General features: G+C 37.9%; 2 protein-coding genes across 2 annotated transcripts; one reads left to right on the top strand and one right to left on the bottom strand.

Moving 5' to 3' along the window:
• Window positions 1-9627: 9627 nt before the first annotated feature.
• Window positions 9628-53728, bottom strand: LOC150089572 (monocarboxylate transporter 13-like). The gene is made up of 4 exons (XM_090390035.1): window positions 53393-53728; window positions 42059-42202; window positions 37818-38798; window positions 9628-9755 (listed from the first exon to the last, which is right to left on the bottom strand). Exons 1-4 carry the CDS (start codon window positions 53592-53594, stop codon window positions 9628-9630), a joined length of 1455 nt encoding a protein of 484 aa, XP_090246161.1. The 5' UTR covers window positions 53595-53728.
• A 23109-nt stretch (window positions 53729-76837) lies between these two features.
• Window positions 76838-276895, top strand: LOC150089571 (sec1 family domain-containing protein 2-like). The gene is made up of 18 exons (XM_090390034.1): window positions 76838-76902; window positions 92578-92700; window positions 104469-104655; window positions 111707-111940; window positions 123172-123306; window positions 137590-137664; window positions 153527-153658; window positions 164456-164628; window positions 175450-175555; window positions 202043-202164; window positions 202610-202807; window positions 220418-220517; window positions 232140-232203; window positions 232656-232758; window positions 249283-249438; window positions 249541-249670; window positions 267312-267375; window positions 276693-276895. Exons 3-18 carry the CDS (start codon window positions 104470-104472, stop codon window positions 276893-276895), a joined length of 2181 nt encoding a protein of 726 aa, XP_090246160.1. The 5' UTR covers window positions 76838-76902; window positions 92578-92700; window position 104469.
• The last annotated feature ends 11463 nt before the right edge of the window (window positions 276896-288358 follow it).

The following is a 288358-nucleotide window of genomic DNA, read 5'->3' as shown; positions in this document are numbered from 1 at the left end:
GAATTCAACTTTAGTCTGGATGCTAAAATTGTTTCTCAAATAACAAAATAAATTAAGCTTTGATATTAGATAACTACTATGAATAAACCAGCTAAGAAAATAGCCAATCCAAGATCAAGGTATTGCATGCTTAGATACAATATCAGTATGAGCACATTTGCAAATATTATACTGGATGAGTGTATGTAGACATACATTGATAAGTGTGAAATTTAATCCTTGGGAATAATTGCATAATTTGATATGAAGGTCTGATTAATATTATTTATTTTGGTAATTCAAAAATAAGTGATTGTCATGAGCTCATATTTGTAACTTTTTCTGAATTACCAAGCTTATTGTGCTAATACATAAAATATCTTTTCCAATTATATACAGTAAAGTATCATCAGCACATACTTTTACAGAAACATCTTTAATAACATGAAACAGATCATTTATAAAATGTTGGATAGGACCCAGGAGCGGGTTGAGGCCCCGGGCGCAGAAGAAAATATTGGCCCCCTTAAAAAAAAAAAAAGAGAGAGAGAGACAGGGAAAATAAAAATACATGTTAACCATTTTTTTTTTTTTTTTTTTTTTTTAATAAATAAAAAATATTATGTACTATTAATGTTTTATTTCCAATAAAATTTGAATATAATATATGTATAATATGGTCCTTGACGTTGTCACAGACATTCTCTCAGATATGCCAGACAAGCTGTTCTTGCTACCTGGGAGTCTAAAACGCTGATGGAACTGATATTCGGGTGACACTTAAGTCAAGTGGACCCAATTTCGGTGAAATCCGGACGGTCTATGACAGCCAAATCCTCTGCTTGCACCTTCACGATGGTGGGACTGTTAGTAATCCTGGATATAACCTCCATGCACAAGTACATGGTGGGTGACCACCCAGGTGTGAACCAACGTAAGCAGGGGTCGAGGTGTGGCGCCCACACCACATGGAGGAACACCGCCCCTCTATGTTACCAGGCAGTACTAGACGGTAGATGACTCATCAACCGGTGAAATACCACCACTTTGCTTATTGGAGGCTTGAAGTGGTGGAACCCATGTTTAGTCTCTAGAGCTAAGTTCCGGCCAACCCTTCCCTATCTCTTCCATCATGCAGTATGATTGATGATTTTTGAGGTTATGATGAATGTCGTGGCGAGATCCAATATTCCTTACATTTCGAGGGTACAGCTCTAAAACGGTGTTCGCAGGCTGGCCGCTAGATAGTACACCGGACCAAACCTATTGGTAACTCTCTAGGAGGCTTCTGGATCAGCTAGTGTATAATCTTGCTACCTCTACTCTGCCAGATAGTGACTGGAGGGAGTCCGAGTAGTGTGTATGCGGGGAGCATTGTCGAAGCCATGTTATGTGAAGGATCTGGGTATATTCTTACCACATGTACGCCATATCCAAAAATTTCATTACTTCATACAGCATGTCCCACCCACTTTTTCTTACCATTGAATACACCATGAATTGTCAAAATAATAGAGCAAGCTTATCTGCGAAAAGATCTAAACCTCCCAAGGACTTCCTAATTCATTTCACAAATATACGTGGTCTCAGTTCCAATCTCAACGATGTCCATTTCCACTTGCAGTCTTCCAAACCCCATGTACTTTTTCTGACTGAATCTCAGTTATCAGTTGATTCAACTACTTCTCATCTCAGATGTCCAAATTATTTGCTGTATGATTCCTTTCGCCTCAAAGGTGGTACTTGTGCATATGTCTGTTCTGATATTCCCTGTCAGAGACTTGGCAATTTGGAATCTCCTCTCTTTGATCTTCTCTGGCTTAAAATCTCTCTACCTCATTGTGTCAAATTCATCTGTTGTCTCTACCGTTCTCCCAACTCCACTAATCACTTGGAGCTCTTTGACTTCCTCTCTTTGCAACTTGACTTTCTCCAGTCCAACTTTCCTAACAGTGAGGTAATTTTCCTTGGTGATTTTAACGTTCACAACTCCAGCTGGCTTCCATTTTCTAGTCACACCAACCCAGCAGGTCGAGATGCTGAGGCTTTTGCAATTACTAGTGACCTAGCACAGATTGTTCATTTACCTACAAGAATACCGGACAATCCTAATCATACAGCCAATACGCTTGATCTTTTTTCTCACAAACAACCCTTCTAAGTACAAGGTCGAAGCGAGAGGTCCTTTAGGCACTTCAGATCACAACTTGGTGATTGTCTCTTCTCCAATGGAACCTTTATCTCATGGCTATTCCCAACCTCGTATTGTTTGGCATTACAAGAATGCAAAATGGGATAACCTGCGAGACTTCTTTTCCTTGGTCTGATTACTGTTTCAAAACTTCTGATGTCAACGTTTGCTCAGATCGTGTCAGTGAAATTATTCTTGCAGGAATGGAATCCTTTATCCCACACTCCACTTTAAAATCTCGTCCTTTATCTAAACCTTGGTTTTCCAATAAATGTGCTAAGGCTGTCCAAGAGAAGAATGTTGCATATCGTAATTGGCTTGTTTCTAATTCTTCAGTTTCATTTTCTGCCTACACCAAAGCTCGCAACAATTGTAAAGCAGTTATTAATCAGTCCAAACTAGAGTTTGAACAGGCTAAGAGTAGAAAACTTGCTTCTTGCCCTAATGGTAGCCGAGCATTCTGGTCTCTTGCCAAAGCTATTGGCCACAACTTTTGCCCATCTCTGCTCCCACCTCTGTCCAAACCAGATGGTTCTGTTGTCATTTCAGCCAAGGATAAAGCTGACCTGCTAGCATCCCATATTTCTTCCAGCTCATGTATTAATGATCTTGGTAAAACACCTCCCACCATTCCTAACATGCTCCATTCAATGCCTCCTGTGGTCTTCCGTCAAAAGGATATCAGAAGGATTTTGATGAATTTGATGCTAAGAAAGCTTGATGCTAAGAAAGAAATACCATCAGGTCCTGATGGTATTTCTCCACTTGTTCTCAAAACCTGTGCTCCTGAACTTACTCCTATTCTTTGCCGCCTTTTTTCGCTTTCTTATTCCAAAGGTGTTTTTCCTTCTGCTTGGAAATTTGCTCATATCCAGCCAGTTCCTAAAAAGGGTGACAAATCCCTCCCATCCAATTATCGTCCCATTGCAATTACTTCTACTCTTTCTAAAGTAATGGAGAAATCAATTAACCGCCAACTCTTAAACTACCTAGAAACCTTCCGTCTGATCAACGATCGCCAGTATGGATTCCGTCAGTGTCAATCCACTGGTGATATTCTGGCTTATGTTACCCATTTATGGACTAATTCAATGGAAAGGTTTGGTGAAACACAAGTAGTTGCTCTTGACATCTCAAAGGCTTTTGATCGTGTTTGGCATAAAGGTCTTCTAAACAAACTTCCATTTTATGGTTTGCCAACTGTTTTTAGTAATTGGTTATCCAGTTTTCTCTCTGATCGCTCACTGAGGGTGATGGTAGATGGCTCTCTGTCTTCTAACTTCTCCACTAATGCCGGTGTCCCCCAAGGTTCAGTTCTTTCCCCCACTCTTTTCCTCTTGTATATCAATGACTTTCTTCCATTGACTGGAAATCCTATCCATAGTTTTGCCGATGATAGCACATTGCATTCAACTTTCCATTTTGAGAAACCTTGTCCTGCTCAATCAGCTTCAAGTTCTCAAAAGTCTGCTGCCAATTCCTTAAATGCCGATCTGGTAATTCTCCAGTGGGGCAAAGACAACTTAGTTGATTTCAACCCTTCTAAAACTCAGTCTTGTCTTATATCTCGCAAAAAGGATTCTTCTGCTCCTATGCTTATCTTTAGTGACACTCCGATTACTAGGCAAAATGATATATCTCTTTTGGGGATTACCCTGACTTCTAATCTCTCTTGGCACAAGCACATTACAAATATTGCTTCCTCTGCATCTAAAAAACTTGGTTTTCTCTTTCGCTCTCGGCGTTACTTTTCTTCCAAACAGCTGCTCACTCTGTATAAATCGCAAATCCGCCCTGCCATGGAATATTGTTCCCACATCTGGGGTGGTGCCCCCAAAACCTCTCTCAGGCTTCTTGATTCCATTCAGAAGAGGGCAGTTAGGTTAATTAATGATTCATCTCTAACAGAGTCTCTCCACTCACTTTCTCATAGACGTACTGTTTCTGCTGCATGCCTCTTCTACAGATACTTCCATGGGCACTGTTCTTCTGAATTGGCTTCTATAATTCCCGCTCTCTCTTTCAAAACAGTCCGAACACGTGCCGCCACCAGCCAACGTCTATTTACTGTCCAACTTCAAACCCACAGAACCAACTTTTCATCTTCCTCATTTATTCATTCAACTGCCGTTTTCTGGAACAACCTCCCTTCATACGTATTTCCTGAAAATTACAATCTACAGAAGTTCAAGTCCAATGTCAACAAATATCTTCTTTCGTCTTCTCAACCTCCAACCCAAGCATGGTACTAAGTACTATAGGTTCTAATACCTCTCGTGTTTGGGGTTCTCATAAAAAAAAAAAATTAAAAAAATAATAATTAATAATAATCACAAAGTTTTGAACTAATATGTTCAACTAATTTGTTGGGGTTTTGCGTGAGCCCTTCAGAAGTCGGGGCCCAGGGCGCGCGCGCCGTTAAATCCGACTCTGATAGGACCTGAATGAATTTTTTTTACTTTGAATCTTTTACTTACTTGATCAAGCATACTGACAGTGATCTTTCTGTTGCTAAGACAGTAATTTAGAAGAATAGACACCTGACCCCTAAATCTATACTGATTTTTTAAATAATAGTTCACATTGTACAAGGTAAAATGCCTTACTTGGGTCAATCAGTAAGAGTAGTATGAATTATTATTGTTCAGATGATGGTTAAATTCTTCTTTTAACTAACCATATACAGTTTGAGTACTTTTATTCTTCTGATATGAATATATGGTACAATAAATTAACTTTTATTTATTGAAATTATCTGATATTTGAGACAGTAATGAATTTTATTCAAGGCAGATTATATACTGATGGGTCTGTAGTCATGACTGCTATATCAGGACCTTTTTTATATACAGGAATAATTTTAAAAATAAGTAATGATGAAAAATAATGAACAATTAATTTTTCAAAGATTTGTATATTCATTTTGACATCATATACAGATATTCCAACTGATCCTATAGATTTCTTAACCTTAAGGTTTTTTATACATTTCAAGGCATCATCATCATCAGCCATTTTCAATCCACTCATGAATTTCATCTACCCATCTCCGTTGTTGTCTTCGAGGTTTTCTTCTAGCTCCTCTTGGGTACCATTCTGATATTCTTAGTCTATCTGTCATCATGCCTTCCAGCTATGTGTCCTGCCCAAGACCATTTTAGTTTTGATAAAGAATGTCCTTTACTTGAGTTTGCTGCCTAATCCATGTGTTTCTCTTCTTACCTAACAGTCTGATTCCCAATTTAATTTGTTCCATTCTTCACTGTGTAGTTCTCAGCTTCTCTTCCATTCTTTTGGTGAGTGCCCAAGTTTCACTTCCATAAGTCATGGTGGGTAGTATACATTGGTTCGTTATTTTACGTTTCAGACAAATTGGGATATTGCTCTTCAGTATGTGACTATTTCCTGAATGCTATCCATCCAAAACTTATTCTTCTTTTGACTTCCAGCCATTTATCATTATTACAGCTGATGACTTGTCCCAGATAAGTATGACTCCACCTTTTCAATCACTGCTCCTTCAATCATTATATCCCTTTGTATGGCATACTTGTTCATCATTACTTTTGTTTTAGCCTTATTCATCTTTAGTCCAAAATCCTCACTAACGCTGCATAACTGATTGAGGTTTTCCTCTAATTCTTTGGGATCGTGGCTTATGATCACAATGTCATCTGCAAATCGTAAATGGTTTAGGTACTCTCCATTCACTGACTCCTTGCTGCAACCTGTCTAATCTTCTGAAAGCTTCCACAAGGGCAGCAGTAAACAGCTTCGGAGATATTGTCTCCCTGTCGAATTCTTCTCAATTTTTAAATTTACTATTGTCTTTGTCTAGCCTAATAAAGGAGGTAGCATTCTCATATATTTTCTTCTAAATCATAATACAGTATTTGAGGTATCTATGCCTTGTCTTTTCAGTGCCTGAAACATTGCCTTATGCTGTATGGAGTCAAATGCCACTTCATAATCCACAAATGCCAGGCATAATGGGTTTTATATTCATTTTGTTTCTCCATTAACTGTGATGTTACATGAAGGTGATCCATACTTGAAAATCCTGTCCTAAAGCCAGCTTGCTCTTTAAGTTGATTTTCATCAAGTATTCTTTCTAATCTGTTAGTAATGACCCTTGTGAACAACTTGTAGATGTGGGAGAACCCCGGGAGCTCACATCTGGTGAGTATGGGCTTGGCACACCCAGGGTCCTGAGCTGGATATCATCATTCTTCTCTTTCTTGGTGATTCCCTTCTACTTTTGACTCTCTTTCTCAGGGTTACTCGGGAACTTTTTTTTTTTTTTTTTTTTTTTTTTCCCCTGGTGCAGCATAAGCCTCAGGCTTCCTTGCATCATATGGATAATAATAATAACAAGCTAACTGGCCTATAATTTCCAATTTATCTCCTTTCTTATGCAGCAAAACTATGATTATTCACTCCTTAGGCATCACACCTTTTCTAATGCATTTTGTGAAGTCTTTCCAAGCTTTTGTGTCATGTCTCTTCCTCCCAATTTTAACAACTCTACAGTAACTTCATCTTCTGCCGGGGCTTTCTGATTCTTCAACGCATGTTCAACCTCATCAGGAAGGATATCAGGTACGTCATATGTGTTACTAATTTGCGATCCATCTTCCCCACTGCTGGCATCATTCCCTTGCTCCTTGTATAATTCTCCATAGTAGTCTTCTGCTATTTGAATTATGCCTTCTCTGCTATTTATAAGTACACCATTGCTATTCTTCAGTTTCAGTATCATTTGTCTTTCTGTATTACTGCTCATGGCTGCTGATTTAAGTCCTTTGTTTTCCCTTAATGCTTGTTCTACTTTTCTTGTGTTAAATCTTATGTCCTCTCTGAATCTCTTTCTAATGGCTTTGCATAACTCGGTATACTCAATTTTCCCCTTGTCAGTGTTTATCTTGCTCTTCATTTGTCATATTCGTTTCATCATGACAAGTGTTTCTTGACTTTTTTTTTTCCTTTGCTTTCTTTTTACCTATAGGCTTCTTGGGCTTTATCACTTTCAGAAAGTTGTAATATTTCTCATGGATATCTTGGTCCTGAACCGTCTGCAGAAGCTCAAACTTGTTCTTAAGTTCCAGTACATACTGCTCTTTCTCCCCTTCTGTTATCTCAAAGACCCTCGTATTATTTACGTGAGTCAGTTTTTTCCTTTCTTTTCTTACATCTTTATCAAGTGTGCATCTTGCCATTCTGTGATCACTTCGAACATTTACCTTGTTCAGGACGGTAACATCATTCACGATATATCTTCTGTTAATGAGGATGAAGTTAATTAGTTATTGACAACAAAACTTTTCATTTAAATATGAGGCATCATTAAAGATTAGAGCAAACTTATTTGCCAATGCAAATAATAATAATATGTAATAATAATAACTTCCAAATGAGAGATGCCAGAAAAGCATGTAAACAAAAGTTTAAAATATCTGCCATCAGTTTTCCTAACTGTTTGAAATTCATTTATATCTATAATAGAATTCTCACCAATTCTTACAGTACAAGTAGAGTGAATAAAATTGTAACTTGGAGCGATCACTGAATATGAAAAGACAAGTCTCTGCAAAAATATTTAACTGGATGTTGAACCATCAGAGTTCTCAGGTACTGTACTAATGAAGTACCTAGCCTCCCGTTGAAGAGGGGGGAAAGACTGAGTGGTATCACACCAAATAATAACATTATATGAGGGCTGTTCAGTAAAGAATGATCATAATTATTTCTTCAAACCATACCTTTATTAATCATCCTTATTTTAATGATCTTTTTTCAAAGTAGCCCTCATTTAATGAAATGCACTTACTGTAACATTTCTTCCATTCTTCAAAAAACATAGTGGAAGCCATTTTTTGACATGCATTTGAGAATCTCCTCCAATCTCTTAACTTCTGATGACTGTAAACGTTTTCCTTGCAGCTCCTTCTTTAACTTTGGAAATAAATAAAAAAAAAAAAAAAAAATTGCAGGGTGGAAGATCAGGGCTGTAGGGCAAATGAGGAATACATTTGAAATTAATGCTAGCTAAGTATTCGAAAGCAGTATGAGCAATGTGAGGTCTCACATTGTCATGATATATCCACCCACTTGCATGCAGTTGTGGTCATTTGCAATGAATGTGATCCCACAAACTATGCAGCACAGTTCTGTAGTGAGATCCCGTAACAGTCATATGACGTGGCACAACAGGTCGGTAAACCATTCCTTGAATGTCAAAAAAAGAAATAACATAACCTTTCATGCAGAAACCACAACCTTTGGTATTGGTGATGATGTAGACTTCCAAACAGCACTTTATTGCTTACTCTGTGTTGAAATGATGAAGCCATGTCTCAACCGCTGTTATCAACTTGTGCAGAACCTCACCATCTTCAGTAACTATCCGTTGAAGCTCCTGACAAACCTCCATGCAAACTTGCTGTTGCTCAGGTGTGAGTAGCCTTGGAACCCAGCATGTACAAACACGTCAAATGCATCTCCATAACCATTGAGATGGTATTCTCCATGTCAATGTTCACATATTGTGCATGCTTCCTACTAATATTCTCAATACTTTTACTAGTTGCCTTACTGTTATACAATCTTCTCTCATGATTATAGCAGCAACATTTTTTGGTTTCTGGTGACATTTTTGGTGACAGCAGCAATTGGAGTTCTGGGACTACTAAGTTTTATAACTGAATAATGTCCATTTTTAAACATTCTAAACCACCTGCAAGCTGTGCTATGTGGAAGCTAGTTCACCATAAACTTTTTTTTTTTTCAAATTTCATATGTTTCAGCTGATGTTTTTCTTGAGCTAGAGATAAAATCTGAAAACAGAATAAAGTTCATGTGTCCTTCACTGTCATGTCCATTGTTAAGTAGGGGAAATTGAACAGCATAAAGTTGAATGACTTTCAGGTCACACCATACATACAAAGCAACCTCACAGTGCTTCTGTGATGCAGCTTGGTTTGGTCTTAAATTCTGCAAGTCAGCTAGAAATAGGAAGTAACATGCAAAAGCAAAATAGCCAGCATGAAAAATTATGATCTCATTTTTTATTGAACAGCCCTGATATTTCTCTTTTAGAAAAGTGTTAATTATTTGTAGTGTAGCAAGAGGGCAACTTGCTACAATAAAAATGTTTAAGTGGTGGTTGCCATACAACTGTTCTGAAACTGTCAGTGTTCTAAAAATGTTATTATAGACTTAATTAATATCTACAGACAGGCTTAAAGTAATTAACAGCTCAAACTTGAAAACTTTATTTTTATTTATACAACATGGAAATTAGTTGAAAATAAAGGAGACTGGCTGTAACAAGCAGCTTAAAAAGCTCTCATTTATTTATTTGTATGACATATAAATTCAATGGATAGAATGAATGCACTTTGAATGAAAGAGTATGTATGAATTTATTTTACATGATTCCTTACATAATGTATATAGAACTAGTTTATTTGATGTATTCTTTTTTTTTTTCCAATTTTTATAAGCCAGCCAAAACTTATGAATAGAGTCCAACCTCCCAGAATAATGAACATATGGTCATAAGAGCCACAGTCATCTCTAAAATATCCTGAAAGAATTAAAGAAGTAAATAATTACTAACACATCGTTAATAATTTTATCACACATATTAAAACATTAAATTCACTATAGAGGCAATACTAAAGTTTAGTACTTTATTAAAAAAATATAATAATAATACAATCTTAATTTCAGTGCATACTTCAGCACATGATGAAACCAGGGAAGGCCTCAAAAATTTGTGGAATGCTGTTCAAGAATTATTTGGGGCCTGGGGACAAATCTTATATGGGGTGTTTTTGTAATAGTGATTTTTCTTTTTTTAATTTTACAGTAACTAAGAAATAGTTAAATAATTTTATGTTTTACTGAACAAAATTTTTAAATATAATTAATACATTAATCAAATTATTAAAGCAATTATTGCACACAAATATTGCTTAGATAATTTAAAATATATTTCCAGCCCTTTTTTGCTGCAAAATAGGGTATGTCTGCCAGGGACAAAGGTTGAAGACATTATAGAGCAGATATCATCTTTTAAGGGCATAAAAGGTAATATTGTTTCATACGTTGGCACTAATGATAATGGAATTACGTAACAAATCAATGTTGGAAAAAAAGCCGTGAGCTAGGGTTGAATTTGAAAGTGTCTGCAATTCTGCCCAGCCACGATATGAGGTATTATATGATGAGAGCCTTGTTGATCAATTCAGCCCTGGAGAGATTGTGCAAGCTCAAGGGGTAGAAGTTTTCTCATCCTGGTCTGTGCGTATTAACAGGAGAGGCTGCTTCTACAGAGATGGGATATAGTTAAATAAAAAGGGTGCAAGAATATTGCTGATGATATCGAGGCAGTGTTAGGTGAGTCGGAAAGCTGCTACCTTTGGGGAATACACTGACTAATAGATTAACAGTAGCCGCTGGCAGAGGTGAAAGTGATTCCTGGAATGACCAGCAGCCAGGAAAACAAGGTGCAGGGGATTCCAGAGACTGCCAGCATTCACTGCAGAACAAGAAAATTCATGGGCTGTGTTAGTGTAGCTAAGAATATGAACAGGTGCATGTATACTTGCGTGTACACCAATGCTAGGAGTTTGGTAAATGAATTTGAGGTGTTGGTCAAAACATCAAAGATGATATTGATGGGATATCAGAGACGTAGTGTCCCACAGATATAAGGAATGCAGAACTGGAATTTGGGGAGTACAATGTATATAGGAATGGAGGATGGGTTATGCTATTAGATAAGAAACACCAAGCAAGTACAGCCAGTTGACATGGCTAGACAGTGCAGTGTCGAGTCAGTTTGATGTGACATAAGTACTGGGAAAGCAAAATTGAGAGTAACAGTGCTTTATAGGCCTAATGACTCTGAGTATAATTAACAACTGTACAGAGAAATAGTGGCCAGTAAATCAGTGTTTTATAATGGGGATTTTAATTTCCCAGATATTGACTGGCATTTGTGGGTTGGTCACTCACACACTAGCAGGGCTTTTGTGGATTTATAAGCTGAGTGTTTTCTACAGCAACATGTTAGGAAGGCAAGTAGTGAGAGTAATACTCTTGATCTGATTATCAGTAGTACTTCATGCATTAAGAATTTGTAGATAAAGAAACCACTAGGTGCCAGTGATCAGAGTGTGCTGAAATGGGATTTACTGAAAGAGGTAACTGCCATATCAGGGGTAAACGGAAGGGTTTTTGCTTTTGTAAAGGTGACTATGGTAGTCTTAGACGGTATTTAAATTCTATACGGTGGAACCAACTGATGGTGATACTAACAGCAAATTCAAAATGAGAAGCATTCAAAGAATTAATCTTGGAAGTTACCAGGATTTTCATACCGACTAAGAATATTGTTCAAGGTTTAAGCCTAAATGGATGTCAGATGAACTAATCAGACATGTGGCAGAGAAGAAAAATGCATGGGATACATATAAATTAACAGGTGACATGGAAGCCTATGATACATATAAGCTGGTCTGTAACCAAGTCACAAAGGGGGTTAGGCAGGCAAAGGCAGATTACGAGAAATCTTTGGCAAGGGATGCAAAGAAAAACAGAAAAGACTTCTTTACTTATGTATATTCTAGAACGAAGGGGATTAATCAGATTGGTCCACTTGATATCGATGGGTCAACTGTTGATGATCCTGCTTAGGTAGCTAACAAACTAAATGAATATTTTGAATTGACATTCACACATGAGGAGTTATTCAGAGAGGGGAATGCCAGAGGTGTATTCAACTCTTGCAGTAAGCTAGATAATCTTGTAATAACTGAGAGTAAAGTGGAGGAGAAATTGTTGAAGATAAACACAAGAAAGGCACCTGGGGTGGATGGGATCTATCCAGTTATATTAAAGGAGGCAGCAAAGGAAGTAAGCAAACCCTTAGCTATAATTGTGAGAGCTTCCTTGGACACAGGGGAGGTACCCACAGACTGGAGATGTGCAAATGTGACCCCAATTCGCAAAGGAGGATCAATAGCTGACACAAGTAATTATAGACCTGTGAGTTTAGCTTCTGTTCCAGGAAAATTAATGGAGGCACTGGTTAAAGAAGCACTGCAGGATCATCTAGACAAGACTTCAGTTATAGCTCAGACACAGCATGGTTTTGTTAAAGAGAAGTCTTGCCTGACCAATTTGATTGGATACTATGATGCAGTCACAAAAGAATTGGATGCAGGGAATAACTTTGATATTATATACTTGGATCATAGAAAGGCTTTTGATGCTGTTGCACATTGAAGACTGCTGCTATCGATAAAGAGATGGTTGAGGGGGAGAAGACAGAGTGGAAATCAATGGACACTGCTCATTGCGGGCTAATGTTATTAGTGGAGTCCCTCAGGGTTCAGTGTTGGGTCCATTATTGTTTTCTGTATTTATAAATGATATTGATGATGGTATATCAAGCTTAATGTCCAAGTTTGCAGACAATACAAGGGTTTTCAAGGACACTACTGACACTATGCTTTTGCAACAGGATCTGAAAAGGATGAGCAGATTGGCTGAGAGGTGGCAAATGAAGGTTAACATTGACAAATGTAAAGTACTACATATGGGGAAACAGCAACCACAGAGCAATGTATCAACTCTGTGGTACTACACAGAGTGGTAGAGAATGAAAAGGACCTGGGGGTAATTGTGCAGGCAGATATGAAGTTCTCTGAGCAGTGCAGACTGGCTGCAAGAGTAGCTCATGGTGTCTTATCAATGATATACAGGAATATTTCTAGTAGGGATAAGGAGGTGATTATTCCCTTGTATAAGCCAATGATCAGGCAGGGATAAGGAGATGATTATTCCCTTGTATAAGCCAATGATCAGGGAGGGATAAGGAGGTGATTATTCCCTTGTATAAGGCAATGGTCAGGCCACAACTTGAGTACTGTATACAGGTCTGAAGGCCTCATTTGAAGAAGGATGTAGAGCTGCTGGAATGAGTACAGAGAAAGGCAACAAGATTAGTGAATGGAACAAAGGGGTACTCTAACAAAGAACAGCTTAAGTTTTGCAAATTACAGTGTCTGGAGACTAGGCACCAGCGAGGTGATCTGATAGAGGTGTATAAAGCCTTGAATGGTTTGAGCATGCTCAATGCTGACGGGATCCTTCCTCTTGCTGAGAATAATCACCTGAGGGCATAAATTAAAATTGAGGAAAGACATGTAGGATAGACGTGTGGAAATTTGCGTTTAGCCAGCAGGTAGTTGGTTGGTGGAACAGACTTCCATCCCTTGTCGTGTAAGTTGATAGCCTAAATAAATTGGAGGCTCAGCTGGCATCTTGCATCATATCCCTCTACTAATCAGCATTAGTAGAGGCATATGATGCAAGAAAGCAAGCTTATGCAGCATCATCAGCCAAAAATAAAAAAAAAAAAAAAAAAAAAACCTTCCACTTCACCCCTCTGTTCGTTCGAAATACCTGTCCACCTGAGCCTTAAATTTATTTAGGCTGTCAACTTCCACTACAAGGGATGGAAGTCTGTTCCACCAACCAACTACCTGCTGGCTAAAGGCAAATTTCTGCATGTCTATCGTACATCTATCTTTCCTCAATTTGAATTTATGCCTTCTCAGGTGATTATTCTGAGCAAGAGGCAGAATCCCATCAGCATTGAGCATGCTCAAACCATTCAAAGCTTTATACACCTCTATCAGATCACCTTGCCGGTGCCTAGTCTCCAGACACTGTAATTTGTCAAACTTAAGCCTTTCTTCATAAGAGCAACCCTTTGTTCCATTCACTAATCTTGTTGCCCTTCTCTGTACTCATCCAGCAGCTCTACATCCTTCTTGAAACGAGGCTTCCAGACCTGTATATAGTACTCAAGGTGTTGCCTGACCATTGCCTTATACAAGGGAATAATCACCTCCTTATCCCTGCTAGAAAAATTCCTGTATATCATTGATAAGACACCATGAGCTACTCTTGCAGCCCATCTGCACTGCTCAGAGAACTTCATATCTGCCTGCACAATTATCCTCGGGTCCTTTTCATTCGCTACCACTGTCAGTGTAGTACCACAGAGTTGATACGTTGCCGTGGGATTGCTGTTTCCCATATGTAGTACTTTGACAAATGTAATGTTAAACTTCATTTGCCACTTCTCAGCCCATCTGCTCAACCTTTCCAGATCCTGTTGCAGCAGCATAGCATCAATAGTGTCCTTAACAACCCTGCCAAACTTTGTATCGTCTGCAAACGTGGATATTAAGCTTGATATGCCATCATCAGTATTATTTATAAATACAGAAAACAATAATGGACCCAACACTGAACCCTGAGGGACTCCACTAATAACATTAGTCCACGATGAGCAGTGTCCATTGATTACCACTCTGTCTTCTCCCCCTCAACCACCCCTTTATCCATAGCAGCAATTTGCCTCCAATGCCACACTGCTCCAATTTGTGCAGCAGTCTTCCATGTGCTACAGTATCAATAGCCTTTCTATGATCCAAGTATATAATATCAAAGTTATTCCCTGTATTCAGTTCTTTTGTGACTGCATCATAGTATCCAATCAAATTGATCAGGCAAGACTTCCCTTTAACAAAACCATGCTGTGTCCGAGCTATAACTGAAGTCTTGTCTAGATGATCCTGCAGTGCTTCTTTAACCAGTGCCTCCATTAATTTTCCTGGAACAGAAGTTAAACTCACAGGTCTATAATTACTTGTGTCAGCTTTTGATCCTCCTTTGTGAATTAGGGTCACATTTGCACATCTCCAGTCTATGGGTACCTCCCCCGAGTCCAAGGAAGCTCTCATAATTATGGCGGTTTGCTTACTTCCTTTGCTGCCTCCTTTAATATAACTGGATAGATCCCATCCACCCCAGGTGCCTTTCTTGTGTTTATCTTCAACAATTTCTCCTCCACTTTACTCTCGGTTATTACAAGATTATCTAGCTTACTGTCAGCGTTGAATACAACTCTGGCATTCCCCTCGCTGAATAGCTCCTCGTGTGTGAATGTCGATGCAAAATATTCATTTAGTTTGTTAGCTACCTGAGCAGGATCATCAACAGTTGAACCATCGATATCAAGTGGACCAATCTGATTCATCCCCTTCCTTCTAGAGTTTAGATAAGTAAAGAATTCTTTGCCTCCCTTGCCAAAGATTTCTCGTAATCTGCCTTCGCCTGCCTAACCTCCTTTGTAACTTGGTTACAGATCAACTTATATCTATCATAGGCTTCTGTGCCATGTGTTAATTTATATGTATCCCATGCATTTTTCTTCTCTGCCATATGTCTCATTAGTTCATCTGACATCCATTTAGGCCTAAACCTTGAAGAATATTTCTTAGTTGATATGTAAAGCCAATGTTGCCTAAAATTCCCTTATGGTGCAAAGATATGCTACGTACACACACACACAGTGATGTCTTTTTCTTTAGCCATGGCTAGATTCAAACCATCGTGGGCAAACTGTCTGGGTTGCTTTCTAAAAAGTAGCTTTTATTTTGTGTGACCATTTCAGGTCACATATAACAGGCAACAAAAAGGACTGCTTACTGAATTTAACACAAAATTAGTTAGAGTTCTAGGAACCCTTAGTCAACTGCAGCCATTGGATATCTGAATTAACAAACCCTTTAAAGTATTCATGTATGGGAATGGACTAAATGAAGGGAAGCATCAAATAACAATTTCACTCTAATAGGATACATTGATTTTAAGCAACAAATAATAATATTCAAGACCTTGAAGATTATGCACTGTCTGAAGAAAGTGAAAGTTCAGACCGTAATTGCAATAATGATGAGTATGTCAGTGGTGAACATATCGGTATTATGCAATGAATAAAACCTTTTTACAGTGAAATTTTAGTACTTAATTAGTACATACAATAAACTTTTCATTATAAAATTTTATTATAAAATATAATAAAATTAGCACATATAATATTAAAGTAAAATTTGCCAAAAATGTGCCTCCCTAAATGTGGATATATCTTATCATTCAGAAAATATGGCAATTAACAAGACTTTTACACCACGATAACTTGACCCTCAATAGGTAGCACAGTTTTAATAGTCACCATCTTCCCACATCAGGTGGAAAACACCTGAGTTCAAATCCTGTCAATGACATGAGGAATTCTTATAAGTCTTTTGCACAAATCATTTATCTGAATCAGTCGAATGCTCAGGTGCGAGCAGACTGGGTTTTCCTCCTGGAAACTTGGATTTTTGGTCCATCAAACAGCATATCGACCACAGAACATGTGCAGTTTACAGACATTATTTTAGGAAGGATGTAGAGTTGCTAGAACGAGTACACAGAAGGGCACAAGATTGGTGAGGGGAAGAAAGGGGTGCTCTTACCAAGAAAGGCTTAAGTTCTGCAAATTGCAGCACCTGGAGAGTAGGCACCTGCGAGGTGATCTAACTGAGGTGTATAAGGCCTTGAATCGGTTGAGCAAGCTGAATGCTGATGGGATTCTTCCTCTTGCTCAGATTAAAAACCTGAGTGGGCACAGTTTCAAATTGAGGAAAGATAGTTGTAGAATAAATGTGCAGAAATTTCCATTTAGCCAGCAAGTAGTTGATTGGTGGAACAGACTTCCATCTTTTGCTGTGGAAGCTGATACTCTAAATAAATTTAAGGCTGAGCTGGACAAGCATTTGGAATGGAGGGGCTAGCCCACCCTACCTTGCCCTTTTTCTTCTGCTTGCCTTCTTTCTTCTCCTCAATCTCTCACCCCTTCTCCTCTTTCAAAAAAAAAATTATTATTTTTTTTATTTATTATTATTTTTAAAATTTTTTTGTCATTATTATTGTTTTTTTTATTTATTTATTATTATTTTTAATTTTTTTTTCTATTTTATTTATTTATTTTATTTTATTTTTTTTTTGGGCCCTCCCTGGGAAGCTCAGGCTAACCCCAGGGGCGGCCAGCCAGATTTCTCTTCCCACTTAACGGGTCCGGCTCTCAGTCCTAGTGACGGTAACTAGCGGTCTGTGGTGTTCCACAGACCCTAGGCTAAGCGACCAAATGAACAACATAACCCACACTAAGCAAACATGAACATACACTAACATATGCTATCTGGCCTTGACAGTACTGTACTGTCTTACTTCACAAGAGATTCAAATGCGGAGTTGTGCGAAAGCACCGGTGCCGCCTGTCAAAAAACATTGTCACTAGTTCGTATATCGATGCATACTCTCCGTGCGGCGACTACTGCTTTAATAAGTAAACTTGAAATTTTCCCTCTCGCGAACTGATGAACAGCGCCGTGTACTGACTTACGGTGACGTTTTCGGTTATGGGTTCCTATGCGATTCACATTCCTTTAGATGTTACCTACCTCCCCTAAACGTTTGTACCAATATTTTTGAGATACCCTGTATAATTAGCTTTAGATACGTATAATGATTTTAGGTTTAAATTAAGAATCGTTTTATAGTTTTTGGTTTGAACTTAATTTTAAATTTGTAAGCAACTGTAGGGTTCTGTCGATGGCATGAAGATTTTTATCGGACTTTTTCGTAACATAACTGAGTTAGTCGGTCTCAGACGACGGTAGCATGGTTTTTGCTCCCGGAAGCTCGGGATTTTTCGTTTAGCAATCAGAAAACAGAACGCACTCAATTTGCAGACAGTATATACGTAGCGGCGGCTCGTGGCTGATGTATGAGTGTACTGCATCTTAAATTTACATTAAATTGCTTTAATTAGAAGACCTGTAGACATAGAGTAATAACCATAAGCAAGTTAAAAATAATACAAAACGTTAACTGGACACTTACCATTAACTGACTTGGGTAATCTTGAAATTTTATTTAAAAATAAAATCCATTCTGCTGTTTTTATTTATTGAAAATAGATTAATAACTTCTTCATTCAAGTTTGGTGCGCTGTTGATACTGTTATTATCATTATTATTAGCCACATAGTGCAAGGAAGCCTGAGGCTTTTGCTGCACCAGCCAAAAAAAAAAATTCCGAGTACCCTGGGGGAGAGAGAGAGATCACCAAGAATGATGATATCCAGCACAGGACCCTGGGTGTGCCAAGCCAATACCACTGGGAGCAAAATGTGGAACTATAGTTGTTTTCATTTATATAGTCGGCAATAGTTATTTTCCCATGAACCAAAGGCCTTTGGCTGTGGTTGGGCTTGGATGGCCCGGGCTCTGTTTAATACTTGTATTAAATAAAGCAGTTATTGTTTTTTTTATCTATTTTATTTAAAAATTATTATTTTATTATTATTTTATTATTTTTTTTTTTTTTGATTATTGAAAATAGAGGATGAGTATACTATATGCGGGACCTGTTGATAAAAATATTCGTTGTTGCAATATTCTTCACAAAATTTCGTCTAACTCCATTGACCATATTTAGATTTAAAAAGCTGGAAGTGCTGCAGTTCCGCAGTGCCTACACGAGCCGCCTCTATATATGGAGCAATATGGCCTTAGTCGCTAATCTCCTGAAAACGCTACTACAACAACAACAGCCTATGCTCGAATTTCCTTCCATCCATATCTGTTTCTGTCGTTCTCTGGAGATCGTTCATGGCAGGCTTGACAGCATTGTTTAGTTTCACAGCAATGACTTCATTTTCTAACGTTCATAAAATTTATAAATTAAGTTCATTTTCCAATTCCCACATAATACAGTATGTGGGTAATGGAAAATGAATGGACGACCATACACGAGGTACATTATGTACCTCATATATGGTCTCGGCAAAAGAAATTCACTTTGAAGCAAAATTATATCGCGAAAACTTTCCTAAGTTGTTGTTGTGGTGTTTTCTGGCGCAAGGGCAACTTAAGCCCTATGCGCACTTTCCTAAGAGACGATTATCAAATTATTGAAAATTTGTGGTTGGTGCGCGTTAGTCTGCACAGTGGTATCTTTACTGTTCACCCTACACCAGTTGGAAAAGGCCCAGGTTCGAATCCCGTCGATGACGCAAGGAACTTTAATGGGCTTTTTTCACTCTGTGGCTGAGTTAGTCGGTCTCAGGCGCAGAGTTTTTTCGTCCAGAAAAGAAGGCAAATCGACCAGAGAACACGCAATTTACAGACACAAATACGGGTTTAGGTAATCAATCACGGGTAACATTAATATAATAATTTTGTTGGTAGGCGTTTAGAGAAAACGACAGTAGTGCATCGAGAATTTTTTTTCTTGTGGGAGGGAGAACTGGGCGTTGCACATTAATAGCTTTTACAAATGTCAACCGATGAAAGTACAATCATATAAGCAATATATTTTTTGGAAGGATTTTTTCAGAGGGGGGACCAGGATGTCGCCATTCCATGGACTGCTTTTTACTTTCACGGTCGAAATGGTGTATCCAACTTTCATTCTGAGTAATTAGACGAGAGAAAAAGTCTTCATTTTTTTGGCACAGAGCTAACAACTCTTGTGATTTCTGTTGTCAATCCTTCTGGAAACCAGTCAAAAATCGAGGAATCTATCTGGCACTCAATTTCCGTAAATGGAGTTGGTCATGAAGGACTGTTTCAACAGAGCCCACACTAATCTTCACCCCCTGGGACAATTCATGCACAGATATCCGGCGATCTTCCATGATTAACGACCACTTTTCTGATCGTGCTGTCATCAATGGCTGAATGGGGATGACCTGAATGGACTCAGATTCTATTGATGTCCGACCACACCTGAACTGTCTGTGCCAGTGCTTCACAATGCCATAGTATGGGGCTTCATTCTTATATACAGCAGTCATCTCCTCGTGGATTTCTTTAGGTAGATGTCCCCTTCAAGAACAGATACCGAATTACAGCTCTGGCTACAACTTTGTCCATGATGCTACTTCGTCACACGTTCAGTTCTGTAAGATAAAAACAAATTAAGACACACAGCTGAAATTTTACACCTTTAGTACAGAGATATGTATGATGCTACATATAAAATATCATGACTCTGCGATATGTGGAAGTAGGTGAAGGCGATTCTTCATTGAACCACCCTCATAATTGGACGTCTCCAATTCACCAACGTATGCTTCCTTGGAACATTACTCAGAACAGAGGATGCAAGGATGCAGCGTACATATGAAATTGTTCAACAACACCCACAAGAAGCATTGGAACGTCAAGAACAGTACTGCTCCACTAAAGCTGTAGATAAGCAAATCAGAATAGGCAGTGTGGTCTACCTGTATATGCCGAAAATTAGACCAGGTCAAACACACAAGTTGGCATGTCAAAGTAGTGGACCTTATAGAGTAATAGCCCATAATAGAGTAATAACTTCTCTAGCGAACTTTCAAATACATATCTATCGTCCCAGAGACAAACAACTAGTTCATGTAGACAGACTTACTAAAGTAGTAGATTGCAGACCATTTCCAGAACTATGCCTCAAGCTTCCCGAAGTAGACACGTCCCCAGAACCTTCCTTGGAACACACTAAACCAAAAGAGGTTTATTAACAGCCAGAAGAGGAAGAGGAATGGTTTGAGCCAATTGTGGCAACAACCGTAGTACCTAGGTTAGCAGTGTCTATTCCTCTGGCATACCTGCCAAACAGAGGTGTGAAAGAACAATCAGTAACGAAACAAGTTCAACAGGCAGTTCCACAGTTGAAGCGAAGGGAAGAGAGAGGTCACGCTCATCCTAAGCACCAGTATAACCTGCGCAGCAGAAGTCAAGAGCCTCAAGTCTCTCTACCACTTCCTAGAAACGATGAGGTGACAATAATTCTTCAATCACCGACTGAGCCAATTATTCCCGAAGAAGTTCAAATTCCTGATGAAGATACAGAACAGATTATCCCTGCTGATAGTGCAGATATTGAACCAGTGTCTCAACCAGTACAAATCTGCGCATAAGGGGGGGGGGGGGGGGGGAAGCAGAAGCACCAACGCCACCCTCAGATAACCTCGGACTATTGGATCAACCCCAGGGGCTTACATCTGGTTAGTATGGGCTTGGCACACCCAGGGTCCTGAGCTGGATATCATCTTTTTTCTCTTTCTTGGTGATTCCTTTCTCTCTCTCTCTCTCTCTCTCTCTCTCTCTCTCTCTCTCTCTCTCTCTCTCTCTCTCTCTCTCAGGGTAACTCGGGCATTTTTTTTTGGCTGGTGTAACATAAGCCTTAGGCTTCCTTGCACCATATGGCTTATAATAATAATAATAATCAATTTGTGAGTTGGGTTATGTCTCCTGATACCGAACAGACGCAGGAGGAAACCTCAGAACGAAATGGGTTTAATGATGGATATGATTTTATTATAAGGTTAACAAATGCATTGAAATAAGCTATTGATTAGCATCCAAGAGTGAGGGTTTTCCTTTTGTTGTGTTTACCCACACAGGGGCCGGGCACAGAGGTCATCATAATGAAAAATAAATTAAGAAAAAAAGTAGTGAAAAAATTAAGCGATTCTGGACATCAGCTAATCTGGTGAGAGGTTGGCACACAGTATCACCGCACAAACATCACTGAAAGGGATCGATATGGCGGTCGAGGTATTCTCGTCTGGGGAGGCGTTATCTTGGACCGACGTACACAACTGCAGATACCGGAAGGCGGTACTGTAACCGGTGCACACTACTGTACTGAGGTAATTCTTCCCGATGTGCGTCTGTTCCGAAGTGCCATTGGCCCCGAGTTCGTGTTTATGGATGATAATGCCAAACCCCATCGCACTGCAGCTGTTGATATGCTTTTGGAAAGTGAGTACATGGATTGGCCTGCCTGTTCCGCCAATCTAAATCCCATCAAACACATATGGGACACCCTGGGGAGACGCCTAGTGGCACATCCACACCCACCAGAAAATGTTCACCAGCTAAAGATGGCGCTGGCAGAGGAATGGACGATGTTACCGCAAGAACTTATCAACAACATTGTTCTAAGTATGAACAAGTGGTGCAAAGCCTGCATCGACATTAGGGATGGCCATATCTCCTACTGAGGATCACCTCTTCCCTTCGTTCCATTTTTGTCAGTGATGCATCTGTATCATGGCAGCCAGTGCTATGTTTCCATTTTTGAATAAAGTCCCTCTGTACCGTTTTGTTTCCATTGTTGTGTCGGTGTTGTTCCTTCATCATTTCTGTACCCCACGAGTTTCTTTGGTATGCTTTTCCTATATCCAGGCCTCTCCTATGAGAAGCTACAGGTGAAAACCTGACTGGTCCTTAAGTTTTGCACAGCAGTGCATTTGTATTACTTTGCTGTATTTCATGAACCATCCTCGGAGAGACTGGAGGATCATAGTGAGAGGATCCCAAGGGAAGGTTCTAAATAGACTGGATCAAATATGTGGAAAGTGAAGGATGTAAACATTGGTAAAGGCGAAGTGATACGAATTAGATAGTGTGCTTCATCAAGACGTCACTCATGAATATAGAGATAGTGGTTGCTAGATGAAAAGAACATTCCTCAACATTATAGTGCTACGTGATTTAGTTAAAGCATTGTATATCTTGTAATCTAATTGTATATCTTGTATACCTTGTAACTAAGTGTCGTGTAACCTAATTATTCATATCCTTTGATATTTTGATATTGTGCCATTTTCTTAACGTATCGATTAATGCTGGTAACCCCCCCCTCCCATGTTCGGTCAATATAAGGTGAAAATTCGGAGCTAGTCCGACACACTTGAATGTCCTTTTGTCATAAATGTTTATGTTGTAGTAAGATCATCTAAGTAGAAAGGCTGATTTTAGCCAAATATCGTTTGTAAAGAAAAGAAGCATAGTTAAGGTTTATTGGGATACACTTGATGTCCCACAGACAGAATTATGGATGCGAAATTTTTAATTCCCTTCGCTTCGTGTTAGCCTGAGAGTTTTACTTTCCCTGTGATTCGAACCAATCCAAATTAATACTCAGTTGTCAATATTGTAACATAGGAACATCGAGTCTGAGTTGGGAAACTATTGGGAACCTAGTGCCAGTTGAAAGAATAGAGAAAATTATTCCCATTGTAGCTAGGGAAAGTTTGGAACTCAGGGAACGTCAAAACCTTTCGCTCTAACTAGATCGTACGAACTTCTCCCCATATCTGATCAGAAGTAAGATAAAAACTTCCCTAGAGTCTATCAGAGCACACGGTCCAAAGAATGGTACATTCGCAGTACAGTAAATGTAAAACATAGGATACGGTGAGCTAAAGAGAACGTTATCTATTATTGTATTAATTAATATGCACTAAGCCCGACTCTTCTCACCAACCGCGATACCGAAAGATTTTATGGCCGGGGTAGCAGAACGGAAGTTGTGGGAGGTTGACACGAAGGGAAGCCAGCATAAGAAAAGTAGGTGGGCGTTTTTTTTATTAATATCACTGACACCACAGCACCGTATAAGGCAACAGAGACAATGGGGGCCCCTTTTGGGGGCATGAGTCCTCCCTGCACCGTCTTGTACAGGGAACTCGTGACTTCCAGTGGCCAATAAAATTTTTTTCTCCAGAAGTCGAAGGAGAGCACAGAATATAAAAAGGGCCCAAAATGAGACCACAGGGTTGGCGTTGCCGTCACGGCCAAAGATTCTGCTGGTTTTGGTCACCATCATTCCTATGGTCATTGGAAGATCTTCGCCACCACCATCTTAATGGCTGTTGGTTCGCCGTCGGCTAGTGGAACCCTGTGGTCGTCAATGCTTGTTGCCGTTACTGCCGAAGTCACCATCGGCGTCTCGCCCAAGCCTCTTCAGTAGTTGTCCGCGCCATCCGTTCTAGCTGAAGATGACCAGAGAAGACCACAGTCCACTCCACTATAGAAAGGAAACCTTGTAACAGGCTCCAGGACAAATCAACTTACCCTGGTAAGCAGACCGTTCTTATGTGTGAAACAGCCAAATGTATGAATGTGTGAAATGTGTGAAACAGCCAAATTTATATTTAACTAAATGCTTGCTTTCTTATTCTCTCTTTGTAAAATAATAAAAGGAGTTTACCTCAATATAGTACGTAGAACACTTCCATATGATACTCTCCAGAATTTAAAACGAAAAAAAATCGAAAAATTTATCTTAGAGTAAAAAATAATTAAAAACAAATTTAACACAATTAAATCAATTTAACACAATTAAAAATATTAAAAAGAATCTAACGAATATATTCAAAACGATTTTCCTTTCTGAAGCTGACAACGCTTTAGGTCGAAAAGTGTTGTCAGCTTCAGGGGGGAAAATCGTTTTGAATTTTTTTAGAGCTATTCGGTAATTTTCATTCCTGTGATCATGACATACGGTCGAAAAGCGTTGGCAGCTTCAGGAAGGAAAATCGTTTTGAATATTTTCGTTAGATTCTTTTTAATATTTTTAATTGCGTTAAATTGATTTTTAATTGTGTTAAATTGGTTTTTAATTATTTTTTACTCCGATGTACGTTTTTCGATTTTTTTCGTTTTAATTTCTAGAGTATCATACGGAAGTGTTCTACATACTATATTGAGGTAAATTCCTCGGTAATCCTGCACTTAAGTGTCATGAGTCACGGTCAGCCATCCAGTCACCGCAGCTCGGAACTGTCGTGAATCGCATTATGACGGGCAGTTCCGACTTGACTCAGCATGCGCAACACTCACTCTTATCTCCCGATTGCTGCTGTGTCTGCCAGTCTACGTGCTGGGAATTGTCACGGAGCATGCGCGACACTCTCCGTATCTGCCGGTCCATAAATTCTGACGGAGAAGTTCCGACTTCACTGAGCATGCGCGACACTAACTATATCTGCTGCGAATTGTCACGGAGCATGCGCGCCACTCACTTACACTGGCAATGTACTACGTACCCGCAGTATTTTATTTTTATTTTTTTCGTTTTCAGAAAGAATAAAAAACAATTTTCTGACTACATAAAAGAATTTGATTTTAAAAATGAAAGTAGACAGCTATAAAACTATAAAGGAAATAAGTAATTATTGTTAATTTTTAATTATTATTTTCAGAGCCCCCAGTGGAACACCACCTTGTCCGCCACCCCCGCTGGGAGATGAGCCAGGCTGTCCACGATACTCTGGCTGCTCTCCGTCAGGGATCGTCTGAGCTTCCTGATGGAGAACAAAAAAAAAAAAACAGACAGCATTAGTGAGGGAGATAGCTGAAAGATGGGGATAAAAAGGCGTCAACTGCGAACACTGTATTTTCTTCGCTTTAAACGTTTGAATTAACGTAATGCTTATGCTGCACCAGCCAAAAGAAAAATTTCTGAATTACCCTGAGAGAGAGAAGGAAATCACCAATCAAGCAAAAAAAAAAAAAAAAAGAAAAGAAAAGAATGATGATATCCGGCTCAGGACCATGGGTTTGCCAAGCCCATACTCACCAGATGTGAGCCCTGGGGTCTTCTTTGGCTTCCACTAAACTTTTGTGTCGTAAGTGTTTTGTACAAGAAATGAAAGTGAGATGAAAAAGAAAAAAAAGAGAGACGAAAAGTGTTCCGCGACTAAAAAAGTTTGGGAAACGTTGCCCTAATCAGTTCCATAAGCTCTGGATCAAGTGAATTTTCAGCACTCACCTAACGAAAATTAAGCTAAGCTATATCTACAATCTAGTCATTACATCACAGCAGGACTCGTTACATCATAAGGACTCCTTAATATATCATCAATATAAAGTTATTATAAGTGTTTTTTCCCCTCAGAAGGACCTTATGACAGAAAGGTAAGTGTCGCCCACGAGACCTTACGATTGAAAGGAAAGTGTGTCTTTTACTTTAATTGGTAACCCTGCAATGTGCGATGTGTACAAATTATTACAAATACAGTAATCACAAAATATATTGATATTATTATTTTCAGGCAAAACACAACATATTACCTGAAAATAATAATTAAAAATTAACATTAATTACTTATTTCCTTTATAGTTTTATAGCTGTCTACTTTCATTTTTAAAATCAAATTCTTTTATGTAGTCAGAAAATTGTTTTTTATTCTTTCTGAAAACAACAAGTAATATAAAAAAAAAAATTTTAAGTCAATTCCTACTTAGGTCAACAAAGAAAAATTTTATTTTAGTTACTTTTTATTAAATAATTACAATTAATATAAATATGTATATACATATGACAGAATCACAATATTAAGTGGCAAAATAGAAAGCGAATTTCCTTGCAATTTTCCATTTTCCTTTCTATATATGGTGTTGGACTATAATTTTTATTCACATGTTTCATTTTCCATTTTGTTCCCTCCTTGACTCAGACTAGAACCCAGAATGAAAAAAGAATCTGAAAAAGAAATTTTTTTCCAGCGATCTACACGCTTCGCCACTGACGGTATTTATTCCTAAATTTATATCCTGCTAAATATCTTATATAAGAGAAATTTTTTCTCCCATATAAAACTAAAATTAATTAATTAAATTTAATTAATGAATTAATATTTGAAAAAACTGTATTAACATTAAGTGTCATCCACTACAAGTTTAAAAAAAAATTATTTGAACTTGAGTGGATGAATAAAAAGTATTTTATTAACGATTGAAAATTTGAACAAGATATATAAATATATATAGGGAGAGTGTGAACTAATAGTAGGAATTGAAAAATAAAATACTGCGGGTACGTAGTACGTTGCCAGTGTATAGTGAGTGGCGCGCATGCTCTGTGACAATTCGCAGCAGATATAGTTAGTGTCGCGCATGCTCAGTGAAGTCGGAACTTCTCCGTCAGAATATTTGTACCGGCAGAAACGGAGTATTGCGCATGCTCCGTGACAATTCCCAGCACGTAGACTGGCAGACACAGCAGCAATCGGGAGATAGAGTGAGTGTTGCCCATGCTCAGTCAAGTCGGAACTGCCCGTCATAATACGATTCACGACAGTTCCGAGCAGCGATGACTGGATGTCTGACCGTTATTTTACAAATACTAATATCAACGTAGAACGTATTGAGCATTACAGCTCTGATTCATACTATCTTATTCTCTCTTATATGCAGAAATTAGTGTTAATTCAACAAGGTATGGAATAACTATGATTGTCGAAGGTACTAACGATGTTTTATTTCTTTTCTCCTAGCAAACCAAATGCAAAAGGAGAACAAAATAGTTAAACACAATTAGAAATTATTCTCTTAAGTATAGTAAGAATATTTGATAAGATGCCATAGGCCACCCAAAAGCATAACCGCTTAATACTCCGAGCCTACCTAATAATAAATAAGATATGAAGTTACTTTCGGTATATCATAGTTTATCCATTCTGGAGTTATTTAGAAATTGACAAAAGTCAAAGAACAGACATGTCTAGAGAAAGGTAGAACGTAGGGAACGATAGTAGGGGGACACTCAAACTAAGTAAGTTTTTAAAAACATTTAGGGGCGAGCCATCAGAAAGCATAGACTATTTTCTACGGAGACTAAAACTGATTAAAGAAAAGGAAGGCCTGTCTGAACTGGAAATAGTCATGATGGCAGAATTCAAGCTGGAGGGCAGGGCCCAGACTAAATATTTAGAGGAGACCCAAGCGATGGAGGTGGAAACCCTAGATGAATTTGAAAAGATATTAAGAAAGCTATTTTCCTCGAAAAACTCTTTTCTAGAAGGAATAGGTATATTAAATAACTACTCTCAAACAAGTCAGGAAACAGTAGAAGAATATCATAAAAGATTTATAAATGTAAAATTAAATACAGAAGTATCGGAAAAAGAAAGTAGCGCTTTTGACAAAATCCTGATGGGGCAGTTTTTGATGGGGGTCAGGGATAAATACAAAAAAGAAATTTTGAGGAGAAAACCAAATTCATTAGCAGAGGCCCTGGTACTGGCTGTAGAAGAACAAAAATTAGATTTCCAAAGTCGGGGGGCAATTAGAAGGGACATAAATATAGTATCAACGGGAGAAGAGACAAAACCAAGCAGTACTAAAGAAAAAGGGGGCGAAAATAAGCTAGAGGGGCTAGAGAGACAGATAGCTGGGATGGAAGTTAAATTAAATAGATTATTAGGAGAACTGAACACAAAAAAGAACGCTCAAGATCAAGATAATAGACAGTGGGGCGAAAACACTCAAACGGGGCAGATCACAAGAGGTGGATACAGCAGGGGGTGTAAAGGAGAAGTCAAAGAAGTTAGGCGAGAAAGATATGGAAAGAAATGCTATATATGCGGGCGAAGCAATCACTGGACTAAGGACTGCTGGTACAGGGATAGATATCACGGGGACAGAAATGAACACTGCCAAGACAGGGGCACAAATCAAGGGCAGCATATAAGCATGAATGCTCTGCATCTTAGACGCTGGAAAAATAATTCCTGTGAAAAAGGGAGGAATAAATCAGGTAGCACAAGGAGGAAGCCACACACACATAGAAATAAGTTTATGAATAGAGAACCAATAGTTTTGGCCACCCTAGAACATAAATGGAATCATCCAAGGCAAGTGAAGTGTTATAGGTGTAGCAGATATGGGCATATAGCCAGATTCTGCCGGACTCTGATGGTGGATCAGGGAGTCAAGTATGGGAATACTGATCCCAGAAAGTCATGGAAGATCAAGACAGGTCGAATTTATCCTTGGCGCTCAAGAAACCTCATATTTGGTCCAATAGAGTGCAAGGATAGGCCAGAAATGAGAGAGATGAATTATGGAAGTCCGGTAAGTGAGAGAAACGATAAGAGATCAATCTCGGTAATTGAAAAGAAAGAAAGGAAGTGGAAAGAGACTGAAAAAATTGATGTGAAAGGGCGAAAGAAGGGACCCAGACGGCGGAATAGAACCAAAACACTACACGTGGGAACATTAGAAGTAAGGGAGAAAGATAAAGAGAAACATGAAGATAGCGAACTGATAAATAAAGTGGAAGAAAGTGGAGGTGAAAAGAATGACAACTTGGTAAATGAATCAACAGAGCCGAAAAGAATCGAATGGCCATGGAACCACAGAACTGAAACTTCCTATGGGGAAGGGGCCCTCAAGTTGAAAGAGACAAACAGGCTACAACAAATGTGTCTAGGAGCAGCATTTAATGAAAACATGGGATGGGAATAGTTTAGTGAAGCCCAAAATATACACTTAAGTAGTGTACATGTATATTATAGTATTTAGGATAATCTAGAAGGGCAATTAAAGGAGTTGGCATGTACTTGCTTAGAGACAGATCAAAAGGGAATATAGAGTTGTTGTTAATAAGTAGGCCATGGAAGTAGACGCACAAGCAGGGATCCTGTAGAAAATTTATAATGGGGGTATAAATTTTAGAGGGAGGCGGAAGGAATGTAAGAACAAAATTCTTACACTTATCCTAGCGAATGTTATGTTATAAATATTATAACATAACAAGAAAAAAAAGATGTAAATAGTAAATAATATTATTTACATAGGATGATTTTCAACCAGATTTCGATCGCTCTGTACCATACAGTCAAGTAGGGGAGGATTAACGTAACAACGGGGGGTAGCAGGACGGTATACAAGACAATGGGAGCACTGGAACACTAGTACAAAGGGAGCACCGCAAGGCCAGTTCATGGTCGCATAAACAGAAAGTGAGCAGCTCTTTGGAAGGAAAGAACAAGGGAACCGACTCCCCCTTGTGGAGAGGAAGATTTTAAGAACTAGGAGGGTGAAGAAAACCCTGGATGCGATATACACTATGTAGAAATGGCTGCCGCTATTTGAAACAGACCGACTCCTTGAGCACTTACTGATTTCAAGGAGCGGTAGAGAAGAAACAGAGTGGACTAATGGCGGTAAGTGAATCGGGAATGATCACAAGGAAATATCTAGAAATTTCTAGACGCCCTGTAGTTCATCGAAGTCGATGAAAATTTCGTAAACAGGAAGTTACCCCAGGAGAGGGAGGGCCAAGAAAAAACGGAAGAAGTGGGAGAGAGCGAATGAGAATAATGAGATGATGGAGAACGAACGACGATTGGATTAAAATAGAATGAGCGGCTGAAACAAAAGGCAGATGCAAGACAGGGAAGAGAGGAGTTTTTCTTGGGAGAGTTGTGAGTTTTTGGGCAGTGTGGAAGTTTGGAGAGTTCCCGTGGAGATGCCTGAGTGATGTGCGGCTGGAAAGAAATCCCGAGAAGTGCCGGGAGAATCGCCAGAAAGTAGCGGACAGAGTAATGAGTTGTGGGAGTTGCTGTTTAAGAGTTGTTGTAATAGGAAGGAGATAACCGTTGAAAGATGGAAACACCTATGCTGGAGCTGAGAAAAAAGGATCGAAAGGCCTCGGTATAGCAAGATAAGGATGAGCTACATAGCCAGGTTCTCAATAAAGTAGTAAGAAGAGTCCTGATAATTCTATTATGCTTCCCAGTTTCGTCGAACTGATCAGACGCCCAAAAGGCAGGCCGGAGCAACTTATTTAATAGCCGTATGGAAAGAAGAGCGAGTTCCTGAACGTAGGAGAATCCCTGTAGATGAACAGCAGTACTTTGCCGATGAAAAATTCCAGTTGGAGCCTGATGATGCCCTATGCTGTTGATGATGAGTCGCCCCTGAACTGAGAAAAGGTAGTGTAAGGAGTGATTCCCTAAGTTAATATGTAAGTACGAGATAATAATTTTAAACTAGATTTGAAGAGAAGGACTTTAGAAAAATGTTTATTTAGTTGATAGTAGATTTGAAGAGAAGGACTTTAGAAAAATGTTTATTTAGTTGATAGTAGATTTGGTATTGATTAGTATAAAAGGAAGAAAAGGGTTCATAGATGTATGTACTTCATCTCAAGGATAAGTTAAAGCAAGGAAGAATTAGATACATGTACTTGAGACTGGTATGTTCTAAGTTAAGATGTAAAGGTGTTCTATGTACTAGAAACGTTACAAGATATTAAGATTGAATTATTTTGGAAGGGATAAATTAATGAAAGATTATAGCGGGGATTTATAAATCTAGGACAATATCCATAGAGGTGTTAAGCCCACTGAGGTAATTCCAGTTGGGAAGTTTAACTGTTAGAAAGTAAAAATAATGTTATGAGATGTAACCTAAACCAGAAGGAGAAAAAGCAGAAAGACACGAAGAGACATATTATATCATTTGCTATTAATTTTACATCTTAACACACATATAATGCCAGTTATTAACATTATACCAATTGATGTTGTATGATACAATTCTTTAATGTATATACTGTGAAATAAACAAATTTGTATATGGTTATCATGTGTAGTATTGAGTCATTCTGAATACTCAGCCAGTCCAGAGGAGACATACACGAACTATTATTCCCCCAGAATCTGTGATCTTCTGTGCAGTATACAAGTCAGGTGTTAACGTGGAGGGGAGGTAAAGTAAGGGGGAAATTTAATTGAGAAATACAAAGTTAAAAGAGGTGGGTCTGGAAGGATAACGTGAGATAACGAGATTTATGATTACAGAAATAAATAAATAATAAATAATAAAAGAGAAAATATTATCCCCCCAGAATAATCATTTTCCTCCACAAACCCCCCCCCCCCCCACAATTGGCGAGCCAGCCAGGATATATCCTCACGACGGAAGGCTGGTGTTCAGAACGACAGATTAAAAAGTAATTCAGTTGCTGAAACTGAGGAAAAAATTCAGCTGGCGAGCCAGAAAAAAAGAATAGTAAGTATAATAGGTTGATTAATCTGAGGTAATGTGCATATAGTTGTGAATTGATTAAGATATATATAATTTTGGAATTAAAGAGGAATTAGATTGTTAGTTAAGTTAAACCCCCAAAGATAAGTCATGGCTACAAGGAGAGCGAACAGCAGTAGGGATAGAGAAATGGAAAATAATAATGGACGGGAGACATCAGTAGAAACTATTATTTCCAGTGTAGGGAACGATAGTAGGGGGACACTCAAACTAAGTAAGTTTTTAAAAACATTTAGGGGCGAGCCATCAGAAAGCATAGACTATTTTCTACGGAGACTAAAACTGATTAAAGAAAAGGAAGGCCTGTCTGAACTGGAAATAGTCATGATGGCAGAATTCAAGCTGGAGGGCAGGGCCCAGACTAAATATTTAGAGGAGACCCAAGCGATGGAGGTGGAAACCCTAGATGAATTTGAAAAGATATTAAGAAAGCTATTTTCCTCGAAAAACTCTTTTCTAGAAGGAATAGGTATATTAAATAACTACTCTCAAACAAGTCAGGAAACAGTAGAAGAATATCATAAAAGATTTATAAATGTAAAATTAAATACAGAAGTATCGGAAAAAGAAAGTAGCGCTTTTGACAAAATCCTGATGGGGCAGTTTTTGATGGGGGTCAGGGATAAATACAAAAAAGAAATTTTGAGGAGAAAACCAAATTCATTAGCAGAGGCCCTGGTACTGGCTGTAGAAGAACAAAAATTAGATTTCCAAAGTCGGGGGGCAATTAGAAGGGACATAAATATAGTATCAACGGGAGAAGAGACAAAACCAAGCAGTACTAAAGAAAAAGGGGGCGAAAATAAGCTAGAGGGGCTAGAGAGACAGATAGCTGGGATGGAAGTTAAATTAAATAGATTATTAGGAGAACTGAACACAAAAAAGAACGCTCAAGATCAAGATAATAGACAGTGGGGCGAAAACACTCAAACGGGGCAGATCACAAGAGGTGGATACAGCAGGGGGTGTAAAGGAGAAGTCAAAGAAGTTAGGCGAGAAAGATATGGAAAGAAATGCTATATATGCGGGCGAAGCAATCACTGGACTAAGGACTGCTGGTACAGGGATAGATATCACGGGGACAGAAATGAACACTGCCAAGACAGGGGCACAAATCAAGGGCAGCATATAAGCATGAATGCTCTGCATCTTAGACGCTGGAAAAATAATTCCTGTGAAAAAGGGAGGAATAAATCAGGTAGCACAAGGAGGAAGCCACACACACATAGAAATAAGTTTATGAATAGAGAACCAATAGTTTTGGCCACCCTAGAACATAAATGGAATCATCCAAGGCAAGTGAAGTGTTATAGGTGTAGCAGATATGGGCATATAGCCAGATTCTGCCGGACTCTGATGGTGGATCAGGGAGTCAAGTATGGGAATACTGATCCCAGAAAGTCATGGAAGATCAAGACAGGTCGAATTTATCCTTGGCGCTCAAGAAACCTCATATTTGGTCCAATAGAGTGCAAGGATAGGCCAGAAATGAGAGAGATGAATTATGGAAGTCCGGTAAGTGAGAGAAACGATAAGAGATCAATCTCGGTAATTGAAAAGAAAGAAAGGAAGTGGAAAGAGACTGAAAAAATTGATGTGAAAGGGCGAAAGAAGGGACCCAGACGGCGGAATAGAACCAAAACACTACACGTGGGAACATTAGAAGTAAGGGAGAAAGATAAAGAGAAACATGAAGATAGCGAACTGATAAATAAAGTGGAAGAAAGTGGAGGTGAAAAGAATGACAACTTGGTAAATGAATCAACAGAGCCGAAAAGAATCGAATGGCCATGGAACCACAGAACTGAAACTTCCTATGGGGAAGGGGCCCTCAAGTTGAAAGAGACAAACAGGCTACAACAAATGTGTCTAGGAGCAGCATTTAATGAAAACATGGGATGGGAATAGTTTAGTGAAGCCCAAAATATACACTTAAGTAGTGTACATGTATATTATAGTATTTAGGATAATCTAGAAGGGCAATTAAAGGAGTTGGCATGTACTTGCTTAGAGACAGATCAAAAGGGAATATAGAGTTGTTGTTAATAAGTAGGCCATGGAAGTAGACGCACAAGCAGGGATCCTGTAGAAAATTTATAATGGGGGTATAAATTTTAGAGGGAGGCGGAAGGAATGTAAGAACAAAATTCTTACACTTATCCTAGCGAATGTTATGTTATAAATATTATAACATAACAAGAAAAAAAAGATGTAAATAGTAAATAATATTATTTACATAGGATGATTTTCAACCAGATTTCGATCGCTCTGTACCATACAGTCAAGTAGGGGAGGATTAACGTAACAACGGGGGGTAGCAGGACGGTATACAAGACAATGGGAGCACTGGAACACTAGTACAAAGGGAGCACCGCAAGGCCAGTTCATGGTCGCATAAACAGAAAGTGAGCAGCTCTTTGGAAGGAAAGAACAAGGGAACCGACTCCCCCTTGTGGAGAGGAAGATTTTAAGAACTAGGAGGGTGAAGAAAACCCTGGATGCGATATACACTATGTAGAAATGGCTGCCGCTATTTGAAACAGACCGACTCCTTGAGCACTTACTGATTTCAAGGAGCGGTAGAGAAGAAACAGAGTGGACTAATGGCGGTAAGTGAATCGGGAATGATCACAAGGAAATATCTAGAAATTTCTAGACGCCCTGTAGTTCATCGAAGTCGATGAAAATTTCGTAAACAGGAAGTTACCCCAGGAGAGGGAGGGCCAAGAAAAAACGGAAGAAGTGGGAGAGAGCGAATGAGAATAATGAGATGATGGAGAACGAACGACGATTGGATTAAAATAGAATGAGCGGCTGAAACAAAAGGCAGATGCAAGACAGGGAAGAGAGGAGTTTTTCTTGGGAGAGTTGTGAGTTTTTGGGCAGTGTGGAAGTTTGGAGAGTTCCCGTGGAGATGCCTGAGTGATGTGCGGCTGGAAAGAAATCCCGAGAAGTGCCGGGAGAATCGCCAGAAAGTAGCGGACAGAGTAATGAGTTGTGGGAGTTGCTGTTTAAGAGTTGTTGTAATAGGAAGGAGATAACCGTTGAAAGATGGAAACACCTATGCTGGAGCTGAGAAAAAAGGATCGAAAGGCCTCGGTATAGCAAGATAAGGATGAGCTACATAGCCAGGTTCTCAATAAAGTAGTAAGAAGAGTCCTGATAATTCTATTATGCTTCCCAGTTTCGTCGAACTGATCAGACGCCCAAAAGGCAGGCCGGAGCAACTTATTTAATAGCCGTATGGAAAGAAGAGCGAGTTCCTGAACGTAGGAGAATCCCTGTAGATGAACAGCAGTACTTTGCCGATGAAAAATTCCAGTTGGAGCCTGATGATGCCCTATGCTGTTGATGATGAGTCGCCCCTGAACTGAGAAAAGGTAGTGTAAGGAGTGATTCCCTAAGTTAATATGTAAGTACGAGATAATAATTTTAAACTAGATTTGAAGAGAAGGACTTTAGAAAAATGTTTATTTAGTTGATAGTAGATTTGAAGAGAAGGACTTTAGAAAAATGTTTATTTAGTTGATAGTAGATTTGGTATTGATTAGTATAAAAGGAAGAAAAGGGTTCATAGATGTATGTACTTCATCTCAAGGATAAGTTAAAGCAAGGAAGAATTAGATACATGTACTTGAGACTGGTATGTTCTAAGTTAAGATGTAAAGGTGTTCTATGTACTAGAAACGTTACAAGATATTAAGATTGAATTATTTTGGAAGGGATAAATTAATGAAAGATTATAGCGGGGATTTATAAATCTAGGACAATATCCATAGAGGTGTTAAGCCCACTGAGGTAATTCCAGTTGGGAAGTTTAACTGTTAGAAAGTAAAAATAATGTTATGAGATGTAACCTAAACCAGAAGGAGAAAAAGCAGAAAGACACGAAGAGACATATTATATCATTTGCTATTAATTTTACATCTTAACACACATATAATGCCAGTTATTAACATTATACCAATTGATGTTGTATGATACAATTCTTTAATGTATATACTGTGAAATAAACAAATTTGTATATGGTTATCATGTGTAGTATTGAGTCATTCTGAATACTCAGCCAGTCCAGAGGAGACATACACGAACTATTATTCCCCCAGAATCTGTGATCTTCTGTGCAGTATACAAGTCAGGTGTTAACGTGGAGGGGAGGTAAAGTAAGGGGGAAATTTAATTGAGAAATACAAAGTTAAAAGAGGTGGGTCTGGAAGGATAACGTGAGATAACGAGATTTATGATTACAGAAATAAATAAATAATAAATAAAAAAAAAGAAAATATTATCCCCCCAGAATAATCATTTTCCTCCACAAACCACCCCCCCACACAGTTCCCTCACCTCGTTTCTGAAGACAAACTAGATCTTCTAGATGATGAATGGAGATCATTTCGTTTAAATCAAGATTTAGATTTCTCTTACAAAACCCATCCCTGAGTTTGGTATCTGTTACGTAATGTAAAAGATGGCTTTAATAATTCTAAATATGAGATTTTATCTAACTTTATGACCAGTCTAACTATTTTACCTCACTCTTTGGCAAGCGTAGAAAGAATCTTCTCCCAAGTAAACCATATAAAAACAAAAGCCACAAACTCCCTTAAACCAGAAACTGTGAAAAATCGACTAATGGCAAAACAGGCGATAAATAGATCTAATCAAAATTGCTATTCATGGAAACCTAAACCAGAATTGGTAAAAGAAGTCATACAAGGAACTTGTCATAAAAGATACGAAGAACGTTTGAAAAAAATGAAAGAACTTCAAAAAATAAATGTGGAGGGAACTGAATGGGATGAAAATTCTGATTACAATTAAATAAAAGATATTTTTGCATGATAAGTTTTATCTTATTTGTGTTACTATACTATATGATGAAAACTAGGTTTTTTTTGGGTTTATTTAAGTTGCAATCTAAGTTTTTTTAAAATTTGTGAGTGGGAGCCCTGCACTAGAATATTGGAATTTATAACTTTAACTATGTCCTGTTGTTAGCATATTGTTGTACTTGGAAACGATGCATGCTTTATTCATTGTATTAATGCTGAGTGAAAGTATATTGTATACATGACCTTTTTTGTTTATAATAATAAACGTTGTTGTGTTATTCGTATGTCGCACTCTCTCTGTCAGCATCTTGAAACACGCCAGGGTAAATAAACAAAGAAAATGGATTTTTGTGGGGTGGAGGGACACTAAGTGATCTTTCCATTAGAAAACTCAACGCAATCTGTGATCAGGGGTCATTAAAACCCTTGATTGCCGAGGGCTCGGATTTTTTGTCCTAACCGATTGAACATCTGAAGCAGGATAGACATCACTAGCTTACTCCGAAGAAAAAGGGGGGGGGGCAACATTAGTCTGTCAAAGGCAGGGTTATATTGTCCGACAAAAAGGCAAATCGACCAGAATACACAATTTACAGAGACAATACACTATTGCCTCATATCCTTTCACCTGAGTGGGTGTGGTCTTTACGCACGCACACACACACACACACACACACACACATTGCACCGCATCGCCTGCCAAAATTGAGTACTTAATATCATATCAAGACACTTCACCGGCTTCATAAAACTGTCATTATTCCAGCTGGCCTTTGGTTCAGAAGGCTTGTTTACTGATCTTACATTCATAACTAGCATCCGTCCAAAGGAGTTTCTTCTTTGGAGAATATTAGATGAATTAGTGAACTGGATACTAGACTTGTGATGGCACAGTTTTCCTCATGCGGGACATTTTCCTGCTTTTGTATTGTTTTCTTCACAGTTTCCGTATCATCTCAACCACAACCTTACAAGTTCTTGCTGGAATACTCCTGTTAGATCTACGACTTACGTTTAAGGGAATTACATCATTTCATGCGGCAATTAATGGTTTACCATATATTTTTACACTGGGATATGTTAATAATTATAATTTTTTGACATAAAGATATTCTTTAAAAGAAATTTATTTTTTCGTGAAATATTTTTCGATTAAAATTATAAAATATGCATAATAATAATATATAATGAAATAATAATAGTATATAATAAAATTCCTCTTACCAAGGAATGATGGCCTGACAAAAGGTAAAAATGAATTTAACCATGCCATTGCCCCAGAAGCAAATATATTTCTCCTAGGTCCCAGTTCTTCAGCCAATATAATATACAATAGAACCAGCATATTTCCATGACAGAGAGCAATAAACGTCAATGCCACTGTTAAAGCTGAAAAGTTACTACAAAGCGGCAAGCAAAGAATAATGACTCCTTCCCCAATTAGGCTTAAAGTTAAAAATACTGCCTTGTCCACGATTTGGCTGTCAGTTAGCCAGGCTAATCCTATTCTTCCCAAAAGTTCTACAAGAAAATAGCCCGCAATTAAATAAGATGACAGGAACTTGGGACTACCTCGGTCATTAGCAAAATCTATGATGACAGTAAGTATAGTAATACTCGTAAAAGTGATGGAAGTAAAGGTTATTGATATAAGCAGAAATTTGGGAAGAATTAAAACTGAGTACAGTTCCTTAAGGCTTTTGATAAATGCAGAGTTTTTATTCCAAACAAATGGACATTCCCCATTGCAATTATACTGCAGTACTGTTTTCTTGCTGCTATTTCTGTCCACCAATGCGACAACTTTTTCAGTACCATTGATTGATATATTTCCTTGTTTTTCTCTTCCTTCTAATTGACAGTGTTTTTCTATATTCATAAGGTTTGTGCAAGGCAGTTTAGAAGATTTCATGTTAACCTGAATGGTTTCGGATTGACTGCTGTTTGTTGTATGGGTTTGTAGAGCCCAAAATGGAGTGCGAAGTAAGGCTGCTGCTACAGTGAGATTCAGCACAATAGCCCCACAAATAAGGAAGTTTTCATGTAGTCCATATATGCTTATAAGATATTTCTGTAAGACACAGAACACCACGGCTCCAAGGCAGGAACCTGTAAAAGCAATTCCTGTAGCTGTGGCCTTTAGCTTGTAAAAATAAATGTTCAAAGCAACTGGTGGAACAGCAATGACAATCCCTGATCCAGCACCTGAATAAAATAGAAAGCAAATGTTATTTAATTAGAGAATAACATATGTGGTATACTTTTATTAATTAAAAATTATTAATAAGTAATTTAGATAATTTATTGGTCACTAAATTTATAAATAGTTATCTTAATTTGGTATTTTCTCTGCGGATAATCTTTATGTCTGAGAATGGGACCCTTATTTCTGATACTACTACAATTGCTCGGTCTCTTTCATCGCTTTCCTTCTATTTTCTGTGTACCATCGACTATTACCTCTGCTAGAAGGCCCATAAAACTGGAGCCATTATCAACCCACTGCAGGGTGGAAGCCTCCTCAACAATTCATGCCGAGGGAAATGGACCATAATCTGCCACGCTGGTCTAGTGCAGGTTGGCAGATCGACCATATTTAGCAGTCAGGGGCTTGAACCCCGATCTACTCAAAGAGCGTGTGCTACTGCACTCTCAGTCTTGACCACTCGGCTATGGAGGCCTCTCTGCTCCCTAAGCTGAATACAAGCTAAAAGCAAAAAGGTCCTGTGTTTGATACAGTTATGTTTGTAGCTACATCTTACTTGTAAAAAGACCCATACACAGAGGCGGATTTAACGGTGGGCGCACCGGGCGCGCGCCCTGGGCCCGACTTCTGAAGGGCCCACGCAAAACCCCAACAAATTAGTTCAACATATTAGTCCAACTAATAGTTGAACTAATATGTTCAACTATTAGTTCAAAACTTTGTGATTATTATTATGCTATTATTAATTATATTATACATATATTATATTCAAATTTTATTGGAAATAAAACATTAATAGTACATAATATTTTTTATTTATTTAAAAAAATGGTTAACATGTATTTTTATTTTCCCTGTCTCTCTCTTTTTTTTAAGGGGCCCAATATTTTCTTCTGCGCCCGGGGCTTCAACCGACCTTAAACCGCTCCTGCCCATTCATGGGAATATCTGATCAAACAGCTATCAGTCTCATGTTTGGGAATATCTGATCAAAAAGCTATCAGTCTCATGTTTATTTCATACGGCGCGATTTCCTTCCAGCCAATATCGCATCTTCCCCCAGGCGCCTCCGTAGCCAGGTGGGAAGGAGCAGCAGTGCGTAGCACACGCTTCTTGATTAGACCGGGGTTCGAGCCCGTCACCACCAAATACGGAGGATGCGGAAAGGTCATTCAGGGAATGACCACCGCATATCCCGGAGCAATATGGCCTTAGTTGCTAATGCTCCTAAAAACCAAATAACAACAACAGCATCTTCCCCCTCCCCCCACATTTCTGCTAGCGGCACTCTTCCCAGGCAACACAGAGTAAACAAATTTTCCATTTTCTATAATTATAGGAGTCCGCTGATTGCTCCCTGATAAGCAATATTCTTATTCCTATCGCTACAAACTCTGATCGCTCTCCTTTCAAAAAAATAAAAAAAAGTTATATACACTCTGAAGTAACGTTTGCATTCCCAAAAGTACCAAGCTGGTTTTCCCCTGGCCTGTACATATTTACAAATTCACAAATGTGTCTCATTTGTATATATCCAATAGATAATGAGAGCATCCTAAATCCAAGGATGCTCTCATAAGTGTGACCAAAGGCTTGCCTACCTCTTTTGCTTCCTCTTTAACTTAACTGGATAGAACCTGTTAGCCCCGGGTGCCTTATTAATTTTTTTGTAGGCCAATGTAGATAGATGCAAAATATTTATTTAATTTATCAGCAACCCGAACAGGATCATCAATAATTGCATCATTCATAAGCAGTGGGCCAATGTGGTTCATACTTTCCATCTATTATTAACATAAGCAAAGAATCCTTTATTGTTTTTCTTCGCAATCTTAACCAAGAAATTCTCATAATCTGCCTAAGCTTTCTAACCCCCCTTAGTGAATTGATTGCAGACTAGTTTGTACTTATTGTAGTTTTCCATATCCCCTGCTAATTTAAAGTTGTCCCACTCATTTTTCTTCTCTGCTCCTGTTCTCATTAGTTCATCTGAAATCCATTTAGATCTAAACACTATGAACAATATCCTTTAGTTGGTATATAAAGCTTAGTATCATTTATTACTTCCCTGAATGCTACCCATTTTGAATTTGCAGTCAGTAACATCATCAATTGGTCCTACCGAAACCAATTTGAAAACAAAGACCACTGAATTCGACTTTACGAAAGCAAACTCCCTTTCCTTTTTATCCTTGACAGTAGTTATAACTTTAAGTAAATTCCTTATCAATATAGTATGATCACTACTACCTAGTGGTTCCTTTATCTGGATATTCTTAAAGCATGAAGAGGTACCGTGTACAATCAGATCACAAGTGTTGTCCCTTGTTGCCTCTTGAACATGTCATGTTATTGGATGTCATGTTTTCTACAGAAAACATGACATCCAATAACTGTACATCCAATTGTCATGTTTTCTGTAGAAAACATGACAATTGGATGTCATGTTTTCTACAGAAAACATGACATCCAATAACTCCAAAAAATTACTGCGGTACTGTCAGTGAGCAATAAGTTTCAGTCATTATCTGGAAAGTTCAAATTCTCCTATTATAAGACATTCCGATCTACTGGCCCAGTCTATTTCCTCTATATAATTGTTCATTATACTCATCAACGTTATTTGTTCTATAGGAAACTTCTATTCTCGTTTTAGTTTTCTTAGTGTTCACCCCAAAGTTTTCTTAATCTTTTTTTTTAGTTTTCACACCAAACTGACTCAACATTGCACTAGCCACTCATGTCATCTGAGTGCACTGCCAAGCCTTAGCATTACTCTTCCTTCCCTGCCCTGTCCTGCTTGTCCCTCTTGTATGACTTCACGGTTAGCACAGTTATAATATCGTCCTTTCCACACCGGGCGGAAAAGGCCCGGGTTGTATTCCCGTCAATGACCCGAGGAAGTTTTATGGACTTTTTTTCCCTCAGTCGGTCTCAGGCGAGAACAGTAAGATTTTTTTTCCTGCACACAATTTATGAACACATGAAGTTATTCTTGGGTAACCCTAATATGACATTTTTTTTTTTTTTTTTTTTTGTTCTTCCTGATACATTATACTCACCGTATTGAAGTTCCGCATCCCCCATATATCTGAGGGGAACCATGTTTCCGATATTTCTACACTGTCTGAAACCAATACTTTAAATTCATACAATTTTTTTTTTTTTATTATACTCCTGGAATCAGTGTAACGAACAAAGGCATAAGTACGTAAATAACAACCAAATAAATGAAACGATTAAAAAAAAAATCACTTACCAAACACACCTCCAAATAATAATGTCAGTGTCAAGATGTTATCAGAAAAATAACATAGAATTGCTCCAAGTGAAGCGATGGTAGCTCCTGACAACGCTACTTTCCTAATTCCAAAATGGCAGATGAGAACACCTGACGGTACTCCTAAAAAATAATTTTAAAAAAAGTAACTTTGGTTATCTCATTTTATATGGTTCGCGGTGAGTTCATTCTACGACCATAGACAATGGTTTTATTAAAATAGTTTCATAGGCAACTTTCTCAAGTTTGAATTGGAGAGTACGATTGTAACACAAGGGTTGTTCAAAAGATAGTGGCATCAAGTCTGTGTACATGCAATCATCAGCAGGAATTATATGGCATAGGCTGTAAACACTGCCCTACTATTAACATCTGGACACCTGTACATCTACAAGAGAGGGCGCTGCTACTGTTCCTGCTCCTTAGATTGCTGGCTTGTAAATGTGCTGCAACTTATGTTTATTATTTTTTGTGCTTTTATTATTATTATTATTATTATTATTAGCCATATGGTACAAGGAAGCCTGAGGCTTATGCTGCACCAACCAAAAAAAAAAAAAAAAAATTCCCGAGTTACCCCCTGTGCGTCTGTTTGTGTGTGTGAGAGAGAGAGAGAGAGAGAGAGAGAGAGAGAGAGAGAGAGAGAGAAGTAGTAAAAGGCATCAACAAGAAAGAGAAGAATGATGATATCCAGCTCAGGACCCTGGGTTTGCCAAGCCCATACTCACCAGATGTGACCCCCCCGGGGTAATTTCCGGATATAATCTTATAATACCTGATAATCAATGGAATCAGCGATAGAAGTACTACAAATGGAGTAAGTTAATTTTAGTTTTTCTTGTGGGTTTAACCTAGTTGTGTCCGTTCTTGTACTCTACGTTTTCGGCTACGGATCTAACCACGCGGTCGCCGTAGCGATAATTTAGGGGAGGCGGCTGTCTTTTAGTTAGCTTGCCACATCTACAGCTGAGTTTTTACGGGAGGGGATTCTCCCTGTGTAATTTGCGTAGTATTTGTACTTCAAGATACTTTGCTTATTTCCGTGAATGAACTCGAGCAATGGAATTCTCAAAGAACAAAGACTTCGATGGCCGCCATATTGCATCGGTTAGTGTCTCGTGGTCGGAAATAAACTGAGTGCCGCTACGAGAGCAAATTAAACTGATTAGAGGGTACCTGTTACAGTTCCTACTTCCTCAGCAGACTGTGCTGCTTTAAACCTCCTTTTTTTTAATTTTTTTGATCGCCATCAAAGATGAGCAATATGTCTGAGGAGAAGAACAAATTCTGCAACCCTCTAGTCGTGCTGTTGAAGGCCGCTGAACTGGGACCTTCGGATGAGGAACTTAGAAAAAGGGAATCACTGCTTCCCCCCCCCCCCAACGCACATTACAAGGTCTATGGCAAAGAAAACGCAAAACAGGCCTGTTTTTCAAATAACTCCATCCAAGGAAGAAATATTGGAACAGCACGAGAATGACTCTACCCAACAAGTAAAAGAGACTGACCAGCCTGCAAACCTACCTTTCGAGCGCGCATTGATACAGACACAGACACTACCCATCCTAGTGTCTGTGTCTGTATCAATGCAGACACTACCCATCCTAGTGTCCTTAAGAATGGTACTAAGGGCTACAATGAACCACCACCACCACCACACCACCAGAGACAACCCAACCAATAGAGGCCAATTTACCTGGCATCACCTTTGATATGTTCACCCTCCCCAAGGGATCCATTATGGATCAAGTTTTTGCCCTCAGGTCAGAAACACTAATGGCCAAATCGGGCAATCAAATCACCATTACTGTCAGAGGAGAAATAATTAAAATCTGGGGTAAGATGGAACTCATTTTACTAAATTCCCACATTGAAAACGAGAAGGCTCAGGCCAAGTTAGAGGCCTATCAAGTAGAGCGGAAATCAAAAAACCAGCAGCGCTTCTGCTCTTATGCTGATGCGCTGAGGAATTCAAAACCCAGTTCACCTAACATAAATAGGGCACCAATAACAAGAAAGAAGACTCTCATAAAGAAACCACACTTGGTTGTTCTCAGGCCCACACACCCAGAATCTACAAAAACTGCGAGGAAGTAAAACAGACAGTAATTACAGAATTGACCACAGACTTCCAAAATACTAGGATCAAGTCAATTAGAAAAACCCGAAATGTGGGGGTAATCATAGAAACTGAATCTGGCCAAGAAGCTGCTGATATTAACAACCCGAAGATGCCAATGCTTGGGCTCATAGCTGCGCCACAAAAGAAAAGAGGACCCTCCATTATCGTCTTTGACATTGACAAAGATCTCACCCCTACTCAGGTGCGGGACGAGCTATATGGAAGAAATATCCCGAGAACACTCCCAGACGTCAACCCGGAGGAAATTATCACTCAAAAAGTACCATACAAAGTCTAGGAATGGAAATAGTGTAAACTGGATTTTTTAAATTGCCCCTATTGCTTGGCAAACAGTCATTCACCAAGACAGAGTTTTCATAAACTGGAGCAGCCAACGCTTCAGGGAGCACGTGGCTGTACCCAAATGCTTTAAATGCTGCAGGTTTGGGCACTCACACCTGCACGCAGGCTGCTGCTATTTGTGGCCATTGTGCTGAAAAGGGCAACGAGTATAATACGTGCCCTAATAAAGAAAAACTGACCATCTGTGCAAATTGCAAAGGACAGAAGATGCCTCACGAACACTCCATCGTGACAACAAATGTCCGATATATTTAAAATAGAAGAGTTTACACCAATCAAAGACCGATTATGGTCCAACGTCTTAAACCATACAACACCAGCGTCCTGAAGATACTCCAAATAATGCACAACGGGCAAAAGCTGTAGCTGAACAGCTAAGAATAAAGGCAGATGAAGACAACTTTGATATTCTGATCTTACAGGAACCATACACCTATGCAAATCAGGTCAGGGGGTACCCCTTCACATATAAAATTACTCAAGTTGAAGAAGAGGCCCCCTGGGCTGCATAGCAACTACGAACCCTGACATAACTGTCACCAAAATCCCACTTTTATGCACAGCCTGGGCGGCATGTGCCCACATCATCAACCCCTCTGGGAAATTTTTATATAGTCTCATTATACTGCAGACCGGGGGTTGATATACTTCCATCCACGAGGTATCTGGAGATCGTCCTCACAACTCTCCCAAATGAAAAGATCATCATCGGTGCTGACGTCAACTGTAGGTCACCTGTTTGGTTCAGCACTACTGCTGAAAGGCATGGCTGTAGAAACAGCCAAAAACTTGAAGATCTTCTGGCAAATTCCCAGCTTACTGTTCTAAACAGGACGAAATCTTCCCACCTATTGTAATACTCTGTGGGAATCAACAATTGATGTCACCTTGGCTACAAGAAATATATCAACCTTTATCGTGGGTTGGGCCGTCCAGGATTCCTGGACCACCTCACACCACAGGGCCATAACATACCAGGTAACAAGATCCTTAGATAGAATCCCAAACCAAAGATTCGCCCCTCAAAGGTAAGCCATCTCCAGAGCAAAACGGGACATTTTCGCGGAGAAGCTGCGCTCCTAGCCCAGCAACTGCAAGTTAATAACTACCATCCCACTGGTCCTGATGCCTACCGGAGAAAAGTCACAAATATTAGCATTAGCATTAACATTAGTAGAGGCATATGATGAAGAAAACAAGCTTATGCAGCATCAGCCAAAAAAAAAAAAAAAAAAAACTTCCACCACTTCACCCCTCCCTTCGTTCGAAATACCTGTCTAGCTGAGCCTTAAATTTATTTAGGCTATCAACTTCCACAACAAGGGATGGAAGTCTGTTCCACCAACCAACTACCCGCTGGCTAAAGGCAAATTTCTGCACATCTGTCTTTCCTCAATTTGAATTTATGCCCTCCCAGGTAAATATTCTGAGCAAGAGGAAGAATCTCATCAGCATTGAGCATGCTCAAACCATTCAAGACTTTATACACCTCTATTAGATCACCTCGCCGGTGCCTAGTCTCCAGACACTGTAATTTGCAAAACTTAAGCCTTTCTTCGTAAGAGCAACCCTTTGTTCCATTTACTAATCTTGTTGCCCTTCTCTGTACTCGTTTCAGCAGCTCTACATCCTTCTTGATATGAGGCCTTCAGACCTGTATACAGTACTCAAGGTGTGGCCTAACCATTCCCTTATACAGGGGAATAATCGCCTCCTTATCCCTGCTAGAAAAATTCCTGTATATCATTGACAAGACACCATGAGCTACTTTTGCAGTCCGTCTGCACTGCTCAGAAAACTTCATATCTGCCTGCACAATTACCCCCAGGTCCTTTTCATTCTCTACCACTATCAGTATATTACCACAGAGTTCATACGTTGCTCTGGGGTTGCTATTTCCCATATGTAGTACTTTACATTTGTCAATGTTAAACTTCATTTGCCACCTCTCAGCCCATCTGCTCAATCTTTCCAGATCCTGTTGCAGCAGCATAGTGTCAGTAGTGTCCTTAACATCTGCAAACTTGGACATTAAGCTTGATATACCATCATCAATATTATTTATAAATACAGAAAACAATAATGGACTCAACGCTGAACCCTGAGGTACTCCACTAATGATGACATTAGTCCACGATGAGCAGTGTCCATTGATTACCACTCTCTGTCTTCTCCACCTCAACCACCCCTTTATCCATAGCAGCAATTCCAATGCCACACTGCTCCAATTTGTGCAGCAGTCTTCCATGTGCAACAGTGTCAAAAGCCTTTCTAAGATTCAAGTATATAATATCAAAGTTATTCCCTGCATCCAGTTCTTTTGTGACTGCATCACGGTATCCAATCAAATTGGTCAGGCAATACTTCCCCTTAACAAAACCATACTGTGTCCGAGCTATAACTGAAGTCTTGTCTAGATGATCCTGCAGTGCTTCTTTAACCAATGCCTCCATTAATTTTCCTGGAACACTTCTTTTGTGATTGCATCACTGTATCCAATGAAATTGGTCAGGCAATACTGCCCCTTAACAAAACCATACTGTGTCCAAGCTATAACTGAAGTCTTGTCTAGATGATCCTGCAGTGCTTCTTTAACCAGTGCCTCCATTAATTTTCCTGGAACAGAAGTTAAACTCACAGATCTATAATTACTTGTGTCAGCCTTTGATCCTCCTTTGTGAATTGGGGTCACATCTCCAGTCTATGGGTACCTCCCCTGAGTCCAAGGAAGCTTTCATAATTATGGCTAAAGGTTTGCTTACTTCCTTTGCTGCTTCATTTAATATAACTGGATAGATCCCATCCACCCCGGGTTCCTTTCTTGTGTTTATCTGCAACAATTTCTCCTCCACTTTACTCTCAGTTATTAGAAGGTTATCTAGCTTACTGCCAGAGTTGAATACACCTCTGCCATTCCCCTCGCTGAATAACTCCTCATGTGTGAATGTCGATGCAAAATATTCATTTAGTTTGTTAGCTACCTGAGCAGGATCACCAACAGTTGAACCATCGATATCAAGTGGACCAATCTGATTCCTTCCCTTCCTTCTAGAGTTTACATAAGTAAAGAAATCTTTGCCGTTTTTCTTTGCATCCCTTGCTAAAGATTTCTCGTCATCTGCCTTCGCCTGCCTAACCTCCTTTGTGCCTTTGTTACAGATCAACTTATAAATTGTTGTGTTCCTGGATGCCATGGAAATTGTAAAGGTGGTCCGAAAGTAGACGTCTTTGGCTTTCCGTTGAAGGATACTGCTTTAGCTAACAAATGGTTGAAAGCTATACCGAGGAAAGACTTTGTGCCATCTGAACATTCAAAGGTAAGGTTGCTAAAATAAGTTTCGTCGTTAATAAGAGTTATCTTAAATAGGAGTATTTTAACAGTAATGAAACGATAATATGTAAGAAAATGAAACAGATAATATATAAGAAAATGAAACAGGTATATTCTTGTCGGAATACAGAGGTAAATTTTGTCAGAATTTTGGCTTTTGTGGTTTCATTTATATATAAAAAATTCATTTCACGTATTGGATACTCTTAATAAAAGCGCATGCTTGTTTTAAGGAATCAAAAAACCTCAAAATTTGTACGGTACATAATGTTAATTTTATTTATTGAAACTTTTAGGGTTGATAAATACACGAAGTGTAATTATATGCAACTTCTGATAAACTATAGGCCGGTGTATGCGGACTGAGGTATCCTTAGTTGTAAAAGCTAATAACAGTCGTCTATAAGATGCTAATAACAAGTAAAGTGAAATTCGGAGGAGAGCATAACAGTTTGTTTATATATTTCATATTGTTACAGATATGTAAGATTTATTTAGAGCTGTCCCAGATAGACGGACATCTAAATGTGATGGGAAAAATTAGAGACTCACCGTAGATTTCAAGCATCCAAAATTAATTCACGGAGCTGTTCCATCACAATTTCCGAACTGTCCAAGCTATTTGTCATCACAGGCCAGTTCCGGATTAAGGTACGGGCTAGCAGGACCTTTCCTGGGCGCCATTCTTTAAGGGGCGCCAAAAAGCAGAACAAGGAGGGAAAAAAAATAATAAATATATATATATATCCTTAATAAATGGGCGCCGAAAAATCTCTCTGCCCTGGCACAAAATACCTTGGTCCGGCCCTGTAACAGGCATTTTTAAGAGACCGTCCCGAAAAAAAAAAAAAACTTTGAGAAGGCCCTAGAAAATTGTATTAAAAGGAAATATAATTATGACAAAGCTCGAGAATTTCACACGTTTGTACAACTATCAGAGTGCCTGAATAAACATACAGTACCTGAATGCTAGCAAGTTCTTTTAAAAAATAACTATATTATGTTTTTATTATTTAATATTTCAGCCAGTACCTTCCATTGCCTATTCAGTCGCGATTAGTGAAGATTTGATGTCGTTGGTATTTGTACAGAGCTGAAATTAATAACTTAGCCAAATCAAAGTCACTGGAACTTCCTATGAAGGTGAACAGTTTCAAACAGATTACTGACAGATACCAGTAATTGCCAAAAGCATCGATGTTAATAATATTTCTTTTGTTTTAAATGCTGTTTGTAGTTTACTGAATTCAATTGCGGGAGACACTAATAGCGAGAGAGCAACAGTGTTTGAATTCATAAGCGAACAATTACATTTGTTAGCATGTGAAAAGAATGCATACAGGTATTCCACCGAAGTATTAATATTTTCAGCTTTGATGTTTTCGATATCTCCACATGCCTACAAATTTCTGCATTCCTACTTCTCTAAATGCAAAATTTCCAGATGACCAGCAAGAATATCATTTCCCGATATATGCTAAACAGAAATTGGCCTTTTTAAATTCTCCAGTGGGAGAAGACAGAGGGTGGTAATTAATGGATGCTGCTCTTCATGCACTAATGTTATTAGTGGAGTCCCTCAAGGTTCGGTGTTGGGTCCTCTGTTGTTTTGTATATTTATCAATGATATTGATGAAAGTATATCAGGCTTAGTGTCGAAGTTAGCAGATAATACAAAGGTTGGCAAGGTTGTTAATGACAGTAATGGCAGTGTGCTACTGCAACAGGATCTAGATAATTTGGGCAGATGGGCTAAGAAGTGGCAACTGAAGTTTAACCTTGACAAATGCAAAGTACTGCATATTGGTAGAAGTAACCCCAGAGAAACGTACCAACTGTGGTACTTCACTTAAGGTAGTAGAAAATGAAAAAGACCTGGGGGTAATTGTGCAGTCAGATATGAAGTTTTCTGATCAATGCAGACAGGCTGCCAGGGCAGGTCATGGAGTTTTGTCAATGATATATAGGAATTTTGCTAGCAGGGAAAAGGAGGTGATTGTCCCTCTGTATAAGGCAATGGTCAGGCCACGCCTTGAGTACTGCGTACAGGTCTGGAGGCCTCATTTTAGGAAGGATGTAGATTTGCTAGAGCGTGTACAGAGAAGGGCAACAAGATTGGTGAGAGGAATGAAGGGATCCTCTTGCCAAGAGAGGCTTAAGTTCTGCAAATTGTAGTGGCTGGAGACTAGGCACCTGCGCGGTGATCTGATTGAGGTGTATAAGGCCTTGAATGGATTGAGCACGCTGAATTCCGATGGGATCCTTCCACTTGTTTAGATTACGAACCTAAGAGGGCATAAATTCAAATTAAGAAAAGACAGATGTAGAATAGATGTGCGGAAATTTGCCTTTAGCCGGCGGGTGGTTAATTGCTGGAACAAACTTCCATCTGTCGTTGTGGAAGTTGATAGGTTAAATAAATTTAATTAGGAACTGGACAGGCATTTGGAGGGAATGGTGTGATTTTTTTTTTTTTTTTTTTTTTGGCTGATGCTGCATAAGCTCATACACTTGCTTTCTTGCATCACATGCCACTACTACTACTACTACTACTACTACTAGTAGAACACAAAATTAGTTTAATGATCGATGAAATTCGTCTGAAACCTTATATTGATTACTGATTGATTTTCTTTGAATGATGTTTGCAAAAATAGTAATTTTGGAGAATTAATTTTAAATTTTCTAATTAATACCATTATTAATATTTTACTCAACAATTATTGTAAAAATAAAAATGATGTATTAAAAGCAACGCATAAACTTCAAACACTGAAAATTGAAAAATAATTTCTGTTCAACTACAGTAATCAAATTATTCGATTTAATGAATAAATGTATACATTACTTGGATTACAAATTACATCTAAAACATTCAAAATATAATAAAATAGTTAACTATAAAATGTGTTGTCTTCATTTTTTCGAAAGGTTATGATTAAAAAAAATTATCACACTTAAGTATCAAAACTGTAATTATTTATTTCATTGATTTGTTATTATTATTTTTTTTCGAATTGTCCCCATAAATTAGCTTTCCATTATGCACAGAAAATAAAGTAGATTTACATTCAACTCTTGCTTTCGCTTTTCTCAATTCTGTGCAGTGATGTACTTCTTATGCCCACTTATGATGACGTCAAAAACGTAGTGATCAGTCTTTATCTAACGGTGGCGTCGCTCCAACTTTCGAACAACAGCGGTCAAGTGCCATGGCCTCATGTTGCATTCTACACATGCTGTGTACACCATTGGCATATCAGAGTTGGAAACAGGATTCATCAGACTAAGCAACAGATTTTCACATGTACATGTAGTTGGGCTTGTTGGTGCTGACGTGCCCATGCAAGGCGCAGTTTTTTCGTGTCTCAGTGAGCATGGATACTTACGACGGCCGTCGACTGACATAGCCTATACGAGCTAATACCCGGGGATATAATACCCGGGGAATAGCACCAATATCTACATAGCCCATGTAGATATTGGTGCTATTCCTAAGTTATACTGGGTGGTCAGCTGGGTTACTGTGCTGTGTCACGAGGCGAGACACGTATGACGCTCATCACGGGCGTCGACCACATGTGGCTGCCTATGTTTGACCTTTGGCTTGTTGTTCGACTGCCGTTGAGCACGTCACGGCAGATTCGTGACACCACTGGAAAACTTAACCATATTGGCTGTTGTCAAGATACTGGCACCTGCACGTCCTGTCTCCACAATCATTCTAATTTCGAAATCGGAAAGATCTCGACGCCGAGTTGTTCCTCGCAGACACTCAAAAACTGATCGCCACATCTGTACGAACTACAATCTTATATCAGCCGTTCCCCAGTTTGAGCCTTCATCACCATAACAGGCCAGTCCATACCTACCCAAGTGGATGTTTGTATACAAAGCCAAATTAGATATATATATATTAACAACGTTAATATATTAACATCAACGTTAGTTTTGTTACGTTCTTTAGTGGTTTTTAGGCGCGTTCTGAAATGCAGGATATGCGTTCCTTCGCATATAATAACTCTCTTTCCAGCTGACAGATTTGGATGAAATTTTATATTTGTCGGTCCATCCAAAATTTCTTTAAAATCGGGCTAATAGAAATTCGACACATTTCCCCCTCCCCCTTAAAATTTCGCGTTATCTCTATTAATGAATATGTTTCGGATGTTTCTCGACAAGAAATGTTCGACATGACATTAAATTTTCAAGGTATTTCTTGTTAGTTTCTGGAGAGGATGAAAAGGTCGAATCAACATCAGATTTTTATTGTGTCTTTGACCCCTGGAGAAGCGTTTAAAAAAAAAAAAAGCAGTTATGGTAGTGTAGTTTTCGTTTAGAGTAGTCTTCTCGAGTAATTTTAGGCATTATTATTATTATTATTATTAATAATGCCTAAAATGTATTTTCATAAAGTAGAAATGAAACGTATGTGGTGAAAGAGGCCTATGCGCTCCGGATTCATATTATTGAAATGAAAAAATTATAATTCCTATTCCGAACTAACCGTTCTCTATATGTATATTCTAGTATTAACCGCTCTGAGGAATTATAATTTTTTTCATTTCAATAATGAAACGTATGGTTTGGGCATTACTCGAGAAGGAAAAGTCAGACAGACACTATATTTTTAGCGTGTGTTTTGTTAGTTCCTGTGGAAGTTTTGTTGACTAATTCTGGTTTCATAGCCCCCAGTTTCCCCCCAACTTCAAAAACGCTGCGGTAAATCTGGAACAGCAACTCTGATGTATTATTTTCATCACTTATTTAGAATATTCTTCAGCACCTTCATACCAATTATCATGTTAATAGCTTAGCCCCTTGTCCCCTCACAAAAAATTGCTATAAAAATCTCGCTTCATAGTTACCCACCACATGAAGAAGATTCGGTAAGCACTTCTCGAGTTCAGCACAGTGCCAGCCAGTCTTTTGGCTCTCAGTTTGACAGTGTAGTCCTGGCCCAGATGTGAGAATTAATTGTGCAAAAGAACATAATGGAGGAGTTCTTGTCTGGATCGAGGGATCCCCTTTTCAAGGGTTTGGGATCCTTTTTATTACGGAGCCCGGGCGCATCGCACCCATTGTATCTCCTTCCCCAGCCCTACCTGTAGATCATAATAAAAGCACGCTTTAACAAAAAAAGCAACTTTTTCTTTAAGGCAGATAACCCACAATGCAAACTCCCCATTCGAAAGCCTGTACTAGACTTAAGTGGAAATAAATTAAAAGTAAGTATTATATCATTTTCAAGTTCTATATCATTTTATACGTCATTTTCAAGTATTATTTCAATTTCGAAATCGGATTTTGGTATTCCTAAATAACTAACCATATTGCAATTGCAATATATTGCCATTATGAAAACTAAATCACTTCATCCTAGCAGCACTTTGGTCCAATTTGTGCCCTTGTATTACATATGATTAGTTACAGAAGTTAGTTAATTTCCACAATAAAAAGTTTTTAAAGTACATTTTATTTTTAGATCGTGACTTACCGAAGGAAAATACGACAGCTTCACATACAGTCACTGGCCACGATGCATCTTTTCTTGCCAGTCCATACTCTTCTGTAAGAGCTGTATAAACTATACCATAACTTCTTCCCAAACCATAGAGAATAAAATAGAAGGTAAATGAAGAAAGCACAATAACCCAGCTCCATCCTTTATCAGGACCTTGTTCACTCAAATGTAACATTATTATTGCTGCTGCAATCTTTTATGAATATAATAAGGTAGGACTCACATGTACCGTTCTACGTGGTGGTAAGTGTAATTAATAAATACGTAGTAAATGGCTTGTTGCTCAGTGAACAGACACACAAAACAAACTTCTATTCGACAGAGAGAGAGAGAGAGAGAGAGAGAGAGAGAGAGAGAGAGAGAGAGAGAGCAGGAGGCGGAAGAATAATTAAAAGCAGGAAGCTCACTGCATAATAGCCATTTCACTGAGAATACAGTATCGCTATTTATTTTCATACCATAGTACTTCCGCTTTCTGTGAGAGAAGATATTTAACACGAAGGAATAAAAAAAATGTTGGAAAGAGCTCCATTGTTGAAAGTTATTAGACAAACTCTGCTCAGATCAGGGGTAGGGTTTTAATAGTGCACCAAATCAGCAGTTGATGGGGAAAGGGATGTAACTGCACGATTTTATGGAATTTTTTTTTTAGTATTTATACTTTTTTAAAATTTAATCACTGAAGTTATGAAGTAAAAGATTATTTTTCATAATTATTAATAAATTATAAACTAAAAAGGGCTTTAGGGCTGAGAGCTGCAGACTACGGAAAATTTACTATTATTATTATTTTATTATTATTATAATTAGCTGCAGGGTGCAAGGAAGCCTGAGGCTTATGCTGCACCAGCCAAAAAAAAAAAAAAAATTCCTGAAGAGAGAGAGAGAGAGAGAGAGAGAGAGAGAGAGAGAGTCAAAAGTAGAAGGGAATCACCAAGAAAGAGAAGAATGATGATATCCAACTCAGGATCCTGGGTGTGCTAAGCCTGTACTCACCAAATGTAAGTCCCTGGGGTTCGATAAACAAGTTAGGGCAAAAGCATAATTTTGGTTCATAATAAATCGCCGAAGTAGATGAAATGGCATCGTTTTTGTAACATCTCATATTGTGAACGTCTTCACAATGAGTTGCCCCGATATTGCACCACACAAAAAAAAAAAATATATATATATATATATATATACATATATTATATTAGGGTTACCCGTAAATGATTACATTGACCCGTATTCGTGTCTGTAAATTGCGTGTGTTCTCTGGTGGTTTTGCCTGTTTTGCTGGACGAAAAAAACCCCAGTTCCTGGGGAAAATATTGCACCACACAGAATAAGTAACTCTTCGCCAGTAGAGAAGGCTAATGTTACTTATTTTCGGCCTTCGAAACTGTACGGTCTGGGTGGTGGTATCTGCCGAGAATAAGTAGCATTAGTCTTCTCTACTGGTGAAGGCTTACTTATTTGAAGTAGTGCTATCAGGGAAATTCATTGTGAAGATGTTCACAGTATGAGATGCTACAAAAATGATACCATTTCATTTACGGTGATTTACTACTAACTAAAATAATACTCTGCAGTAACTTGTTCGTCCAATAATTAAATTATGAAATAACATATAAATATCACTATCGGTTAAATTTTGTACTACAACTCAAATTTGGAATGGATCTTAATTCTAGATTATCGTATTTGGATACGTAGCATAGATAAGGTGTCAGTGGTTCAATAGGTAGTAAAATTCCGAGCGTGATGGGTAAAAGGAAGGATTTATCGGACTTTGATAAAGGACAGATTGTGAATGCTCGACTAGCTGGTGCCTCGATTTCCCAAACGGCTGAACTGGTGGGCTGCTCGAGAGCCGCCGTAGTTGAAGTGTAGTGTAGAGTGTGTTTAGTGTCAAACGGCACCAGGGCTTCCCCCCCCCCCCCCCATCTCCACGTGCTATACATTATGAGTGTGAAACAGAACACTGTCAATGCCAGAGGTTTAAAAGTATATGGATTTTGTATTTGTGTAGTGTCGTGTACCGTTGTTCATCTGGTCATTTAGCCGCTGGCCCCCTAATGGGACCCAACGTTGCCCCACTCCGCCTCATGGAAGCAGACCAGGTACACCACTATTATAGTTATTTACTCTGGCAGAAAACGCTATAGATATGGGTCAGCCAAAACAAAGGGAGTACTAGTTAGGCGATTTGATGTTATTAAGTTTTTGGGTGTAGGGCTCAAGCAATTTGGACTGATTCGGACGCTAGTTGTAAGTTAGAGAAGGGTAGGGAGACTGAAGACTGGGGGGAAAGATAGAGATGCGGGGTCCATTGAGAAGATGACCCCAAGTCAGCGGAGCAGGCCCATGCCCCACCAGAGTGAAAAAGAGGGGTGGCGAGGGGAGACACCAGGGGTAATCTCCCCCTCCCGCCGGGGAGTGGAGGCAAAGGACCATGCAAGGGAGCGTGGCTAGGCAGGCCTAATGGCAGCAACTGAGCTGTGCTGGTGGGTTCTGTCACTCCTGGAAGGAAAGAGGGTTTTTTTTTTTTTTTTTTTTTTCCTGAGAGGACTTTCATATCCAGGAAGTTTCTTACTTTGATCTTCAATGGGTGGTGTTTGGGTGCCTAACCCGTCTAGTAGCCCTGCTCGTCCATTATAATCAGGTGCTCACAATGCCAGGAATTTTCTTGTGGCAAACCTTAGCCGGAATTCGTCATATTCATGGCAGTCATACATTACGTGATCCACGTTTCTTCAACCCCCCCCCCCCCAGTGACACAGTGGATCATCTTCAATGCCTAGGGATGTTAGCTTCGCTTTAAAGGGTGCGTGGCCTGTCAATAGAAATGTAGTATGTAGGCCTGGTGAGTAGCAGGAAGGAGGCTTTGGACTGATGAGGTTCACAGAGGGAATGAACTTTTTTTTTGGTTATTAATCCTTTCTTGGTGGTGTCCCATATCTCTTGCCAGGTCCTGTACATAATTTCAGAGATTCTCTTCCTTTTCTGTTTGGGGTTGTTATCAAGGTTAAGAGTGATGCCTGCTGTTTCGGTGGGAATACTCTTCTTATTACCTCTATGTGTAGGGGTATACATCCAGCTAGCACCTGTAGAGCTGGGGTGCTTGCTGTACGGCACGCCCTTGTTACGGGCGTGCCGTACAGTATGGAGTCTAGTTTACGGCGATTTCTGTCGAGGGAGGCCCTAGTACACCATACTGAGGCTCCATAGCAAGCTATTGGAACAAATATGGCATTATAGATGGCATTATAGAGGGCCAGAGCCCGGCGCTTAAGGCCCCAGTCTGCACGGCTTATACGGATAATCATGGCCGAGTATTTTTTTTATTTTCTGTGACATATATTTCAAGTGAGGATGGAAATTTAGCTTCATATCTAAGACGATTCCTAAATACTTGATTTCTGGGTATAATCTAATGGAGGTGTTCAATTTTGATAATCGGTAGTCTTCGTAGTTGGAGCGTTCCCTTGAGCAATATAGATTTTGTTTTCTCTCCTGAGATCTTTAGTTGGTGAATGGCTGCCCAATCCTGGTGCTTCGTTAGTGCACAATTTGCATGCTCCTCTAGATCAGCTCTTGTATCACCATGCACCACCAAAACCAAATCGTCAGCAAACGCAAGGGGTGAGTCATCCTCAAGTCCATCCCAAGGAACTCGTCCAGGACGACGGACCAAAAGAAAGGCCCCAGGACCAAGCCCTGGGGACAGCCTCGGGAGACCTGGCTAGTGACAGATTTGTATCTGGTACTAACATGGACAGTGCGATGTCTCAAGTATTCCTTGACACAGCTATAAAGATTGAGTGGTGCTTTGGCTAGTCGGAGTCTTCTGAGAATACTTGGCCACCGCAGCCGATCAAATGCTCCAGCAAAGTCAACTGTGATGGCTAGTGCATACTTGGCTTGAGTGCTTGAAGCAGTAGATATTAATTTAAGAAGAGCATCTTCAGTGTTGCAACCAGCTTTGAAACTGTACTAAAGTGGAGAAATGAGGTTTTCTTTTGAGTAGCATTTTGACAACCTGCTGGGTAGAAGCCTTTCCAGAAGTTTGCCGAGGACTGGCAGGAGAGCAATTGGCCTGTAAGATTTTGGCTCTTCAGGTGGTTTGTCTGGGTTCTTCAAGATAAGTTTAAGGCATGCCTCCTTCCAGATAGCAGGAAAGTGGCCTTCCATCTGTGCCAGATCTATGTCTTGTCCTATAAAAGTGGCGAGCATGGTGTTAGGGAAGTAGGTTGCAAATTTCTTGATATAATCCACCTCAAGGAGGTCATTGCCAGGAGTTTTATTTTCTTTAGTTTTGTCCAGTGCAGCTTTTAGATCGTCATTTGTAAAAGATTCTTCAGTATTTTCTGTTGTGTAAGAATCGTTAGCGGTAACAATCTGTAGTTGCTCTTCAGTTAGTTGTGCATCATCTATTAGAAAGAAAGGCCCCAGGACCGAGCCCTGGGGACAGCCTTTAGCATGTTGTGGACAGAGTCCATTTAGCATGCATTTAGTATGCATTTAGCATTTAGTGTGCATTTAGCATGTTGTGGACAGAGTCCTCCCACGTGAAGGTGGAAGAAACATCAGGCTTTACAGTTGTACTGAGGACTTCACCTCTAGGGAGTTGGTTCACAATGATACGATAGACAACTCCCCAGGGGTTATCAATTCCTGTAATCGAGACCAAATTCCGCCATGAGGCTTTTTTGCAGCGTCTAATCACGGTAGTAAAACTGTTCCTTAATAATCGGTTTACATCCCTTGGTTTTGGGGGAACGCGATCCACAGAGCGGCCACGAGAATAGGTGTGGTCAGAAGCGGTCCATGCTTCATTAACCTTCCACTTGCTGAACTTTCCAGAAATAGTCGGCGTGGTCAGGGTGATGTCGATGGTACTTTCCCAGAGGATGCTTCTGTATGTGGGGAGATTTCCAGGCTGGTTGAGTACTTGTAGTCTGGAGGCAAGGATGAAGTTTTCAAGTTCCTCCCCATTTCGAGTGACCGTACGATCAGGTGTTTGACTATGCCACAAGGGGGAGCGACAATTCGCGTCCATGGCTATGAGTAGCTTACCCCCTGGAAGGTCAAGTGCTGTTTGTATTATGGCAACCGCAATTGAGATGTCTTCACCAGGTCTGCTATACAGTGAGAGCAGATGTAAGGGTCCCATGGCAATAAGAACTTGAGCACAAGCACTAAAGGATGTACAAAGTGGAGCTACTTTAGCTACAGAGATTTCAGTGTTACTGGCTAGGACTGCGGTCCGTGGTGGATCTGTAGTACCTTGAATGATTTTCTATGAAGCTGGATAACCTGTGACCTTACCCTTGTAGGCATAAGGCTCCTGGAGCATAATTATGTCAATATTTTCTTCATCTGTTTTTAATTTAATTTGTTCAACCACCGCTCTGGCATGCTGTGCATTAATCTGCAAGAAATTCAGCTTCTTCTGTGTTGGTGGTTGGGTGGACCGTCTATCCATAATTGGTTCTATCTTGGTATATTCCCTTAAATTTTATATATACGGGGCAGTTTGCATCCCTGACGAAGTGCAGGTGGGGTATTTTAGACCGTTTGCAGTTTGCGCAAGCTGCTGGTTCCTCCTTTTAGGACAGTCTTTAAACTCATGTCCCTGCTGGGCACAGTGACCACATGTTGGGCCCGTTGGTTGCAGGTGTGCGATGTGTGCCCAAATTGCAGACACCTGAAACATTTGGGAACTGGAACGTACTCCTTGAATCGGTGGCTTCTCCATCCGATGTAGATTCTCTCACGCTGGCTAATAACCTTCCACGCTCTGGGGGAAAGTTCGACCACCCAGTTAACTGTAGCAGCTGACTTAGACTTCGTGATATGTTTCGGTATAATGTCAGCATCAACGTGGTGTGGTCACCTTCCACTTCTTCTTCCTCTGCTGTATGCGCGCTAAGGTTTTTGTAGTATATCTCCTCCTTTAGCTGTTGAGGAGTAGTACTCTTATCCAGACCGAAGAGGATAATGGAAGATCCTTTTCGTTTTGGCTTTTCCGCCTTCAGTCCTATGTTGGGGATATCTGAACTCTTTAGTATAGTGAGTGCTTCCTCCCTAGTATCCGTTTCAATGATAACACCAGGCATCCTGGTTTTTCTTATGCTTTTGATCTTTAGGGTTTTCATCTGCTCCTTGAGATTACTGGTTAAAACATCCTTAACTGCGTCGCTAGTTGTTAGTTACGCATCCTCTGTGGACTTCACCGGGATAACGTGCGAGTTAGCTGTTCTTTTGTCAGATTTCCTGATAGTATTTTTTTTGCACAGGGGTCTCTTCGTTGAGCAAGGAAGTGCCATTCCTCAAGGCCTCGACAAAAGAACGGGGGCGTTGTAGCTTTTTGTTTTCCCGTTCTTGTGTGAGTAAGTCTAATTTGGCCGACATTATCTGTATGCAGATGGTAAACAATGCCCTCCATTTTCGACCATATTCTAATAATGCCTGTGCGAGTGACAGCAGTGATTCTGTTTGTCTTCTTGGCCATATATATCTCAAGGATGTCGCGCAGTTTTAAGAATTGGTCAATTGGGGTCCTTGTAGTGGTTCTTCCTTGTCATCAGTGTTATTTGTATCCGATCCGCTGGATGTATCCCTACCTGGATCCCCAGGTATATCCCTTACGGGGGTGGGTGACTCTGTGCCAGATCTATGTCTTGTCCTTCTAGCTTTCCGCGTGCTTTGTTGCCTCTTTAGTTCTCTCATAGCTTCATCATTCTCATGAAGGAGATTAGCATTTCTAGTGCGTCTGCCAGCGTCGGCGCGTTCATATATTCAACGTCGGAATCTGACATGGTTGTAGTTCAGCGCAAAATTCCAGAAAAGGGCATTACAATTTTTCAGGATTCCACAACTATAGTTTTTAGAGAATCGCACGAGATTTTGTTTACTTTTCAGGCTGACTTAAATGTTTTCTAAAATTATATGAACACTGATCAAGTGGGGTGAGTTTGTAATCGCACTGTAAATAGATTTCCATATTGTATGCGTGGACAATCCCATTTAGCTTGACCTTGTGAACTCGATCAAGTACTGTATACAGTAAACGGTTTTAACTACTTTCTCTTTCAGAGAACAAAAGGCAGAGGGTTGGTGCCTTGTTGCTTGAGGCTGGGATTAACCACTTAGCTGCTTTAGGTTGGTATTCACTCTAAGTGGTATGTTCCAAGTGCTACCGCTCACTACTGCTAAAGCATATAATTATGTCAATCTAGAGTTGTCAAAGCAAATTTATCTCAAAGATTCGGGTACAATAGTTGTATCTGTTGTGTAGATGACATCTTTAGCTTTCAGAATATCCCAAATACTTTATACTTCGTTGTTTAATTATACAGTAAGCCCCCGCTATTCGCGGTCGCTGATTTAACATAAAATGAAGCCTAAAAAAATGTGAATTTTAAACCGCCGTGAACATTTTCCGCCATAAAAAAGCATGGGCGTGGCTAAAATTATCTTATCCCGCTCAGTGGGCGGGGGAGAGCGGTGACAAAATCGCTAGCGTGGATGTTTCTCGCTAATCCTTGTTCAATATGTGTTATGCGTTGGACGTTATGTGTTGGACGTTAATGCACCACAAAAAAATGAAAAGACAAGGCTGCAAAAACACCTGATGCAAGTTTGGCAGGAGCGTTGGGCCAACTCAAATAAGGGAAATATCACCAGGAAATTCATTCCGAACATCGACAGGATGTACCCCAGTCCCCCAACTTGGTTTCAACCTGGCTTATACACCACCTATTTATTGACTGGTCGTGGGGCCTTTAAAGCCAAGCTGGCAGCGCTGGGGATTGAGGTGGATCCGAGCTGTGCCTGTGGGGAGCTTGAGTGCTGGGAGCACATTATGTATGATTGCACCCATTATGAGGACCTCAGGTGCAGACTGATCACTGCAATACACTACCTCCCCAAGAACTTGGAATCACATCTATTGGACTCACTTGAGGAATACAGGGAACTAAAGGAATATGCCCAAAAACTATTTGGTAGGCGTAAAACACTGATAGCCATCTACAGAAGAAGATAAAAAAAAAAAAAAAAAAGAGACACAGAACACGCGTGGAGAGGACTCAAGGAGAACCTCGCCCAGGAACCTGCTTACTACTAATCATCTAAAACCAGCGATCGCAAGAATAACCCCATGGAGCTGCGGATCTTCCCATGATGAAGAGAACCACAGCCATAGCTAACAGACCAACAATGGACCTGACCAGTGTTCATAGCTGAGGAAAAATATGGCTATCAATGACAGAGAAGACCAACGAAGATAGAGAAACTCCAAGTTGCTGCCTCAACGGAGCCATTTTGGCTCTATGCTCTGCACTCTCTTGTGCAGTGCTATTCTTTTACTCCCACTCCCGGCAGGGGAGAGAGGTGATGGCTTGCTGTCGCCTCTCTTCCCTGCCACACCATTTCTTCCCTCTGGTGGGGCATGGGCATGCCTCACTGAATAATTGGGGGTCACCTACCCTATCGACCCTCTTCTTCCTATTTCACCCCCCAGCCTTCACTCTCCCCTCCCAGCACTTTTTCTTGCACAGCGTATAGCCCTACACGTCCAAATTTAAAATACACCAAAAAATTTCGCCCAACCTTTTAGGCACTTTAGAAACAGGCTTTCAGCGTCAAACCCCATATTAGTGAATGTAAGTGATTTAAAATCAACCGCGGTCGTTCCAATTTTATTTTAGGTCCTAGCCACTAAAATCCCAGGAAAGTAAGTGGCAGGACCTGCCAGAGTACAATTGACTCAATGGTAACACCCGGCTAGCCTCCGCGTGGCGAGGTATGGGCAACGTCTGGTCCCATTAGGGGCCTGGCGGCCAATAACCCGGATAAACAATGGGCACAACATATAACACTACTCATGACCCACACACTTCTAAATCTCTGGCTTTGACAGGGTACTGTCACCGATACATAGAACATTCGCGGAGATGGGAGAAATCCCAGGAGCCGCTAGACCCTCAATACCTCATACCTTATACCTCATATGTGTTATGCGCTTGTCATGAGGCGTCTCCGTAGCCAGGTGGGAAGGAGCAGCAGTGCGTACTACACGCTTCTTGATTAGACCGGGGTTCCAGCCCGTCACCACCAAATATGGAGGATGCGGGAATGACCACCGCATATTCCGGAGCAATATGGCCTTAGTTGCTACTGCTCCTAAAAACCAAACAACAACAACAGCGCTTGTCATGGAAGGTTTCGTCGTTTGCTTTTAATTTATATGCTTATAAATTGAATAAATTTATCAATTTATAAATCGATATGCTTACAAAAGTGATAAATCTACTGTTTTGCAATGTAAAACAGACTTTTTTTCGAGTGTGTTAACGGAAGAAAGTGACTTTATTGTGGACAAGTTCTTTCTAACCCGTACAAAAATATGGCTACGAATATCAAGGGAAATGTGAAAATATCAAAGAAGGTGATGACATTAGCGAATAAAATTGAGTTATTAGACAAAATTTCTAATAGTGAAAGTGTATCCTCAGTGGCAAAACATTATAAAATCAATGAGTCAACGGTACGATCAATCAAGAAATCGGAAAAAAAAATCCGATGGGGTAACCAATGGGAGAAGAGGGATGCGGGTCACATGGTACAAGTGAGTGGGGAAGTTATATGACTACAAATGCACAGGTAAATAATTACATAGGTCATTTCCTGATTATATATCGATCATAATAGCATACTGTTTGGGTACGGCGCCACCTGTGGTTTCCCACATCTGTGCCATCAGTACTCTTGTCATGAATACAGAACCTCTGTAAAAGCCAGAAAAGTGTTGTGTAAGGTGTACGGTGTAAGGTATGTTAGTGTCTAATGGCTCCTGGGATTTCTCCCATCTCCGCAAGTATGCATTGTATCGGGGCCAGATATTTGAAGTATGTGGGGGTCATGTGCTGTATATTGTGTTGTGCCCTTTGTTCCTCTGGTCTATTAGCCGCCGAGCCCCTAGTGGGACCCGACGTTACCACACCGTGCCACGGGGTGGCTGACCGGGTGCAACACTGATGCTAGAGTACTCTGACGGGTCCTGCCACCTACTTTCCTGGGATTTCAGTGGCTAGGACCAGATTTGAGAATGAAATGATTGCTATTTCTTGAGCAACGGTTGTAATTTTAAGAGAGCGTAGGGTTGTTCGCTGATAACGTGTTCTAGGGCCAAATAGGTCGGGCAATAATTTTGATGTATTTAGATTTAAACCTGTGGGGCATATATACATATAAAAGTTGTGCAAGAGAAAAGTAAGGGAGAAAAGCAGAAGACTGGAGGGTAGGAAACAGAAGAAGGGGACCCCCTGATGACAGTGTGGCATGCCCAGTGCCTCACCAGAGAGAAGAGTGGAATGAACAAAAAAAAAAAAAAAAAAAAACCACCTCCCCACACAAAAAAAAAAAAAAAAAAAAAATCATTGTGTAAGAGAAAAATAGGGGGGAGGGGTAGAAGGATGGATGGTAGGAAACAGAAGAGAGTAAAAAAAAAAAAAAACAGAGAGAGAGAGAGAGAGAGAGAGATACCACGCAAATGCAGGATAGGTACAGCTAGTACGGCCAGTCAGTTGGAGCCGACACTTGGTGGAAATCCAGCAGTGTGAGTGCTGTTATGGTGGATGGGTCATGTTCAGGAAGGTCTAGTCCAGGTGTCGTCATTGGAACTGCATTTGGTGAGTCTGTGTCGCATCCAGACTGAAGGCTGGTCCAGTAGTCCATGATAACGAATAGTGGGGTGGTCAAAACCGGGAGTCCAAGATATGATGGTCAAGTCCAGGGATCGATGGTAGGTCTGTTCTTGATGAGATGTGTCACGTCTAGTCGAGAGAAGTTGGTCCAGGAATTAATGATGAGGAATTTGTAAAGGTATGTGTGGACCCTGTCTTTGATTGCAGTGCTAGTATTGTCCCAACCAAGTGGGGAGACCAGTTGACTACTTGAGATGTGAGGGATCAAGTTGGGTTCTGTACTCCGGATGGTTTGTTTTTCAAGTCTTGTGTAAGTTGGTCCAGGGCGTTAGCATCCATGCCTCAATGATGCGCAGCAACGGTTGGCAGTCATGGTTGTTATGATTCGGATGCTAAGGTGTAGCGCTTTCTGCCTGGTAAATAGGTCCATTGCAAATTGAGTCAGGGCTCTGTAAGTTTCTTTATTTTGTAGGGTGAGGTGTTCTTGATTTTGGTAGTTGAAGCGTAGTCTCGTTATCAGTATCCTCCTGAAGTCCTCGTAGATTTCACAGCTGTGGGCAAGGTGCTCCCACGTCTGATCCTCTCCATAGTGGCAGCAGGGTGAGTCTGAAATTCTGAAGTCATGTAGTTTTTTCTGGAAGGAGCCATGTCCAGTGAGGATGTAGGTAGCATAGAGTCCCGGTGAAAACGAGACAGGTGTGAGGGGGTAGGAGGCCCTGACATCCAGGAAGAATCTTTTGGTGACAGCGCCTTTAGTTGAGGTCTGCCATCTTTCTTGCCAGGTGTCTGTTAGATGTTCATTAAGTCTCTTCTTTTCAGCGTTTCTATTATTTGCTGGGTCAGTGGTGAAACCTGCGCAGATAACTGCTCTTCCTTTGGCTATTTTATAGAGCAACCCATGACGAACAATCTCCAGGTCCAGTGGAAGAGATCCAATAAGGACCTGGAGCGCATGGGTGCTGAGAGTGCGACAGGCACACGAGGACAGACGGAGAAGAGAGCGCTGGACAGTTCCTAGGCGCGATCGGTTTACTACTGTATTGGCCTTCTTGTACCAGACTCCAGAGGCATAGGTGATAACCCGGATGAAAACTACCTTATAGAAGAGGGACAGCGTGCTCTTCTTTAAGCCCCAGTCCTTCCGGGCAACTCTTGAGACTTGGGCAGCATACTTCCTGATCTTAATCCTGAGTTGATCTAGATGAGGAGTGAAGGAAAGGTTTTTGTCTAAGATCAAACCTAGATATTTAAGCTCTGTTTTTAGTTTTACTGTAACACCATTGACCTTGATTTGGGGTGGTCTTCTCAAATCAAGGGTACCTTTTAGTAGGATCGAATTGGTTTTCTCTGGGGAGATCTTTAGGTTGTTTTGCTCTGCCCAAGCTTGAAGGGTGGAGATGGCCTGGTTGGCAGTTGCTTCTAGTTGGGCTCTGTTATTGGCAGAAAAGAGCATGACCAGATCATCTGCATAGGCCTGGGTCTGTACATTGTTGAGTTTGGTGTTCAAGAAATCATCCAGCACCAGATTCCAGAGGAGAGGCCCCAGGACAGATCCCTGAGGGCATCCCCTGAAGACTGATCTGGAGACACTGCAGTGGGGAGCGAACACGACAACTCGCCAGTCCTGGAGATAGGTCTTGATGCATCCATATAAGTTTTCTGGGACTTGCGCCCTCCGGAGCCTGCCGAGGACGCTGGGCCACCAGAGGGAATCGAAGGCACCAGCAAAGTCGAAGGAGATTAGTAGAAAGTATTTGGAGTTGCAGTTGGTTGCAGCTTCAATGATTGTTTCCAGTGCATATACCGTGGAACGTCCCTTCCGGAAACCGTACTGGTTAGGTGAGGAGAGACCAGCGTCACTGTAGTGGACTTCTATTCTATGGGAGATCATCCGTTCGAGAAGTTTGCTGAAGACTGCCAGCAGTGCAATGGGCCGGTAGGATTGTCGCAGATCATGTGGTTTGGTTGCATTCTTCAATATAAGTCTAACAGTTGCAGTCCTCCCCTGTGTGGGGAAGAATCCTTGGTGAAGAAAAGTGTTTTGTGTTGCACGTGTAGTTTAGTGTTGGGTTTTGTTGTTTGTGCTGGCTTCTTGGTCGCAGGGTTCCTAGCGGGACACCACGTTGCCCGCCACCACCACCACTGGGAGGTGAGCCCGGCTGTCCACAGTACTCTGGCTGCTCTCCATCAGGTCGCCTGAGTTTCCTGTCACTAAGTTATTTATCCCAGAGATTAGTTTTAATTATGACAATAAGTTGGATAGACGGTTTTATCCAAAATTGGAGTCCTTATTTTTAATTACTGGACATGGGTCTTTAAGATATAAGTTATACAGTTTAGGATTGGAATCTCACCCTTTTTGTGATTGTGAAAGGTTAGAGAGTTGGGACCACATTCTCTATGATTGCCCAATCTGTGAAGAATATAGACATACATTGAGAGAAAAATATATCTGTGATAGAGGGTATGAAAGATTATTTATTGGAAGTAAAAATTTTTTAGTCTTCCAAGAATTCTGTGGGTTAGTTTTTCAAAAGAGGAAATGTTTGACTGCTTTAATTGGCACGGTATAGATAACTACTATATATATATTATTATTTTATTTTTTATTCTTTGTTTGTTTTGTTGAGTTTAGTTATATTTCGTATTGTTTATTTTACATTATGCGATTAATTTGTTTTAAATCTGCTCCTCTCTCTCTCTTGTGTTGGACAGGGGGGAGGGAAATATTATTGTTGTTTATTTATTTATGTTTTTTATTGTTGTTGAGTTAGTTGTATTATTTATTTTATATTATGTTGATTAACTTGTTGTTGTTCTCCCTCCCTGTCTGTTGTGTGGGACATGGGGAAGAATGATTTTTTTTAAGCCCTCAGGTGTGGTAGCCTGAGAGAATGATTGTTGGCTTCCACCAGTATTACACTACCTCTGTGGGAGCGCAATTCAAGTGCATGTTGCACAGAAGGAGTGATGGACCTGTGCTCGGTTTCGCGTGCAGGAGAGGGGGCCCAGATGCCCTAGTCATGCCGTCTCCCTCGTGGCAAAGTAGCTTGATTATAGAAGCTCTATTAAAATTGAACGTAGATTAGATTGGTAATTGGCCTAAGCTAAGTATATATATACAATACAATACAATGAGCATCCTGACGGAGAACAAAAGAAAAAAAAAAACATGAGTGTGGAAAATAGCCGAAGGCTGAGAGTAAAAAGGGGGAGAAAGAACATCAGTGCATTCCGACTGGTGTGTCTTTTACGTAGAAAAGATTTGACTTACTCCGTCATACCTCTACATTTTATGTAGAAAAGTGTGCGTGGGGTTTTGCGAGCAAAGCAAGATGGGGCGAAGCCCCCTATTATTATTATTGTTGTTCTTATATTATTTCTCCCTGATTGGGGGATTCTGCTGCGAGACACAGCAACCACCCAAGTACATAGGGTGGTTGTTGTTGTTGTTATGTCTGGTGTTACTGTTGGTCGAGGAACTCTCTGACTATCCTACAGGTGGTCAGGATTGCGACTTTCTGGAGTTCCTTGTAGGTGTTCTCTGGGAGACCTATTGCTGCTTGGCTGCTATCTGGGGTCTTTGGCACCATACCGGTGGTTGAGACGATGATCGAGATGATCGTTACTTCTTCCATATGCCAGATGTCCTTGACTTGATGTGTCAGGTTCGCACACTTCCTACTTTTTTTCTCATAGGTTTTCTGGACATTGCTAGTGTTGGGTACTGCTAGGTCAATCATGTAGGTAGCCTTTTCCGTCTTGTCCACAAGGGTTATGTCCGGTCTGTTGTGAGAGATGGTACGTTATTATGGCGCGATCCCAGTACAGCTTGTGGGTTCAGGTCTCTAGTATTGCCTGGGATTCGTATTTGTAGTATGGTACACTTTCTTTGGTCAACTGGTTTTTCCTAGCTAGCTTCTGATGTATTATTCTGGCTGCTCAAAGAGCGTACACAGTCTGGGTGATCAGCTTGCATCCCCTGTGATGTGTTGGATCGTTTCTGAGGCCAGATGGCGTCATTTGACATTCCGGGCTCCATGGCGATTTATTTTCTATTAGTTTCTGGTGTTGATTAGTTACTGCCGTTGAGCATAGTGGTTAGCGGGTTGAGTGTTACACAGAACCACAGTGGGCTCCGAGCAACTCCCTGAAAGATTCCTCTTTTAATGAGGATTGGCCTGTTGTGATGTTCTCGACCTTAATGGTGGTACTCAATTTCGCCATTGTTGCTCCTAGGAAGTTTCTCACTGTCGGATTGACCTTGTAGATCTTCAGGGTCTCTATTAACCAGCAATGAGGTACGGAGTCGAAGGCCTTGTGGTAATCGATGTAAGCAGTGTATAGGTTGCGGTTCTTCTTGTAGGTGTGTGCTCCATAATGGCGGCATCTATGGTTAATTGCTCCTTGCATCCTTAGCTCCTCCGCTTCCACCCTTTCTGCTGTTTGGCCATTATTAACTATCTAAGTGGTCTGATATCTTCTTGGTTACGCAGCTGGTCAGGAATCTTGAACTTCGTTGGGAAGCAGGTGATTGGCCTGTATTTCGCCGGGTTTCTTGTATCTTCGTATTCAGGTTTCAGATATGTCACTCCTTCAGTGAGAAACTTCAGGATTTTCTCTGGGGTGCCTTATAATTCGAGGGAACTGCTCTGCTAGGTGCTTGTCTGTGCAGGTGAGCTTCTTGTATCAATAGTTGTGGACGTTATCAATTCCTGGGATTCGCCCCTTGTGAGTGTTCCTGATCGACTGTCTTACTTCTCCTTTTCGACTCTTTCATCTCTTGTACACCCTTAGTTTTTTTCTGTTCTACTTCTATCCAGGGGGCTCGGCTGTTATGTCTTACTTCACTGCTCCAGATATTTTCCCACAACTCCTCGATCGTCTTCTCGGGTGGTCCATTTCTTGCTTTCTCATCTTCTCCCAGTTTCCTGTAGAAGGTTCTTTGGTCCTCATTGAAGATTCGGTTGTTTATTTTCCTCTGGGAGTCTCTTGCTGTGCGTGAGGAGTTTCTGCTTCAGTGTGTTTAGGTATTCTCCTGTTCCCTGATTTCTGGTCTCATGTTTGTTGTGGACGTTTTCTCTCTTGAGGATGCTCTTCACCTTTCCAATCAATTCCTTACTTCTATTACCCTGTTGGTACTGGGTCAACTGACATATCTTGACTCTTATTTCTTCTATCTTCTGCTGAAGTCTTCTTTCCTAAGCTGGCGGTTTCTTCTGTTTTCTGTTCTTCTGCTACATGTCTCTCCTTTCTTTTCCATTAATCCTAGCAGCTGCTGTGGCAGCACAGTATACGGCTGTTTGGATAGACTCCAGCGTTGCACTATTTTTGTTAAGGTAATGTGGTATTATTTGCCGATTGAGGTGGTCTGTTACTCTCCACAGCATTTTTTCGACATCTGCTTAGGGCCTTCTGACCCGGTGTTGGGAGGACGGTGACGATCTCATTGTGCTACGCGCGCAGACCAGGAACGATAAAAAATACATCGCTAAGGATCCCGGAGTGTTCGATTTCACACGTCGACGATGCCACCTGGCCTCAGAAACGATCTAACCATCACCGCGCGATGTAAGGTGATCACCTAGACTGAGTACACTCGTAGACACGACGAGGCAGCTAGGATAATAGCATTGGCATTAGCATAACATTAGTAGAGACATATGATGCATGAAAGCAAGTTTATGCAGCATCAGCCAAAAAACACACGCTCCCATTTCACCCCTCCGTTCGTTCCAAATACCTGTCCAGCTAAGCCTTAAATTTATTTAGACTATCAACTTCCACAACAAAGGATGGAAGTCGGTTCCACCAACCAACCACCCACAGGCTAAAGACAAACTTCCGCACATCCATCCTACACCTGTCTTTTCTCAATTTTAATTTATGCCCTCTCAAATGATTATTCTGATCAAGACGAAGAATTCCATCAGCATTGAGCATGCTCAAACCATTCAAGGCTTTATACACCTCATTCAGATCACATCGCAGGTGCATAGTCTCCAGACACTGTAATTTGCAAAATTTAAGCCTTTCTTTATAAGAGCAACCATTTGTTCCATTCACTAATCTTGTTGCCCTTCTCTGTACTTGTTCCAACAGCTCTACATCCTTCTTAAAATTAGGCCTCCAGACCTGTATACAGTACTCAAGGTGTGGCCTGACCATTGTCTTATATAAGGGGATAATCACTAACCTCCTTATCCCTGCTTGAAAAATTCTGTATATCATTGACAAGACACTATGAGCTACTCTTGCACACCGTCTGCACTGCTCAAAAAACTCCATGTCTGCCTGCACAATTACCCCCAGGTCCTTTTCGATCTCTGCCACTGTCAGTGTAGTACCACAGAGTTTATACGTCACTCTGGGGTTGCTGCTTCCCATATGTAGTATTTTGCATTTGTCAATGTTAAACTTCATTTGCCACCTCTCAGTCCATCTGTCCAACTGTTCTAGATCCTGTTGCAGCAGCGTACTGGTATTAGTGTCCTTAACAACCCTGCCAACCTTCGTATCGTCTGCAAACTTGGACATTAAGCTTGATATACCATCATCAATATCATTTATAAATACAGAAAACAACAATGGACCCAATACTGAACTCTGAGGGACTCCACTAATACCATTAGTCCACGATGAGCAGTGTCCATTGATTACCACTCTGTCTTCTCCCACTCAACCCAACCATCCCTTTATCCATAGCAACAATTTTCCTCCAATGCCACACTGCTCCAATTTGTGAAGCGGTCTTCCTTGTGCAACAGTATATCAAAAGCCTTTCTAAGATCCAAATATATGATATCAAAGTTATTCCCTGCATCTAATTCCTTTGTGACTACATCATAGTATCTAATCAAATTGGTCAGGCAGGACTTTCCATTAACAAACCCATGCTCTGTCTGAGCTATAACTGAACTCTTGTCTAGATGATCCTGTAGTGCTTCTTTAACCAGTGCCTCCATTAATTTTCTTGGAACAGAGGTTGAACTAACAGGTCTATAATTATGTGTCGCCCTTTGATCCTCCTTTGTGAATTGGGGTTACGTTTGCACATCTCCAGTCCATGGGTACCTCCCCTGAGTCCAAAGAAGATCTCATAATTATGGCTAAGGGTTTGTTTACTTCCTTTGCTGCCTCCTTTAATATAACTGGATAGATCCCATCCACCCTGGGTGTCTTTTTTATGTTTATCTTCAACAATTTCTCCTCCACTTTCCTCTCAGTTATTACAAAATCATCCAGCTCACTGCCAGAGCTTAATTCACCTCTGGCATTCCCCTCCCTGAATAACTCCACATGGGTGAATGTAGATGCGAAATACTCATTTAGTTTGTTAGCCACCTGAGCAGGATCATCAGCAGTTGAACCATCAATATCCAATGGATCAATCTGAGTCATCGCTTTCCTTCTAGAATTTACATAAGTAAAGACTTCTTTGCTGTTTTGCTTTGCATCCTTTGCCTAGGATTTCTCATAATCTGCCTTTGCCTGCCTAATCTCCTTTGGGATTTGGTTACAGATCAACTTATATCTATCATAGGCTTCCATGTCACCCATTAATTTATATGTATCGCATGCATTTTTCTTCTCTGCCACATGTCTCATTAGTTCATCTGACTTCCATTTAGGCCTAAACATTAAACAATATTTCTTAGTTGGTATGTAAAGCCTAGTAGCTTCCAAGATAAGTTCTTTGAATGCTTCCCATTTTGCATTTGCTGTGGTAACATCATCAGTTGGTCCCACTGTATAGAATTTAAATACCGTCTCAGTCCATCGTAGTCGCCTTTACGAAAGCAATAACCCTTCCCTTTACGCCTAATGGTAGTTACCTCTTTGAGTAAATCCCACTTCAGCACACTGTGATCACTGCCACTTAGTGGTTCATTTATCTGCAGATTCTGAATGCGTGAAGAATCACTGCTGATAATCAGATCAAGAGTATTTGTCCCTCTGGTTGCCTCTCAATCATATTGGTCTAGAAAATCTAGTCATCCAATAAATTCACAAAAGCCTTGCAAGTGTGCGAGTGACCAACCACAAGTTCCATTCAATATCTGGAAAGTTAAAATCCCCTATTATAAGACATTCTGATTTACTGACCCACTCTATTTCTCTGCACAATTCCTCATTATACTCATCAGATTCATTAGCCTATAACACACTTACTCTCATTTTTCCTTTCCCAGTGCTTATATCACACCAAACAGACTCAACATTGCATTGTCCACCAACATCAATTAGATGCACTTAGATTTTATGTGTTCCGTAACTAACAGCATAACCCCTCCTCCCTTCCTGTCTATATTTTTTGTATGCATTATACTCCCCAAATTCTAATTCTGCACTGCTTATATCTGTGTGACACCATATCTCTGATAACACAACAATATCTGCCTTTGATGTCTTGACCAGCACTTCAAGTTCATCGAATTTATTAACTCTGCTCCTAGCATTGGTGTACATGCAAGTATACATGCACCTGTTTCTACTCTTAGTTACGCTAGCACAGCCTATGTATTTACTTGTACTATTAATCCCAGCAGTCTTGGAAATCCCAATTACCTTGCTTTCCAGGCTACTAGTGCAAGAATCACTTTTACCTCTGCCAGTGGGTACTGCTAATCTATTTTCCGTGCATCCTCCCCAAGCTAGCAGTTTTCAAAACCACCTAACTTTGCCTCGATGCATCAACAAATATTCTTGCTCCCTTTATATTTAAGTGTATCCCATCCCTGTAGAAGCAGTCTCTCCCGTTAACAAGCACAGACCAGGCTGAGAAAATTTCTACCCCTTGAGCCTTGCACAATCTCTCCAGGGCCGAATTGATCGACAAGGCTCTCATCATATACTCCCTTTTATCGTGTCTGGACAGAATTGCAGACACTTTCAAATTCAACCGTTATTCTCGGCTTTTTTTCAGCATTGAGTTGTACTTGTTAAGTAATTCCGCCTGTCTCCTACTCTTAATATCATTAGTGCCAACGTCTACAAAATGATATCACCTTAAAAGAGGAAGCACAGACCAGGCTGAGAAAATTTCTACTCCTTGAGCCTTGCACAATCTCTCCAGGGCCGAATTGATCGACAAGGCTCTCATCATATACTCTCTTTTATCGTGTCTGGACAGAATTGCAGACACTTTTAAATTCAACCGTTATTCTCGGCTTTTTTTCAGCATTGACTTGTACTTGTTAAGTAATTCTGCCTGTCTCCTACTCTTAATATCCTTAGTGCCAACGTGTACAACAATATAACTCTTTGTGCCCTTAAAAGATGATATCTCTCTACAACGTCATCAACCTTTGCCCCTGGCAGACATACCCTGCTCGTGTTCCACCTATCAAAAAAACCCATTAAAGTTCCTCGCGTCAACGACAGGATTCGGACCCGGGCCTTTTCCACCCGATGTGGGGAGGACGGTGACGTTATCACTGTGCTACACGCGCAGACCAGGAACTATAGAAAATACATCACCAAGGAGCCCGGAGTGTTCGATTACACACGTTGACCATGCCACCTGTCCTCAGAAACGTTCCAACCATCACCGCGTGATGGTAGGTGATCACTGAGTATACTCGTTGGCACGACGAGGCAGCCAGGATAATACATCAGAAGCTAGGTAGAAAATGCCAGTTGATCGAAGAAAGTGTACCGTGCTAAAAAAAACCAAACAAACTATTATATTTAGCCCACCCGAATAATTAAATGCGTCTGCCGTGCTGTGTTTTATGTCTGTTAATTGCGTGTGTTGTATGGTCGATTTGTCTGTTTGCTGGACGAAAAATTCCAGTTTCGGGGGGGAAAAACCTTTCTATCTACGTCTCAGTCCAACTATCTCAGCCACTGAGCGAAAAGAGCCCATTAAAGTTCCTCGCGTCATCAACGGGATTCGAACCCGAGTCTTTTCTAACCGGTGTGGGGAGGACTGTGACGATACCACTGTGGTACCACGAAAACTAAGTGAACCGTACTACAAGTACAAACCCCATTAAGTACTAGAGATCCCAACCCACAAGCTGTTCTGGGACCGCGCCATAATAACGGATAAGACCATCCTGCACAACAGACCGGGAATAACCCTTGTGGACAAGATGGAAAAGGCTACCTATCTGATTGACATAGCGGTACCCAACACTGGCAACCTGTAGAAAACCTATAGGGAAAAAATCAGGAAGTACACGTACTTAAGACAGGAGATGAAAGAGATGTGGCCTATGCAACAAGTAACGACCATCCCGATCATCGTTTCAACCACATCTATTCTGCCGAAGACCCTATATAACAGCCTAGCAGGAATAGGTCTCCCAGCGAACACCTGCAAGGAACTCCAGAAAGTCGAAATCCTGAACTCCTGTAGGATAGTCAGAGACTTACTCGACCAACAGTAACACTAGACGTAACAACGACCACCCTGTGTACTTGCTAGCAATACCCGTCACGAGGGGGACCCCCAAACAGGGAGAAATAATTAAGAGAAATAATAATAGTAATTACAATAATGGTGAAATGGAGTACCACCATGAAGGTCGAGAGCATCGCAACCAGGCCTATCCCCATTAGAAGAGGAATCTTTAAAGAGATGCTCTGAACCCACTGTGGTCTGTCTAGCACTCAACCCGCTGTCCAACAAGCTTAACGGCAGCAAGTATGGATATAACCTCAAAGAAAGAAGAAAGAACCTGTATATCCTCACCCACCTGATGTACATGGATGACATCAAGCTCTATGCAGCAACTGAGAAACTACTCCAACTTTGGTGATCCAGAGCAGCTGCTCTGGATCACCAAAGAATTCAGCAAGTACATCAGGGTGGAATTTGGTGTAGAGAAATGCAAGACCCACACACTGCACCAAGAAAATGAGTTGGCCAAAATTACCAGCTGCTGACTGGTAAAGAGATCGAAGCTATGATAGAAGGAGAGACCTACAAATACCTAGGGATGATGCAGGCTCAGCAGTTGGAGCACAAGGAAATCAAGAAGTGCCTGACCAAAAAATATCATCAGAGACTCAGAAGGCTGCTGAAAGCAAAATTGAACGGAGGGAACACAGTTAATGCCATGAACACCTATGCAGCTCGAGCAGTTCCGGGGTCTTAGATTGGACTAACAGCAACTAGAGGATATCATGCGAAAGACAAGGACAATGATGACCGAGAGCCGCCAACACCACCCGAAGTCAGCAGTGGAGAGACTAACAATAGCTCGGAAAGAGGGATGAGGGGGTCTGGTAGACCTGATAGAGCAATAGAAAACAGCCAATAGTTAACCTGATGGATTACTTCGAAAACAACACAGCACTACTGTGATTGATAAGTGTTATACCCCACTGTGAAGATTGATAAGTGTTATACCCCACTCAACCTAAGCGAGGAACCCCTTCCCTCCCAGACGGCACAAGAAACGAATCTAGAAAGACTGGCAAAGATGACACTCCATGGCAGACACTACAATGACCTCCATAAAGATCACATCGATAACATTGCTTCCAGTGCATGGCTCATAAGTGGGACGCTCTTCCTTGAGACTGAAGGATTCATGCTGGCCATCCAAGACCAGGAATCAACACCAGAAAGTTTTAAAAATACATCTGAAAGTATCGCAGAATGTCAGATGACACATGTCGACGATGCCACCTTGCCTCAGAAACGATCGAGCACATCACGGAGGGGTGCAAAGTTATCGCCAGACTGAGTACACTCATAGACACGACTATGTACCCAGGATAATACATCAGAAGCTAGCGCGGAAATACCTGTTCACCGAGTCTGCGCGGCTAGCACAGTGGTATCATCACCGTCCTCCCCGCACCGGGTGGAAAAGGCCTGGGTACGAATCCCGTCGTACTTTAATGGGAACTTTTTAAGGAACTTTAATGGGCTTTTTTCACTCTGTGGCTGAGTTTGTTGGTCTCAGGCGTAGATAGCAAGGTTTTTCTCCCCAGTTACTGGGTTTTTTCGTCCAGCAAAACAGGCAAATCAACCATAGAAAATACGCAATTTACAGACACAAATACGGGTTAATGTATTTAATTACGGGTAACCCTAAAATAATAATTTGATACCTGTTCACCGAAGAAAGTGTACCATACTACAAGTATGAACTCCAGGCAGTTCTAGAGACTCCAATCCAAAAGCTGTACTCGGACCGCGCCATAATAACTGATAAGACCATCCCGCACAACTCACCAGACATAACCGTTGTGGAGAAGATGGAAAAAAGCTACCTACCTGATTGACACAGCGGTGCCCAACACTAGCAATGTCCAGAAACCCCATGAAGAAAAAATTAGGAAGTACACGAACCTGAGACATAACGTCAAGGAGAGGAGATGTAGCATATGCAAGAAGTAACGACCATCCCGATCATCGTGTCAACCACCGGTATGGTGCGAAAGACTCTACATTGCAGCCTAGCAGCAATAGTTCTCCCAGAGGGCACCTATAAGGAACTCCAGAAAGTCGCAATCCTGAACACCTGTAGGATATTCAGAGAGTTCCTCCACGAACAGTAGCACTAGACATTACAACCTGCCTCTGTACTTGGTAGCAGTAGCCATCACGGAGTGGAATTCCCCAATCGGGGAGAAATAATATAAGAGCTACAACAACAATAATAATAAAAGAAACCTGAGTTTGAAATTTAATGATCCGGGAATATAAAGGTCGTGTAGACAAATAACACTGTATTATGGGGAGTTTCTTTTACACGTACTTCTGAACACTAGAGTTCGCTGTACGTGTAGTTACGGAAACGCTTGTCAGATGTTCAGAAATGAATGGTAGTGTTTAATACAAGCAGATGGAATATTCCATTTGCGACTTTTATTATAGTTTTTGTTATTTTGATTGCAGTAATTGATAATAAATTATAATTTCACTGTCTTCTGCGTGTGTAATAAAAGTAATGGAACAGGCATAAATGTGGAATAAATACACTGGAGATGGCTATATGTGTATTTTGTGTGTGTGTATATAAATGTATATGTGTGCGTGCATGTATATAAAGATATATATGTATATATATATATAGATTTTTTTTTAAATCTTAGACATTAAGTTTTTACTTGGACGTGATTCGAGGACAAAATCAACTGAAACGTTTGCATGTCTTTAAACAAAAGCAAACATTTGAATTCATAATAGTATGTTGTAATGTGTGTTGGCTGACTTTTGGCGAGTATGGGTTTGGCACACCCAGGGTCCTGAGCAGGATATCATCGTTCTTCACTTTCATGGTGATTCTCTTCTACTTCTGACTCTCTCAGGGTAACCCAGATTTTTTTTTTTTTTTTTTTTTTTGGTGCAGCAAAAGCCTCATGCTTCCTTGCACCGTATGGCTAATAATGATAATTTTTTGAGCAATTACGAATGATACTTTGCCTTTGAATTTCGAAAATTAGATTGCAGTATTTTTGAATAATTTGTCTTAGCAAAGGCGGAGAATACTGTTTGCATCACACTGATAATTATTTTGCCAAATGAAGGCAGAATTCCAGCAATCAGACCATAAGCATAAACATAGGAATAAAGAAGTGGGCCAACACCGTCCACTTCTTTTAAACATTATTATGTATTGCATTGTATGATGCCATTCAATAGACATGTTGGCAATCATAAAAGATTTTAGCACCCCGATCTCCAAAATATTTGCAGTACCTGCTTTGTAAACTGTCATCATATTAGATGATTGTTTTACAGAACCATGATCCTCTGTGAAACGTTAAGGAATCCAATTGCTATGAATTACATGATATAATGATCATAGAGAAGCATTTGTTATAAAAGCTATTTAGGTTAAAGGAGAGGAAGATGGTATGTATTCAGTTATAATTTAAAAAGCTGCATGTGAGTGTATCAAACTGTTGTACCACAAGTTCTCCTTGGACTGGAGAAGTAGTAATGTCTCCCCAGTCCACAAACATGTTAAGGAGGAATTAAGTAACTGTAGGTCAGTGAATTTGACTTCTGTGGTAGGTAAGGACATGAAGTCTGTGGTGAACAATACAATTTAGGGCCATCTGGAGAAGAATGATATCTTGAATAGATCCTACTTTGTGTTACCACACCTAAAGAAAGACACAGAACTTCTGGAGAGTGTTAAAAAAAATTGTGACCTGATTAGTGATGAGGGAAGAATCATATGAAGAATGGCTTAAGTGTGGACTGCAAAGTTTGACATAAGGAGATCTTAATAAGGGAACTGACTGCGTTGAGTAAAATGAAGGAAGATGATCTGTTCTCCCTTGTAAGTGAGAGGAGAGTTCATGCTTGACCAGCTTGGTAAATATGATATAATCATTAAATAGTTGGGATGCAGGTAACAATTTTTATATATCCTAGATGTCAGTAAATCTTTTGATACTGACCTTCATGGAAGGCTGCTATATAGACTGGAAGAAGTTGGAGTTATTGGTAAGACCCTATGCTGAAAGGCTGAAATCCTATGTTGCAGGCTGGTGAAAGATAGAGGATTGTCATAAATGGTCAGTCTTCAGCATGGAGATGTTTGATGCTGGGTTCTCCCCTATTTATAATTTTCATAAATGATATTGATTTCTTCAAATCATTAGAAAACTTTGACAGCTTCCCATATTCAAGGGAAGCTGTCAATGTTTTCTATTGATTTGAAGGTGGGAAGGGTGATTAACAATTCAAGCCAGGCCAATTGCTTCAAAAAGATATAGATTGTTTGCATATATGGTTAAAAAAATGGCAAATAAAGTTTAATGGTTATGAATGTAATTTTATGCATTTGGGGAACATAAAACTTTCATAACTCATTTGCAACTCTTTTTATGATGGTTCAAGATGAAAAAGACGTGTTACAGTTCAATTTGACATGAAATTTTTCATGCAGTATAAACAGGTGGCTAGGAAAGCTTATGTTGCCTTGGCCTTGTAGGACCTTTGTCATTAGGGAGAAGGATGTCATTTATTCCTCTGTACAAGATGGTTAAACCGTGTTTGGAATATTGTATTCGTGTTGGAGACCACACCTAAAGAAAAACAACTCGAGTTAAAAAACTGATTAGTGATGAATGCACATATGAAGAATGGCTTAGGTGTGGACTGCAAAGTTTGACATCTAAGTGATCTAATTAAGGTGATAAGGCATTGAATGGGTTGAGTGAAATGAATGAAGATCTGTTCGTCCTTGTAAGTGAGGCAAGTATACCATAGAGAGAGAGAGAGAGAGAGAGAGAGAGAGAGAGAGAGGCACCAATATGAAATCAGGTAATAATAAAAGAATATTGGATCTCTTGAAGTTCACCAAGAGGCAGCAGCATGTTGAACGCTAAACAGGTTGCTTTCCACTTGTCAGAGGCAGAGTCTGGTTAGATTCATAGAAGAATTGGATGGTTACCTTGTAGACAGAGCAGTATGAATATTTCGTTTTATTTTATTATTATTTTATTTTATTTTGTATTTTGGCTGATGCAGAAAAAGCATGCTTCCTTGCATCATTTGACCTTACTAATACCTAACTTATTATAGACTGGTAGTTTGTTTACTACACATTACTACTGTTTTAAGTAAAATGGGTGCGAATTTTATGAGTGCACTGCAGAATTATAATCATAAATTGATCCTTTGTTATTTTGGTCCTTTGGTGTTTTATGACCGTGCACTGTAGGATTACAGTCAAGAAGTGTAGCTGAAAACATTCGTGAGATGTACGATCACTAGATTATTGTTACTAATAAAAAAATTCTAAACCCTACACAGTTGAAGTGCTTTCATTGTTCTTCACCACCATATTGAAGAGTAGTGGTTTTAGCTCTGCACTGAATTTAAGTTACTTTAGGGGCTCATATCTGGTGAGTATGGGCTTGGCACACCCATGGTCCTGAGCTGGATATCATCATTCTTCTCTTCCTTGGTGCTTCCCTTCTACTTCTGAATCGTGTTCTCTCTCTCAAGGTAACTCAGAACTTTTTTTTTTTTTTTGGCTGGTGCATTAAAAGCATCAGACTTCTTTGTACCATAAGGCTAATAATAATAATAATTTCAAATAATGAAACATGGTTATGTCTTCTAACCTATTATAGAAAAAGAAACACTAATTACCATGAAATAAATTCAGAAAATTAATGTTACAATTAGGGTTATATTTGGCAAGGTGAGATTCTTCTATAACCTCAATTGTAGCATTAATTTGCTGCATTTTTTTTTTTTTGTGGTAATTAGTGTTCCTTTTAATACAGGTGCCTGGTACTGCTTCAGAAATATTAGCTGCCCTCACCAAATTGAATTAAAGCGATGCCTAAGGCCAACATAATCCTCTAAGAAAATGAAAGCCTTTCTCTTCTTCCTTAATGACTAATTTCATTGGATATACTATATACCAAATTATGGCCAGAAAAAAAATTTTCTGAGTTACCCGGAGAGAGAGAGAGAGAGAGAGAGAGAGAGGAATCACCAAGAAAGAGAAGAATGATGATGCTCTGAACCAGGTGTGCCAAGGTGTGGTGTGCAGAGAAAGGAATCACCAAGAAAGAGAAGAATGATGATACCCAGCTCAGGACCAGGTGTGCCGAGGTGTGGTGTGCAGTCAGGTGTGCCAAGGTGTGGTGTGCAGCTCAGGTGTGCCAAGGTGTGGTGTGCAGCTCAGGTGTTCCAAGCCCATACTCACCAGATGTGAGCCCCTGGGGCAATCATACCATGTTGCTAATGTTATTTTGATGTTTTTGTCAATGACTATATTCTGCTTGAATCTGTTCTTCTGATCAGAGGCATGGTCCCATGATATATTTCTTTCTTGTACTTATCTGATTCAAATTTTTTGTTTGTTTGAACAGTGATATCCTTCTGATGTTCATATTATTGGCACTTGTTAATTTAACTAATACTTCAAATTTATAAAATTTATTAACTATACTAGTATGGTTATTAGTAAACAAACATTACTGAATAAATATGTGAGGGGACTCTGCTCTCCCCCCACCATACCTTTATGACCCTAACATTCTATGTTGTTTTTGGTTCTCAGAAATTTTCATGTTCCCTATCTGATTAGTTCTAGTTCTCGAAACAATTTTAAGTGATTTTTTATTATTTTGCCAGAATCCTATAGCCACCAACAGACCCTATATTCCCACTGCTACTACTTTCTAGGTTCATTCTGCATATCCCAATTGGACAATTTGAAGGAATCAAATCTGTTTAAGCTTTTAGCAGCATTAACATTACAATCCACCTGTTATGGAGAATGATACCTGGCATTGCTGCTGTGAAGGGGTCTATTGTATATATCACTTTTGTATACAATAAAGATTATATAGATAATATTAATGCTAGACTTTTTTAGTACTTTGGTTAGACTTTTTAGGAGATAATGATATAATAATGAACACTTACATGGAATTCCAGAAAGCCACGATCATGAACACCTGTAGGATGGTAAAAGAGTTCCTCAACCAACAGTAACAACAATAATAATAATAGTAACTGGACACAACCAACATGCCATGCACTTGGTACCAGTACCCCTAATGGAGCAGAAAAAATCCCATAAAAGGAGAAAAATTTTGTAAAAATAATAATAATGCACCTAAAACTCCTTTATTAGCCTCAGAAAATACTCACATCTATTCAATTGCATTCCATTTCTTTGAAGCAGTCCATTTTTTAACAAGCACAGGCTACCTTATGAAATTTATCTTACCCAAGTAATCTTGGAAGCTACTAGGCTTTTGGTTCCAACTAAGAAATACTGTTCTAGGTTTAGGCCCAAATGGATGTCAGATGAACTGAGACGTGGCAGAGAAGAAAAATGCATGGCCCGCATTTAAATTTTCAGGCGACACAGAAGCCTATGGTAGATATAAGCTAATCTGTAATCAAGTCACAAAGGAGGTAAGGCAAGCAAAGGCAGATTATGAGAAATCTTTGGAAAAGGATGCAAAGAAAAACAGCAAAGACTTCTTTACTTATATAAATTCGATAATACTTGATGACGTTGTAGAGCGGATATCATCTTTTAAGGGCACAAAAGGTGATATAGTTGTACACGTTGGCACTAATGATATTAAGAGTAGGAGACCGGCAGAATTAATTAACAAGTACAGGTCACTGTTAAAAAAAAGCGAGGAATTAGGGTTGAATTTGAAAGTGTCTGCAATTCTGCCCAGACACGATAGAAGGGAGTATATGATGAGAGCCTTGTCGATCAATTCGGCCCTGGAAAAATTCTGCAAGGCTCAAGGGGTAGAATTTTTTTCAGCCTGGTCTGTACTTGTTAACAGGAGAGACTGCTTCTACAGGGATGGGATACACTTAAATAGAAAGGGTGCAAGAATGTTTGCTGATGCTATCAAGGCAGTGTAGGTGGGTCGGAAAACTGCTAGCTTGGGGGGATACAAGTACTAATAGTTTAACAGTAGCCGCAAGCAGAGGTGAAGGTGATTCTTGCACAGCTTCTATTAGAATAAGTAGCGACCTGGAGCGAGGGGGTCTTGGGGGTTTCAGGGACGGATGGCAGTCATCGTGAAATAGGTGGGTATATGTTATATGTTAGGGTAACTAGGAATAGGTGCATGTATGCTTGCATGTATACCAATGCTAGAAGTATAGTAAATAAATTTGAAGTGTTGGTCAAGACATCAAAGGCGGATATTGTTGGGATAGCAGAGACGTGGTGTCACACAGATATAAGGAATGCAGAACTGGAATTTGGGGAGTACAATGTGTACAGAAAGGATAGATAGGATAGGAAGGGAGGAGGTGTTATGCTGTTAATTAAGAAAAACATAAAATCAAAATCAAAAGAAGTGCACCCAGTTGATATAGATGAACAGTGCACCGTTGAGTCAGTTTGGTGTGACATAAGCACTGCGAAAGCAAAAATAAGAGTAAGAGTGTTTTATAGGCTTAATGAGTACAATGAACAATTGTACAGAGAAATAGAGTGGGCTAGTAAATCAGAATGTCTTATAATGGGGGATTTTAACTTCCCAGATATTGACTGGAACTTGTGGGTTGATCACTCACACACTAGTCAGACTTTTGTGGATTTATTGGATGATTGTTTTCTGCAGCAGCATGTTCGAGAGGCAACCAGAGAGAGTAATACTTTTGATCTGATTATCAGCAGTGATTATTCGTGTATTAAGAATTTGCAGGTAAAGGAACCACTAGGTGGCAGTGATCACAGTGTACTGATGTGGGATTTACTTAAAGATTTAATTACCATCAGGGGTAAAGGAAAGTGTTTTTGCTTCCGTAAAGGTGAGTACAGTGGTCTCAGAAAGTATTTAAATTCTGTACAGTGGGATCAACTGACGATGTTACCAACAGTAAATTCTAAGTGGGAAGCATTCAAGGAATTAATCGTTGTTGATGTTGTTATTTGGTTTTTAGGAGCATTAGCAACTAAGGCCATATTGCTCCGGGATATGCAGTGGTCATTCCTTGACCTTTCCACATCCTCCGTATTTGGTGGTGACGGGGGAATTAATCGTGGATGATACTAAAAGTTTCATACCTATTAAGAAATATTGTTCAAGGTTTAGGCCTAAATGGTTATCAAATGAACTAATGAGACTCATAAGAGAGAAGAAAAATGCATGGGATGCATATAAATTATCAAGCGGCTCAGAAGCCTATGGCAGATATAAGCTAGTCTGTAATCAGGTCACAAAGGAGGTTAGGCAGGTGAAGACAGATTATGAGAAATCCTTTACAAAAGATGCTAAGAAAAACAGCAAGGATTTCTTTACTTAAACTCTAAAAGGAAGGGGATGAATCTGATTGGTCCACTTGACATCGATGGTTCGACTGTTGATGATCCTGCTCAGATAGCAAACAAACTGAATGAGTATTTTGCCTCTACATTCACACGAGGAATTATTAAGGTTTGAAAATGGCAGAAGGTTATCAAATTGTAGCAGGATACTTAATGATTTTGTAATAACTGAGAGCAAAGTGGAGGAGAAATTGTTGAAGTTAAACATAAGAAAAGCACCTGGGGTGGATGGGATCTCTCCAGTTATATTAAAGGAGGCAAAGCAACTAAGCAAACCCTTAGCCATAATTATGAGAGCATCCTTGGACTCAGGGGAGGTTCCCACGGACTGGAGATGTGCAAATGTATCCCCAATTCATAAAGGGGGATCGAAGGGTGACACGAGTAATTACAGACCAGTTAGTTTAACTTCTGTTCTGGGTAAAATAATGGAATCACTGGTTAAAGATGCATTGCAGGATCATATAGACAAGACTGCAGCAATAATTCAGACACAGCATGGGTTTGTTAAGGGAAAGTCTTGTCTGACAAATTTGATTGCTTATTATGATGTGGTTACAAAGGAACTGGATGCAAAAAATAATTTTGATATCATATATTTGGATTTCAGGAAAGCTTTTGACACTGTTGCACATGGAAGACTATTGTACAAATTGGAGCAGAATGGTATTAAGGGTACATTGCTACAATGGATAAAAGGATGGTTAAGTGGGAGAAGACAGAGGGTGGTAATCAATGGGTGCTGCTCTTCGTGGACTAATGTTATTAGTGGAGTCCCAAAGGGTTCGGTGTTGGGTCCACTGTTGTTTTGTTTATTTATCAATGATATTGATGAAGGTATAACAGGCTTAGTGTCGAAGTTTGCAGATGATACAAAGGTTGGCAGAGTTGTTAATGACAGTAATGGCAGTGTGCTACTGCGACAGGATCTAGATAATTTGGGCAGATGGGCTAAGAAGTGGCAACTGAAGTTTAACCTTGACAAATGCAAAGTACTGCATATGGGTAGAAGTAACCCGAGAGAAAAGTACCAACTGCGTGGTACTACACTTAAGGTGGTAGAAAATGAAAAAGACCTGGGAGTAATTGTGCAGTCAGATATGAAGTTTTCTGAGCAATGCAGACAGGCTGCCAGGGCAGGTCATGGGGTTTTGTCAATGATATATAGGAATTTTGCTAGCAGGGAAAAGGATGTGATTGTCCCTCTGTATAAGGCAATGGTCAGGCCACGCCTTGATTACTGCGTACAGGTCTGGAAGCCTCATTTTAGGAAGGATGTAGATTTGCTTGAGTGTGTACAGAGAAGGGCAACAAGATTGATGAGGGGAATGAAGGGATCCTCTTACCAAGAGAGACTTAAGTTCTGCAAATTGCAGTGGCTGGAGACTAGGCACCTGTGTGGTGATCTGATTGAGATGTATAAGGCCTTGAATGGGTTGAGCATGCTGAATTCTGATGGGATCCTTCCACTTGTTCAGATTACGAACCTAAGGGAGTATAAATTCAAATTAAGAAAAGACAGATGTAGAATAGATGTTTGGAAATTTGCCTTTAGCCAGCAGGTGGTTAATTGCTGGAACAAACTTCCATCTGTCGTGGAAGTTGATAGGTTGAATAAATTTAAGGAGGAACTGGACAGGCATTTGGAGAAATGGTGTGATTTTTTATTTTTTTTTTTGGTTGATGCTGCATAATCTGATACACTTGCTTTCTTGCATCACATGCCACTACTACTACTATCTCTTTGTAGGAAGGCTTCTTTTCCAACTTTCCTAGTTCATCACGTAAAACCATTAAAGTACAAAAATAAAATTGATAAAATTCATTTTAATGTGTTCCATACCGATAGCACAACAGCAATTTAATAACCTGGAATCACTGTTGAGACCCCAACCCGACTCAAAAAATATCAGCCGCGATGCAACTATCAGCATAGGAAAACATTATGTCAAAATTACAAATATATTAAAAAAACAAACATGAAATACGTGAATACGGATTTCTTGCTCCTCAAGTTAGACAGTTTTTATTGTCTCATGTTCACAGGATGGAATGAAACTAAAAATCTAAAAAAATTTCATGTATTTCGTATTTGTTTTTTTAATCTATTTGTAATTTTGATATAATGTTTTCCTATGCTGATAGTTGCATCGTGGTTGATTTTTTTAGTTGGGTTGGGGTCTCAACGGGTGAGTCCAGGTTATTAAATTACTGTCAGTACGTGGACCACATTAAAATGAATTTTATCAATTTTATCTTGGTATTTTAATTGTTTTACGTGGTGGACTAGGAGAGTTGGAAAAGAAGCCTTCCTATAAAGAGACCAAGGTAATCCCTATATTATTTATTAAAGATTGCAAAATATAGGAGATATTGAGCATATAATAGCTCTTATTACACTAAATTATATAAACTCTAAAAGGGGATGAATCAGATTGGTCCATTGATATCAATGGTTTGAGTGTAGATGATCATTCTCAGATAGCTGCCAAACTATATGAGTATTTTGCATCTACATTCACATATGAGGAGTTATTCAAGGAGAAGGCCAGATGTTTATCAGATTCTAACAGAGAGTTGAATGATTTTGTAATATCTGAGAGCAAAGTGGAGGAGAAATTGTTGAAGTTAAACATAAGGAAGGCACCTGGGGGAATGGGATCTATCCAGTTATATTAAAGGAGGCGGCAAAGGAAGTAAGCAAACCCTTAGCCATAATTATGAGAGCATCCTTGAACTCAGGGGAAGTCCCCACGGACTGGAGATGTGCAAATGTATCTCCAGTTCACAAAGGGGGGATCAAAGGTGACATGAGTAATTACAGACCTGTTAGTTTGGCTTCTGTTCTGGGTAAAATAATGGAGTCACTGGTTAAAGAAGCATTGCAAGATCATCTAGACAAGACTGCAGTATTAATTCAGACACAGCATGGGTTTGTTAAGGGGAAGTCTTGTCTGACCAATTTGATTGGATACTATGACGTGGTCACAAAGGAACTGGATTCAAAAAATAATTTTGATAATTGGATTTCAGGAAATCTTTTGATACTGTTGCACATGGAAGACTACTGTACAAATTGGAGCAGTATGGCATTAAGGGCAAGTTGCTGCAATGGATAAAAGGATGGTTTAGTGGGAGAAGACAGAGAGTGGTAATCAATGGACACTGCTCTTCGTGGACTAATGTTATTAGTGGTGCCCCAGGGTTTGGCATTGGGCCGATTGTTGTTTTGTATATTTATCAATGATATTGATGAAGGTATATCAAGCTTAATGTCAAAGTCTGCAGATGATACAAAGGTTGGCAGGGTTGTTAATAACAGTAATGAGAGTATGCTGCTGCAACAGGATCTGGAAAAGTTGGGCAGATGGGCCGAGAAGTGGCAACTGAAGTTTAATATTGACAAATGCAAAGTACTGCATATGGGTAGCAGTAACCCCACAGAAATGTACCAACTGGGTGGTATTACATTAAGGGTAGAGGAGAATGAAAGAGACCTGGGGTTGTGCAATTAGATATGAAGTTTTCTGAGCAGTGCAGACATGCTGCCAGAGTAGGTCATGGAGTTTTGTCAATGATATATAGGAATTTTGCTAGTAGAGACAAGGATGTGATTATCCTTTTGTATAAGGTAGTGGCCAGGCCACACCTTGAATACTGTATTACAGGTCTGGAAGCCTCATTTTAGGAAGGATGTAGAGTTGCTAGAACGAGTACAGAGAAGGGCAACAAGACAGGTGAAGGGAACAAAGGGGTGCTCTTACAAAGAAAGGCTTAAGTTCTGCAAATTGTAGCATCTGGAGACTAGACACCTGCGAGGTGATCTGATTGAGGTGTATAAGGCCTTGAATGGATTGAGCAGACTCAATGCTGATGGAATTCTTCCTCTTGCTCAGATTTCAAACCTGAGGGGGGCATAGATTCAAACTGAGGAAAGACAGTTGTAGAATATATGTGTAGAAATTTGCCTTTAACCAGTGGGTAGTTGATTGCTGGAACAAACTTCTATCTGTTGTTGTAGAAGTTGATATCTTAAATAAATTCAAGGAAGAAGTAGACAATCTTTTGGAGCGAATGGATGGGTGAAATGTGAAGTTTTTTTTTTTTTTTTTTGGCTGATGCTGTGTAAGCTTGCTTTCTTGCATCATATGCCTCTACTAATGCTAAAAGACAAGACAAACTGGATATATTACTTTAACTTTGCTGGGTTTCACGTTGAATGTGGCTATGTAAGTATGAAATCCTGTGATTAATATGACCAGTTAACTTCTAATCTTTAAAAAGTGATGCTTTCTATTAAACTTCTGTAGAATGTTGGAAGTCATCTTCTCAGTCTTTCAGTAATTGTGAGCATTTTTTGAAGCTGCAGTTACTGCAACAAAATGTGATTGTTGAGAAATTAGGATAATTGCTAGATCACTTCTAAAGATTTTGAAGGCCATGGGATTATTTATGTAATATAGATTTGGTATGCAGGTAGTTTCAGCTTATTGCAGTCACTCTTTTGGTATATCTGGCATGTTAGGATTAGATGTTAGAAGGGACTTATAGGCAATTCGTTTGGGGGCTTAGCCTTATTGGATCTGTTGTGTGTGGGGGGAAAGTTTTGTGAATTGCCATTTCTGAGGAGGGGAAACAAGGTCTAGACTGCTTGCCACTGGTGGTTATGTTATTGGCCAAGTAACCTAATTTTGGCCAGCCTAGCATAAACAACCGTTGAAGGTGGTCGAAGTGAGGTGGGTGATTATCTTCCTCCTCCTACAAATCACATGTACTGTAACAAAATATAGCATAATTTAAATTCTTTTATTCTTTCATCTATTGTTTTGGTATCAGGAGATGGGGGAAAAAATAGTAATATCAGTTAAATTGTGGTAATGCTTTAGGGGCTCACATCTGGTGAGTATGGACTTGGCACACCCAGGATCCTGAGCTGGATTTCACCATTCTTCTCTTTCTTGGTGATTCCCTTCTACTTCTGACTCGTTTTCCGTCTCTCTTTCTCTCTCTTAGGGTAATTCAGAAATTTTTTTTTTTTTTTTTGGCTGGTGCAGCATAAGCCACAGGTTTCCTTGCTCCATACAGCTAATAATAATAATAAAGTAGTTCTAACTTGGCGCCTCCGTAGCCAGGTGAGCAGGAGCAGCAGTGCATAGCACACGCTTCCTGATTAGACCAGGGTTTGAGCCCGTGACTACCAAATACGGCAGATACGGAAAGTCAGGGAATGACCACCGCATATCCCCAGCCCAGATAAAGGGTGAGGGTTGGTGTCAGAAAGGGCATCCAGCCATAAAAATTTCATGGCCAAAACAGTAAAAACGCTTTCCTCATATATATAATGGGAAAAAGGCGAGGACAAAAAAAAATAATAATAAAAAATAAAGTAGTTCTAACTGTGTTGAATGCTGGTGTTTGAACCACAGCATAATTAATGAAAGTAAAGATGAAATTTCTGTCAAAACTTGTAACGCTTCCAGATCTCCTTAATGTGAAAACCAAAACCATAATCAGCTTTCATATTTTTAAAGTCATGTTTCTGGTATACAAATTATCACTTAATTGTGATAGAAGTTGATCAGTGGTCCCCATATTGTTCCTAATACAGCATTTTAGTAAAAGACGTCACTTAAGCACATTCACAAAAACATAGTGTTTACTATCTTCACCAGTTCATCTGCATGTAACAACTCAACTCCTAGTAGACAAATTTTTGTGAAATTTTATATTTGGATCTTGTGTAAAAAATTATGCCATCCCAAATTTCATTAAAATTGGACCAATAGAAATTTGGAATTTTTTTTCATAATATTTCAAATATTACAAAGAATAAGTAAAGAAAAGGTATCAAAAATCATAATATTTAAGTTTTAAAACACAATAAATTGCAAAGGCTGCATATTTTTATAAAGAAAACCGTTACAAGTAAAACTGATAATAGATGGTAGAGAGCGATAGTGTAACTGTTCCTATAGCCAACACTGAATGGGTTGAGCATGCTGAATTCTGATGGGATCCTTCCACTTGTTCAGATTACGAACCCAAGAGGGCATAAATTCAAATTAAGAAAAGACAGATGTAGAATAGATGTGCAGAAATTTGCCTTTAGCCAGCGGGTGGTTAATTGCTGGAACAAACTTCCATCTGTCGTTGTGGAAGTTAGGTTAAATAAATTTAAGGAGGAACTGGACAGGCATTTGGAAGGAATGGTGTGATTTTTTTTTTTTTTTTTTTGGCTGATGCTGCATAAGCTCATACACTTGCTTTCTTGCATCACATGCCACTACTACTACTACTATTTGCAATGCACTGATGTAGAACAACTTAATATTTCTCAAGTGCCATGAAAGGATCTGTTTTTTACAAAAAAGAAACATATTTTAGATTGTGTCACTTGTCCAGATAACTTTTTTATTTATATTTATATTTTTTCATGTTACAGTTTGAATTGTGACTCTTTTCTTCAGCTTCAATAATAACTATATTTTTTTTTTTTTTGCCGATGATTCATATTGTTTTAATGCAAAAATAATAGTCTAATTTCACTTTCAGATTAATATCTGGGAAGAATATTAATGTGGAAACTGCTTCATCAAGTAGTGATTTCTGATGATGAGCAGAAGATCTTGATTATGAATCACCAGCAAACAGTCATCCAGTTATCCAGATGGATAACTGTTCACTGGTTAATTTTCTGGATACCTGTTTGCATCAAATGAAATATACAGGGAAGAATCATCTAATGAAGAATTGTCCAATAAAGGATCTTCTAGTGAACCAAAGAAAGGCAAAAAATCATGAAGAAATAAGTTGAAGGGCAGAAAAATATTTCTAAAAATCTTAGTAACAAGTGGTTAGGCATATTATTCTAATATCAAAAGTAAAAAGTTTGTTGGAGCAAGAAAGTTATACACCATGTACATGTCAGCCAAAATGTTTCTCAAAAATGAGAAATAGAATTGACAGTTTTTTGTTTATTATTGGAGACTTTACGGATTTACAATCAGTTTGACTTCATTTTGATAAGCTTGGTAACAGCCCAAATACTGATATTCAGAAGAAAGTAATAATTGACACCAAAATAATGCATTTCATTTTGATGTAAATGGACAACACATTAGAATAATAAATTCTTTTTTTAAAGCTACATACAATATAAATGACAGGCTGATGTTACCATAATTTTCAGAGAGGCATTTACTACGGCATAATTTTGGAAGATAAAAGAGGAAGGCATCATAAATATTGGCAAGTTGATGCTAGCATCAAAGAAGTTTTTAAGCACATCTAGACTTGAAAGCTGTTATATGCATTCATACACAAGTCAGGAATACATAGGAAGGGGAAACATTGTGGTATTCGTTATGCTTATGTGGATTATGTAATAGAAATAATTTTGCTTTTTAAAATTATATAATTGTCAGTTGTATATTTAACAAGGAATTTAATATTCCTTTTTTCACTCCCAAAAAAGATCAATGCAAACTTCTTTCATACATAAATACATAAGAACCAGGTAAGAAATTATTACCATAAAAATATGATGTACGCTTCATTGAAAATGATCTTTGTTGTGCAGAAAAAAATGCCAGTGAAGACCAAGTTTGCACTGGTGTAATTGTAGTTTGTTGTGATCTTCAAGGCTGTGTTACATTACCAACAAGATAATATTTCAGGGTTTTATTATGATCAAAATTAAATAACTACAATTTTACAGTTTATGAATTGAGGAATAAAGAGGTATAATAGTTTGTGTGGCATGAGATTGGTTCATGCTTGTTAATGTAAAAGATAAAACAAACAGGAATAGTGAAGAACTGGAGGTGATATTCTATTAGAAAATCGTTACTGGCCAACAAAAGAATTGTTTTATCATAAGGTTATATATGTGTATTGTATTGAAATATAGCAAAAAATCCATCAATCACAAATACTTATTAACAGGACACACTGAATAGGAAGGTGATTCTGCTGATTCTGTAATAGAGAAACAAATTAAATTATCATTAAACTGTGAACCAATTTATGTTCCCAAACAACACATTACTCTGGCTTGCAAAAAAAAAAAAATAAATAAAATAAATAAATAAATATGTATATAAAAATATAAATATATATATGTATATATATTTTTTTTTTCAACCAGTGAGGCAGTCAAGCTAGATGATGTTAAATTTATAAAAGTTGAGGAACAACATCCCTTGAATTTCTTTTATAAAACATCAAATAGTCAGGAAGAGTCTGAAGAAATTTATATGAAAAATATTAGGAACGAAAGTAAATGTATTAAAACAAATAGCACATTATAAGAATAATAAAAATAATGAAAAAAAAAATTATTTGTAATTATGCTGTCTTCAAAATAATCATTCCAAAATGCCATTTCTGATTTTATGAAAGTTTTTTAATTGTATAATTGTATCACTGTATGAGTACATTAAGAGATTATGAGATTATTTTATTAGTATCTAAGTGTTCCAATTTTATTACTGTTAATTAAAATAAAGGAATTCTTTTTAACTATAAATAGTTTTGTACTTTGTAACTGTTAAGTAAAAAAATAAAATTTTTTTTATAGAAGAAAACTTTATTCAATGTTTTTTAAGTTAGTTTTTTTTTCACAATAAATTTTTAATAAAAATAATACTAATTAATGTTTTGTATAAACGTTTTCTGATTTTACTTTTATGTTTTAACAATAAATTTCAAGTTGATCAGGATGAGTGTCACAAGTAAAAAGAGGGTTTGAAAATTTAATACTTTGAGAGTTGCTTTCACATCCACTCAAGATAATTGTGGTTTATTGAAGCCCGCATATAGCAAAACTATGCATGTAAGTATTTTCTTGAACCATAATATTTAACTATAACATATTTTATGTTTTGTGAATAACAAATCTTTAAAGCTTTTTGAAAAAAAAATAACCTATTTTTGAGTTATGTTGCTCTTCTTGCAGATGAACAGTATGCCCACCAGCAGATTTCATTCTGATTTGCTGGCAAGTGGCATATGGAGTGAGAATTAGTTGGAATTGGTGAATCATAAAGGGTCCAATCAAGGATTCTGTAGGTCATATATGGCAGGCTGGAAGAGCTTATGGTGGTCAGGTTTGGAGACACTTAATCTTAAATGAGGACATATGTTGGCCTCTTGGGTACCAGAGGCTGTGTGCATGTAGTATAACATTATACAGCTGATGTAAGTTTGTACACATGGTGATCAGTTTTTGAACGTCTGTCAGGAAGAATATATTGAGATATCCGCTTGTCTTCTCACAGGTGCTGTGCCAGTATCTCGACAACTGCCAACATGGTTAAGTGCTCCCATTCTGTGGTGTCGACCACTGTTGACTAACTCAGCAGTGGTCGACAGCTAGCCAAAGGTCATGAGTCCTGTGGTGAATATCACAAGTTTTGTCTCATAACACAGCACAGTGGCCCAGATCACCACTGATTACAACATAGCAATAGCAAGGCCAATACCCATTTGAACTTAGTGTTTAGTGTTACAGGTCAAGTAGCACCATGGGCTCTCTCCCAACTCGCCCCAGACATTAGATCATATAGGCTATAACAGTTGATGGCTGTCACAGGTACCCACTCTCACTGCGAGGCACAAGAAACTGCACCTTACGTGGGCAAGTCAGCACCAGCACTGGTTCACTGACATATGGAAATCTGTTGCCTGGTCTGATGAATCCTGTTTCCAACTCTCTCAAGCCAATAGGATTATCTACATTTGGAGAATGCAACATGAGGCCATGGCCCCTGGTTGCACTATTGGTGTTTGGCAGCCCGGTACTTGTGGTGTTATGTTTTTGCATTAGAATTAGCTCTTCCTTGAATTTATTTAAACTATCAACTTCCACAACAGATGGAAGTTTGTTCCAGGAATCAACCACCTGCTGGCTAAAGGCAAACTTTCACACATCTATTCTGCAACTCTCTTTCCTCAATTTGAATTTGTCTCCTCAGGCGATTAATCTAGGCTAGAGGAAGAATCCTATCAGCATTGAGCTTGCTCAAACCATTCAAGGCCTTATACACCTCAATCAGATCACCAGGTGCCTGGTCTCCAGAAACCATAATTTGCAGAACTTAAGCTTTTCTTTGTAAGAGCAAACCTTTGTTCCCTTCACTAATCTCATTGCTCTTCTCTGCACTCATTCCAGCAGTCCTATATCCTTCCCGAAATGAGGTTTCCAGACATACAGCACTCAAGGTGTGGCCTGACCATTGCCTTATACAAGGGAATAATCACCTCCTTATCTCTGCTAAAAAAAATTCCTGTATATCATTTACAAGACACCATGAGCTACTCCTGCAGCCTGTTTCACTGTTCAGAAAATTTTTATCTGACTGCACAATTACCCCCCCCCCCCCCCAGGTCTTTTTCATTCTCCACTACCCTGAGTGTAGTACCACAGAGTTGGTACATTAATCTGTGGTCATTGCTGCTCATATGAATTTTTAAATGTTAAACTTTAGTTGCCACCTCTCAGCTCATCTGCCCAACTTTTCTAGATCCTGTTGCAGTAGCATACTGTAATTACTGTCATTAACAACCCTGCCAACCTTTGTATCGTCTGCAAACTTTCACGTTAAGTCTGATATACCTTCATCAATATCATTGATAAATATAGAAAACAACGATGGACCCAACACTGAACTCTGGGATATTCCACTAATAACATTAGTCCACAAAGAGCAGTGTCCATTGATTACCACTCTGTCTTCTCCCACTCAACCATCCCTTTATCCATAACAGCAATTTGCCCTTAATGCCATACTGCTCCAATTTGTACAGTAGTCTTCCATGTGCAACAGTATCAGAGCTTACTTAAGATCCAAGTATCTGATATCAAAATAATAGTTTGCATCCAGTTCCTTTGTCACCACATCATAGTATCAAATCAAATTGGTGAGACAAGGCTTCCCCTTAAGAAACCCATGTTGTGTACGAACTATAGCTGAAGTGTTGTCTAGATGATCCAGCAGTGCTTCTTTAATCAGTGCCTCTGTTAATTTCCCCAGAACAGAAGTTAAACTAAGAAGCCTGTAATTACTTTTCACCCTTTGATCCTCCTTTTGTGAATTGGGATCACATTTACACATTTTGAATCTATTGGGATCTCCCCTGAGTCAAAGGAAGTTCTTATAATTATGGCTAAGGGTTTGCTTACTTCCTTTGCTGCCTCCTATAATATGACTGTATACATCCCATCCATCCCAAGTGCCTTTCTTATGATAAACTTCAACAATTTCTCCTCCACTTCACTTAGCTCACTGCCAGAGTTTAATAAACCTCTGGCATTCCCCTTTCTGATTAACTCCTCATGTGTGAATGTAGATGCAAAATACTCATTCAGTTTGTCAGCTACATGAGCAGGATCATCAACAGTTGAACCATCAATATCAAGTGGACCAATCTGATTTATCCCCTTCCTTCTAGAATATACATAAGTAAAGAGGTCTTTGCTGTTTTTCTTTGCATCCTTTGCTGGCCTAATCTCCTTTGTGACTTGATTATAGATCAAATTATCAGGTGTAACAGAAGCGTATCTATCATATGCTTCTGTGTCACCTAATAATTTACATGTATCCCATGCATTTTTCTTCTCTGTCATGTGTTTCATTAGTTCATCTGACATCCATTTAAGCCTAAATCTTGAACAATATTTCTTAGTTAGTATGAAAAGCCTAGTAGCTTCCAAGATTAATTCTTTGAATGCTTCCCATTTAGAATTTGCTGTTGGTAACATCATCAGTTGGTCCCACTCTATAGAATTTAAAAACTGTTTCAGACCACCGTTGTCACCTTTATGAAAGCAAAAACCCTTCCCTTTAACCCTGATGGTAGTTACCTCTTTGAGTAAATCCCACATCAGCACACTGTGATCACTGCCACCTAGTGGTTCCTTTATCTGCACATTCTTAATGTTTGTTTGGTTTGGTTTTTTTTAGGAGCATTAGCAACTAAGGCCATATTGCTCTGGGATATGCGGTGGTCATTCCCTGACCTTTCCGCATCCTCCGTATTTGGTGGTGACGGGCTCGAACCCTGGTCTAATCAAGAAGCGTGTGCTACGCACTGCTGCTCCTTCCCACCTGGCTACGGAGGTGCCTACATTCTTAATGTATGAAGAATTACTACTGGTAATCAGATCATGCTGCTGTAGAAAACACAACTAGTAATCAGATCATGCTGCTGTAGAAAACACAACTAGTAATCAGATCATGCTGCTGTAGAAAATAATCATTCAATAAATCCACAAAAGCCTTGGTAGGGTGTGAGTGACCAATGCACAAGTTCTACTCAATATCTGGGAGGTTAGAATCCCCTATTATAAGACAGTCTGGTTTACTAGCTCTCTCTCTTTCTCTGTACAGTTGTTTATTATACTCATCAGAGTCATTAGGGCTATAACACACTCCTACTCTCAATTTTGCTTTCCCAGTGCTTATGTCACACCAAACTGTCTCGACATTGAACTGTCCACCCTTGTCAACTGGATGTACTTCCTTAGATTTTGTGTTTCTAAACTAATAGCGTAACCCCTCCTCCCTTCTTATACTGTCTATCCTTTCTGGACATATTGTACTCCCCAAATTCCAATTCTGTATTCCTTATATCTCTGATGATATCTCTGATATCCCAACAATATCTGTCTTTGATGTTTTGACCAGCACCTCAAATTTATCTGTACAAGCAAGTATACGTGCACCTCTTTTTAATCTTAGCTACCCTAACAGCCCATATATTTACTTGTTCTGCGATGACTCCCAGCAGTCTCTGAAATCCCCAGAACCTTGTTTTCCAGGCTGCCGCTCATTCTAATAGAATCAGTGCAAGAATCGCTTTCACCTCTGCCAGTGGCTAATGTTAACCTATCAGTCTGTGTATCCTCCCCCCCCCCCCCAAATACTGCAAGATACTGCAATTTGCAGAATTGTAGCCTTTCTTGGTAAGAGCACCCCTTTGTTCTGTTGAATTTCATTACCCAATTTCGATCACCTCCTTATTCCTGTTAGCAAAATTCCTGTATATCATTGACAAATGCCCACGGGCTGCCCTGGCAGCCTGTCTGCATTGCTCAGAGAACTTCATATCTGACTGCACAAATATACCAGGTCTTTTTCGTTTTCCAGTACCCTGAGTGTAGTATACATAGTTGGTACATTATTCTAGGGTTACACCTAAACATAAGCAGTACTTTGCATTTATCAATGTTAAACTTCGGTTGCCATTTCTCAGCCAATTTGCCTAGCTTTTCTAGATCCTTTTGCAATCGCATACTGTCATTATCAACCTTCCAAACTTTGTATCAACTGCAAACTTGGACACTATGTATGTTATGCCTTCATCAATGTCATTGATAAATATAGAAAACAACAATGGGCCCAACACTGAACTCTGACAGACTCCTCTAATAACATTAGTCCACGAAGAGCAATATCAACGGATTGCCACTCTCTGTCTTCTAACATTCAGCCATCCCTTTATCCATAGCACCAACGTACCTTAATGACACACTGCTCCAATTTGTAGAGAATCATTTATGTGAACATTATCAAAAGCTTTCCTGAAATCCAAGTATATGATATCAGAATTATATTTTGCATCCTGTTTCTTTGCATTAGCAAGGGCACATGATGTAAGAAAGCAAGCTTATATAGCATCAGCCAAAAAAAACCCCTTATTTCACCCATCCCTCGCTCCAAATGTTTGTCAAGTTCTGCCTTGAATCTATTTAAGCTATCAACTTCTACAATGACAGATGGAAGTCTGTTCCACCAACCAACCACCCGCTGGCTAAAGGCAAATTTCCACACATCTATCCTACATCTGTCTTTCCTCAATTTGAATTTATGCCCTATCAGGCGATTATTCTGAGCAAGAGGAAGAATCCCATCAGCATTGAGCATGCTTAAACCATTCCAGGCTTTATACACCTCTATCAGATCACCTTGCAGGTGCCTAGTCTCCAGAAACTGTAATTTGCAAAATTTAAGCCTTTCTTTGTAAGAGCAACCCTTTGTTCTGTTCACTAATCTTGTTGCCCTTCTCTGTACTCGTTCCAACAGCTCTACATCCTTCTTAAAATGAGGCCTCCAGACCTGTATACAGTACTCAAGGTGTGGCCTGATCATTGCCATATACAAGGGGATAATCACCTCCTTATCCCTGCTAGAAAAATTCCTGTATATCATTGACAAGACACCATGAACTACTCTTGCAGACCATCTGCACTGCTCAGAAAACTTCATATCTGCCTGCGCAATTACCCCCAGGTCCTCTTCTTTCTCTACCACTGTCAGTGTGGTACCACAGAGTTGATACATTACTCTGGGATTACTGCTTCCCATATGCAGCACTTTACATTTGTCAATGTTAAACTTCATTTTGCCATCTCTCAGCCCATCTGCTCAACTTTTCTAGATTCTGTTGCTGCAGTGTACTGTCATTAACAACCCTGCCAACCTTCGTATCATCTGCAAACTTGGAACATTAAGCCTGATATACCATCATCAATATCATTTATAAATAGAGAAAACAACAATGGACCAACACTGAACCCTGAGGGACTCCACTAATAACATTAGTCCATGAAGAGCAGTGTTCATTGATTACCACTCTGTCTTCTCCCACTCAACCATCCCTTAATCCATATCAGCAGTTTATCTCCAATGCCACACTGCTCCAATTTGTGCAGAAGTCTTCCCTATGCAACAGTATCAAAGGCCTGTCTAAGATCCAAATATATGTGATATCAAAGTTATTCTTTGCATCCATTTCCTTTGTGACTATATCATAGTATCCAATCAAATTAGTCAGACAAGACTTCCCCTTAACAAAACCATGCTGTGTCGAGCTATAACTGAAGTCTTGTCTAGATGATCCTGCAATGCTTCTTTAACCAGTGCCTCCATTAATTTTCCTGGAACAGAGGTTAAACTAACAGGTCTGTAATTACCAATGTCTCCCTTTGATCCTCCTTTGTGGATTGGGGTCACATTTGCACATCTCCAGTCCATGGGTACCTCCCCTAAGTCCAGGGAAGCTCTCATAATTATGGCTGAGGGTTTTCTTACTTCCTTTGCCACCTCTTTTAATATAACTCGATTGAATCCATCCACTCCAGGTGCCTTCTTAGGTTTAACTTCAACAATTTCTCCTCCACTTTGCTGTCAGCTATTACAAAGTCATTTAACTCCATGTTAGATTCGATAAACATCTGGCCCTTTCCTCCTTGAATAGCTCCTCATGTGTGAATGTAGATGCAAAATATTCATTTAGTTTGTTATCTACCTGAGCAGGATCATCGACAGTTGAACCATCGATATCTAGTGGACCAATATGATTCATCACCTTCCTTCTAGAGTTTACATAAGTAAAGAACTCTTTGCATCCTTTGCCAAAGATTTCTCATAATCTGCCTTCGTCTGCCTAACCTCCTTTGTAACTTGGTTACATACCAGCTTATATCTGTGTCACCTGTTATTTTATATGTATCCCATGCATTTTTCTTCTCTGTCACATGCCTAATTAGTTCAACTGACATCCATTTAGGCCTAAATCTTGAACAATATTTCTTTGTTAGTATGAAAAGCTTAGTAGCTTCCAAGATGAATTCTTTGAATGCTTCCCATTTTGAATTTGCTGTTGGTAACATCATCAGTTGGTCCCACCGTATAGAATTTAAATATTGTCTCAGACCACCGTAGTCACATTTACAAAAGCAAAAACCCTTTCCTTTACCCTTGATGGTAGTTACCTCTTTGAGTAAATCCCACTTCAGCACACTGTGATCACTGCCACCTAGTGGTTCATTTATCTGCAGATTCTTAATGCATGAAGAATCACTGCTGATAATCAGATCAAGAGTATTTGTCCCTCTGGTTGCCTCTCAATCATATTGGTCTAGAAAATCTAGTCATCCAATAAATCCACAAAAGCCTTGCAAGTGTGCGAGTGACCAATCCACAAGTTCCATTCAATATCTGGAAAGTTAAAATCCCCTATTATAAGACATTCTGATTTACTGACCCACTCTATTTCTCTGCACAATTCCTCATTATACTCATCAGATTCATTAGCCAATAACACACACTTACTCTCATTTTTCCCTTCCCAGTGCTTATATCACACCAAACAGACTCAACATTGCATTGTCCACCAACATCAATTGGATGCACTTAGATTTTGTGTTTCTTAACTAACAGCATAACCACTCCTCCCTTCCTATCTATCTTTTCTGTATGCATTATACTCCCCAAATTCCAATTCTGCACTGCTTACATCTGTGTGAGACCATGTCTCTGATATCCAACAGTATCTGCCTTTGATGTCTTGACTAGCACTTCAATCTCATCAAATTTATTAACTATACTCCTAGCATTGGTGTACATGCAAGTATACATGCACCTGTTTCTACTCTTAGTAACCCTAACACAGCCCATATATTTATTTGTTCCATTATGACTCCCAGCAGTCCTGGTAATCTCCATTATCTTGCTTTCCAGACTGCTGCTCATTCTAATAGAAGCAGTGCAAGAATCATTTTTGCCTCTGCCTGCGGCCACTGTTAACCTTTTAGTCTGTGTATCCCCCAAGCTAGCAATTTTCCAAACCACCTAACACTGCCTCAATAGCATCAGCAGATATTCTTGCACCCTTTCTGTTTAAGTGTACCCCATCCCTGTAGAAGCAGTCTCTCCTAACAACAAGCACAGACCAGGCTGAAAAATATTCTACCCCTTGAGCCTTGCACAGTCTCTCCAGTGCCAAATTGATAGACAAGGCTGTCATCATATACTCCCTCCTGTCGAGTCTGGGCAGAATTGCAGACACTTTCACATTCAACCCTAACTCGTGACTTTTTTTTCAACATTGACCTGTACTTGTTGAGTAAATCTGCAGATCTTTTACTCTTAATGTCATTAGTTCCAACGTGTACAGCATCACCTTTTGTGCCCTTAAAAGATGATATCTGCTCTACAACGTCATCAACCTTTGTCCCTCGCAGACATACCGTGGTCCTGCTCCACCTATCCTTCTTGCATAGTATATTCCCTGTCTTCCTGACAATAGAAGCACCAACAATAACTAGTTCCTTTGGGACCAACACATTGTGCCTTGCAGATTGTCTCTGTGTTGCCTGATGCACAGGAGTGAGCTCGGCCATTTAGCTGGGTGGCTGAGAGCTTGATGGGCCCCTCATTTCAATTTCTTCGAGAGCATTTACTCTACACTTCAAGCTCTCATAGATGCCCATCAGAATGCTGAGTTGGCAACTAATTTCTTGACACTCTAAACACACAAAGGCATCCTCCTTGGCTAGATCAGGCCCTGTTTTAGAAAGGTCAGCAAATATTTCACATTTCGCACATTTTTGAGACTGTGATGCGTTGGAGAATCGCCCTTTCATTTCTCCTCCGAGTCACAGCACTTTTGCTAGTCTGTGATCTTTGCTTCGCAGCTCTAATCTGGGTCATGATATCTGTTTAAATACAATTTAATTAACAATGAAATTTAATAAGATTAATAATATTTTTGATTAATTGATAATACTATAATAAGCTAACAGATTCCTAATTGAGTGCTTCGTATTATGCTATCTAATTTTTCTTTATACCTTATGATATCAGTTCGAAATATATATACATTATGCTATTTCTTATTGACTACAATATGGCGGCTAGTTCAACAATATTGGCGCCAACACCAGGAGTCGTAACTTCCAAAAGTCGCTAGTTAAATTCGAAATAAGAAGCTAACGAATGCTACTAAACCATTTAATATCTGTATAAGATGCAATATAGTATGTTAATTAACAAAGAATACGGTAAAAATTAAAAATACTTATCCCTTTACAGCAGCCAAAAATCCACTGACATAATAGTTGTCTTCAAAACAAATTATGTCCATAAGTTCAGAAGAACTGATCTGAGGTTTTGTCTCCATTTGGTGCCCACATCCTCTATTGAAAAACCCCAAAATAAATAATTGAAAAGTGGCAACTGAAGTTTAACATTGACAAATGCAAAGTACTGCATATGGGTAGCAGTAACCCCAGAGTAACATGCCAACTGTGTGGTACTGCACTCAGGGTAGTGGAATATGAAAAAGACCTAGGAATGTTTGTGCAGTCAGATATGAAGTTCTCTGAGCAGTGCTGCCATCCCCAGGACAGGTCATGGGGTTTTGTTAATGATATACAGGAATTTTGCTAGCAGAGATAAGGTGATTATCCCTTTGTATAAGGCAGAGGTCAAGCCACACCTTGAGTACTGCATACTGGTCTGGAGGCCTCATTTTAGGAAGGATGTAGAGTTGCTAGAATGAGTACAGAGAAGGGTGAGATTGGTGAGGGGAACGAATGGGTGCTGTTACTAAGAAATGCTTCAGTGCTGCAAATTGAAGCGTCTGGAGACTAGGTATCTGTGAGGTGATCTGATTGAGGTGTTTAAGTCTTTGAATGGTTTGAGCAAGCTCAATGCTGATGCGATTCTTCCTCTTGCTCAGATTATGCACTTGAGGGGAGATAAATTCAAATTGAGGAAGGACAGTTGCAGAAGTTTACTTTTGGCCAGCAAGTGGTTGATTGCTGGAACACCTCGCAGATGCAAAGTCTCCAGATGGTGCAATTTGCAGCACTGAGCCTTTCTTAGTAAGAATACCCACTTAAAAGCCAGTGGAGGGTCCCAATGGAAGTTGATAGCTTAAATGAATTCAAGGAAGAACTAGACAAACTATTAGAGGGAATGGGAAGTGTATATATATATTTTTTTTTTTTTTCTTTCCTTCCTTTTTTTTGGCTGATGCTGTATAAACTTGCTTTCTTGCATCATATGCCACTAATAATGCTAATTGTGTCTGAACTATTAGAAAATGTGGGCAGGAGGTGTTTCTGTTATTCTCTCTCTCTCTCTCTCTCTCTCTCTCTCTCTCTCTCTCTCTGTAGTCTTAATAATAGCCCACTAGGTTTAAACTAGTGAGCAATTATAATGAACGGAGAATGAATGAAGAATTCAAGCTTCATAATAGCCCTTTATTCAAACTAGAATGAAGAGCTTCCTGTCACATTGTGAATGAGGAATTATATATAATAAATATTTCATTTCATCAACCCCCTGCTACTTTATGCAGCAGAAATCTGGGCGTTGGCAGCACCCATGAACACAAAACCTATCTGGGTAGCAGAATACTGGCTCATCAAGTGGTAACCTACAAACCAGGATACCACCCCAAACACATATAACTAAAATGGCCCTGGGAATTCTCAGGCTGCCCTCTGTCATTGAAGAAAGAAAGGGAGACCAGTAATCACGGTAAAGATGCTGACTGGTCTCATCACATCTCCTTCATTCTGGGATTCCATCTGCCCAGCTCAGAGCCACCCCAACAATTTGCCCTATTCACTCATGCCCCCACCTATCAGATCACTTCCTACCATAATTTTTGGATGAATCTAGGACATCGATGCCAACCTAAAGAAATTTGTTGTTAACCGATGCTATAGACACTGGATTCTGGTCCCCAAACATACTATTGCTCCCAATCACTCAGCATAGACAGAGGGCATCGTTGAAACCATCTAGTCACATGCAAATTCACCTCAGGTTTCCTCCAGTGAGGAACAGCCAATGAAGGTCCGGACAGTCTGCAAAATGAAAAGCCTTCTCTTCATCGCATCCAAGCCAGCAGGCCAGTCAATCACCACTTTAATGCTCCTGTTAATTATTGACCATACCGGGAAAGGAGCCAGGGCTTTGTGCATCGACTGCCTCTGTTCATGCTGTTCTCTCACACAAACTGCATAGACAAAAATCGGGGCTTTCAAATGTATCAAGTGTCATTTTGTTTATTTAATTTTAATGTTAGGTTATGCCAGTTTTTATTTAATGCAGTTTTGTTTAATGTCATTACATGTCATCTTAATGTTTTATGTAATTTGAAATGTACGTCATTGTATCATCTTATTTCATTTAATGTCTTATGTCATTTTATGTTATTTAATTGTTTAATGTCCTATGTCGCTTAATGTCAGTTTATTTATTTCTGTAATATATCTGGTTATCATTATCTCTCTAAGTGTCAAGAACAATGTCATTATCTTTATAAGTGTCAATGTCCCTTCAAGGCCAAGAACCTTTTGGCCATGAAGGGACATTGCAACAATGTCCAAGCTTGTAACTGTTACGATCGAAGGTGATGCAATAAAAGATTCTCTCTCTCTCTCTCTGATATATGCATAACAGTGTTCTATGTTACCTCTAATAGATTCTGATAATCCTTTCAAAAATTAACTATTTCTTTTGTTTGATATTCCTTCCAAAATATTGTAATAGTTAATAAAAGCTTGTTAGTAGATATTATCAAAATTGCAACTTTATAACTTAGTAACATAAAAAATAAAGTTATTTCAAGAAAAAAAGGGAATGAACATATGAATGATGCAGTGATTAAAATATACTCCTTTTTCAAAAAGACATTTTTTTAACAGTTGATGTTGCGATTGTCTATAATTGCTGTTTATACATACATTTTATTGTCTATAGTTTGTAAACAGTAATTGATATTAAATATTTTCATTTGCAGCATGTCTCCTTTACAGCAGATACTTATAAACGTATTAGATAAATGGTGGAATGAGGTCTGTGAAAAAGTGAATAGGTCTCTTGTGTTTTTGGACAAGGGTGCAGCAGAATGTTTACATTGGCATGGAGGATTAATGAGATTACTGAATGCTGGAGCAGGAAATGTTAAAGACTTTTCTTCTTTTGAAGTAAGTATTATGAAATGTAGTCGTGTTCTGGAAAAAATCTTTTTCTTTTTAGGAAACAAAATTCAACATTTCCTAAGCAAAACAAATTCATGTGTTTTGTGCTCCTTACAAGATTTACATTGTAGAGACTTGAAGGGAGCTAGAATTTTTCATCACTTTCTATCAGTAGTGTCATGTGAACTGTCATCATTCTAGTTAGGGTATACAAGAGCTTGTCAGACTCTAAATGAAATAGCAAAATTTTCAGCTCTTGTACACCACACAATTGGTAAGTAAAGAAAAACAGAGTATTGAAATATTTAATGTTTTTTTCATAGTACAGTACTCTTTCATAACATTCTAGCAACATCAGTAAATATACATATTTCTTTCAAGTTTAATGGAGAGTTGAATTTAGTGGACAGGCCTTATCCCCACTCCATATAGTCTGTTAAATGAAGGTTTTACTGTATAAATACTTCATTATGTATAGTTACTTCATCATAGAAGTATAGAGAAGAGGGGATTACAGCAGGATTACAGAAGTAGAGTAGGGTTTCAAAGGTTATTTAGTATATTGTAAAGTTTATTTTAATAAGTTTTTTCTTTTCCTGTAATAGTTTGATTTTTTTTTAATATTATAAATATAATTATTTGAAGGTTTCTTTTATTAATAATTAGTAAATTTTATAATGGTTATTATAAGATTTGCCTTGAACACTTCGTCAGAGGGCACCATGACTCATACGGAAATAGCGGATGGCGATTCCTGCGTGAGTCATGATTTTATCCCTTGCAGAACTTGTGGCATGTATTCCAAGGTCAACCTGGTAGATATTCCTAGCTCACTTGGAGATTCTTTCCTTTGTCACCGTTGTAAGGAGTGCACTGATCTTAAGTTACAATTTGGTGCATTGCTAGAACAATTTGAGTCACTGAAAAAATAACAGGTGCTTGCCCTCGAGAATAATGTAACTGGGAGCTCATCAGGGACTCAAGACTCTAGCAACATACCAAGTGATGCACTCCCGATTCGGGCCCAAGAACAGAATAACCAGGTGCAAACTACTTTGGTTCAAAAGGACTTGGTTTTATTAGGGGACTCCATTGTCAGGGAAATGAGAAATATTTTTTGTAATAAGGATAGGTGGACTAGAACCAGGGTATGTCTGCCAGGAGCAACTATTAATGATGTCACCAGGGGTACAGAGAATATTATTATTCATTGGGGACTAGTGATATTAAGCATACACGATCGGACGATTTGTTAGACAAATATAATATAGGACCATGCTGAAGAAATGCCGTGAGTTAGTCACAATGTCTATGTGTCTGCCCAGGCACGATAGGAGGGATTATTTGCTGAAAGCCTTGTGGATAAACTCAAGACTTGAAGGACTCTGCAAGGCTTTTTGGGGGAAATTTCTATCAGCTTGGCCCACACTAGTAGGTAGAAGGAATCTGTTTTGTAGAGACGGGATACATTTAAACAAAGGTGGTGCAAGAGTTTTTGCCAGTATTATTGAGGATACATTAAAGGTTCAGGGAAACTATAACTCTCATTTTATATAGATACACGTTTATCTGATAATATTGGTCAAATTAACGCTTGCAAATATCTCAAGAGTTCTTGTTTGTTACCACAACAGAACATATTAGCAAGATGTTCTGAGGGCAGAAATGTTTCAAATGAGTGGGCAGCTAATACCAGGGAAGCAAGCTTAAATAACTTTAAGGGGTGTGTCGGGGTAGTTAACTATATAAGAACACTAAGTTTTAATTGTTTGCACAGTAATGTCAGAAGTGTCGTCAATAAAATGAGTGAATTCGAACTGCTCTTAGGACAAGTGAGTTTCAGTATGGTATGTATAATGTATTTAGGAAGGATAGGGAAGATAGAAGAGGTGGTGGGGTCGTGCTTCTTATCAAAAGCAGCCTGGGCATGATGAAAGCTTTCCTGGATTCAGACATTTCGCATGCTAATATAGAATCTGTATTGTATGAAATAGTTGGAAGCAAAGGTATAATGAGAGTGGGAGTAATCTACAGGGCAGGTGATTGTGAAGATTATGATGAGAGCCTCTACATACAAATAGAATGGACAAGTAAGCGTGAATGTCTTATTATGGGTGATTTTAATTTGCCTCTAATACAGTCAGACTTTAAGTTTTCTGAGCATTGTAGATAGGTTGCAAGGAAAGCCCATGGTGTCCTATTGATGATGTATCGGACAATTGCTAGTAGAGATAAGGAAGTCATAATCCCATTATATAAGGCTATTGTTAGACCACACTTGGAATACTGTGTTCAGGTATGGAGACTGCATCTAAAGAAAGACATTGTACTTCTTGAAAGGGTCCAGAGACGGGTAACTCGCCTGGTGAGATCAGCAAAAGGGTATCCATATGAGGAAAAACTTCGAATATGTGGATTGCAGAGCTTGGAAACTAGGCACCTTAGAGGAGACTTGATTGAGGTGTTTAAGACTCTGAGAGGCATAAGCAAAATGAATGAGGACGAAATTTTCACGGTTATAAATGATTCTAGAACAAGGGGCCATAATTTCAAGTTATGGGGGGGGGGATGTTTAGACTGGATTGCAGGAAGTTTTATTTTACCAGCGATTATAAATTACTGGAATAAGTTGCCTACATGGATGGTAGAGGCTGACAGTTTGGGGAAATTCAAAGGTCAACTGGTCAAATTATTTTTTTTTTATTTTCTTCTTCTTATTATTATTATTTTATTCTTATTTCATTTTATTTATTTTTTTGTTATTTTATTATTGTTATTTTTTTATTTTATTTTATTTAATTTTTTGGCTGGTGCAGCATAAGTCATAGGCTTCCTTGTACCATGTGGCCATTATTAATACTAATATTAATTATCTTGTTGATTAGTATTAATTATATTAATTAATACTAATATTAATTATCTTGTTACCCACCCACTCACACAAATTATAACATTTAGCAGCCGAAAATATGACGCAGTTGTTTCTTACTCTTTCATAATGTTTTTATTCTAATTTTGATTTCTGTTTTTAACAAAAATATATACCATTTTATTATAATTACTCAGTGTGAGCTCATACTGTGTTTAAGAATACAATGTTTTAATAAATTAGTATTTTTTATATTAGCTGTATAGCACAAAATAAGCAGGCCACAAGCTTTTTCCTACACAAGCCAAAAAAAAAAAATAAAAAAATAAAAATAAAAGAATAAAGTATATAAAAAAATAAAAGAGAATAAACTATCTATATGCTTTCTTCCTCATATAGGTTACAGTCCAGCTGACCTTTGAATTTACCCAAGCTGTCAGCCTCAACACTTATTCCAGTTATAACAACTCATAACTAAAAGAAAACTTTCTATAAGCCACTCCGAACCTCCTTTCTTCATTTGAATTTATGGTTCCTACTTATGGAATCATAACAATAAAAATTTTGCCTTCATTCATTTTACTCTCTGCTTTTATAGACTTCAATTAGGTCTCCTCTAAGATGACGGGTTGCCAATTTCTATAGTTCACATATTTGAAGTTATCCTTTTGCAGATCTCACTAAGTGAGTTGTCCACCTTTGAACCCCTTTCAAGGAGCTCATTGCCTTTTTTTTTTTAAATACAGCTTCCTTTCCTAGGGTACTGTATTTCAAATGTAATATAAAAGCAATTATAAGTCTTATGCCTTATAATTGCTTTTATATAGTGGGATTATGGCATTCCTATCTCTACAAGCAAATGTTTGATAAACCATTGACTGAACAACAAGGGCCTTCCTTACATCTGCCTACACTGCTGAGAGAACTTCATGCCTACTCTTATTGTAACTCCTACATCCCTTTGTTCTTGTACAGTTTTTCATTCAGTCTCACTAAGTATATAAGTTATTTGAAGGTTGCTATTTTGCTGTATTAAAACATTGCCTTCATTTTTCTGACCATCCTTGAAGCCGGTCCTAGTAGTTCATGAGTATTGCATAGCACTGGGCATTAAGCATTCTCCTGATCTTGACATCATCTACAAAGTTCAAACTCACATCCCCATCATTAATGTCATTTAAGAAAATAAGAAATAGTAGTGGTTCCAGGAAAAAATCCTTACGGGGACCTTTCTTCTCACATTCATCCAATCTGGAAAGTAACTGTTAATCACAATTCTCTGCTATCTGTGCTGAAGCCACCCTATGATCTATCTAAAGATTTCCTCTATGATTGCAGTGTTCCAGGTTATACAGTAACTCTGATGAGGGATTTAGTCAAATGCTTTACTAAAATCCTGATGGCGCCTCTGTAGCCAGGTAGGCAGGAGCAGCAATGTCTAGCACACAAGCTTCTTGATTAGACCGGGGTTCAAGCCCATGAGCCACCAAATACGGAGGATGCGGAAAGGTCAGGGAATGACCACCGCATATCCCCGGAGCAATATGGCCTTAGTTGCCAATGCTCCTAAAAACCAAGCAACAACAACAACTAAAATCCTGATAAAAAATGTTGAAGTTATTTATTCATTAGTGACTGTGCCAAAATAACTAACCAGATTAGTTAAACATGATTTTTCATTATACAAAACCCATTTGTGTACACTTTAGAATTCTATATATATCTTAATGTCCCTGTACTGCACTCTTTATCATTGCCGCCATGATTTTTCCCTACCACCGAACTCAGACTGACCGGTCGTAATCTGCTTCACTCTTAGGACTGCCTTTATGCATTGACAATATGTTGGCACTCTCTAATCCAACTGAATGTCTCCTGAGTCCATCTGGTGATGCACTCTTAATTACTAGGTAATTGTCATTAACTCCAGCACTGAACATCTTATCTTGCTTTTAAGCTTGAATTTTAGTATTTCTAAATTTATGAGGATTTGGCAACATGAAATAATTTTGATAATAAACATGGGGAAAATATTTACCCAAAAACAGATATTCTGTAATACAGCAGGCCCCCGTTATAACGCGGTTTGCTTTACGCTGATTCGCTATAACGCTGTTTTATATTATAACCCGTATCTGACTATAACGCTGTCACAGATCACTATAACGCTCTTTTACAGATTACATTTTTGACATATTTAACGAAATCGTTTCATTTGATGGAGTCGATAGCTTGAAAATGAATAGCAAAACAGCATTAAAACGTTTCCCACGCCGACTTGAGGAATTTTCCCACGCCGACTTGAGGAATTTTCCCACGCTCAGTGAAATTTTATCGCACGCTAATTTAATTGCAGTACAGTGACTTGTTACGTAGTTCCGAGATCAACATTTTAAAAAATGATCAAATATATTGCTTGTAATATTTGGGTTATATGCATTTATCCGAAGTCTAGTCATCACTCAGTACAGTATTAGACATCGTGCGTAACGGAAAGTTTACTTGAACATTGTATCATAATTAATTCAACCAACGCGGTTATATTTTCGAAGAGCTAATAATGACCGACAGGAATGAAAAAGCAACAACGTCTGGGCGCAGTACGAAGACTATAAATGTAAGAAAAAGACTGAATTTGAAAATTAAATTAGACGTTTTGAAGCGAATCGATTCCGGTCAACGACAAGCGGATGTGTGCCATAATTTAGGACTTGCAAGTTTAACTGTAAGAACAATTATAAAAAATTAATTTTATCAGCGGCAAAGATAGCTGTTCCACTGCAAACAACTAGGACTAGGCCGGCTATTAGGATTGAAATGGAAAGACTAATTTTATTGAAGATAATATTCCAATGCAGAAGTCAGTTAAGTTAAATATTAAAAAAAAAAAAAAAAAGGAGAGAGAGAGAAAGAGATTAGCCAATATGATGATCTGAAGAAAACTCGCCTAAAAAAAAAAAAAAAAAAGTGGAACCATTTAAAACTGGTAAGGGTTGGTAGAATATATTTAAAATCCAGGGAGAAGCCGCTAGTGCAGATCAAGGAGCCGAAACTTTCAAAAAAGAACTTGTTAAAATTATTGAAGAGGGGTATTATGTGTTATACTTCTCAACAAGTTTTTAACATAGATGAAGCGGGACTTTTGTGGAAACGAATGCCTAAAAGAAGTTTCATATTGAAAGAACAAAAAATATGCCAAATTTCAAAGCGGCGAAGGATCAGTTGACTTTATTGTTGGGTGGTAACGCTGCGGGCCATTTAAAATTAATACCCCTTTTAGTTTATTTGGAAGAGGGCCAAAGTTCAACTCAAAATCCACACATTTACTCAAAATCCACACATTTTTCATGATTAAATTCATCCATTAAATTAAATCAATTAAATTCATTATTTTAATTGGAATTTTAAGTTTACTTTTGATACGCAAGTAGTTACCACACAATTATACGTATGTAATGCAGAATATTTTATATGTGCAAATATTTGAATATTAAATATTTTGACCGACATTTGTGCATCTTTTCATTACCGTTTATTGTTGATTAGGAAATATCCTATGGCACCGACCGCAGCTCATAAATACATATGTTACCTTATGGGAAAGCGGCGCTCGCTTAGCGCGGATTCACTTAGCGCTCTGTTTTTCCGGAACGAATGATCAGCGTTAAGCGGGGGTCACCTGTAACAGTATAAACAATACTTCTTGCATTTTTCATATGTATTGATTTATGATTAAGCTGCTTCACATATAAGAGTTGGCAAAAGCCTGAGTTGTGTAATGTCCCAGTGAGAAAACCAAGTTTGCTACAAAGTGCATCAATTTCATGTGAAGTAATTCACCATGGATTTCCTTAGTATTCCACCAGCGCCAAGTAAAAAGCACTGCTCTGAAGAACTGCGGTGCTATTTAAGAAATAATTGCCATATGAGTAATAGTATGTATTTCAACTAAATAGTAGTATACTTATCCTTTAAGAGTAGCGATTTTTATTTGTAGTGCAGATAGTGCCAAGGCAACTTGTGGTAACTTCCTTTGCATTACAAAATGTATGCATTTTGTTGAAATTTTAATTTATGTTATGCCCATCCTTGTAGAGTACTATTTTGTAGCTCTCATATGATAGACACTTTTACTCTAAACTTGCTTGAGTTTTATAGCTACTTCACATAAGTTTTCTTCTTTTTCAGAAAGGATCCAACAACCAAAGAAAGTGTGTATTTATTTTAACAACACCAGTTCATGGCGAATCCTTAAATATTATCAGGGATATTCTTACATCTAGCAGCTTTTACTATTGTATTGTTATTACTACAGCACATGCAAATGTTCATTCCTTTCTTAAATATGGTAACACTGACGCTGATGACAAGCATATATTTTATAGAATAGAAGAAAAACTGATGGAATGGATGGGAAATATGGTAAGTTTTAAAAAATTTTTGTCTTCTGTTACACAAATACTAAACATGCAGATAGCTGATTTTGCATCTTGTGCTAAAGATAAAATTTTTTTCCAGCTCAAATTGAGAGGAAGGCAATTCCATTGTACTTTCTTCTTAATTCCATCCAGTTGCCCCACCCTACTATAACTCTGCCTAGCAAGGGTGGCAATTACAGATGGTTCCATTGTGCATAACTGCACATACCGAATTACCAATATGTTGGATTAATTATACTGATAGTTTATATTACTTCTATTTAAGTACTTTTGATTTTCCTTGTGATTTGGAAAATAGCTTCATGGAAATATTTACAATATTCACTATGGTGACATTTTAGTGAATATTCGCTAAGTTCTACTTATACATTTTCAGGTATTCTATTCTCTGATAATGTTTTTGGACAGACGAACAAGTGTCAGTAACAAGTACTGACACTTTTTCGTCTGTTTTCATGGACCGGCTATAAATGAGGTAAATTTTATGTATTGTTCCTAAGGCAAATGTATGTGGCTGTGTGTGATTGTCATGTATAATTTTAGGGTTGCGGGTAGGAAAAGGTTGGGGCCCCTAGGCTAAAGTCCGATAATGCCATTGGTGTATACAAGCATTCACACACAAGTAACAATAACTCGGTTCGTGCACTTATCTAGATTCCAGCAGACTTAACGATGGCTAAAGCGAAATTGTACGGAATGAATATGAAGGTAACTCTGAAAGTTTCTGGAAGAAGGCGTTTTGTGTGCCTGTAATTGCCAAGGAAGAACAATTGGCATCTCCTTATTTGTAGTTTTAAGGTTCTTGCAGCGGCAGAGGGCACTATGGTAGAATTTTGTGTTTTTTTTTAATTGTAAATAAAAAATTTTATTTTATGATTCGAGGGGATGAGACCCATGATTTTAAGAGCCCTGGGCAATTGCCTTGTTTGCCTAGGGGTAAGATAGACCCTCACCTGCACAACCTTCGTATTATTAGTTGCAGCACTTGCACAACCTTCTGCTTAATTTTATCAAGTGACGAAGGCAATATCAAATGCCTTCATCCATACTGTCCTTTTAACAGAAGAGACTGCTTCTGTTAAATACACTTAAATAGAAAGGGTGCAAGAATATTTGCTGATGCTATTGAGGCAGTGTTAGTTGGTTTGGAAAACTGCTAGCTTGGGGGGGGATACAAGGACTAATAGATTAACAGTAGCCACTGGCAAAGGTGAAAGCCATTCTTGCACTGCTTCTATTGCAATGAGTAGCAGCCTGGAAAACAAGATGCAGGGTATTTCAGAGAATGCTGGGAGTCATTGCGGTACAAGTAAACACATGGGTTGTGTTAGGGTAGCTAAGAATAGGAACAGGTGCAAGTACACCAATGCTAGGAGTTTGGTAAATAAATTTGAAGTATTGTTCAGAACATCAAAGGCAGATATTGTTGAGATATCAGAGACGTGGTGTCACACAGATATAAGGAATGCAGAACAGGAATTTGGGGAGTACAATGTGTTATTAAGGAAACACATAAAATCCAAGGAAGTGAGGCCAGTCGACATCGCTGGACAGTGCAGTGTCGAGTCAGTTTGGTGTGACATAAGTATTGGGAGATCAAAATTGAGAGTAGGAGTGTGTTATAGGCTTAATGACTCTGATGAGTATAATAAGGAACTGTACAGGGAAATAGAGTGGGCCAGTAAATCAGAGAGTCTTATAATGGGGGATTTTGATTTCCCGGATATTGACTGGAATTTGTGGGTTGGTCACTCACACACTAGCAAGACTTTTGTGGATTTATTGGAATTATTGTTTTCTACATCAGCTTGTTCGGGAGGCAACTAGAGGGAGTAATACTCTTGATCTGATTATCAGTAGTGATTCTTCATGCATTAAGAATCTGCAGATAAAGGAACCACTAGGTGGCAGTGATCACAGTGTGCTGAAGTGGGATTTACTCAAAGAGGTAACTACCATCAGGGGTAAAGGGAAGGGTTTTTGCTTTCGTAAAGGTGACTATGGTGGTCTGAGACAGTATTTAAATTCTATATGGTGGGACCAACTGATGATGTTACCAACAGCAAATTCAAAATGGGAAGCATTCAAAGAAATTATCTTGGAAGCTACTAGGCTTTACATACCAACTAAGAAATATTGTTCAAGGTTTAGGCCTAAATGGATGTCACATGAACTAATGAGACGTGTGGCAGAGAAGAAAAATGCATGGAATACATATAAATTAATGGCAATAACAGATGGTTCCATTGTGTGTAACTGCATGTAATCAAATTGCCAATATGTTGGGTTAATTATACTGATAGTTTATATTACTTCTATTTAATTACTTTTGGTTTTCCTTGTGATTTGAAAAAATAGCTTCATGTAAATATTTACAATATTCACTATGGTGATATTTTAGCGAATGTTCACTAAGTTGTACTTATACATTTCAGGTATTCTATTCCCTAATAATATTTTTGGACAGATGAACAAGTGTCAGTAACAAGTACTGACACTTGTTCGTCTGTTTCATGGGCCAGCTATAAAAGAGGTAAATTTTATATATTGTTCCTAAGGCAAATATATGTGGCTGTGTGTGATTTTCACGTATTATTTTGGGGTTGCGGGTAGGAAAAAGTTGGGATCCCTGGGCTAAAGTCCTATAACGCCATGGTGTATACAAGCATTCACACACAAGTAGCAGTCACTCCGTTCGTGCACTTATCTAGATTCCAGCAGACTCACCGATGGCTAAAGCGAAATCGTATGGAATAAATATGAAGGTAACTCTGAAAGTTTCTGGAAGAAGGCGTTTTGTGTGGCTGTAATCGCCGAGGAAGAACAGTTGGCATCTCCTTATTTGTAGTTTTAAGGTTCTTTCAGTGGCACAGGGCCCTATGGTAGAAGGCGCCTCCGTAGCCAGGTGGGCAGGAGCAACAGTGCGTAGCACACGCTTCTTGATCAGACCGGGGTTCGAGCCTGTGACCACCAAATACGGAGGATGCGGGAAGGTCAGGAAATGACCACCGCATATCCCCAGAACAATATGGCCTTAGTTGCTAATGCTCCTAAAAACCAAATAACAACAACAACTATGGTAGAATTTTGTGTTTTTTTTATTGTAAATAAAAAATTTTATTTTATGATTCCAGGGGATGGAACCCATGATTTTAAGGACCCTAGGCAATTGCCTTGTTTGCCTAGGTGTAAGATAGGCCCTCACCTGCACAACCTTCTTATTATTAGTTGCTGCACTTGCACAACCTTCTGCTTAATTTTATCAAGTGACGAAGGCAATATCAAATGCCGTCATCCATACCATAGTTCTCTTGATAATGCTTTTGTTATCCATACCATAGTTTATGGATCAGTTAGTTTACTTAAATGTAATCTGTTTGAATTTAATAGCTGCAAATGCTTATATGAAATGAAAAGAGTTGAATATTTGGGTTTTTTGATGATTCTGACAAGAGGTGAAAAGACTGACCATTATTAAAAATTATAACATAAAATATGCTGTGTAAAACTAGGCTGTAGGTTGAAGTGAAGTAAAGTAGAGTAAAATAGTAAATGCATGGAAAAACCTATAAAATTATGATGATGTCCTTGCTTATTGAAATGGAATTAAAGATGAAGAACATCAAAATGTGTTACACAAAAATGGAAAAAACGATATTAATTTTGGGGAATGTAAGAATGTGGTGAAGAAGAGATGAAATGGCAACAACATTTCAAGGAGGAAAATCTATAGGCAAAGTGGGAAGTAAAGAAACGAAGAAAAAGTTAAATTACCTGAAGGCAGAAGTTGCTTCGGTACCCATATTAAAATTTCTAATTCTGATTTGCAATGAAGAGAAATGAAGAAATGAAATAAGAGAAATGAAGAACATTATGAAATGGCATTACAGCAGGACCTTTACTTAATGAAGCAATTATGATTGAGGTAGAACTTTAATGTGTTCATTTAGTTGAATTTACAGTTATATAGTTATGCATTTAACACAGTTTTAGTGTATTGTTTAAAAAACATTATTTGTGTTCTTGATTCAAACTCTTTGTATGCCACTTCATTTTAAATATAAATTAATTAATTTATATCTAAATTAATTTATGTTACTGGATTGTGAATAAATTTCCTTGTTTTTATGAACTACGAGTTGAAAATTTTTGCATATTGTTATATTCTGTAATTTGTATTTTCACTAATTTGGGCCACCTCTTTCTCTCCTGTAATGTCTGAATTAGTGAGATTGTACTGTTCATTATAATTTAAGAGAGAGAGAGAGAGAGAGAGAGAGAGAGAGAGAGAGAGAGAATCTTTATTTTAACCTAAGAAAATATGTTACAGAGAACTTAATGTTGTAACCAACCCGTCATGGCACGCAGGCCAGGGGTTAACAATGCCAAGACATATAATGTGAAGTAAACAAAAAAAAAAAAAAAATTCAGTCCAACTAATGTCATCGCATGGAAAGCACCTTCTTTCTATATCTTTTATAACGTGAATTTATTAAGATCAACATCAAGTTTGTAGACCTGGGAGAGCATCCGAAAGGGGAGGAATCAATTTTTCAGGAAAAGTCTCGAATTCTGGGTGGGCAGCCTAGGGGTTGTCTGCAAGGCAGAGATAGGGATTCTTCAGCAGCATGTATCCCCTATGGATGGCTCGGAGATAAATCCCACAATCATTTTCACTGTGATGACCAACTTTCGGGAATCAATAAGCTCGGAGAGACAGGGAACCCCCCATTGCATTTGTTAATGCTGTTGTTCTAGCTTGTGGTGGCAGATTAGATTTCCAATTGGCCCATTTTAGTAGCCAATATTCAGATGCAATGAGAGGCTTTTTAATCGTTTGGATATCTGAGGCTCCAGACTTCTGATGTGTACAGTAAACATGGGTAGATAGTTGTTCTGATGTATTTCCTGATTATTTTGAGATCTTTAATGTGCAACAAATTTTGTTGTTCAACAAAGACTGGAACCCCTGAGGCAAGTTTATCGAGCTGCATTTTCAAGATCTTTGACTGTAAGAAGAAGCTTAAAGATAACCCTATGGACTTGCATGCTGCCTGTAGTCCTGTGTTGCTGCATCACCTCTGAGGTGATTTGCGACACTGTATCACCTCTGAGATGGTCATCAGTGAGAAGACAAACAGTAGCATTACTCAAACAGAAAGTAGTACACTATACAGAGTACTTAAGTAGCTATGGTGAATTTTTAAAATTCTTACAGAATGCAAGACACATCTGAACAGATGAAATTAGTGAAAAATAAAGGACTTTTAAAGGGAACAAAACTGCAAATGGAAACAAGCAGGAATTAAAAAATGGAAAACATCTTTTAATTCCTTCTAACAGTAAAATAAATGAAATTTCTCTTGCCTTTCAATAACCTTACAATCAGACAATTTAACTCGTAACAGAAACTTTCAACAATCAAAAATTAAGCACAAAGGGTTATTTAAAATTTCCCTAGGAATTTTGATAATAAACAACATAGCATTACTTGTTATATAGTCAGGATTTTGACTTTGTTGACTTTTGCTGGTCTTGTTCTGGCATTCTTGACTGGGAGAATTATCACTTCAGATTTCTCTGTATTTTTCAGACATGCGAGTTCAGCATTTGTGATAATTTGTTCAAACTAATTTTTATTTTAAGAGTCCTTCTAAAAAGTTATCTAATATTGATGATGGTTCACATAATTTTAACTTTCAAAGCCAAAACCAAAGGAAAGATTGAGAACTATAGTCTTGTTAGTCTCATAGACTCAATTACAAAAATTTTTGTGTGGTTGTGCAAAAGTAACCTTTGAACATGGATTTACTAGAAACAGTTTGTTGGCTACAAATCTATCTTTTGGCAATATATATAGCAGTGGAGAAAGGAGAAGTAAATCTCATTCTAATAGATCCTGTGCTTATTGCAAAAAATTTCTTGCCAATAAATTCAGTTATTATTGAATACTTGATCCACTTTCTTTCTGGCTGATTAACTATATCAATAATAGAAAACACTGTTAACTACCAAGATATCAACTCATATGAGTTTAGTCCTAAGCAGAGTGTCCCTCAGGGCTTCTTACTGGAACATTTTCAGCATTTTTAATAATGACCCTGAAAACACTGATAGCAGAAATAGCTATTAATGCTTGCTGACATTGTAAAACTCTATTCATCTATCAAGGCTTTCCAGCATTATTCATTCCAGCATGCTTACCTTCACAGAATAGCTTAGAAATAATGAACTGACAGTTAGCATTAGTAGAGGCATGTGATGCAAGAAAGCAAGCTTATATAGCATCAGGCAAAAAAAAAAAAAAAAAAAAACCCTTCCCATTTCATCCATTCACTCCAAATGTTTGTCTAGTTCAGCCTTGAATTTATTTAAGCTGTCAACTTCCACAATGACAGATGGAAGTTTGTTCCCGCAATCAACTACCCACTGGCTAAAGGCAAATTTCTGCACATATATTCAACAACTGTCTTTCCTCGATTTGAATTTATACCCATCAGCATTGAGCTTGCTTGAACCGTTCAAGGCCTTATATGCCTCAGTCAGATCACCTTGCAGGTGCCTAGTCTCCAGACTCCGCAATTTGCAGACTTAAGCTTTTCTTGGTAATAGCAACCCTATGTTCCATTATGTTCCACTAATCGCATTGCCCTTCTCTATACTCCTTCCAGCAGTTCTAATCTTTCCTAACATGAGGCCTCCAGACCTGTATACGATACCCAAAGTGTGGCCTAATCATTGCCTTATATAAAGGGATAATCACCTCCTTATCTCTGCTAGCAAAATTCCTATATATCATTGACAAGATCCCATGAGCTACTCTTGCAGCCTGTTTACACTACTCAGAAAACTTTATATCTGACTGCACAATTACCCCCAAGTCTTTTTCATTCTCCACTACCCTGAGTGTTGTACCATACAGTTGGTATATATCTCAAAGGTTACTGCTACCCATATGCAGCCCTTTGCATTTGTCAATGTTAAACTTCAATTGCCACCTCTCAGCCCATCTGCTCAACTTTTCCAGATCCTATTGTAGTAACATACTATCCTTAATATCATTAACAACCCTACCATCTGCAAACTTTGAATTAAGCCTGATATACTTTCATCAATATCATTGATAAATACAGAAAACAACAATGGACCCAACACGAACCCCTGGGTGATGCCACTAATAGCATTAGTCCATGAAGAGCAGTGTCCATTGATTACTGCTCACTGTCTTCTCCCACTCAACCATCCCTTTATCCATGGTAGCAACTTGCCTTTAATGCCACACTGCTCCAATTTGTACAGCAGTCTTATATGCAACAGTACCAAAAGCTTTCCCAAAATCCAAGTAGATGACATCAAAACTATTTTTTGCATCCAGCTCCTTTGTGACCATATTGTAGTATACAATCAAATTCTGGAAATATGGACATAGAATTCTTCTTACCGAATGAGATGAATAGTGATTCACAACCAACAGTTATCACAAGTCAGATTAATGTTCCTGTACATACAATCAACGTAGTAGTGCCCACATCTTCCAAAATGTGAGCAGGTTGAATAATAATGTTCTGCAGTATGTCCATATCTTAAACAATGATAACACATTGTTGTTAGATAATATCTTCTCAACTGATAACTACTACTATTGCCCTGCCCATATATACACATCCGAAAAACTCAAGTTTTCCTCTGATTCTGGGTGTAACAGTTAACACCCACGATGACAACAATTGTTATCATCGTAATCATGAGGAAGGTCATTGAATAATTTATGTGGTTCCCCTTCTTTATGCACCACTAGAGTACTTGTGGTGCATAAAGAAGCGGAACCCTCCATTAATGACAAAGGAAGTGTTCCCTGATTATCCTGTAGTACAGAAGATTTAGGTTTTAATAGAGCAGGAGGATCTCATCCCCATTACCTTTTTGCAAAGAGCATTCAATGTCATTTAAGGCTTCACTCATAGTCTGCTGCAAATGTTCCAACCATAACAATAACCTAAATTCAAGGGATACCACATCCTCTTCACTTGTATTTTCCACTTCATTCGTCAGAGGGAAGTAAGGCAGTCCACACCTGGAAACCAAATCTGGTTCTATGATGTAGCTCCCACTGGCCTGACTGGCCTTACTTTTTGTCCTATCATACGTGTCATTACTTTTTCCTTCTGTACAATTTGATCCCAAGTTGCTGCATGTTATATTCTCATTGCCTCCCTTTTAAATTATTCCTGTGTCCTCAGCTGTTGCACATTCTGCAGGTTCAGAGCCAGATCTTTGTTGTTCTTCTGTAGGACTATCTAATGGTGAAAATAACCTGTGAGCAAAAGTCATCAATAGGTTCCATCTTTCTCGCAACACATATAACAATTTTCTTTTCACTGTATTCGGTGGGACACAAATTTCATAAGGTTTGGATGACAGTGGCATGTCACTGTCATCCAAATTAGAGCTTTAGCCATAGGAAATTCATGAGCAGCAAATACACTTATTCTTAAAAAACAAAATGTCAGCTCTCAAAACTTATCACTACACTCACCTACAGTTCACATATTCCTCCAGCAACTTCTTTTTTAATTACCTAGCTCGAAAACCACTTATTTTTAAAAAACTCAAGAGCTTAAAATTCACCTGCACCACACTAAACATCTACCTCTGGAATCACCTTTAAAACACTGGTATTTTACTACAGAAAGCACTACAAAACTGCTTTTCATTACTTTAAATCCAGCCCACTTGGAGTAAGACTATTCTAGGCCTCAGCCTTCTCCGAATCGTATTGAGTAAGATTAATCTTATTCTTATTGGGTAATCTTATTCAAGACCCAGAACTCCAACAGCAAATTTCATTTCAAATTTCCTTTGCAACTACAGAAACAAGAAAATTTCATACTAAGAGTGCAAAGCTTAATCCGACCAAGAATAGTTTCTTAAAAAGGCCATTAAAACATACTGGATTTTGATATGTCACAAAGCCACAATGAATTCCCCAAAAAAACCAAAAAAAAAAAACCAAAAAAAATTCATATGCTAGTAGACTAACCCTGGTAGATAGAATATACTCTTGTTGCAGACATAATAACAACTTTCATAATGTAGTGGTGATATGTAAGGGTACAATAGTATACATGTTTAAGTTGAACGTGGTTTTAGTCCATGTGTATACTAAATACAAAACTGCTCCTTGTATTTTGTCTGTTTTGTAAGCCTTGACATAAAATTTATTTTAATCAATTCAAACTTTACAAATTATGAATTCAACTAAAAAGTAATTATTTGTGTTATTGTGCATTCTGTTACTATGAAATGCACCGGCTTGAATATACAACTGACTAGAAAGCAAACTCTGTTAACTTGAGCTTTCCCAAGTGTTCAGCTATATTATTTTTCTTTTAATGTTTCATATTCAGTTCTAACTAACTTTAGAATAACTATAGACTAATTGAGAAATTTTTTCTGCATTATAAATGGGGGTATTTATTATAAACCTGTAATGTAGGTTTATAATAAATAAAAGTTAAAATAGTGAATAACGGAAATTAGAAGAGTTAGAAAGAAATGAGTTATAAGTTATGCATAACATTAGAAACAGTAATAAGGTTTTACATAAAACATTTTACCCTACCTCCTTTGGCTATTGTATCAGAGCTTTCAAAAACACATTTTAAATGCTTCAGTAAAATGACATCTATGAACAAGATGAGAGGTTTTTTTCTTAAAAGCAATAAGTATAAAGTCAAGTCAAGTCATGCAGCAAAACCCAAGAAAGATATAGAAATAATATTTTGTCAGAAAATACTATTATGGAAAAGCATTTGCTGTCAAAAGCATGTTATCAGTTGGTCGTACAGTATAGTGTAATGGACAGTTTTCATCTATTGATGAAGATTGTCCATAAAGTAGAAAATTTACTAAGTTTTAAGTTCTGTAGTGATAACCCTCTTATTATATACTTGATAATTGGTTTATATGTTAACCTTTTAAGAGACTCTGCTTCTTATTGTTTTTTTTTTTAAAACATCAACAACTTTACAAATTTAAATATATTTAAATAAATTAAATTTAAATTGTAAAAAGATGGACATCAGAATTGATGTTGTGAAATTTGCATTCGACCAAATAGTAATCAGTTGTTGGAAACTTCCACTTAGTGTTGTGAAGATGGATAGTTTGAATAAATTTAAGGTTTGGATAAATTATTTGAAGGAATGGGCAAGTAATTTTTTCCCCCTGCTTCCTTGCATCACATAGTGGATTCTAACTTAGGCCATATTGTGCCATTGTGCATTATGTCTGCACAAGTGGGTGTTGGCGCCTCCGTAGCCAGGTGGGAAGGAGCAGCAGTGCGTAGCACTCACTTTCTTGATTAGACCAGGGTTCGAGCCTGTCACCACCAAATATGGAGGATGCGGAAAGGTCAGGGAATGACCACCGCATATTCCCGGAGCAATATGTTGTTGTTATTTGGTTTTTAGAAGCATTAGCAACTAAGTTGCTAATGCTTCTAAAAACCAAATAACAACAACAACGACAAGTGGGTGTTCATGAGCTGATTTGCATGTTTTGGGTGCTGAAAAATGTGGAGTAACTCACTGGGGAGGAACTTACTCCTTTCTGAGATCAGCTAACTACAGCTTTGCTTGAAGAGGGTTTTAGAACTTTGCTTTATGACAGAACCCAAACCCAGATATGTCCAAATGAGTGATAAGAGTGGCAAAACTGCTATTCTGTCATGGAGTACACACTGCTTCTTAAATACATTGTTAGAAACACTTGAACACGTTATAAACTTTATACATTGCTTTAAAAAATATTAAATAGTTAGCAAGTGTGTTTTATTTTTGCAGTAATATTTGCATTAAAACATAATCCCACCTTGCTTGCATAGAAAAAAGACATTTAAATATGTCTGTATATCAGAACACATACTACAATTATCATGCTATGTGCCAATATAATATGATGATTGCATATAGCTGAGATGATTTTATGCTCACATAAGGGAAATTCAGTTACAACTGCAGTAACACTATCATTATTGCAGTTTTTGAGAATTTTAATATTATTACTCTGCCATGCTAATTTTTTTTTAACTAGCTCTCAATTCAGATGTTTTCTAATTAATATTCACTTTGATCAAAACAAATGAAACTGATGGTTTTCACTTTTTCCCATCAGCTCTTCCAAATTAATATCGCATTTTTTATTATCTTTCAGAATTACACAGCAGAAGTATTATCCATTCCAATTTTTGCATCAAGTATTTGCCCAAGCTTTTTTATAATGCCTGCCTTTTCAAGAATGTTTCCCATCATGAGTACTTCAGGATTACATTCCAGTTCATGGAACAAGGTAATGTTATTGGGAGTTGTTGTACAGAAGTCACACTGTTTAAAAATATAACTTTGAATGAAATAGCATATTCTTTTCATTTGTTAAATAGGCTATCTGGAAAGTAAGTACACAAACTTACTGTACAAATTCATTTATTGATATAGGGATACATGAATGCACATATTACAGTACTGACATCATAACATTATTTTTTTGACATAATTACTACTATTGTTTATATAATTTTCTCACTAGTAGATGATTGTATGTATATCTGCTACTAAGAAATTGCAGTCAAGCAACCCCAAACAGGTTGTCACTGTTTTGTCTGTATGGATTTTTTCAGATGTTAAAAATTTCAGTAGCCCAAAGGAAAATTTAGGAAAAATGGAAGGGACAGTTATGGTTGTTCATGTTGCAAATGTACATCTGATTATTTAAATCATTAAAGCAAATGTGCATCTGATCATTTAAATCATTAAAGCAAATGTACATCTGATCATTTCTTTCTGACCACCTAGTGCCAGCAGTAGGAGTTATAAAACTCCTACTGCTGGCACTAGGTGGTCAGAAATATTTAGAAATAATATAAAAGACAGTTTACCAATGACAATGAAAAATTTGTAATGTATAAAAATAAAGACAGTAAAAAAAGTGTAAATAAATCTTCACAACATGATAAAATTAAGAAAATAATGAGGACTCAAACACTCGATATTTGAGGTTGGGTGGGCAAGAGGATCTATGAAGGATCATGGATCCATTGATAGAAAAGGTTAGACCTTTGGCAAAATAAAAGTATATAATTTTTTAAAGTTAATTTTCATTGATATTTATCTAATTTTATAATGGTAGTTACGAGATCTGCCTTAAACACGTCACAGGGTATTCTGACTCACACGGAAATAGCCGATGGCGATTTACGGGTGAGTCATGATTTAATCCGTTGCGGAACCTGTGGAATGTTTTCCAAGGTCGACCTGGTGACTAATCATAGCTCACCTGGGGATTCTTTTCTTTGTGATTGATGTAAGGAGTGCACCTATCTTAAATTACAATTTGGTGCACTGATGGAACAATTTGAGTCCCTGAACAAACGGGTGCTTGCCCTCGAGAATAATGCATCTGGGAGCTCGTCAGGGACTCAACACTCCAGCATTTACCAAGTGATGCACACCCGATTCGGGCCTCAAAACAGAAAAATCAAGTGCAAACTACTCTGGTTAAAAAGGACATTTTTTTATTAGGAGACTCCATTGTCAGGGAAACGGGGAATATTTTTTGCAATAAGGATAGGTAGAGTAGAACCAGGGTATGTCTGCCGGGAGCAACTATTAATGATATCACCAACAGATTGTCAGATTTTAAGGGTGGTAAAGAGAATATTATTATTCATGTGGGGACTAACGACATTAAACGTACACGATCCGACAGTTTGTTGGAAAAATACAAGACCATGCTGAGGAAATGCCGCGAGCTAGGCCACAATGTCTATGTGTCTGCAATTCTGCCCAGACACGATAGGAGGGATTATATACTAAAAGCCTTGTGGATTAACTCAAGACTTGAAGGACTCTGCAAGGCTTTAGGGGGAAATTTTCTATCAGAATGGCCCACACTTGTAGGTAGAAGGAATTTGTTTTGTAGAGACGGGATACACTTAAACAAAGGTGGTGCAAAAGTTTTTGCCAGCATTATTGAGGATACCTTAAAGGTTCAGGGAAATTGCTAGTTAGGGGGGGGATGTGGGTAATACTGACACGAATTTATCTGATAATATTGGTCAAAGTAACTCTTGTACATATCTCAAGAGTTCTTATCTGTTACCCCAACTGGACATATTATCTAGATGTTCTGGGGGCAGAAACGTTTCAAGTGAGCAGGTAGATAATGCCAGGGAAGCTAGCCTAAAAAACTTCAGGGGTTGTGTCAGGGTTGTTAAATATACAAGAACAGTAACTCTTAATTGTTTATATAGTAATGTTAGAAGTGTCGTCAATAAAATGAGTGAATTCGAACTGCTGGTTAAAACAAGTAACGCTGACATAATAGGGCTTACGGAGATGTGGTGCCACCCGGAAATTGGGGATGATGAGTTTCAGTACTGCTTGTATAATGTATTTAGGAAGGATTGGGTAGATAGGAGTGGTGGGGTAATGCTTCTTATCAGAAGCAGCCTGAGTGTGACGATAGCTCTCCTGGATTCAGACATTTCACATGCTAATATAGAATCTGTATGGTGTGAGATAGTTGGAAACAAAGATATAATGCAAGTAGGAGTAATCTACAGACCAGGTGATTGTGAAGATTATGACGAAGCCTCTACATGCAAATGGAATGGGCAAGTAAGCGTCAATGTCTTATTATGGTTGATTTCAATTTGCCTCTAATTGATTGGAGTAAATGGGAAGGAAACTCGACATGGGGAACAAAATTTTTAAATCAACTAGATGACTGTTATTTGTATCAACATGTCAGGAAAAGTACTAGAGAAAAGAATATCCTAGACCTCATCATCACCCATGAATCAGATGACATAACAGGGCTGACAGTAGAGGAACCAGTAGCAGGAAGTGATCACAGAGTTCTATGGTGGATGATGATGAGAGAGGTAGCAGCAGTAAAAGGCAAAGGAATGGGTTTTAATTTCAGAAAAGGAAATTACAATGCCTTAAGGTACTACATGGCCTCTATTAACTGGGTAGATATCGCACAGAGAATGAATACATTTGAACTGTGGTATGCTTTTAAAACATTAATCACAGTTGCCTTGAATGCGTATTTGCCATTAAAAAAATACTCCACGAGGGGGGTTCCAAGTTGGATTAATAGTGAAGTTGCCACATTACTTAAGCAGAAAAAGGTGGCATGGAAAGGTTACAGAGCAATAAAAAGTACTGAAGCCTATAACAGCTACAAGATGATCTGTAATAGAGCCACAGAAAAGGTTCGACAGGCAAAGACAGTTTATGAGAAATCACTAGCAAACAGAGCAAAGAGGGGGGATAAGGAATTCTTTACATATATAAATGCCAAGAAGAGCAGGACAAACCAGATTGGACCTTTACGTAAGGGAAAGGGGATAGTATTAAATACACCAGCTGCCATTGCAGATGAACTCAACAGTTATTTTGCATCGATATTTACAAATGAAAAACCTTTTGTGGAAATGGGAAATTGTGGGAGCAAAGTTGAAAAATATGTAATTAATGATATTGAAATTTTGCAAGATTATTTAATGAAAAAACTTTCAAGCCTACAGGCCAGTAAGGCTCCTGGAGTTGATGGAATATACCCTATAATCTTAAGAGAGGCAGCAAGTGAGTGCATTTGAACCATTGAGGCTAATTATGCGAGCATCACTAGACTAGGGAGATTCCATTGAATTGGAAAAGTGCCAATGTATCTCCCATACATAAGGGTGGCTCTAAGAGTGAAGTTGGAAATTATCGACCTGTCAGTCTGACTTCAGTGGTAGGAAAAATCATGGAGGCAATGATCAAGGGTGGAATTCAGGATCATTTGGATCGAATTGAAATTCTCAAGGATACTCAGCATGGTTTTGTAAAGGGAAAATCATGTTTAACAAATGTGGTTCGCTATTTTGAAAGGGTCACTCATGAGCTGGATTTAGGGAATAATTTCGACATTGTTTATTTAGATTTCAGCAAAGCTTTTGACTCAGTCCCACATGAGCGGTTGCTTTATAAGCTGGAACAGGTTGGAATCACTGGGAAAATCCTTAGATGGATAGCAGGATGGCTTCAGGGCAGGAGGCAGAGGGTTGTGTTAAATGGCTATTCCTCAGATTGGGTTGATGTAAGAAGTGGGGTTCCCCAAGGATCATTATTAGGACCATTGTTGTTTTTAATTTTCATAAATGACATCGATGAAGGGATAGAGGGCGGGATGTCGAAATTTGCAGATGATGTTAAAATTGATAGAGTAGTTAATGATCACTGTCAAGCTGAGCTTCTTCAGAGAGACCTAGATAGACTTCAGGAATGGTCAGAAAAATGGCAGCTATGCTTTAATCCAACAAAGTGTAAGTATTACACTTGGGAAATAGTAATCCCAAAATAATTTATTCACTTGGTGGAGTTCAACTAAACCCAGTACTGGAGGAAAGGGACTTAGGTGTTACGATACGGTCAGACATGAAATTCTCTGAGCATTGTAAACAGGTTGCAAGGAAGGCCCATGGTGTCCTATTGAACTTTTGAAAGTAGAGATAGGGATGTGATAATCACATTATATAAGGCTTTTGTTAGACCGCACATGGAATACTGTGTTCAAGTATGGAGACCGCACCTAAAGAAAGACATCGAGCTTCTTGAAAGGGTGCAAAGACGGGTAACTCGTCTGGTGAGATTGGCAAAAGGGTGTCCTTATGAAGAAAGACTTCGAATATGTGGGTTGCAAAGTTTGGAAACTAGACACCTTAGAGGAGATTTGATTGAGGTGTTTAAGACTCTGAGAGGCATCAGTAAAATGAATGAGGACGAAATTTTCAAGATTATAAATGATGCTAGAACTAGGGGACATAAATTCAAGTTATGGGAGAAATGTTTAGATTGGACTGCAGGAAGTTTTATTTTAGCCAGCGAGTTATAAATTATTTATAAGTTATAAATAAGTTGCCTACGTGGGTGGTAGAGGTTGACAGTTTGGGGAAATTCAAAGGTCATCTGGATAGTACCTTCGGGTCAGGGAAGCGCATAGGATGATAGGTTTAATTTCCTTTTCTTTTATTAATTATTATTATTATTTTTTTATCATTGTTTTATTCGGTTTTTTTTTTTTTTTTTTTTGGCTGGTGCAGCATAAGCCATAGACTTTCTTGCACCATGCGGCCATTACTAATACTAATACTAAGTACTTCTCGTGTATCAGATGAAAATATGGACCGAACTCAAAGCCATCAAGTGAAGTCCATGGAAGTTGATGTACCAAGGCAGTTGTGTTACAGTTACCCCAGGGAAAGTAGTAGGAGCAAGAATACTCTAATCCTGATAATCTTCCACAAAGCAGATGTGGTTGCTAGTTCATTTAGCAAGGAGTGATCTCAGAATAATAGTAATAGTATTTGCCATGTAGTACAAGGAAACCACAAGCTTTTGCTGCACTGGCAAAAAACAAAACAAAACAAAAAAAACTCCAAGTTGATAAGAAAACACAAGTTATATGCTTCCCTCCTCACACAGGTAAGTATCCAGTTGAGCTTTGAATAATTCAAACTGTCAGCCTCAACTCCTATGAGGGCAGCTTGTTCCAGCTATTAACAACTCACTGGCTAAAATAAAAGTTCCTACAATCTAATCTAAACCTGAAGCTCTGTAATTTGAATTTATGACCCCTAATTCTGGAATTCTTTAGAACAGTGAGAATTACACCTTCATTCATTTTACTAATCTTTTCAGAGCCTTATAAACATCAATCAGGTTACCTCTGAGGGCCCTGGTTGTCAAGCTCTGTAACCCACATAATCGGAGTTCTAAATGTATGAGGAGGGGAGAGGTAGCAATTGTTAAAGACAAAGGAATGGATAGCTTAAGGTGCTATCAATAGCACCTTAAGCCATAAATGCATATCCACTCAAAGCTCATTATAGTGTCCTCCCATGGGAATGAGGAAATATGGTTGTTATTTTGAAAGGAAGTTTATATCAGCAGTTCCTGAAATAAGCAAAGGATCAAAGAAAGGTTTGGACATTTTTTGTAATCCTACTAGTAAATATAATATGTACTGCTCTTCTATTGATATCTGGACATCCCTCTGTTGTTAATTGGTCATGTCCTACACAACCACCACATGTCATACACAAGGTTGAGTGGGTACGAGTTTATTACCACGTTGACCAAGATTTTGGCAGCTCCGGCGAACGCTAAGTTTTAATTTATATTTAGTCGTTTTATTGACTTAATCATTATACTAAACTATTTTCTATAATTAGCTTTATAGTTCTAGCCAAGCTCCTTGGTGGTTTATTTTTAAATTTAGATAGCGATTTTGAAAGTTAATACTTAGTGTCCGTAGATTTTACGTTCATAACTTGCCGCCATTATTATATGATACGGAATAGCAAAAGGTGTAACGTAAAAGTAGATAGTGAAAAACATAGCACTGTATTGGAAATCTGTTAGATTAGAATAGTATTATCAATTAATCAGTAAAATTTATTAATCTTATTAAAGTTCATTGTTAATTAAATTATACTTAATGGAATCATGACCCAGACTAGAGCAGCAAAGCAGCGTACACAGAATAGCCAGAGTAGAATCGAACCGAAGGGGGTGATTCTCCAAAGCATCGCAGTCTAAAACAATGTGCGAAATGCGAAATGTTTGCAGATCTGTCTAGAACAGGACATGATCTATCTAGCCAAGGAGGATGTCTTTGTGTGTGTGCTAGGCACCGAGACTGTGAAGAAATTAGGTGCCAACTCAGCATTCTGATGGGTGTCTATGAGAGATTGAGGTGTAGGGTAAATGCCCTCGAAGAAATTAATATGAGGGATCCATCAAACTCTCAGCTGCCCAACTCAATGCCAGAGCTCACTCCTGTGCATCAGGCAACACAGCAGCAATCTCCAAGGCAGAATGTGCTGGTCCAACAGGAACTAGTTATTGTCGGTGACTCTATTGTCAGGGAGATGGTTAATATATTATGCAACAAGGATAGGTGGAACAGGACCAGGGTGTATCTGCCAGGGGCAAATGTTGATGATGTTGTAGGGCATATGTCTTCATTTAAAGAGCACAAAAGATGATATTGTTGTACACGTTGGCAATAATGACCTTAAGAGTAAGAAATGTGCAGATTTATTTAGCAAGTACAGGTCAATGCTGGAAAAAAGTCAAGAGTTAGGGTTAAATTTGAAAGTGTCTGCAATTCTGCCCAGACACGATAGGAGGGAGTATATGATGAGAGCCTTGTCAATCAGTTCGGTCCTAGAGAAATTGTGCAAGGCTTACCGGGTAGAATTTTTTTCAGCGTGATCTGTGTTTGCTAACAGGAGAGACTGCTTCTACAGGGATGGGATATACTTAAATAGAAAGGGTGGAAGAATATTTGCTGATGCTATCAAGGCAGTATTAGGTGGGTCAGAAAACTGCTAGATTTGGGGGGATTCACAGACTAAAAGGTTAATGGTAGCTGCAGGCAGAGGCGAAAGGCGAGGGGTTATGCTGTTAGTTAAGAAACACACAAAATCTATGCAATAATGAGTCTGTTTGGTGTGACATAAACACTGGAAAAGGGAAAAAAGAGTAGGAGTGTGTTATAGGCCTAATGACTCTGATTACAATGAACAGTTGTGCAGAGAAATAGAATGGGCAAGTAAATCAGAATGTCTTGTAATGGGGGATTTTAACTTTTCAGATATTGACCTGAATGTGTGGATTGGTCACTTGCACACTAGGAAGACTTTTGTGAATTTATTGGAGGATTGTTTTCTACAGCAACATGTTTCAGGGGCAACAAGAGGGAGTAATACCCTGATTATCAGCAGTGATTATTCATGCATTAAGAATTTGCAGATAAAGGAACCACTAGCTGACAGTGATCACAGTGTACTGATGTGGGATTTACTTAAAGATGTAACTTTAATTAAGAGTAAAGCGAAGGGTTTTTATTTTCATAAAGGTGACTACAATGTTCTCAGAGAGTTTTTAAATTTTATACAGTGGGATCAACGGATGTTACCAACGACAAATTCTAAATGAGAAACCTTCAGGGACTCAGTCTTGGAGGATACTAGGCTTTTCATACCAACTAAGAAATACTGTTCAAGGTTCAGGCCTAAATGGATGTCGGATAAATTAGTGATGCTCATGGCAGAGAAGAAAAATGCGTGGGATGCATAAAATTATCAGGCGACACAGAAGCCTCTGGCAGATTTAAATTAATCTGTAATGACGTCACAAAGGAGGTTGGGCAGGCAAAGGCAGATTACGAGAAATCTTTGGCAAAGGATGCAAAGAAAAACAGCAAAGAGTTCTTTACTTATGTAAACTCTAGATGGAAGGGGATGAATCAGATTGGTCCCTTTACATAGATGGTTCGGGTATTGATGATCCTGCTCGAATAGCTGATAAACTGAATGAGTATTTTGCATCTACATTCACGCATGAGGAGTTATTCAAGGAGGGGAATGCCAGAAGTTTATCAAACTTTAACAGGGAGCTAAGTGATTTTGTAATAACTGAGAGAAAAGTGGAGGAGAAATTGTTGAAGTTAAACATAAAAAAGGCACCTGGGGCAGATGGAATCTATCCAGTTATAATGCAGCAAGGGAAGTTAGCAAACCCTCAGCCATAATTATGAGAGCATCCTTAGAGTCAGGGGAAGTCCCCGCAGACTGGAAATGTGCAAATGTATACCCAATTAACAAAGGGGGTTCAAAGGGTGACATAAATATTATAGACCTGTTAGTTTAACTTATGTTTCTGGAAAAATAATGGAGTCACTGGTTTAAGAGGTGATACAAGATCACCTAGACAAGGCAGCAGTAATAGCTCAGACACAGCATGGATTTGTTAAGGGGAAGTCTTGCCTGATCAATCTGATTGGATACTATGATGTGGTCACAAAGGAACTGGAAAAAAAAAAATCAGGAAAGCTTTTGATACTATTGCACATGGAAGACTGCTGTACAAATTGGAGTGGTATGGCATTAAGGGCAAGTTACTACAATAAATAAAGGGATGGTTGAGTGGGAGATGGTAGAGAGTGGTAATAAATGGACACTGATCTATGTAGACTAATGTTATTAGGGGAGTCCCCCCCCGGGGTTCGGTGCTGGGTCCATTGTTGTTTTGTGTATTTATCAATGATATTGATGAAGGTATATCAGGCTTAATGTCCAAGTTTGCAGATGATACAAAGGTTGGCAGGGTTGTTAATGACAGTAAAGACAGTATGTTACTGCAACAGGATCTAGAAAAGTTAGGCAGATGGGCGGAGAAGTGGCAACTGAAGTTTTACTTTGACAAATACAAAGCGGCATTGACAGCTAAATGGCAGAAAATATAGTTGGGATATTTACAAAAAGGGTGGAGAGTGTTATGTTACAACAGCCTTTAGTCTCCATATGGGTAGCAGTAACCGAAGAGAAACGTGCCAACTGCATGGTACTACATTCAGGGAGGTGGAGAATGAAAAAGACCTGGGGATAACTGTGCAGTCAGATATGAAATTCTCTGAGCAGTGCTCTCATTGAGTTTTGTCAATGATATATAGGAATTTTTCTAATAGAGACATGGAGGTGATTATCCCTTTGTATAAGGTAATGTTCAGGCCACACCTTGAATACTGTACATAGGTCTAGAGGCCTCATTTTAGGAAGGATATTGAGTTGCTAGAACAAGTACAGAGAAGGGCAACAAGATTGGTGAGAGGAACAAAGGGAGTGCGCTTATGAAGAAGTTTAAGTTCTGCAAGTTGCAGCATGTGGAGACTAGGCACCTGCAAGGTGATCTGATCGAGGTGTATATGGCCTTGAATGGTTTGAGCAGGCTCAGTGCTGACAGGATATTTCTGCTTGCTTAGAATAAAAACCTGAGGGGGCATAGATTGAAATTGAGGAAAGCAGTTGTAGAATAGATGTGCAGAAGTTTGCCTTTAGCCAGTAGGTATTTGATTGCTGGAACAGACTTCCATCTGTTGTTGTGGAAGTTGACAGCTTAAATAAATTTAAGGCTGAACTAGACAAACATTTGGAGTGACCGGTGAAATGGAAAGGGATTGTTTTTTTTTTTTTTTTTTTTTTTGGCTGATGCTGTATAAGCTTGCTTTCTTGCATTATATGCCTCAACTAATGCTAACAACTATAAATACATGCTTGTAGGCCTTGGCATATGGTGGTCTTTTCTGGGTGTAGTGGATGCCCAGAGAAAGATGCTTGCTGTACTGTATCTTCCCGACAATGCAATTTAGTGGAGGTAGCATGACGATGGTCTGGGGCAGTTTTTCATGGTTTGCCCTGGGACCATTGGTTGTTTTGCAAAAACCCTTGAAGTTGAAGTTTATCTAGACATGCTGTACAATAATGCATTACCTACATTGTAGAAGCATGTCAGGAAGGCCTCTTATATTTATCAGCAGGACAGTGCTTGACATTATACTATTTGCTTTATGACAGACTGATTTTGAGGACATGTGCATCGAAAAGTTGGAGTGACCAGCCTTGACCTCAATCTTATAGAGAACTGCTGAGATGCATTAGATTGTCGACTTCATGTGAGGAGAGATTGCCTAAGAAACAGGGCTGAACTGGTTACTGCTTTGACAGCTAAATGGCAGAAAATATAGCCGGGATATTTACAAAAAGTGGTGAGAGTGTTATGTTATGACAGCTTTTAGTCTCCATAGAGACTAGAGGCTGTCATAACACCAGCCATAAAGGTTAAAGTTTTGAGCACACCTTATTAGTTTTCCTGTAAATAACAGTTATTTCTAAATATGCAGGTGTTCAGATATTAATGGTAGGGCTGTGTGTGTGTGTGCGTGCGCGCTCGCTCGCACGCATTGTGTTTATTGGCTCACATATTATTCACACCTAACCCAGCATGTGTTAACAGTTGAAGCTGCTCCTGAAATATGTATGAAATAGCTCACTGCCAGAATTTGACAGAAAGATCCCACCAATTTGATCTGCGCTATTAAGGAATCAAATAAAAATTAAACACAATGATTGAGGAATTCTGAATTTGTAATTTTTGTCCCTCTGATAGACTTTTTTTTTTTGACATAAATTTAATGCCTTAACACTCTGTAGATTATGTGTCTGCCGGCAGGTTAATCAAGCATTTATCTGTAGAGATAAGAGATTGCACCTAAAAAGAGACATCAAGGTTCTTGAAACTGTCCAGATGCACAACATACCTGGTGAGATCAGCAAAAGGACATCTGTGTGAGGAAAGACTTGGAATATGTGGGTGATAGAGTTTGGCAGCCCATCACCCTAGAGGAGACCTGATTGAGATCTATGCGAAGTGATAGTAAACTGAAGGAAGGCAATATTTTCACTGTAATGATCCCAAAACTAGGGGCCATAAGTTCAAATGATGGGAAAGTGATTTAGACTGGATTGTAGGAACTTTTCTTTTAGCCAGAAGTTATTAACTAGTGAAATGAGTTGCTTCCATGGGTGGTTGTGGCTGACAGTCAGAGGAAATTCAAAGCTCAGGTGGATGGATAACTTATATGAGGAGGGGAATCAAATAGGTTCAAATGATGGGAAAGTGATTTAGACTGCATTGTAGGAAGTTTTCTTTTAGCTAGACGTTATTAACTAGTGAAATGAGTTGCTCCATGGGTGGTCGAGGCTGACAGTCAGAAGAAATTCAAAGCTCAGGTGGATGGATAACCTATGTGAGGGGGGGGGGAGTCAAATAGGTGGAATTAAACATTGCGATCAGGTCTCCTTGCAGGAGCTTTGTTTACAGACATGGCAGTTTGCAGAGGGAAGTCTTTTTTTGTTGAGAGAAATCCCTTTTTTTCCCTTTGACTGATATTGTTGCTATTCTCTGCACTTGTTCCAGCAGTTCCACATCCTTCTTAAAACGATACTTCCAAACTTGCTTGCAGTACTCAAGATTCAGCCTAACCATTGTTAGGCTGCAAATACAAAATTTCATGAAAATCTGTCCATTGGAGTCCCTCTGTTACGTATGGATGGATATACAGACAGACAGACCCACATGGGAAGACAATAGGCACTTAGCATATATATATATATATATATATGTACTGTATATGCAAATTAGCCTAAAAATTCACCTGGGTGAATGGGATTTATTCAGTTATGTTAACCCCTTCCCGGAACATTTTTTCCCTGAAGTGCCTTAACGGATCGACTTTTTTTATTTTACAGATTAAAAGTATGCATCATGCAAATACTCATTGTATAGTTTTTTGTGTTTTTTATAAATTTTTTAGTAGAAAATACATGGGATTAATTAACCCATTTGGGCTATCCCGAGTTATCTCGTGTATGCCAAAAAGTGTGCAAATTATACAGATTTTTTTTTAATAAATTAGCACTTGATCTAAAAGAAAGGAACAGAAAAACACAAAAAAATGCAAACTTACTTTATTCCCTGAAAGACAAATTGAATTCCATAAAAAAAAAAAAAAAAGGCATTTCATGAAAAACAAACAGTAATTTTACTTGGTGTGGTAGGTCTTGAAGCAAGGAGTGATGCAAAGGCCAATTTCATGTTTCACACATGTAGCGTGTCTTCTTTCGAATTTTCTTGCCATCTCTGTTCTGCTTTTTGGAGCATACCTGACAAGTTCTAGTTGGAAAGTTTTTCTCTGTTGGTGGAATATCAATGGGGTAATGGCTTGGTGAATAGGGAGTTGGGTGGGATGTTGAGGACAGTCTTCCCTTTCTAACTGGTGGAATTTGTGGGTGATATTTCTTGATAAATTCATCAATCAGGTCCAATCTGAAATTCAAGGATGAAAGAGCTTTTTGGCCATTTGGAATCGTGGCTTTATACAGTAGAAATGAATTATTGCACAGCTAGGTCCATTAGGTGAAAGAAAACCTTCCTGTAGTATTTTTAATCCATTTCCTGGGCAGGGGATAGTTCGTCAAATGCTGGTCAACTTTATCTACACCTCCCATGGAAAAGTTTTATAGTCACAAACTACTTTGGGTCTTTTCACTACTCCTGTTCGAGTTTCTATTTCTTCCTGAGAAGGATTATGGACCGTAGATAACAATGCTACATCTTTTTTTATCTTTCCAACGTAAGGCCATGACTTTCCCTCTTTGAAAAAAGCAGCAACTTCTTGCCTTTCAGCTTTTCCTTCTTCGGCATTTCCTTTCTGTTTAGTCTCACTGTACCATAAACATCAGTTTTCTTTGTGATGAGAATATCAGCTAATTGGGGACTGGTATAATAATTGTCAACTGTGAGGCAATATCCTTTTCCAAGCAGAGGCTTTATGAGAGTCAAAACCACTTGTGTAGATATTGGAAGACCAATAAAGTCTGGATCCATTTCTGTACCTTTTCCAACATATATTATGAAAGTTCAAACATAGCCACTTTCGGATTCACACAGCATATAATACTTTATGCCAAACCTTGAGCGCTTCAATGGTATGTACTGCACCCAACCAAGTCTTCCTTTGTACAGCTTCAAGCTTTCATCTATTGTCTCTTTTAGGAACATAGAGACTTCTAAATTTATTTTCTAAGAAGCAATAGACATCATAAATCTTGTTTAGTTTTGGATTTGGTGCATATTTGCATCATATGACTCATTATCTGAGAAACTAAGGTATTTTTTTATCTTTTTATAACACCTAAGAGCCATCGTAGTTCCAAACACTGGTGTCTCAAGTAATGGCTTTTTGACAAGTGCATATATTCTTCAGGCTTTTTCACAATACCTTGCAGCATTTTCAGAGCAAAAAATACTCTCAATTCAGCATGCATCACTGGAGTCCAACTAGGATCACGAGCGCCACTTTGTTCTGCAAATTTATTAGTCTCAGAGCACACTAGATTGATTAGTTCTTCATCAAAAAATAAAGCAAAAAAGTCTATGGGAGTCATTTCATCTGTATTGCTTTCAATGCGCAAACCTGGCCGTGCAGCAAATGAAAATCTTGGAGATGGCAGGGGGAGGTCTTTAGTGCAATCAAATTTGAACCACTGTCTAGCATTTAAAACACTGACATCACCATTTTCTTCATCTGAATCAAAACTTGAAACAGATTCATCAGAATCAGATTCACCAGAAGTTTCCAATTCACAATATGAATCGTCACTAATCTCCTCTTCACTACTCATTACATAAATCAATTGAAAAAATCAAGTGGAATGCACAAATAGTAACCTCCCACCACAAGCAATAATCGTGATTTATCTGGCTAATACAAAATTAGCCAGATAAATTCCCGAGAAAATACGTTTCAGTGCAAAATTTGGAGGTATTATTGTTTGCTTTTATCCTGAGATATCTTGTGTGGTTCCAAATAACTTTTAAAACTAAAAATTAGATATCTCAGGATAATCCATGAGGGGTTAGGGGAAGCAGCAAGGAGGAAAGCAAATCTTTAGCCATAATCCACAGGATTATGGCTAAAGATTTGCCATAATCACAAATAAAAACACACACACACACACACACACACACACACACACACACACACACACACACACACACACACACGCGCCGCGTGTGTGTGTGTGTGTGTGTGTGTGTGAGAGAGAGAGAGAGAGAGAGATTTTAAATGCATGATATAAACAGTAATTGGTTTTAATGATTAAATTTTTTGAAGACTGAGTGGAGACATAGCTCTCATTCCTCTGAAGATTTTAGCCTGTTGTCACAAAATCTTGATGTTCAAGTAAAGGTAGGAAAACACATTTATGCTACTTAATTGCATTTAATTTAAAAAAAAAAAATTGTATAAGACAGTAAACTCTTTAAAATCTGGCACCCTTGGGAATTAAGTTGCTAGATTTTAAAATTTCCTGATTTTAGAGAGCTTGTACCTAGCAGTTGAGCAGTTTTAAAGGAGCATTGTTCAATAAATATTAAACACAAACAATGGAACTTATCTACATTTGTGACTTATTGCTATTTTGTTCTCTCATCTGCTTTTTTGGCCAGCAGGATTTTAACTTCATAGATAATGCAATGGTCTTAATTCTCACAGCAGAAAAAAACTAGTCTTTGCAACAAGTTTCTTTGGTTTTACATTTTGATATTGATTTTTTTTTTGTAAAATGTGCCAGGTTCTGAAGTGCCAGATTTTACAGTTTACTGTAATAGAGAAAAAAATTAACAAATTTTATGAAATTTAAATGAAAAATTTTATGAAACTTAAAAATTGAAAACTTTATTGAAATTTAAAATTGTGAGCAGTTGAGGGGTCAAGATACAAAACGAAATCCATTTCTTTTATAATTGAGTTATGAGTCCTACAGAAATGGATTTGCATGCTTTGTGTATAGACCCCTCAGATAATGTGCTGCTCACATATTTTTAATTTCACTTAAACAACCTATTTGGGATATTTTTAATTTTTCCAAATTATTGAAATAAAATTTAAAAATTTTGTCTTTAAATGGTTAAAACTATTATTTAAGAAGTTGAAAGTAGGGATGACCAACTGGTGAATATGGACAGGATGGGATTTTGCCTACCAATGATCTTGAGAAAGCAAAACTAAATAAACAACAAGTTAGTTAAAATGTACCCAGTGCATTACATTTCAGGCTCATTAGAAAATAGTGTTAATTCTTATTAAAAAAAAAGGAGCCAAAAAAGCAATGACTTTTGTGCACGAACTGAGAGTATTTTGTTTCTGTGCATACTTCATATTGCCCATCAGTGCGAGACAACAAACATAATATCCAGCACTTCAGCTACAATATGTGATATTTGGATAGCCTATTGATATGAATAAAAAATTGAAATAATTGCTGGTTTCTGTTGGTCCCATTTTAAATAAAATTTGGAATGATTTGACAAATCTTTTTAACAGAGCTAAATATAAAATTTTATGAAAATCCATCCACTAGGAGCCAAGTTATTTGCAGATTTTTATTCGTCTGATTGTAATGAAATTTGGAATGGCTTGAAACATCTTTATAAAAGAACTAAATATAAAATTTTATGAAAATCTGTATACTTACCAGTTAACTTATTACATGTGGATGGACAGACAGACATGTTGAAGACTATAGATGTTTGTGTTCTTTAAAAAAAAAAAAAAAAAAACCCAAAAAAAGTTTTAAACCTGTGCTAGATTTAGAACTCGAATGATGACTGGTAGTATTTAGCATTCATTTGTGTAGTGGCTCTAAACTTGCATGGAAATAACAGATTATACTATTTTTGACAAAACTGCATGATAGCAGCTCCATTGTCATTGCATTCCATCATTCATTTATAATATCTTTATTGCAGACAGTGAATAGTTACATGGATGCCTGACACAACAATACCCATAACAGCAACAATGCTAGTGGTTAAATGAATTTGATGAATTTCATTCATTGAAGTCTGTTTTACCGTGCATATTGAATATCCTAATAACTTAGAAGTTTACAGCCTTTCCCTCCACCAGAGCCAGCACAACCTTTTACTTCTGTTGGGAAGAAGGTGTTGTTTCTTTGCATGCATATTAGCAAATGAACAGGCATCGATTAACATCAGATGGACAGTGCAATTTTGAGTTAGTTTGGTGTGACATAAGCTTGTTTGTTATTTGGTTTTTAGGAGCATTAGCAACTAAGGCCATATTGCTCCGGGGATATGCGGTGGTCATTCCCTGACCTTTCCGCATCATCCATATTTGGTGGTCATGAGCTTGAACCCCGGTCTAATCAAGAAGCATGTGCTGCTGCTGCTGCTGCCCACCTGGCTACGGAGGTGCCTGTGACATAAGCACTGAGAAAGCAAAAATAAGAGTAGGCATGTGTTATAGACCTAATGAATCTAATGAGCACAATGAACAGTTGTACAGAGAAATAGAGTGGACTAGTAAATCAGAATGTCTTATAATGGGGGATTTTAACTTCCCAGATATTGACTGGAACTTGTGGGTTGGTCATTCACACACTAGCAAGACTTTTATTGGATGATTGCTTTCTGCAGCAGCATGGTAGAAAGGCAACCAGAGAGAGTAATACTCTTGATTTGGTTATCAGCAGTGATTATTCATGTATTAAGAATTTGCAGATAAAGGAACCACTAGGTGGCAGTGATCACAGTGTACTGATATGGGATTTACTTAAAGATATAATTACCATCAGGGATAAAGGGAAGGGTTTTTGCTTCTATAAGATGACTACAGTGGTCTCAGACAGTTTTTAAATTCTGTACAGTGGGACCATGTGATGATGTTACCAACAGCAAATTCTAAGTGGGAAGCATTCAAGGAATTATTTATGGAAGCTACTAGGCTTTTCATGTTGATTAAGAAATATTGTTCAAGGTTTAGGCCTAAATGGTTATCAAATGAACTAATGAGACTCGTGGCAGACAATAAAATTGCATGGGATGCATATAAATTATCAGGCGACACAGAAGCCTAAGGCAGATATAAGCTAGTCTGTAATCAAATAACAAAGGAGATTAGGCAAGCAAAGGCAGATTATGAGAAATCTTTGGCAAAGGATGCTAAGAAAAACAGCAGGGACTTCTTTACTTATATAAACTCTAAAAGGAAGGGGATGAATCAGATTGGGCCACTTGATATTGATGATTCAACTGTTGATGAACCTGCTCAAATAGCTAACAAACTGAATACTGAATGAGTATTTTGCATCTACATTCACACATGATGAGTTATTAAAGGAAGAAAATGCCAGAAGTTTATCAAACTCTAAAAGGGTACTTAATGATTTTGTAATAACTGAGAACAAAGTGGAGGAGAAATTGTTGAAGTTAAAGATAAGAAAGGCTCCTGGGGTGGATGGGATCTATCCAGTTATATTAAAGGAGGTGGCAAAGGAACTAAGCAAACCCTTAGCAATAATTATGAGTGCATCCTTGGATTCAAGGGAAATCCCCACGCACTGGAGATTTGCAAATGTATCCTCAATTCACAAAGGGGGATTGAAGGGTGACATGAGTAATTACAGACCAGTTAGTTTAACTTCTTTTCCAGGAAAAAATAATAGAGTCACTGGTTAAAGATGCATTACAGGATCATCTAGACAAGACTGCAGCAATAATTCAGACACAGCATAGATTTGTTAAGGGAAAGTCTTGTCTGACAAATTTGATTGGATACTATGATGTGTTTACAAAGAAACTGGATGCATAAAATAATTTTAATATCATATACTCGGATTTCAGGAAAGCTTTTGACACCGCTGCTCTTTGTGGACTAATGTTATTAGTGGAGTCCCACGGGGTTCAGTGTTGGGCCCAATGTGTTTTTTATGTATATCAGGCTTAGTGTCAAAGTTTGCAGGTGATACAAAGGTTGGCAAGGTTGTTAATGACAGTAATTAGGAGGTGATTATCCCGTTGTATAAGGAAATTGAATAAGGTAATGATCAAGCCACACCTTGAGTACTGTATATAGGTCTGGAGACCTCATTTTAAGAAGGAGGTTGAGCTGCTGGAATGAGTACAGAGAAGGGCAACAAGATTAATGAATGGAACAAAGGGTTGCTCTTATGAAGAAAGGCTTAAGTTTTGCAAATTACAGTTTCTAGATACTTTTTCTAGGCACTTGCAAGGTCATGTGATTGTGATGTATAACGCTTTGAATGGTTTGAGCATTCTCAATGCTGATGGGATTCTTTTTCATGCTCAGAATAATTGCCTGAGAAGGCATAAATTCAAATTGAGGAAAGACAGTTGTAGAATAGATGTGTGTAAATTTGCCTTTAGCCAGTGTGTGGTTAATTGCTGGAACAAATTTCCATCTGTCGTTGTGAAAGTTGATAGCTTAAATAAATTCAAGGAGGAACTGGACAAACTTTTACAGGGAATGGTTGTGTGAATTATTTATTTATATTATTATTTTTTTTTTTGGCTGATGTTACCTTAGCTACTTTCTTGCATCACATGCCTCTATTGCTATTATTATTACTCTCTTCAACTCTGAGACAGTAATATTCAACAGTATTTGAATATTACTGTAGTGGATGGGGTGGGGGAGTTGCCTACAAAAAGATGGGCCCTGGTCATGTTGATACTACTACTACTACTATTAGTAAGTAATTCAGCCTTGCAGATGAGATTCTGACATAGTGAAGCCTGTGTGTGTGTATTGTGAAAAAAAGATATATACTTATCACCATTAATGTCAACTAATGTCATTGAAGTTGTCAACAAAGTTGTCAATTAATGTCAACCATTAAATTTCTTTCTGTGTGATAAGCTGATGATCATATTTTACACAAATTGTCTGCAGTGCTGATACACTGTGTAGACATATTTGTGCATTTTCTCATATCCATAAACATGTTTAGAGCACTTTGTTCTGGCATATCATTTATGCAGTGAGCAAGAGCACTTCCTGATATATAGTTAACTAGTTTCAGCAGTTAGTAACTGCTATGTGACCTTTCAGTAGTTTTCATGCAAACCATTGTCACAGATATTGATAATAAATTGCTCATTTGATGACAGCAATTCCAATGCAGTGTTTTAATAGCAGAGGTGGCAACAGTAAAATGTTGCTTGGCTTTTTTATTGTTATCAGGACACAGAACTATGAAGTGGAAGTTCTTACCCACTCACTCTCTCTAAACATTCTACACTGGTGTGCAAAATTTAAGGACCAGTCAGGTTTTCACCTGTAGCTTCTCATAGGAGTGGCCTGGATATGGGAAAAGCATACCAAAGGAACCTTTTGATGAAGAAGGAAACAACACCAACACAACAACGGAAAAAGAAGGACTTTATTCAAAAATGGCAACATAGCATTGCCATGATACAGATGCATCACTGCCAAAGATGGAACAAAGGGAACAGGTGGTCCTCGGTAGGAGATATGGTCACCCCCAATGTCAATGCAGGCTTTGCACTGCCTGTCCATACTTAGAACAATGTTGTTGATAAATTCTTGCGGTAACATTCATCCGTTCCTCTGTCAGCACCATCTTCAGCTGGTGAACATTTTCTGGACGTGCCGCTAGGCATCTCCCCAGAGCATCCCATATGTGTTCGATGGGATTTATATCGGCGGAACGGGCAGGCCAATCCATACGAACAATGCCTTCACTTTCCAAAAGCAGCTGCAGTGCGATGGGGTGTGGTGTTATCATCCTTAAACATCCTCAGTATATCCAATACTATAACTAAGAAAAGGAGCTAAAAACATCGTGGACAACACATAGATAATGACCTTGAACCCCCCTCTCCGAGGTGGTTACTCAGCCTTTACTGGCAGTAAAGGCTGAGTGCTAATGCTGAATGCTAGCCAAAATGATTGGAATTTTTTTTATTACAATCTTCAATCCAAAGTAGAAGTAAACACTCCATTTCAACCATAAGTGGCTTTCTGTTCCTAGTGCAATTAAAACTAAAAGATGTTGAAGCGACTTTACCTTGTTTTTTATATTCATCGGACTTTTTCAATATGGTTCGTACCTTAGATTCATGCAGGCCTAGGGCTCGTCCTATCTTTGCTGTCACCATTTTCAAATCTTCTAATTACATCCAATTTCACTTCTAGCATTATCACTTTTCATTTCTTTGCTGAACTTTCATCTTTGTTGGCCAGTTCCCTCTTTTGATTATCCATTTTTGTAAAATGTCATGTGGATTTATCACTGGGAGACAAGGAGGCAACAGAACTACACGCTTTGATGTCTGTGCATGAACTGAATAACAGATGCGCAGCGACCAATCACCCACAGACTTTGAAAGAAGTGATGTCATGATCAGTGACGATTGGTCACTGATCATGATGCGCTTCTGTTATTTAGTGATTTGTGGACTGAAGAGCTAGCAGCGAAGTTTGTACTTTATTCAATTACTCATGGTTAATTATGACTGAAATTTGAACTGTGTTGTGACTGAAATTTGAACTGTGTTGTTGTGGGGCTGGTGTTATTTAACTAAACCGTGGTAACCGAAATTCGTGCATATCAGAACCATGCAAAGTGACGACTGCCTGTATATCAGAATTATTTTTTGCATTCAGTTCTTTTGTTACTGAATCATACTATCCAATCAAATTGGGCAGATAAAAACGCCCTTTGACAAACCCATGCTCTGACTGAAGTATAACTGCACACCTGTCTAGTGGTCCTGCATTACTTCTTTTAACTTGTGACTCCATTATTTTCTGTGGAACAGAAGGCTAACAGGTCTGTTTCGTCGTGTCACTCTTTGATCCTCCTTTGTGAATTGGAAATACGTTCACAAATCTCCAGTCCATGGATGCTCTCAATATTATGGCCAAGGGTCTGCTTACCTCCTTTGCTGCCACCCTTAATATAACTGGATAGATCCCATCTACTAAAGGTGCCTTCCTTACATTGAACTTCAGCAATTTCTCTTCCACTTTCCTGTCAATTATTACAAAATCTTTTAGTGCCCTGGTAGAGTTTGATAAACTTCATCCATCCGTTAAAGAATTCCTCAAGTGAATGTAGATTGAAAGTACTTATTCAACTTGTCAGCAACCTGAGCAGGATCATCAACAGTTGAACCATCGATATCAAATGGACCTATGTGATTTATCCCCATCCTTCTAGTGTTTATATAAGAAAATAAGTCTTTGCATTCTTTGCCAAAGATTTCTCATAATCTGCCTTAGCTTGCCTAACTTCCTTTGTGGCTTGATTACAGACATAGCTTATATGTACTGCTTTATATGTAGGCTTTTGTATCACCTGATTCTTTATGTGTGTCCCATTTTTCTTCTCTGCAACAAGTCTCATTTGTCCATCTGACATGCATTTAGGTCTGAGTCTTGAATGGTATTTCCTAGTTGGTATGAAAAGCCTAGTAGCATCTATGATTATTTCCCTGAATGCTTTTCATTTAGTATTTGCTAATGGTAACGTCATCAATTGGTTTGACTGTATAGAATTTAAAAATTGTCTGAGATCACTGTAGTTGCCTTTATGAAAGCAAAAACCCTTCCCTTTACCTTGATAGTAGTTACATCTTTAAGTAAACCTTACATAAATTCACTGTGAGCACCGCCACCTACTGGTTCTTTTATCTGCAGATTATTAATACATGAATAACAACTACAGATAATCAGATCAAGAGTAATTAGTATTAGTATTAGTAACGGCCGCATGGTGCAAGAAAGCCTATGGCTTATGCTGCACCAGCCAGAAAAAAAAAAAAAAAACCAACAATGATAAAATAAATAACTAAATAATAATAGTTAATAAAAAAAAATAAAATAATACTCTTGATCTGATTCTAACATGCTGCTCTAATCAATAAATCATCCAATAAATTCACAGAAGTCTTGCTAGTGTGTGAGTGACCAACCCACAAGTTTCAGTCACTATTCGGAAAGTTAAAATTCGCCATTATAAGGCATTCTGATTTACTGATCCATTCTATTTCTCTGTACAACTGTTTGTTGTAATCATCAGAATCATTAGGCCTATAACACATTGCTACTCTCCTTTTTTGCTTTGCCGGTGCTTATGTCACACTAAACTGACTCAGCTTGCCATCCATGTCAGCTGGATACACTGCCTTAGATTTTGTGGGCTTCTTATCTAAGAGGATAATTCCTTTTAATCCTGTGTGTCTTTTCTGTGCACATTGTACTCCCCATATTCAAATTCCTTGCTCTTGTTAGTTATATTGATTATAAGAGAAGTCTAATATTTCTAAACCTACATGCAGACCATGTTTCAGAGAATGAACCAAAAGGAAATGAATTAAGTCTGTTTATTTTGTGTGACGTTGATAAATAAAATAAATTATTATTTTTTTTAAGTCTATACTTTTTTTTTTAATGAACTCTGTTTCACATTGAAGTTACTCCAAATTCTTATTAACCCAGACAAAGTGTTAGAACGGATGGAGAAGTGAAATTGCCCTTTTTATTTTATTTTATTTTTTTGGCTGACACTGTATAAGCTTGCTTTCTTGCACCGTTTGCCACTACTGATACTAACCTCTGAAAATTAGTTTTTTATTAACAGATTATATTAAATTTCTTATAAAAGAATTTTGATAACTTGCCAAATTTTCTGGTTTTCCTCGAAAGAGACATCCATATGTCTTTATGTCAAAATTCTCATCATGCCTATTGCATCCCTTGTTCTCCTTCCTGAAATCAAACTGTCCTTCTGCCACATTTTCTTCCATCTTTCTTATCATCTGTATTTAATATTTTTAGAATTGTCTTTATTGCATGGTACCAAACTTGCAGTTCTAAATACCAAACTTATAAGTTCTATAATTCATAGTTTAAAATTACATTTCACTGCATGGCTTTTCTTTTCTGTTGATGTCATTCTATGTTCTTAAAATCTTCTGGCCATTCCTTTTGCTCATATGTTAACCTGCATAATTCTGTTACTTTCCTTAAGTCCAGACCCCTAGTGAACCTTATAAACTCCAGTGAAATGCTATAAATACCTATTTTATTGTTATTAGTAGTAGCTATATGGTGCAAGGAAGCCTGAGACTTATATTCTGAATTACCCTGAGAGAGAGAGAGAGAGAGAGAGAGAGAGAGAGAGAGAGAGAGAGAGAGAGAGAAAAAACAAGAGTCAGAAGTAGAAGGGAATCATCAAGAAAGAGAAGAATGATGATATCCAGCTCAGGACCCTGGGTGTTCCAAGCCCATTCTCACCAGATGTGAGCAATTGCCTTAGTTCCCTTTAATGATGTGATTACCCTCTTGCTCCATTATGACTGGCTCCAATATATCTTGATCCATCATTTCTCTTTATCAAAATCATCCTCTTTCTTCTACTAATTTGCCACTCATCTATCACTTATCTCTTCTGGTTTTCTTAGTATCTTCCCATTCCTTTCTTCCTCCTCCCTTTTTCTTCATGGTCATATTCTTTACTCTTTCATACATTAAATCATATTTCCTAACCTTCCTTGGGAGGTGAGGAAAATTATACTGCCACTTCTGATGAAGTTTTGGCATAATTTCTGATTTAAAAATATTGCATAGTAGCCTCCAACTGCTAATCTTCAAGTGACATGTAGTCAGCAGCAATAATGACCTTATAATCGTAGGCCATGACGACCATATGTTGCACCTTTAATTGTTGCCAGTGGCATTTAGTGGGATGCTTTCCAAGTTCTGTGTCCATGTCTCATCAATGGCAACAGTGCATTTTAAAAATTTCTCACCTTCTTGTTGGTAATGTGCATAACTGCACTGCAATTTATTTATGCTTTGCTCGTCGTTCATATCAGAAAATGTGGAACCTGTTGAGCAGTGACCATTCATTTTTGTAATGCCTCAGTTAAAATTTGGTGAATAAATGATTTCAGAATATTCCGGATTTGTTGGCTATTTCTTAACAGATCATATGTCTGTCTCTCTCCAAAATCATGGTAATAATGACTGCTAAAGTGTTGTCTGTAGATGTTCTTGGTCTACCTGAGCATTACTTGTCTTCAACATTGGTCTGACCTTGGTGAAACCTTTAAAACCAATTAAATCATGCTATGACATACTGTTGACTCACTATACACATTCAGACACAATTCATAAATTTGTCAGCATTTGATCATGTAAAAGTTTCAGTTTTGATAAAAGATCTTTGGCCTGATGCTGTAATCTGACCTGAAGTATTCTCACCATCCATTTTTAATAGCTTCTACACAAACATTCAATGCAGGAACTCTCTTTCACTAATGTTGAGGTTCAGTTTCAAATTACAGTGGATCCCCGCTTTATGATGGGTTCACTATACGATCAAATCACTTTACGATGGACTCTCCATAATAAAATACCTTTCACTATACGATATGTAGTAAGTGCGGGATATTGTCATCATGTTTGCGAATTGAATTTTAATTCTATTTTAATTAATTAATTCTGTTAAACAGAGCTTAAAAAATAGGAATGAAAAGAAGATTCTGAAAATTTATTTTTGTTTTTTATATGATTTCAGTGAAGGGGGAACACATTTCACCATAATACCGTAAGGTAAAAACCCACAGAATTCCAGTTATTGGTATTATTGCAAATGCAATAAGATCGAATTTACTACCCATTTATAATAGCTTGTGCTAACAGAAAAGCCCAATAAACCGGAAAGTGCAAATTGTTTTTATTGTTTTATTGTAGTGACCTCCAGAAACGTGCTTTAGAAAAATATCAGAAATACGTTCAAAATTCATTCTTATAACAAAACAGCAATAACCTGTAAAAGCGTAGTGCATTTTAATGATTTGAGCAGCTGATTCTACTAACCAGTGATCACTGATGCCTACTTATTTCACTCTACAATGGCTTACGATTGTCTCTGAGTGGACCATGTGGTCCTTTGTCTCAGCCAATAGCAGCATTTGTAAATATGTTGGGCACGTGTTTTGTTTTCTTATCCTTTAGTTCAAGTGATTTTTTTTTTTGTGCTTACTTTCCATAAATTTACTGTATCGAATTCTTGAATGTACAAACATTGCATAATATGGCCCCTAAAGAGTGCAGTAAGAAGAAAATTTCAATTAAAATTAAACAAGAAATAGTGAAAAAACATGATGATGTTGATAAAATTAGTTCATTGGTACGCAAATATGGTTTTTCACAGTCAACCATTTCTACCATAGTGAAACAAAAAGAGAAGGCGCCTCCATATCCAGATGGGAAGGAGCAGCAGTGCGTAGCACACGCTTCTTGATTAGACCAGGGTTCGAGCCCGTCACCACCAAATACGGAGGATGCGGAAAGGTCAGGGAATGATCACCGCATTTCCCGGAGCAATATGGCCTTAGTTGCTAATGCTCCTAAAAACCAAATAACAACAACAACTCCAGAAACAAAAAGAAAACCTTAAAAAAAGTTAAAGCAAGTGATGAATCTAACACAGTCCAAAAAGGCAGAGAACTGATTATAGAAATGGAAAGGCTTTTGTTGCTGTGGATAAAAGAAAAACAAATGAAGGGTGATACAGTTCCTGGACAATACATTTGTGAATGTGCAAAGATTTTTGAGGACTTCAAGACTAAAACACCTTCAGCTAGTGATACATGATATGGGGACTTTAAAGCCAGCAAAGGTTGGTTCGACTGTTTTAGAAAAAGGACTGATATTAAAAGTGTCATAAAGTATGGAGAGGCTTTCAGTGCTGATCAGGAAGCAGCTGAAAACTTTAAGGTGGATAATAGCTTGTTGAGAAGGAGGGTTACCTTCCTCAACAAGTCCTTAATACAGACGAAATGGGCCTCTTTTGGAAAAAGATGCCTAGGTGAACATACATCACAAAAGAAGAGGCCTCGTTGCCTGATCATAAGCCTATGAAGGATAGGCTTACTCTACTATTTGGGTCCAATGCCTGTGGTGATTTTAAACCTAAGCCAATGTTGGTTTACCACTCAGAAACTCCCAGAATGTTTAAACAGCAAAAGGTCATCAAAAGCAGGTTGGGTGTCTTTTGGTGGTGTAACAAGAAGGCCTGGGTGACAAGACATCTCTTCAATGAATGGATATTTTAAGTGTTTTGTCCTTCAATCAAAGGTCACTTAGAAAAAAACAAACTTCCTTTAAAGGCACTGTTAATTTTGGATAATGCTCCAGGTCATGATCCCAACTTGCCCGATCTCTGGAGGAGCAATTTAACTTCATTACTGTCAAATTTCTCCCAACCTCTGCTTCAGCTGATGGATCAGCAAGTGATTGCCAACTTTAAAAAAATTTACACAAAGAAGATGCTTGCGAAGTGTTTTGAAGAGACTTCAGGAGACAGAGCCATCACCTTAAGGAATTTTGGAAGACCAGGTTTAACATCTTAGATTGTGTACAAATGATTGTCAGTTCTTGGAATGAAGTTTCAGCTCAGTGCCTCAATGCAGCCCGGAAGAACTTATGGCCTTCAGTCATCCATGATTTTGAAGGATTTGAAGCTGAAGATGTTCTAGAGCAGGAAATTATCACTCTTGGTGAGTCCTTGGCTCTAGAGATTGATGTGCCACATGTGGAGGAGTTAACTGTAGACCATGAAGGGAGTTGACAGCAGAATTGAGGAGCTCCAGAAATTAGAGCAGATGGGCGAGCATGACAGTGGAGATGAGGAACATGAGGAGGATGACTGTGTAGCAACAACTCAAGAAATTAAGGACATGTTTGCTGCGTGGGATATTGTGAAGAGGACAGTAAGAAAAAACCCAGATATTGAAACCACTGAATTGATGACCTGCAAATTTGAAGATTAGATGTTAAGTTATTTCAAGAACCTTCAGAGAAAGCACCAAAAGCAAACCACTTTGGACAGTTTTAATACCATAAGTAGCAAGAGGCAGCGATCGGAAAGAACGGCAGATCCTGAAGTTTATCCTGATATCTTGATGGTAAAAGATTCCCTTCCAGCTCCATCACCACACCACCATTGACACAGCTTTTCCAATGTAAGTTAAATGAAATTTAGATTTTTGTTTTTTTAATGTTTATAATTATCAATTATCATTATAAACAACATTTTGGGGGGGGGGGGTGTGAATAAGTAAAAATGTGTGGCACTATCAGCTTTTTTATCTTTTTTCTTAATTTGTATCATGCTTTACTGCTTAATCCAGTGTATAAGACACACCACAATTTTAGGGCAGAGTTATTTTTAGATAAAATGTGCATAGTATTCACTGGAAAATATGGTATTCAGTATTCTATATGAAACTAATACAATTTCTGTTATAAAAATCACCTTTTACAGAGATAAATGGCTTAGTTATATAGCAAAAATGTCAACTTCCGAGGACTTGGAACGAATTATCAAAAACTGTGTTATTGGTTCACATTACGATATTTTCACGATACGATGGTGTCTCTGGAACGAATTAATATTGTTAATCTGGGGTCCAGCTGTATTATCCTGATAAATGTCAGCTGCACAGTCATATGGAGTGAGGAGTATACATAGTGTGCATTACTTTTCAGATAACTCTCATATATGAGGACTGTTCAGTAAAGAATGATAAATTTTTTTTCACAATATACCTTTATTAATCATCTTTTTGATTGTCCTTTTCAAAGTAATTCCCTACTTGATGAAATGCACTTACTCCAACATTTTTGCCATTCTTCAAAAACTTGGTGGAAGCCATTTTTTGACATGTATTTGAGAATCTTCTCCGATCTCTTTCCAACTTCTGACGACTAGAAACGTTTTCCTTGCAGCTCCTTTAACTTTGGAAATAAAAAAAATTGCAGGGCAAGGTCAGAGCTGTAGGGCAAATGAGGACCACATTTGACATTAATGCTAACATAATTGAACTTAATTGATGTTAATGCTGGCTAAGTACTTGCTGAAGTATGATCAATGTGATCATTAATTTTGATATCATATATTTGGATTTCAGGAATGCTTTTGATACTGTTGCACATAAAAGACTACTATACAAATTGGGGAAGTGTGGCATTAAGGGAAAGAAGTTGCTGCTATGGATAAAGGGATGTTCAAGTGGGAGGAGAGTGGTAATCAACTGACACTGCTCTTCGTGGACTAATGTTATTAGTGGAGTCCCTCAGGGTTCGGTGTCGGGCCTATTGTTTTCTGTATTTATCAGTGTTATTGATAAAGGTATATCAGGCTTAATGTCCAAGTTTTCAGATGATACTAAGGTTGGCAGGGTGGTTAATGACAGTAATAACAGTATGCTACTTTAACAGGATCTAGAAAAGTTAGGCAGATGGGCTGAGAATTGAAGTTTAAACATTGACAAATGCAAAGTTCCGCATATGGGTAGCAATAACCCCAGAGTAATGTACCAACTTTATGGTACTACACAGTATCTGACTGCACAATTACCCCTGGGTTAATTGTTCCATCAGATATGAAGTTTTCAAAGCAATGCAGATAGGCTGCCAAAACAGCTCATGAGGTCTTTTCAATGATATACAGGAATTTTGCTATCAGCGATAAGGAGGTGATTATTCCATTGTATAAGGCAGTGGTCAGGCCACATCTTGAGTACTGCATACAGGTTTGGAGGCCTCATTTTAGGAAGTATGTAGAGTTGCTGGAACAAATACAGGGAAAGGCAATGTGATTGGTGAGGGGTAATAAAGTGGTGCTCTTACCAAGAAAGGCTTCAGTTCTGAAAATTGCAGCGAAGACTAAGCTCCTGCAATTATGCATCTATTCTATCACAAGTGATCTGATTTTAGGTGTTTAAGGCTTTGAATGGATTGAGCAAGCTTAATGCTGATGGAATTCTTCCTCTTCCTCAGATTACTCACTTGAGGAGACATAAATTCAAATTGATGAAAGACAATTGTAGAATAGATGTGCAGAAATTTGCCTTTAGTCAGTTGTTATTTATTTGGTTTTCAGAGCATTAGCAACTAAGGCCATATTGCTCTGGGGATATGCGGTAGTCATTCCTTGACCTTTCCGCATCCTCCGTATTTGGTGGTCATGGGCTCGAACCCCGGTCTAATCAAGAAGCGTCTGCTATGCATTTCTGCTCCTGCCCACCTGGCTACGGAGGCACCTGCCTTTAGCCAGTGGGTGGCTAATAGTTGGAACAAACTTCCATCTGCTGTTGTGGAAGTTAATAGCTTAAATAAATTCAAAGTAGAAAAACTAGAGAAACTATTGGAGGGAGTGGATAGATGAAATGGGAAGTTTTTTTGGGTCTGATGCTGTATAAGCTTGCGTTCTTGCAACATAGGCTAATACCAAATGGGCAGTGTGGCATTACATCTGTAATGGAATAATTTAAGTATATAAGAATTTTAAAATTCTTGGGGTTTCTGTGTTATTTCTTGATTATTCTGTGATCTACTAGAAATTAGAATTTTTCACTAATTGATGAAAAAATTCAATGATTGTTGGAGCAAAGTTTATAAATATTTACTTGTGAACGTAAAATTTTTGTAAATGATCTGCTCTGATAATGAATGCAGTCAGAGATTAATTATAATGTAGAAAGAGGGCCCTGTTTAATAAAATATGCTATTAAATTAACATGATAGACAAAGTCTGTCATGCTAATTTAATATAGTCAGTATTTTAAAATCACTTCAGAATATCATGCAACGTATTTCATATTATGAATATGTTTACTTTCCATTTGATTAATTTTTCCACCAAATTCTGGTTATCTGGAACCTGAGACATCTGCTCATTTTAATTTATACCATACCACCAAATATTTCATTGTGGCTGTAAATACTTATGTATTTTTACTTCTTTTTCCTAAAACTGTTTATTTTTTCATTACATTTGCAAAAGCAGTAAATAGCACTTGACTGTAGCACGTCAGGTTGCAAGTCAGTTTTTAGTGCATTTTTGGTCATTTTGTCGTAGACAAAAATGTGTGTTCTTTTAAATTTAAATCTGTATTCCAAATTGGTAATGTTTTAGATCTTAAAATTTTAATAAATCCATAGCCATTATTACCTCATGCAAAAATATATTCACACATCTCAGATACCTGTCTAATCAATAGTAATATCCTTCACTTCTCACATTAGAATTAAACTTGAGGACCATATCACCAGATCCATCAGCATTTTGGTGGGGGGGGGGACACAGAATTTGTAGTTTTGCCTCTTAAGTAAACAGTTAAAATTGTGTAGATTTATGGATTTTCATTAATATTGTTTTTACAAGTTTGTTTCTTTTTTTTTCAAGAATATTGTGTTTTGCCTAAATAGTCTTTTGGAATATATGCAAGTTAGAGAAGATATATACAGTCTTGGACATCTCAGCCATATAATAGGAAATCAATTAGAAAATCTTTCATATACTAAGATTAGAAGAAAGGTATGTTACCTTCCCTAATTTTGATTATATGCTTAAAATATTTTTATATTACACTGAACAACAAATTTTGGGTCATATCTTGTTACGGGCATGAAGGTAACTTTATAGATTTTGGGGTGCTAAACACGGAAATAGTGCTTAAAATGGTAGATTGGCTCTTGTTTTAAAAAAAAAAAATTGGTGTTTTATATTTATACTAATACAAGATATTTTTTATTTATATGACAGTAAGATGTAGCTATGAACATACCTGTGTCAAACACGGAACCTTTTCACCTTTCCTTTCGCTTGTATTTAGCTTTGGGAGCATCCCTTTTCACCATCCAACAATAATCAGCTAACATAGTGGCACTCTATTTGCTTTTGTATCTTTGTTCCATCACTGTGATGTGTTGATGGAAGCGCTCACCACATTTGTCACTGACGGCACCACAGTTTGGTGGGAAGAAATCCAGGTGTGAGTGCAAGAAATGCATCTTCAATGACATGTTGCATCCCAATTTTTCATAAGAAATTGTGCAAAGAGTGATGACAGTTTTGGATGATTCAGAAACTGAAGAAGGAAAAGCTGCTGCTGATGGAACAACAAACATAATTAGCCACTGTGAAGCTGAAACTATGTTGTCCAAGTGCATTGAGTGGTTTGAGGTACAAGAAGAAGCAGATGCTATGCAAGTGTTGCTTTTGTATAAAATTTGTAACATTGGCTCCCAAAAGGCTCAAGGAGTAATGAAACAAAAGTAATTGACTGACTTTTTTAGAAAAGAAATTTAATTGTTTTCTTTTAAATTTCTTTAACAACATTAGAACAATGTTGTATGTATGTAATATTGTTTTCTTTTAAATTTTTTTTATGACATTACTAGACCAAGTTAAGTCAAAATATTAAAATTAGGTATGTATGTAGATATCTTTTACTATGATTTTTTGATGACTTGGTAAAAAATAAATAATAATTAAAGTTGAGTTAAATTTCATTAAGTTATGTATTATGTAATAAAATAAACAAGTTAGATGACCCAGTCTATTGTATGTATAATGTTTTTAATGTACACTAGGGGACTTTGCCCCCTGCTCGCTGTGATCGCTTCTTTTGATAAAATAAAATAAAATACTTACAGAATTTTTCAACACTGTGTGTCTCTTCCTCAGCTATGAATACATAAATACATTACATGTGTGGAAATAAAGACTGGTGTCTCTTCCTCAGCTGTGAATACATAAATACATTACATGTGGAAATAAAGACTGGTACTGCATGATCATGCTAGATAAACAAAGTTCTCACACGAGGTTTATCTAGCATGACCAAGATTAAACAGAAGCTTGTTTTACCACAGTAAAACAAGCTTCTGTTACGAATTTTACTATTTGTTACATATACCACATAACTTGCATCCCTCTTCTCCCATTGGCTGAATAAATGTCACTAGGAGGAAAATTATTTTAATGTATAGAAAGATATATAAATAAAGTTAAAATGAATTAATTATTATGATTATGTACATATATATTTTTTTTCTCTTTTTTTTTTCCTCACCATCTCATTAATACATATTTTAGTATTTGTTACGTATTACCACGTAACGCACATCCCTCTTCTCCCATTGGCTGAATAAATATCACTAGGAAGAAAATTATTTTAATGTATAGAAAGATATTCTGTTATCCGTCTATTCGATTATCCTTCATGGTCTAGGCGCCTCCGTAGCCAGGTGGGAAGGAGCAGCAGTGCGTAGCACACGCTTCTTGATTAGACCGGGGTTCGAGCCTGTTACCACCAAATACGGAGGATGCAGAAAGGTCAGGGAATGACCACCGCATATCCCGGAGCAATATGGCCTTAGTTGCTAATGCTCCTAAAAACCAAACAACAACAACAACAACAGCAACCTTCATGGTCTTGGTCCTGTACCCTGACGGACAATTGAAGTTCTACTGTATTTAATATTTACAACATATGTATGTATATGTTACAAACAAATCTCTATATTTGTGAATGTTATAATAAAAGATTATGAGAAAACAAAATAGGAAACAAAAGGAAATATTTATTATTTAACATCTAAATACTAATAGTCAGTTCACAAAAACCACATTATTGATAATAACCACAGTTTAATAATATGAAAATCACCAATTAAAATTTGCCAAAAAATCATACAAATTATAATCAAAGATCAAAGTATTATAATAATCTTATTCTTCTTTTCTTTTTCTTTGCATATGTATCAATCACTTCATTTATTAATTTTTTTTTTGATAACTCATTCCGGCCTTCTAAGCATATCTTCATACAATTTTGCAATATTACAGTACAGATACATATATAATAAAAAGATTATAAAATGTATTGTTTATAGGTTGCAACTGAAGTCTTGTTTGTCATATACAAAGGAAGAATTAGCCACAGGTAGACTCTTGCTGTGAAAAAAACAAATAAAGAGAATGTGAAAACCATAAAGTAAAATTGCCAACGATTGAAATAGTGGCTCCAGTAGACTCCTATCTCTCTCTCTCTCTCTCTCTCTCTCTCTCTCAAGACATTGTTTGGTCCTCCCACTGAAGCCACGGGAAACTTACTGATTACAGTAGCATCCATCACCGAGGAACCAATTCAGGCAAACTTATGGCCTACGATCCAGCTGTCTTGTTTGCGATATACAAACAAAGAATTAGTCACAAGTAGACTGTGCGAAACACTATTAACAAATGGTTTGTGTGAGAATAAAGGGAACCCAAAAACCATAAAACGAAAATGCCAACACTTGAATTAGTGACTTTTAGTTACATTTTGTGCTGCCGAAAATATTGTCAATTTAATTATTTTGAAAATTTCGTGTCTTTTGAATTTTAGTGATTTATTTTCACTTTGTACCACCTAATGAGTGCCATACTTAGTTGATGTGATTTTTTTGCATTGTGTTTATTTGATATAAATTTATTAAATTCGCATTTTATAATTACAACGTTGTGTGTAAACTGATAATATAGTCAGAGTGCAGTAGGGAGAAAATTACAATTAAAATTAAACAAAAAATGTGGCAAAAAATTTAAACATCCACAGTTTTTGAACGAATATTAAAATAAAAATTGCTATTTTTTTCTGGGGTGTAGATATTATTTCACCTGGGGTGAAACGTGCCCCTGGTCACCCCCTGAATTCAACACTGGCCACAAAAAAAAAAAAAGTCAGGGAGGCCAAGGCTTTGCATGAGAAAGCATTGGCTAAGAGCAAAGGAGGACAAGGAATTTTTCATGTATGTGAATACAACAAAGAAGAAAGCTAATCATATCGGACCCTTGTGCACTGGGTGTGGGGAAAGTCTTAGAAAACCAGATGATGCTACAGATGAAACGGTACTCTGCATCGGTCTTTAGCGATGAAAGACCCTTTATGCTGAGAAGAGGATGTGCGAGTGAGGCTGAGCTATATGAAATTAGTGATGTCGTAATTACAGATGATTGTTTATTAGAAAAACTTTTGAGCATAAAGGCACCTAGAGTTGATGGCATATGTCTTGTAGTTTTGAGGAAGAGCACAAGGGAGTATAATGAACCATTGAGGTTAATTATGAGGACGTCTTAGCATTAGTAGAGGCATACAATGCTAGAAAGCAAGCCTATGTACAGTATCAGCTAAAAAAAAAAACCTCCCATTTCACCCTTCATTCGTTCCAAATGCCTGTCCAGCTCAGCCTTAAATTTATTTAGGCTATCAACTTCCACAACAAAAGGTGGAAGTCTGTTCCACCAATCAACTACCGGGTGGCTAAAGGAAAATTTCCGCACAGCTATTCTACAAATGTCTTTCCTCGATTTGAATCTATGCCCCCCCCCTCAGGTTCTTAATCTGAGCAAGAGGAAGAATCTCATCAGAATTCAGCTTGCTCAACCCATTCAAGACCTTATACACCTCAATCAGATCACCTCGCATGTGCCTATTCTCCAGGCACTCCAATTTTCAGAACTTAAGCCTTTCTTCGTAAGAGCACTCCCTTTGTTTCCCTCACCAATCTTGTTGCCCTTCTTTGTACTTGCTCTAGCAACTCTACATCCTTCCTAAAATGAGGCCTCCAGACCTGTATACAGTACTCAAGGTGGGGCCTGACCATTGCCTTATACAAAGGGATAATCACTTCCCTGTTGCTGCTAGAAAAATTCCTATATATCATTGATAAGAGCCCATGACCTGCCCTGGCAGCCCATCTACACTGCTCAGCGAACTTCATATCTGACTGCACAATTAACCCCAGGTCTTTTTCACTTCCTTGAGTGTACTATCACTCAAGGAAGCAATTTCACTTCCTTGAGTTGGTACGTATCTCTTGGGTTATTGCTACCCATATGCAGTACTTTGCATTTGTCAATGTTAAACTTCAGTTGCCACTTCTCAGCAAATCTGCCAAACTTATCTAGATCCAGTTGGAGTAGCATACTGTCTTTACTGTCATTAACAACCCTGCCAACCATTGTATCATCTGGAAACTTGGACATTAAGCCTGATATACCTTCATCAATATTGTTGATGAATACACAAAACAACAGTTCTCAGTTATTACTAAATCACTTAGCACCCTGTTGGAGTTTGATAAACTTCTGACATTCATGTGAATGTCAGAAGTGTGAATGTAGATGCAAAATACTCATTCAATTTATCAGCTACTTGAGCAGGATCATCAATAGTCGAACCATCTATATTAAGTGAAGCAATCCGATTCATCCCCCCCCCCTTCTAGAGTTTACATAAGTAAAGAACTCTTTGCTGGTTTTTTTGTGTCCTTTGCCAAAGATTTCTTGTAATCTGCCTTTGCCTGCCTAACCTCCTTTGTGACTTGATTACAGATTATTTTATGTGTGCCATAGGCTTCTGTGTCACCTGATAATTTATATGCATCCCATACATTTTTCTTCTTGCCATGAGCCTCATTAATTCATCTGATATTCATTTAGACCTAAATCTTGAACAATATTTCTTAGTTGTAATTAAAAGCCTAGTAGCCTCCAAGATTAAGTCCCTGAATGCTTCCCATTTAGAATTCAATGTTGGTAACATCATCAGTTGATTCCACTGTATAGAATTTAAAAACTGTCTGAGACCCCTGTAGTCACCTTTATGAAAGCAAAAGCCCTTCCCTTTATTATTGATGGTAGTTACACCTTTAAGTAAAATTCCACTACATTGTGATCACTGTCACCCAGTGGTTCCTTTATCTGCAAATTCTTAATGCATGAATAATCACTGCTGATAATCAGATTAAGAATATTACTCCCTCTGGTTGCCCATAAAACATGTTGCTGTAGAAAACAATCCTCCAATAAATCCACAAAAGTCTTGTTAGTGTGCGAGTGACCAACCCACAAGTTCCAGTCAGTATTTGGAAAGTTAAAATTCCCAATTATAAGATATTCTGATTTACTGGCCCACTCTATTTCTCTGCACAATTACTCATTATACTCATCAGATTCATTAGGCCTATAACACACACCTACTCTCATTTTTCATTTCCCAGTGCTTATGTCACACCAAACAGACTCAACATTGCATTGTCCACCAACGTCAGTTTGATGCACTTCCTTAGCTTTTGTGTGTTTCTTAACTAACAGTATAACCCTTCCTCCCTTCCTGTCCTGTCTATCCTTTCTGTACACATTGTATTCTGCAAATTCCAATTCTGCACTGCTTATATCTGTGTGACACCACGTCTCTGATATCCCAACAATATCCACCTGTGATGTCTTGACCAGCACTTCAAACTCATTAAATTTATTATCTGTACTCCTAGTATTGGTGTACATGCAAGTATACATGCATGCACCTATTTCTACTCTTAGTAACCCTAACACAGACCGTGTATTTACTTGTTCCACTGTGACTCCCAGCAGTCCTGGAAATCTCCAGCACCATGCTTTCCAGCTCTGATTTCTGCTGCTTGTTCTAATAGAAGCAGTGCAAGAATGACCTTTGCCTCTGCCTGTGGCCACTGTTAAACTTTTAGAGAGGTGCCTGCATAGCCAGGTGGGAAGGAGCAGCAGTGCGTAACATACGCTTCTTGATTAGACCGGGGTTCGAGCCCGTCACCACCAAATACGGAGGATGCGGAAAGATCAGGGAATGACCACCGCATATCCCGAGCAATATGGCCTTAGTTGCTAATGCTCCTAAAATCCAAATAACAAATAACAATAAACTTTTAGTCTGTGTATCCCCCCCCCCCCCAAGCTAGCAGTTTTCCGGCCCACCTAATGCTGCCTCGATAGCATCAGCAAATTTTCTTACACCCTTTCAATTTAAATGTATCCCATTCCTGTAGAAACAGTCTCTCCTGTCAACAAGCACAGACCATGCTGAAAAAAATTCTAACTCATGAGCCTTGCACAATCTCTACAGGGAAAAATTGATCAACAAGGCTCTCATCATATACTCCCTCCTGTCATGTCTGGGCAAAATTGCAGACACTTTCACATTCATCCCTAACTTGCAACTTGTTTTCAACATTGGCCTGTACGTGTTGAGTAAATCTGCAGATCTCTTATTCTTAATGTCATTAGTTCCAACATGTACAACATTATCACCTTTTGTGCCCTTAAAAGATATCTGCTCTACAAGGTCACCAGCTTTTGCCCCTGGCAGACAACTTTGGATACGGGATTTTTCTTTAGATTGGAGAAGTGCCAATGTATCATCAATACATAAAAATGGTTCTGAGGGTGAAATTGGTAACTACAGACTGGTTAGTCTGACTTCAGTAGTAGGAAAAATCTTAAGAGTGCAATTCAGGGACATTTTGAGAGATATGGCATTCTGAAGGACACACACACACACACAACGTGACTTTATTAAGGTTAAATCATGCTTAACTAACTTAGTAGACTATTTTGACACAATTACTAATGAGCTGGATTTAGGGAACAATTTCAACATAGTTTATTTGGATTTTAGCAAAGCATTTGACTTGATCCCTCACGAGAGGTTACTGTATAAGCTTGAACAGGTTGGGATTACTGGTAATATTCTAAGATGGATTGCTGGGTGGCTGCAGGGCAGAAGGTTGTGATTAATAGATATTCTTCAGATTGGTTTAACGTCAGGAGTGGGATCCCTCAAGGATTGGTTCTTGGACCACTGTTGTTTCTCATTTTCATAAATGACATCAATGAAGTGATAGGAGGTGTAATGTCAAAGTTTGCAGTTGACATAAAGATTGCCAGAGTTGTTAAATGATCAGTGCCAAACAGCACTCCTTCAGGATAACTTGAACAGACTTCAGAGATAGTCAGGGAACTGGCAGCTTTGTTTTAGTGCTGCTAAATGCAAGGTCTTACACTTCTGGAATAGCAACCTAAAAATAAATTATGCACTCGGTGGGGTTGAATTAAAAACAGCAGAGGAGAAAATGGATATGGAGGAGGTATCTGCAGATATGATGTTTTCTGAACAGCGTAAACAAGCAGCCAGGAAAGCCCATGGTGTCCTATCGATGATTTATCGAACATTATCCTATAGAGATGGGGAGGTCATAATCCCACTGTATAAAGCAATTGTAAAACCACATTTGGAATACTGTGTTCAAGTATGGAGATCTCATCTGAAAAAATACATTGAGCTTCTTGAAATGGCCCAGAGACGGTCAACTCGAATGGTGAGATCGGCAGAAAGATGACCGTACGAGGAAAGACTTCGATTATGTGGGCTACCACATAATCGAAGTGTGAGCTTGGCAACCAGGCACCTCAGAGGTGACATGTTGAGGTTTATAAGGCTCTGAGAGGGATTAATAAAATGAATGAAGTTTTAATTCTCACTTTTATTCAGAATTTCTGGAACAAATTACCCTCACAAGTAGTCAAGGCTGACAGTTTGAATAAAAGCAAAGGTCAAATTGTGTGAGGGAGGAAGCATATCATTTGCATTTTCTTATCTACTTGTGTTTTTTTTTTTTTTTTTTTTTTCTCCAAGTACAGCAAAAGCCTGTGTCTTCCTTGCAATATATAGCAAGTATTACTATTAATATTTTACATTGATCTTAATGCTGGCTATCACAACCAGTTGCTTCAATATGAATATAAAATTGCCAAGTATAATGACTTTACTGTGCAGTGCTATTAAAGTTATACTAGACAAAGTGAAGTTTTAAGAATATTAAAAAATTCCAGGTGATTTATTAGTGAACAGCATTAGGAGAGTGATAGAGATTTAAAATGAATTTGAGAGAATGCTGTAATGACGTTTTTTTGCCCGTGCAGTCTCTCTCACTTTTACTCTCACTCAGCCATCTTGGTCTTGGTGATGTTGGTTGATACGAAGGTTGGCAGGGTTGTCAAGGACACTACTGACACTATGCTGCTGCAGCAGGATCTGGAAAGGTTGAGCAGATGGGCTGAGAGGTGGCAAATGAAGTTTAACATTGACAAATGTAAAGTACTACATATGGGAAACAGCAACCCCAGAGCAACCTATCAACTCTGTGGTACTACACTGACAGTGATAGAGAATGAAAGGGACCTGGGGGTGGTTGTGCAGGCAGATGAAGTTCTCTGAGCAGTGCAGACGGGCTGCAAGAGTAGCTCATGGTGTATTGTCAATGATATATAGGAATTTTTCTAGCAGGGATAAGGAGCTGATTATTCCCTTGTATAAGGCAATGATAGGCCACGCCTAGAGTACTGTATACAGGCCTGGAGGCCTCATTTCAAGAAGGATGTAGAGCTGCTGGAACGAGTACAGAGAAGGGCAACAAGATTAGTGAATGGAACAAAGGGGTGCTCTTACAAAGAAAGGCTTAAGTTTTGCAAATTACAGTGTCTGGAGACTAGGCACCAGCGAGGTGATCTGATAGAGGTGTATAAAGCCTTGAATGGTTTGAGCATGCTCAATGCTGATGGGATTCTTCCTCTTGCTCAGAATAATCACCTGAGAGGGCATAAATTCAAATTGAGGAAAGACAGATGTAGGATAGACGTGCGGAAATTTGCCTTTAGCCAGCGGGTGGTTGGTTGGTGGAACAGACTTCCATCCCTTGTCGTGGAAGTTGATAGCCTAAATAAGTTTAAGGCTCAGCTGGAGAGGTATTTCGAACGAACAGAGGGGTGAAGTGGAAGTGGTTATTGTTTATTTATTTTATTTTATTTTATTTTATTATTTTATTTTTTTGGCTGATGCTGCATAAGCTTGCTTTCTTGCATCAAATGCCTCTACTAATGCCAATGTACAATGTGTAGTTTTCAGATTAAAAAAATTCATTTTCTTCCCAGTTACTTTCAGGTTAGTCTCTTTGAGAGAGAGAGAGAGAGAGAGAGAGAGAGAGAGAGAGAGAGAGAGAGAGAGAGAGAGAGAGAGAGTGAGTGAGTGAGTGTGCATGTCACCATGTTTAATAATTTTGTTTTCAAGTTAATTTAACATATAATTTCCACATATTCCACAGAATGTCAAAAAGTACAGAAAACAGTGTTCTATGAGGTGACACTACACCACCAGTAAGTAACAATATACACACATTTTCTTAAAAAGTTTTACTTACTGGTGGTGGTGCAATGTGAAGCAACTTGTGATAATTCAACATATAATTCCTGCATATTAGAATTTTTTTTTTCTTTTTGCTGATGACAGTATAATGTTTATTATCTTTGATTGATATAGATAATGTAGATAAATTTGCATATTAAATATACAGGCAGATAACTTGAACTTTGAAAATTTACACTAGTTTTATCCTTGCAATAATGCAATATCTATTTTTACTATTTTTTGCAACTATGAATGCAGATAAATGAAAATGAGAGTTTTATTGTCTAAATTTAAATTGTGTGCTGCCATGGGTGTACATTTATGAATTGCTATTAATGCTTTTTCTGAACAACTGGACATATTGGCTGTCCTGCATGTGCAGGGAGTGCAATAGCAGCAGAAGCAATATGAATTTACAGTGACAGGTGTATCCAAGCTAGTGCAATGCAGTATTATTCAGTTTCTTACAGTGGAGCAATGTATCTCCCCAGCAGAAATTTTGCATATGGAGAAGGTATACGTTAACAAATGTATTGCTGTTAAATGACATTGTGTAACCATACATGGCTTAACATACTATGGTGACCGTTCAGAAACTACACTGGTAAGTGTTTGAGCGTCCTCTATATTATTAGGTGCCTCCGTAGCCAGGTGGGAAGGAGCAGCAGCAGTGCGTAGCACACACTTCTTGATTAGACTGGGGTTCAAGCCCGTCACCACCAAATATGGAGGATGTGGAAAGGTCAGGGAATGCCCACCGCATATTCCCGTAGCAATATGGCCTTAGTTGCTAATGCTCCAAATAACAAACAAGTCCTCAATATTGCCAGGCTCATTCCTTTAGTTTTCATATGTTTGAAAGACTGAAAAATAATTTGGTAAAACACTGATTCCACATGGATGATGAAGTGAAGGAAGCCATTAAACAGCAGCAAACTGCAACCAAAAGACTATGATTGGGGTATAAAAACTGTGGTGTACAGTTTTTATACCCTAGGGATGGCACTTATGCTGTCTGTGGTGGAGATTTTTTTTTAAAATCAAGTATCAGTTATTGTTAAAACGATAATTCTCATTTTCATTTGACTCATCTTTGCATATTTAGTTGTTAATATATAACAGCATGATCATTAAGCTATGATAATTTCAGTTATTATGAATAAGAAATAGAAATAAATATAGTTGTAATATCCAGAATGTTTCATGAATTTTGCAGTTTTGTGTTATATGATTAGATTTTTTATCACAGAAGATACTTGACTAATAAATTTTTATTATACTTGTGCTAGAATGGTACAAAGAAAGCATCACTTATACTGATTGATCGAACACTGGATCTGGTAGCACCACTGAGTCAGTATACAGAGTCTCTTCTAGATAGAATATTAAGGGTGTTGCCCCGTCTTCCAGGTTATTCAAGTGATGTAGCTGTAAATATGGCTCCACTTTGTGCTACTAAAGGGTAAGTTGTAATGTAGTGTAAGAGTTAAAGATGGCTTTTTCTTTAATGAAAAGCCCTTAATAAACTATCACTAAAGTTTTATAAAAGGACTATATTTTTTCAGATATTGTTATTTAGTTTCATAACTTATTTTATTTAAATATATTTAATAATACCATCTAATAGTGCAAATGATACAGCTTAAAATTTAAATGAAATATTATAAATGACTTCATAAAAAGTGTATCTCAAAGTTCAAGTTAGTGTTATCAACTCTTAGTGGAAGTAAGTTGATGAAGTTCTAGAGCAGGTATCATCTTTGTACACATTGGCAATGATATCACTTTGTACACAAGGTGATATTTTTGTACACATTGGCACTAATGATATTAAGATAGAGATCTAAGCAGTTAATTAAGAAATACAGGGCATCGTTGAAAAAAATTGAAAGTCTTTTCGATTCTCCCAGACACAATAGGAGAGAGTAAATGATGAGAGCCTTGTCAATTAGTTCAGCCCTGGAGAGACTGCAAGGCTCATGGGGGGGTAGAAATTTTTTCAGCATGGTCTGTGCTTGTTAATAGGAGAGACTGTTTTCACAGTAATAGGGATATACTTAAATAGAAGAGGTGTAAGAAACTTACTGATGCTATTGAGGCAGTGTTAGGTTGGTTAGAAAGCTGCTAGCTAGTGAACACACGGGGGGGGGGAGAAGATTAACAGCAGCTGCAAGCAGAGTGTAAGTGATTCTTGTACTTCTTTTGTTGGAACTTGCAGCAGCCTGAAAAGCACAGTGATCTTCGTGGACTAATGTTATTAGTGGAGTCCCCCATGGTTCGGTGTTGGGTCCATTGTTGTTTTCTGTATTTATTAATGAAGGTATATTGGGCTTAATGTCTTAGTTTATAGACAATACCAAGGTTGGCAGGGTCGTTAATGACACTAATGACAGTACACTACTGCAAGAAGATCTAGAAACGTTGAGCAGATGGACTGAGAGATGGCAACTGAAGTTTAATATTGACAAATGTAAAGTACTGCATATGAGTAGCAGTAACCCCAGAGTAACATATCAACTATGTGGTACTACACTCAAGGTGGTAGAGAATGAAAAGGATCTGGGGGGTAATTGTGCAGTGAGATATGAAGTTTTCTGACCAGTGCAGACAGTCTGCAAGAGTAACTCATAGTGTCTTGTTAATGATATACAGGAATTTTTCTAGCAGGGATAAGGAGGTGATTATCCCCTTGTATAAGGCAATGGTCAGGCCACACCTTGAGTACTGTATACAGGTCTGGAGACCTTATTTTAGGAAGGCTGTAGAGTTGCTGCAATGAGTACAGAAAAGGGCAACAAGATTAGTGAATGGAGCAAAGAGTTTCTCTTACAAAGAAAGGCTTAAGATTTGTAAATTACAGTGTCTGGTGACTAGACACCTGTGAGGTGATCTGACTGAGATGTATAGGACCTTGAATAGTTTGAGCAAGCCGAATGCTGATGGGACTCTTCTGCTTGCTCAAATTAAGAACCTGAGGGGGCATAGGTTCAAATTGGGGAAAGACGGTTGTAGAATAGGTGTGCGATTGATTGCCAGAACAAACTTCCATATGTCATTGTAGAAGTTGACAACTTAAATAAATTCAATGCAGAACTAGACAAACATTTAAAGCAAATGGATAGGTGAAATGGGAAGGGTTTTTTTTTTTTTTTTTTTTTTTTTTGGCTGATGCTGTATAAGCTTGCTTTCTTGCAGCATCATATGCCTCCACTAATGCTAATATTCTGATTTGCGATATCATTTAGTCATTTGTGCACACACATTGTCAATTACTTAATGTTATATTTAAAAATTAACTCATTAAATTTTGGTTAATATCATAAACTGAATTCCTGGTTGAGCCTTTCTGAATGTGTGATTTATCTTTTTACATGCAAATTTGAGGAAGATATCTTGAACGAATAATATACAGGAAACTTATAAAATCCTGCACATATTACAAAAAAAAAAAAAAAAAAGTCACATATTATAATCTGGAATATTAAGAAAGCAATCATATCAGTGATTGTATTTATATTTAGAATCCATGTAAAAAAAGGGCGACAGCTTCCTCTCCCTCCCCCATGCAAAAAAAGCAACATCTCTCTCTCTCTTCTTGGTGCCTGTTTAATAAACTTTGTAATAATTTAGCACAAACCACTTATGCAATTATAGCTATCTAGCTGGTCGTACTGTGTTTGTGAGAGCTGGTGACTAGTTTGGCATCCTTTTAAAATAGCTGAGAGCAAAGCAAGATAAGATGCGCAACTTTGGTATAGCTGGATAAATATAAGCTTTGTTAAATCAATGGTTAATCTCTTCCATAAATGGTGACTTGTGCACACAAACAATAGATTTAATTTCATACAGCCTTGTTAGCTGTAACATATTATAATGACGAGAAGCACAAAACTTAGCAACCTTAATTATTATGAAAAATTGATTGAATTTTTCAACTATACATTATTAGACAGGCACAGAGAAAGAGACCACAAGAGAAGCACATGAATTAATGAGCTTCTCCAAGAGAGCTTGACCACTAGGTATACCTCTAAATCTGGAAAATTTTAAAATCTGACACCTCTCAATTCCTAAGAGTGCCAGATTGTTTACTGTGTTGAAGAATGGTTTTGATAATGTATTATAGATTCAAAATGTTTCCCTACCTCCATGCCATCATACACAACATCTGAGACTATCAGGCTAAGGAAAGTATCAACACAGGAATCTTGAATGTACTGAAAAACTTTAATTACAAGAGGATTTGAAAGAAACATAATAACAGTATATTGATAAAGCATAAGCAGCCCCCCAGGATCTTAAAAGAAAGACAAGAAGATCCACATCTCAGCAATGATAAACAGGAAAAATACCTATCAAAGATACAGGATATCCTATTACACAGTCACAAACAGATCAGTAAAATAGATAAGGGACTCCATTTAAAAAAGGGCAAAAACCATATTGAAAGAAGTTTTTTAGTTTAGAAGAAGATTTATGATTTGCTGTACAGACTACTTGAGGCTAACAATTGAGAAGATTTGCATATATTTGCAGACATTAAAATTCACATGGAAAACTTCCTTGCAGGACTGATCATTAATTCTAAGCTTCATTCAGTGAGATGAATTTCTGATTGCCTTGTTAAACTCTTGAAGACAATAGTCTTGTCTAACCACATCTCTATCAGGAACCTGATAGAGATGTGGTTAGACATCTACTGTACATCTACTATTGTACAAATTGGAGCAGAATGGTATTAAGGGTAAGTTGCTACAATGGATAAAAGGATGGTTAAGTGCGAGAAGACAGGGTGGTAATCAATGGGTGCTGCTCTTCTTGGACTAATGTTATTAGTGGAGTCCCACAGGGTTTGGTGTTGGGTCCACTGTTGTTTTGTATATTTGGCTAAGAAGTGGCAACTGAAGTTTAACCTTGACAAATGCAAAGTACTGCATATGGGTAGAAGTAACCCCAGAGAAATGTACCGACTGTGTGGTACTACACTTAAGGTGGTAGAAAATAAAAAAGACCTGGGAGTAATTGTGCAGGCAGATATGAAGTTTTCTGAGCAGTGCAGACAGGCTGCCAGGGCAGGTCATGGGGTTTTGTCAATGATATATAGGAATTTTGCTAGCAGGGAAAAGGAGGTGATTATTCCCTTGTATAAGGCAATGGTCAGGCCACGCCTTGAGTACTGCGTACAGGTCTGGAGGCCTCATTTTAGGAAGGATGTAGATTTACTTGAGCGTGTACAGAGAAGGGCAACAAGATTGGTGAGGGGAATGAAGGGATCCTCTTATCAAGAGAGGCTTAAGTTCTGCAAATTGCAGTGGCTGGAGACTAGGCACCTGCGCGGTGATCTGATTGAGGTGTATAAGGCCTTGAATGGGTTCAGCACTCTGAATTCTGATGGGATCCCCCTTACGAACCTAAGGGGGCATAAATTCAAATTAAGAAAAGACAGATGTAGAATAGATGTGCGGAAATTTGCCTTTAGCCAGCGGGTGGTTAATTGCTGGAACAAACTTCCATCTGTCGTTGTGGAAGTTGATAGGTTGAATAAATTTAAGGAGGAACTGGACAGGCATTTGGAAGGAATGGTGTGATTTTTTTTTTTTTTTTTTTTTGGCTGATGCTGCATAAGCTTTCTTCTTGCATCACATGCTACTACTACTACTACCATAGTAATTTAATCTCTCAGCTTCAGAAGATTCTGTTTCAGCCCCATGACCATGGTTTTTCTTTAATTTGAATTCTATGTTAATGTTGGAATTAGCTTTAATAGAGGCATATGATGCAAGAAAGCAAGCTTATATACACCATCAGCAAAAAAAAAAAGAAAAAAGAAATCCATTTCATCCATATATTTGCTCTAAAAATTTGTCCAGTTCTTCCTCAAATTTATTTAAGCTATTAACTTCTGCAACAACAGATGGAAGTTTTTTCCAACAATCAACTATCCGCTGGCTAAAGGCAAATTTCCACACATCTATTCTACAACTGTTTTTCCTCAATTTGAATTTATGCCCTCTCAGGTTTAATCTGAGCAAGTGTCTTGGGTGCCTAGTCTCAAGAAACTGCAATTTGCAGAATTTAACCTTTCTTGGTAAGGCACTCCTTCATTCCCCTCACCCCATGGAACTTGTTGCCCTTCTCTGTACTCATTCTAACGATTCTACATCCTTCCTAAAATAAAGCCTCCAGTCATGTATGCATTACTCAAGGTGTGGCCTGAATATTGCCTTATACAAAGGGATAATAGGATTCTTCAATCAGAATCCCTTATACAATGGGATTCTGATCGAGGTGTATAAGGCCTTGAATGGTTTGAGCAAGCTCAATGCTGACGGGATACTTCCACTTGCTCAGATTAAGAACCTGAGGGGCATAGATTCAAATTAAGGAAAGACAGTTGTAGAATAGATGTGAGGAAGTTTGCTTTTAGCCAGCAGGTAGTTGATTGCTGGAACAGACTTCCATCTGTTGTTGTGGAAGTTGATAGCTTAAATAAATTTAAGGCTGAACTACAAACATTTGGGGTGACCGGATGGGTGATATGGAAAGGGTATTTTTTTTTTTTTTTTTGCTGATGCTGTATAAGCTTGCTTTCTTGCATCATATGCCTCAACTAATGCTAATAATTACCTCCTTTTCCCTACTGTCAAAATTGCTGTATATCATTGAAAAGATCCCATGATCTTCTCTGGCAGCCTGTGTACACTACTCAGAGAACTTCATATCTTACTGCACAATTATCCCCAGGTCTCTTTCATTCTTTACCACCCTGAGTGTAGTACCACACAGTTGGTACATTTCTCTGGGGTTATTGCTACCCGTATGCAGTACTTTGCATTTGTCAATGCTCAACTTCAGTTGCCACTTCTCAGCCCATCTGCCCAACTTTTCTAGATCTTGTTGCAGTACTGTCATTACTATCATTAACAACCCTGCCAATCTTTGTATCATCTGCAAACATGGACATTAAATCTGATACATTTTTGTCAATATCATTGATGAAGGTATATCAGGCTTAATGATATACCTTCATCAACAGTAAAACCATCAATATCAAGTGAACCAACCTGATTCAACCCCTTCTTTCTAGAGTTTATATAAGTAAAGAAGTCTTTGCTGTTTTTCTTTGCATCCTTTGCCAAAGATTTTTTGTAATATGTCTTTGCTTGTCTAACCCCCTTTGTGACTTGATTACAGACTAGCTTATATCTATCATAGGCTTCTGTGTCACCTGATAATTTCTATGCATCCCATGCATTTTTTTCTCTGCTACGAGTCTCATTAGTTCAACAGACATCCATTTACACCTAAACCATGAACAGTATTTCTTAGTTGGTATGAAAAGCTTAGTAGCTTCTATAATTACTTCCCATTTAGCATTTGCTGCTGGCAACTTTATCATCAGACAGTTCCACTGTATAGAATTTAAAACCTGTGTGAGACCACCGTACAAAAATAAAATCCCTTCCTTTTACCTCTGATGGTAGTGACATCTTTAAGTAAATCCCATATCAGTACACTGTGGTCACTGCCACCTAGTGGTTCCTTTTTCTGCAAATTATTAATGCACGAGTAATCACTGCCGATAATCACACAAGAGTATTACTCCCTCTGGTTGCCTCTCAAACATTCTACTATAGAAAACAATCATCCATTAAATCCACAAAAGTCTTGCTAGTTAATGTGTGAGTGACCAATCCACAAGTTCAAGCCAATATCTGGGAAGTTAAAATCATCCCATATAAAACATTCTGATTTACTGGCCCACTCAATTTCTCTGTACAATTGTTCATTGTACTCATCAGTCATTAGGCCTATAACACACTCCTCTCATTTTTGCTTTCCCAGTACTTATGTCACACCAAATTGACTCAACATTGCACTGTCCACCAACGTCAACTGGATGCACTTCCGATTTTATGTCTTTCTGAACTAACAGCATAACCTCTCCTCCCTTCTTAAACTGTCTATCTTTTCTGTATTCATTATACTCCCCAAATTCCAATTCTGCACTGCTTATATCTGTGTAACACTGCATCTCTGATAACACAACAATATCTGCCTTTGATGTCTTGACCAGCACTTCAAACTCATCAAATTTATTATCTATACTCCTAGTATTGGTGTACATGTAAGTATACATGTAGTAGTGGCATGTGATGCAAGAAAGCATGTGTATGAGCTTATGCAGCATCAGCCAAAAAAAAAAAAAAAAATCACATCATTCCCTCCAAATGCCTGTCCAGTTCCTCCTTAAATTTATTCAACCTATCAACTTCCACAACGACAGATGGAAGTTTGTTCCAACAATTAACCACCCGCTGGCTAAAGACAAATTTCCGTACATCTATTCTACATCTGTCTTTTCTTAATTTGAATTTATGCCCCCTTAGGTTCGTAATCTGAACAAGTGGAAGGATCCCATCAGAATTCAGCGTGCTCAACCCATTCAAGGCCTTATACACCTCAATCAGATCACCGCACAGGTGCCTAGTCTCCAGCCACTGCAATTTGCAGAACTTAAGCCTCTCTTGGTAAGAGGATCCCTTCATTCCCCTCACCAATCTTGTTGCCCTTCTCTGTGCACGCTCAAGCAAATCTACATCCTTCCTAAAATGAGGCTTCCAGACCTGTATGCAGTACTCAAGGTGTGGCCTGACCATTGCCTTATACAGAGGGACAATTACCTCCTTTTCCCTGCTAACAAAATTTTTATATATCATTGACAAAACCCCATGACCTGCCCTGGCAGCCTGTCTGCATTGCTCAGAAAACTTCATATCTGTCTGCACAATTACTCCCAGGTCTTTTTCATTTTCTACCACCTTAAGTGTAGCACCACACAGTCGGTACATTTCTCTGGGGTTACTTCTACCATATGCAGTACTTTGCATTTGTCAAGGTTAAACTTCAGTTGCCACTTCTTAGCCCATCTGCCCAAATTATCTAGATCCTGTTGCAGTAGCACACTGCCATTACTGTCATTAACAACCCTGCCAATCTTTGTATCATCTGCAAACTTCGACATTAAGCCTGATATACCTTCATCAATATCATTGATAAATATACAAAACAACAGTGGACCCAACACTGAACCCTGTGGGACTCCACTAATAACATTAGTCCACGAAGAGCAGCACCCATTGATTACCACCCTCTGTCTTCTCGCACTTAACCATCCTTTTATCCATTGTAGCAACTTACCCTTAATACCATTCTGCTCCAATTTGTACTGTAGTCTTCCATGCGCAACAGTGTCAAAAGCTTTCCTGAAATCCAAATATATGATATCAAAATTATTTTTTGCATCCAGTTCCTTTGTAACCACATCATAATATCCTATCAAATTTGTCAGACAAGACTTTCCCTTAACAAACCCATGCTGTGTCTGAATTATTGCTGCCTACAGCCTTGTCTAGATGATCCTGCAATGCATCTTTAACAAGTGACTCCATTATTTTACCCGGAACAGAAGTTAAACTAACTGGCCTGTAATTACTCGTGTCACCCTTCGTTCCCCCTTTGTGAATTGGGGATACATTTGCACATCTGCAGTCCGTGGGAACCTCCCCTGAGTCCAAAGGATGCTCTCATAATTTTGGCTAAGGGTTTGCTTAGTTGCTTTGCCGCCTCCTTTAATATAACTGGATAGATCCCATCCACCCTAGGTGCTTTTCTTATGTTTAACTTCAACAATTTCTCCTCAACTTTGCTCTCAGTTATTACAAAATCATTAAGTATCCTGCTACTATTTGACAACCTTCTGCCATTTTCAAACCTTAATAATTCCTCATGTGTGAATGTAGATGCAAAATACTCTAAGTAATCCTTACACAGCCCACATATTTACTTGTTTCACTGCGACTCCCAGCAGTCCTGGTAATCTCCAGCACCTTGCTTTCCAGGCTGCTGCTCATTCTAATAGAAGCAGTGCAAGAATCACTTTTGCCTCTGTCTGTGGCCACTGTTAACCTTTTAGTCTGTGTATCCCCACCCAAGCTAGCAGTTTTCCAACCCACCTAACACTGCTCAATAGCATCAGCAAATATTCTTGCACCCTTTCTATTATTGAATACGTGTGAATATCTCTCTCAAATTTTGTTACAAGAGTGATCCAAGCAATTATATGCTTCAAAATCTGATGTCAATGGCAGAAAAAATTATGGAATCTCTGATTAAGAACACAGTAATGATATGAGAGTAATGATATAAGAGCCACAGCATGGTTTTGTTAAGGCAAGAACTCATCTGACTAAACTGACAAAGTATTATGAGGTAGTCAGAGAGAAAGTGGATGTAGGGAATAACTTTAACATAATTTTAGGTTTTAGAAAGGCTTATGATGTAGTTGCACACTGACATCTTATGCTTAAGTTGGAAAGTGTGGCATGGGGATTAGGCTGCTGCAATGTTTATAATTGGGCAGTGTTTTGAATGGACCAATGTTATCAGTGAGATTGCTCAGGGTTTTATGCCAGGGCCCTCATTGTTTGATGATGGTATTGCAATTTCATGTCAGAATTTGTTGGTGATATTAAGTTGGGCATAGTCATTAACAATTAAAACCAGGAAATGTTACTACAATAAGTCTTAGATAAGTTATATAGCTGGTATAAAGATGGCAGTAAAGCTTTGATGTTGGTAAATGCAAGGTACTGCAAAGGGTTCATAGTAATTCCAAGTTAAATTATTGACTTGTGGGGAGGAGAGAAGAAGGTAAATGATTTTTGGATTGTAATACAATCTGCTATGAAAATTTTAGTGTACTGTCAATGATATGTAGAAATTTTGCTAGTAATGATAAAGAGCTAAGTATCCCACTGTACACATCAATGGTTATACTTGAATACTGTATATTGAGGTGAGCAACAATGCTAGTTGTGGAGAGAGAGAGAGAGAGAGAGAGAGATTTTACCAGAGGAGACTAGCTCTGTGAGCTGTAAAGTTTGGGAACTGGGCATCTGATTGAGCTGTTGATGGCAGTATATTTTCTCATTCTAAGATAATGCAAACAGAAGGATACAAATTCAAATTAATAAAAGATAATCATAACTTGGATGTAAGAAATTTGTCTTTAAGTACAGAGTAATCAGCCTTCAGGACAAGTCGCCACCTAGCCTTGTAAAGGCAAATAATTTATCCTGATTTAAAGAGTAAATAAATATTTGAATATTTAGAAAAGGTAGATAAAATATATAATGTGGTGGATGTATTATTGCCTTTAGTTACATAGTAAACAACTCTTTGATCAAGTTACACCTAGCCTTGTACAGGCAGAGTGAGCTTGTGTAGATTTAAAGAGGAAGATAAATTTTGGAAGTGGATAAAATTTAGGAAACATTTTATTTCATTTTTATTTTTCAAAATATTTTTTTATTTATTGATGGCAGATTTTACATATTCTTTACATCGATCTGCCATTGTAATATTAATATCAAGAAGATTTTGTCCATAGTAGCAGTTATTTAAAATTATATTTATATTACAATAGTTAGCTTTTAAATTCATTGGCATTTGTTAGCTTTTAAATTCATTGGCATTTGTTAGCTTTTAAATTCATTGGCATTTGTTAGCTTTTAAATTCATTTTTCTCTTTATTTGACTTCTTAATTTAAATCTCACCTTCATATATTATCTCTGATTTTCAATTATCAATCAATTTTCATCTCTCTCTCTCTGTATTTTTTTTTTTTTTTAGTGACTGGTGCATTATGATTGAAGTTTCTGATATAGCACGTAACACCTAGCAATTACAAATACAGATGACTTTTCAGCAGATAGTATTGTTTACATGTAACATAACTAAAATAAGTGGGTGCTTAGTTCCATTAGTTGAAACAGTGCACCCATAGTGCATTCTGTTTTGTCATCATTTGGATTATATTTTCCTATTGCCAAACCATTCTGTTAGTAGTTGCAGTCATTTTAAAGTCAGCATCATAATACTAGGCAGTCGTCTCTATTTCTTTGTGCAGCACTTCTTTCTTCCATCATGGTTAATAGACTCAGTTCATTCAGCCATTTGCAAGATTTCTGTAGGCTTCGTATATATCTGTTTCCTGTTATCATCATCACCACCACCACAAATAGAGCAGATAATGGTCTTTGTGATAGAATGTCTGCATTATTTCTGCATCTCTTATGATCACTGCTAGGTTGTTGTCAATTTACATGATTCCCAGTGCTTACCAAGTAGCTTGCTGTTTTCAATATTTTAATACACCCTGTGTGTTTAAGCATTTTTAAGATATATGTATATAAATGTCAATTTTTTTTTATGTTCTAGTGGCGAGGTGTTTGGTAATCCTATTCTAGCACCAGGTTGTATAGCACCTAGTTACAATAAGGAAATGGTTGCAGTTCTAGAAGCAGCAGTCACCTCAAAACAGAAGGTAAGAGAATTTTAAAATGCATATTTTATGTATAAAAACATCTTAATTTAAATTTTCTAGATTTTGTTCAAATTTTATAAGAAAGTTTCAGGTTATATACATTATGCTTAATATATCTTAACTTTTATAGCCTGTGGATAATATTCCTCCTATTTTTGCTAATTAGAATTGCTGTTTAATAGAATTAAAATTCAATTCACAAACGTGATCACAATGACCGGCGCTTACTACACATCGTATAGCAAACAGTACTTTACTATGGTGAGTCCATCATAACGTGATTTGATTGTACAGTGAACCAATTGTAAAGCGGGGGTCCATTGTATTTTTAATTATTTATGTGAAACTTCGAATAATTGGAGCAGCCGCTTAATCGGGCCAAAATGCACTAGTCCCCATGTGTCCCAAATAACAGGAATCAACTGTATTAGAAAAGGCTGCAGGTTCCCATCCCTGATCTAGAGATAAAAGGATGTTGAAAAGCTGGTTGGCTTATTTAATGAAGTCCCTGATGGAAAGTTGAATGTATTAAAAACTCAAGAAACAGAAACTTTTTTTTTAATGGAAAAATGCAAACAGGAAAGGTATTAGAACTTATAGGCATTTGGGACCATGCAGCATGAATTTAAGGCCGAGAAGACACTTATTGGCATTAGATTTGAATTTCTGTAGATTATAATTTTCAGGAAAGACATGTGAAGAAGGTTTCCCAGAAAACAGAAGTACAAGGGATAAGTGAGCAAGAGGAAAAGTTGGTTCTGTGAGTTTTTACTTAGACGGTGAGTGGATGTTGACTAGTTGCAGCATGTATTTGGAAGAGTGGGAGAATTACAGATGCCAGTTCAGAAGAATAGTGCCCATATATGTATCTGAAAAAAAGGCATGCAGCAGAAACTGAATGTCTATGCGACAGAGTGGTGAAACTTTGTAAGAGATGGGTCATTAATTAACCTGACTACTCTCTTTTGATGGCGCCTTCATAGCCAGGTGGGCAGAAGCAGTAGTGCATAGCACACACTTCTTGGTTAGACTGGGATTCGAGCCCATGACCACCAAATACGGAGGATGCGGAAAGGTCAGGGAATGACCACCGCATATCCCCAGAGCAATATGGCCCTAGTTGCTAATGCTCCTAAAAACCAAATAACAAAAAACAAAAACCCTCTTTTTATTGCTGTCTAGAGAAAGATTTTTGGGTATCACCCTAGATGTGAGAACAATATTCCATGGTAGGGCAGGTTTGGGATTTTTACAGAGAGAGTGTAGTTGTTTAGAAGAAAAGTAATGCCAAGAGTAAAAAAGAAAACTCATCTTTTTTTGATGCAGTAGGATCAAAATTTGTGATGTGGTTATGCCAAGAGAGATTAGAAGTCAGGGTAATCCATATTAGACATATGTGATTTTGTCTAGAAATCTGAGTATTATTGAAGATGAGCATAGGAGCAATACACTCTTTTTTTGCAAGAATAAATCAGGACTGAGTGTTAAAAGGAATGAAATTAATTTTCTCTGTTCCATTGGACACTTACCTGGAAATTGCCATTTAAGGAACTAACTGTTGGTGGATATTCAAGAGGTTGAAGCTGTTTGTGCAGGCAAGGTTTCTCAAACTGGAAAATGGAATGCAATGTGCTATCATCAGCAAAACTATGGATAGGATTTCTAGTCAGTCAAAGAAGGGCATTAATATACAGGAGGAAAAGAGTGGAAGAAAGAACTGAACCTTGGACAACACCAGCATTAGTGGAGAAGTTAGATGACAGAGAGACATCGACCATCATCCACAGCAAGTGGTCAGAGAAAAAAACTGGATACCCAATTGCAAAAAACAGTTGACAATCCCTAAGAAGGGAACTTGATTAGAAGAGCATTATGCAAATCAAAAGCCATAAAAATGTCAAAAGCAACCTGCTTGAGTTCCACCAAGCTTTTCCATTTAATTAATCCAAAGATGAATAACATAAGATAATATATCATCAGTGGGTCAACACTGATGGAATCCATATTAGCAATCATTGATTAAATGTACGGCTTCAAGTTAGTTTAATTGTTGGTGGTTGATGGATTTTTCTATTACTAATTTTGACATGCCTCTAATTAAGTCATAATAATCAGGATCTTAGAAAAGGTATTATACATTTTGAAGTTGAAATTCTAATACTGGCTGATAGTTATCCTCAGTGCTGGGACAGTACTCGATGGTACGGCATACCGGCACTTTTATTAACTGTGACGTGTGACATTTGGATGCAATACATTACAAAATTTGTAATATTCAGTAAATTTTTTTCACATGTTTACCTACTATTCAAATAAGCTTAAAGTTAATTAACTAAATTTGCATTTTTCATTGTCTATTGTTAAGATATTTGCTATGTAAAACTTTATAACCATTTTTAGAATTTTAAATTACTCAGTAGAACCTCTATTTAACAAACCTCTTTATAGCAAATGTTTCTATTTGGAGAATTTTTTTTTAATTCCCCTTGGTAAATACATTTAAATTAGTTTCTGTTGAGCGAAGAAAATTTTCATATAATGAATGGATTACAAAAGACTTAACTGGGTACCCACTGTTCGCACTTCTGGCCTTCAGACAATTTAAGCACTTAGTGCTGCTGCTAAGCACGAATTAAGAGAGCTAAAGGGATTAACATTCTACAACTTAGTGGTACTCATAAAACCTATCCGACCACCTGTCCCACATACCGAGAAGTCGCACTGGTCAACAGTGAGCAGATCAAGGAGTATTCCTAATGCGGACAATTGACTCTGGTCAACCTTCTACTATAAGCACCCAGTTTGAGAATTAGGAGAAGGTGATTTTCTTTTACCCTGATAAATAATCATCTGCTGTTTCGTGGAAGTGCATCATCTACACTTTTCAATAAATTTTCCCTATTTCTGTTCATGGTCACAGTACCTGAATATCCAAATGACTTCGACATTTGACATTTAAAAAAAAAAATCAAATTTAAGAACTAGTGACAATGTTGATGACAAGAGAAGGAAAATGAGGACAGTGAAGGTATTAAACCTCCTAAACATGAAACGGTGACAGCTTTTGAAACTTCGTCAAGGCCTGCAGTGTGAAGAAAATGATCTTGAAAATACAAGGTATATAAAAACAAATGTGGACATTTATAATGATCCATGTACACTAAAATACAGTGTACAACAAAAGATAACCAAATATTTTGCAGGATAATTCTTAAGTGTACTAATATTGTGCACATCATGCACGTATGAAAAAAAAAATCTTATCTTAATATGTTATGTATTAATAAATTGTTTTGAAATGTTAGAGAATGTATTTGGCATATGATGCAAGAAAGCAAGCTTATAAAGCATCAGCCAAAAAAAAAAAAAAAACCCTTCCCATTTCACCCATCCGGTCACTCCAGTGTTTGTCTGGTTCAGCCTTAAATTTATTTAAGCTATCAACTTCCACAACAACAGATGGAAATCTGTTCCAGCTAAAGGCAAACCTCTGCACATCTATTCTGCAACTGTCTTTCCTCAATTTGAATCTGTGACCCCCTCAGGTTCTTAATCGTAGCAAGTGGAAGTATCCCATCAGCATTGAGCCTTGTAAACCTCAATCAGATCACCTCGCAGGTGCCTAGTCTCCAGATGCTGCAACTGACAGAATTTAAGCCTCTCCTGGAAAGAGAACCCCTTTGTTCTTCTCACCAATCTTGTTGCCCTTCTCTGTACTCATTCTAGCAACTCTACATCCTTCCTAAAATGAGGCCTCCAGACCTGTACGCAGTACTCAAGGTGTGGCCTGACCATTGCCTTATGCAAAGGTATAATCACCTCCTTGTCTCTGCTAGCAAAATTCCTATATATCATTGACAAAACTCTATGACCTGCTCTGGCATCCTGTTTGCACTGCTCAGAGAACCTCACACCTGACTGCACAATTGCCCCCCCAGGTCTTTTTCACTCTCCACCTTCCTGAGTGTAGTACCACACAGTTGGTATGTTTCTCTTGGGTTACTGCTACCCATATGCAGTATTTTGCATTTGTCAATATTAAACTTCAGTTGCCACTTCTTAGTCCATCTACCTAACTTTTCTAGACCCTGTTACAGCAGCATACTGTCTTTACTATCATTAACAACCCTGCCAACCTTTGTATCATCTGCAAACTTGGACATTAAGCCTGATATATCTTCATCGATATCATTGATAAATACACAAAACAGCAATGGGACCAGCACCGAACTCTGGCGGACTCGGTTAATAACATTAGTCCACGTAGAGCAGTGTCCATTTATTACCACTCTCTGCCATCTCCCACTCAACCATCCCTTTATCCATTGCAGCAATTTGCCCTTAATGCCATACTGCTCCAATTTCTACAGCAGTCTTCCATGTGCACCAGTATCAAAAGCTTTCCTGAAATCCAAGTATATGATATTAAATTATTTTTTGCATCCAGTTCCTTTATGACCACATCGTAGTATCCAATGAAATTGGTCAGACAAGACTTCCCCTTAACAAACCCATGCTGTGTCTGAACTATTACTGCAGTCTTGTCTAGGTAATCCTGCATAACTTCTTTAACCAGTGGGGGCCTCCGTAGCCAGGTGGAAAGAGCAACAGTGCGTAGCACACGCTTCTTGATTAGACCGGGGTTCGAGCCCGTCACCACCAAATACGGAGAATGCGGAAAGGTCAGGGAATGACCACCGCATATTCCCGGAGAAATATGGCCTTAGTTGCTAATGCTCCTTAAAAAAAAAAAAAAAAAACCAAACAAACTTTAACCAGTGACTCCATTATTTTCCCCGGAACAGAAGTTAAACTAACAGGTCTATAATTATTTGTGTCATCCTTTGAGCCACCTTTGTAAATTGAGGATACACTTGCAAGTTCCCCAGTTATTTCTGATTTATTTATTATCTTTTACCGTTTATTTCTTTATAACAAAATTTTTGTTTAACGAATTTTTGCAGGAGAGCAACCGATTTTGTTATATAGAGGTCTGACTGTAGATTTATTTTATTAAGGTTTATCCCACTTTCACAGGTATTGTGTTCATCTACACTCATTTCGGTAAACTCGTGTACATTTTTATTGACTTCTCCTCCTCCTTTGGAAATACCATTTCCTAAGGGTATTGGTCCCCGCTAGTTTTTCTCTGACTTTTGTTATATTGTAAAAGTTTGTTCAACACTAATAACTTTGTATTTGTGTATACAGTAATACCCCGACTTACGCGAACTCGGAGTTACGCGGTTCTTGATTTTTTTTGTTTGGTATATATCTAAAATTAGCTTATCAGTGATTTGCAAGTCAAATCATAAAGCTTGGGTGACAGCTTCTGTTTTTGAGGACTGGTTTGGTCACCACTTCATACCCGAAGTTGAACATTATTGCAAGTCTAAACAGATTCCATTTAAAGTGATGCTTCTTATTGACAATGCACCCAGTCACCCTAATTAATTTCGACCCACATGCGAAAGTTGTGTTTTTGCCTCCAAACACAACCAGCTTGCTTCAACCGATGGACCAGGTAGTCATCAAAACATTCAAGGCTTACTACACGAGGCGTTCGTTTGCACGTCTGAATGAAGCTATGACAAAATAGTGAGATATCTGTTAAAGACTTTTGGAAACAGTTCAATGTTTTAGTTGCCGTAAGAATCATTGAAGAATCTCGGGATTAAATTCACAAAAAAACATTGAATGGTGTCTGAAAGAAACTTTGTCCATTTTTTTTTCAAAAACGAGACAAAAACAACACCAGAAACTGATCATGTCGCTCATGTGAGAGAAGAAGAAGTTGTTAATCTTGCCAGCCAGTTAGATTTGGAAGTCAATGGTGATGATGTCAACTAGCTGTTGGATTCACATAGTCAGGAGCTGACAATGAATGAGCTCATAGAGATGCGTGAGCAAAACATCACTGAAGTATCCGACATTTCAGACCCGGTTCCACCAGAAAAGCACATGACAATTGCAAGTTTGACAGAAGGTCTCAGCTCAATTGAAAAGGGCTTAAATTTTAGAACACATAGACTCCAATGAAGAATGCGTTATAGCTATAAAGCAAGGAATAAAAAAATTATTAGCTTGCTACGAAGAAATTCTGTGTGAAAAAAAGAAATCGCGCTGTGTTGTGAGACGAGTTTGTTAGATTTTATGAAGCCATCAACATTGGAATAACTTTTTTACGTAACTCATTTATTTTTTTAATACATATTTGTATTAATATGTATAAATAACTGCAATTTTATTAAATATTTTTCTTCTAAACTAGTGTTTTTGTTAGTACTTGGTCCCAATTAAACAAAATTTATATGTATTTATATGCAAAGTTGTACCCGACTTACATGAATTCGACTTAAGCGTTTTTCGTTGGACCCACCTATCGCGTAACTTCGGGGTATTATTGTATTCAATTTATATGCAATAGTTTTATTTAACTTCCTGTGCAGTAATGAGACTGTGAGTGAATTAGTATTAAAAAAAAAAACTTCAACTATAAAGTACAAAATGAAAAGAATTACTAGTTTCTTTTCACCTTCCATGGTTAAGAAATTAAAAACAAGTGAGAATTTGAGTGAAGACTTAACTACAGAGACTTTGTCAAAGACTTTTTGTTCCTGATGGTATCTGTGTCCAACAGCAAGGGACGACTGACCTAATGACTGGCCAAGTTGCTGGACTGTTGATCAAAAAAATGACTTCTGTGCGAAGTATAACTGGCTAAATGATCAAAATAAGAGACTTGGCTGTGCGTTATGCAAACAAATTGGAATTCTTGGAGTGGAAAAGAAGATGGGCATGAACATTTCTAAGGAATGGGCAAACAATGAAGTTACCTATTTTGGTGAAAGCAGACAGCAACTATCTTTAAGAAAAAAAATTTTAATCATAAGAAAACAGTGGGACATAAAGCTGCTATAAAACTACTTGCAGAAGCTGAGAAAGCCCCCCCCCCCCGAAAATCCGTGTTTAAAGAGTTTATCTCATGAAAAATTAATAACACCAAAAATTTTTCACACCACATATAATGTGGTCGAAGAAAATCAGTCTTTTCATAATTTTGAATCAGAGATTGACCTACAAGAATTAAATGTGATTGATATGGATTGTATTCAGTTAACTCTTGCATTAACATCTGAATCACATTAGTAATAAAATGAGAAAAAATTTCACTAATATAATCGTTATGTCGAACAGAAAGATTTCATTGATAATCAACCGTGGTGAGTAAGAAATCCACTTTAATCATTTACGTTACATTCGAACTTGAACATTTGACAGTAGAATGTGATCTGTGAATTTGTTTTTGGACTTAATTAAACTCGAACGTTTTGCTGCAAAAGGGATATATGATTCTCTGCTTGATTGTATTCAGTCATACAGTATGGTGGAAAACTTTTAAAAACTCACTTAGTTTGTGTCACATGATGGTGCAGCTGTTATGATGGGTAGTAAAAGTGGCGCTACAAAAATAATAAGAGCAAAAATTCCCTTCTTTAATAGTGTGGCATTGCACTAATCACCGATTAGAACTATCAGTTGGTGATACTGTGAAATCCGTTGCAATACCAATAGATTTAAAGCATTTATTGATAAACTGTATGTCATGTATAATGTGTTGCCAAAAGCTGGAGAATTGAAGGTGTGCACAACTCGCTGGATATCAAATTATTAAAAATTGGCAGAATTTTAAGCACACGATGGGTGGCATCGAGTTTCCTGTCTATTTCAGCTGTTTGGAATAACTTGCTTTCCTCCTGTGTGTGTGGGATTACTTCCCCCCTTTATTTTGCTGGCACACAGGAGTTGGTGAATTGCTTCCCCGCCCTGTGTGCGGAATTTTTTTTTTTTTTTATGTTATGTTATTTATTTATTTATTTTTTGTTTGCTAGCACTTATGCACTGATCCTTTGGGACTAGTGCACAAGTGCAGGATTTTTATTATTTTATTTTATTTATTATTATTTTTTTTTTTTCTCGTTGCTTTTTTTTGGGCACCTCCATAGCCAGGTGGGCAGGAACAGCAATGTGGAGCACACGCTTCCTGATTAGACCGGGGTTCGAGCCAATGACCACCAAATACGGAGAATGCGGAAGGTCAGGGAATGACCACTGCATAACTCCAGCCCGGATAAAGGGTGAGCGTTGGAGTCAGGAAGGGCATCTGGCCGTAAAAATTTCATGCCAAACAGTAAAAACACTGACCTCATATATATAAGGGGAAAAAGGCGAGAACAAAAAAAAAAATTATTATTTTTTTTTGGCACTTGGGAATTGGTGAATTGCTCCAAATTTTATTTTGTTTATCCCAAAAAGCCAAATAAATTAGTGTTTTTTCAATTGCTTAAACCACAGCTCTAAAGACTGCATAGCCTTGTTTAAGATTTGGTTGAAGCAATGTACCTTGTAAGCTTCCTCAGCAGACTTGTAATATAGTACAGTCAGTCCTCGTATAACACGTGTTTACACTACACGAATTCGACCATACATGATTTATAAATAGGGGAACGATATCTTATATAACACGAACCGAATTCACTTATGCACGATTCACCTTTGTGTTTACAAGAAATGGCAGTTGAACGCAGAATCACCCCAACTGAAAGCAACACGATAGGAATGAAGAGAAGATTCTGAAAATGTATTTATGTTTTTTTTTATATCAGCGAAGGGGAAACACATTTCACCATAATAACGTAAAAACTAACACAATTCCAGCTATCGATATAATCGCAAATGCAATTAGATCGAATTTACTACCAGTTTATAGCAGATTCCACTGGCAGAAAAGCAACTGGAAATTGTTTTTATTGTTTTATGGTAGTAACCCCCCCAGAAATGTGCTTTAGTAAAATGTGAGGTGTTAATAGTGTATCTCTGCCTTTATGGTGTTGTTTGTTCAGTTGCTACATGCGTGCAGCTTTGTTTATGTGTATCAAGCATGCCTCCTCATTTTGTAATTGTGCTTTATTCCCTAAAAATGAGTAAAATACTTAAAAGGTGTGAAAAGGAAGTGTCCTGGTGAAGACACTACAGATTCAGAGAGAAAAAGAAAAGCAATATCGATAAACAGAGGCGGACTGGGTCAAAAATTCTTACCCGGGAAAATTTATAGTGGCCTCATACTAGCATTTATGGCCAAAATCACACCGGCCTCCAGCCCACTGGGGTTTCCCCGTTAAGGCTTATGGCCAGTCCACCTCTGTCGGTAGAGAAAAAATATGAAATTGTTAAACGCTTTGAGCGAAATGAAAGACCATGTGATATTGCACATGCTACTGGCCTAAATGAGACAACGCCAAGAATTACAAAGAATGCAGAGAAAATAACTTTCATAGCAGGAACAACTCAAAGTGTAATTAAAATTCATTAGATTAAGACACAAAGAATTGGAAGAGATGGAACGACTGTCATCTTTGGATAGAAAATCAAACAAAAAACAAGTTTGCTTACGATACAAGCAAAAGCATTAGTAATATTTTATTACGTAATAGCCGTAATAAAATACGTTAGTATTTTATTACGATTATTTATTGTGTTTGGTAATGTTTTGGTTACAAATGTGTGTTCAATCTTGAGTGGTCGGCAATTCTCCCTATACTTCTCCTTCAACCCATGCACGGTACTAAGTACTATAGGTTTTGATACCTTTCGTGTTTGGGATTTTCATTCATAACTAACCCTATTTTTTCCATAGGGCCTGTTGTTTATATTGCACAAAGGTTTCTAGGAACACAACTATCATGCTATACGAGGACTGACTGTACGTTGTTCTCATTTGAAATCGTTTAGTTTGGAATTTTTGAGTTACAGGAACTCCCCGACTTACGTAATACTCGACTTAGGCAAATTCGACTTTACATAAGTTTTTGACAGCTGGTGCAAACTGAAAAAAAATATGGAAACATATTTTTGCATCTGTATGGATAAATGGAGTTATTGTGAAAATATTGTAATGTGAACCAATAACACATTGTGTTTTATTTTATTTTTTTTTTGTAATTCGTTCCAAGTCCTTGATAGTTGAAAATTTCCTATATTACTAAGCTACTTATCTGTCTAAAAGGTCATTTTTATAATGGAAATTGCACTACCTTTCATCGTTATCATATGTTCCCGTTATAAGAATCAGTTTTGAAGGCCTTTTTGATATTTTTCTAAAGCATGTTTCATGACACTTTCCGGTCATGACAGTAAAACAATAAAAACAATTTACACTTTCCGGTTTATTGGGCTTTTCTGTTAGTGGAATTTATTATAAACGGGTAGTAAACCTCAATCTTATTGCATTCGGGATAATGCTGATAACTGCAATTGTGTGGGTTTTTACGTTATTATGGTGAAATGTGTTCCCATTCGCTGAAATCTTCAATCATAAAAAACAAATTTTCATAAACTTCTCTTCATTCCTATTTACGAATTACAATGATGAAGGGAAAGCGACCAACAGAAAGTGCAAGTGGTGGTAGTGCCAGGAAACGAAACAAAATTGATTTAGAAATGAAGATGAAAATGATTAAGAAGTACGAAGCAGGACAAAGTTTGTCATCTATTGCAAGAAAATATGCCCACAGTATGTAAAAGACTTCGAAGAATTTGAAAAAGATGAATCATATGAAGAGGTCACAGATAAGATTGTAAAGGATGCAGAACTACTTCAGTTGGAGATTGATACCAAAGACGTGGAGAAGTTAATAGAGGAAGAAGAGAAGGAATTATCTAACGAAGAACTTATTGACTTACTTGCAGGTAGTGATAGTGAAAGAAGAAAATGCTGACGAAGCCTAAGATGAACCAAATGAGGAGCCAAGACGCTTCATCACCAGAGAGAGAGAGAGAGAGAGAGATGGCAATGGCATTTTGTTAAATTGCATCGGCAATGGTGAGGTTTGAGAAGATGGATCGTGGCAGCGAATGATTCTTAAAAGTTAACAGAGGGGTGAATGATATGTTTGCTTGCTATAAAGAAATCTACAATGAAAGGGAAAAAGCCACCGTCCAGTCATCCATTAATATGTTCTTTCGTAAGGTTGAACAGCTGACCCTTTCTAAATCTCCACAGCGGCATACTTATCAGCTGAAGACATCAATTCTGGCAACGATGCTTGAGAGGTAAAACTTACTGATGTTATGCCTGTCTCTTCTCTTTTTTTTGTAATTTTATAATTTAAAATTTTTTTAAATTGCACGCTTTTGTAATTTTTCCTGCACATGAGTTAAAAAATTGAATAAATACAATAAATAATTCAATTTACTTGTTCGTTGAACATTTCTTTTTTGATTCAATCAATTCAGCGACCACAGTTGTGAGTGCTGCACAAGCATGGGGGAAATTCCAACTTACATAGAGTTCTGCAGAACGCAACCCTTACATAAGTTGGGGAGTGGCTGTACTTCCAAGTTATCCAAAATTGCACCAACTAAGACTTGCTCAGATCCAGACTCTCTTAATTTTATCAGTCAATCAATGCAAGAGATTTTCAAATGAAGACAGACCTATGGCAAGATCTACTTTATCACCCTGCAGCTCTTTGCTAACAAAATTTACTTGAAACAACAATCATGCCAGAAAAACCAATGAAACAAAGAACATGTAACCTTTCATTTTGCTAACTAATGATTCATCTTCGCTTCTTGCCTGAGCACCTTCTGATGTTTCTGCTATTCCTATAAGTGATCATAGAAATTACCAGTTGATACCTTACTGCCTTTACACTTTGCATTCGACACTCCCACCTTGTTTCATGGGGAGGCTTTAAGGAAAAATTCGTCACGTCTTTGAAAAACTTCCCGTTTCTTTGTTGATGCTGAAAAAGTCATATAAAGATGTTTAAGTTTTCCAAAAAAGATCATTGCATCAGGAGAGGTTTTGGCCATATCCCCTAGGACTAGATTGTAATTGTGACAAGCACACAGTGTAAAAAATGCTCTTGAATTTTTTCCATTATTTCCATGTCAAACTCAAAAAGTTCTGATGAAACACTTTCTTTTCAATCAATATTTCCATATCCCTGGCCTGCCTCTTCAAATGACTCTGACTTTATTCTTCTCAAATACTTATTTAACACCTCTTTGCTTTTCTTTGACAACCTTTTTTGAATTTTCTTTTTACATTTCCACTCAAGTATTTCCTCCTGGTGTGTCTAGCTCATTTTAGTTCAGTCATTTTAATGAAGCTGAAAAAATAATAGCTAAACAGAAATAATATTAACCAATTGGTTGAAACACTTTTAACAATATTACAATTTTGAAATATATATCTATATATCAATAAAATGTAAAAATTCTAGAAAATGTAAAATTTGTGTTAACAAAAAAAGGACAATTAACAGTCCCCAAAACAGCATAAGTTGTCCACAAAACCTATAATTCTTATTTCTAGACCAAAATCACTTGTGATTAAATAGATATAACGTTTTAATAAGATAATAAAATTTATGAAATCTGCCAATATCATTCATAGTAATAAACTGATTTCAGAACACACAATTTAATTTATTAACACTAGAAATATTGTAGTAAAGTCCAAATGTAATTAATTTTTTGATCTTCAAATTTAATGATAAATATATTCTTAAATAAACCTTTTCAAATATTTCTTAAGAATATTTATATATTCTTAAATAAACCACAAATCACTTGAAAAAAAACCTTGATTCTTTTCACAACAATGTAGCTAATACATTTAAAAAATATACAAATAAAGAAAAACTAAATTGCTAAAAAGTTCACACTTTACTCAATGTTACCAACTCTAAATTCTGCAATTTCCCACAAAAATATAACAAAAATTTCTTTATTAAAATGAAAATTCTCTCCATTCACAAATACAATTTATGATTATATTTTGATTATAAATAAAACAAATTATAAACAATGTTTTCTATTTATAACATAAAATGCTAATAACCTTTAATCCTTTGTTTTTGTGGATAAAGGGCTTTAAAAGTGTATAGATATTAAATAAAATTTTACTTACTACACAGAGAGCAGAGTTATTTAAATAAATACACATCAGTATCACACATAATGAAAAACAGTCCACAGTGTGATTTGATTACCATTCATGTAGCAGAAGCTGAGGATTCCCTTGCTTGTAAAGGTTACCAAGCAATGGCAGGTTACAAGAAATCTTTGGTGAAGGATGCAAAGAAAAACATCAAAGACTTCTTTACTTATATAAACACTAGAAGGAAGGGGATGAATCAAATTGGTCCACTCAATATCAGTGGTTTGATGTTGATGATCCTGCTTAGGTTGCTGACAAACTGAACAAGTATTTTGCAGCTACATTCACCACAGGAATTCTTTAGGGGAGGAGATAGCAGAAATTTATCAAGCTCTAACAGGGAGCTAAATGATTTTGTAATAACTGAGAGGAAAGTGGAAGAAAAATTTTTGAAGTTAAACACAAGAAAGACACCTGGGGTAGTAGTAGTAGTGGCATGTGATGCAAGAAAGCATGTGTATGAGCTTATGCAGCATCAGCCAAAAAAAAAAAAAAAAAAATCACACCATTCCCTCCAAATGCCTGTCCAGTTCCTCCTTAAATTTATTCAACCTATCAACTTCCACAACGACAGATGGAAGTTTGTTCCAGCAATTAACCACCCGCTGGCTAAAGGCAAATTTCCGCACATCTATTCTACATCTGTCTTTTCTTAATTTGAATTTATGCCCCTTAGGTTCGTAATCTGAACAAGGGGAAGGATCCCATCAGAATTCAGCGTGCTCAACCCATTCAAGGCCTTATACACCTCAATCAGATCACCGCACAGGTGCCTAGTCTCCAGCCACTGCAATTTGCGGAACTTAAGCCTCTCTTGGTAAGAGGATCCCTTCATTGCCCTCACCAATCTTGTTGCCCTTCTCTGTACACACTACATCCTTCCTAAAACGAGGCCTCCAGACCTGTACGCAGTACTCAAGGCGTGGCCTGACCATTGCCTTATACAGAGGGTTAATCACCTCCTTTTCCCTGCTAGCAAAATTCCTATATATCATTGACTAAACCCCATGACCTGCCCTTACAGCCTGAAGTTATATGAAGGGAGGCAGTAGAGGAAGTAAGCAAACCTTTAGCCATAATTATAAGAGCATCCTTGGATTCAGTGGAGGTCTCCGCAGACTGGAGGTATGCAAATGTGTTCCCAATTCACACAGGAGAACAAAGAGTGACATGAGTAATTACAGACCAGAACAAAAGTTAGTTTAACTTCTGTTCTGAAGACAATAATGGAGTCACTGGTTGAAGTAATGCAGGATCATTTAGACAAGGCCACAATTATACTTCAAACAGAGCAATGGTTTGTTATGTGGAAATCTTGTTTGACCAATTTGTTTGGTTACCATGATGTGGTCACAAAGGAACTGAAAACAAAAAATAATTTTGATATCATATACAGTCAGTCCTCGTATAGTAAGATAGTTGTGCTCCTAGAAATCCTCGTGCAATGCAAAATCGTGCAATATAAATAACAGGCCCTATGGGAGAAATAGGGTTAGGTGCTGACCACCCAAGATTGAACACACATTTGTAACCAAAACATTACAAAACACAATAAATAATCGTAATAAAATATTTACGTATTTTATTACGACTATTACGTAATAAAATATTGCTAATGCTTTTGCTTCTATTGTAAGCAAACTTGTTTTTTGTTTGATTTTCTATCCAAACAGATGACAGTCGTTCCATCTCTTCCAATTCTTTGTGTCTTAATCTAATGAATTTTAATTACACTTTGAGTTGTTCCTGCTATGAAAGTTATTTTCTCTGCATTCTTTGTAATTCTTGGCGTTGTCTCATTTAGGCCAGTAGCACGTGCAATATCACATGGTCTTTCATTTCGCTCAAAGCGTTTCACAATTTCATATTTTTTCTCTACCAACAGAGGTGGACTGGCCATAAGCCTTAACGGGGAAACCCCAGTGGGCCGGAGGCCGGTGTGATTTTGGCCATAAATGCTAGTATGAGGCTGCTACAAATTTTCCCGGGTAAGAATTTTTGACCCAGTCCGCCTCTGTTTATCGATATTGCTTTTCTTTTTCTCTCTGAATCTGTAGTGTCTTCACCAGGACACTTCCTTTTCACACCTTTTAAGTATTTTACTCATTTTTAGGGAATAAAGCACAATTACAAAATGAGGATGCATGCTTGATACACATAAACAAAGCTGCACACGTGTAGCACTGAATAAACAACACCGTAAAGGCAGAGAGACACTATGAACACCTCACATTTTACTAAAGCACATTTCTGGGGGTTACTACCATAAAACAATAAAAACAATTTCCAGTTGCTTTTCTGCCAGTGGAATCTGCTATAAACTGGTAGTAAACTCGATCTAATTGCATTTGCGATAATACTGATAGCTAGAATTGTGTGGGTTTTTACGTTATTATGGCGAAAAGCGTTTCCCCTTCATTGATATAAAAAACATAAATACATTATCAGAATCTTCTCTTCATTCCTATCGTGTTGCGTTCAGTTGGGGTGATTCCGCATTCGACTGCCATTTCTTGTAAACACAAAGGCGAATCGTGCATAAGCGAATTCGGTTTGTGTTATATACGATATCGTTCCCCTATTTATAAATCGTGTATGATCGAATTCGTGTAGTGTAAACACGTTATACGAGGACTGACTGTACTTGGATTTCTGGAAAGCTTTCGATGCTGTTGCACATAAAAGACTGCTGTACAAATTGGAGCAGTGTGACATTAATGATATACAGGAATTTTACTTGCAGGAATAATGAGGTGATTATCCCATTCTAAAAGGCATTGGTCAATCCACATTTTGAGTGCATACACTTCTGGAGGAATTTTAGGAAGGATGTGGAGCTGCTGGAACAAGTATAGAGAAGGGCCCACAGCCACAAGATCAGTGAATGGAACAAAGTGGTGCTCTTACCAAGAAAGGCTTCAGTTCTGCAAATTGCAGCATCTGGAGACTGGGCTCCTTGCAGTGATCTGATTGAGGTGTTTAAGCACACTTAAACACCTCAATCAGGTGTTTTGATTGAGCACACTTAATGCTGATGGGATTCTTCCTCTTGATCAAACCACACACATGAGGGGGCACAGATTCAAATTGAGGAAGATTTGACTTTAGCCAATGGGTGGTTGATCGTTGGAACAAACTTCCGTCTATTGTTGTTGGAAATTGATTGTTTAAAGAAATTCTAGGAAGAACTAGACAAAGTATTGGAGAGAATGAATTGGTGAAATGGGAGGTGTAATTTTTTTTTTTTGCTGATACTGTATAAGGCTGCTTTCTTGCATCATTTGCCACTGCTTAAGGCAAATTATTTATATGAAGCAGTGCATTTGAATGAATGGTGGGACATTTTGATCCAGCTAAAGTCAGTGTTACACTAGAGCCTTAAATGCTTTAGAATTCCTTTTTTTCCTCTTTTTGTTGATGTGTTTTATAAAGAAAAGCTAATTGTTTCATGCCACCTATGTCAGCCCCAAGTTCTTCCTCTTCCGCAGGGCATTCCTTATTTTTTTAAGATGTAGTTGGCAAACCTAGTGAGGCACATCTTGTGACCGTGGGACCCAATTGAGTCAAATCAGTCCAATTGGCCTTAGGCCAGTCCTGTTCACCCTGCCCTCTCTCCATCTACATATAATATGGAAAATTTTTCATGAAATTTTTTATTTACAGTGAAACTTCCCTTTAATGGACAGCCATGGGGAACGAGAATGTGTCCGTTAGAGAGAAGTGTCTGCTAACAAGAAGTCTGAGGGAGAAAAAAAAAGAAAGAAAGAAAAATTGTTAAACGCTTAATGTAAAATTAAATTAAAATATATACAGATTTTGAACAATATTTTTGTAAATAATATACAATTACATACACAAGAGATAAAGAAAAATTGTTAAACGTTTAATTTAAAATTAAATTAAATTATATACAGATTTTGCACAATATTTTTGTAAATAATATACATACAATTGTGCTATGCATATTATGACTTTATCTTAAGAAAAATACATACAGTAATCAATTATTTTCTTCTGCACCTTCTTCCGGCTGATGATTTTGTTTTCAACATTTGTTTGGAGTGAAGAAACCATCGAAAGTCCTTCAGTATCTTCTTCAGTGGCGAAAAACATTTTTAAACGATTGATTTGTATGAGCGCTTCTTCTATTTTCATCGGTGGTTCGTCGTTAATATGTTCTTCGACAGAATGACCTCCTTCCATTTCTTCATCCTCGTGAGTAACTTCTTGAAAAATATCGATGATAATGTCGTTGATATCTAGAGCACCATCTTCTGTAGTGAGGTTCAAGTCTATATCTTTGTAGCCAGGGTCACTTGTAGCGGAAGTATCGTACATTATCAATAGATGTTGAAGTTCTTGTTCTTCTTGGTGCTCCACATTGCTGTTCACAACTTCAGTTTTTGCATTTGAGAAGCCAAACTTTACAAAACAGTTCACGACAGTTTGTTTTCTAATTGCGGTTACTGAAGAGGAAATCCATTGAATCGCATCTAGGATGCTGAGTTTCTTTGCAAGGTCACTCGCACATGTTACATCGTTCATGTTTGCAATGAGATGTCTTAAAACACGTTTTCTGTAGTGAAGTTTAAAATTTTTTATTATCCCTTGATCCAAGGGCTGACACTCTGCAGATGCGTTTGGTGGCAGAAAAACGATTTGAATGATACAATTCAATGTGCGGGTGAGATGCAGCATTATCCATGAAAAGAATAATTTTTTTGTTTTCACGAATCATGTTTTGGTTAAAGTGACTTATCCATTCGCTCATGATATCTCGTGTCATCCACGCTTTTTTATTAGACTTCCAGTCAACATTCAAAAGATTCAACTTTATGCCCTTGAAACAACGAGGATTTTGTGGTTTTCCTATAACAAGAGGTTGTTCAAAGTCTCCCAGCATATTTGTACACAATAGTACAGTCAAGCGTTCCTTAGAAATTTTTCCGCCCTGGCACTTTTCGTTTTTTAGACTCATTGTTTTTTCAGGAAGAGCTTTAAAAAACAACCCTGTTTCATCACAGTTGTAAATATCCTTAGCTTCAAAATCATGACATAAATCTTCCAATTTGACGGTCCACTCTGTTACAACCCCAGTATCAACAGATCCACCTTCACCACTTACGGTTTTCCAAGACATTTTATGCCGAGTTTTGAACTTGTCTAGCCATCCCACAGAAGCTTTGAACTCATTTACTCCCATAGATTTTGCAACCTCTAAAGCCTTTTCTGTAATAATAGGCCCATTAATGGGAATTTTTTTAGCACGTGCGCGACAAAACCGCTCATACGTAACATTGTCGATTTGAAGTCCAACAGTTTTCGGGAATGATTTTTGAACCTGATCATTTCCGTGTTGCCAAAATTGTTTAGAGCGGTTAATTTTTTTTCTTTAGGATATCGCTTATCTGCGTCTTTCCGATTTTGAATTTTGCAGCGAGATTGCGAACACTATTTTTTTGCTGATCATACGCATTAATGAGTTCGACTTTATCTTTTAAAGTTAAATGTTTACGAGAAGACATTGTGCACTTCACACGACACTGAACAAAACTGAAAACTCAAACTCAAAAGATGAAAGGCCGACAAAATCCCCCCCCCTGCACACACCGAATTCATCAGAAGTTTTACACGTGCCTTAAAATTCTTGAAAAAGGGTTTAGAACCGCGATGTAAACCTTGATAAAATTCAGAGAATTGGAAATAGAAAATAAACATACGATTGAGGCAATACGTGGAAGAAACGTTCCTAGAAAAAGGGCCGTGAGCTCGCCCTTTCCGAGCTGTCCGTTATGGGGAGATCAAATTAAGTGCTAATCTAAATGAAACAGTGCAGATTGCCTGTCCGCATCCGTTACAGAGAATGTCCGCTAGACAGAAGCTGAAAACACGTTAAAACCAATAGAGGAGAGTTGGGGAATTTGAAAATGTCCGTTGTAGAGGGATGTCCATTAAAGAGAGGTGTCCGTTAGGAGAAGTTTCACTGTAATTCTTTAGAAAGATTTGTCAAGCCATCACAAGTTTCATTAAATTGGACAATTAGAATCCAGCAATTATTATTTCTATTTCCATATATATATATATATATATATATCAATTCCATAATATATCATTAATGATACATTATCATAATGATATATATATATATATATATCTGCATAATGGCTTTAAAAGTTAAAATAAAATAAGAAAATAAATAAATATAAAGCTATCATTGTATTAATTTTATTTTATTTTTATATGAATTATCTGTTATATATATACAAGGTATGGCAGTAAAGTTCCCAAGCCGGTGGTGCTGTTGTGATCATGTTCAGTGAGTTTGAAAATAAATGGAAGTGGTATGCTGTAGTTCAATCTTCCAACGTACAGAGATTATCCAGTAGGCTGACAGGTTGCAAGTAACAACTAATTTTGTTAATGGCATTAACATGGAGCAACAAACGAATTTGAAATTTTCTTCTAAAATGGGGAAATCTGCAACACAAACATATGAAATGTTAAAAACTGTTTATGGTGCTGAAAGGTTAAGTTGTCCCAGTGTGTTTGAATGGTATATGCGGTTCAAAGACATAGGTGAGGATATTCATGATGACTCAAGAAGTGGGCATCCATCAACCTCTCAAAATGAGGATGCAGTTGTAAAGATTTGGGAAATTGTGACAAGAGATCATCATTTGACCCTCAGAATAATGACTGACAGGTTGGATGGATGAAGAGACGATTTGTCAAATTCTGCATGAAGATTTAGGGAAAAGGAAAGTCTGTACAAAATTTGTACTGCACAGCTTCATGGATGATCAGAAATGAAGAGTGTGATCATGCGAAGACCTCATCAAGCCGTCAAGACAATCTTAATTTCCATGACCGTATTGTCACTGGAGATGAGTTTTGGTTGTTAAGCTTTAGAGCATTTTTTTTTTTTTTTTATGCAAACCCCAAACACGAGAGGTATTAGAACCTATAGTACTTAGTACTGTGTTTGGGTTGGAGGTTGAGAAGACGAGAGAAGATATTTGTTGACATTAGACTTGAACTTCTGTAGACTGTAATTTTCAGGAAATACGAATGAAGGAAGCTTATTCCAGAAAATGGCAGTTGAATGAATAAACGAGGAAGATGATGCAGTGGACTTCAAAATCATCACTAAACCCCAAACATTTCATTTACAGAAATCCAGAATCAAGACAATGCTGATCATATTTTTCAATAAACAGGGTGTGATTCACAAGGAATCTGTACTTGAACAGGCAAAGTCAATACTTTCTCTTGAAATTGCGGCCTCATAATTATTTTGAATAAAAATAAAAACTATTTTGAGCTCCTTCACTTTGTTCTTTTTATGGCACCAGTCCAGAAGCTTTATTGCCACACCTCATGTATATACAGTATATGCAAATGCGCCTAAAAAAAAAAAAGAAGAAAAAAAGTCTGAAGGAGCAAGATGGGAGTTGTAAGCAGGATTCTGGCATGAATGTCATCTGTGCTGTGTGTGTGCACATTATCCTGATGTGAAGTTATTGGGCATCCCTCTAAGATGGATTCCTGTTTTTATGGCTCTTTGAAATATTCTTAAGGATAAAATATACATCTGTTTGTCGACAGCCATTCCTTCCTGGAGAAAATCAACAGTAGAATTACCCAATAATAGTAGAATAGTAACAGTATAGTTAATAACAGTAACAGTAACCCAATAACAGTAGAATTACCCAATAATTACCCAAATTGGTCCTAAAAGACAGTAGCGATTATTTTATTTTTTGTTACTAACACAAAAAAAAATAATAATAAATAAATAAAACTCAGAAAACAGAATTTTATGGGCATACATTTACAGCTTTGAAGGGGCACTGACAGAAAGCTGTCGATTGTGAGGGAATTTTTGATGAAACATGGCATTGTGCAGATCAGCCATCCACCTACTTTCCCAACCTAGCATCAGCAGACTTCTTCCTCTTTCCAAAGGTGGAAACTGCCATAAAAGGAGAGAGATTTCAGGGTATTGAGGATATAAATAAAAATGAATATCATCTATTCGAATGCATTTGCTGACCTTTTTCAGAAACTTTTAGAATGCTGTAATAAGTGCATTCAATCAGGTGGTGATTACTTTGAATAATAAAACCATTTTTGAGCTCCTTCACTTTGTGTTCTTTTTATTCCACCAGATCCAAGAACTTTATTGTCACACCTTGTGTGTATGGGGGGGGGTGAAAAGAGAAAGAAGAGACTTTTGATAAAGTATATAAAGTATAAGTAATAAATATTATACAGTTGTAATTAAACTGAATTGCTAAGTTTAGCAAACATAAAACTATAAATTGATTATCTTCAAACAATACAGTTTACCTAAGCATCATGCTGTTTGAGGAATATCTTAGATAAAACTACAGAGTTTTATTAAGTGTTCTATAAAGTGATAATCTTAGTAATTAATTGATAAGAAGATAACTATATTTTCTTTTCACTTCACTTCTATTAAGCACAGTGAAAGAAAAAGCAATTTCAGAAAAAAATTGAATGCACTTGAAATTAATATTAGTATTAATAATGGCAAATGATGCAAGAAAGCAAGCTTACCAAAAAAAAAAACTTACATCAACTGTCCATTCCCTCCAATAGTTTGTCCAGTTCTTTGAATAAATTCAAAGTGAGCTGGACAACGGATGGAAGTTTGCTACAACAATCAACCACCTGCTGGCTGCACATCTATCCTACAACATCTTTCCTCAATTTGAATTAATGCTCCCTCATGTGTAGTCTAAGTATGAAGAAGAATGCTATTAGCATTGAGTTTGCTCAATCCATTCAAAGCCTTAAACACCTCAGTCAGATCACCTCACAGGTGCATAATCTGACTGAGGTTTTCTCAAGTTCGAATAAATATCACAATGTAATTATTTACCTGCGTTCACACAAGTCATTTAGGAAAAGGCCTTTTAGTATTAGTATTATATGTTAAGAGCCTTGTGGATTAACTCAAGACTTGAAGGAATCTGCAAGGCTTTAGGGGGTAAATTTCTATCAGCATGGCCCACACTTGTAGGTAGAAGGAATTTGTTTTGTAGAGAAGGGATACAATTAAACAAAGGTGGTGCAAAGGTTTTTACCAGTATTATTGAGGATACCTTAAAGGTTCAGGGAAACTGCTAGTTAGGGGGGATGTGGGTAATACTGACACGCGTTTATCTGATAATATTGGTCAATGTAACTCTTGCACATACCTTACTGACACGCGTTTATCTGATAATATTGGTCAATGTAACTCTTGCACATACCTTAAGAGTTCTTATCTGTTACCCCAACTGGACGTATTATCTAGATATTCTGGGGGCAAAGACGTTTCACGTGAGCGGGTAGCTAATATCAGGGAAGAGAGCCTAAAAAACTTCAAGGGTTGTGTTAGGGTTGTTAAATATACAAGAACAGTAAATCTTAATTGTTTATACAGTAATGTTAGAAGTGTCGTCAATAAAATGAGCCAATTCGAACTGCTGGTTAAAACAAGTAACGCGGACATAATAGGGCTTACAGAGACGTGGTGCCACCCGGAAATTGGGGATGATGAGTTTCAGTACGGCTTGTATAATGTATTTAGGAAGGATAGGTTAGATAGAAGGGGTGGTGGGGTAATGCTTCTTATCAGAAACAGCCTGAGTGCGACGATAGCTTTCCCGGATTCAGACATTTCACATGCTAGTGTAGAGTCTGTATGGTGTGAGATAGTTGGAAACAAAGGTATAATGCGAGTAGGAGTAATCTACAGACCTGGTGATTGTGAAGATTATGACAAAAGCCTCTACATGCAAATGGAACGTGCAAGTAAGCGTCAATGCCTTATTATGGGTGATTTCAATTTGCCTCTAATTGATTGGAGTAAATGGGAAGGAAACTCGACATGGGGAACAAAATTTTTAAATCAACTAGATGACTGTTATTTGTATCAACATGTCAGGGAAAGTACTAGAGAAAAGAATATCCTAGACCTCATCATCACACATGAATCAGATGACATAACAGGGCTGACAGTAGAGGAACCAGTAGCAGGAAGTGATCACGGAGTTCTATGGTGGATGATGACGAGAGAGAGGTAGCAGAAGTAAAAGGCAAAGGAACGGGTTTTAATTTCAGAAAAGGAAATTACGATGCCTTAAGGTACTACATGGCCTCTATTAACTGGGTAGATATCGTGCAGAGAATGAATACAATTGAACTGTGGTACGCTTTTAAAACATTAATCACAGATGCCTTGAATGCGTATATACCATTAAAAAAATAGTCCACAAGAAGGGTTCCAAGTTGGATGAATAGTGAAGTCGCCGCATTACTTGAAGCCTATAACAGCTACAAGGTGATGTGTAATAGAGCCACAGAAAAGGTTTGACAGGCAAAGGCAGTTTATGAGAAATCACTAGCAAACAGAGCAAAGAGGGGGGATAAAGAATTCTTCACATATATAAATGCCAAGAAGAGCAGGACAAACCAGATCGGACCTTTTCGTAAGGGAAAGGGGATAGTAATAAATACACCAGCTGCCGTTGCAGATGAACTCAACAGTTATTTTGCATCGATATTTACAAATGAAAATCCTTTTGTGGCAATGGGAAATTGTGGGAGCGAAGTTAAAAAATATGTAATTAATGATATTGAAATTTCGCAAGATTATTTAATGAAAAAACTTTCGAGCCTACAGACCAGTAAGGCTCCTGGAGTTGATGGAATATACCCTATAATCTTAAGAAAGGCGGCAAACGAGTGCATTGAACCATTGAGGCTAATTATGCGAGCATCACTAGACTCTGGGGAGATTCCCTTGGATTGGAAAAGTGCAAATGTATCTCCCATACATAAGGGTGGCTCTAAAAGTGAAGTTGGAAATTATCGACCTGTCAGTCTGACTTCAGTAGTAGGGAAAATCATGGAGGCAATGATCAAGGGTGGAATTCAGGATCATTTGGATCGAATTGAAATTCTCAAGGATACTCAGCATGGTTTTGTAAAGGGAAAATCATGTTTAACAAATCTGGTTCGTTATTTCGAAAGGGTCACTCACGAGCTGGATTTAGGGAATAATTTCGACATTGTTTATTTAGATTTCAGCAAAGCTTTTGACTCAGTCCCACATGAGCGGTTGCTTTATAAGCTGGAACAGGTTGGAATCACTGGGAAAATCCTTAGATGGATAGAAGGATGGCTTCAGGGCAGGAGGCAGAGGGTTGTGATAAATGGCTATTCCTCAGATTGGGTTGATGTAAGAAGTGGGGTTCCCCAAGGATCAGTATTAGGACCACTGTTGTTTTTAATTTTCATAAACGACATTGATGAAGGGATAGAGGGCGTGATGTCTAAATTTGCAGATGATGTTAAAATTGGTAGAGTAGTTAATGATCACTGTCAAGCTGAGCTTCTTCAGAGAGACCTAGATAGACTTCAGGAATGGTCAGAAAAATGGCAGCTGTGCTTTAATCCAACAAAGTGTAAGGTATTACACCTGGGAAACAGTAATCCCAAAAGGACTTATTCACTTGGTGGAGTTCAACTAAACCCAGTACTGGAGGAAAGGGACTTGGGTGTTACGATACGGTCAGACATGAAATTCTCTGAGCATTGTAAACAGGTTGCAAGGAAGGCCCATGGTGTCCTATCGATGATCTATCGAACTTTTGCAAGTAGAGATAGGGACGTGATAATCCCATTATATAAGGCTTATGTTAGACCACACTTGGAATACTGTGTTCAAGTATGGAGACCGCACCTAAAGAAAGACATCGAGCTTCTTGAAAGGGTGCAAAGAAGGGTAACTCGCCTGGTGAGATCGGCAAAAGGGCGTCCTTATGAAGAAAGACTTCGAATATGTGGGTTGCAGAGTTTGGAAACTAGACACCTTAGAGGAGATTTGATTGAGGTGTTTAAGGCTCTGAGAGGCATCAGTAAAATGAATGAGGACAAAATTTTCAAGATTATAAATGATGCTAGAACTAGGGGACATAAATTCAAGTTACGGGGGGAAATGTTTAGATTGGACTGCAGGAAGTTTTATTTTAGCCAGCGAGTTATAAATTACTGGAATAAGTTGCCTTCATGGGTGGTAGAGGCCGACAGTTTGGGGAAATTCAAAGGTCATCTGGATAGTACTTTCAGGTAAGGGAAGCGCATAGGATGATAGGTTTAATTTCCTTTTTATTTATTTATTTTTTTATTTATTAATTATTATTATTTAGTTATTTAATTTATTTATTTTTTTTTTTTTTTGTTTTTATCATTGTTTTGTTTGGATTTTTTTTTTATTTTTATTTTTATTTTTTTGGCTGGTGCAGCATAAGCCATAGGCTTTCTTGCACCATGCGGCCATTACTAATACTAATACTAATCTCTACATGCTACAGTTTGCAGCACTGAAGTAATTTTTGGTAAGACCACACTTTTGTTCCCCTCAGCAACTTTGTTGCCCTTCTCTGTGCCTGTTCCAGCAGCTTGACACCCTTCCTAAAATGAGACCTTCAGACCATTCAATGGTATAATCACCTCCATATCCCTACTAGCAAAATTCCTGTATATCATTGACAAAACTCCATGAGCTGCCCTGGCAGCCTCACTGCACACAGAACTTCAAATCCACTGCATACATTACCTAACTTGTATTGTATATTTCAGGTATGAAAGGATAAGCACTTTGCCCTCTAAGTATCCTTGATATGACCACACTTGGTAAGACCACACTTTTGTTCCCCTCAGCAACTTTGTTGCCCTTCTCTGTGCCTGTTCCAGCAGCTTGACACCCTTCCTAAAATGAGACCTTCAGACCATTCAATGGTATAATCACCTCCATATCCCTACTAGCAAAATTCCTGTATATCATTGACAAAACTCCATGAGCTGCCCTGGCAGCCTCACTGCACACAGAACTTCAAATCCACTGCATACATTACCTAACTTGTATTGTATATTTCAGGTATGAAAGGATAAGCACTTTGCCCTCTAAGTATCCTTGATATTGATATTAGGAAGAAACAGACCATTGCTAAAATTATTATATAAAACTTACGTAAATTTTACTCTGCAATAATATTAAGAAAGTAATTGTTGTTATTTGTGACTAGTTTATTCATTGTCAGTTGAATTGGTAATGAGATATATATCATACTATGAAAAACCCATCTGCATTTTGTAGCAGTATAAATATCTGAAAGCATTCAAAATTAGGGTATGTATTAGAAATATCAATCTCAGGGATTCTTAACTGCGATTTGAAAATTTCTTTTTTTAGTTTAAGATATAGACTTTTGATTACTCCAAATCGAAGGTAACATATACAAACACTTAAAATTTAATTTTTCAACAATTTTTTGTAATAAATGAGATGAACTATATGGATATCAACTTAGTTTTATAAAATAAAAACTATTTTATCATTCCTATTCATTAAATTTTGTTTATATTTATTTATTGATTGATGCAAAATTCACTGCATTTTATAGGATTGTGTGATTGATATATGCCAGAAAGTTGCAAAAGCACTAGCAGGAGAAAAGGAAGATGTCAGTAAACATCCTAGCACACCTTCAGTAGAACAGCTGGAAGAATATCTAAAATTGTTTAAGTATGAATATCTTTCTTAAATTTTTGCAAAACATAAATATGTTAAGCCTGCTTTTGATAGGAAAATATGGTATTCATTTTTATCATGTATTCTGTTGCATTGTGTTGCCTGCTTGAGTGAAGCCTCAAAAACATTTTTAGAAGGAATATGCTTGCCAGTGACTGATCTTCTGACTATGCAGCCTAACAGGCTATATGAGGAAGCAATATTTCTATATATGCAGTTCATGTCATCCTGGCAAGCACAGTATGACACCTTGATGACGGAAATAATATGAACTTTCTGTAATAATTAGATATTAAAACTAAAAATTATAGTTTTAATAATTTTGTAATAGTAAATTACAAATATTAAAAATGTTAAAAAATATTAAGGAGCAAGTTATAGACTTCTATTAAATTCATTTTTATGTATGTGTCACTTTTTTTTGATTTTATTCCTGTAGAAATAATTATTCGGCTATACTGAAACATGTAGATTTACTTCAGCAAAGTCTTGCCGTGATTGAAACATTTCATCATCCAGTTAATGAAAAACTTGACCAGTTACTGAGTACAGAAAAATTATTAATACAAAATATGGGCACCTCAGGAGAGAGCATTTGTGAAAATATTCTTCAGCTTATTACGCAAAGGAAAGAAAGGTTAGATGAATTTTTAAAATTTTTATGATCTCTTTTAAAATTTATTAAATTGACTGATAACATACAGATTTATTTTTAAAATAATAATGCACCACCCAGGAAGATAGTAGCTATGTCACTACTTGCTATCTGAAAAAGTCTAGTTTAAAATTCTGTTAATGGTGCATGTGGCTGAAATTCAATTATGGCAGAAAATGATGTACAGTTTTATATCTGGTAACCGATAAGAATATTAATTCAGTTATCATTCCTTAGCTCATACTTTTCCACAAGGATATTAAATTTTTTTTTTTACCCTCAAATGAATTCATTTTAATGCCATTCATGATGTCCTTGCATGACATTCATGTGAGAAAAGTGCATGTAAGAAAAGTCCCTTAAATTTAAAAAAAGTAAAACATCGATCAGAGTGGGTCTCATCAATGTCAATTTTAGTGTTCCTCATGTATTGCTCCAAGTTTACAAGGCCACTTACCAAAATTTCTTCAGAACTTATTAGCATCATCACACTTGCCAAGTCTGTTATCAAAATTACTACACCTACCCTTCATACAGGAGGAAGAAGTACCTGATGGCTCAGTTCTCAGTGCTACTTTGTTCATAATTAAAATTAACGTAACCATGCATGATATTCCAGTTACAGTTTGCACCATTCTATTTGCAGATGAATTCATTTCTTATCATTCAGCTAACGTGAAAACTAACACTCATCAACTTCTGGTAGCAATAAATAAAGTATTGACCTGAAAAACCAGAAAAATGGCTTTCATCGCTCTCCACTAAAAACAGTCAACATATACTTTTGCAAGAAATGAAATTGCTAACCTAACCCTGATTGCATCTAGGTGATCAGACTATGCCATAGTTCGTGCTATACAATTTCATAGCATTTCCTATACATTTCAGAAAATTTCAGTTCTCAATAAAAAAATTCAATTTCTTAGACAACATAAAAGATCTCTGAACCATGGTGCACTATAGCCATATTTTGATTACTCCAAATCGAAGGTAACATTTACAAATGCTTAAAATTAAATTTTTCAACAATTTTTTATAATAAATGAGATGAACTATATGGGTTCAGGGGTTTCCCCCATCTCTGCATAATATACATTTTCATGTGATACAGTACACTGTAAAGGCCAGAGATTTAAAATTGTATGGATATTGTGATGTGTAATGTTTTGTACCGTTGTTCATCTGGCCTTTTAGCCATTGGGCCCCTAATGGGACCCACCGTTGCCCACACTTGGCCTCGTGGAGGCAGACCAGGTACAACCAGTATACAGTCGGTCCTCGTATAACACGTGTTTACATTACACGAATTCGATCATACACGATTTATAAATAGGGGAACGTTATCTTATATAACATGAACTGAATTCGCTTATGCACGATTCGCCTTTGTGTTTACAAGGAATGGCAGTCGAACGCGGGATCACCCCAACTGAACGTAACACGATAGGAATGAAGAAGATTCTGAAAATGTATTTATGTGTTTTATATCAGTGAAGGGGAAACACATTTCACCATAATAACGTAAAAACCCACACAATTCCAGCTATCGATAATTTGCAATTGCAATTAGATCGAGGTTTACGAGAAGTTTATAACAGATTCCACTAGCAGAAACGCAACTGGAAATTGTTTTATGGTAGTAACCCCCAGAAATGTGCTTTAGTAAAATGTGAGGTATTAATAGTGTATCTCGGCCTTTACGGTGTTGTTTATTCAGTTGCTATACCCGCGCAGCTTTGTTTATGTGTATTAAGCGTGCCTCCTCGTTTTGTAATTGTGCTTTAAAAATGAGTAAAATACTTAAAAGGTGTGAAAAGGAAGCGTCCTGGCGAAGACACTGCAGATTCAGAGAGAAAAAAAAAAGCAATATTGATAAACAGAGGCGGACTGGGTCAAAAATTCTTACCCGGGAAAATTTATAGTGGCCTCATACTACGGTTTATGGCCAAAATCACACCGGCCTCCTGCCCACCGGGATTTCCCGGATAAGGCTTATGGCCAGTCCGCCTCTGTCGATAGAGAAAAAAATATGAAATTGTGAAACGCTTTGAGCGAAATGAAAGACCATGTGATATTGCACATGCTACACACCTAAATGAGGCAACGCCGAGAATTACAAAGAATGCAGAGAAAATAAAAACAACTTTCATAGCGGGATCAACTCAAAGTGTAATTAAAATCCATTAGATTAAGACACAAAGAATTGGAAGAGATGCAACGGCTGTCTTTTCTATCTGTTTTTCGATTTTCTATCTGTTTGGATAGAAAATCAAACAAAAAACAAGTTTGCTTACGATAGAAGCAAAAGCATTAGCAATATTTTATTACGTAATAGTCGTAATAAAATACGTAAGCATTTTATTACGACTTACGTATTTTATAATATTATTTTATTATAATTACGTATTATAAAATACGTAAGTATTTTATTATGACTATTTTATTTAATATAATAAATTTTTTACGAATAAAATACATATTTTATTCATAAAAAATACTTTTTTAGTATTAAAAAATACTAAAAATACTTTATTATAATATAATAAATAATAAAAAAATAAATATTTTTTATTATTTATTATATTATAATAAAAAAAATATTATATTATTTTTATTACATATTTTAATCGTTATAAAATACTTACGTATTTTATAACGATTAAAATTACCCGATTATTTATTGTGTTTGGTAATGTTTTGGTTCCAAATGTGTGTTCAATCTTGGGTGGTCGGCACCTAACCCCACTTTTCCCATAGGGCCTGTTGTTTATATTGCACGATTTTGCATTGCACGAGGGTTTCTAGGAACACAACTATCGTGCTATACGAGGACAGACTGTAATTATATTTACTCTTGCAGGCCCTGCTACCTAATTTCTTGAGATTTCAGTGGCTAGGACCTTAAAAAAAAAGAAAAAAGTTACTATATTTTACGCTGAAAGGGAGTAGGCCGAATGGTAATAGGGTTGTTGCATGATTGACTTAAGTTTTTGAGTGTGGGTTTGGAAAATTTTGGTTTCATTAGATGCGGCCGCAAAGTTAGAGGGTGGGGAGACTGAATACTGGGGGGGTAAGACAGAGGTGGGGTCAATAGAGAAGGGGACCCCAGATGGTCAGTGAGGCATGCCCATGCCCCACCAAATGGAAGAAAATGGGGTAGCGAGGAGGGGAGGAGACAATAGACTTCTCCTCCCCCCCACCCAGGAAGTAGGAAGAAAGTACCGTGCAAGAGTGCACTGGTATGGGGAGGCCAATGGCCTTAGCAGCAAGCTGCAGCAAATAGTCATGTCTGGTGAGTTTGTTTCAGAGGTCACAGCCGCTGGTGTCAGATTCAGGAGATGTATAGAGTCAAGTCTGACTTGGTGATCACTGGTGTCTTCCGCCGCAGAGGGATCTCGAGACAGGTGTGCGGTGGACTGCGTCAGTTCTGTGTCCAGTCCTGTTGCAAAAGGGCCTTAGTGTGGTTAGCTCATTCCGTTTGAATGTTTCTGTTCAATTAGGTTGAGTTGTTTCATTCAGTTACTGGCTTTAGTTGTGATGAATAGCAATAAGTGTCCTCTGCCTAGAAAACACTTCTTTTTCAAACTTTGTGAAGGCCAGGAACTCCTCCCTTGAGTCTAGAAGGTGATGTTCCAGTCCTGTTGGTAGATATGTGAGTTCCGTCATAAGTCAACAGCGGAGGTCCTCATAATGGTCGCAGCTGCACATAATGTGGGACCATGTTTCTGTCTCTCCACATGTGCAGAAGGGGTCTTCTGTTATTCGAAAATAATTTAACTTGGCATTGAAGGCACCATGGCCCGTCAGGAGAAACGTAAATAGACCTGGGTGGAACCAACTGGGGACTCTAGGATACACGTGTCTGACCGTAGGCAGGAACTTCCTGGTAATTTCCCATTTTGTTGAAACAGATCATATGCAGCAGGCATGGCAGCCACCTTTCCTGCCATGCCTGCTGCATATGATTCTCAAGTCTGATCCTTTCTTATCTTCTATTCCCTGCTACGTTGATGGTATATTCCCCCAGTGTGTAGGGTAATCCTTTGGTCAAGTGGTACATCATTCCACAGCATATAACTTCTAGGTCGAGGGGCAGGACCCCTGCCAGGACTTGGAGGGCATGGTTACTAACAGTACGGCAGGCATGGGTGATGACCAGGAGAATTGAATGTTGTATGGTATCCAAGATCTTTTTGATAACCACCATTGTGGCCCTATGGAATCGCACAGGGGAAGCGTATGTAATCACCGGGCGAAGAAGGCTTTATAGTACAGCATTACCGTGTGTTTTTTGAGTCCCCAGTCCTTTCTTGTTATTCTGGCTATTAATCTGGCATGTCTTCTTATTTTTTCTTTCAAGTATTTCTTTCAAGTATTGGTGTCTAGAATGATATCTAGATGCTTCAGTTCGGCAACTAGTTTGATTGTCTGGCTGTGGATTTTAATTTGTGATGATCTTCTTAAGTTTAGGCTGCCTTTCAACAGTATAGATTTAGTTTTTGTGATATTTTTAAGAAGTGTACAGTGGCCCAGTCTTGAAGGAGTCTAAGTGCTTGGTTTGCTTGGACTTCCATTTGGGCTCAGCTTTCAGCAGCGACTGTCAGTATTAGACCGTGTGCGAAGGCCTGGGAGTTTACTTCCCTCAGGTCCAGGGCCAGGAATTCGTCTCGGATCATTTTCCAGAGTAGTGGCCCTAGAACAACCCTGGGGGCACCCCCCATATAGAACGATCTGGTCAACTTAATATATGGTGTTATTACCTGGATTTCTCTGTTGGTTAAGTAGGATTCCATAACTTTGTACAAATTCATAGGTGTGTTTGCCCTTCTCAGTCTAGCTAGGAAGCTCAGCCACCAAATGGCGTTGAATGCCCCAGCGAAATCACACCCCCACTGCCACCCTCAAAAGGCCATTGAGGGCTTTGATGGTCGAAGTTCCTTGCTTGAATCCATATTGTGTTGGCATGCTTAGTCCAGCTGTTTCGTAGTGGTGAATTATTCTTTTACCTATCAGCCTTTCGAATAACCTACTTGCCACTGGGAGCAGGGCAATTGGCCAATAAGAGTCTGGTTGTTCTGGAGGCTTTGAAGGATTCTTGGGTATGAGCTTCACGGTTGCAAGTTTCCAGTCAGCTGGGTAAGTTCCTGTTTTTAGACATGCGTTGTATAATCTAAGGAGCAGTTCCGGGCTGGTGTCTACTACCTTTTTTATAATTTCCGGCTCCAGAAGATCTGGGCCAGGACGTTTTCTATTCCTTATGACGGCCACAGCAGCATTCAATTCCTCCTTGGCGAAGGGCTGTTCTATTTTCTGTGTTTTGTATGCTTAATTTTCTCCATATATCTGTACCTGTTCCGGTAAGATTGGGACAGCTGGTTCATGATAGATCTGGTTGAGTATGTTATTGATAGACTGTTCTCAGGTGGTGGCTGGTGTGCCCTGCGGGGCTCGAGTCACATTTACAATTTCTCCTCTGGGGAGTTTGCTAGTAACAACTTTGTAGACTACTCCCAGGGGATTGGCGTTTCCAGCTATGTTGACCAGGTGCTCCACTTGCTTTTGCGTATCAGGTCTATGTAGCTGTTTCTAACAATATTGTATCTTTCCCTTAACAGTCTTACTTCCGGTTCTGGCCAGATATATCTCATCCTTTGAAACTCTTTTCTTGCCTTTATGACCTGCTTTCTTAATGTTTCAATGTCTCAGGTCCAGGGGACTGCATCCGGGGTTGGAATCTTCCTCTTCATTGCTGTTTCGCTAGTGCTTGTGATAATTTTTGTGACCCTCCTCTGGATCTCATTTGGATCAAGTCGTTGGTCAGCCTCCATCCAATGCCCTGCCACCTGGTGCAGCAGCCTTCCAAAGAGTTCCCAGTCAGCCTTGTTAACTGCAAAACGGTTCATCATGTACTTGAGTACAGGAGTTCTGCTAACTGTCCAATTGATTTGGTAGCTAAGCACTGCCCTGGTCTGACATTGTCCAGGGGTCTGGCCACATTAGTGGTTGCCAAGGAGACATCTATTGTGGCCTCCCACATAGTGTTACAAAAGGTCGGTAAGTGGCATGGTTGATTTAATACTACCATAACAAAAAAGGATAGATGAATTCCTAACAGAAACCTGGCAAAGAAGGTGGAATGAAACCACCAAAGGAGCAATAACCCATAAATTTCTTCCACTGGTGACAAAAATGCACCCGAAAGCCCCACTGTGGTTTTTCCCGGGCCTTAACGCTACGTATCTACTAACGGGTCATGGTCCGTTTAAGGAAAAGCTAAACATGCTAGGCATAACAGAAGATAGAAATTGTACTTGCGGAGAACCCGAATCATGGACTCATATCATGCATGAATGTGAAAATTATGACGACATAAGAGCGAGCCTCATTAGAAACATCCAGTACAATCCAATTAACCAAGAATCCCGACTCCTGAATTCACAAGAGGAGTTTGTAGCTTTTACCAACTTTGCAACTCAACTATTTACAAGAAGGAAAACAATTATTGCAATACAATCTGTCCAACAGGAAGACAACAACACTCAATAGAAAAGCCTAAACTTAGAAGGAATGGATGAACCAGAACAACGGAGAAATTCAAACAAACCAGAAACAAAGAAGAAAATCCAACAGTTCAAAAAATGCACCATTAGTGCCAATCAAAGCTGCTCACAGGAAAAGGAGAAAACAACTATCTTGAGGAAAACTACCACAGACAAGACAAATTCTCGTCACACTGATGAAATTCCTGAAAGAGACCAACACTGAAGCGACCCAGAGCTAGAGTAGAGCGCTATCTGGCTCTCAGATCCTGCACCTGCAGGATTCTCTTTAAACCCCATTTCCTAGCAAGGGAAGAACCCTCTTCTCCCCTTGCCACCCTTCTTTCCCTCTGGTGGGGCATGGGCATGCTCCACTGAAAAACGGGGGGTCATCTTCTCTATCGACCCCTTTGCTTCCTATTTCCACCCCCAGTCTTCTGCCTCCCCACCCAAAACTGTCATCTTACATAGCGATCAGCCCAACATCAAAATTTAAGACACACCAAAATTTATGCCCGACCTTTTAGGCCTTACAGACTTTCAGTGTAAACCCCAAACGATGTTTAAAAGAACCTTAACTTACTAAACTATGCTCGCGACTTCTCCAATGTATTTTATTTTTATATACATATATATATTTTTTTATTTATTTATTTATTTTTTTTTTTTTTTTTTTTTTTTTTAGGTCCTTGCCACTGAAATCTCAGGAAAGTAAGTGGCAGGACCCGCCAGAGTAAAATAGCTTCATTGGGTACACCCGGCCAGCCTCCTCGTGGCAGGGTGTGGAAACGTCAGGTCCCACTAGGGGCCTGGCGGCTAATAGGCCGGATGAACAAAGGGCACAACACGCCACATAGCTCATGAACCATAATATTAAAAAAAAAAACTCAGGCTTGCCCGAAACATAGAAAATACGCGGAGATGGGGGAAACCCCAGGAGCCGTTAGACCCCCAACACACCTTACACCTTACACCTTACTACCATAGGAGAAATTATCAGGAACTCTTTGAGTTGCCGCCCATTACGTGTTCCTCTCTTATCTGGTGTTTGACTGTGCCAGGCCGGGGATCGACAGTTGACGTCTGCCCCGATGATGATCTGGTTGGGAAGTGTATTCAGCAGTGTCTGCAGGTAACTGATTTCAGGGGTGATCTCCTCTCCTGGCCTGCAATACAAGGAGACAGCTTAAAAGGGGCCTAGTGGTGAAATGATGTGTGTGCACAAGCAGCCCAGGCTGTGCATAATTGGGTTATTTTTGTGACAGTCAGGTTAGGGTTTCATACTAGTATTGCAGCCCACAGGTTCTCCTCCTCAGTTTGCACTGTTCTGTACATCCTGGGGTATCCCTTCACATGTCTTGTGTAGGTGTATGGCTCCTGTATGATTTTAAGATATCGGCATTTTCTTCATCAGCCTTTCTTCTGAGTTGTTCAGGCACTGCCCTGGCCCGCTGCACGTTCTGTTGGAATATTAGTAACCTTGTTGTGTTATACCTTTTAGCTCATATAGCCATAGTCGGTTCTAGACTAGTAAAAGCTTTTTGTTTTTACAATGGTGGGGCATTTTGGATCTCTAACAGAATGTGAGTGCTCCAGCTTCGGGGACTTGCAGTTCGCGCAAATGGGTTGTTGCTCTTTGTTGGGGCAACTTTTATACTCATGTCCTTTGGCAGAGCAGTGTCCACAGGTTAGTGTGGCCTGGGTGCATGTATGGGAGGTGTGACCGAACCTGCATCATTTATAGCACTTAGGTACTCCAGTCAATGTACAGTCTTGTCTGGCTCTTTAACACGTGCCAGGTGGCTGGGGCTAGCTCCAGAATCCAGTTGTGATTCGAGCCTGTCCTTGACTTTGTGTAATATTTTGGCTGCACAAGTCTCCCCTGTTCTTCTCCCGAGTTAGGCATTTGCAGGTTCCTTGTGATTATCTCATCTTCCAGTTGTTTAGCTGTGATGTCTTTATCTACGTCGAAGACTAGGATCGAGGGGCCCTGCCTTTTCGGAGACTCAGCCGTGAGTCCCATCATAGCGATTTTGGTGTTTGTCATAATGTTATCAATGTCTTGCCTAGTTTCGGTCTCTATTAGGACTCCTACTTTCCTTGTTTTTCTTATGCTCTTTATTGTTGTTTTCAGGTCACCCTTTAGTTGATTCATGATGGTTGTCTTCAGTTCCTCACTTGTCTGGGTGCTGTTAGTATCTACTGCCGGTCTGAGGACCACCAGGTTGGGGGCTCTAAATAAGGGTTGCTTCCTCTGCTGGGGCACCTTTGCATTAGTATCCTTGTTTTGTGGGTTCCTCAGCGCATCCGCATATGAGGGAGTGCACTGTTGCATTTGTTTGACCCGCTCATCCAAGTAGACTTCCAATTTAGCTGTGGCTTTCTCTTGTTCACGTTGCATATTGACCAGAATAATTTTATTCCATATAGTGATTATCTCACTTCTCAGTCCTGTCGTGGTCCTGCTGTTGGACTTTGCCATTAAAGCTTCCAGTTGCATAATGTTAGCATCTGCGTGAGAACTGGGCCATCTGGCAGGGTGAGGTCCAGCAGGGGGTAAGAGTCCTGCTGTTTGGGAACTGCAATGTCAGCCTGTGTGTTTGTTACTTCTTCCTGTTCCTTCTGCTCTGAGGAGTTATTCCTGGTTTTCCTGTCACTTTTTGGGACCACCAGTTTATTATTCTTTTTCTTTGTCATTGGGAGTTAGTTTAAGGTCGCCCATATCTTCAGTCTGGTCAGCAGTCCATATGGCTCTGTCTCAGTTAGTAAGAGATTTCTGTCTCTTCTTGTCATTCTTCTGTTGAGTCCATGATTTACGGATTAACGGGAAGAGTTCGGATTATCGGATTTAATTTCTGCTGATTCTGGAGGGAGGGGAGCGCACAAAATGATGGCAGCATTAAGAACAATGTAGACTGTCCAGGAAAAAAGTTAGTCCTTAGCCATGCTAAGTCTGTGGTCAGAGGTAGGGGGAGAAGGAAATGCAAATTCCTTGGTATTTCTCTATGGAGGCAATACTTTCTGTCACAAGTTGTTGGGGCACTATCTCAGCCCTGGGAAAGAAACAAGGGGCACTGGCATTACAGAAGTCAATAGAATATTTTAATGTGAAATATTATAATCATTATATGAGTACTCAAGTCGCACCAGGAATAAGCTGGCTCTTTTCAGTATTGCAGCTACAGCCAATCAAAACAGGGCCTTATGGTCACATGATCTAACAACAACAACATCAAGGCTTTTGTTGTCAACACCCGAGGAGGAAGCAATGGCTGCCTCCATATGACATAATTGAATTAGTCAAATTGTCAATCATCCATAAATCAGGAATGGATAATGCAATCATCATAAAAATATATATTTTTAAATCAGAATAATGGACTGATGTTCTAGGCAATGTTTAGACTAGTAGAATAATTACAAGCAACATAGTTCAATCACAAAAATTTCAGTTTAAACCATTGGCCGAACCTATATGGCATTGCAATAGTGCAGACCGCTAGATCGAACGTTGTGATGCAGGGATTTGAAAACTTCCATATCAATTGAATGCCTTAGAAGTTTGGCATAAGATAAGTGTCTATGGACTCACTATCACCTGGAGAGCTTGAGGAACATAAAATATATCCAATTTATTAATATTGAATTACTGTGGACACAGAGCGAAATGGAGAGAATAAATTATGACAAGTTTAATAATAGGAAAAACACATACATATATTAGATTAGATGCGTACAAAAGCTTTCGGTTAATTTGTTAACCTCCCTCAGTCAAACTGACAGCTAAGAGTGAAACACAAGGGCGTGTACTGCCAGTCAAGTACACGAACTGCGTGATTAATTGTTGGATGTTGAAGCCTGTGGCTGTGATGCATGTGGACGTTGCCAATGTTTGTCATTAATCAAAATGGTTGTTTCGATGATAGGATGGACGCGACATCCACTGCTCCTGTTGGCTGAGGTATTAGAGCATGTGATGTTCAACGACTTAATGCAACCAACGCAGTTACATTTTCAAAGTTAATAATGGCGAATAAGAATGAAAAAGCAACAAGGTGTGGACACAATACAAAGAAAAAAATAAATGTAATAAGAAATAAATGTAAGAAAAAGACTGAATTTAAAAATTAAATTAGACGTTTTGAAGCGAATTGATTCCGGTCAACAACAAGCGGATGTGTGCCATAATTTAGGACTGGCAAGTTTAACTGTAAGAACAATTATAAAAAATAAAGAATTAATTTTAGCAGCAGGAAAGACAGCTGATTAGTCTATATGATGATCTGAAGAAAACTCAACTAAAAAAACAAAAATGTGGAACCATTTAAAACTAGTAAGGGGAAGCTGGTTGAATAGATTTAAAATCCAGGGAGAAGCTACAAGTGGAGATCACGGAGCCGAAACTTTCAAAAAAGAACTTGTTAAAATTATTGAAGAGGGGTATTATGTGTTATATTTCTCAACAAGTTTTTAACATAGTTGAAGCAGGACGTTTTTGGAAACTAATGTCTAAAAGAAGTTGTTTCATATTGAAAGAAGAAAAAAAACATGCCAGGTTTCGAAGTGGCGAAGAATCGGTTGACTTTATTGTTGGGTGGTAACGCTGCAGGGGATTTAAAATTAAAACCCCTTTTAGTTTACCAGGAAGAGGGCCAAAGTACAACCCAAAATCGACAAATTTTTCATGATTAAATTCATTAATTAAATTAAATCAATTTAGATGAATTAAATTCATGAATTTAATTGGAATTTTAAGTTTAATTTTGATACGTAAGTAGTACCACATAATTATATATGTATGTAATGCAGAATGTTTTGTATTTACAAATATTTGAATATTAAATATTTTGACCGACACTTGTGCATCTTTTCACTACTGTTTATTATTGATTAGGAAATATCCTACGCCACTGACCGCAACTCACAAATACATATGTTATCTTATAGGAATGCGGTGCTCGCTTAGCGTGGATTCACTTAGCACTCTGTTTTTCTGGAACGAATTATCAGCGTTAAGCGGGGGGGTCACCTGTATAAGAAAGACCTAGCAAAATGTTATAGGCCTTTATAAAATTTCAGCCACCCAATATGAAAATACACACAAACCTACATTGGTGGCTACAAAAAAGCCCATAGTATTGGTGCTGCTGCTGTTTTTCTCTTTGTTACCATCACTTTACCTCTGCCATCCACTTACAGCATATACATTGCTGAATTCCATGCATGAAAGTTTACTGTATAAGCTGAGCTCAGAAGAACAACAGTACACAACACTACACATCCTTACACTCCTCTCACACTTTTTAAATCTCTGGCCTACACAGAGTTCTGTGCTACACAAACAGAGTACACAAAGTGGAGATGGGGGAAACCCCTGGTGCCATCAGACAACTAACACATTTTGCACTTTGTATAAGCTGAGCTCATGGGTAAGATCTGAGATGGCTGTAAACAATAGGTTTGTAATCTGAGCAAGAGGAAAAATCCCATGAGCAATGAGCCTGCTCAATCCTCTCACTTATACACCTCACCAGATCACCTTGCAGGTGCCTAGTCTCCAGATGCTGCAACTTGCAGAACGTAAGCCTTTCTTCCTAAGAGTACCCCTTCTTTACCCCCTCACCAATCTTGTTCCCCTTCTCTGTACTCGCTCAAGCAACTCAACATCCTTCCTAAAATGAGATCTTGAATTTATTTGTTCTAACCACTTAAATTACCTAAACTAACTTCATTAAAATTGAAGATAGAGAATTTAATATCAGGATTTACACTTTAAGTTTAAACAATTAGATTTAGAACTTCTTCATTGACAGTGAAGAGTTGATAATTGTTGTGAATCACCTCCTTTTCCCTACTAGCAAAATTCCTGTATATCATTGACAATACCCCATGACCTGCTCTGGCAGCCTGTGTGCATTGTTCAGAAAACTTCATATCTTGCTGCACAGTTTCTCCCAGGTCTTTTCATTTTCTTCCACTTAGGGTGGTAGAAAATGAAAATGAAATGTAGGTTTAGTAATATGAACCAATAAAAGTTGATAGCAATTGGGGCTATGCAAAAATGTTTGGGGCTGTCAATCACCCTCTCACTATAGGCAGTTATAAATTTAAATCTCTGTAAAGATGCCTGTTGCTTGAGGAAAGAAAAGTAAATAAACTAGAATAAAGTTTACTTATCCATCAATTAGATCTGAATAAAAAAATATTGAGGAACATTATCTTCATGTTTAGGATATATTGACCATTTAAAGTGTGGGGAGGTTTCATGAAGTTTTGAGGTAGCAGTTGATCATTTTTGTTAGTGCAGAAAAAGTCATCTGGATTAAGTTTGCATACAGATAAAAAGTTTATAAAGGAAAGTTTATAAAATTTCTAGTTTGGTTTGTTTCAAGTAGGGAAGTCAATTACTTGAATAACACCAAGTGACGAGAATTAGTTTAGGATAATTTAAGTGATTTGGACAAGCAGGTGGAAATCACCAAAACTAATTGAGGAAATTTTTATATTAGTTTTACATTCCCAATCAGGACTCAGAGAGATATAAATGTTTACGACATTAAAACTGAAGATAGAGAATTTAATATCAGGATTTACACTTTAAACTTTATACAATTAGATTTTAGAACATCATTCACAGTGAAGAGTTGATAATTGTCGTGAATTATATAACACAACCTTCCTTTTTTGAAGTTTTATTATTTTTTCACACCAAAATCCCAGATTAATGGCAACAGACTCGTTTTTGGCATCCAGCTTTCACTGAGATAAATAATGTCACTGTTTCTTTGTAACGGCGCCTCCGTAGCCAGGTGGGAAGGAGCAGCAGTGCGTAGCACAGACCGGGGTTCGAGCCCGTCACCACCAAATACGAAGGATGCGGAAAGGTCAGGGAATGACCCCGCATATCAAGGAGCAATATGGCCTTAGTTGCTAATGCTCCTAAAAAAAAAACCAAAAAAAACCAATTCTTTGTAGCATCAGGTCTTCAACTGAACAAGTTTGGGTCTGGAGAATGGTATACATTTTAAATAAATAGCAACATGCTTCTCCATTGAAACTTATTCAAAGCATTATGTTTTGAATGTTCTAAGAATTTAAATCTTTGAAATTGGTTATGTGAATTTTTGAGTACATTATGATATTGTTTTTCACAAGCCTATTGCAGTGGACATTGCTCATAATCCTTTTCATGTTGCCATGGGCTAGTGAAAATATTCGTAATGTACTCAATGGACTGTCCTGTGAACTTATTATTATAGGGTATTGTAAATGATCGATTTTCCCAGACAGTTCATACATTTTGCAAAAATTAAAATAAAAATACTGCCACAAGAAGTATATATAATATATTTTTAAAGTAGTTGAGTATTTGAGGGGTTATGCTGTTAGTAAAGAAACACATAAAATCTAAGGAAGTGCATCCCATTGATGTTGGTGGACAATGCAATGTTGAGGTTGTGACATAAGCGCTGAGAAAGGAAAAAATGAGAGTAGGTGTGTGTTATAGGTCTAAAGAATCTGATGAGTATAATGAGCAGTTGTTCAGAGAAATAGAGTGGGAGTGTAAATCAGAGTGTCTTATAATGGGGTATTTTAATTTCCCAGAGATTAACTAGCATTTGTGGGTTGGTCACTCACACACTAGCAAGGCTTTTGTGGATTTATTGGATGATTGTTTTCTACAGCAGCATGTTCGGTAGGCAACTAGAGGGAGTAATACTCTTGATCTGATTATCAGTAGTGATTCTTCATGCATTAAGAATCAGGCACCTCCATAGCCAGGTGGGCAGGAGCAGCAGTGCGTAGCACACGATTTTTGATTAGACCAGGGTTCGAGCCCGTGGCCACCTAATACGGAGGATGCGGAAATTTCAGGAAATGACCACCGCATATCCCCGAAGCAATATGGCCTTGGTTGCTAATGCTCCTAAAAACCAGATAACAAACAAACAAACAACAAGCATTAAGAATCTGCAGATAAAGGAACCACTAGGTGGCAGTGATCACAGTGTGCTGAAGTGGGATTTACTCAATGAGGTAACTATCATTAAGGGTAAAGGAATGGGTTTTTGCTTTTGTAAAGGTGACTACGGTGGTCTGAGACAGTATTTAAATTCTATACGGTGGGACCAACTGATGATGTTACCAACAGCAAATTCAAAATGGGAATCATTCAAAGAATTAATAAGATTCTAGGCATTTCATACCAACTAAGAAATATTGTTCATGATTTAGGCTTAAATGGATGTCAGATGAACTAATTAGACAAGTAACAGAGAAGAAAAATGCATGGGATACATATAAAATAACAGGAGATACAGAAGCCCATGATATATATAAGCGGTCTGTAACAAAATCACAAAGGAGGTTAGGCAGGCGAAGGCAGATTACGAGAAATCTTTGGCAAAGGAGGCAAAGAAAAAAAGGAAAGACTTTACTTATGAAAACTTTAGAAGGAAGGGGATGAATCAGATTGGTCCACTTGATATCAGTGGTTCAACCATTGATGATCCTGCTCAGGTAGCTAACAAACTAAATGAATATTTTGCATCTACATTCACACATGAGGAGTTATTCAGGAATGGGAATGTCAGAGGTGTATTAAACTCTGGCAGTAAGCTAGATAATCTTGTAATAACTGAGAGTAAAGTGGAGGAGAAATTGTTGAATATAAACACAAGAAAGGCACCTGGGGTGGATGGGATCTATCCAGTTATATTAAAGGAGGCAACAAAGGAAGTAAGCAAACCCTTAGCCATAATTATGAGAGCTTCCCTGGACTCACTTTTGATCCACAAAGGAAGATCAAAAGGAGACACAGGTAATTACTGTTGGTTTAACTTCTGTTCCAGGGAAATTAATGGAGGCACTGGTTAAAGAAGCATTGCAGGATCATCTAGACAAGACTTCAGTTATAGCTCGGACACGCATGGGTTTGTTAAGGGGAAGTCTTGCCTGACCAATTTGATTCAATACTTGATGTATCACAAAGGAACTGGATGCAAAGAATAACTTTGATATTATATATTTGGATCTTAGAAAAGCCTTTTGATACCGTTGCACATGGAAGACTGCTGCCCAAATTGGAGCAGTGTGGCATTGGAGGCAAATTGCTACTATGGATAAAGGGATTGTTGTGTGGAAGAAGACAGAGGGTGCTAATGGTAATCAATGGACACTGCTCTTCGTGGACTAATGTTATTAGTGGAGTCCCTCAGGGTTCATTGTTGGGTCCATTGTCGTTTTCTGTATTTATAAATGATATTGATGATGGTATATCAGGCTTAATGTCCAAGTTTGCAGACGATACTAAGGTTGGCAGGGTTGTTAATGACAATAATGTTGCTGCAACAGGATTTAGAAAAGTTGAGCAGATGGGTTGAGAGGTGGCAAATGAAGTTTAACATTGACAAATGTAAAGTACCCCAGAGTAATGTATCAACTCTGTGGTACTACACTAACAGTGGTGGAGAATGAAAAGCACCTGGGGGTAATTGTGCAGGCAGATACGAAGCTTTCTGAGCAGTGCAGACGGTCTGCAAGAGTAGCTCATGGTGTCTTGTGAATGATATACAGGAATTTTTCTAGCAGGGATAAGGAGGTGATTATCCCCTTGTATAAGGCAATGGTCAGGCCACACCTTGAGTACTGTATACAGGTCTGTAGGCCTCATTTTAAGAAGGATGTAGAACTGTTGGAACGACAGAAGGATGTAGAACTATTGGAGTGACAGACGTGTGACGATTCATTTCATTCAAATGCAGTGGGAATTAGTTATAGGTCTGTTCACAGCATTTTACATGACCATCTTTTTGTTCCATTCACAACAAGATTAGTGAACGGAACAAAGGGTTGCTCTTACGAAGAAAGGCTTAAGTTTTGCAAATTACAGTGTCTGGAGACTAGACACCTGCGAGGTGATCTGATTGAGGTGTTTAAAGCCTTGAGTGGTTTGAGCATGCTCAATGCTGATGGGATTCTTCCTCTTGCTCACAATAATCACCTGAGAGGGCATAAATACAAATTGAGGAAAGACAGATGTAGGATAGATGTGCGGAAATTTGCCTTTAGCCAGCGGGTAGTTGTTTGGTGGCACAGACTTCCATCCCTTGTTGTGGAAGTTGATAGCCTAAATAAATTTAAGGCTCAGCTGGACAGGTATTTCGAATGAACGGGGGAGTGAAGTGGAAGTTTTTTTTTTTTTTTTTTTCTTTTGGCTGATGCTGCATAAGCTTGCTTTGCTTTCTTGCATCATATGCCTCGACTAATGCTAATGCTAACTAAAATCTCCCATAGTTCTCTTGATGGAAGATGGAATTTTAACACATCCTTTTCCACATGGTTTTAGAGAACAGTGATTGTAACTACTATGCTACTCACAAGGATAGGGACAACTGGTTTTCTACAAGGTCATCAATTTTCATAGAAAATAATGGACATTTATTTTATTGAATGTGCGGAAGTTTGCCTTTAGCCTGTGGGTGGTTGATTGCTGGAACAAACTTCTGTCATTGTAGAAGTTGATAGCTTAAATTGATTGAAGGCCTAACTTTGACAAACATTTGGAGCGAGCGGATGGGTGAATTAAGGGTTGTTTTTTTTAGCTGATGTGATATAAACTTGCTTACTTGCATCATGTGCCTTTGCTAATGCTAATGCTATTATTGAGCAGAAAAAAGAAATTTTAGTGAGAAATTAAATGGCTTTAAAATATGTCTTAAGTGTCAGAATACAAGATGTCACCTATTATCCTACAAAATGTTTCAACATATAACAGATTTTTATGTAGTTTATTGTATATATTTCTTACTGATTATCCCTTTAAATATTCTAACATGGTAAAAATTTTATTTCAGATGAGCTAAATTTAATTTCCTTATAAGTATATGAGACTTCAGTTTAATACAAATTGATAGGTGTTGCCATTAGGTGGTTGGATAATAAAGTTTATGTGAATATTTAATACAATTTTTAATTTTTATTTGTTTATTAACATGTTTTTTATTTACATGCATGATTATTTGAAACTTTTTGTAGCTTTTATTTTCAATAGGTCTCAGTCATTAGAAGATGTTGTGGCCTTGATTGCTTGCTTATGCTCCCTCCACGATGGATGTTCCCTATTACTGAATGAGAACATATCTAAACTACAGGTGAATGAACTGTATTGGTGATCAAGCTTGTTGCTGTGCATTTTTTCTTCTTAAGAATAGCAGTGATCATTATGTAATCCATTTCCAATAAAATATGTAAACTCTTCAATAAAATAAATGTCCATTATTTTCAATGAAAATTGATGTCCTTGTAGAAAATCAGTTGTCCCTATCCTTGTGAGTAGCATAGTAGTTACAATCACTGTTCTCTAAAACCATGTGGAAAAGGATGGGTTAAAATTCCATCTTCCATCAAGAGAACTATGGGAGATTTCAGTTAGCATTAGCATTAGTCGAGGCATATGATGCAAGAAAGCAAGCTTATGCAGCATCAGCCAAAAGAAAAAAAAAAAAAAAAACTTCCACTTCACTCCCCCGTTCATTCGAAATACCTGTCCAGCTGAGCCTTAAATTTATTTAGGCTATCAACTTCCACAACAAGGGATGGAAGTCTGTTCCACCAACCAACTACCCGCTGGCTAAAGGCAAATTTCCGCACATCTATCCTACATATGTCTTTCCTCGATTTGTATTTATGCCCTCTCAGGTGATTATTCTGAGCAAGAGGAAGAATCCCATCAGCATTGAGCATGCTCAAACCATTCAAGTATTTATACACCTCTATCAGATCACCTTGCCGGTGCCTAGTCTCCAGACACTGTAATTTGCAAAACTTAAGCCTTTCTTCGTAAGAGCAACACTTTGTTCCATTCACTAAACTTGTTGCCCTTCTCTGTACTCTTTCCAGCAGCTCTACATCCTTCTTGAAATGAGGCCTCCAGACTTGTATAGAGTACTCAAGGTGTAGCCTAACCATTGCCTTATACAAGGGAATAATCACCACCTTATCACTTCTAGAAAAATTCCTGTATATCATTGACAACACACCATGAGCTACTCTTGCAGCCAATCTGCACTGCTCAGAGAACTTCATATCTGCCTGCACAATTACTCCCAAGTCCTTTTCAATCTCTACCACTGTCAGTGTAGTGCCACAGAGTTGATACGTTGCTCTGGGGTTGCTGTTTCCCATATGTAGTTTTTTACATTTGTCAATGTTAAACTTCATTTGCCACTTCTCAGCCCATCTGCTCAACATTTCCAGATCCTCTTTCAGCAGCATAGTGTCAGTAGTGTCCCTAACAACCCTGCCAACCTTTGTATCGTCTGCAAATTTGGACATTAAGCTTGATATACCATCATCATTATTATTTATAAATACAGAAAACAATAATGGACCCAACACTGAACCTTGAGGGACTCCACTAATAACATTAGTCCACGATGAGCAGTGTCCATTGATTACCACTCTCTGTCTTCTCCCCCTCAACCACCCCTTTATCCATAGCAGCAATTTGCCAGCAATGCCACACTGCTCCAATTTGTGCAGCAGTCTTCCATGTGCAACAGTATCAAAAGCCTTTCTAAAATCCAATTATATACTATCAAAGTTATTCCCTGCATCCAGCTCTTTTGTGACTGCATCATAGTATCCAATCAAATTGGTCAGGCAAGACTTTCCCTTAACAAAACCATGCTGTGTCCGAGCTATAACTGAAGTCTTGTCTAGATGATCCTGCAGTGCTGCTTTAACCAGTGCCTTCATTAACTTTCCTGGAACAGAAGTTAAACTCACAGGTCTATAATTACTTGTGTCAGCCTTTGATCCTCCTTTGTGAATTGGGGTCACATTTGCACATCTCCAGTCTATGGGTACCTCCCTTGAGTCCAAGGAAGCTCTCATAATTATGGCTAAGGGTTTGCTTCCTTCCTTTGCTGCCTCCTTTAATATAACTGGATAGATCCCATCCACCCCAGGTGCCTTTCTTGTGTTTATCTTTTTTTTCTCCTCCACTTTACTCTCAGTTATTACAAGATTATCTAGCTTACTGTCAAAGTTGAATACACCTCTGGCATTCCCCTCGCTGAATAACTCCTCATGTGTGAATATCGATGCAAAATATTCATTTAGTTTGTTAGCTACCTGAGCAGGATCATCAACAGTTGAACCATCGATATCAAGTGGACCAATCTGATTCATCCCCTTCCTTCTAGAGTTTACATAAGTAAAGAACTCTTTGCTGTTTTTCTTTGCATCCTTTGCTAAAAATTTCTCATAATCTGCCTTTGCCTGAGTAACCTCCTTTGTGACTTGGTTACAGACCAGCTTATATCTATTATAGCTTCTGTGTCACGTGTTAATTTATATGTATCCCAAGAATTTTTCTTCTCTGCATGTGTCTCATTAGTTCATCTTACATCCATTTAGGCCTAAACCTTGAACAATATTTCTTAGTTGGTATGTAAAGCCTAGTAGCTTCCAAGATAAGTTTTTTGAATGCTTCTCATTTTGAATTTGCTGTTGGTAACATCATCAGTTGGTCCCACTGTATAGAATTTAAATACTGTCTTAGACCATTGCAGTCACCTTTATGAAAGCAATAACTCTTCCCTTTACCCCTGATGGTAGTTACCTCTTTCAGTAAATCCCACTTCAGCACACTGTGATCACTGCCACCTAGTGGTTCCTTTATCTGCAGATTCTTAATGCCTGAAGAATAACTACTGATAATCAAATCAAGAGTATTACTCCCTCTAGTCGCCTCCCGAACATGCTGATGTAACAGTCATCCAATAAATCCACAAAAGCCTTGCTAGTGTGTGAGTGACCAACCCACAAATATCTGGGAAGTTAAAATCCTCCATTATAAGACTCTCTGATTTACTGGCCCACTCTATTTCCCTGTACAGTTTCTTATTATACTCATCAGAGTCATTAGGCCTATAGCACACTCCTACTCTCAATTTTGATCTCCCAATGCTTATGTCACACCAAGCTGACTCAACACTGCACTGTCCAGCGATGTCGACTGGCTTCACTTCCTTGGATTTTGTGTGTTTCTTAACTAATAGCATAACCCCCTCCTCCCTTCCTATCCTGTCTATCCTTTCTGTAGACGTTGTACTCCCCAAATTCCAGTTCTGCATTCCCTATATCTGTATGACCCCACGTCTCTGATATCCCAACAATATCCACCTTTGATGCTTTGAGCAATACCTCTAATTCATCAAATTTATTTACCAAACTTCTAGCAGTGGTGTACACCCAAGTATAAATGCACCTGTTCCTATTCTTAGCTACCCTAACACAACCCATGTGTTTACTTGTACTGCAATGACTCCCAGCAGGCTCTGAAATATCCTGCATCTTGTTTTCCAGGCTTCTGCTCATTCCAATAGAAGCAGTGCAAGAATCACTTTCACCTCTGCCAGTGGCTACTGTTAATCTATTAGTCCTTGTATCCCCCCAAGCTAGCAGTTTTCCGACCCACCTAACACTGCCTCGACAGCATCAGCAAATATTCTTGCACCCTTTCTATTTAAATGTATCCCATCTCTGTAGAAGCAGACTCTCCTGTTAACAAGTACAGACCAGACTGAAAAAAATAATCTACCCCTTGAGCCTTCCACAATCTTTCCAGGGCCGAATTGATCGACAAGGCTCTCATCATATTCTCCCTCCTATCGTGTCTGGGCAGAATTGCAGACACTTTCAAATTCAACCCTAATGCACAGCTTTTTTTCAACAGTGACCTGTACTTGTTAAGTAATTCTGCCGGTCTCCTACTCCTAATATCATTAGTTCCAACGTGTACAACTATATCACCTTTTGTGCCCTTAAAAGATGATATCCGCTCTATGTCATCAACCTTTGCCCCTGGCAGACATACCCTGGTCCTGTTCCACCTATCCTTTTTACAAAGCATGTTCCCCGTTTCCCTGACAATAGAGTCACCAACAATTAATAGTTCCTGTGGGACCAGTGCATTCTGCCTTGGGGGTTGCCACTGTGTTGGGTGATGACCAAGTGCAAGCTCTGGCATTGATGTGGGCAGCTGAGAGCTTGATGGGCCCTCAGTTTAGATCCTTTGAGGACATCCACCCTGTCCTTCAAGCTCTCATATAGGCCCATAATAATGCTGAGTTGTCACCTGATTTCATTACACTCCTTGCATCGCGCACACACAAAGACATCCCCCATGGCAATATCATGTCCCGTACCCGAGTGCTCCACAAACATCATACAAGCAGTGCACTTTAAAAGGCTGTGATTCAGAGGGCAACTGCTCCCCCTCCCCCCAGTTCTCCTCTGAGCCACAGCACTCCTATTAGCTTGAGCCTTTTGCTTTGCTGCTCTGGTCTGAGTCATGATTTCGATTTAATTCAAATAAAATTTCAATTTCAGTACAAAATTATAACCCTAAACTTGTATCCCAATACAGTTATAACGCTATATATATTTTTCAGTATCAAGTATTATCTACGAGTTCCCTTTATATAACTTCCATATCAAGTTATGTATTAATTAATTATGTTACGTTTGTAATCTAAGTCGTTATATGTATTTAGTTAAAGTACAATTTAACTGACAACGAAGTTTAACAAAATTAATAGATTTTACTGATTAATTGACAATATTATATAATATACTATACTATAGTAACGTTATCTAGTTCGGGATATACATTGTATCGTATAACAAAGGCGGCAAGTTACGAAAGCTAACTCTGCATACACTTAAGTATTAATTAACTTCCAAATCTCGCTGTCTCAATTCAGAATAAACTAACGATCCTGACTAGGTCTATAAGCTACTTATACAAAATAATTTGATGTAACAGTTGGTCAATAAAGAGTCTAAATATGGCTAAAAAACTTCTCGTTCAGTGGAGCTGCAACTTGTAACATGTGGATTTGATACCCTTACCGATAGTTTTATGCAGTTACAAGGCCGAGTAAAGAATAAATACACCAGATTAATCAGAAAATCATAAAATAATGCTATACTACTAAATTTAAATCAAAAGTTTTAGAAAAACATTAATTTCAAATCAATAAATAAGAAAATCCACTTAGTGGCTTTGATCACATTTGCCTCCCACTAGCCTCGTCAGCAGACTCGTCGGCAGTTACTGCCATTTATTTTACTTATCTTTATACAGTGTAGTGATTGTCATTCTGCTGAGTTAGTTGGTTTTTCTCTTGGAAATTGGGTTTTTTTTTGTCTAGACAAATTAGAGTGAAGTTTTGAGAATGGATACGTAGAGTGGGTCTATAAACTGCATATATTCATAGAATGGATGAATCCATGCAGTTTACAGACAGTGCACAATGAATCCATGCAGTTTATAGATGTAGTACACCAATGAATGCCCCATAGCTTTATTTGCTTTGCTGCAAAAACAAATTATAAATAATTTAATAACTGGTAGCTAATAATGCACGAAACCCCCATTTTGATATCAATGGCAACCTAATCTCTTCTGGAAATACTTTCAATTAGTTTATAATAGTTAGTAGGCAGCTGATATTTTCGCCCTTGTTACTGAAAGCAGTCATCACTGGCACGGTCAAAAAGGGCTATGTTGGCTATGCTTTGTTCTAATCTCCCACCTTGCTGCAACGATGTTACACAGGATTCACTTCATTGCCCTGCTGGATAATGAAGTGAATATGTCATGTAACAAGCCAGAGAAAATTATGGAATGGTTCCCAGAGTGTGAACCTACCCTTGATGTCAACAGCTGTTATAATCCTTCTATAAATGCTTTCACCCAATTTATAGTAGCAGGCAGCTGATATTTTCTTTCATGCTCCTGAAAGCAGACATCAGAGGCACAATCAAAGATGCTCTGTTGCCCATGCCTTGATCTAACTTTCCAGTCATCATGGTGATATTCCACAAGATTCAGCTCATTATCCAGCAGGATAATGAAGCAATCAGTAATGCTTTCACATTTCAGACATGTGCTGTCACTATTCTCAGTTGAGTATCACCTGCACCATTTTGACGTTATTTGGCCTCTCGTTGGTGGGTGGATAGGTACCCAGAATTGTAAGGGCTGACAACAATGACTTATTTACACAATGTGAGAGCTGCCGAAAGCTGTATTTCTTTGACTAATTAAATATTACTGCAGAAAATCTCAGACTGTGATATTGTTTAGTTCAATTGCATCATTACTACATCCTTTGATTGGAATGTATAAGGTCCTGAGGGGGTGAATGAGGGGGAAAATGAATGAGGATGGAATATTCTCACTAGCATGAGCAAGGTGCAAAGAAGAACAAGGTAAGAACCAGAGGGTATGAGTATAAAATCTTGTGTTTACCTTTGAGCAGCTTGTGGTATGCTTCAATAACTAGTCATGGGGATGATTGAATCAGAAAGTTTGGCAAAATTCAAGGAAGAATTGGTCAAATAGCCACTTTTTTGACTTTGGGAACAACATGCGAGCGATGTTTTTTTTTTTTTTTTTTTTTGACAGGCAAAATAAGTTTGTGTCATTGTGCCATTTTAATACTAAATACATGGGTTTTTATTTATATATACATACATTATTTATTTGTAGTCACTTGTCTCAATTTCGAATTTTGTGATTGGTAGCAGAGTTTTTCTCTAGCTGTCCTAAAGAAATGTGGTCCATGTTTGGTAGTGAGCAGGTAAGCCAGTACATGTTGAATCCTTTCTTATTTCTATAAAATAAAATTATTCTTTCTTTTAAGGTAGGCAGTGCTAGTAGAGAAAATTGGCCTGTTCTGTAAAATAAAACTATTCAGATTTTTTACTTTTTGGAATTTTTATATTTTCCCATGATTCTGCACACCTAGAAAGAAATATCTTCAATTCAAGACCAAATCGGTTAGGCCTATCATATGCAATGGCTACAGCTAGCTGTATCCGTTGCGAAAATTTTGCAATTGGTAGCAGAATTTTTCTCTAGCTGTCCCAAAGAAATATAGTACCCATGTAGTTTCAATATATACGTGTAAATGTATTCAGGATTGGTCTTTCAAAATGATCCTGAATGCATTTGCAGAAACACGAAAAAGCATGTACATGTTTCTCCTTTGCCGCAAGGTACGTTCAACATGACCTGTCGGAGTAGCATTTTGACTGTGACATACTTCTAAATCCTTAAATTACTTACCTTAAATAACTTCAAAACAAAACTCGAAGTTGATAACGATAAAATGATCAGTTCTGAACGTATTAAACGTAATGAATGGCAATGAGTGTATGAGCTCATGTGCACAACATGGGGACATATTATAATGAGCTGTGATGGAATGCTAACAATTAATTCTTTCTTTTAAGGTAGACACCGTTAGTAGAGAATTTTGCAATTGGTAGTAGAGTTTTATTGTTATTATTATTATTTATTTTTTTTTTTTCGAAAAAAAGGCTACGATTGTGCGAATGTGCAAATTGTTAATCAGTTAAATAGTTAAAGTACAAATTGTTAATCAGAAAAAAATGCCTTATCAACTTAGACAACTGTTTGGTTAATACTAAATATATCGGTTTTTATTTATTGTTCGATTGCATCATTACTACATCCTTTGATTGGAATGTATAAGGTCCTGATTATACAATTGTTGTTTTGTATATTTATCAATGATATTGATGAAGATGATACAGGTGTATATCAGGCTTAGTGTCGAAGTTTGCAAATGATACAAAGGTTGGCAGGGTTGTTAATGACAGTAATGGCAGTGTGCTACTGCAACAGGATCTAGAATATTTGGGCAGAGAAGTGGCAACTGAAGTTTAACATTGACAAATGCAAAGTACTGCATATGGGTAGAAGTAACAGAGGAACGTACCAACTGTGCGGTACTACACTCAAGGTGGTGGAAAATGAAAAAGACCTGGGAGTAATTCTGCAGTCAGATTTGAAGTTTTCTGAGCAGTGCAGACAGGCAGGTCATGGGTTTTGTCAATGATATACAGGAATTTTGCTAGCAGGGAAAAGGATAAGGCAATGGTCAGGCCACGCCTTGAGTACTGCATACAGGTCTGGAGGCCTCATTTTAGGAAGGATGTAGATTTGCTTGAGCATGTACAGAGAAGGGCAACAAGATTGGTGAGGGGAATGAAGGGATCCTCTTACCAAGAGAGGCTTAAGTTCTGCAAATTGCAGTGGCTGTAGTCTAGGCACCTGCGAGATGATCTGATTGAGGTGTATAAGGCCTCAAATGGGTTGAGCATGCTCAATTCTGACGGATTCTTCCACTTGTTCAGATTACGAACCTAAGGGGCCATAAATTCTAATTGAGGAAAGACAGATGTAGAATAGATGTGCAGAAATTTGCCTTTAGCCAGCGGGTGGTTAATTGCTAGAACAAACTTCCATCTGTCATTGTGGAAGTTGATAGGTTAAATAAATTTAAGGAGGAACTGGATAAACATTTAGAGGGAATTGTTGTGTAATTTTTTTTTTTTTTTTTTTTGTCTGATGCTGCATAAGCTCATATACTTGCTTTCTTGCATCACATGCCACTATTACTACTACTACATTATTTATATACATGGGTTTTTATGTGAATACTAATAATTTAATTAAAGTCAATTATTTAATGATTAATCAGTTATGAAGTATTAAATTATAATTATATATTAATATTTTATTAAATTATAATTTAATACTGTGAATCAGAGCTGTAATACTCAATACGTTCTACGTTGATATTAATATTTGTAAAATAATAAGAGAAGTTTACCTCAATATAGTATGTAGAACGATTTTCCTAAGGAAGGAAAATCATTTTGAATATTTTCGTTAGATTCTTTTTAATTTTTAATTGCGTTAAATTGGTTTTTAATTTTTAATTGTGTTAAATTGGTTTTTAATTATTTATTTTTTACTCTAGTGTAAGTTTTCGATTTTTTCGTTTTAATTTCTGGAGAGTATCATACGGAAGTGTTCTACATACTATATTGAGGTAAACTCCTCTTATTATTTTACAAAAAGAGGAGTTTACCTCAATATAGCATGTAGAACACTTCTGTATGATACTCTCCAGAAGTTAAAACGAAAAAATCGAAAACTTACACTAGAGTAAAAAATAAATAATTAAAAACCAATTTAATGCAATTAGAAATTAAAAAGAATCTAATTAAATTAAAAAGAATGTAAATTAAACATGTATTTGTGATATTTTGTCATAGATATCAATAATCTTGATTATACCTCTAGTTGTTGAATCCTATTTTACCTTACAGGTCTAATATACCATAACTAAAATTTAATTTAATTTGTATTTTAATGATAACTAAATTATCATTCATTCATTTTTGAATATCAATTATTTTGTAACTAAATAAAATAAAAGTACAAGGCAATTGTTTCAGTGTTTATTTTTCTAGGATTGCCATTTAGTATGGAATTCAATATTAGCAGCAGAAATGCTGATGTCATTATAATGGTGAATCTTAGTATTCATGTTTAGCACATTTTCCTGCATAGTACAATGATTTTCAGAAGTCCAGTCCCTTTCTAATAACTATATGTACACAAATCCCATTTGCCACATTTATGAATCCTGCTTAGGATACTTAAATTTCCTCCAGGTATGGGATTTCGTTTTAACCAACCATAGGTTAATAATGCCTCTTTCTAAAGTCCTTGAGTTAAGATCCTCAGAAGTTGTGCAAACAAGCCCCCAAGTGGAGATTCTTGAAAGTTATAGTAACATCTGGCGGGCTGGCTAATTTGCCTTACCAGACTTGCTGACTTTATATGCCTTGCCTTACCAGGGAATTGCCAGCAGTAACTCTGATATGCTAAGATTCTTTTTCAGGTGTTTACCACCGAGTGTTGATAATGTTCTGTCATGGTAGGCCTAAAAACTGGGGTAGTAAAGATATTAAGGAAAGAGATTGAGCACACTTCATGGTAATAGGCTCTCTCTGTCATCTCATTAATATGTATGCTGTTAAAGGAGCTGCATGCCTTATTGAAAATAGATGAATATTTGATAGACATTTATTATATTACTATCTGGCAAGAAGTACTAAAAGGAAAGATTAGTTTGACATTCGTTTAAGTTTTGATGATTGCATGCCATTGAAGTAAAAAAAAAAAAATTGAATTATGTGTGTAGATGTTGGTTGTTGTCTTTGGGTAAATGTTTAAGCATGCTGGTAAAACAGTAGCATGCAGTTACTAGTGAGTGGCACTGATTCATGGCCGGCCAGGCTAGCCAGGTGGGTAAAGTGCCTGCCTGGCAACCCAAAGGTCGCGGGTTCGATTCCCACCTTGGGCTTGGATCAAAGTACTGCAAAAACCTTGGGAGGTGCATTATGGCCACAGAAGCCTATGCGCCAACAACTACCAAAAAAAAAAAAAAAAAAATTATTCATGCCCAAATCCAGCTCATGATCCAAAAGAAGTGTGAAAGAATACAAATTAATGACGTTTCCACTTTTCAATAAAAATAACTGAATCACAAGCTTCTAGTGAAGATAATCCTAAACAGGCCAAGCAAGCTGACTCTATGTATGTTATCCTCAGTCGTACAGAAAGTCTGGTCATGTTTCTCTCTTCTGGCTTGTATAAAGAAATTTGTTTGAGGCCACTGTAGCCGAGTGGTCAACTCAAAGGTGCATAAGTACAAGTGCCTTGAGTGAACTGGGTTCAAGCCCTTGATACGGTGCTGTGTCTTGTATTCATTCTATCTTGTGAACTCCTGACCATGTGGTTGTCTATATAAACAGAAAAATTATTATTAATTATTGTTTATTTTAAATGTTATGCCAATATTTGAATATCTGAATATAGTTCTTCAATACAATGTACTTTACATTCCATTTATTCAGCTCATTACTGCTAGATATGTTTAAGAATATGATGTGTAAATTTGTTATAACAACAGTTTTTAAATCTTCCGCTTCCACTTTAGAAGTAACTACCACACTAGACTGAATGATTCTGACTTAGTCATAGGCATTTATACTGTCATGGATCATGGAGATTCAAAAACAAGAGGAGATGATTCTGTTTTTTTATTCATTGAGGAAGTAGTTTTTCGTTACATGGTGCATAAGCTTCCATTGAAAATTGATGATCTTTTAAATGCTGAGGTGGTACAATTTCATCAATTGGCAGTGCGTCATTTTCAAATTAAAAATTTTTTGTGCACAAGTTTTCAGTTCTTCTCAGTATCATTGATAATGAAGTGGCAGTGTTTTGCAGTATCATTTCTGTAAATTTTTATGTGAGAACTAACCAATGCTATTATGAAAGAAGAGAGAATTAATGTAGGGTGATTCTTGTTTGGGTAACTGACAAGTGCACAAGGTAGCTTGAAATATAACAAATTATCCTAATTCATGCTTGTCGTTTTAACAATATCTCATAACAGAAATGCACAGTGAGAAGAATCCTAGGTAAATTCAATTTCAAAGTCTGGATTTAAAAAATCTTCTTTCCTCTTCTTTTTCTGAAAAGCTCCTGTTTTCTTTTTGTTTTTTTTTTATATTTTTCCCAAAAATTTTTCTGCTTTCCTCGTACTTTTATTTGCCTATCCCTTGCTTTTCAAAAGTCAAAAGTTGGCAACTGTGCATTTCAGCATTGGCGATTCTTGGATAATATTTTTAGAAAGGGTTTTATGGATCCATATCATAATACTGTAGCTTATAGAATAATGAAAAAAAAAAAAAAAACCGTTGCTTATCACTTGTCTATATGAATATTGTCTCATTCTGTGATTCTTTTACATAGAGAATCAGAGCACATAGAATATCAGGTATTGAATCTTCTGTTATTTCCATTTTAGGTGTCATTAGTTGAAGCTGTATTCCAAGATGCTGATGATCTTCCATTTTTTCTTAAGAATATTGGTAACCACATTTCTGCTCTGTATTCTTTGTGATTTTTATTGGATTTCATGTAAATTAAACTGGAAAATTCTGTTTTCTATTTTATTGTAGTTTTACAAACTTTTCATTCAAGGATAATTTGTACATAATATAGCTGGAAAACCAAATAATATTTGTTTATCTGGTGGTGGGATATTTTTTACACATAGCTCAATTTGTAAGTTTAGGTGTATTATTATTATGTGTTATTGTGTTATTTTTTATGTGTTATTGTCTATAAATTTGGAACTCTTTTTTATTTTTATTTTATTTTTTATTTTTTCTACTTTTATTAAATAAAAATTTACTAAAATACAGCCATTAGGGCTCATTTCAGTTTATCGTGCATTTTTGGCTGGTTACATTGAGAACATTTATTTATTGAATGGGAAATTTTAGAAAACCTGGTTGTTCATCTTGTTATTTATTTTTAGTTGGGGAGAAGCTTGATGAGGATGGAGTTATATCAGCAGTTCAGAGAATATTCTGTCAGTTGAAAGCTCTAGCAAAGGAAAGACAGCATCTTAAAAAGTACAGGTATTTGTTAATATTAAAATGCATTTATTATTATTGCAGGAGGAATTTTTGCACTAAAAGATAGTGTATGCATTGCTGTAGTCTCCAGTAATAGCAGTTGAAAGCTAGCCATCACAGCTTGAGTATATTCTTACATTGGAGATAGCATTATTGTTGGGTTAGCCTATATTGCTAATATCATTTTAAATTATATTAGCAACATAGGTAAGGTGAAATCACCTTACCAAAAGATGATTCCACCTTGAATCACTCATTTCACAACTGTTTTAAGATTACAGGTCTTTCATCAGAAAGTGGTTGGCCTTGATTACATAGTCATGCCTTTTGGTAGTGTCATTTGTTTAAATTTGCATTAACAAGTCAGGGCTAACCTGTGAGCAACAGTATTGTTTCTAATTTGATATAAACTCAAACCTTACCAGTTAACTTTTGGCTGCCATCACTGGAGGGACCAAAGCATTCTCAGAGATAGAAACTGAATGCAGAGTAGTAGTAATCGTAAAGTGATGCATGGAAGCCATCTTATACAGCATCAGCCAAAAAAAAAAAAAAATCCCACCACTTCATTTGTCCATCCTTCTAAATTTATTTGAACTACCCACTTCTGCAACATCAGATGGAAGTTTCTTTTCCAACATCAATTTACCTTTTAACTGAAAGAAAATTTTCACACATCTGTCCTGCAACCATCCTTTTCCAATTTAAATTTATGCCCCTCTGTGTTTGATTCATCTGAGAAAGAGTAAGGATACCAAATTTACTCAATCTGTTTAAAGCCTTCAATCTTACCTCCTCACAGGTTCCTATTTTTCAGGTTCTGCAATTTACAGAAGTGTAGCCTTTCTTTATAAGAGTACTCTTTTGTGCCTCTGACCAATCTCATTGCTCTCCTCTGCACATTCAGTCCAACAGGTCGACATCCTTCCTAAAATGAGCTTTTCAGACCAGTGTGCAGTACTCAAGATATGGTTTAACAATTGCCTTATAAAATGGGATAATCACCACCTTGTCTCTGCTGGGAAAATTCCTGTATATCACTGACCGAACCTTATGAGCTATCCCAGCAACCTGTCTGCACTGCTTCATATTGGACAAAATTACCCATAGGTCTGTTTTCTTTCTGCAATATCTTGAACGTGGTACCACCCAGTTGGTATTTTATTCTTGGAGTTATTGCTAACCAAATGCAGTACATTACCACTTTTCAGGCCATCTAATTTAGCCAGTCTTGTTGGAGTGATCGATTACTGTCATTACAGGCATTAACCACATTGCGAACCTTTGTACCATCAGCATACTTGGAGTATGCTAAGTATGCTTCCTTAAAACAGTAAGGGAGCCTAGCTCATAACCACGAGGGACTACACTAACATTCATGGGCATCCACAGAAAATTTTCCAGGGGGGGGGGGGCAAAGCTTGGAGATAAATAATTACATCAATAAATTTTTATTTAATTTTTTAAATAACTATTTAATTAAACAAGTAGATTATAGAATGCAGTATTGCATCAATACAAAAACACATACATAATGTATATAAATTTACAATATAAAGGAAACAAGAATTAATATATATATATATATAACAGTTTTTTTAGTTAATTATAATACCAACTAGATAAATTGGAGAATTTAGCATAAAAGTATTAGGGGTGCAAACTATACTCATTCTCATTTCTGTTTGCCAGATGATAAACAGAAACAGATAGCTTCAGCTAATTATTGATGGGATATATTGAGTGGAGCTAGCCCTAGTTAATGTTCCATTCAATGTATCCATATATTTATAATTAGCTATGTTATCATTTTAATTTTACTATTTTATTTTATTTTATGTGTTTATTTATAGGGTACAACAAAAGTCCAACTTAGGTTACCTAAACTTGGCCCTTTGAACTAATGAGTATAGTTTCCACCCCTAATACTTTTATGCTAAATTCTCCAATTTATCTAGTTGGTATTATAATTAACTCAAAAATTGTTATATACAGACAGATGTAATGTATTGATGGCATTAATCTGTTCTGTCACTCTTTCTCCTTTTCTGTTTCTTATATTCTTTTACATAACTTCATATATATATAGATAATAATAATAATTTCAATAATCACTTATCGTATAAGAATTGAATTCTCCGTCTATCGCTTGCAAACCTATTGATGACATTTTCAATAAATTTCTTCTTTACCGCTTCCTCTTCTAGTTTCTTCCTGTGCACACTAATCATACATAAACCTGATAAGCGAGTTTCTGAGATAGTGGACACCTTAACCATGTTTTCACAAGGCTCAAGGTGCTGAAACTTCTTTCAATGGTACAGGTTGTAACAGGTAATGTCATACCAATAGTTATTGCAGAATTAATAGAAGGGAAATAGTCGCAATGTCCCAAAACTTCTGGTAAAGTTTGGGGAATATCAGTCGGTGAACCAAAAACAGGAACATGTGTTTTATTGCTGCAATAGATGAAGCACGTGTTCTTTGGTTGCCTCGCTGAGGGCTGAAACTGGCCAACCTGTAATAAAATTTAAGGCAGACAAAGCATCCCATGGTCGAGGGTGTAAGGTTACATATTTCAATCACTTTTACGATTATAATTTGTGAAATTTTTTACTCGATCCCAGGGAGGGGCGAGTGCCCTGTTTGCCCCCCTCTGCAGACGCCCATGCTAACATTAGTACATGAAGAGATGTGATTTTTAATAACCACTCTCTAGCTCCTGCCACTCAATCATCTTTTTATCCATAGCAGTAACTTGTCCCTAATGCCAGACTGCTCCAATTTGTAATTAGTCACTTTACCCTTTGATCCCCTTGTGAGTAGGAGTGACATTTGCACATTAGTAAAGGCACATAATGCAAGAAAGCAAGCTTGTAATAGCATCACCAAAAAAAAAAAAACCTTCTCGTTTCACCCATCCACTCACTCCAACTGTTTGTCTAGTTCTGCCTTGAACCTATTTAAGCTATCAACTTCTACAACGACATATGGAAGTTTTGTTCCAGCAATCGACCACCCGCTGGCTAAAGGCAAACTTCCGCACATTTTTCCTACAACTATCTTTCCTCAATTTGAATTTATTCCCTCTTAGGTGAATATTCTGAACAAGAGGAAGAATTCAATCAAACCATTCAAGCTTTATACACCTCAGTCAGATCATCTTGCAGGTGCCTAGTCTCCAGACGCTGTAATTTGCAAAACTTAAGCCTTTCTTCATAAGAGCAACCCTTTGTTCCATTCACTAATCTTATTGCCCTTCTCTGTACTCGTTCCAACAGCTCTACGTCCTTCTTAAAATGAAGCTTCTAGACCTGAACAGAGTACTCAAGGTGTGGCCTGCCCATTGCTTTATACAAGGGGATAATCACCTCCTTATCCCTACTATAAAAATTCCTGCATATCATTGCAGACAGTCAGCAATGATAGACGGTCTACTCTTGCAGACCGTCTGCACTTCTCAGAAAACTTCATATCTGCCTGCACAATTACCCCAGGTCCTTTTTGTTCCTTATCACTGTCAGTGTAGTACCACACAGTTGATATGTTACACCGGAGTTACTGCTTCCCATATGCAATACTTTACATTTGTCAATGTTAAACTTCAGTTGCCACCTCTCAGCCCGTCAGCTCAACTTTTCTAGATCCTGCTGCAGCAGTATACTCTCATTAACAACCCTGCTGACCTCCGTATTGTCTGCAAACTTTGACATTTAGCCTTATATACCTTTATGAATATCATTAATAAATACAGAAAACAACAATGGACCCAACACCGAACCCTGGGGAGCTCAACTAATAACATTAGTCCACAAAGAGCAGTGTCTATTGCTTACCACTCTGTCTTCTTCCACTCAACCATCCCTTTATCCATAGCAGCAATTTGCCTCCAATGCTACACTGCTCCAATTTGTGTAGCAGTCTTCCATGTGCAACAGTATGAAAAGCCTTTCTAAGATCCAAATATATATCAAAATTATTTTTGCATTCAGTTCCTTTGTGACCACATCATAGTATCCCATAAAATTGATCGGACATGACTTCCCCTTAACAAACCCATGCTGTGCCTGAGCTATAATTGAAGTCTTGTCTGGATGATCCTGCAGTGCTTCTTTAACCAGTGCCTCTATTAATTTCCCTGGAACAGAAGTTAAACTAACAGGTCCGTAATTACTTGTGTCGCCCTTTGATCCTCCTTTTTGAACAATGTCACATTTGCACATGTACAGTCCAAGGGTACCTCCCCTTGAGTCCAAGGAAGCTCTCATAATTGTGGCTAAGGGTTTGCTTACTTACTTTTCTGTATCCTTTTATATAACTGGATAGATTCCGTCGCCCTCAGTTGCCTTTCTTATGTTTATCTTCAACAATTTCTCCTCCACTTTGCTCTCAGTTATTACAAAATCATCAAGCTTACTGCCAGAGTTTAATTCACCTCTAGCATTCTCCTCCCTGAATAACTCCTCATGTGTGAATGTAGATGCAAAATACTCGTTTAGTTTGTTAGCTACCTGAGCAGGATCATCTACAGTTGAACCATCGATATCAAGTGGACCAATCTGATTCATCCCCTTCCTTCTAGAGTTTACATAAGTAAAGAAGTCTTTGCTGTTTTTCTTTGCATCCCTTGCCAAGGATTTCTCGTAATCTGCCTTCCCCTGCCTAACCTCCTTTGTAACTTGGTTGCATATCAACTTGTATCTATCATAGGCTTCTGTGTCATGTGTTAATTTGTAAGTATCCCATGCATTTTTCTTCTCTGCCATATGCCTCATTAGTTCATCTGACATCCATTTTGGCCTGAACCTTGAACAATATTTCTTAGTTGGTATGTAAAGCCTAGTAGCTTCCAAGATAAGTTCTTTGAATGCTTCCCATTTTGAATTTGCTGTTGGTAACATCATCAGTTGGTCCCACTGTGTAGAATTTAAATACTGTCTCAGTCCATCGTAGTCGCCTTTACGGAAGCAATAACCCTTCCCTTTACCCCTAATGGTAGTTACCTCTTTGAGTAAATCCCACTTCAGCACACTGTGATCACTGCCACCTAGTGGTTCATTTATCTGCAGATTCTTAATGCATGAAGAATCACTGCTGATAATCAAATCAAGAGTATTACTCCCTCTAGTTGCCTCCCGAACATGCTGATGTAGAAAACAATCATCCAATAAATCTACAAAAGCCCTGCTAGTGTGTGAGTGACCAGCCCCCAAATTCCAGTCAATATCTGGGAAATTAAAATCTCCCATTATAAGACTCTCTGATTTACTGGCCCACTCTATTTCCCTGTACAGTTTCTTATTATACTCATCAGAGTCATTAGGCCTATAGCACACTCCTACTCTCAATTTTGATCTCCCAATGCTTATGTCACACCAAACTGACTCAACACTGCACTGTCCAGCGATGTCGACTGGCTTCACTTTCTTGGTTTTTATGTGTTTCTTAACTAATAGCATAATCCCTCCCCCCTTCCTATCCTGTCTATCCTTTCTGTAGACGTTGTACTCCCCAAATTGCAGTTCTGCATCCCTTATATCTGTGTGACACCACGTCTCTGATATCCCAACAATATCTGCCTTTGATGTTTTGAGCAATACCTCAAATTCATCAAATTTATTTACTAAACTCCTAGCATTGGTGTACACGCAAATATACCTGCACCTGTTTCTGTTCTTAGCTACCCTAACACAACCCATGTGTTTACTTGTACCGCATTGGCTCCCAGCAGTCTCTGAAATATCATGCATCTTGTTTTTCAGGCTTCTGCTCATTCTAATAGAAGCAGTGCAAGGATCTCTTTCACCTCTGCCAGTGGCTACTGTCAATCTATTGGTCTTTGTCTTCCCCCAAGCTAGCAGTTTTCCGACCCACCTAACACTGCCTCGATAGCATCAGGAAATATTCTTGCACCCTTTCTATTTAAAAATCTCTCATTTTAAGACACTCTGATTTACTGGCTCTCTCAATTTCTCTGTACAGTTCTTTATTATACTCATCAGAGTCATTAGGCCTATAACACATTCCTACTCTTACTTTTGCTTTCCCAGTGCTTATGTCACAACAAACTGACTCAACACTGTACTGTCCAGACATGTCGACTGGCTGTACGTCCTTGGATTTTGTGTTTCTTAACTAATAGCATAACCCCTCCTACCTTCCTATCCTTTCTATACACATTGTACTCCCACAAATTCTATTTCTGCATCTGTTATGCAGACACCACGTCTCTGATATTCCAACAATATCTGCCTTTGATGTTTTGACCAACACCTCAAATTCATCAAATGTATTTACCTAACTTTTAGCATTGGTGTACATGCAAGTATACATGCACCTGTTCCTATTCTTAGCTACCTTAACACAGCCCATGTATTTACTTGTTCCGCAGTAACTCCCGGCAACCTCTGAAATCCCCTGCACCTTGTTTTCCAGGCTGCTGCTCATTCCAATAGAAGCAGTGCAAGAATCACTTTCACTTCTGCCAGTGTCTACTGTTAATCTATTAGTCTGTGTATTCCCCCCCCAAGCTAGCAGTTTTCTGACCCACCTAACATTTCCTCAATAGCATCAGCAAATATTCTTGTATATATCCTTTCTATTTATGTGCATCCCATATGTGCATCCCATCCCTGTAGAAGCAGTCTCTCCTGTTAACAAGCACAGACCAGGCTGAGAAAAATTCTACCCCTTGAGCCTTGCACAATCTCTCCAGGGCCGAATTGATCGATAAGGCTCTCATCATATAATCACTCCTATTGTGTCTGGGTAGAATTGCAGACAATTTTAAATTCAACCCTAACTCATGGCTTTTTTTCAACTTTGACCTGTACTGGTTAAGTAATTCTGCCGGTTTCCTACTCTTAATATCATTAGAACCAATGTGTACAACAATATCACCTTTTGTGCTCTTAAAAGTTCATATCTGCTCTACAATGCCATCAACCTTTGCCCCTTGCAGACATGCCCTGGTCCTCTTCCACCTTTCTTTTTTGCACAATATGTTTCCCGTTTCCCTGACAACAGAGTCACCGACAACTACTAGTTCCTGTGGGACCAGTGCATTCTGATTTGGGGGTTGCTGCTGTGTTGCGTGATGTTCAAGTGCAAGCTCTGGCATTAATATGAGTCGCTTAGAGCTTGATGTGTCCCTCAATTTAAATCCTTTGAGGGCATCCACTCTGTCCCTCAAGTTTCATATAGACCCATAACAATGATGAGTTGGTGCCTGATTTCCTCACACTCCTTACATTGCATGCGCACACACATAGATATCCCCCTTGTCAATATCATGTCCCATTCCTGATTGCTCAACAAACATCAAACAAGCAGTATATTTGAAAAGGCTGTGATTCAGAGGACAACTGCCCACCCTCAGTTCTCCCCTGAGCCACAGCACGCCCATTAGCTTGAGCCTTTTGCTTTGCTACTCTTGTCTGAGTCATGATTTCGATTTAATTTCAAATAAAATTTCAATTTCAATACAAAAATATAACCCTAAACTTAAAACCGAATGCAGTTATAATACTGTATATATATTTCAATATCAAGTATTATCTCCGAGTTACATTAAATGACTTTCGTATCTCCTATCAAGTATTAATTTATAATGTTACATTTGTAAAGTCTAAGTCGTTATATGTATTTCACTAAAAAGTATAATTTAATTGACAATGAAATTTACTAAGATTAATAAATTTTACTGATTAATTGATAATACCATACTAAGCTAACAGATTTCTAATACAGTGCTACGTGTTTCACTATCTAGTTTTACGTTCTATGTTAGGATCTAACACATCTCCATGTTAAGAGTTAAAGGTATATATAACCTGTGCATGTTTTGAAGTTTTTCTTCCATATGTCACTTTGCCACTCACTTCTTCAGTTTGGCAATACATTCTTCACAGGTTGACATATATTCACTAATAAAGTCTACCATCATCTGAAAGTAAGACCAGCATTTTTGAAACAGCTCTCATAGTAGTACTTCATGTTTTAAACAAATAGCTGATTTTCCTTTTGGTGATACATTTATTTAAAAAAGATACAGGTAACATTAGTCTACCTATGGATAACTATGTTGGTTCTATTGTGAGAGGTGCCTCTGTAGCCGGGTGGGCAGGAGCAGCAGTGCATAGCACACGCTTCTTGATTAGACCAGGGTTCAAGCTCATGACCACCAAATACGGAGGATGCAGAAAGGTCAGGGAATGACCACTGCATATCCTGGAGCAAATGGCCTTAGTTGCTAATGCTCCTAAAAACCAAAATAACAAACAAACAACTATTGTGAGAGTGTAAGCTGTCTTGTTGGCCAACTTTCGATCATCGGGGAAGTGACCAAATCATCCTCAAAGACAGACATTTCACACAGTGAATATATATGATTTTTAAATTTATATGATTTTTAAATTATTCGATGCTACAGTGAAATATAAACCTACGACCATTTTGCTATTGATAATGTGCTTAGTTCATTTTTCTGCTTTTCAGCCAACCTTACAATAAAATATGATTGTCATCTGAATTGTTTTTCATTGCCAACTGTGTCAAACACCAAATTCCTAGAATATGCCTTTTTTGATTCTGTTTAACAGTATACTTTACAGAAATTAAATTAGACAAAAAAAATTTCAAGATATATTTAATCTTTTGGATGTACATACATATTTTAGACGGATTGATTTCTAAATGTTTTTCAGGTAATTGCTCTATAAATTATAATGGCTGAATGAAGAATAAGGCCATTTTTAGTGATGCACAGCAGCTTTGATTAAACATTGATTTAAAAAAAAAAAAAAAACTCTTCACTCAATTATTGTCTTCTGAACTTAAATGCAAATATATATCTGAATACTTTATATATATATATATATATATATTCCCATTAAAAGAAAATGGAATACAGAAACATACCCCAGCATCACAACTCAGGGCGATGTATTATAATATTATATAATAAATAAGATAAATATTTTTAAAAAAATTAGGTTTGAAAACAAAGTTACACTTCAACATGAGCATTGAAATAGTTTAATAACCCCATTTCCTACACTTAACTGCTGCAATTGGTCAATGCACCCTAGTACTAGAGTGGAATATTTACATAACATTTGTTACATTTTTAATTCCTCACTGCTTAGCTGCTTGCTTATATTCAATATAATTATTCACCATTTTGATATGAACTCACTAATGGGACCAACCGCTATATAATGAGGATCCAGTAAGATCCAAAAAAAAAATAAAATAAATAAAATAATAATAATAATAACGGATAAGACCATCCCGCACAACAGACCGGACATAACCCTTGTGAACAAGATGGAAAAGGCTACCTACGTGATTGATATAGCAGTGCCCAATGCTGAAATGTCCAGAAAACCCATGAGAAAAAAATTAGGAAGTACACAAACCTGAGACATGAGGTCAAGGAGATGTGGCATATGCAAGAAGTAACGACCATCCCATTCATCATGTCAACCACCGGTATGGTGCCAAAGACTCTACATAGCAGCTTAGCAGCAATAGGTCTCCCAGAGAACACCTACAAGGAACTCCAGAAAGTCCAATCCTGAACACCTGTAGGATATTCAGAGAGTTCCTCGACCAACAGTAACACCAGACACTACAACCACCCTGTGTACTTGTTAGCAGTAACCGTCACGGAGTGGAATCCCCCAGTCAGGGAGAAATAATATAAGATCAATAATAATAATAATAATGTAATGACTTCTTCCAGTCTCACTGATGCCTTGACTTTCTTAGTATTGTCATTTGAAGATGTTATCAGATGCTGTTATGCAATCAGTGCACATTGCCATCCACCTATTACATTGCCCATAAGCATGCATCTGAAGCATCACATATTATGCATGTTCTAATCATCACTTAAAATTCTGTCAGCTTCTATGTGAAATTTTTAAAGCTTCTGCAAGTTTATCAACGGTTGCACAGTGGTTCTGATGCATGCATTTCTGACTCAGTTTCTTCAAGCACTAAGGTAAAACAAAAAAAGTTAAAGTTCTAACATAGTCATTGTCTGCTAAATTTTCTCTTCCCTCTTTAATATATGAAGCTATCCAAATGCATAGTTTGGGATAGGAAATCCTCTCCTTAAACAACCTGATGCATCGTTTCCAATGTTTCAGAAGTGGACTTCTCAGAATTTTCAAAATTTGATGTTTACACATTGTTCACACATAAACATCATAATTAAATGCTTAAAATGCTCACAGCAATGAAAAATGTAATGATTGGTTAACAAAGTTCAGTGTATGTCCATGCAGATTGAAACTGCATGGACATACACTTGTCCATGCAGTTTGACAACAGCACATTGCACTGTGTTTATTTCTCTCATAAAATCCAAAGCAAAAACAAACATTGCTAGTATAAAAGTTTAGGAATACTTCACATACATGAAACCTAATATAACAATGAACAAAGCTTCCATTTCAAAATCTGCTATACATGTAAGGTAAAACAAATGCTTCCTTACTAATATATTATTTGCAAGTGAATCAGATAATAACCTTAAATAAAGAACAAGTGAGCTTCTGTAAGATCCCAATCTTACAACTCCAGAAAAATAATAAATTTTTGCCTTTTGAAATTAATTATTTTTAAACAGAGAGGGTAAGTTAAGTGCTTTTGCATCTAAATCTGCACAGATATTCATTTGAAGTAGATTGCTAATTAGTTATGCCAATGTGAGCAAGTACAGAACAATTGGAATGTGATAATGGATGGCAAGTTTGATTTCTAACAATAATAGTTTGGAATGCAAGTGATGGCTGGAAAGATATGTAGGGAAAGGAATAAAGTCACCGTCCCAAATTAGCCATTAACCCTATGCATGTGTAGAGTAATGGAAAATAACTTAAGCTTCAGGTACATACAATGAAACTGATCCTAGAATGCATTTGGGAAACAGAAGGGTGTCTGTTTCTGACTATGAGAGGAATGAACCAGATTAAAGGAGAGTACAGTTAGGAGAAAGTGGGTCTGCAACCCTTGTACTTAGGGGAGGGGGGAAATTCCCAACCATACAGCACACAGAGAAAACAAAGATTTCAGAGGAAGGACGAATTACAGTAGAGATGCTGGAAGAGAAGATGATTGTGATTGGTTAATAAGAAGGTGGGAGAACAGAAACAAAAAGCAGGAGCACGAAGAGAAAGGCGGGTCGTTGGAAAAAAAAATTTTTGGTTTGTGAATGTCTAAAAAATAATGTTGTAACATCGTGTCTGAAAGAATGGTCAAGTAGAAATGCCTGTGTTTGAAGTAAAGTTGGGAGGAGTGAAGATAGTTACAAAAATATTGAGAAGTGTGTCTGATGAATGGCCTGCTGAATGCTTAAAGACGTCCAAGCCTCATCGTATTAAGCAAATAAATGGATGCAGACCATCGCCCATCGATTTCTCGACAGGAGAATCTAGGAAAGGAATGCCTGAAATATCTGTAAGCCAGGTACAAGGAAGACGGCCGAGTAAAAAGATCAGAAGTGGAAGATCAATCTACTGGTGGCTGTGAAACAAAGAAAGGGCAAGAAAAAGTAAGTCTCCAGCAATTATATAGGTTAATTGTTACAATCCACTCAGGACTGATAATTGTTAATTTTGTCGACAGATAGCTTGAGGTAGGCCTAGAACACTAATAAATAGAAGAAACTGAGTTAGGTAGGAAGATAAAGAAAGAAAGAAAGAAAGAGAGAGAGAGAGAGAGAGAGAGAGAGTGAGAAAATACTATCTATCGTTGATATAATGGCATTGTGTAGAACATATGTTATATGCTCAGGATTATATTTTATAAGTGCTCTAGGGAGAATATATGTATCCCAAAGTTGTATATGTTTGTAAAGGAAAAAAAAAACAAAGGGGTAGATATTTGATTCATAAATTATAATTGGCTAGAGGAGTAGTATTTTGTAAGGGTAAAAGGATTGCTTTCAGAGAGTTGTATAGTCTGAGATTGTTTGAGGAAAGGTGTTGCACATACAAACGGATTTGAAAGAAAATTTTAGATTAATTGGAAAAAATGTATGATGAATATGTATAAAGGAGGCAGAAGGAAAGTTTTCATTGTTCCTGTAGCTAACTTTAATTAAGTTATACGATTTCAGAAGGAAAGTGGAAATAATATTTCTTAGCATTAAATGAGACAATACTGTGTGAATTTTGATATGGAAATAAACCTTTGTTATGTTTAGGAATTCAAATCAAGTGCTTCATTATTCTAAGAGAAATATACACTCCCCTCAAAAAAAAAAACTTGCATTAAGTCCAAACCTGTACAAGGAGAATAAATATATCCTCAGTGCCCAGAATCTTCTGTGACAGAAAGAATAAATAAAGCAGTCAGGTAGCTTGTGAACTTTGGAAAGGTGAGGAACCAGTTGTACTTAAATAACAAAAATTAATAATACACAACTACCAAAATTGGGTTCCACAGCATTGAGCATAACAACACTTAAAAAGATAAATAAATAAAGTAAAATGGTAAGAAACCCCAGTTCCCACATTTCACTGCTTACCTTTGAAAATGTTTTTTACAGGGGTTTTTATAGCCATGGGGCATTACTTCAGGGTTTAGGGAAAAAGTGGAAGGATGAAGGTGAAAGAGAATTGAAGAGCATTCCCTTGCCCTTTGTTCCCTAATAGATTGGGAAAGCAAAAGTATTAGAAATTAAAGGAAAAGATAAAAAAAAAAAAAAAAAAAAAAAAAAAATGGAGAAGGTTGAAAAGTTTCACTCAGAAATTCAGGTGCATGACTGCCTCTCCTCTTTGTCAAGGTCCTGGATATCCAGGGTTAAAGGATCTGAATATCTGAAAACACTTGAATCAACACCGTTCAATATCCATACACAGTTCAATCCCAAACTTGCAAAAATATTTTCCCTCTTTTTCATTTCAGTTTCATTAAAAAAAATGAAAAAAGAATATCTGAACACTTGAATCAACACCATTGATTCACATCCATTCACAATTCAATCCCAAACTTGCAAAAATGAATTTCCCTCTTCTTTCATTTCAGTTTCATTATCCCTTCAACTTCTTTGCTACAAAAAAAAAAAAAAAAAAAGCCTAATACTTTTGTTCCCTGGAACAACTTTCCTTCCTATGTATAAGGTGTTGCTTGTATTTCTTGAAAATTGTAATTTACAGAAATTCAAATCGGTCAATAAAGATCTTTTGTTTTCTCCTCCTTCAACACATATATGGTACCAGAGTACCATTCACTGAGTGACCTAATAATCTAATAGTGAGTAGGTTCCTCTTTAAACCTCAGAAAAGCCTGAGCTCACTGTGGTTGGACTCAAGAATATATCAATCAAAAGCATGCTACAGGAATGCTTATCAGTGATGACTTAGTTGCTTCCCACAGTTGATGAAAATTCGGTGGTTGCAGATTTCTACTCTGAAGAGTAGAAAGCCTCATGGATGAATCTGGTGGATGAATTTACTCTCACATTCCAGGATCTGTTTTTGTACAATTCTAGCCTTGCAATGTGAAGAACTCATTTGCAGATGAATACACTGCAGTCATGAAGAGATACACCTGATATGAAACAATTTCCAGATTCCACTGGTAATGAGGGACTCAGTCTGTACCACAACCCTCCCCCCATCACCATTACACCACCAGCCTGCATTGTTGACACCTGGCAGGATAAAAAAAAAAGTAACAAAGCATATAGGCAACTATATGTTTTCTTATGTTTATCCAAGGACTATAGCCAAATTCTTGAATAACTGTATGACTAGACTAAGATCAGTTTCACATTCTGGAGTGCCATTTACAATTAATGGACAACCATAGAAAAGGACTTCTTATATTTTCCTGAAATTTCATATAACAGTGTATATGAAATATCATCATTCCTTGGACAAAATACACTCTTCTCTCATCAAAACTTGTAATCACTTCCATAAGGTAATCATAGGTAGATAGACTCAACACCCCATTTTAATCACAAAGAACAAACCTTTGAAAAATTTATCTTCTGTTTTCAGCTTATAAAGTACCATATGAATAAATTTAACTTGAACAATTTGTATTCTGTGTATCAGTGCAGCTTTATTTTTGTGACAATGCCTTGTATCTTCAAAGCTAAATAAAAGCATTTATTTTTCCATTTAGACTGGATCCTTCTTTCTGTCAGCAATAAGCCAACAGCTTACACTATACTGGCCTGTTGTATGACAGTTGTCTCCATTCCGTTTACTGTTTTTTTCCTGATAGAAGTGGAACCCAGTTTGATCATCAGCTGCAATACCCCATCTGTGATAAAGTATAACAAGTGCATTTCTGAAATGCTTCTTTGTCTACCAGTTATTGTAGTACCTTGCACTTTGTTGTTATTGACTGATAGTACCTTGCACTTTGTTGTTATTGACTGATAGTACCTTGCACTTTGTTGTTATTGACTGATAGTACCTTGCACTTTGTTGTTATTGACTGATAGTACCTTGCACTTTGTTGTTATTGAGTTACCTTGCATAAGTTTTGTTAGCCTCCATTGGCCTCTCACATCAACAAGCTGTTTCTGATCACTGGAGTGCCTCCGTAGCCAGGTGGGCAGGAGCAGCAGCAGTGCGTAGCACACGCTTCTTGATTAGACCGGGGTTCGAGCCTGTGACCACCAAATACGGAGGATGCGGAAAGGTCAGGGAATGACCACCGCATATCCTCGGAGCAATATGACCTTAGTTGCTAATGCTCCTAAAAACCAAATAACAAACAAACAAACAAACTGATCACAGGATTGCTGTTGGCTAGATGTTATTTGGTTATTGGACTGTTCTTGATACAGTTGAGACATGGTCATATGTGAAAAGCCCATCAGGGCTACAGTTTCTGAGATACTCATACCCAGTGGCGTGTTATCCTATAGGCAAAAAAGACATCTGCCTAAGGCCCCGATCAAAGGGGCCTCAAAATCACTGTTTCAAAAACTCATTTGCTGTTTTTTGCTAATATTTTTAAGTGATTTTTATCAGAACTGAACTTTCTGCCTGCCAAGGTCAATGAACTTTGCTTGAAGATTAATTTGAAAATTTTCTTTTTTTTTTTTTTTTCAAATATGATTTTACCAATTTGTATGAAATTTTATATTTAGTTCTTATGCCATATAATTTGTCTTGTTGCCACAATAAAATGAAATTGAAAATGTTCTGTATTAGTTTTTTCTTTAGATGGGTCCCCCAAATTCCATTTTGCCTTGTCCCCATAAAGGTATAAATGGGGCTCTCAAATTCCATTTTGCCTTAGGCTCCATAAAGGTATAACGTGCCACTGCTCATACCAGTGCTTCTTGTGCCATGCCATGTTCAAAGTCACTAAAATCTTTCAACTTACCCATTCTAACACTGAATTGCACAAAGCATCCCTATGTATCAGTTTTCCTGCTTATTGGTGCACCATATCACTTAGTGGAGCATGTCATGTTTCTATGCTCCATTCCATGAAAAGGATAAGTGTATTTAATAAAGTGGCTCAGTGTATGTATTTCAAATATTCTTGAATGGATAAGTAAGATATGTTCTGTAATTCAATCAGGCACCATATGTTGACCTGGATGATGGATGTAGCTGATAAATTATTTTGACTTATACTATGCTCAGAATGGACTGTGATCCATCTTACATTGGGCTGTCTTAAAATTTATTGAAACAACTCTAAATTTAATTTCTTTTGGCACTGGTTAGTCACTTGCTTATCAGTGCCAAAAGAAATGAATGTGATTAAATGTCATAGATTATAAATATGATAATATTAATAATAACTAGGAGACTCTGCTTGCCAACCCCCATCCAATATCAAATATACAAAAAAATGTCTTAACCTGCTTGGCATCATTACTGAAGCTGCTTTGGAGAGAGAGTTTCCTTCACATGATAAACCAATTTGCTTACACCTGCTGCTCGAGCGGCTTCTTGAAAAGTCTCGTACATTACTCCATTCACAGTTCTCACATCTTAGAAACACCTTAGATGTTTCGCTTCACATAACAATAATTTCAAATGAAACCTCTCAACATCTTGCAGTGTGACGCTGTTCAACCAAGTGACCACTTTACACATTTTTATGCAGACACCATTTATTTCCTGTTTTGTCCCATGTAAAATATAAAGGTATGACCGAGTAAGTCAAATCTTCTACACCCCTATCATAATTATACTAATATACTAACATTATAACACACTGATCGAAATGTAATCGGGAAATCACCTGTGTGATTACCTGAGAATTTATAGTGATGTAATTGCCCTGCCCACTTGTACCACATCACCCACATTTCTCTCTTTTCCCATTGGCTTGAATAAATATTACCAGGAGGAAAACTTTTTTAATGTATAGAGAGATATTTAATTTACTTGATGCAAATATGAGTTATAGAGTTTTATAAAACTTTTTTGATTGTAAGTTGGCAAACTCAGATTTTTTGTGTATTTATATTCTGTTCAGTTTAAGTTCTGATGTTACTATACTAGTCTTGTAACAAATTCACTGTGCTTCCAGATTTCTCTTTGAAATTGAGGATCCTGCCCTTCCAGCTGTGTATAGACCTCTGTTGAAACAACTTATTGAAGATATTTTCAATCCATTTTTGGATGAATTGCCAGACTTGGAATTACACTCTAGCAGCTTTACTGATATTTTAAGAACTGGCTTCAGGTAAAAGTAATGACTGCATTTAAATGTTTATAAATAGATTATAAATATAATATATAATAATAATCTTTAATTTTAAAGGTCTGTCTCTTTTTCTCCTTTCAGTCTCTTTATGAATGTTGCAAAGCCCCATCCCCGTGAATGCCCACTACTGGTAATTATTGTGCTTGGCGGTATTACAGCCACTGAAGTAAAGCAGATAAAAGAGATATCAGCTAACTTTAAATCACCAGAGGTTGGTATTTTGTAGAGTAACCTCCTTAATATTTAGAGTTGTTATAAAACTTTTCTAGATTTAAAAAATATATATATTTCTCAAATCATAATTGATCATCTGGATTGTCCATTATGATTCAAATTTCTCTTTGTAACCAAGATGAATTTGAATTCCACATGCCTCAAACAAGCATACAGAAAGGCACTCCATCCTTTGAACTAAGGATCTAACCATCTGGTTTCCATCTGCTGCTACAGGTGCATGTAGTCCCACCAACCTAGGGCACATTCACCTGTATTATATGAAGAAATTTACAAGATAAAGACCAATCAGTGTAGCAGTTTGCACGTGTTGTAGTGTGATGTTGGTTTATGTTGTTCATGTTGATTGACTGGCCTCTTAACCCAATGGTTGCAGAAACTGTAACCATCCAGTTTTCATCCTTGGTGCATGAAGCCGGGGGCCAGAATCTGCTGCTGTAGCATATGATGTAAACATACCAATAGCTTTTCCAAAGCAGGAAGAGAGGATTTATATAAAAAATAATAATTCTACCCACAGAACTAGGATTTGGAAAAGTCCTGTCATCCCGCAAGGGGTCTGAATTAAAAAAAAAAACCCAGTCTTGCAGATGTGTCAGCCATTCAACTTTGCAGTACACAGCTCATATTCATTTATTCATACAACACTTACAGTTCAATCCCAAAACTAAGCTATTATCCTCATTGATGAATATGTCATTGTCTGTACCTAATATACATCAATTTGTGGCACCTCCGTAGCCAGGTGGGCAGGAGCAGCAGTGCGTAGCTCAAGCTTCTTGATTAGACCGGGGCTCGAGCCCGTGACCACTGAATACGGAGGATGCGGAAAGGTCGGGGAATGACCACCGCATATCCCCGGAGCAATATGGCCTTAGTTGCTAATGCTCCTAAAAACCAAATAACAACAACAACAACAACATGAATTTGTTAATTTGTGCCTGCAATTCACATATCAGAAGTGTGAAATATGTCCTGCAACGCAATTAGATGTACCTGTATCAAATCCATACTGTAAGATTCAGAAAGATCGAAGGTTTTAGTTTCAGTTCTCAGTTTAGCATAATCCAGAGCTCTAATATAAGAAGGACAAGATGTAGTAGTAGGGTTTTAGGATTCAGCGATTAAGGCCATATTGCTCTGTATATATACTGTCTGTAAATTTATTTGCTTCTGTAATCAATTTTCTGTTTGCTGGATGAAAATCCTGAGTTTCCAAGAGGGAAAAAAACCATGCTACACTCATCTGAGACCAACTAACTCAGCCACATTGTGAAAAAGGCCCATAAAAATTCTTCACATCATTGACTGGACTCAAACTCAGGTCTTTTCCACCCAGTGTGGGGAGGATAGCAATTCTGCCAACTTTGCTACCGACAAGGGCAGAAAAGAAGCGAAAAGAAGGACACTTAAAAACACAGATTTTTCGCTCTTAGTTTGGCATTTGTGATATGAGTGACCACTAATTGCACATTACATTTATTGTGGTTAGGCAGTTTTAACAGATTATTTCCTTGTTTTATTTATTTATTGTACTAGGTCATCCCAGCCAGCTTTCCTGGCAACCTTGCCACCTGTTTACAGTTCTGTACATGTACAACCACTAAAGTTGATGTACAAGTACCTTAGATTTTATATTCCCTCAATGAGGGTCAATTCTTTCTCATTGTAATGCCCATATCACAATGTAATACCATTAAGGTACCATAAAAGTCCCAACATAAGAATGTGATTACCTCCAAAATTCCAACTTACACTTGTAGGTCCACCATGAAGGCTCAAAATCATTAGTAGAAGTCCAATTCAGGAAGTAGAAGTGTAAGCCAGGAATTATGGTCACAATGAAGAAATCAACTTTGTTCTCAAACCTAAGCAGTCCCAACATTGGAGCAGTTAACAGCAAAGTGTAATACCTCAATCAGTCTCTATGTGTTATCCCTGGACCCAGGCGCCTCCGTAGCCAGGTGGGAAGGAGCAGCAGTGCGTAGCACACGCTTCTTGATTAGACCGGGGTTCGAACCCGTCACCACCAAATACAGAGGATGTGGAAAGGTCAGGGAATGACCACCGCATATCCCGGAGCAATATGGCCTTAGTTGCTAATGCTCCTAAAAACCAAAATAATAATAATAATATCCCTGGACCCACAATAATACCATAGCAGCACAGGTCATCCATCAAGAAAGCAACCACAATGCCATCCAGCAGGCTTGTCATGGTGGTTTATCCCTCTACTGGATCCCCCCGATTTTCTCCAATACAAGCCCGCCCAAAAAGCATCAGAGGCTCCTCAGTAACTGCTCGAATTACCTGATACAACATGCCGATACTGACGCTGATATCATTATATCACAGGTCTCCACAGCTGAAGGACTATGCTCCATGCAGGGCCAGATTTACACATAAGCTAAACAAGCTACAGCTTAGAACTTCATATTACAAGGGACCTCGCTCTACCTTAAAAATTCTTTTTTAATATTGTCACAGTGAACCGGTGAAGGGCCACAACAAGTTTAAATCCGGCTCTGGCTCCATGCTGGTGCCATGAGTCTGATGTTTGTAGTATAATATCACATTTATTCACAGCTGAAGCTCCAAGAATAATATTAACAAACAGACACCATGAGTCTGTAATTCCTGCTGTAAAAATAGCAAAATGGGCCATTTAGGCTGAAGATTTATGCTCCACTAATACTGACAAACAGGCACCGTAAGTGTATAATTCCTACTATAGAAATGGCATAATTGGCCATTTTGGCCAATTGGAACAGTGGAACTCATGCTGTAGAAATGGCACAATCTGCCACTTAGATCATTCAGAGCAGTATAATTACACAATGAGCCATTGAAGTTATACCTGTGGACCTAATCCAATGAGCCAAGTATGAGAATTCCCCCCCCCCAAATCATTCAATCAATTAGGCTCATGAGTCAATGGAAGAGGCATCTGGAGGTTGTATCTTGAGGTTCTTTATAAATTATAGGTGTTCATAGGGTAGACTCCCACCTATAATCATAATGGTACCACTAATCCTGCATCCACCCTGTCAACTATAATAATAATCCATTATAATGTAGCACATCATGCCCTTTTTAACCATCATTCAGCATTGGCTCATGCTCCTCCAGCTGCAATAAGATCTTCCTCCTCCTGAATAGTTGGACTGCAAAGTTCCGAAGTGCATAGCAATCTTCTTTTGTACTAACTAACATTTGTTCACATCCAGGACTAAGGAAGTGGAGATTAGGAGCGTCAAAGATAGTTCCAATCTTCTGGGAGTTCACAAGTACATAGAGTGCACTCAGTGATTCCCAGTTCCCTTAGCTTTGCAAATACAAATCATGTTCAGTCAAAAGATAAGTTGTATGGAGATTAGGATTAAACCAAGTTGCCCACTGTTTACCATTAGCATTTACCATCATAAAAAAATATTTTTTACATCTCCTTTTGCACAAGTTTCTCCAGCATTCTTGCCACCATTTACTAATTCTGTCCATAGACTCTTCCTTTCCTCTTTGTAACTCACATCACTCTATCTGTCTATTTCAAGTGACAAACAGTTATATGGTAGTCTCTTTCTTAGATGATAAATCATTGATAGAAACATCAGGTTGTGACGACATTCTGCAGTGGCCATATCAGAAGTATCTGTAAGACATCACTAAATAAAAGCACTTAAATCTATGGCTTCTTCGGCCAAAGAAGGTATGATCTAATTTTCCAGTAGACTACAGACCTTAGAAGACAACTTCAGTAACTAATTATGTTCTCAACCAAATTTATTCAACCTAGAAAAATGCAATTTACAGTCCTTAAAAAATTCCTCTTCCTCAATCGTCCAAATCAGTTAAATTCTACACATATAAATCTTTCATTAGATCTGTTTCCCCTTAGCTCTGATCAACATTATAAATAATAACAGTTAGCTTTAACCTAGGAGATCTCTTAACTGATAGCCCAGAGTCTTTAAATAAAGGGTTAGATTCTATCATTTCCACATCTCTGGTGCTACCAACTTGTAGAGGTTCTGCTTGTACAACATTGTCCCTAGTTTCTCTGATTTGACTTTTACATTAGTCAAACATGGCCTCTTACCCAGGATTGTCTTTGTAACATTACCACTAGTAGAATGACTGGAATTGGCACCCATCTTAATAACTATTGTAAGCATACAGTTATTTATCCTATTATCTGAACCAGAACTTTGTATTACTTCACTAAAAAAATCAAGTAGATTTGATCTGACTTCTCCAGATCAGTGCATTCACACAAAAAAGAACCCTCAAGTTGATTCTCAAGAACCCTCAAGATGCCTTACTGCAACACTTGTATTCAATTCAGTTTAACTCTCTTTCCATTGATTTTATGATTGCTTCACCCAACTTTCCCAATGTTAAAAGTATCCTTTCATCAAAACACTAAAAACACCTGGTTGGTCAGTTTGTGGAGTCGTCATAATTTCTCTGCCTTTCTCTGAGTCTAAAAGCTCATCTTCTATATGTTCACCTAACTCATTCAGACTAGTGCTTAAGGATTACTGCTGAAAAGGTTCTGTAGGAGCAGGAGATATATATTTCTCAGGCAGAAGTTAGATTTACTATCTCTTTTTTTTTCTAATTCCTCGAGTCTTCAAAAATAAAAAGCCATATAAACATGAATTATGCTTGAAAGAATATTTGGCTGTTCTCTATTAGCAATGGATGGAGGTTGAAGTACCTTCTGCAGGCTTAAATCATTTATATAAAACTATATAAAATTAGTCAGCAGCAGCAACAACAGACTTCATCATCTCATTTCTGTGTGCCTTGATATCATAGATTGTTGATGAACCAGCATTATATTCTTGCATAAGAGTTTGTCTTGTTTACTTATTACTGTATTTCTAGTTTTTGGGTTATTGTTGGTAGGAATATGTTTGTAAATTTTCAGGCTTAGACAAAATATCTGTTTATAGGTCCTTACAAAGGAAGTCCAGGGGAAAAAAATCACATAAGGATTCTCAAAACAAATTTTATTTAAGAATAGCTATTTTTTTTTCAAAAGATAATATAATTAATACAACAAATTCAAGGTTGTGAGTTATCATGAGTCCTGCTAAATTATAAGTCTTAGATGATTATTTGATTTGTGCCATGTACTGCTTACTAAGCATAAATTTAATCTTAGTACTTAAGACATCATTATCATATCGTCATCCGCAACATTAGTAGTACTTATGTTTTACATACATAGCAGATGTTATGGACATCATGGAGAATAAAAAGGTTACAGCTAATTAGATGCACATTAAATAAAATAATCATATTTAAATATTTATAAATATTTCAGATGTATGAATATTTACTTAGATTAAAATGGATTGGATATTTCATCAAACTGGATATTTGACACAGTTTTAGGCAATATCCAAGTAGAACCCTTTCAGATAACTTCAAATCAAAATCAGTGAAACCACAATACTAAGAAAATAAACCCTCCTGTCATTTCACATAGTGCACATAAATAACATAAATGACTATAATGTCGAAGGGAATATGTTCTCCCCTTTATCAAGTGCAAGTTATGGACACTCCATGGGCTGCTAACTGCAACTCATTAGTTAATGTGGGGATATCCTAATGATAGCTCTGCATTGGGACCTCCTGCATTAATCTGGGTCCCTGGATGCAAGGGTATTGGTATTTTTATATATTGTTAGTATTAGTAGTGGTTGAGCTTCAACAAAATGTATACTTATAGGGATTGTTTTCTAAAAATAAAGGACTTCAAAATCTTGCTATTGAAAAAATTATACGATATTTTTACCATATTAGCCAAATCGTATTGAAAAATTATACCATAGTTTCTTCCTTAAAAAAAAAAAAAAAAAAAAAAACAAATCAAGCATCCATCCCATTACCATATTCCTTGCTCATATTGATACAAATTTAAAGTTTTGCTGTTTATACCCTTCAACAACTCCAGACCAGAGGATATTATGACTTTTTTGTTACAGAATATAATTCAATCAGCACTCAAAAACAGTGGGCCTTTTTTTTTAGCAGGGGCCCATTGTTAACTGAAACTTTATCTGGGATATCCTGATATGAATATCTCAGGTAAAGTTTCAGTTATTCATGTATATCTCTATTTCAGATATACAGGGTATCTCAAAAATACACGGCATAACATCAGGAACGAGTTCCTCATATGTAGACAATAAAAATATTTTATATCAACATAGTTCCGGAAATGCTTGGTTCCCGAGTTATTAACTGGAATGTCTTTTTTCCCGCAGGTGATTTCCTTCATCACAAGGTACTGACAGAATCTGGTGATTTTCCATTCTGACCGTGTACTCAAATCAGGAGCAAGCGGTTATGTACGGTTTGGCGGACGGCAGTGCTCTGGAGGCTCGTCGTTTGTACTACGAAAGCTTCCCAGAATGAAGATGTCCAGACAGGAAAACATTTGAAGGTATCCATCACCGCCTTTGTGAACATGGGACCTTTACACCTCGTGCTGCCGACACAGGATGACCAAGATCTACGACTCCTGAAGTAAAGGGATGGACCAACTGCCTGGCCTCCATGCTCACCTGATTTAAACCCACTAGATTTCTTCTTGTGGGACCATTTAAAGTCATTGGGGTATTCGACTCCGGTAGCTGATGTGGAAACTCTCCACAATCGAATTGTGGCAGGTTGTATGACAATACGAAACATGCCAGGAATTTGGCATAGTCTTCGCGAGTCCATGAAACGTTGATGTGAGGCCTGTATTCAGGCAGAAGGTGGACATTTTGAACAATTACTATAAGGTGATGTGAACAGTTAAGTGTCATAGACAGACTTCAAAACTCGGAAACAAAGCATTTCCGGAACTATGTTGATATAAAATATTTTTGTCTACATATGAGGAACCCATTTTTGAAGTTATTCCGTGTATTTTTGAGACACTCTGTATATCTGAAATATCCGAAAAAAATAGAAAGACAAAGAAAAATATCTGAAAAAAAAATACTGAGGCCTTATTCTTGCTGTCTTTCAAGTGATTTTGATGGTTGATCCTTGACGAAGAAATTGAAATCATCCCGAGTTTTTCAGCAATTAGTACTTCTTTATATTTTTCTGTGTTTTTTGTAGTTCCAATCCACATTTTGTAGCTCTTTTTCTATTTTCATCCTCCTTTAATTAACTTATATATATATATATATACAGGGTGTCTCAAAAATATTGGTTCAAACGTTTAGGGGAGGTAGGTAACATCTAAAGGAATGTGAATTGCATAGGAACCCATAACCGGAAACGTCACCGTAAGTCAGTACACGGTGCTGTTCATCAGTTCACGAGAGGGAAAATTTCTGGTTTACTCATTCAAGCAGTAGTCGCTGCACGAAGAGCACGCATCTATATACGAACTGTGAGCTGGCAGACATGCACCTAGTGTATGGATTAGCAGAGGGTAAAGGGTGCCTCCGTAGCCAGGTGGGAAGGAGCAGCAGTGCGTAGCACATGCTTCTTGATTAGACCTGGGTTCGAGCCCATCACCACCAAATATCGAGGATGCGGAAAGGTCAGGGAATGACCACCGCATATCCCAGAGCAATATGGCCTTAGTTGCTAATGCTCCTAAAAACCAAATAACAAAACAGCAGAGGGCAATGGACGAGCCGCTCAACGAATTTATGGAGAACGCTTCCCAGGCAGACATGTACCGGACCACCATTTGTTTGCACATGTGCATCAAAATTTGTGCAATTATGGGTCATTTAGAGGTAACAGGAGTAGTGTGGGCAGACCACATTCGACGCAAACTCCCACCATGGAAGAAAGTGTGTTGAATGCCGTCCAGAATAATCCTACTACTAGCACACGTGCCGTTGCCTCTGCCTTAGGAGTGTCTCGTAGCAGTGTACAGCGTGTCTGGCACCACGATTCCTTACACCCCTTTCCATCTCCAAAGGGTTCAGTTACTGCTCCCCCAAGATCATCCGGCACGTGTGGCTTTTGCGCAGTGGTTTCTCCAAAAAAGTGTTCAAGACTTGAATTTTCCAGCCTATGTTTTGGTCACGGATGAGGCTTATTTCACTCGGGAAGGCTTATTCAATCAGCACAATGCTCATGTGTGGGCTCACAACAACCCACACGGTGTGCGCCCTCATGCCGCACAACATCGCTTTGCAATAAATGTGTGGGCAGGTATGGTCGGTGACTGCTTAGTTGGCCCATACCTGTTACCATTCCGCATGAACTACATTAAATATCGGATCTTTCTTGAACAAGTTCTACCAGGGTTACTTAAGGATGTTCCAGCAAATGTGAGATGCAACATTTGGTTTCAACATGACGGGGCGCCTGCCCATTATGGAAGGTGTGTTCGTGACCATTTGAACAGGCGTTTTGGGCATCAATGGATTGGCCGTGGTGGACCCGTTGCTTGGCCCCCACGCTCACCTGATTTATCAAGCCTTGATTTCTTTCTGTGGGGGGGGGCCTCAAATCTATCTATTGTGTATGAATTGCCTGTGGAGACAGAAATGGATCTTGTGTCGAGACTCGTCTGCGCTGCTGCTACTGTCAAAGAAACTCCAGGTATGTTCGACTGTGTTCGCCAATCTATGCTGCATCGGTGTCACGCATGCATCGTGTCTCATGGTGGAACCTTCGAGCATCTGTTGTAACATCATGTAATGCATCCATCTCGTACTCTATTGTTAATATTATGTCAAATAAATGTTTGCCACTAATTACTGTCTTGTGTCATTTCTGCTTCTTGTGCCTCTGCTACTACTTTCCCGTGACGTTTCCGGTTATGGGTTCCTATGCGATTCACATCCCTTTAGATGTTACCTACCTCCCTTAAACGTCTGTACCAATATTTTTGAGACACCCTGTATATATATATATATATCTACAGTAATGTAAATTAAGTTAAAATATGAGAGTAAAACAGAAAAGTGCTGCAAACAGCAAATACAACAACAAAACTAATTAGAAAAACAAAGAAAGTAATGGGGGGGGGAATTAAGAAAAAGAACAATGTGGAAAGAATACTTATCAAAAAATTTGAATATTTTAAAAAAAAACATATATGCTGTAAAAAAAATAAAAAGATTGTAAAATTCATAAAATATACCATAAAATTTATGGTATATTTGCCTGTTACTTAAAATATTCCAAATTTTCGGTATTTATTCTTTCCACATTATTCTTTTTCTCCATTTTTTCCCCTCTCTCCCCTTCCTTTTGTTTTTGTTGTATTTTCCATTTTACTGTCTTTCATTAATTTACATTTTAGGCAACATTTTGTTTTCAACGTGCTAATATGTTTACCATTCTTTCTTTATTTTTTTTTTTCTCTTTCTTAATTTTACTTTTAATTTAACATTGTATATATGGTATATATATATATATATATATATATGCACCTTTTATATATATATATAAGAATCGGATTATGGATCCAGGATATTGGTTATAGGAGGACGAGGGTTTCCTGTGCGGACGTGCCTTTCTGCCGCTCTTGGAACAGAGAAGTTTTTTCTGATTTATTTTCTGCTTTATTAGTTTAAATTGACATATTAACTTATTTCTAGAGTAGCTTTATATTCCTATTTACGGTACTTAAAGTTAAAGTAACTTAGATAGAGATTTGTAGGTATTACTTAGTATCGGAAAGGGTATCAAATCCACGTGTTTACCGTTCATAAACAGCCGCCATTGTTACGTGAAAATTAATCAGTAAAATCTATTAATCTTGTCGAACTTCATTGGCAATTAAATTGTACTTTTAACTATACATATAACCACTTAGGTTACGGAACATAAATAATTAGTAAAAATAAATAATTAATACATAACTTGATACAGAAGTTATATAAAGGAATTTCGTAGATAACACTCGTTACTGAAACGCCATACAGCATATCCGGAATTCGATAGCATTAGCTTTGTATAGTATAGTGCATAATATAATATTGTCAATTAATCAGTAGATCTATTAATCTTGTTAAACTTCATTGTCAATTAAATTGTACTTTTAACTATATATATATATAACGACTTAGAGTACAAACGTAACAAATAATTAATATATACTTGATACGGAAGTTATATAAAAGTAACTCGTAGATAACACTCGATACTGAAAAATAAATATAGCGTTATAACTGTGTTAAGATACAAGTTTAAGGTTTTAATTTTGTTCTGAAATTGTAATTTTATTGATATTTAAATCGAAATCATGACTCTGACCAGAGCAGCAAAGCAAAAGGCTCAAGCTAATGGGAGTGCTGTGACTCAGGGTATGTACTATGATGCAGTCACAAAAGAGCTGGATGCAGGGAATAACTTTGATATTATATGTTTGGATCTTAGAAAGGCTTTTGATACTGTTGCGCATGGAAGACTGCTGCACAAATTGGAGAAGTGTGGCATTGGAGGCAAATTGCTGCTATGGATAAAGGGATGGTTGAGTGGCAGAAGACAGAGAGTGGTAATCAATGGACACTGCTCAACGTGGACTAATGTTATTAGTGGAGTTCCTCAGGGTTCAGTGTTGGGTCCATTGTTGTTTTCTGTATTTATAAATGATATTGATGATGGTGTATCAGGCTTAATGTCCAAGTTTGCAGACGATACCAAGGTTGGCAGGGTTATTAAGGACACTACTGATACTATGCTGCTGCAACAGGATCTGGAAAGGTTGAGCAGATGGGCTGAGAAGTGGCAAATGAAGTTTAACATTGACAAATGTAAAGTACTACATATGGGAAACAGTAACCCCAGATCAACGTATCAACTCTGTGGTACTACGCTGACAGTGGTAGAGAATGAAAAGGACCTGGGGGTAATTGTGCAGGCAGATATGAAGTTCTCTGAGCAGTGCAGACGAGCTGCAAGAGTAGCTCATGGTGTCTTGTCAATGATATACAGGAATTTTTCTAGCAGGGACAGGGATGTGATTATTCCCTTGTATAAGGCATTGGTCAGGCCACACCTTGAGTACTGTATACAGGTCTGGAGGCCTCATTTCAAGAAGGATGTAGAGCTGCTGGAACGAGTACAGAGAAGGGCAACAAGATTAGTGAATGGAACAAAGGGTTGCTCTTATGAAGAAAGGCTTAAGTTTTGCAAATTACAGAGCCTGGAGACTAGGCATCGGCGAGGTGATCTGATAGAGGTGTATAAGGCTTTGAATGGCTTGAGCATGCTCAATGCCGATAGGATTCTTCCTCTTGCTCAGAATAATCAACTGAGAGGGCATAAATTCAAATTGAGGAAGGACAGATGTCGGATAGATGTGCGGAAATTTGCCTTTAGCCAGCGGGCAGTTGGTTTGTGGAATAGACTCCCATCGCTTGTTGTTGAAGTTGATAGCCTAAACAAATTTAAGGCTCAGCTGGACAGGTATTTCGAACGAACGGAGGGGTGAAATGGGAGTAGTGGTTGTTTTTTTTTTTTTTTTTTGGCTGATGCTGAATAAGCTTGCTTTCTTGCATCATATGCCTCTACTAATGCTAATACTACTAGTTATAGCAGAAATACCCAGCAACCATAATGAAATATAGACAAATGTATTTTATCAGTGTATTGAGTAGGGTTGCTGACCTGTTAAGTGTAATTACAATGGAATAAATTGAGAATGCCTGCAAGGTAAAAGCAGATTACCGGAAATTAAATGAAATTAAGACTAACATAAAAATAATAAAAATGGTACCTAATGCTGTAGGTCCTAGGACGAACGTCTTCGTAAGGTCGGCAGACAAAACCATAGGAGCCACATTTATAAACAAGGTCTCTGTTTCTGTTATGATGTATACATATGAAACACATACATTATAGCCAACCTGATAGAGACCAAAAAGGAAGGAATAAAAAAGAATATAATTCAAAAATAAATAAATAAAAGTAAAAGTAAAATGCAGAATTAATATTTATTTATTAATAATAATAATATTTAATAATTAGTAATATTTATTTTTTAATTATATTCTTTTTATTCCTTCCTTTTCGGTCTCTGTCAGGTCAGCTATGATGTATACGTTTCGTACTTATACATCATAACAGAAATAGAGACCTTGCTTATTGCTGTGGCTCCTACTGTTTTGGCTGCTGACCTATGAAGACATAGTTAAAGTTCTAGGACCTGCAGCATTAGGTACCATTTTTATCATTTTTATGTTAACCTTAATTTCATTTAATTTCGGGTAATCTGCTTTTACCTTGCAGGCATTCTCAATTTATTCCATTGTAATTACACTTAACAGGTCAGCAACCCTACTCAATACACACATCTCTAAAGTGACATGCTTATTTTTGTTGTCTCTATAGTTACGTACATAGAACAAAGAATAAAGTTCTTTTGGTAGTATTAAGGTATTGGTATTTTTTAAATGAATGTACTAAATGGAAGATGACATTTAAGATAGAATGAGAACTTTTACAGAGTGCAGGCCACATAACATCAAATTCATAGTGAATTACAAATTCACCACTTAAAATATCTTAAGACATCTTAATGGTTGTGAAAGGTATTATGAATTTTCTTATTCTTAATGTGAATAACATTAGATACAGTGTGTCTTTTCCATGAGGAACGTCTGTGGAAGTAAGACTTATAAAAAAGTGAAGCCTTAAAATTTGTGGTATTATTATTATAATACCACAAATTTTAAGTAGTTTCACTTCATCTGTTAGAAGTTTTAGAATACATTGAATCTATAGTGTTAATTTCTCTGACATTAGGTAGTGTATTTGCATCATTACTACATAGTAAATTTTTTAGACAAACAAAGTTTGTATATCGACATCAATATTGTGACATCTCATATTGCGAAATCCTTCACAACCAGTTGCCCTTCTTATACTTCAAATAAGTAATGCTTACTGATTAAAGACGACTACTGTTATTTATTTTCAGCTGAGTACCACTACTCAGACAGCACTATTTCAGTTATTTGACTTCTCATCAGTGAGCAGGTAGGTACCCAGAGGTATAGGGGGTGTCAATCCAGTTGACTTATTTACACAATATGAGAGATGCCAAGACACAAAAGGTCTGACATCTCTCATATTGTGTAAATGTGTTTTGTAACTGGGTTTTGTGCATTTCCTATCTGATGTTTGATTAATGTTTCTTCTGGATGAACAATTTGAGTGATACTGATTGTGGAAAAGGGTCAGCCAAACAGAGAGTACAGTCAGTCCTCGTATAGCACGATAGTTGTGTTCCTAGAAACCCTTGTGCAATGCAAAATCGTGCAATATAAACAACAGGCCCTATGGGAAAAATAGGGTTAGGTGCCGACCACCCAAGATTGAACACACATTTGTAACCAAAACATTACCAAACACAATAAATAATCATAATAAAATACTGTACTTATGTATTTTTTTACTATTAATCGAACTATCGTAATAAAATACGTATTTTATTACAACTATTACATAATAAAATATTGCTAATGCTTTTGCTTCTATCGTAAGCAAACTTGTTTTTTGTTTGATTTTCTATCCAAACAGATGACAATTGTTCCATCTCTTCCAATTCTTTGTGTCTTAATCTAATGGATTTTAATTACCCTTTGAGTTGTTCCTGCTATGAAAGTTGTTTTTATTTTCTCTGCATTCTTTCCAATTCTCGGCGTTGCCTCATTTAGGCCTGTAGCACGTGCAATATCACATGGTCTTTCATTTCGCTCAAAGCGTTTCACAATTTCATATTTTTTTCTCTATTGACAGAGGCGGATGGCCATAAGCCTTACCGGGGAAACCCCGGTGGGTCGGAGGCTGGTGTGATTTTGGCCATAAACGCTAGTGTGAGGCCACTAAATTTTCCCGGGTAAGAATTTTTGACCCAGTCCGCCTCTGTTTATCGATATTGCTTTTCTTTTTCTCTCTGAATCTGCAGTGTCTTTACCAGGACGCTTCCCTTTTCACACCTTTTAAGTATTTTACTAATTTTTAGGGAATAAAGCAAAATTACAAAACGAGGAGGCACGCTTGGTACACATAAACAAAGCTGCACGTGTAGCAACTGAATAAACAACACCGTAAAGGCAGAGATGCACTATTAACACCTTACATTTTACTAAAGCACATTTCTGGGGGTTACTACCATAAAACAAAAATAATTTCCAGTTGCGTTCCTGCTAGTGGAATCTGTTATAAACTGGTAGTAAACTTGATCTAATTGCATTTGCGATAATACCGATAGCTGGAATTGTGTGGGTTTTTATGTTATTATGGTGAAATGTGTTTCCCCTTCACTGATATAAAAAAACATAAATACATTTTCAGAATCTTCTCTTCATTCCTATCGTGTTGCGTTCAGTTGGGGTGATTCCGCTTTCGACTGCCATTTCTTGTAAACACAAAGGCGAATCGTGCATAAGCGAATTCGGTTCGTGTTATATAAGATATCGTTCCCCTATTTATAAATCGTGTATGATCGAATTCGTGTAATGTAAACACGTGTTATACGAGGACTGACTGTACTGTTATCACCCTCCCTTTGTTTCTATTTATTGCATTTACAGATTTTTCTCATTGTGGAAATTCTCCACAAAGTCTTGCCTCTTTGATGTGGGAATTGATGTACAACACCAAAGAGGCAAGACTTTGTGGAGAATTTTTGGGTTAGCTGGGTTTAATCTGTGGTCTTCTCTGATTGTGTGCTATGCCACATCACTGTCACATATGTTTCCTAGAAGATGTACTGATCACATCCTTATGTTCTGACTTGTCATAATAGTTTTCTTATGTAATATTTGCAACAGTTGTAGTTTAGCTGTAAACTGAATCTTTTGTAATTTGTGCAGTGGGGGGTGGGGGATAGATTTGTAAAGTGTGGAGCCTGTTTCAGAATTTCATTGCCTGTAAAGAAAACTTTAATGTTGATTTTTTGTTGATGTACTCTATATTCCTCAATAATAAGAGGATAAAATTTGTGGCCAGCATTAATATTAAAATGTTTCATTATACAAGGAAGTGAACCTTTTCTGCATCTTCAAAATAAATAAATATAATAATGAAAATAATAACTTAGACATTTTCCATAAAGTGATCATCCAGTTCCTTCTGAAACTTCATCAAATTTTTCACCTCAGCCACCTTAACAGGTAATTTATTTCATCTGAAGTTAAGCATCATTAGATCCATTTCCATTAGATTTTACATATGCAGATCTCTAGTCCCTGTGAACTCAAGATGTGAAATTTTATCCCCAACTCATAAAGTGGGATCAAAGGGTGAAGTGAGTAATTCCAGACTTGTAAGCTTGACTTCTCTTCCAGTAAAAATAATGGAGTCACTGGTTAAAGAAGTAATGCAGTTACAGCATGAATTTCTTAAAATAGGATAACATTTTTCATAAGACCAGATAATATAACCTGTCTGACCAATCTAATTCGGTACTATGACACAGCAGTATAATAACTGGATGTGCAGAAAATAATTTTGACTTAATATATTCTTAGATTTCAGAAAATCTTTTGATACTGTTTCACATATGAGTGCTGTACAAATTGGAGCAGTGTGGCATTAGGGGCAAGTTATTGCTCTTAGGAATAGATAAGTGGAAGAAGGCAGAGAATGTTTAATAATGGATGCTGCTCTTCATGGACTAATGTTATTAGTGAAGTCCCCTGGGTTGCACTGCTGGGCCCATTGTTGTTTTCTGCATTTATTAATAATATTTATGAAAGCATATCAGGCTTAATGTCTAAGTTTGCAGATGATACAAAGGTTGGCAAAGATTAATTAAGGCTTGTTTAACATGCCTTAATTAATCACAGTAATTAAGGCATGTTAAACAAGATCTAGAAGAATTGGGTAGGTGGGCTGGGAAGTGGAAATCGAAGTTTAGCAATGACAATGTACTGCGTATGAGCAGCAGTAATCCCAGAATAACATCCCAATTGTGGGTGCTACCATACTGAGGGCAGTGGAGAAATGAAAAGGGGGGGATTGTGTAGTCAGATATGAAGTTCTCTGAACAGTGCATATAGGTTGCTAGGACAGCCCATGGGGTTTTGTGAATGGTATACTGTAATTTTTCCAGCGGGGATAAGGAAGTGATTAACCCGTTGTATAAGGCAATGGTCAGACCACATCTTGAGTACTCCATATAGCTCTGTAAGCCTCATTTAAGAAGGATGTGGTCTGTTGGAATGGCTGCAGAGGATGGCAAAAAAGTACTTACCAAGAAAACTTCTCTGTAAATTGCAGGTTCTGGAAACTGGGCACCTGAAAGGATTTTTGAATGAGGTATTTAAGGTTTTGAATGGATTGAGTAAACTAGATGCTTAGTTTTGAATGGACTGAGTAAATTAAATCTTTGTGGCATTCTTCCTCTTGCTCAGATAACTGAGGGAACATAAATTTAAATTGACAAATGTTGTTTGCCGGATAAATGTGCAGAGCTTTGCTTTCAACCAGTGGGTAGTTGGTCGTTGAATAAACTTCAGTCTTGTGTGGTGGAAGTTGATAGATCAAATAAATTTAAGGAATTCAATAAATAAAAATATTGAATGATTAGAGAAATTATTAGATGCATTGGATAAATAGTGTTATTTTTTTTTTTATTGGCATCAATACAATATAATTTCATTTTTATGGTATCAATACAATATAATTTCATTTTTATGGTATCAATACAATATAATGAAATTATATTGTATTAATGCCATATAAGCTTTTCTTTCCTGAATAATTTACTGCTGTTAATACTAATATTGATATCCTTCTTCCTGTTTGCAATGTCCTCATAAATCATTATTAGGACAACATGATCTATCTTGTTCTTCTTGGCTCTTTCCTCCTTGGCTCTCTGTTTGTACTGCTTGGTAAATTCCATGAACTATTATATTGTATTGTAACCCCCCTGCCTTTTTTCTTACAACCACCTTTAACAACCTCCCCCCCAAGTCTCAGTTACTCATGGGTTCCTGTTCTCCAGGTTTGTCTACCATTGCCATTTTACTTATCTATAACTAATTGAAATCACTTTGATGAAACAAAATTTAGTCTGATTCTGGTCACTAACCCACCACACTATGTTTGGTTCTGGTTATTGATGAGAACCAGATGTTTTTATCACAGCATCACTATCTGCTGTGATAATCATCTCTGAAGAATGCCCATTTATGACACCCTCTGTTTTCAGTCTTTCACCACCCCCTAAAATGCCTAAGGATATTCTCTGTAATCCTAGTTTGCTCCAGCTTGTATAATAACTTCTCATAGGGAAACCAATTCAATAGCTGCTAAAGTTTTAGGTATAGTGTGAGAGTAGTTGTTTTTTTTTATCCAGCTGTTTGATAACCTTGTCATGTTAGTAAACCAATGTCAGGCAAGAATACCCATGACATGATCCCTCTAGGATTCCATTCTTATCATGGTGGTCTTGTATGTATCATGTTCTTAACCTTATGATTAGGATTTTTTTCACCGGTCTTCAGGTTTCCAAGTTATGTTCCATAATTACTACTTGTGATTAGAATGAACGTTCTATGATGACAGATACATTATATAAAACAAATTATTTGTATTTAGATAATTAAAATTGTATATAAAACTAAATGCTTAAATTACTTCATTAAATAAACAAAAATTTAATATATAATATTTTGCAGGTAATTGTTGGTTCAACAAGACTTCTTACTCCAGCAGATACTCTAGAATTGTTGTATAATAATGGTGACATTATTAGGTAAAATGTGTTACAAGAATGTAATTAAGAAATCAGTAATAAATTCAGAAATTATTGAATTTCCATTTGTAACAACTCTTTTGTATTTTAAGTGTTTATATATCTTATCAAGTGGGAGGGGAAGAGAAAGAGTTCATGCTATGAGACATTAACAAAAATTCTGTAAAACATTTAAAAAATTATTTAATATTACCCTTTTTTTTGGCAGCATCAGGTAACTGAATCCTGATAAATCTAAGCAAATGAATTATCAAATTAAATTTCAAAATCCAAGTGTGTGTGCTGATAAATGTGTGTGTCTTGCTCAATAACTAGCATTAGGTGCCTACTATTTACCAATTTAGCTTTTGGATTACTTGCTATTTTTATTAACTTCTGTTATTTATTAACTGCATTATTTTATTCCAATTTATTCATTTATCCTCTTTGTCTGTCAGTTAAAATTCGGAAATAAGAAGCTTGAAATCAAGCAACTCAGAAGCAATGAAATTGCCAAGTAATTACTGGCAAAATCACTTTGATACATGTTCCAAAAAAAAAACAATTATCAGCAATTATTTGTTGTATGAGAACTATCTTCTGCTTGTATTTTTCTGTTAAAAGCTTCTCATTCCCATATTTTTGCTGACAACGTATCCTGTCTGGAAAAATAAAAGTTAGTCATATAGAAATATTAGAAAAAGTAAGTGGCCAATGGAGCAGGCTTTCAACACCACACTGATTCACTTATGCTTTAATCTTTCCAGTTAAGTTAACTAAACTTATCACAGCATTTAGTATAATATGAAAATACAAAATAATGAAATTTTATTTACTCACAAAAATATTTCAATTTTCAGTTTAAGTACTGATATAAATTCTCAGTATCAGTAAGTTTATTAAATCTTGTGCTGTAAGTCATTAGGTGTTGAAATGCTGCTTGGGATTTGGCTGTTGAGTTGCTGGGAGAACACAGTGCTTATTTATTTAGAAATAAAAAGTTTCTCATCTCCATATCATATTGTATTGGCTTTAGAAATTAGCATTAGAATTAGTAGAGGCATATGATGCAAGAAAGCAAGCTTATGCAGCATCAGCCAAAAAAAAAAAAAAAAACCACTCCCATTTCACCCCTCTGTTCGTTCGAAATACCTGTCCAGCTGAGCCTGGACAGGTATTTCGAAGTTTATTTAGGCTATCAACTTCCACAACAAGGGATGGAAGTCTGTTCCACCAACCAACTACCCGCTGGTTAAAGGCAAATTTCCGCACATCTATCCTACATCTGTCTTTCCTCAATTTGAATATATGCCCTCTCAGGTGATTATTCTGAGCAAAAGGAAGAATCCCATCAGCATTGAGCATGCTCAAACCATTCAAGTATTTATACACCTCTATCAGATCATCTTGCCAGTGCCTAGTCTCCATACACTGTAATTTGCAAAACTTAAACCTTTCTTCATAAGAGCAACCCTTTGTTCCATTCACTAATCTTGTTGCCCTTCTCTGTACTCGTTCCAACAGCTCTACATCCTTCTTGAAATGAGGCCTCCAGACCTGTATACAGTACTCAAGGTGTGGACTGACCATTACCTTATACAAGGGAATAATCACCACCTTATCACTTCTAGAAAAATTCCTGTATATCATTGACAAGACACCATGAGCTACTCTTGCAGCCTGTCTGCACTGCACAGAAAACTTCATTTCTGCCTGCACAATTATCCCCAGGTCCTTTTCATTTTCTACCACTGTCAGTGTAGTACCACAAAGTTGATACGTTACTCTGGGGTTACTGTTTCCCATATGTAGTACTTTACATTTGTCAATGTTAAACTTCATTTGCCACCTCTGAGCCCATCTGCTCAACCTTTCCAGATCCTGTTGCTGCAGCATACTGTCAGTAGTATCCTTAACAACCCTTCCAACCTTTGTATTGTCTGCAAACTTGCACTTTAAGCTTAATATACCATCATCAATATCATTTATAAATACAGAAAGCAACAGGGGACCCAACACTGAACCCTGAGGGACTCCACTAATAACATTAGTCCACGATGAGCAGTGTCCATTGATTACCACTCTCTGTCTTCTCCCCCTCAACCATCCCTTTATCCATAGCAGCAATTTGCCTCCAATGCCATACTGCTCCAATTTGTGCAGCAGTCTTCCATGTGCAGCAGTATCAAAAGCCTTTCTAAGATCCATATATATAATATCAAAGTTATTCCCTGCATCCAGCTCTTTTGTGACTGCATCATAGTATCCAATCAAATTGGTAAGGCAAGACTTTTCCTTAACAAAACCATGCTGTGTCCGAGCTATAACTGAAGTCTTGTTTAGATGATCCTGCAGTGCTTCTTTAACCAGTGCCTCCATTAATTTTCCTGGAACAGAAGTAAAACCAACAGGTCTGTAATCACCTGTGTCTCCTTTTGATCCTCCTTTGTGGATTGGGGTCACATTTGCACATCTCCAGTCTACGTGTATCTCCCCTGAGTCCAAAGAAGCTCTCATAATTATGGCTAAGGGTTTGCTTACTTCCTTTGCTGCCTCCTTTAATATAATTGGATAGATCCCAACCACCCCGGTGCCTTTTTTATGTTTATCCTCAACAATTTCTCCTCCACTTTCCTCTCAGTTATTACAAAATCATCTAGCTCACTGCAAGAGTTTACTTCACCTCTGGCATTCCCCTTCCTGAATAACTCCTCATGTGTGAATGTAGATGCAAAACATTCGTTTAGTTTGTTAGCCACCTGAGCAGGATCATCAACAATTGAACCATCAATATCCAGTGGACCAATCTGATTCATCCCTTTCCTTCTAGAGTTTACATAGTTAAAGAACTCTTTTCTGTTTTACTTTGCATCCTTTGCCAAGGATTTCTCATAATCTGCCTTTGCCTAATCTCATTTGTGACTTGGTTACAGACCAGCTTATGTCTATCATAGGCTTCCACATCACCCATTAATTTATATGTATCCCATGCATTTTTCTTCTCTGCCATTTGTCTCATTAGTTAATCTGACATCCATTTAGGCCTAAACCTTGAACAATATTTCTTAGCTATGTAAAGCCTAGTAGCTTCTAAGATAAATTCTTTGAATGCTTCCCATTTTGAATTTGCTGTTGGTAACATCATCAGTTGGTCCCACTGTATGGAATTTAAATACTGTCTCAGACCATCGTAGTCGCCTTTACGAAAGCAAAAACCCTTCCCTTTACCCCTGATGGTAGTTACCTCTTTGAGTAAATCCAACTTCAGCACACTGTGATCACTACCACCTAGTGGTTCCTTTATCTGCAGATTCTTAATGCATGAAGAATCACTACTGATAATCAGATCAAGAGTATTACTCCCTCTAGTTGCCTCCCGAACATGCTGATATACAAAACAATCATCCAATAAATCCATAAAAGCCTTGCTAGTGTGCGAGTGACCAACCCACAAATAAATTTGGTAATGTTGGCTTGCCTCTCTATTATACATTTGGTGTACAAATGAGTATGTTTTTTGTTTGGCAGTTAGCAAATTTACTTATGGCAGTCAAAATCCACAGGCTACCAAACATAGAACGAACTCATTCGTATAGTGAAAAAACAGACTGCCAGATGAATTTTTGGAAGCATTAAGTTAAGTTAATTATACGTATAACAGCATTTAGTATAATATGAAATTACAAAGTAATGAAATTTTATTAGAAGAACCAATTACCTTCCAACAGTGCCACTCCGAGAAGTTTCACACTACTGAAAAGCAAAAATCCAACAATTATCCATATCTTAAAAATGTCTAGATTTTGAGTGTTGTACATGTACAGTGAAAATGCTGTGTGCTTAATACTTTTACAGTTTATCAACATAGGTGTTAAAATGAGAAAAAATAAATTTGTTTCAGTTTATGAATAAAATGCCCTATTCTCCACCATCAATTATATATAATGACTGATCCCTAATTCTGATATTTGCAAAAAATTCAAAAATTTCATTAAAGGTGTGTCATTTAATCTGCAATCAATGGACTATAATGTCATATTTGTTTAACTTAGATTATCATACCACTAAAACCTCTTCTAAAACTTTAAAGGGAGCGATGGGTGCAAGGGAAGAAATGGGTTAACTTATTGTCATGAAATATAGTACAACCCTAAGAATATTCTATCTTAGATAAATTTTGAACTTTTGAAAATGGGTTGGATTTTATAATTCCAAATTTATAACATTGTTTCTATAGGGGAAGAGGGCTTGTGGAAATATGAATCAGGCCTAAAACCATCCTAGGGACCCACACTGAAAATTTTCATTTCACTCCAACTTTTTGTTATTGAGTAATGCCCAAATATCTGAAACATACTGTTATTTACATATAAAGGTTTCTGTGTATTTCAAGTGGCAAGGGGAATTGTTAGACCTGTAATCTTTCCAGTGAAAAACAGAAAATACACAGAAAATTTGGTGTCAATCCAACTTTTCCTTCTTAAGTAATGTCCAGACATCTAAAATATTGTGCAGACATGCTGCCAGGACAGCTCATGGGGGTTTTGTCAATGGTATACAGAAACTTTGCTAGCAGGGATAAGGAAGTAATTATCCCTTTGTATATGGCCATGATTAGGCTGCACCTTGAGTACTGTATATAGGTCTGAAGGTCTCACTTTAGGAAGGATGTAGATCTGCTGGAATGGGTGCAGAGAAAAGCAACCAGATTGGCAAAGGAAACAAAAGGGTGCTCTTACCTAGAAAGGCATCAGTTCTGCAAATTTCAGTGTTTTGAGACCAGAGGCACCTGCAGGGAGATCTGATTGAGGTGTTTAAAGCCTTGACTGGATTGAGTAAGCTGAATTTTAATGATATTCCACTTGCTGAGATTACACATGTGAGGGGGCATAAATTCAAGTTGAAGAAGGATAGTTGCAGGATAGATGTGCGGGTGGTTGATTTTTGGAACAGGCTTCCATCTGTTGTAGAAGTGGATGGGTTGAATAAATTCAAGGGACAACTAGACAAATCCTTGGAGAGTACAGATGGGTGAACTGTTTTTTTTTTTTTGCTGATTATATATAAGCTTGCTTTCTTGCATCATTTGCCATTACTACTACTACTGCATTTATTTATATATAAATCTGTATCTCATAGATATAGGTAGAACTTTGAAATTTGGCCTAAACCAGTGGAAAATCATCTTACTATTAAGGAATTGCTAAATCAACAAAATTTTAATAATGAATAATTTAAATTTTCTTTTTTTATGTAATTTGATATGCAAATTTTATATTGTATTAGGTAATATTTCAAAATTAGTCATTGTTTTATGCACACTATTGACCTATTATTCATATAAAATGACTTTGTACCAAACAAAGATAATCTCAGCACTACGCTTAAGCCCATTTTAGTCTATAGCTGGACCTGTTTATGTAGTCAGGTTTGATAATGGACTGATGTAAAAGGGCTAGGGAGTGAATTAATATCACAGAAATGCCACATAATCTGTATTATTAAGTTGATTTAATTTCAAGAATTAATAAATTAAATTCATGATTGGGTAATATATTGATTAATAATAACCAATATTTTAATAAATTTAATGTAGAATTACTCTGTGTGGTGCAGCAGAGTTATTAGAAGAAAAATCAATTTATATTAATGTATTTGTTAAATTTTTCTTTATTTCATTTATTCATTTTTTTAATTAATATAATTTCATAAATCAGTGCTTTAAGAAGATTAATTTCCAATAAATACTAAAAAATAGCATATGAAAAAAAGTTACATTTTTAAATGGAAAATTAATATGAATTAAGATTATTACTATGTTTAATATCACTCATATACCACATGAAATTATTAATATAGTTTGCATTAGCATTAGTAGAGGCATATGATGCAAGAAATCAAACTATTGCAACATAAGCCAAAAAAAAAAAAAACCCGCTCCCATTTCACCCCTCCGTTCATTCCAAATACATGTCCAGCTCAGCCTTAAATTTATTTAGAGTATCAACTTCCACAACAAGGGATGGAACTCTGTTCCACCAACCAACTACCCGCTGGCTAAAAGCAAACTTCTGCACATCTATCCTACATGTGTCTTTCCTCAATTTGAATTTATGCCCTCTCAGGTGATTATTGTGAGCAAGAGGAAGAATCCCATCAGCATTGAGCATGCTCAAACCATTCAAGGATTTATACACCTCAATCAGATCACCTCGCAGGTGCCTAGTCTCCAGACACTGTAATTTGCAAAATTTAAGCCTTTCTTTGTAAGAGCAACCCTTTGTTCCATTCACTAATCTTGTTGCCCTTCTCTGTACTCATTCCAATAGCTCTACATCCTTCTTAAAATGAGGCTTCAGACCAGTATACAGTACTCAAGGTGTGGCCTGACCATTGCCATATACAAGGGGATAATCACCTCCCTATACCTGCTAGAAAAATTCCTGTATATCATTGACAAGACACTATGAGCTACTCTTGCAGCCTGTCCTCGCCGCTCAGAAAACTTCATATCTGCCTGCACAATTACCCCCAGGTCCTTTTCGTTCTCTGCCACTGTCGGTGTAGTACCACAGAGTTCATACATCACTCTGGGGTTACTGCTTCCCAGTAGTACATTACATTTGTCAATGTTAAACTTCATTTGCCACCTCTCAGCCCATCTGCTCAACTTTTCTAGATCCTGTTGCAGCAGCGTACTGTCATTACTGTCCTTAATAACCCTGCCAACCTTTGTATCGTCTGCAAACTTGGACATTAAGCTTGATATACCATCATCAATATAATTTATAAATACAGAAAACAACAATGGACCCAACACTGAACCCTGAGGGACTCCACTAATAACATTAGTCCACGATGAGCAGTGTCCGTTGATTACCACTCTCTGTCTTCTCCCACTCAACCATCCCTTTATCCATAGCAGCAATTTGCCTCCAATGCCACACTGCTCCAATTTGTTCAGCAGTCTTCCATGTGCAGCAGTATTAAAAGCCTTTCTAAGATCCAAATATATGATATCAAAGTTATTCCCTGCATCCAGTTCTTTTTTGATCACATCATAATATCCAATCAAATTGGTCAGGCAAGACTTTCCCTTAACAAAACCATGCTGTGTGTGAGCTATAACTGAAGTCTTGTCTAGATGATCCTGCAGTGCTTCTTTAACCAGTGCCTCCATTAATTTTCCTGGAACAGAAGTTAAACCAACAGGTCTGTAATTACCTGTGTCGCCCTTTGATCCTCCTTTGTGAATTGGGGTCACATTTGCACATCTCCAGTCCATGGGTACCTCTCCTGAGTCCAAAGAAGTTCTCATAATTATGGCTAAGGGTTTGCTAACTTCCTTTGTTGCCTCCTTTAATATAACTGGATAGATCCCATCCACCCCGGGTGCCTTTTTTATGTTTATCTTCAACAATTTCTCCTCCACTTTCCTCTCAGTTATTACAAAATCATCTAGCACACTGCCAAAGTTTAACTCACCTCTGGCATTCCCCTCCCTGAATAACTCATCATGGGTGAATGTAGATGCAAAATACTCATTTAGTTTGTTAGCCACCTCAGCAGGATCATCATTGGCCTTCTATTGTCCATGCAAAAAATATGTAGTGCATCAATATCCAGTGGACCAATCTGATTCATCCCTTTCCTTCTAGAGTTTACATAGGTAAAGAACTCTATGTCACCCATTAATTTATGCATGTCACCCATTATAAAATGCATGTATCCCATGCATTTTTCTTCTCTACCATATGTCTCATTAGTTCATCTGACATCTATTTAGGCCTAAACCTTGAAGAATATTTCTTAGTTGGTATGTAAAGCCTAATAGCTTCTAAGATAAATTCTTTGAATGCTCTCCATTTTGAATGTGCTGTTGTAACATCATCAGTTGGTTCCATCGTATAAAATTTAAATAGTCTCAGACCACCGTAGTCACCTTTATGAAAGCAAAAACCCTTCCTTTTACCCCCTGATGGTAGTTACCTCTTTGAGTAAATCTCACTTCAGCACACTGTGATCACTGCCACCTAGTGGTTCCTTTATCTGCAGATTCTTAAGGCATGAAGAATCACTACTGATAATCAGATTAAGAGTATTACTCCCTCTAGTTGCCTCCCGAACATGCTGATTTAGAAAACAATCATCCAATAAATCCACAAAAGCCTCGCTAGTGTGAGTGACCAACCGACAAATTCCAGTCAGTATCTGGGAAATTAAAATCCCCCATTATGATTCTCTGATTTACTGGCCCACTCTATTTCCCTGTGCAGTTTCTTATTATACTCATCAGAGTTATTAGGTCTATAACACACTCCTACTCTCAATTTTGATCTCCCAGTGCTTATATCACGCCAAACTGACTTGATACTGCACTATCCAGCAATGTCGACTGGCTTCACTTCCTTGGATTTTATGTATTTCTTAACTAATATCATAACCCCTCCTCTCTTCCTATCCTGTCTGTCCTTCCTGTACACATTGTACTCCCCAAATTCCTGTTCTGCATTCCTTATATCTGTGTGACACCACATCTCTGATATCCCAACGTTATCTGCCTTTAATGTTTTGAGCAATGCCTCAAATTCATCAAATTTATTTACTATATAGTTTATTAAACTATTTGCTTAAACTACTATACATGAAGGTAATATAGAAACAATAGTTTAGGGTTGAAGCCTCAGGTTACGTAGCAAGTTAACTAGCGTCCAAATTAGTGCAATTGCATCATTTCTGTATGTAGCCAACAACCTAAGTAGTTATAAATTGGCATCATTAAGTATATCTCATATTGTGATTACCTTATCGAGTTGCCATGATATTGTACTACGTCGAATAAATAATGCTTCACCATAGGAGAAGACTATTGTTACTTATTCTCAGTGTATGCCATCATCCATATGGCACCTTTTTGGAGCTTATTGACTGCTTATTGGTGGGTGAGCAGAATATTAAGTGGGATTACAGAATGTTAACACATTCGCTGCCAATCACGCACCAACGCTTGATGTAGCAGCAGTATTGAAGAGCCGATCACGCTCTGGCACGGGATGTGGCATCATTACCCAGTAGCCAATCACGTGCGGGATTCATTAGACTTTTGTATGAAGTTGTCAACTTCAGTTGGCATTGTGTTTCTGCTATGTATATTTGTTTCGGCGTCAAGTTAAGGGTGTAAACTATATGTAGTTGTATGTGGTGTTGAATATTTTGTTACGTGACGTGCGGAAAAGCCTTGTAATATGAGTTGTGCAGATGACAGTTTAGCAGGCCAGTCGTGCCCAAAAAGAAGAAAAGTGCAATATAAAAAAATCCCTTACAGATGAAGAAATTGCAAAGATGTTGGAGGATTTATCTGATGTATATCCCAATGACATCAGTTACGATGATGACGAAGATTTTATCCCTCCAAAGGACGATTCGGAAGGTGTAGATGAAGAAGATATTGTGGAAGAGGCTACACTTGCACTGCAGGATCCGGTAAGTTGGAAAACGTCATGTGGGAAAATGACGCAACATCGATGAAACAGTTTCGTTTCACAAAATCCGAGTCTTTGCTGCAACCCGTGCCAGGTGATAATCCAATAGATTACTTTCGTCATTTATTTACCAACAATATCTTGGATGAAATAATTACACAAACAAATGTTTATGCTCATGAAATACTTCTTCCTCGAGAAAATAAAGAACATTCTCGAATAAATGCATGGAAGGACACCACTAGAGATGAAATGTTGGTATTTTTCGGATTAATTTTACATATGGGAACCATTCGACTGAACCCCATACAAGATTATTGGAAAACAGATAAGCTGTTCAGATTACATGTGTTCGCAGATAACATGAGCAGGAATCGTTTCTTATTATTACTGCGGGCCTTGCATTTTGCAAAAAATCCAGAAAAGAAAGACGTATGTCAACGGGATCGCCTATATAAAATTCAAAAAATGGTGAATCTGTTCAATGCACGAATGTCGGAAATATATTATCCAGGACGTGAGATTAGCTTTTTTTTTTTTTTTTTTTTTTTTTTGATTTGGTAGTTGTTGGTGCATCGGCTTCTGTGGCCATATTGCACCTCCCAAGGTTTTTGCAGTACTTTGATCCAAGCCCGAGGCGGGAATCGAACTCGCGACCTTTGGGTTGCCGGGCAGGTACTTTACCCACTCGGCTAGCCTGGTCGGCGAGATTAGCTTAGATGAGTCTATGATATTGTGGCGTGGAAGGCTTGTTTTTCGACAGTACATTCAAAACAAACGTCATAAGTACGGCATCAAGTTATATATGATCACAACGCCTACTGGCATGGTTATCAAATTTCAAGTGTATACCGGTATGTTGGATGATTCCAGTGGAAAAGGACATGCACAAAAAGTCGTCATGAACTTACTTGATGGGATGTTAGATGTCGAGCATAGCATATTTATGGACAATTATTACAATAGCTATGAACTCGCTAAGTGTCTCACTGACAGACAAACCCATTGTACTGGGACAATCAGAAGTAATAGGAAAACATTTCCGAAAGAGGTTCGAGAAAAAAAGCTGAAGAAAGGGGAAACTTTATCAAGGTGTGCCCGTGGTGTAATGATTGCTAAGTGGAAGGACAGAAGAGATGTCAGTTACATATCTACAGAATACCAAAATGATATGGTGGAAATGCAGAACAAACGAGGCGAACTGAAGTCAAAACCATTGCCTATAATTGAGTATAATAGGTTTATGTCAGGCATTGATAAGCAAGATCAAATGCTTGCCTATTATCCTTGCGAAAGGAAACCCATTAGGTGGCCTACAAAAATATTTATGCATATTTTGCAACTAATTATGATCAATGCACACCATATCTATAATAAATATTCACATAACAAGGTGCAACTTGATGACTTCCGTTTATCAGTGATCAGATCTTTATTGAAACAGCCATCTGATCTCCCTCATACTGTGCATGATGTACCTGAACTGGAACATGTGCTCAAACCACGGGAAGAAAGAAAAGGTGGAAAGATATTGAGGAAGCAATGCAAACGTTGCTATTCTGAAGGGAAACGTAAGGATACAATCTATATATGCAGTGTTTGTGAAGGATCACCCGGCTATTGCTTAGATTGTGCGAAAATTATTCATAAATAACATTCTTACACATAGTATTTATAATCTGTAGTGGTTCGGTATGAAATAAAACGTATTTCTTAATGTTACCATGTTTTTTGTTTTATTATTTACAAACTACATTATTATGTTTTTGTGTCACGCGCCAGCGCGTGATTCGGCATTTAAAGCCACATTTGACCTCCAGTGCCAATCACGCGCTGGCGCGTGAATCTCCAAATCTTTTGGAAACTGTTCATACGACACTTAAATATTGATATCGTATACCGAACAATCCCTTATTACCAATTTTCAAGCTTTTTCGTTATGGAAACACAGTCGGCTTCTGGCGATGGTCTCCGCCTTCTGTGCCGGGCTATTGACGATAGCATGCTGCCTCATGACCGGCAGCGAACGTGTTAAACTATTCTGTAATCTAAATTACTCCACACCATCAGGCATCTCTCATATTGTGGATTATACTTCGCAACGGATTGTCATAATTGCAACACCAGGTACCTGCCTACCCACTGATTATGAGCCAATATGCTCCAAAAAGGTGCCGTATGGGTGATGGTGTGCACTGAGAATAAGTAACAATAGTCTTCTCCTATGGTGAAGCATTACTTATTCAAGGTAGTACAATATCATGGCAACTCGTGAAGATAATCACAATATGAGATATACTTAATGATGCCAATTTATAACTATTTAGGTAGTTGGCTACGTACAGAGATGATGCAATTGCACTAACTTGTATATGCTAGGTAATACAGAAAGTATTAAATGTATTGAATGAAAAAAAAAAACTGAAAGATAAACCACAGAACAGTTAGATGAATGTAGCTATACATAACATTATGTACTTCCGCTTTTAATTAATAACACTATCACAGCATTAAATTTAAGATGAATGATATTCATTGTCACAAATTTATAAGTGAAGTGTTAATGTCAAATGTCTGATAGAGAAATTGAATTGCCAGAGATTTATCTAATGATTGACAACTAAATGAGAGTACTTTGTGGAGATTAATGTTAAGAGTAGATTATATAGAGGGCATTTCTGGAGCCCTCATATATAGCATGGTATAATCACTGTTCTCCCCATACCAGGCAGAAAAGACCTGAGTTTGAATACCGTCGATGATGCATGGAATTTTTATGGGTCTTGTTCACAACACGGTTGTGTTAGTCTATCTCAGGCTAGGGTGGTGTGGTTTTTTCTCCCAGAAACTCTGATTTTTGCCCAGAAAACAACAAATTAACCACAGAACACATGCAGTTTACAACTTTAATATATATATAGTGCACTATGGCTTAAGTTGCTGATACGCGTAAAACCCAACAACAATAGCAGCATTTCTGGAATACTTTGTCAGATTAAAATAATTCTGATCAGATGCAACAATGGTGGATCATGTTTAAGTAATTGAAGCTTGGAACAGGCAGAGAAGAAAGTGCACATAAATTTGATAAAGTTTGTAGAGAAATTAGTTTTGGCTTGAATTTATGTGATCTGAAAAGGTGTTGCCCCAATTCCCACAGAACAAGAAAATCAGTTTTTAGAATTACAAGTCAGAAGGTCGCTTCTCTCCCTTCTGCCTCGTGTCACACGAACCTGAATTATACGTTTTTTTATATTTTAATTTTTTTTAGTGGGGAAACCCCTCACACACACACACACACACACACACACACACACCTTATTCTTCAACATTTTTGATTCATTTTCCGTTAATACAAAGAGATTTTTAGCTGCCTTCTGTTGTCCATGCAAAAAAACATGTAGTCTTGAGTGAAAGAATAAAAGTAGTCTTGTTTTTCTTTTTCGTATCTTTCCTTTCTTAATTGTGAAGCCTTTAACTTATTATTTTCATATATTTCAATAATCGCTTTGTTTTCTTCGATATCAGGATTTTTAAGTGTTGCTTCATACTCAAGATCTTTTCTTCTCCGCCTTTCCAATATGATCTTTCTCTTTTCTATTACTGCCATTATTAGCAACATTGCTAATAGCTGAAGAAACTTTTGAAAAAAATGAATCGTTGCTTTGAGACACGTAGAATTCAAAAAATTAAAAGCACTATAAATATTCTTGTATATATAAAAAATTTGAAGATTGTAGATTTTGTAAAAGTGTCTTTGAGACAGACGTGTCAATCACTTTGTAGTATGCCACAATAGCAGTTAGTGCCACCTTGCAGTAAGCAAAAAGTGTGCACATGAAAAAGCAAAATATTCTTTTATATATAGATGGATTTACTGAATAGGGATAAATTTGTCTTTAGAATGTTGAATTCGAATGAATTGTTTAATCATTCAGCCATAGTTGTTTTTGAGATTGCTTCCTCAAAGTTGAATTTGAAGAAGGTCCATTTAAGAAACCAATATTCAAGGGAGAATTTTTGAAAGTTAGATTTGACAGCTCTGGCTGAAATTGGAGAGGAACAGAGAATGTTTGGTTTTATGAGTTGGTTTTTTTTTTTTTTTTTTGGTTTGAATATACATGCTCCTCTCAGTTAATTATTCAATATTAAAATATTAATAATTATTAATATGCATGGAATTTTTATGGATCTTGTTCACAACGTGGTTGAGTTAGTCTATATCAGGCAAGGGTGGGAGGGTTTTTTTTCTCCCGGAAACCACAGAACATGCAATTTACAGACTTTTATTATATACAATGCACTGGATATCTGGAGTATCCAGTGCATTGTATATAATAAAACATAATATAATAAGACTATTATGGCTTAAGTTGCTGATAGGTCCATCATGAAAGATTGGGTAGGGAAAAGGTGTTAGTGAATGGCAAAAAGTAGTGATAGCATTTGGTAGGTCCTTTGGCAGACATCCTAGTTGAATTACTGGTGTTTCAGAAAAATAAGAATTTTTAAGAATGGTGCAAGTCAAAATCAGTGGCAGAATTGTTGAAACTTTGTACTAAGTGATTGTGATTGGCGATGAATATTGTGTCTGGTTAAGAATAAAACAAGTTAACCAAGGAACTGAACAGCTGATTTCTGAAAGAATTCTTCAAATAGAATTACGTGACATGGATATCTGGAACAGTCTCCTTCACATCCTCACTCCAGATATCCAGTGTTAACAGCTGTGCATAAAAAAAAAGCCTGGCTAATGTGGGAAAAGGCATAAAAACTGGACTCTTAAAGATTGGAAAGCTGTGATGTGTGATTAATTCAGATTTTACCTATACAGAGTCCAGTTACAACATTATGACCACCCCCAATGCAGATATCACACACACGCCTAGCGAATTATACAGCGCACGTGTCAAGTTCATACCGCAAGCATGCAACATATCAGACCCGTAAAAAGGCATGATTGGCTATCAGGCCATGGGTGCCAGCATATACAAAACAGCAGACTGAAATGCTCACTTGCTGCAATGGTGAAAATGTATCAAGACAACAAATGGGACAGTTTTGGTGATCCAATGTGCCAATTGTGGAGCTCCATGTGCCATTGTTCCCAGAGGTGAACATCGGCTGAAATGGTTAGGACCGATCGGCACCCTACTGTTGCTCAACTGGCCATCCAAATGAACCGTGAGGCCACCGGAAAGGTCTCTAACATGACAGTGCAGTGAACCCTGTTGTGTATTGGGCTCCAGAGCAGACACTTGGTGACAGCACCCATGCTGACGGTCATTCATCGCAAACAATGCCGTCCGTTTGCAAAGCAATACTGACACTGGGTCCCAGCCAAGTGTAAATGGGTGGCCTTCTCCAATGAGTCACGGTTTCTGCCCACCGAGTGGATGGATGGGGATGTAGTAGGCGTGAAACCTCCGAGAACAGACACCCATGGCAGAAGGCAGGCTGGTGGGGGGTGGCGTTATGGTCTGGGAAATGTTTTCATGGCATGGCTTGGGTCTGCTGATACCTCTGGAGGGCACCCTGAATGGTTACCTGTCGATCGTCACCTATCAGGTACACCCATACATGTTGATCGTGTTCCCTAGGGGCTATGGTATCTATCAACAAGACAATGTGCCATGCCATGTCACCAGAATTGTCTGTGAGTGGTTTGAGAAGCACAACGAAGACTTCAAGCTACTCCCTTGGCCATTGAATTCTGCGGATCTTAACCCAATTGAAAATCTATGGGACCACCTCGATCGACACTTCAGACGGATGGATCCTCCGCCAAGAAACCTACAGGAGCTGGGTGCACTGCAGTCTGCATGTTCACAGATACCCATAGCAACTTTCCATGGACTTATTGAGTCCCTCCCATGGCGGTGCATGCTGTGAAAAGTGCATATCCTGGATACTAGGTAGGTGTCATAATAATGTGACTGGACCCTGTATTTACCCTAATGATGTCAACCAACTAGATCACAAGTAATGAGGCATTTCATCCAGATTGTATGCAAAGTGTAATACAAGCCACTGGGTCAGTAATGCTTTGGGGATGTTCACTTATGAAGTTGGACCTCGACTTTAAATACCAACCAAGATTGATTAGACTGACTTCATATTCTGAATGATAAAGTTGTGCCTTTTGCTGAAAATTTCAAAGCCTCTCACGATTTTGATGCACCCATATCCTGGGTTGACAACTGTTCGTTCACAGCACCTCTACAGTTTTAAGCTATATTGAACATGAGGGAATGGTGGTACATTTAAACTGGATGCCAGATTTAAATCCTATATAGCAGTTTCCCAACCTGTCTGGTGCACTATGGCCGCAGATGTTGATGCACCTAGTAAATCCCCAAACAACCTGTTTTCCATGAAACTTATGAAAGCAGTTTGCAAGGCACCAATAAAACAGCTTTTATGCAGTTGGTCCCATTAACAGTTATGGGAGATACTGGTATGCCAATAATAACCAGACATATACATGTCTGACATACATATATATCATTGTATTTAAAAATATCAATATTAATATACTTATATGTGTACACTGAATTATGACCACCTGCCTAATACCATGTTGGACTGCTACACAGATAACAGCTGCTATTCGCCTATGCATTGACTCTACTAGATGTCTGAAGACATACATAGGATTTAACTATGCTGCTTGCAAGGCTTTCCAGTGTCAGAATAGGTGACACTTGTCCATAAGCCTTATTCCCCATTTCAAAACATCCCACAAATGTTCAATTAGAATGAGATCAGGTGAATTTGGAGGTCAATCAAGATTGGTGATATCCAGGGGTGGTGCTAGATTAGCCCCCAGTGACTGGGGCCCTAGACAAATCATGAAGTGAGTGCCCCCAAAACTGCAAGGGAAGTATAGGCTGAGATCAGTACTGCACCCCACCGTGGTCTGCACCCTAGGTAACTGCCTAGTTGGCCTAATGATAGCACCGGCCCTGGTGATATCTTCACTGCATTCCTCAAACCACTTGTGCACAGTGCAGACTTTATGACATAGCTCGTTTTTGTCTTGGAAGATCCTGTTTCTGTCTGGGAAAAAAACAACATGGCAGAGTGCTATGGTCTAAGGCAGTGGTTTTCAACCTTTTTTTTTAATAATGGCACCCCTAAGTAATTTATTTTATTTTGCAGACCCCCCTACTCAATCTACCCAATTTTCTGCCTGTTAGATCTGATCCTCTCTCTGTCTATATATATATATATATGTTATAGCAAACTTCCACACATCTGTCCTACAACTGTTTTTCCTCAATTTGAGTTTATGCCCTCTCAGGTGATTATTCTGAGCAACAGGAAGAATCCCAACAGCATTGAGTATGCCCAAACCATTCAAGGCTCTATACACCTCAATCAGATCATCTCACATGTGCCTAGTCTCCAGACACTTTAGGGTAAGGCACTACCTGTGGACTTCCACAACTGCACCAACATTATGGAACAAATTATGAAACATTATGGGCTGCAAATTGACCCCAACGAACTATTGGATGAAAATAAATACATGAAGAAGATCCTGAAAGACTTGCATGGAATCACAGATCTCCAGTGAATTCTGACTAACACAATCAAGTCACTCTGTCTACCAGTACATCACATGCCATCGACACACACCATTAGCTTAGCCAGGATTTTTAGTCAGCAGGTACATTCACAAAAAAGGCGCCTAATGCTGAAAACCGCAATACCAGATTTCGGCGTCACATTTCTACGCCAATGGCAGACGTATAGAATTCTTTGTATTTCAAAGCTGTCTTTTTATTAGATTGTAAACTGAATTTATATTGTAAACTTAATTAATTCTAAGTTTTTTCCATGTTGTAAATATACAGGGTGATTCACTACCAGTACGACAAACTTGCAGGAGGTGTAGGGGCCACAAAGACGAATCGGAATCACATAGCATTGCAGGTCGGAAATGCCTTCGTCATGCGGTAGAGGACGTTGACCGGGAGGTCGCGTGAACAGCGATCCTGCTGGAAGTCAGCATTTGCGAACCATTTCTGTTGAAGAAACCAAGTAGCAAAAGTCCTCCGGAGTGGATAATCCGCAGGCTCCAATGATTGGACGCGTTGCAGATGGTATGAACTCATTTGGTTTGTTGACAGTATCCTCCATACAGTGTATTGGGAAATACCCAATCGTTGGCCTATCGCTCGAGTACTCGTACTCGGATTGCCTTCTGCAAGACATAGGACATTCTCCTCATTGACTGGCGTCCTCGTCGTTCGCTCTCGATTCATGGTACCTCTTGTGAAACAACCAGTCTCACGTAACCTTCTGTGCACACGTGTGAAAATCGTATGATGAGGAGCACGCCTGTGCGGGAAACGTTCCTGGTACAAGCGCAGAGCGGTGCGCCCGTTACAGTCCGCAGCTCCATACGCGAGATGCATGTCGGCCATTTCAACGTTTGAATACTCGTCCATCCTACTGCCTCGGGAACCGGTTGGCAAATGGCAGGGTAGTTAACCGGTTGGCAGGGTAGTTAATGTAATTAACTACCCTGCCAAACTTTGTATCATTTGCAAATTTAGTCATTAAGATAACATGCCTAGATCAATATCATTAATGAATATAGAAAACAACAATAGGTGTGATTGGTGAAACAGGACTAATAGGTTTGATAGGTGGAACAGGAACTGGGTATGTCTGTCAGTGGCAAAGGTTGATGACGTTGTAGAGCGGATATCATCTTTTAAGGGCACAAAAGGTGATATTATTGTACACGTTTATCATTAGTGCAAACACTATGTATTTACATAGTGTTTGCACTAATGATATTAAGAGTAAGAGACCGGCAGAATTACTTAACAAATACAGGTCACTGTTGAAAAAAAAAAAAAAGACGTGAATTACGGTTGAATTTGAAAGTGTCTGCAATTCTGCCCAGACACGATAGGATGGAAGATATGACTATAGTGGTCTGAGACAGTATGTAAATTCTATACGGTGGGACCAACTAATGATGTTACCAACAGCAAATTCAAAATGGGAAGCATTCATAGAATTAATCTTGGAAGCTACTAGGCTTTACATATCAACTAAGAAATATTGTTCAAGGTTTAGGCTTAAATGGATGTCAGATGAACTAATGAGACATATGGCAGAGAAGAAAAATCCATGGGTTACATATAAATTAATGGGCGACATGGAAGCTTATGATAGATATAAGCTGGTCTGTAACCAAGTCACAAAGGAGATTAGGCAGGCAAAGGCAGATTATGAGAAATACTTGGAAAAGGATGCAAAGAAAAACAACAAAGCGTTCTTTACCTATGTAAACTCTAGAAGGAAAGGGATTAATCCGATTGGTCCACTGGATATTGATCGTCCAACAGTTGATTATCCTGCTGAGGTGGCTATCAAACTAAATGAGTACTGTATTTTGCATCTACATTCACACATTAGGAGTGATTCAGGGAGGGGAATGCCAGAGGTGAGTTAAACTGTGGCAGTGAGCCAGATGATTTTGTAATAACTAGGAGTAAAGTGGAGGAGAAATTGTTGAAGATAAACATAAAAAGGACACCCGGGGTGGATGAGATCTATCCAGTTATACTAAAGGAGGCAGCAAAGGAAGTAAGCAAACCCTTAGCCATAATTATGAGAGCTTCTTTGGACTTAGGGGAGGAACCCATGGACTGGAGATGTGCAAGTGTGACCCCAATTCACAAAGGAGGATCAAAGGGCGACTCAAGTAATTATAGACCTGTTAGTTTAACTTCTGTTCCAGGAAAATTAATGGAGTCACTGATTGAAGAAGCACTGCAGGATCGTCCAGACAAGTCTTCAGTTATAGCTCAGACGCGGCATGGTTTTGTTAAGGGAAAGTCTTGCCTGACCAATTGGATTGGATACTATGATGTGGTCACGAAGAACTGGATGCAGGGAATAACTTTGATATCATATATTTGGATCTTAAAAAGGCTTTTGATACTGTTGCACATGGAAGACTGCTGAACAAATGGGAGCAGTGTGGCATTGGAGGCAAATTGCTGCTATGGATGAAGGGATGGTTAAGTGGGAGAATACAGGGAGTGGTAATCAACGGACCCTGCTCATGGTGGACTAATGTTATTAGTGGAGTCCCTCAGGGTTCAGTGCTGGGTCCATTGTTGTTTTCTGTATTTATAAATGATATTGATGATGGTATATCAAGCTTAATGTGCAAGTTTGCAGACGATACGAAGGTTGTTAAGGACACTAATGATAGTACGCTGCTGCAACGGGATCTGGAAATGTTGAGCAGATGGGCTGAGAGGTGGCAAATGAAGTTTAACATTGACAAATGTAAAGTACTACTTATGGGAAACAGTAACCCCAGCGTAACGTATCAACTCTGTGGTACTACACTGACATATGTAGAGAACGAAAAGGACCTGGGGGTTATTGTGCAGGCAGATATGGAGTTTTCTGAGTAGTGTAGACGGGCTGCAAATGTAGCTCATAGTGTCTTGTCAATGATATACAGGAATTTTTCTAGAAGTGATAAGGTGGTGATTATTCCCTTGTATAAGGCAATCGTGAGGCCACACCTTGAGTACTGTATATAGATCTGGAGGCCTTAATTTAAGAAGGATGTAGAGCTGTTGGAACGAGTACAGAGAAGGGCAACAAGATTAGTGAATGGAACAAAGGGTTGCTCTTACGAAGATATGCTTAAAGTTTGCAAATTACAGTGTCTGGAGACTAGGCACCTGCGAGGTGATCTGATTGAAGTGATTAAAACATTGAATGGTTCGAGCATGCTCAATGCTGATGTGATTCTTCCTCTTGCCAAGAATAATCACCCGACAGGGCATAAATTGAAATTCAGGAAAGATAGAAGCAGGATAGATGTGCGGTAGTTGGTTGGTGGCACAGACTTCCATCCTTTGTTGTGAAAGTTGATAGCCTAAATAAATATAAGGCTGAGCTGGACAGGTATTTGAAATGGAAAGGAGGGGTGAAATGGGAGCGGTGTTTTTTTGGCTGATGCTGCATAAGCTTGCTTTCTTGCATGATATGCCTCTACTAATGCTAATGCTAACAATGGGTCCAGCACAGAACTCTTGGAGACTTCACTTATAACATTAATCCATGAAGAGCAGTGTTACCCACTCTCTGTCTTCTACTCAATAATCCTTTATTCAGAGTAGTTACTTGTAACAGTTAAGCCAATAGGACTGTAATTACTCATGTTACCTGTTGAAACCTCTTTGTGAAGTGGGGATATATTCGCATATCTATTCCATAGGGACTTCCTCTGAATCTAAAGATGCTGTCATAATTAAGTCTAAAGGTTTTTTTACATCCCTTGATGTCTCCCTAATATAACTGAATAGATCCTACGCACCCCATCTGCCTTTTTTATGCTTAGCTTCAAAATTTCTCTTCCATTTTTTTCTCACTTATCACAAAATCATTAGCTCCATGTTTGAATTTCATAAACTTCTGGCTCTTCCTTAATGGATTCCTCATGTGTGAATGTAAATGTTAA

Source organism: Mastigoproctus giganteus, chromosome 2 (assembly GCF_048544385.1).
Source record: "Mastigoproctus giganteus isolate SK-2022 chromosome 2, ASM4854438v1, whole genome shotgun sequence".
Lineage (NCBI taxonomy): Eukaryota > Metazoa > Arthropoda > Arachnida > Uropygi > Thelyphonidae > Mastigoproctus > Mastigoproctus giganteus.
Note: the sequence above shows the minus strand (reverse complement) of the source record. Positions and strands in the feature narration are given on the sequence as shown.

What these genes read in the sequence shown, in the direction of transcription:
- LOC150089571 (XM_090390034.1), top strand. Translation starts at nt 104,470, where the DNA reads ATGTCTCCTTTACAGCAGATACTTATAAACGTATTAGATAAATGGTGG. An exon ending in ATTTTTTCTTAAGAATATTG is followed by an intron (nt 232,204 to 232,655) that starts GTAACCACATTT and finishes ATTTATTTTTAG; the next exon opens with TTGGGGAGAAGCTTGATGAG. An exon ending in CAGCATCTTAAAAAGTACAG is followed by an intron (nt 232,759 to 249,282) that starts GTATTTGTTAAT and finishes CTGTGCTTCCAG; the next exon opens with ATTTCTCTTTGAAATTGAGG.
- LOC150089572 (XM_090390035.1), bottom strand. Translation starts at nt 53,594, where the DNA reads ATGTTACATTTGAGTGAACAAGGTCCTGATAAAGGATGGAGCTGGGTT. An exon ending in AGCTGTCGTATTTTCCTTCG is followed by an intron (nt 42,203 to 53,392) that starts GTAAGTCACGAT and finishes ATTATTTTTTAG; the next exon opens with GAGTACCGTCAGGTGTTCTC. An exon ending in ATTATTTGGAGGTGTGTTTG is followed by an intron (nt 38,799 to 42,058) that starts GTAAGTGATTTT and finishes TATTTTATTCAG; the next exon opens with GTGCTGGATCAGGGATTGTC.